Raw genomic sequence first — 252566 nt, forward strand, 5'->3', positions numbered from 1 at the left:
TATTTTTAATTTTATATTATTTATTACTTAATAAATCATAATCAAAAATTAATATTTTTATGCATGTCTTCATTTAAATTTGTATAATTATGTATAATATTTTTAGTTCTTTCTTTCATTCTTTAAATAATATAAAATATTTACATGTAAATAGTTGACAATAAAAATAAAAAATACCAAAATAATACAAATAATAATGATAATTACAAAAATAATAATTTAAATTCTATAGATTTAAAATATAGAACAGCAGACTCTTCACAAAATGTTATTTTCTTTTTTATTTATAAATTTAAAGCAAAATGATTAAATTAATTATTTAGTTTTTAAAAATATTATATGCTATAAAATTTAATTAAATAACAAAAATAAGTATAAAGGATAATTTGAATTGATATACATATAAGCATTAATTAATATATAAAGTTTAATTTTATTTAAATAATTATAAAAATTAATAATAATTAAATGTATAGATGATTAATAAGCAATTAATGTAATAAAATAATAATAATTTTATTAAAAGGTTAAATACAATTGAATTGTTTATTTTAGAGTTTTTTTTTAAGTTTTTCTTTTTAATATTAGTTTATGTTTATTTAAATTGAAATTATTTTTATAAATGTGTTGGTTGATTTTTAATTAAATGATGATTAATAATTTTTATATATATATTTTGTAAACTTTATTTTTTTATTTTGCCATGACTAAGACTAGTTTTTATTTATTTTTTTTTTTAATTTTAAAAGTGTTATTTATCAAAACAAACAGAACTTTTTTTTTAATTTATGTCTTCTAAAGAATTTTATTTTCATTTGCATAAGGAACCTTTTAAAAAATTTATTTTATAAATTAACTAATTTGAGTCAACCTGAGCATACAAAAACATATAAAACTTATACATTTGCTTTTACATAACAAAATTACTTACAAAAACATATGTTTATAAAATTTAAATATTTTTATTTTAGATTGTAAAAACTTTACAAATGTAAAAAATTACAAAAGCAATTATTAAGCTACATATGTATGTAGATATTTTATTTATTTCAATATACACACATACATATTCAAAAAGTCTTTTTATTAAAAAAAATATTTATTATTAACAGCTCACAAAGCTGTAATACTCAGTTTATATTTAGGGTATTCATTTAAACTAGCATTACAATTAGCTTTAACCAATAGTAAGTTTGACTACACTTAATTAATAGTAGATACTAGATGCAGATGTGGTGATGTATTTTTCTTCATATAAATATATGAAACTGTTCAGTTCCCAATATATAGCACAAGTCGTAAATTGTATACTAATTCTTTACAGCTGGTTATATCTGTTGTATAATCATACGATTTACAACTTAAACCATGCATTATGAAATGAACTTAAATCTTTGAAAATGGTTTAAAATTATTTGGATCAAGTAGAAAAACTGTTTGCTTTAAAAGAACCTTAATTGAAGAAATGCAAATATAAAATATATGTTATAGCAGAATTAATTTATTACACAGTTCAACAAAATTTAAAAAAAAGTAGAAACTGAGAGACCAAAGTATACTTTTCTAATCCGTCATATAAATTTCTCCAAATTTTTGAGATAAAGCGTCATAAAGTTTAAAGTTTTGGCCATATATGAAATCTTATAATAGCACGAAGACGCATTTAATTGTTAATTTATATTAAGTCTTCGGAGAGCTCAATCTGTCGCCTATCAAATAATGGTGTAATCCTTGTTTTTTCTTTATTCTTCTTCGATTCTTCTCAGATTGTAGCATATAAGTTTGTAGTATAGTTTGTAGCAAAATAAAGGATAAATGTAAATTTTTAAAGTTTTTTCTTGCTTTAGTGTAAGAAATATAAATATATATAGAAAAAGAAAGAATATATAATTAAAGGTTAAACATCTCTTATATCTTATATATAATCAAAAGATTAGACTTTCGGATGTAAATAAAGATGTCAACGCGCTGTTTTGACGTCTCTAATATGGCCAAAAATGGAACTTTTACAACACGATATCTTGAAAGCTTGATGCGATGGAGAAATTGTAATGCTGAACTAAGCGTATCTGAGTCCTTTCGAAAAGTCTTAGTTTGTGTATTAAACGATTGTTGTTTTAGATTGATATACAAAAGTTTAACAGTGCTTTATCTTGACATCTCAATTAATATATACTGGAGGTAAAAATCAAAAGACGGGATTTGTTTGTACATATGTATGGCGCCTACCAGGCTTAACATGTTTACCGACAGCCAGAAGATAATTATTACAATATCATTTGATAAACTGAAATCTAAAACCGTATTCGATTGCATGAAAGAGGTAAGGATTAAAATATATGGAAACCAAGCCACACCAAAGTAGTCGGTAACGTAAAGGCGAATTTATTACCATAAACGGGAAGGTAGTATTTAACCTGTCGAATGCAAAAGCATTCGATGCAACGAAAGCTGAATTAAAACTATTAGGAAAAGAATCCCATAAGGCATCTTGAAATAATGAAACCTTAGGTAAAACCACAAACATCTTGTGAAGTGATCCTAATGGGAGCAATTGAGCGTGTCACTGGATTAAGGGCTCAGCTATACCAAACTGGACGTGCGAATGCAGACGAACGTAAAGCATATGAAGAGGAAAGTGGGACTTTCTTTGTCATTGTCAAGCACTTCTCGAAGCCTTTTTTTACAACGATATGACCGACACAGGTTTTAAATTGGATAATTAATGAAAAATCAGAGCTAATCAACAAAAATTTAAATCGGAAGACAAAATATTTTAGAGTTATGACCAATAAAATAATAAATATCTTAATAAATACAAAAAAAAGAAAAAAATATGTTGAAAATAAAAAAATAACTGTAGAACAATAAATGCGTGTAATTATATATAGAATAATTAAAATCTGGTAAAAGATCGACTTACAGATATAACATATAAATTACAATTTGATATTAATTTAAATAATCTACACTTCTATAATACAATTGCTCATTATTGTTGTTATTATTATTGTTAAACCATCGTGGTGGTTGATCTTCATCAAAATCGAAATTAATTAAAACTTCTCTTTCAGTTTCGCCAGTCAAAATGTCATTTTTAATTAAATCTTCATAACGATAAGTTTTTTCATTGCAATTTCCTTCCTCCTCTTGTTCAGATTCAGACTGATGAGCCCAAGAGCCATAATCACCAGAGGTATCAATATTGTATTCAACCAAAGAAGTTGCCACAGAATTGCAACTACTAGCACGGGTATCAATGTTACTACTAGCACTACGCTTAAGATGTTCTACTTGATGGACTTTGAAAATGTTTGGTGATTTCGAATACATTGCGGCATGTTTAACTGTTAGTAGATTTTCTGAACTTTGCACTTCTGGTATTTCGAAAATGTTTGCTGATTTAGTAAGCATTTTTACATGTTGAATTTCCGATAAATCTTCTGAACATTGTACATCGTTTAGTTTGAAAATAATGGGTGATTTTGAATACACTTCGGTTTGTTTTACTTTTAATAAATCTTCTGAACTTTCTTCTTCGGGGATTTTAAAGAGATTCTTATTAAATTGCTCCTCTTGGTCGAGAATTTCAAGTTGTTGAGAGTTTAAGGAAAGATCAGCGTCTAAAGAATTTGAAGAACCATAGTCGAATGTTACTAATAAATTGTCACTGCCCGGATCGGAAGAACTCATATAAGAGGCATATGAAGTATAGATGTCAATTTCTTCATCCTCATTATTATCGTCTTCCTCTTCCTCATAGAACTCATTAATGGAGTCTGGTTGTTCGGTCATTTCTTGCATGCGTTCAGCGGCTGTGGTCTCTTCCAATAATTCTCTTTCAAAGTATTGACTTAAAGTTATTTTATTGCTGCTAGTCCTGGCCACCTTAAGCTTGTCATTCTTTGCTTTTGGCGTTGGCATTTTAGTGGTTGGACTTAGAAGAACTTCCTCAAAGTATTGATTAAGGCCCGATTTCATTTCCTTTGCATTAATTGCGCAATTTTTATCATATGAAAAATTCTATTCGTTGCCAGTAATAAGTTTTAAAATTTGTTTGCCGAATTATTATTGAATAGAGAAGGAAGCAAAAAATTACAAAGCAAAATAAAAAGAAAGATAAAAAAGAAATTAATTAATTTATATTGTATTTTGTTCTAAAACGAAAAAAGAAAAAAATATTTAATTACTTTAACTTAAAATTTAAACTAGAAAAAATTAGTTAATTTATATTTACAATAAAATTATTTAAAATCATTATTTAAGGAAATATTTACAAATTATTGATTAATTTATTTGATTAGGGATTAGTGCACATTTTAGAAAAAATATAAGTTTTTTATTATTTAAATAATTTAGTTATTTTTGTTAATAAAATTTATTATTGAAATAAGCAAAGAGGAAAATTTATGTTTTAGCTTTATTTATGAAAGCATTTTTTTAATAAAAAAAATCGGAAATGAAGTCAAATTAAATAGTTTTAAGTCGTATTACATTTCAATGGAAGATTTTTATTGGGAGAATTATTATTTTAATCAATAGCTTTAATAGAAGATATGAAATATAAAGCTCTTCTTTATTGTTTAACAAAGAGGATAATGTTCCTTAATTTTAATGCTTCTTTAGTTTTATTATAATTAAATTAATTTAATTATTTTAATTTTGTCAACAAGATTTTATGATTGAAACTTTTTTGAAAATCTGAATTTTACAAATTTTTTTATTGAAAATTCATATCATTTTTTTTTAATTCTTAAAGCTGATCAGAAAATCAAATAAAAATGTTTAATTTAAAAAAAAGAAAATTCAGAAAGTTAAAAAAATTTTAATTTAAAACACAATTATACTAATTTCAAGTTCGGAGAGAAATTTTCAATTTTAAATTGACTTATTTTCTAGTTTGAAAAGATGTGACAATTCATGTTTAAATTTCTTTAATTCAAAAAGAAAAATAGAAAATTGTTAATATAAGTTTTCAATTTCGAAGAGAAAATTTCAGTTTCAAATAGAAATATTAAACTTCTTATTGAATTTTCAATTTTGTTTATACATTTAAATTTCGTTTAGAAACTTTCAATCTGAAGTTATGAGTTTGATTCAAAAGCACAGATTTCAATTACTATTACTGGAAAAATATGAAAAATAAAATAGTTTTACGAAAATAATTTTATAAATATAAATTTCCCTTTTGAATAGAAATTTAGAATTTATTATAGAAATTTATAATTTCGAATAGAAATTTTTAATTTCGAATAGAAATTTTTAACTTCTAATAAAAATTTTTAATTTCAATTATAAATTTTCAATTTCAAATAAAAATGTTCAATTTCTAATAAAAATGTTTAAACTCAAATAGAAATTTCCATTTTCAATAGAAATTTTTAACTTTGAATAAGAATTTTAAATTTCGTATAGAAAATTTAAATTTCTAAGAAAAAGTCTCAGTTTTGAATAAATATTCCATTTCTAATAAAAATTTTCAATTTCGAGTAAAAATTTCCCATTTAAAATATAACTTTTCAATTCAAAAAAAAATTGTTGATTTCAAACAGAAAATTCAATTTTTAACAAAAAATTTTAATATCTAATAAAACTTTTAAATTTCGAATAGAAATTTTCAATTTTGAACAGAAATTTTTAATAGAAATGTTCAATTTTAAACAAATTTTGAATAAAAAATTGGAATAGTAATTTGCATTTTCGAAATGAATTTTAATTAAAAAAAATAATTTTGAAAAATATCAAAAAACTAATTTTCACGTTGTAAGATCACGATTGTCAGATCTTACAACGTTGGCAGACAAATGTTCAACATTAGTTCACACGAATATTTCATTTGCAAAGTTGTCAAAAAAAACATTTCTGATAATGTTGAATGAGAAAAATTGTAAGTTGACATGGTTGTTAAACATTTGCTGGAAATATTAAGGTTTTTAAAGTAAAACCGAATTACAGTTTTTAGTACAAAATTAAAAGTGTTAACTAACGTTATATCTTAATTTCTGTTAAACTTACCCATAGTACTTAGACTAAACTAAAAAAATGTGTGAGGCGGTAAAAGGAAGTTTTAGAGGGTAAAATTAAAACTTAAACCAAAAAAAATAAATTCAACTAAAACTACGTCAGGATAGTGGAAGAAGTAGAAAGAAATAAATTAAATTAAATGGTGCTTTAAACTAAACTAAATCGTTTATTAAAACTAAATTAAACTAATTTTGGAAAGGAAAAAAATGAAATTTCAAAAGAAAACTTACGGGTTATAAAACGGCCAACGAAAGTCACTTTTATCTCTTTCACTCTCTCACTCCCACTTTTTCTCTTTCTGTTCATTAAGAGTTTCTCATAAAATTGTCTATATTTTATATTATTTGTGTTCGTAAGAAGGGAATTACGTAAGAAAAAACAAAAATACGAAGTAACACGAAGTTCGATATCGTACGTACGAGTAGAAGATGAAGACAATGATGATGATGGCTTTCAACGTTGATGGGTGAAGTTTAAAGGGTTAGATCAGCTCCAATACGTATATGTAGTATTTATAGATTGATTAATTTTATTTTATATAATATAGAGATCCTAAATATACAAACACACATACACATACAAAATAATCATAATCATAGGTCCAAATAATGTAGATCCAAACCAACTCCATTTTATATAGTATATGTACGTTATTTATTAGATATTTTATTATTTTTGTTTGTTTTCTTTTAACTTTTATTTTCGTTTGGGGGGTTATGAGGTTTATCCTTAATCCTTGGGATATTTATATTATAATGATTTTGTTTTTTAATTATATATTACAATATATGTGTTTAATCATTAAACGTTAAATAAAGCCCACAGCCAGTAAAATATATTTTGATATTTTATCATGTTGCACTCTTTCTCTCTCTTTCTTTCATGGTGTTTTAACCCTGTAGTCAGTCACATGCTTTGCTGACTTTATGGTGATTTGATTCATTGCAAGTTGTTTGGGTTCATCTTCCAAAAATATATTCAACTTTAGTGGGATCATTTACAATGCATTTGCAAAATATTTCAATTTTGTGTGAAGAATATTTGTTTGTGTTTTGATTTTTAATTTTACACATCTTTTTTTTGTATTATTTAATTATTAATTAATATTGTTGTAAAACATTCACATGCATTTTTAAGTTTATTTTGCTGTTAAGATTTTTTTGGAAATTCTCTTTAGTTCAAAACATTTTTTATATTTAAATTTTTAACAAAATTTAGAGGGGACACATAACATTGTTAGACATATATGTTTGTTGTGTAGTAGTTGTTGTTGTTTTATTTTTAATATTTGTTGCACAAATTGTTGTGGAGGTTTGAGTTTAATTATATTTTTAAATAGGATTTATTTGTTTTTAATATTTTATTTATTTTGGTGTTCAAGTAGACAGGAAGACGTTTTGGTTTGGTTTTGTTTTTGAGTTATAGACAGAAAATATTGTAAAAAAAGTACAAAAAAAAAAATAAATACAGAAAATTAGATACATTTAAGGTAGATTTTTGATTGTTGCAATTAAATATTAATATTGTAGTACAAACAAACATTTAACATTCAAAATGCGAAAATTAACAAATTACATTAATTTTTTGAGAGGATTTTTATTACAGTTTAGTAACAGCTTTGTGTGTATGTGTGTGATTTTAATATTTTTTTTTTAAATAAACATAAAACATTTAATATGGTTTAGTTGGTGCTAATAAATGATATGTATGAAGTGCTTTTAGTAATATATGACAATGTAAATGATCATAATGTAATTAGTATTATTTTTATTAATTAAATATTACCCAGTTTAATTAAATTTTTTAACATATCTTTAATTAATATTAAACTTTTTACATTAGTTTAGTTCTTTATTATAAACTAAAGTCATGAAATATTAAAATTGAGTCTAATTTAAATTTTAAATGTCTATAGAAACACACATTTTGTTATTGTTCTGAGAGAAAGTTAGAATTAGGGGTTTAGGAGAACTATTCTAAAGAAAATTATTTGATGAGAACACTAGAACGATTTGTCCAAGATCATTAAGTTTTAACTCGACTAACTCCAATTTATATTAATACACTTAGTTATACGAAATTTTCTTAAAAGCATAGAAAAACTTTTCAAAATTTAATAAGTTCCATACTAGTTCTGTATTAGTTTCTACTTTGTTCCAAATTTTCTCAAAAAAAAAAAAAAAACTCATGATACTTTTGATATTCATCCGCATTTATGAAATATAATCGAAACTAGCAGTGAAGTGAATGAACAAATAAAATGTCGACTCTTGAGAGATCTGCGCCTAGAAGTCTAATAATATCCATAATAAGTATCTTGGCAAACATAAAAAGTATTCCTTTCAACATTGACTATTGCATTCCTACACACATTTCTGACAAGATTATAGGATAATAGTCGATTTATGTTATTTAGATAATGAAATGTTTGAAATCTACTGTCATAGATTCAAGTCATCAAGTTCTATATAATTCCTGCTCTAACAAAGCATTGAGTTTCATACAACACAATTTAGACTAGACGGAGATAGACCGATACTTCAGCTATAAACTCGTTGGTGAACTGAAGGAGGTATTATAGATATGAAATAGGAATTTGTACTATAATGAATCTGTATGGTCGCAGTACTTGGAGGTCGCAGAAAACTAGTGTAGTTCTGACACAACTAAGATCGGGATGGAGCAACAAACTTAATGCCTACTATTCACGTACTTTGCCATCCCTATTGAATGTCCTTCATGTGGCCTAGGTCCTCAAGAAAACCACCATATATTTAACTGATTTATGGACGCATCCAGTTGAAGTAGCCCAATTTTTAGACCTGGACATTGATGAAGAACCTCCCAAATAGATTCTTCTATAGTTTTAGTTGTTACAACAACAACAACTCGACATTTATCCGAATGTTGTGGAGCTTATGTTCATACTGTATAATAGATACTCATGCTAGGAGATCGAAAGTTCTATTTAACGAATACCCCAAAGGTGTCATAACTAAGACAAGGAAAATGTTATTGAACATATCCTGCTCTATCAGACTTTAGGACTGAAGCATTGGATTGTCTGACACTAAACGATAAGTGGATCAATTATAATAACATCAACAAGTTAGAGTCGTTCGTGCCTTGTTTGATTCCGTGTGCTAAACATGGACATACAATTGTCCTTTGAGTGGGTGTAGGAAGGAAGAAGTATACACTTTCGTTGAAACAGCGAAACCAGCTCTCATTAGATGGACTTCTTCAATATCTAACCTAGACAGAATCTAGTAGTTCTTGATAAATACATACGATTTTAATGCAACACGATATAACTGTATCTTAAGACAACATCTTTAAAACGTTTAATAAAAATAAGGTTAGTTTTACTTATTAGTAACAATTAAAAATTAAATAATTTTCAAAAGGCTCCAAATATCCTTTTAGTGGCATTCTAAATAAAACCGTTTAAATTTGTTGTTTATATTATTTTTAATTATATATTTTCTTATATATCAGTTAATTATAGCGATAAAAACAGGTAGAACTTATAAACAAAGTGATTTAACATAATATAGTACTTATAAACAAATAAAATAATATTTAATAATAAATTATACACTCATAAAAAACTTATTATTGACTTTTTAAAATTAGTTTTGGTTTTAAAACAATTTAAAGGAAAAAATAAACAAAATTTGAAATAAATTTTATAAAAATACATTATTTAATACAAAGTTATTTAAAAGGAAATTTCAGTTTAAAATTTTAAGAGAAGACTTTTTGTGTAAAAATTAGGGTTTTAATGAAAATATAGACCGATTTTTTAATAAAAACAAGAGTTCTATTGTATTATGCGAATGGCAAGAAAACATTTTTCGAAATTTTATTTTAAAGAATGTTGTTTTGAATTTTGTTTTCGAAAGAAACTTCAACTCCTGTTAAAGGCATATACATATACATATATGTATTTGAATTAAGATTTTAGTCAGTTTAAACATAAACTGTAAATTTCCTTTTTTTATTTATCAGTTATTAAATAATTAACATAATTATTAAAAGATTTAAACCATAATTTTTTATATTATTTTTATATTAGTAGGCAAGTCTTTTTATTTATGTTTTTGTATAGAATTTAGTCACATGTTAATAATTAATAAAGAAAATTTAATGGGGAAAATATAATGAATAATGTGTTGCCATCAATTAATTTAAATACTTTTTTTATTTGTGTTTTATCTTTTAAAACAGACTCCATTCTTTAGATCGAAAAACTTATTCCAAAAGGGCTTCCTTTTAGTACCTCAACAATTTGCATTTTAGATGAATAAAAGTATTCTATTGCGAAAGTTTGAAGAATAAACATTCAATCATTGGCCCAATAGCGAAAATGGTGATTGAGACATTAAATAACAATGAATACTTTGGAAAGATAATATCTGTGACTAATTAAGTCAACATAAGTCATTTTATATAAAGTCTCAGATATTATCAAAACAACTTTAAACAGACAATTACAAATAATTTTTTAATAATAAATATAAAAAAATATCTTAGAAATTTCAATCACTTTCGAATGCCAGAATTGGCCTGAGGATTTTAAATATTATTGTGTATGACATGTGTGTTTAACATTTCAAATCAAATTTAGGTTTCATAATAATTTGATTATATTACATTTATATAATTTATTAATTCACAACATTATTGTTTTAATATTTATGTTGAATTTCATTAAATGAAATTCATAAAAATATATATATTTTTTTAATGGTTTTGTATATTTGAACAATTTTTTTTGTATGTTTATGTTTGATTTATGATTTTTACTATAAAATTATTATTATTAATATGTAATTGTATTGATTTCTGTTGAAAATGGGAAAGATGATAGTTATGTGGGGGGAATCATGAAGAAGATTGGTGACATCTACTCGTTTAATAAAAAATTTAAGTGAATTTTTTTTGACGTATTTATTTGGTCACTTCAGTGTATCTATTCACTAAATTTTTATGGTTATTATGCTCTTCATTTCCATGTTTAAAATTTAAAATAATTGTATTTTCATCGTAACTAGTAACCCAATCATGATTTAAATTTGGGTGAAACCCCTATGAATTTTACAATATCGTGTCATTCGAGGGATGTTGTTCATTTTTTGCAACTTTGAACTACATCTAATCTTATTTTTAGAAACAGTAAAAATCCGATATATGGATGTCAAAAATAAACCACATTCTTATGTAAATTTCATTTAGTTTTCACCAAAGCTTGATGTACTTCAAATATTTGATTTATAATGAATTTTATACACCTCTTTCTTTACTTTTAACTGGTTTTTCATTGGTAAGGAAATATTTGGTTTAGAAAAGCCCAGCAAAAAATAATTGATGCCATACTTTACAAAAGACATCTTTATCACATCTAAAAATGCGATTATATATTTTTCGCTTTTATGAACTAAATATTTCCTTACAAATGATAATCCAGTTAAAAGTGAGGAAAGAGATGTAGAAAAATCACTACAAATAACATATTTCATATATGTTCATCAAACTTTGGTGAAAAACGAATGAAATAAGCATGTCATTGAACGAATTCGGTTTATTTTAGTATTCAAATATCGGATTTTTATTGCATCTATGAATAAGATTAGATGTAGTTCATAGTTGTCAAAAATGAACAACATCCCTCCAATGACACATTAATGTAAAATTCATAGGTTTTTCACCAAAATTGGAAGTACTTCAAGTATGTTATTTATGGTGAAAATTCTACTTCTTTTTCCTCATTTTTTTTGCTGGGAGCGAACAAATATGTAATCGCATTTCAAGATGTGGTTAAGATGTCGTTTGTAAAGTATGACATCATTTTTTTTTGCTCGATATTCAATGGACTGTTCTGCTAACTAGTATATAGTGTAGTCTTTTGATTAGTTGATTCGCTAATCTACAATCATCTATGACATAAAAAAAATTACAATATCGTAAAGAATTAACCATGCTTGATCTAAATTCTAGCTCACCAAATGACTAACCGGAATCGTATTTTTTTTATAGGTCTTTTTCTGAAGAAGCAAATGTACCGAAATAGTTCCACCTTCGATCATATTATGTGACAGTCACGTATGCAGCCCCCATTCTTAATTCGTTATTAAATTAGTTAATTGAAATATATCTATAAATTTTGTTTTGATGATGTTCTCTCTTCAGGAACTAGTTCGAAAAGAACAAAAATCAAGTGATTCTAGAAACGGTTCATATAATGAGTTTCGACTTTATGATGTTTTAACAGAACAAAGCTGATAATTTCAAACAAATGTCTTTGACCTCAACTCCAAATTTTAAAATTTTAGAACAAGTAGAATACTGCGATCTAGAACTAGTTGTAGAACTAATACAATTATTACTGCGAAAATAATTCGGAATTTAATAAAAAAGACAATAGTGTCAGCGAAGCAAACCCCCTATGACTATAAATTAATATTATAAGAAATTTCGTATTGAAATAACAAAACTATTGATATCGGAATAACATTAAAAAGAAGGACAAGGTCTTTGAAAAGTTCATATAAATATAATGCTGAACTCATTGTCGAAAAGTAAGAATTTTGAATTACTATGTGAGGTCGAGAAAATCTCTCGTTTTTGTAAAACTTTAAAAGAAAATTTCATAAATTTTCGAAAATCTAAAATATGTTTATATTAATGTTTGGAAAGCAAATAAAGCGAATGTAATGTGATTTAAAATGCTATATTAATGTTATAATACAAAATCTTTAAACTATAACAACCGAAATTTTAGCAATAATGTCACTTTGGCTGACATATAACCAAAACATACATATGCTTACACTATTTCCTTTAAATTACCAGTTTATTCAACTGTAGCCTACACATGAGCAATAATCTAATTGTTTAAATTGGTTTTAAATAGTAAAATTTGTTTGTACTACTTTAATCAAATTAAATAGTTTCTTGCGATTCAAATGTGTATCTATGGGAATAATACAAGCAATTAAAATTTATATTGTTGTTTAGTTAAAAAAAGAGCACCCTAAACCATAAAAAAATAGATACATGTATATACAATTGTTTTAGAGGCCAAATAAATAAATGAGAAAAATATATATGTAAAAATAAAATACAATGTCACCAACCAACAAATACATACATATGTATAATGTAAATTAATTATACAAAAAGACAAAATGATTAATAACAAACGAACGAAAAAAATAGAAATAAATAAACATGATGGTTTTATGATTGTTTTATACATTTTTTATTATTACTAGGTTTTTTCTCTTTCTTTTTTCAACTTAATATTAAACAAAAAAAGTTTAAAACAAGAACAAAATTAATGAAATGAAAAAGTAATGAACGAAGGCGGAGTAGTAAAGGAAAGGGTATTAGATATTATGTGATAGATAATGAAGAGTAAATAAATGTATAGCAATGGTTTTTGTTTTGTTTTCTAAACTTATTTAGTTAAATAATTTATATTTGTTGTAATAACTATTATTATAATAAACACTATATTAATTTATACATAAAAATTAAAATTAAAAATTATATTTATAAATAAATGTATTTATGTAAATTGTAATAATGACTTTAAATGAGAAGTATGATTACGAGTTTAGAAAGGTTAAATGAGATGAAATGAGCAGGGACTGGAGTTAATGAAAAAACAAAATTTAGAAACAAGTTAATAATTCTCTTTAGTGGTTTTGTTTATTTTTAGTTTTTGATTTGTTTGATTGCTTTGTTGTGTTGATTTTATTAACAAAAAAATATGAAAACTGTAACACTTAATATTTAATTATTATTATTAATAAATAAAAAATACATTTTTTTTCGTAGCCAACATTATAAAGCAGTTAAAATTTGCTGGTTTTATAAAAGAAAAGGCATAAACAATAATCAATATTATTTTAAACCAAAAAAAGAATTTGAAATGTTTGTTTTGTTGTTTTTCAGTTAATTTGTTGTTTTTTTTAATTTAATGATTAAGAATGAGGGCGTTTGATTAATAATTATATTAATAATTCCATAAAGTATTTATGTATGTATATTGTATAATAAGTATGTTTATGTTTATATAGTAAAAATCATATTATGTATATGCAATTATTGTGTTATATTGTATGTATGTACGTATGTATGTATATGTTATAAATGTATGGGTGTTGTAGTAAATGTACGCAACAAATGTACAAATTTAAAAAAATATTTAGGAAAAAAAAACAAACAATAATAGTAAAAAAGGACAAATTACACATGTGGTTAACAAACTACTACAGCAAATGTTGTTGTTGTTTTAATGAGCTTTTAAACAAGAACAAATTATAAAAAGATTAATAATAATAAATATTATTTAAGATTTAATCAGTTTCTGTTTGTTTTGTTTAATGTTTTTTTTTTTTTTTTTGCTTTTTTTAATTAAATGTTGCCTTTTTATAAGTTTTATTTTAGATTTTATTAAGCCAACCCAAAAATGTTGATTTTAAAGTGCGTACCTTGCCACTATCGCTATCACTGGCAGTGCCACCATTGTTAACGCCACCACTGTGCGTCGATGAAGAAGAACTGATCACACCGGCTGCAACACTATTGCCACTCACATTGCTGTTATGTTGACCCTCATAATCCTGGGAAGCCTGTCGAGCCGAGCGAGCCCCCATCACGGAAGCACTGCTGAAACGTCTTGTAGTCTGTGTGTTGCTGTTATTGGAATTTGATTGAACCGCCGAGGAGGCGGTAGCTCTTCGTTGAAATGGCGCTGGATGATTAAAACTACTGGAACTTAATTGTAAATCTTTACGTAATGAAGAGGTAAGTTGAGCTGCTATAGTTGATGTTTTTGGCGTACTACTAATCAAATAACTACCGGCACCATTGCCGCCACCTGGTGTAGTGGCAGTTGTGGGTGATGTGTTCGATTGCACAATTGTCGTGGGTGTATTATCACTAGTATTACTGATGTTGGAATAATTATGCGTCGTATTGTTGTGTTGATGGTGATAAGCACGCGATAAGGAATCCATATGTCTGACTTTTGTTGACAACGACTCACGTTTTGGTTTTGGTAATGGAGAATTTTGTAAAATTCTCGAGGACGGACTATTTAAAGTGTTATTGCTTGTTGTATTGTGGTTGTTGTTGCTGATAGAACCATTTCCACCACCACCGCCAACATATGATTTAGAAGCAGAGCCGTATGATGTTGTTGCCATTGGTATGGATGACGAGGTGGAACTGCGACTGGTATTGGTGCTAAGCGATGATGAATTGTTATCTTTGCGTATACTTTGTGCTGAATCAGCTCTTTTCAAGCTATTCGGTGATTTGGAATATAATAGATTGCCAGTACTTCTACTCAATGGTGAACGACTGGAGGAACCTGAAGAATTTGCCGATGGAGGCGAACGACCTGTTGAGGGTCTACCGGATGGTGGTTTTCCTAAAACAAAATAGAGAAATGGAGAAAAAGTTAAAACTAATAAAGAAACAGGTAAAGCAATATAATTAATATAATTGTATCGTTAATATTTACAAGGACAAATCAAATTAATGTTTAAAAAATTCGAAAAGTTTTTTGAAATGTTTGCTAGATTCTGAAGATATTATTTTATAATTTCGATATACACTAAACTCAAAAATTTACCATAAGGATAAGTTTTTTAAAAACCCTGTTTTTATAGAAGTAATATTTGTTCAAAATGAAACTATCATGGATTCTTATAAATTTACGAAATTAGGTGGCAATATGTAAGATATGAAATGAATTGTCGTTTCAATTCTAGAAACATTAATTTGGTTTGATTTTAAATAGGATACTAAAGCATAAAAACATAAAACTTAAGAATATATCTAAATTACCTGCAAAATATGCCGCCGCTTTACTACCGGGCAATGGTATTTTGCTTGGTTTCGTAGCCGTTACACCACTGAATTTCTTTAAGGCTTGCACCTGATTTCTAATAGCAGCCACCTGTTGTTGCTGCAATTGCTGTTCGAATGGACTAACACCATCGACACTAGTACTCATTATAGCTTGTCTTATATTACGACCATTTTCCAATTTAGTCTGCATTTGGCTGATGGTCATGGTCTCGTGATGTACCACATCATGTTCATGAGCCGATTCTGTACTACTGCTATGATGCTGCATATCATCCATGGGTAAGTGAGTCATAGCCTTCATGCTGGGCGTCGATATTTGCATTGTTATGGGCTGAGGCATTTGGCCATTGTGTGTGGATGCTGATATGGGCGTGGAGGAGCGAATATCACTAGAATCGGTATTTAGGCCACTGCCAACGCCACCACCACCACGTCTGCTTAGCATTAGAGTGGTAGAGGCTGAAGAACGATTGGTTTCGTAGTCATTTTGCGAGTGTAAATAGGAATTGGTGGCAGCACCGCTGCTGGGTGTTATTGAGTGCAGTCTGGACTCTAAAACACGTAGTTGCGCTTTAGTTCCTTCTAATTCTATGTTCTTTTCTTCAAGCTATAAAAAAACAATATCATATATTAATACATAACAACTGTGTTATTCTTTATTAAACCCACCTGAAATCTTAAATCTTCAACATCTTCTTTGGATTTGTCTAAACGTTTGACTAAATGACCCTTTGTTTTTGAAGCTTGGTCAAGTTTTTGCATTAAAACCTGCAAAAGAAATTAAGAAAATTTAAATATAATTTAACATTCCAAAAACATTATCAATTACCTGATTCTTAACAGTTAATGTTAATAAATGTCTTCGCAATTCTATAACACTAGTCTCTAGGAGTATAGCGGCAAAGCGTTTTGAATCTGTTACCCTACACTTGGCATTACGATCTCCTGGCGTACTAACAATGCCATCTAAACGACCCAACTGATCGGGCGAGAATTGCTGTTGTTGAGAATTTCGTTTATTATCACTGCCAATGCTTTGATGGAATGGTATTAAATGATTATGTTGCTGCTGATCCGTGGTCTGCTGTTCCACCACGACAGGTTGGAATGTATTTTGTCTAGATGAGTTTGCACTAACCGTAGATAAAACTGTATTAGCCGAAGAGGAAAGAAATGTACGAGGACTACTGGAAAAATCCGATTGACTGCAAGAGAGAAAGCAAACTTTATAAATATTCCCTGTTAGTTTTATCATTTAAACTAATTACCTGTTGGAATTTTTACTCTGTGTAAGCTGTTGTTGCTGCAACTGTTGCACTCTAGAGTTTAACTCTAATCTTTGTGCCATCGCCAGCTTTAGCTGTTCCTCTAGATCTCGTTTTACATTTATCAACTCTTCAACTTGTTCACTCATTTTGGCTGCTTTTATGCGGCCCGTCAAAGTTTCAGCCTCCATTTCCGCCAATTTATCCAGCAGCCGATCGCGCTCTTTGCGCAGCTGCTGTAAGTCTTCTTTATTCAGGCGTTCAACATGCTCACGGAAGGTTTTTGGTGTTAAAGCTGTATTGGCACTACTGCTGCTGGACTTGGATAGACCGGTGGCACCTTCAGCGGAAGAGGTGGCTACGTCAGGATGATCACGTTCCGCACTCGAACTTGGTTGCAAATGTTGACGCTCATAATTCTGTAAATGTTCAACCTCTTCTCGTAAACGATTTGACTTGCGGTGTATAACATCTAGTAGATTTAATAACTCATCATCGGACTCTGGACAGGATAAACGATTTGATGCAATGGCGCCCTTTGGATATTAAAAGGTTGAAATTAGAATTACTTTAATTTTGTTTTAGAGTTGTTGTGACTTACCGTTAAAGCACCATTTGTTGAAGATGCACTATGACCCTCTTTGGATGAACTAGTTTCCGTGGAGAATCCAGAATCTTGTACTACACTACCATTATTATTTTCACCACCACTTGTGGCTCCGCCACTACCGCTAACAACAGCTCCACCACCACTACTACTCTTTGGCTCTTTTTTGCCGCTATGGGAATTACTGCGACTTCTCGTCAACGAAGACGACGATGTTAATTCTATGGCGGCGGGTTGTTCTTTCTGAGAAATCTTACGTTTAACCCTTATGCCAGGTTCCCATTCGCGACGCGATACCAACGTACCACCACTGGTCAAAGGAATCGTCGATCCACTACTACTCACACTCACCGACGACGATTGACCATTTGTCATAACATTTCCACTGCCAACACCGCCGCCCGTCGAGGAGGAGGTCGACGCTGCCGACGATATGGAAGCCATTTTTTGCTTGAGATCGGGAAATGTTTCTATAACTAAATCACGAAATTCCAACAGTGCCCCAACTTCATGCTGCAACTCCTGCAACGATTTCGTCTGTTCACTGTGTATATTCAAATGTGGATGATTGTGATGGTGACTATTGGACGATGTCGTCGATGTATGATGCAGACCACTGTAATTATTGCTGTACGGCAAATGATGACTTAACAAATGATGATGATTGAGGTTCAGGTGATGATGATGTGGATAGGCCGCTACAACGGCTGAGGATGGTGCTACAGTTACATTGACTGTATTACTAGAAGCCATTAGATGTGGATGATGTGTACCCACACCATGTGTCAGGGGTAAACAATCCATGGCACGCCTTAATAATAGGCCATCACCACTGCTACTAACACTGCTGTTACTTTTGCTGGTCTGTTGTTGAGTTGTCGCACTATTGCTATTACGTCTTATCAGATCATGAGCTTCATTCTGTAATAGAGAAAGAGGGAGAGAAAATTTAATTAGTTGCGAGAACTTATAAATATAAGTTATAAATTTTTGTATTAGATTTCAAACTTCAGTATATAATTGAAAATTAAAGTATTGTTCTAAATTTACCACAAAGGTTTTATTTCATATTTTTTATAAAAAACATATTTTTTATCAAAAACATTACTACTTTTGTTGACATCTGTCAAAGCACCAGCTGTCACTTTTTGTTTGAAATTGTTTGTTGTGATTAGAAACTATAGTTTACCTTAAAATTATTAATATCCTTTATGTTTTCATTTTGATAGTTTAAATTAGAGAGCAAATTATTTAATTTCATACTTTCTTTTTAAAAAATTTAGATTTTTAGTAAAAATGTTGTGCAAAATTATTTCTACAAATAATAATTTAAAAATTCATGATGGTATGGCTCTAACAAAATTCCTTCCTGGAGGCTACTTAATAAGTGTTGCCATAAGTGTTGTTTTATACAAAATTTTAACACAAAGTTGATAAATTAAGTAGTATTAATCAAATTCAATAAATAATTTAATTTGATAGGTATATTTTTATTAAAAATGTATTGACAATTTTACATTTACATTACACAGGGCACTTAGATTTTAACCTCTGTTTTATGCTCTTCCTTCTCTGAATTTCGACTTTATCAAATTTTGTTGTCCTGTATATTAATACTTTTTTGTTTTTGTTTCTTTTAATTTTTTATTTTTTCTAATTGATAAATTAGACAAATTTAGTTTTTGAATTTTGTAACATACTTTTGAAGAGTTGTAATTTTTGGTACTCTGTGAAAATGGTTAACAGATAACAAAAACATTAACTATTATCATTAACGCAATACAATTGAAATTTTTTAGGGTATGAAAAATAGATATGATAAGACAAGTTTGGCAAGATCAAAAATAATAATAATATTCAATGAAAACAATTTTATTTTGCACTCGTACAGTTTGCTCTAACCCCCAAAATGTATAACAGTTTCTTAAAATTATAAAGAGAACGTTTTTTGTTTTTATTTCTAACAACAATTTCAATGTCAACCATTAATTGTGGGTTTTGAGTTTTATTCGCATACTCTAATAACAAAAATTATTATTATTTTTTGTTTAATTTTTTCATTTTATTTTGTGGTTAATGTTTTTATTATTATTAATATGAATTCCATATTTAATTACATGCGAATAAATCAACCAACCAACCGAATTTCCATTGAACTAACGCCAAACTTGTCATTCAACCAAACAAAATTTTAATTAGATGGATGGTTGAGATGATGAAATGTTTTGTAATTTTTTTTATTATTGTTATTTTGACATTTAGTTTTGTTTCTTTTGGTTAATAAGCAGGTCATAAATTAAACATAAAACTGATTTAGCTTTGGTTTGGTTTAGTAACTTGAAATTGAAAATAAAAAACTATTTAATTTAAAGCATAATAATTGTCTCTAGCTGTTAGTTTTAAAAGTTAATAGTGGGAAGTTTTTTTTAAATTTTATCAAAATGAATTTACTTAAATGAAATTGTTATTTATTCTAATTAGACCTCAAATTAATATTAATTACTTTAGTTTTCTCATGACCATCAGACATGTAAAAATTTTGCAGCCCTTAAGGCAGAAAAATGTAGTTAAGTATTAAAGGCGTTAAATACTACTTAAGGTTATTTGATAAATTAAGATATTGTAGCGATTTTTGTTTCTTGGGAATAAATATTTGCAGAGTCGGTAAATCTTACTATGAACTATACTACTATATATTGAAAGGAAAATTCCTCTTGTGTAGTATTTATATTGTTAAAGCTATGGGAAGAAAGTAAAAAAATCTCCATTAAAGTAAACCCTAAACATCATTCTAGGTATTCAGGTGGAGGAAGTCCCAATACCCCTTCATTCATCCTGTATCTTAAACAACTCTTAGCCATACAGTAACTCCTTTGCGTAACATCTGTTGTCTTTTACGACAACAGGACCGAACTTATAATCTATATATATAAAAGAGTAGCGTTACTGACTGACTGATTCATCATCGCACAGCCAAAACGGCTGAGTCTAGAATCATGAAATTTTGACAGTAGATGTGTTTTTGGTTATGTAGATCCACTAAGTAGGGATTTTTGGAAATTTGTACATTTATGGGTAAAAAGGGGAAAAAACGGTTAAAACAGGTTTTCTTAATTATCTTACACAATATTGATGATACAAGAAAAAATTTAAATGCAGCTGTATCTACTCTTAAAATGAGAAGATGGGTGTCAGGCACTTTTTTGAAATTCGTACTTTTAAGGGGTAAAAATGTGTAACAAAGGTGATTTTGGTACCTTTTGTGGCCCTTTATAACTTTTGAAATAACTAACATAATCAAATTTTTATAAATATTTTGGATACATCTCCAAAAATTATGAGACACATGTTTCGTACTTTTTTAAAATTCGGTCCTTTTTGGGTGTAAAAGGGGGAAAACTGTATTTATGGTACTTTTTTTTAGCACATTAAGAAAACTTTTTCTGTTTATTGAATTATTCCTATTAAATTACGGACTAACTCTGTAATATTTATTGTAATAAAATTTTTGCTATTTGACTGGGGAAAAAAGTACCAAAAATGGGAAAAAACTGGAAATTTAATTTTATTCAAACTAATTGAGTCAATTCTTATAAAATATGAAAAAAGTAGTTTATATACTCACATAAAATAAGCTGTTGGTATATTCATTATTTTTATTATCATTATTTTGGGAAACATTGTACTCTTTTTATTAGTACTTTCCACTTAGGTAATATTTATTTCACTTTTGGTACTTTTTCTTCCATCAAATGATACTCTATGTATGTTTTTTAATATGAACTTAAAACACATGATTATTAAACATACACGGTCCCCATTGAATAAGATTCTTTAAGAGACAAATTTTTGTAATTTTTATCTCATAGATTGTACTTTTTTAATTTTCTAAAATATTCAATCTAGGAACTTTAATTTTAACATACATGGTCTTGACTGAATAATATTCTGTAAGTGGGAACCACTTTTCTATTCTTTTCTATTCTTCAAATGGTACCTTTTAGATTCTTTATAATGGTTAACCGGTACACACGGTCGTTATTAAATGAGAATTTTGAGAGATTTTTGTACCTTTACGTTTTTCCGATGTTACTTTTTGGTTTGGTTTTTTGGTACTTTTTCATTCATTAAATAATATTTTTTTGAATTGTATATAATATTGAACACAGAAACATAAATTTTTTTATTAAATGATGATCTATTAGAGGTATTTTATGGTACTTTAGTAAACAAAATTTTTAATGAATTTAATTTAAGTTAGGGTAGCGAAGCACCCAGGGTATGCTAGTGTAATATAAATTTCACCATGTCTTTTAACCAACATTTTCGTTCTACGATTTTGTGCACCCCCAAAGGGACTTCTCCAATAACCGAGACAAGACAAAGCCCAAAACTATTATCTCAGATTGAGATCACAACCATTTACAATTACACAATTATCATTAATTCGACAACAATAACCGACATATTCACAGTATTCCCTTACACCAACTAATTTCTAACACTAAGTCTCACTGTCACTATGATTTGTCTGTTGTCTCGGCAAAAGCACTGAACTTATCTCTAATTATAGACTTTAACGTGTATCAATTAGGGTTAAAACCACAGCTACTAGGTGCTGTCGAAAGGGACCTCTAAAACTCTGTCGGACTAGCGTTTTCTGTCATCATTCATTCAAATTATTGAAAAAAAGCCGGGGATACATTTGATCATTAGCACCAGTTCCTAGTACCGGCAGAATTGAAGTACTGAACATGTGCAAGACACACCTTTCTTAAAAAAACAAAAGTGGAGATTATTACAACTTAACATTTCTTTTAAGCTAATATCGCCTTTTTTAACTCTCTGAGAGTTAAATACTAAATATAAATTATATGACTCGATACTTGTTGTCTTGTCTTAAAAAACATACAATATAATGGATCAAATTATGAACTGTAGGCGTTAAATGTTGACAACGTTTTTTTTTTTTTTCTATAAGATTTTTATTTCTTATTTATAAGAAGCCACCAACTATTAACATTTAAATATTTTTTTGTTAGAGCTGTAATTAAATAGTTATGATATCACATCTTATATTTTATTAAAGACTTTTTAAATGAACAATTAATTTTTTTACCACTCACTGGGTGTGGAGGCAGCTAAGGAAATGGCAAGAATAGAAAAAGAAACAAACCTTATATTGATTGACAGTAATTTATCAGAATTATGAGAGTTGTAATATTGAATAGGAACTAATGAAACATTATTAAGAAATTGAATTGAAAACGTTGTGGATTTTATTAAAAATAATGAAATAGAATTAGTTTTTGCAAGTTTTTATTTAACTTGCTGTGTTAGCTTATTGGAAAGGTTAAAAATAACATAATTTTTAACTAGTTCCTGTATCGGAATAAACAAAAATTGTTAACGATATTGCATTATTTTTGTTATATTGTCAGTAATCGAAAACTTTTCGTTATTTAATTATAAGAGAAACTTTAATTTTATAAAGCTAAAGAATTGTACATTACTTTATAAAGCAAACAATTTTAAACCAAAAATTAGTTACTTTTTATTAGACCAGATGTTTTTCTATTAAAACTTTAACAAATTAGAAAGCTATTTGTATAATAAAACATTTAACAATAAATGATCTTACAATTACTCCAGCTTATTAAAACTTTTTAAAATGAACAATAGAAAGAAATATAATTTTCTTTAAAAGCATTAAAAACCATAAATATTTTATAAAAGACAAATTTGAAAGCATTAAATCAAAAAACAGCACCACCAACAGTGTTTGATTTTTTTTTATCAAACTTTTAAAGCAAAAAAAAAAACACAAAAAGTTCAATCAAGTTCAATAAAATAACACAAAGACAAGCTTTATTCTATAACATATTTTTTAAAACGTCAAAAACCACACGATTCTTATATATACTTCTAAATTGTCAAGATGGCAAAGATGAATTTTATACTTTACAGAAAATTTCCCACAATATTAGAAAGAAAAAAAGTTAAAGAAATAGAAAAACTATTTAAAGCATACAAATTTAAGAAAAAAAACAGAATAAAACTTTTAAATGTCATTCATTTAAACAAAAAATACGAATTGAAGTAATAGAAAAAATAGAAATAAAAATCATTTGTTATCTTAAAATGGAAATAAAACTGCATGTTCGTAATTCTTTTAAGAGAATTTCTTTTTTTTCTTCTTCTTTATTTTCTTATAATAAATTACAAACTGACACGCATTCTATGGTGGAATTGTTTGTTATTTTATCGATCAAACAAACAACAAATTAAAATAAAACCTTTAACACAAACTATAAACAATAAATATTAGAGAGTTTATAAATGTAAAAAATAAACAATTAAATTTTATGGAAATTTCATTTTGTTTATCTACTGTTTTTTTATTAACAAAATAAATTGGAAAATTTCGGAAATTAGTACAAATTATTTATGTGGGAAAGGAATTTTATTAAGTGTAGGTGTATTACGAAGAATTTTAAATAGAGTTTCGTTAAAAAAAAGTAAATGCTTGGAAAGTGTTTGGAAAAATTGAGAATATAAAGAAAACTTAACTACAAAATCTAGTAGCAAAAATCCAAAGAATGCAAATCTGAAAACTATAGCATTCATGATCAGAAAAGTTATAGAAAATTAATTTTATTCAATCACTATCTTTTAATATGATAATACGATCCAGACATAGAAAATTCGAAATATCTTTTAAATAGTTTACTTTTGAATTGTGTATAAACTAGGCCATATATTTGCAAATAAACAAGTCTAGACTAGTCAAAGGACATTCAATAGAATTGTGTATAGATTAGTCAATAGTATGACTGTCAGCATACTAGTTCTTATCTTAGCCAAAACACTAGATAATAGACTAGTCAATAGGCTATTCATTAAACTAATATATATACTAGTTATTACCCTAATACATAGACTAATCATTAAACTAATCTATATACTAGTAATAAGACTGATCAATAGACTACTTAATAGAAATCTTCTTGAATTAGTCATCAGACATAATCTTAGACTAGACAATATACTTTTCATTAGACTAGTTAAAAGACTAGGCAATAAACTAGTAAATATACTAGTCTTTGGACAACAATCTAGTCATTAGAATAGTCAACAGACTAGTCATTAGACTTGTCAGCAGATCATCCATTAGACTTGTGAATAAAGTAGTCATTAGACATATCATTAGATTAGTAGAAAGACTAATCAATAGACTCGATTATAGAATAGTAAATAGACTAGTTCTTATTTGATCAATGGACCAGCCATTTTACTAAATGGCTGACTTCCAAAACATCACTTGTTTTGTTAACGAATTTACAATCAAGTTCTATATTGTACATACTAAAGTGTTGTAACAGTGATTGTGAACAGGTCTTTGCAGCAAGTCTAAAATAATAAAAAATCAAATAATACTTATAAAATTAATAAAACAAAATAAACCAAATTAATTTCTTTGGGTTTTAAATTCCTTTATCTCTTTCTTTCATATTTAAATAAACAGTTTTTAATAAAATTTTAGTTTTTTCTTTTGTTTTGGTAAATAGCTGTCCGTTCGTGATAACTGTGTTAGCACTTTATCGTTTCTTATGCCAAAATCGATCTGTATGCTGAAATAAACAATTGACAACACTAAACTTTCTTACAACAGTCGAAAAACATATGAAAAATTGTCGTAGGAGTTGTATAGATCTTTTGCATTGAAAATACCAACAACATTGTTACTATTGCAGCAGCTGCTGGCATGCTACGCATACAACCCTACAACATTGATTGTGAATTTCATATTGTCACAGAACAAAACATTGACAATGTATTATGTTTCAAAACGTCATCGACGTTAAGAAACGTAGGGAAATGGCAATCAACGCATCAATGTCAAAATTGAAACCTGTTGGAATTACTAAAAACAATACTTTACAAATTCTTCATTTTAGAACAATTGGGATGAACGACGAACTTTCGTCCTCAGATATTAAAAACACTTAAGTATATGAAAATACGTACAATCAGTGCATATGACGAAATTCGTCATACGTAACGAAGTGTGCGATAGGTTTGTTTATATTTCTTACGCAGACGAACGTCGAATTAATTGGGGAAAATTGTTTTAAGACCAATTCCGGTGGCCGAATTTTCTAAATTATGCCGGTTGTGAGTACAGCAATATTATGTTCGAATATTCGAAAATTCGAAGTTGTGTTTGAAAAAAATTTTTATGCTCTAAAAATAATCTCTGGATCATAAAAACTAAAAATAAAATTTTCGAAAATTCCAACTTAAGTTCGAAAAAAATTTAAAGCCATTAAAATCAGTTCTGGTGGCCCGAAATGTCTGAAATTTGGCAGTCTTGAGTACATTTGATGACACTACAATGCTATGTTGGAATATTCAAAATTAAGTTCGAAAATTCGAAGTAATGTTCGAAAAAGATTTGAAGTTGTTAAAATAATCGTAAAATTGGGGATATTCACAAAAATATAATATTATGTAGTTCTTTTCGAGGCCAATTTCTTACATTTTCTAATTTTGAAATAATGTTCGAATAAATTTTAAAGCTGTTAAAATTATCCTAAAATCGTGGAGATTCACAAAAATATAATTTTTGTTCCGTTTTCTTACTTTTTCCAATTTCGAACAAACAATTTTTGAAACGAATTCGCAGTACGAATAATTTCATTGTGTTCAATTCGACAAATTTACGCAACGAATTGTTGTCGACTAGTTCGTCGTGCTATACGAAATTCGTCGTTCGTCCCAATTGTGCGTATACCATAAATAAAGCTTCTTTGCAATGTTTTAAAACTTTACATGTGTTTAAGATTTAAATACTGCAGTGAATTGTTTTTAAGCATTGTAAAAAAACTTGATACAATTTACTAGAGTCAACTTACTTTTTTTAGATCTATAAATTAAACACTATCAAAATATATCTCAATCTATGTAAAATAAAAAGTGTGTTCTTATTAAAAAAATAGAAAAGATCTTGTCAAAATATTTATATCTCAATAATTTCCTAATAAAGTTTTATTTAATATTACTGCTAAAAGTTGTATTATTCTAATGTTTAATATTTGTTAATATAGACCAAGATTATTTCATTTTACTAGATTTTAGACAGCGTTCGTATTTTTACCATTTTTGTCAAACAATTTATTTTGTTTAAACATTTTATTTTAGCCATGAGCCAAAAACAAACAACGACAACGTCACATATTTATAATAAATTTTTATTTTTTTAAATTGTTTACTTCTTTCTATCTGCAAAATGTTTAAGACTTTAAAGTGGGAAGTTTTTTTGAATGTATACGCAATATTTTACACTTAGAAAAAAAGATAAATGAACATTACAAAATTAGTTTAGTTTGTTTATAATCTTGTAGCAGAAAACTGTTAACCAAAGTAGTTACAGGAAATCTAAAGCTAATTAATTAAATATTGGAACTGTTGGATTACTAAAGATTTTCATTAATTAAATACTTTATGACAATTGATGTGTTTAAGCCGGTTTTTTGTGGTTTCTGTGTCACAAAGAAAAGTTGTCATTGAACTATGTTGGAATGCAGGAAAAGCTCAAGTCATAGATTGTTGTAGCAAATACTTATTTATATATGTAGTCGAAAACTGTTAAAACTGTCAAATTTGATTTGCATAAGATATAAATTGAAATGTTAATTAACGCAAATAAAATTAAATTCTGCTAACAAGGTTTTTTGTAAGATTGCAAAGTATAGAATAACTTGAAGAAAAACAAGTAATATTTCTATATTCGGCTGTGCCGAACCTTATATACACTTCACCAAGTATGTTTTTTATTTATTTTGTATCTCTGCACACATGTCACACATAACATACACACAAACAAATATAAACTGTAGCAGAAAGAAATATTAACAATTGTACTGTAATACCACCGTCAAACTGTATTACCATCCTCACACAAATATGAGCTGTATTACCAACATATTACTGCTTTATCTCCTTGTTCTTGTTATAAAAAAATACACAGCTGAATAAAACCAAATACATCTCCATACACACATGTACATCTTTATCCAATTCACAGTGTTGTTGTTGCTTTCATAACAAAGCATGAAAAAAGTGTGGCTTTTTTGATGAAATTTTCAGAGGTTGTCTCGGATTTTTGTTCATATCTCCGTTATTTATAGACCGATTTTGCTGATTTTAAATAGCGATCTTCTCGAAAGCATGTCTAACAGAATTATTGAAGATTCGGATCTCGCCGATATCTGGGGGCCTCTAAAAACGGATTTCAACAGACAGACAGACAGACGGACATTGCTTAATTGTCTCCGCTATCTATAAGGATCCAGAATATATATAGGGTCGGAAATTATGTTATAGAAATTACAAACGGAATGACAAACTTATATAATTACGTTTCTCACGATGGTGAAGGTTATAAAAATAACTCGTTTGAATAGTATGACTTAGAAAAGATAGTTAGGAGCCATTCCTAATCATATTTACATTATTTTCTCAGTGTATTTTTATTACAATTCCTTTCAAAACAAAAGCCTAACACATGTTTATACGTATCGTTTGAACCATTGTACTCAGTTAGTACCAAGTCTTTCCATGTATGTAATTGTCAAATGTTCATATGCTTTTCATCTTCTACACAAAAAAGAACGAATGATAATGTTAAAATTTTAAAAATGCCAAACTAAGATAGACAATTTTGAGGATTTCTTTTCAATTCTTTTTAGTTTCTATATTATAGTTTTTATATGGGCCTTTAGCAGTTTTACAACTTGAATAGTAAATTGTATAATTTTTTTATTGCCATTTCCCACTTATAAAGATATAAAACTTATTGATACACTTTTAGCCCGTAGGGGTGAAGTAAGAAAGGAAATACTATGTATAAAGTTTTTTTTTGCGAATTAGATGTTTAAACAGCTGAAATAAAAGAAATATATATAAACTCAAAATCCAAGTTGTCGCCTACTTAACCTAAAAATATGTATAAAGAAACAAAAATTACTGAGTGGTTTTCATATGCAATATTTTTCTTTTTTTCATTTTTTTGAGTTTTCGTTAATAAGAATATGTTTACATACAAACGATCGATTAAATGATTTATTAAGAGGATAACGTGTATGTAAAGTAAATGACATTAAATAATTGCTATTACTAAAAAGTGTTTTTGTATGTTGCACGCGTCTAAGGCAATAGAATGGGCGACACTGTGAGATCAATGACTTTAACAAAACAAGACAAGCAGATATAGTAAATTGTCATTTGGTTATAATAAGGAAATAATATATGAATGTTCCAATAGATTCTAAAGTTTTGTAATATTTAAAATTGCTTAATCAGTTAAATAGTTGTTAGTTTGGCGTCAAGAAACTTTACTTGTTAAATAGGAGTCGGCGTTACATGAGTTGATGCTATTTTTTTAAGAAAACGTCACGAGGCACCTACTTATATTGCAACTTTGTTATAATAAATGACTAATTGACTAAAATTCTTTTAAAATATAATTTTGAATTATAAAAAATTTAAATAGAAAAAATACACATACACACTTGGTTTCAAGTGGGGAACTCAAAAAAGCTTTAATCGATTTATTTTCAAATTATTGGAAATGTTTTTCAAAAATTTTCTTTAAATGGATAATTTTTGGAAAAAAATTTTTACAATATAAATGTTACTGCAAAATAAGGATTCCGTATCAAAGGGATAACACCTCTTCAAAAACTTACATTAAATCAATTTTTATCAAAAACCCAACAGAAAATTTATAGCTTACTACATTGAAATGCTACCCAAATACATGTTTCTACAAATTCATTCATAAGCATAAGGCCATTCCAATCATTACTAGATCATGATCCTAATTTTAAGCAACAAATTTTGCTTAAAATTCATCTAAACATTGAAAAAATGTTGATCCAAAAAATATTTTTCGATAAATGAAAAATTTTTTGTTGATTAAATTACAGCACACTTGATTTTTTTATATTATAATTTTCTGTTCTCATATACAATGTTAATCACTCGTATATTAAAATGTAATGCCAAAAAAAATTTATTAAAAATTTAAACTTCATATCCAGATTTTATATACAAGTAAATCAAATTATAAGTAACACAAAGTAAAGCACACAACATTGCTTACAATTCCGTGTACTCTAAAAATTTTCTGTGGGGAACTTACATTAAATCGTAAAAAGTTAAAATGATCGAAAAACCATCTTTCTCCACTTCTTAATTAGTAGTGATGATCACTAATGTGTAGGGAAGTACATAAAACGCTCGCTTACAAATCACTACTTAAATAAGTACTTATAAATAAGGAGTTAAATCGTTGTTTTGCTTTAGAAAGAAATAAATTTTGTTTATTTCTCTGTCTAGTCACAGAACTACTGCATAGTTATTTTATTGCGCGCCTAAAAATGGTATTTATATAGAAAAGCTATTTTCTTTCTGAATGTGTAAAAACATGTTACTACTTATGTCATGATTATGATTATATGTTAGTGATTACAAGAGTACTTAAAAGAAATGCAGAAGATAAGTATTAGTCGCTAAAGCTATTTTCTTTCTGTCAGCGCGATTTAATAAAATGTGCTAATAAAACTCAAAATAAAGTAATTACGCATGTGATTATATGTAAGTCATTATAAAAGTACTTGAAAGTAATGCAGACGTTAGTAGTAATCATTAAAGAGTGGTCATGTAAGTTCAATCCATTACCGAGTTTTTGCTGCGACAGACCTACAAAATTTAAGAAACCCTGAAACCAAGTTATTCTTTTCTAAAGAATAAAGCCGCGCTGTATCCGAATGCAATACTAACGGAATAGACATTTAGATTGTATACAACTTTTTATAAATAAAGTCAGAAAAAGCACAATAATTGCGATTTTTCAAACATCAGCGTAGAAAAGTATAATTTTGTCTGTATTACGAAATGTTTCAAAGCTATGTAATAATTGAATATTATACCTCCATGTCTGGCTACTTATTGTGAACGTTTTTGGCCAATTCCATTTGGTGCAGGTTGTTAAAGCTACATATATTTTAGCAACTTAATTAGATATAACACTTTTGGTCCCATCAGATTTATGGAGAGATTCACATACAATCTTTTATGGGGTAAGACATGAAATGTTTGGTTGGTCTAAACGATATTTATTTTCAATGTGAAAGCTGATCAAATGATATTTTGCACGTTGGACGCGATTAAACATATTCACCATAAGCTTTGACGAGATTAAAAAACATCGTCGTGTTTTTTTACAAATTAAAAAATAACCCGTATTTAGTTTAGTTTAAAAGTATTGTATACCAAGGTATACATTCAGTAGGTACCCAAAGGGTCTATTGTGATTCTTTTTAATAAAGAAAAAATAACAAAAATATTAGAGAGATGACAGAAGAATAAGAGAAAAATTGAGAAGATTAAGAATTTCCCCCCAAAAAGGAATACAGAAAGAAATTGTAAATGTCTGTTACCTGAATACCCAAGATATTCACCTGATGATATCTGGTGACACTTTAGCTTTGTAGTCACAATTTTTTTCAATTTTTTATATTTTCTGTCAAGTAGTTTTGCATATTGTGTACTTGCAGACCACTATTCCGCCCAATGTGTACTCTGGTATACCGTTTGGAAGGTTAGAGATCTAAAGATCCTGAACGGGCTGTCCAAAAGATACACATCCAAATAATGAGTATAAATCTTTTGAGAGGTACGTGGAATGGTAGCCGCCCCATTGGGGAAAGAAGACTCTACCATTTTGGCTAGTCTTGCTAATTTTTTACTTTGTTTTAATTATGGCTCTTTGTCACCTATTTCACACATTTAAACCAACATTTCAATAACAAATAACAGTAAATTTTTACAGATACAAATAAAAATATTTAAAAAACGTTTTGACGACAAGTTTTGCATATAAATGTTTTCAACAAAAAATAAATAAATAAATGACAACATTTTTATTTAATTTTTGCGATTTATGTTTAATTAAGGAAACCATACACACAGAAAAAAATCATTGTAAAAACGGCTAAAACAAGGTTGAATCAACATTTTTCAACTATGATTTTGCTTCATATGTGTTTCATGTTAATTCAACATGATTTTATAATAAACAAAAAATAACATTTTTCACTTTAAAACAATTAGAAATCATGTTGAAATAACATTGCTACCAATGTTAAATCAAAGTGGCATCATGTTGAAATAACTGTAGGATTAAATTTAATTTAACATTGTTCAATGTTAAAATAATATGAATTTCACGTTAAATCAACATGATTTTCAGGTTTAATCAACATGATTTTCAGGTTGAATCAACATGATTTTGATGTTAAATCAACATGATTGTCCTGTTAAAATGAAATTGTTTCACATTGTTTTAACATTAATAAATGTAAAAATAACATGAAAACATTTTATTTCAACACTGAATTTCATGTTGAAATAAGATGCAATCATGTTATTTCAACATGAATTTTCATGTTAATTCAAAAGGATTCCAGTACTGAAATAACATGAAAATTATATTGATAATAAAAATAAAATAACATTTCTTAATATTTATTTTTTAAATTTATTTATATAAATAAAAAATTCAGACATACATATAAATAATACATATAATTTTATAAAGTTTAATTAATTACAACAATTTATTTCTTATATAAATTTTACCATTATTAATAGGAAAAAGATGCAAAGGTGGGCTGGTAAATTCATGGAGCTCTTTTAAAAGTATTTCATTTTGTAATTTGCCTACTGCATATGATTGAAAATGTTCATCAAAATAATGTATTTCCACTTCATAACATAGAGCATAAATTTTATTTCATCTTTTGCGAGATAAGAAATTTTGTATAATTTTAGAAATTGTTCGTAAACTGTTACATAACTGTTTTTTTATAAACTCTTCCTAAATAAATAATTTTGTCATAAAATACAACATTATCAAAATGAATTTTTGACTGTGAAAACACATGACTTAATTCTGGAATGGGTTCAATAATATTTAAGGTATTTAATTCAATAGCATCTGGAATTCCATTTCCATAGTCTGTAAGAAATTTTGCAAAATTTAATCCAGCTTTTCTACAAAGTGTTAATGGAATATTTACTCTAGAGTTAATATTATTACAATATCTTTTAGTGTTCTTATGTTTTGCTTCAAACCTTAAGCTCCATAAAAACTTTGGAGGACCACATTTTTTAATTAAAGTTACATAATGAAGTAAAAAGTGTGCTTTAGGTTTAAGTGATCCATAAAGTTCTACAAAAATTTTATTATGTTCGCAGATTAATAATTCAAGCGTATTTAAATCATATTCCGTATATTTATTTTTTAATAGGTAATCCAATATTTTAACAAGAGCAATTAATAACTTCCAATGTGGATTAGTTTTAGGAACTAAGTCACCTATAATAAGAAGTATGAAATCTGTTAATGTCCACAATTCCCGAGCAGTCATTTTTAAATTGAATGTTTGAAGGCCTTTTTGTGCTATGTCCGGACCTATATTTCCTACTTCGTCTTCACCATATGGGAACATTCTTCTGCGACTATTAAATATGTCCAAAGAAAATATCTTAGAGTGGATTAAGGACATTAATGTGTTACAAATGTCATAAATGCACACCCCTTCAAAAAGGTCATGCATAAGGTCTAATGATATATTTTCTGTGACATGAAAGGCCTGAAGTTCATTTAAAATACAATTTTCTCTCACGCCGGTTTCTCTAAAATCGTCGAATGAAAGGTCAACATTATAATTTTCTTGATTTCTTAACGAAATATTAATTTCGAAATTATCTTTTTGCATTTCACAACGCTCACGACGACAAACCTACAAAAATCGTTTTGAATTGAAGGACTTTATAAAACCTAATATGGAATTCAGTCCTAAGTTGTCACCCAGAATCAAACCTACGGTAAAATATATTTTTTCCGTTTTCACTGATGTGATTATTTCGAGTCCTCTTCTTCTAAAGACTTCAACTCTTCTATTAAATAATAAAATACTTTTTCGTTTCCAAATTTTTTTATGTCGCAAGTGTTTATGTACCCTAAGTGGAAAATGAAATCCAGTTTTGATATAACTTGTGGAGGTAAAGTAGGTAAACTGTAATATCCTGCAGAAATTGACTTCGAATGAGAACCTAAAGGATTATTAATTCCAAAGTCATCAAAATATATAAACATAGGAATTATTTTCTTATTTGGAAATTTAGTTATTTGAGCTTTAAAAACATCCCCGTTTACAAAATTAGATATTACGTTTTTTTGAAGCAATTCTTCCATATATTGTAAGGTCATGTCTAAATTCCTGAAATTTCAAAAAGTTTTTTTAATTGAAATTTAAGCGGCATAAAGCAGCAACTGAATGTTTTTGCATCTAAATCGGGATTTCCTTGCCTTATACATTCAGTAATTTGATTAGAAATTGTGCAACTTGTAGGCTCTTCGTAAAGTAGCTTTTCTTTTAACAATTTAAAAAATTTATGCTCTGTAGCAATATCGTCAAACGGATTTTTTAAAAATTCCAGAATATTATTCATATTCGGGCTTAAATTTTGGTTATTGGAATTGGATTCTCGGATGCATTCTTCAATATTTGAAAAAATATTTTCCATTAATTTTTGTACAGTCAATATTACTTTTCTTGGCATCATTGGCTCGGAATGCAAAAATAAAAAAATTAAATGCTTGATTTTTTAAATCAGCAATTTTTGACAATAATTCTGAATCATTTATAAGGTTACAATTTGAAGAAACTTTTTCATTAGCAACAGGCAAATTACTAATATAAGTAGAGCTAGGGTTGTCTGAGGGTTGCGGAATATAATTTTTATTTGAATTGTTAATATGCTTACGATAAATGTGAGCTTTAAATGATTTGAAACATGAAAATTTTTGAGTACAATCATCTTGCTTGCACTGTATTGTACTAGCTGAATTAAAAAAGTGGACAATTTGATAATGTTGTATTAAGTTACTTAAGAGGGATATTTCTTTATTACAAACGAAACAAATCAACATATTGAAATTGATAATTATGTTTTTAAAAAGTTTAACAAGGAGTAAATGGCTGATAATTTGTTATCATTAATAGGTTTAATTTCGTAAAAGTATTCTTGTATAAATAGCCACGGACCTTGGCATCCTTTTGGATATTCTAAAGACAATGTATAAATTATTTTAAAGCAAATATCTAAACTTTTCAAAAAAGAGTCACATTTTAAGAGTGTTTTATCAAAATATACGTAAAATTTTTCAAGATTATAAATACTATGACCTACAACTATTATAAAAGGTTGAATAGTTAAACTTCTGTTATAATATTTCTCTTTTAGTTCTGATATTACCTTTTCATAATCATTTATAGTGGTAAGGTGAACAATAAAACTCTCGTTAGCATCTGGTATAGAAATCTTTTTTGAATTTTTTCCTCGTTTATCCGAAAAACGTGCGTTTGGTAAAATAACTGAATTTAGCAGAATAGTGTGTATGTAATCTAATGAATCTGGAAAAAAGTTGGTAATTAAGAATATGACTTGAAAAATAAGTATATATAATAATTACTTTGTTCAGTAGTATTCTTCGAATTTGTCAGAACTTCCTTAGACCTTTTGTCTTTTATATGTAAATAGTAATAGCTTACAATTTTTTCCAAAAATCCCTTCCATTTACTGAAAAGAAGATGACTCTTATTTGGGTGCATCAGTTCGAAATCGATATTAATCTATATAGAAAATAGAAATGAAAATAATATTTAAATATGAAAATTCAACACAATTTGTTTAAACATACTAGTTCGTTAGACCGAGCGTTAGAATAAAGAGGCCAGTTCTCTAGAAATTCATAATATTGGTAGATAACTTCAACTCTTTTTGCCTTAACAAGAATGTTCGTTGCCATTTATCTTTAACTTCATCCCAATTAGAAAAATCTCTAGAAAGGTAAGCTTTTAAAGCTAGTAAAATTGATTCATCGAGTTCAGAATTAACTGTCAGCGAGTTGGAATTCGAAGCATCTATATTTTCTTTAATTTTAACTGATGAGCGTGCACGCTTTGCCTTTTGATTAACGTATTTATCCCAAAGCTTCCCTCCTGGATTCGCTTTTCTACCTCGTGGAATAAATAGTATTCCTAATAGTTAACAAATCAAAGTTATTTCTGTATTAAATTTGTTTAATTAAAAACTTACTCTTATCTCACTGGGGAAGTTGCTGACAATTTCATCCACTATTATTGGAAAATCTTTCGGTGATAACTTAGCTTCATGATAAAATATGTCTTCCAAAATTATATTAATCAATTCTGCACGAAATGAATCAGTCAAGTTATCGTTTTGTTTATAAAAACTTGTTAAAGATTTCCCCTTAAGACTTTCTTCTAAAATCTGCTTTAGACTCTAAAATTAAATATAAATCACTTATTACTAGCGAACACTATGAAACCAATTCCATACTTTACCTTAGATAGCTTACAACTTCCAACTGATTGAGAATAAGATGATGTTGGTGTTGATGTTGTTCCAATATTAGATTGGTTTTGTAGCCATGAAACTACTTTTTCGGCTATCGCTTCAGACAATGTTTCGTCATCAATTCCGTACTGATTCATTAATAAAAGTATTCATTAATTCTTAACTAAATAGTTGTAATAATGTTTAATACCTCAGTTTTTCTCCAACTAAAAAGTTTTTCTCGGAAACAAGCACGAATACCAATAGGGGGTATGGCTTCCTTTATATCTTCCTTTGATAAATACCTTAAGCTATCAAATGTAATTTGCGCATCTAAATAAATAAATGATACTCACATTAGTCAAATTATCTTAAAAAATTCATTAAATGCAATTACTTACTTGTTAAATAAGGTTTTACTTCAATTAAGTTAAAAGTTTGCAGCAGATCATCTAATTGTGAATTTTCACTAGTATTCTGAACAACTGGAATATTTAATATAATAATTACCATCTTCGTCACTTAAGAAATTCATGTTTTCTTCAATTGATACAATTTCTTCCACAACACTTGACACATGAATATTATTATTCTTAGGCAAAGACATAATTATATTTTTATGTTTAAAAATGTATTTAACTTACTTTTAAAACACGCTTTTATAATAAAACACGCACGATACAAGCTTTACTAATAGATGAATGAAGCATTTTTTATGTTCTAAAATAGCGGTACTTTTTGCAGAATTCAACATGATTTCATTTCATTTCAATTCTTTCTCATGTTATTTCAAAATTTAACGACTTCGTTTCAATCTGATTCCAATTATTGTTTCTATCGTGGTATAATGTTGATTTAACATGATACAATGTTGATTTAACATGAATCAATGTCAATTTAAAATTAACTGATGTCGATTCAACATGATTCAATGTTAATTTAACTTGAAACCATGTTATTTATACTATGTATAGAAACTGTAATTTTTAAATGTTTTTTAACATGAACCAACATTGATTTAACATGAAAACAATGTTGTTTTAACAATGGACTAATGTTGATTTAACATGAAAACATTTTATTCGCAATTCATTAATAATTTTTAGTTTTCACATGTTGTTTCAACATGTTTCGATGTTGATTTTATTGTAAATAAAATGTTAAACTAACATTGGCTCATGTTATTTTAACTATGCACAATGTTGATTTTACGTTAAAAACTTTTGTTTTTACTATGAAAATGAATTTTATAAAATCAACATTTAAAAAGGTTATTTTAACATTAAAAAATGTTAAATCAAATGTGCACAACTTTATTTTAAAACGAATAATGTTGAAATAACTATTTTTAAGATTAAATCAACATCTTTTAATGTTAATTCAAATCGAAACAATGTTGAATATACTTTTTTTTTAAATTTTGTCAAAAATTTACAATGACTCGAAATCAACATTTTTCCATGTTGATTTTACATTGGGTTTTTTTTCTGTGTGTACAATAATGAATTACTAATAAATTATAAATAAGCAATAATTTAATATAAATAAATAAAAAAATGCTTGTAACGAACAAGTATAGGTGATTGTGTATAAGTAAATAATAAGTACATAATGTATTATTTACACAAGTTAAATGCTCTTTTACATTTTACAGACCTCTAAATATAAAAGTAAAATATATTGAATGATAAATGAATGACAAAATTGAATGACTGATAGACTGAGGTATTGTGTGAGACTGACTGACATGACTGCTGACATACTTTTTTTCGATCGCATTTTTTTAGTATTTTATTTCGAATACAAATACGTCTATTGTATTGAAATTAAAAGTGAAATTGTATGTTTAAAATTACGAACAAAATTAAATAAAAATAAATACAATGGATACTTGTAAAAAAAAGAAAAAGAATTTATTAAACAAATTTCTTTGTGTATTAGCAAATGTAGACAGATGGCAAGAAATTGTTGAACAGAAAATGCCACAAAAGAAAAATTTTAAGTTTTAAACTTTCGACTACAGTTTCACAGCTCTACTATATCTAAATCACCCTCAAATAAAATCACCTGTTTCTCAATACCCAATTAAAAAATTAGAGCAATATAACGTGCATGTCATTATAATAATGATAAAATTGATTAGAAATAAAATTTGACACAGTAAAAAGTAAATAAAAACATTTAATGTTTTGACTTCAGTGGGAGTAAGTTTCAATTTGTATTTCAACCTCTTTTTCTACCAGCTTGATTCTTACTCTTTCACTACTATTAACATAACAACACGATTTGTCATTATTTTTTTCTGTTTATTTTTGACGGAAATTGATAATTTTGAGGTTTTTCTTTCAACACACTCAAACATACTACAACTCAACATGTTGATGTTTACCCACGATATTGGCAAGACAATAAATGGATGAATGAATGAATGATGTACAGAGACTAAAATCGTGATTGAATCAAAATAAATGTCTTAAATTATTTTCAAAATAATAAATTTCCTACAAAAATATAAACAATAGTACTAATAATACTTGGTTGTTTCTCTTATGACATGTCTAGTACTTTTTTTGTTACAGTTTGATCGATTTTTTACGTCATTATATAGACAAAAACAAAGAATCGTACATACTGGTAGGTAACAGGCACGTTTTGAGTGTGACACTACAAATAATACTAAATAAATAAATGTAAGTTATCTGTTTCAGGATCCCATATTACACCTTTTAATTATTTAGTTAAATTATATTATTCAAACTTTTAAGGAAAGTTTATAGTATAAACTGTCCTTATCCTGGGTTCAACAACTGTTTCTTTTCGGACAAAATGGACTCTGATAAAAAGTTACGTTAAAAAACAAAACTTTCCAACTGTTAATAGGTCTATAGATGTGGATAAGTTAAAATAAATCCAATAAATCCAAGAATTGTTTCGAAGAGCACCAAAGACTTCCATTAGAAAAGCAGATAGTAAAGCTCAAGATATTATGGACTGATGGCGAGTTAACGTTCAAGAATTTTATAAAAAAACAAGTAAAAAGTCGGTGTGGCCGACGTTACAAATATTAGCACATATACATAATTATAATGGGGAGGGTTCATTGTGTGGCTAATCTTTATAGTTGTGTCAAAAGAAGTCAATCACTCGTGATATTTGGCTCAATAAACAGCACAAGATGCCTTCATATTTCTGGACCAACATGGCATTTTTCCAAAAATAGTAGTACTCAAACAAAAATGATTGTGTGCCAAGTAACACAACTCCACTAGAGTCCGACCGAACTCAAAATTTCGTTCGATATCGAAGCCGAACTTCAGTAAGTTTGAAAGTTCGGTGAACACTAACTTTTTTCTTAAATGAAAAACCCATTTATGATTAAAAAGTAATAAATTTATAACATTTAAAACCAAAATATGAACATCCGGACGAAGAGGGTCTTTAATTAGCAATTGGGTCAATTATCAACTAATTCCGAATTTCAGAGAGTGATAAATTTCTAATAACAAACCATTTTTGTGAAATGCATATGTCTTAATACTTTAATTTTTGGTTTTTAAACGGTTTATTGACAATGATATAATTCTCTGAAGAGCACGCGGAGAAATAACATGGTTATGGTTAAAATTATGATTGTAGTCTAAACATATTATCGTTATTGTAACAATTTTAAAATATCATATTATGATTAAATACCATGAAAATATTTCATCATGATATTTTTGTATTTATCATAATATTGTTATACATGATCATATTAAGATCTAAGGTGAACTCCGAACCCGTACCTGAACGTTCGGTCGGACACTAAACTCCACAAAGCCATCCAGAACTTCGGTCAGTGAAAAGATTTTGACTCTTGTAAAAAAAGAATTAAATAACACTATAAGTGTCAGTAGACCACATCTTAAGCACAAACGCACAAACAACAGTTCTTTACACACATAAGAAATGAAACTAAATGACATATTTAAGTACATATTTGTAAGCGAACATGATACACAGGTATTTAGCTACAAAGACAACGATGTGATTAAATAATGAGTTTAAGCGTCAAGAAATAAGCAACGATACTCCTCAGGGAACATAAAACAGTTCAAAAATGCTCACAGCTGCTATAAAATTTACGATTATGACAACATTAACAACAATTTGTTCCATAAAATGTGAAATTGTTTAAAAACAAACAAATTTTAAACTTTCATAAATTACTTTTATTTTTTTATAAAAAAAAAAAACTTTTTTTTCACTTTATTCGCTTATTTCAATTAAAGTTCTTTAATTTCAAACATGACATGCAATTTTATTTATACTTAAGCTTTAATGCATTTTGCGTATGACGTTTTCTCTTTGTATGTTAAGTCGTAAAAATACTTAAGAAAAACTTTCTCAATTCACTGAATAGAACTTTTAACATTAACTTATGAATTGTTTTCTTTACATAAGAACTTTAAAAAATGTAAAAGGTTTAAAACAAAATCAACAATCCTTGAGAAAAATAACAACAACAATGTTTACACAGGTAGCCAAACACTGTATATAGTGTTTAATTATTCAAGGTGAAAAATGCATGAATAAAATAGGGCAACTAAAATAAGAAACAGATTCTTAAAAGTTTGTAGGAATAACAGAAGATATTAGGGCCTATTTTAGCAAATATCTTTCGAAATTAATTTATGTTAATTTTATGATATCATTACTAAAAACAAATAAATTTTCAAACATATAATAAAGTAATTTATTTACCACCATTTTTGTAGCATTTAATTTTCTCACGAATTGTACAAAGCAACCAACAGCTGTTGAGGTCTTTTTCTGGAATATCTGCCTGTCATCCTCCAAATGCAAACAACCCAAAGTTGAGCAACAAATATTTGTAATAATGAAATGAAATTCATTGCATTAAATGTTTATATATGTTGGCAATACAACGGCAACGCCATCAACGTCAACATTTTATTTTTTTATTTTTTCTTCTTCTTAAATTAACAACAATTAAATAAACTTTAACAATTTTTACAATAAACAAACAAAACCTAACAAAAATTAAAAGACTGCAAAAGTCAGTAGGTAAATTTTCGAGTTTGTTCATAATAAATGGTTTGCGTGTTCCATTATACACCAAAAACTCCAAAAAATAAACAATAATAATAAAAAAATCAACAAAACTTTTAAATTATAATAGTTTTAAAGTTGCAATATGTATACTTTAAAAAGTTGTTATAAATTGTTTTTTTTTTTCTTTCTGTTAGCATTTATTGTTTAAATTTAATGAACCTCAAAAAACAAAGTGAAAAAATAACCAAACGAAATACATAATAAACCAAAATCTTTAACACCATCAAACCAGGAAAAAATCAAACCAATCACCTTGTAAAATAATTTGTTTATATAAAACAAACAAACAACAACAAATGTTATGAAATGTTTATTTAAATAATAAAATGCATTATTTACAAAAATGTTTGTTCACAAATCTGTCTAAATGTTTGTTAAACATGTCTCAAGCATATGTTTAGGCTTTTCATTGATTTTATTGTGTTAAATGACAATTGTACCAGAAGCGGTAGAGATCTGGTAATATTTTACATATTTTTGGTCAAATTAAAACTTATAGTTTACTATAAATGATTTTCGATGATATTCAAAACTCCTGATGTTGGTTTAAAATCTTAAAAAAAAAAATATTTTAACCCATTTTTGACGTTACAGTCACATTAGATCAGATTTTCACATTAGACTGTTTATATTCCGAAATATAATCAAAAGGGAATCGGAAAGTATTTATTACCTCCGGATATAACTAAACATACGACAATTGATTTAAAACTTCTTACGAATTTCGTCTAGAAAACTGAGTTTCTGAACATCCTACGACAGTAATTATAAAACTTTAAAACATTTAATTTTTTATAAAAAACTTTTGAAAATTGTTAATTTTTATAGACAATTTTTTAAAAATTTCTCTTTTTATATAAAAAGTTTCAAAAATACTCTTTAGGAAAGTTTTTAAATTTCCATTTCTATAAGAAATTAACGATTTTATATAAAAAATGTCAAAATCTCATAATTTCAAATCAGAAAATGTTGGAATATTTTTATAAAATATTTAAAAGTCTTTTTCTTTTTATAGAATCTTTTTGTAATTTAAACTTTTTATACACAATTTAAAAATTTCTTAGAAAATTTGTCTTTTTATGGAAAATTTATGAAAATGTTTCAACATTTCACTGTTTATAAAAAATTAAAAAAATTCTTATTTTATAAAAAATTTTTAAAATTCTCTTTTTATTATAGAAAATTTTAAAAACTGTATCTTTTTAGAGATTTTCGAAAAATTCTCTTTTATAGTTAGTTTCAAAATTTACGAAATTTTATTATAAAAAATATATTCAAAAATTTGACATTTTATAGAATATTTTTGAAAATTTTTCTTTCTATAGAATATTTCAGTTATTTTTTTTTTAAATAGAAAATTTCAACCATGTCTTTCTAAAGAAAATTTTGGAAAATTTATCTTTTTTATAGAAAATTTAAAAAAAAAATACTTTTTTTTTATAAAAACTTACAAAAATTTTTTAAAGATTTTTTAATATTATTTGTATACAACATTTTTGAAATCTTTCCATAGAAAATTTTTGAAAAATTTGTTAAATAAAATTTTTTAAAATTCTCTTTGAAGAATTTTTTTTTATTTTTTACAGGAAATTCTTTAAAATTTATTTTATAAAAATCATTTAATAAAATATTTGCGGAAATTAATTTTTTCTTAAAGAAAATCCTAAATGTTCAAAAAATTTTCATTTTGTTATAGAAATTTTCGAACATTTGACTCTTTTCTAGAATACTTTCTAAAATTTCTATTTTCAAAGAAAATTTTTTGTAGAATGTTTCAAAAATATCTCTTTTTGTAAAACATGTTTCTCTTTAAAGAATATTTATTTTTTTTGTAGAAAGTTTAAAAAATTGTTTTTTAATAGAAGATTTTATTATAAACAATTTTTAAAATCGAAAATTCTTAAAATTTGTTTAATAGAATTTTTTTTTTTATAAAAATGTTAAAATCTTTTTTGTAGAAAATATTTATAAAATTATTTTTTTTTTTTTTTTTTGTAGAAAGTTTATAAAATTCTTTTTTTTTTAATAAAAGATTTTATTATAAACAATTTTTAAAAACGAAAATTTAAATTTGTTTAATAGAAATTTATTTTTTTTATAAAAATTTTAAAATATTTTTTTTTTCTTTTGAAAATTTTTATAAAATATTTTTTTTTTAAGTTTTAAAAATTGTTTTTTAATTAAAGATTTTATTATAAACTATTTTTAAAAACGAAAATTTAAAAATTGTTTAATAGAAATTTATTTTTTTTATAAAAATGTTAAAATCTTTTTTGTAGAAAATCTTTATAAAATTATTATTTATTTTTTTCTTTTTTTTTGTAGAAAGTTTATAAATTTGTTTTTTTTTTTTAATAAAAGATTTTATTATAAACAATTTTTAAAAACTAAAATTTAAATTTTGTTTAATAGAAATTAATTTATAAAAATTTTTGAAAAATTTTAAAATCTTTTTTGTAGAAAATTTTTTTACAATTTCTCTTTTTTATAGTAAATTTTCGAGCAAATGACTTTTTTATTAAATATATTTAGAAAACATTTTTTTTAAAGAAAATTTTTTAAATTTTTTTTTTTAATAGAAAGTTTTGAAAATTTATTATTAAAAAAGAATAAATTTCTTTGTATCTTTTTACAAAAAATATTTTAAAAAATGTTTTAAAATAAAGCATAAGAAAAATACAATTATTTTTTAGAGGAAATTGAAAGAAAAGAAATCATTTATACAGAAACTCTTCTCTTTAATATATGTCTCATTATATAAAGTTTAGAAAACTTCCCCTTTTTTCGAAAATCTTTTAAAATATATATAAAAATAAATTTTGCAATTTCTTTAATTTTGCCATAACATCTTTTCTCTTTCCTAAATGGCTAATTATATGGATTGTTTCTTGTACAAACTTTAGCAAAAGTTTCAATTTTTAAAATTTTTCTTTCTAATTTTCTGCAATCATTTAATGATTATTATTTGTTATAAAAACTAAAAGTTCACTTAAATAATTGTGCAATATTATTAAGAAATTTGGTTAAAAATAACACTATGCAACCAACCAATACAGTTGTTAAACATTTTAAGTTTTTATTTGTTAAAGATTAATTACATGAATGTGTCATGGAGTCATGACAAAACAAAAATTACAATAATTAATTTTTAAAGTTAGGAAATTGTTGGATTTTATTACAAAAATGCTTGTACATGTGAAAGTTTATATTAAATAATTTAATTATAAAAATTAAATTAATTATTAAAATGAGAAAAGTGGACATGCCTATATACATATGATCCATTGAATTCTATGAAAGTACACCCACAACTTGATTCTAGAAAAAATTATAACTATCGAAGGCGGAATGATAAATTTACAGTAAAACTAATAAGGACATACTGCATGAGGATGTGTTTTGAATCGTATAAGATTCTTGGAAATGTTTTTAAGTTATCAGTATTGCTCTGCTCTCTAAGAGAAGTCTTTAACCTTAAGGTTCGACTAGAATAATTTTACCTTATTGAATCGCAATATTTACTCGAAAATTCACACATACCTGCAAATAAACAAAAGATAAAAAACCAATTTATTACATAAGAAATTTCAAAATATATTAAAATTAATTATTATCAATTCATAAAAACATCTTATCGATAGATAATTAATATAAATGTTTTCTTTTAAAAATAAATTAAGAAAACAGCAATAAATTAAAATAAATGTTAAATATGTTTAAATAAAAAACCAATACAAATAAATATTAAAAAAATTTGCGTGTCATATGAACATTAAATCAATGATGATGATCATCATAAATATGAATGAATTCATTTGTAACATTTTAAAAGTAGATAAAACAATGAAAAATTATTAAAAAACTATTTAACAAAAATTAAATTTCAAAATACGAAAATTAAAAGAAACTTACAATGGATTTCCATTTAACATCAACACCTTAAAATGAATTATTAATGGATGATGGGTAGGATGGAATGACCACTGAATGGCCATAAAATGTTACTAATTGAAAGAGATGGTAATAAAATTGTTTTAGTTTTTTTTCTGCACACAAACAACGGAAGATATCACAAGTGAAGAAAATGAAAATGAAATTATGACCAGAAGCAACAACAAGTCGGAAAAGTTTTAGTCATTCAAACATTTCTCCTATTCATTCATGCTTAAAAATACACTTGTATGAACAAAAAAAAGTATTTTCGACTTTAACAAGGAGTGCCTTTGTTTTTTTTTTTCTGCAACCATGAAATAATCAGACAAAAACGTAATAGTTTTAATAAAATGTGTAACATTTGACTTGGAGGAATGTTTTCTTCGCTTTTTTTAGTTTTAAATGTCGTGTTGCATAAACCTTGAGGCAAATTATATTTCAACACCTTTATTTTATTTTTTTTTTTTTTTTTTTTTTTGGTACAAAACAAAAGTGGTTGTAATATTTCATTCTTTCTTATCATAGATTATTTAATGAAAATTAAAGCAGTTTAAAGGAAATACGTAATAAGTCCTTGTTAAAACACATTATTATTTTATTTTTGAGCTCAAATACCAGTAATAATAATGGGCATTAGGAAGAGAAATTTTGTTTCTAAAAAAAGAGAAACATACAAACAGAAACCTTTAAATATTGTCAATTTAAATAGATTTTTTTTATAAAATCAATCAGTAATTAAAGAAAAAAATTTCTATAGAAAAGAAATTAAAAATCATTTGAGTACAATTTTTGACAATTTTTTAATTTTCAAATGTATTTTTTTAAATATGTTTTTAATTAACTTATTCGGGAAAAACTTTTGGAACATTTTCTTCTCCTGAACTGAAAGTCTTTTAAAAATACAGAAATTAAAATTTTTTCTAAAAAAATATAAAAGAAAAATACTTCAAAATTTAGTTTAAAAACCACATTTTAGAAAAAATACAAAATTAAACTTTCTAACATTAATCATAAAATGTATTACAAATTTCTAACAAGTTTTTGTTACAAAAAAACAGTGAAAAATTTAAATTATTTGTTTATATCTGTTAAATTTAGCTGCAGCTATTTTTTTGTCCCATAGTGCACAAACATAATTATACATTGCACATTGTTGACATAAACTTATATTTAAATAATATTTTTTTAAAAAATTAAATATGCAAGCGGTCTTTGTCAGTTCCTCTCTTTATCTCAGTCGGTACAAGCGAAAGTTGTATTTTTTTATTTAATTAAATGGCACTTAACAATTAAATTGTATTTTCTTTCTTCAGTTCATTTAAACAAGTGCAAAGTTACAGGCTTTTGTCTGATGCATCAATGTGCAAACTATTATTAGAGCTTAACAGCCATAGAAACTTAAGTCGTATCAAAGTCTTTTTAATGCATGTTATTAAATTATTAAAAAAAAAACAATTTTCTATACAATAAATGTAAAAATAACTTTACATATAATTATGCAAATCATAGATAAGTTTAACAACTGGACAGACAGATTTTAGGCAGTTGTTATGAGACTTTTTTTCTTCATGTCCAGACAAAATTTATTTTTGTTTGCTTAAGTTTATTTCATAAGGCAAAGCTAAATGTTTTGGATGAAACTTTATAATTATAAATAAATAATTGCAATTAAATATTATTTGAACTATCTATTAATATCTTCCATTAATAGTTAATTTACCTAAAAAATTAATTAATGTTTTCAATAGTTAATCACAATTTATTAATCTTAACAACACCTGAGTCCCTCATAAAAATATTTCTTGATATATATTTTTTCACTTATTCACCCATTATGATTTACTCCCAGCTATTGGGAACGGAAAAAGGCAAGGTTAAATTAATATTAATAATTGAATAGACAAAAAATAACTACATAAATCGTGTAAAAACTGTGTCTTTTAAATTAAAATTTATTTAATTAAACAGAGGTGGCAAAAGTAAATGTTTTACAAACTTAATTATTTAAATTAAGAAATTTTGAAAATATTAGCGAATACACCTCTCAAGCTGGATCATTTCCTCATTTTTATATTTTGTTAGAAAAATTTCTCGGTTTGGGGGAAATTTCCTTCCCCCCTCTTGGATCCGCGCATATACTATTTTCATAATGTAATCCAGCTAAAATTTGGTAATGACTTTCACTCAAAACAGAAACTTACATTGAAAAGTAATGAGTAAAAAGCTATAAGAGCCGCTTTTCACTACTTTTTCATTAGCATTTCAAGTTATTATTTAAACAGAGTGATGACATTGGGGACAAGTACTTACGGCGCTAGTACTTACAAATAAGGAGTTTAAAAGTTCTTTTGTATTAAAAACAAACAAAAAAATGCTCTCGCAGAAAACGATGCTTCTAGTTCGTTAGTTCGCTGTCTTGCTCATAACTCTACAGCTTAGTTATTGTGCATCCAATAATGGTTTTCACACAGAAACTCCATTTTTTCTCTGTGTGTACTGTTGCTAACGCGTGATTCAATAAAATGTGCAAATAAGACGGCAAAACTTAAAAGTACCTACGATTCAAATTACATGTAAGTCATTACAAGAGTACTTAAAAGTAAAGCAGTCTGTATGTAGTAAGTAGTAGTGCATTATAAATATAAAATATACCTATTTAGTTCATGATCAGGTCTGTTTCACGCTGTTCAGATTATTTGTCATTATACATATAGATTATACTTTGATCATGGTTAGGGTTCTATAGTTGAAACGAAAAGTCGACTTTTCGACTTTTTTCATTTAGTTAAAAGTCGACTTTTAGACTTTTTGCATTTTATGAAAAGTAGATTTTTCGACTTTTCGACATTTTTTCATTTAATTAAAAGTCGACTTATAGACATTTCGACTATAAGTATTTTATAAATAGTCGACTTTTCAACTTTTTCGACTTTTCGAATTTTTTCGACTTTTCGACTTCTTTCGATTTTTTTCCGACTATTTTTTGACTTTTTTCGAGTTTTTCCGACTATTTTAAAATTTTTGACTTTTTTCCACCTTTTTTAAAATTTTCGACTATTTTTGACTTGTTTCCACAATTTTCGACTTTTTCCGACTTTGTGACTATTTTCGACTTTTTTCCGACTATTTTGTTTACTTTTTTCTGACTATTTTAAAGTTTTTGACTTTTTTCCACTTTTTTAAAATTTACGACTATTTTTGACTTATTTCCACAATTTTCGAGTTTTCGACTTTTTCCGACTTTTCGACTTTTTCCGACTTTTTGACTTTTTTCGGCATATCGACTTTTCGACATTCAGACTTTTCGACTTTTATTAACAAAGTCGACTTTTCGACCTTTTTCACAGACGATAGTCGAGTTATCGACTTTTTTGAAACAAAATAGTCGACTTCGACTTTTTTCGATAAAAAGTCGATTGTTCGATTATTCGAAAGTCGATTTATAGAACCCTAATCACGGTACACCTTTTTATATGGTAATCGTGCGAATGATATAAAATATTTTGGTAGCATACATTTAAAATTCTTACTTTCTGCCCTAGGAAAATGCGATTTAATAAAATTTATTCTTTTTAAATTAAAATTCTAAAGATTTTTTAAAATAAATTTTCTCATCAGCGGGCCTCCCATTGTTTAGCTCATAAAATAGCAGCAGCAAACAACAATTAAAATTTTCTATAATAATGATTTGTTGCATTATTTATTTAGTTTGTTAGTTGTTTAGTATGTGTTTAATATTAAACTAAACAACAACAGCAACAAAAACAAAGAATTAATAAATAGACACCTTTTTTACACAAGTTAACAATAATTACTTGGCACGATTCAATTACATAGAATATTTTCAAGTTAAACATAGACAAATAAACGGATGGACAGACAGTAGAGAATGACGTATAGTTTGTTAAAAAAAAAATTAAATAAAAAATTAAGTCAACAACTTACTATGTGGCATGACAAACCAATAAATTGTTTTTTAAAAAACATTTTCTTATAAATATTTTTTTATTAAAAATAACTTAATCACAGAGTATGAAAACAAGTTTAAAAAATTTATGATTTGGTTGAAGTGGATCTTAAAATGCCATACATTGCATATATAGGGGTAAATGTAATTTATTATTTTAGGTTAAATTTTTAAGTATTTGTGTTTTTTTTTTTTTAATATTAAAACTGTTGATATATATAGCAAATATTTAAGTGAATTTAAAAATCTTAAGCTATGTATACATTGTTGTTTAATGTTACAATGCTGTCAGAAAAATGTTCAGAAAATTTCTATCAATAGTATGAAGTTACAATTTTTGTTTTGAAACGTTGTCAGAAAAAAAAAACATTTCTGACAATGTTGCAAGATAAACATTTTTCTGACAACATTGTAAGATCTAACTGCTTTAGTAAATTGTTTATATTCCAGTTATTTTGTTAGACCAAGAAAACAGAATTTAAAATAAGTTCTTAAACTTATTAGTTTTCAGTTTTTATAAGACTATCAAATATTACTCATACGCACTGTTATAGGTCATGATTTACCAATGAATGTATTACATATTGCTAAAAAAAGACCACCTAAAGTAGGGTATTTAATTAAATATTCAATAAGCACAATAATTATTAAATTACAACAATTAGAAGCAGAAAATAACTTAACACGTCATTTGCTATTTAAAAAACAGACACACACTAACAAATAGCAACAACAACAAAAAACTATTGTATTAAAACAAAAACTGATTATTCCAATGTACATAATATTTTTAATGATTTATAGCTAAAAAGTACAAGATGGGAAAAAAACACACTTTTAAACTTCTAAACCAGCCAATCATTGATTGTTTTTTTTAAGGTTCATTGTCTTTAAACTCACAAGAATAAAGTACAAAATGAGGAGAGAGAAAAAAAATATTAAAAAGTATCTGATTTTAAACAGCAGATAATTTAATATAAACGATTGTTTAAAAAAAAACTAAAGAAAAAATGTATGAAAAAAAAAACATAAAAAACCTTGATGACTAAACGTTAAAACTACAAAATCATTGTAAAAAAAGTTTATTTCTTAATACCGGAGTTTAAAGCTGTTTAAACAGCTGCCAACTCAAATAAAAAAAAGTATGAAGAAATAGGCTGACATGTGTTTAACAAAAAACATACTTTTATTGTTTTAAAACATTTTCCTTTTATAAAGCAAAACTATATAGAGAAATATATAAATGAGTACTAAAAAGGTTTCAGTTTAAACTTTTTGATTCTGCACCAACCAATGTTCTTTGCGAGTCATTGTCGTCTAGTCTTTGGAGCATTTAGTTTTTATGCTTTTCTCTTTGTTTTAATGCATTTATTTTCGTTTCATTCAATCTACTTAATTCTGTGTCACAATATTTATTTATTATTTATTTCTTTTTAGCATTTTTATTTTAAACATTTAATAGGACAATAAAAGTGTTAATTTGAATAAGAGGAATTTCATGTCAAGTGACCCAACTCGATTGTGACGAAATTTGTATAAACGTTAGCACTATTGGATAGTAGGTCAGACACAAATTTGCAGCTCTATCGCTCAAGAACTGTCGGATTTTGAGGAGTCAAAGTTGGACATTTTGGTAATAAAAGGTTTTATTTAAATGAATTTAACTTTTCACCTATTGATCCTAGCAAAAAATATTCAAAGGAGTTCAGAAAGATATTTCTTCATTCTTTCCAATTTTTTTTAATATAATTTTTTTTTTTTTTTTTTCAAAATAGGCCCTTTTTGTTTAAAAGAAAGCTTAAACATCGGAAGACATCGATTTTTAAAGATGGGTTACTTGACACGAAATTCCCCATCAAAATAAAGTCGAAAAAATATTGTCTGATTAGATGCTCATTTGCGTATAGAAACTTTAAACCGTTTTAAGAAGATACAAATAATAAAAATTTTCTAAAAGCCCGACTACTACGTATATTAAAACTTGGATCCACCCTTTTCTTTTTAAGATTGAAAAAATCCAAAATCGAAATTTTATTTTCAGACGAAAGCTTATTCCATAACAAATTCCTCAATTTGGTTCAGTAGTTTTTAGACGTACTTTTTTATGAAACAAAATTTGCCCTTTACAACTATAAAAATATTCAGTACACTAGATGCTGGTGATGCTTTCATTAGTTACATTGTTGCTGTCATTATCAGGCGCCATAGTCGATCACTTCTTAGTATAGAAAATATCTTTTAGCATCTTTTACCAATATTGTCTTTTGTATATCATTCTAGGATTCGTCTGATTCATATTAAGAAGCATCCTATTATGTGTCTATGATCAGAGCAGCGTCGGTGACTCTGTTAACAACCGGAAGCTTTGGATTCTGTAATCGCGACTACTACCGGAAGTACTTAAGGGTAGATTGTCTAAACAAGACGAGGATAATTAAAACTTTTATGTTTGGCAGTTCGTCTTGAAATTTGGGAAGATGGTTATGATCGACATACATATTAGATTATTAGAAAAAAGCATGCATGTACTTGTCGGCTGGCAAGGTACAAATAATAATATGATCTATGACAGCCTCGGATCCAGCTCGAGATTTTATGGGAGAAATTTTGATATCTATTTTACTTATTTTCCTTTTTCCTTATTTATAAATTTTGTATGGTAAATTTTCGGTTTTGTAAGGGGAGGGGAATAATCACCAAAGGGAGAGAATGTAGAGTGACTGGTTCCTTTATTTAGGATAACTCGGAGAACTATCACCAGATAAGTCGAAACATTTTCCACTTCTCTGGGGTTCGTTTGAAATTGAAGCTAAATATACTTAATGAAAAGCTCCTCAGTTTACTATAAGCGATTAAAATTTATATCTTAGGACAATATGTCAAAAAAAAAATTGCAATATTTGGAAGTTGGTCTCAAAAATTCCTTGATATTGAGCTTATAGCGGGGAAAAATTTGTGAATTTCAGACATTTCCTAAAAAGGACATGTTTGGAGACTAGGGTCAAACACGGTCCGATCTATATAAAATATCAAGACTTGTATAAAACTTAGTTGTATTGCTTTTTGTCTAGTCGGACGGACTTCGACTCAGAAAACGATTTTAAGCCGATTTGAGTACTTTTGTTAGTTACAAACATCTTCATGTAAACATCTGATGTATACATTACCCCTAAAATGCTATAGGGTATTAACACGGCTCACTTTATGTCTGGTTTCATTTCAAAATGTTGTCTTTGAACGATTCTCATCATCCATTTCGTTTTTTTTTTTTATTTTTGACTTTTATTGTTTATTTTTAAGATTTAAACTATATTTTTACTTAAATAAATACAATGTTTTAGGTAGTATAAACGACTGTTTAATGTGAGTTTCTTCATGTTTTGTGTCTTTTTTTTTAAATAAAAAGAAGACTATTTTCTGTTTCTTTTTAGGTTAAAACAATAAAGAATCTACATCAACGTCACGAAAATGACTCAGAAAATTAAGAAAGAAAAATTGTCATACAACATTGTAAATAAATAATGTAAGTTAAGTCAACTGCTTTGATTTAATGCAGTTAGTTTGCCATTTTACAAATCATTAGGAAACTTACGGAAAGTGTTGTGATCTATATGCTGCTAGATTTTGTAAATGAAATGTCATTTAATTCAGGGTATTCACAGGTTGGCAAATTTTTTTCTCTAATAAAATTTTTAAAACATTTATTTGTAATTTGATAAAGAATTACAATTAAGGCAATAAAATTAATGAAAAGTTATTATAACAGTTTCACATTTAACGTTATTCAGATTGAACGATTATAATAAACGTTTCCAATTGTTTAAGTTTTTTCGTTAAATATTTATATATTTAGTAGATTTGCATTTTCTCTATTAAGTAGCAATTATTGTCTTAATATAATGCCTATTAACAATATTTGCCACTAAAATGTTTCATAAATTTTAAACAAATAAACTGAAATTGCAAATGCACAAAAACGGCGGCAAAACGTTTCTTTTCCCAAAAAGATATTTAATTTCAATGAAAATCTATAATTACCATACAGCAACCAAATAAATTTATATAAAAAAAACTAAATAGTATAGTTTTATAAATAATTTCTTCCTTTATGCATAAAAAGACTGTTCAAAATGCAATTGCAACAAAACACGCAAATAATTTCTGCTGCAAATGCAAAACTGCCACAAAGTGTATAAAAAAGCAAATGCAACATTAAACTCCCCAACTTTTAATATTAAAAAAATAAGAAATTGAATGCAAAACTCTAAAGAAAACTAACAGGCTTTCTATCCACAACAAATCGATTAAAATCAGTCTAAAACCATGTAAAAGATTCAAATAATTTTACAGACAACAGACCAAAAAAAGAGAAGAAAAAAAAACGGTAAAAACTACACACATAAAAATATTTAAATATTCATATAAAATTAAACATAATTTAACAAAACAAGAAAGTAAAATTATAAAAAAAAAAATACATTACACAGTGCACATGAATACGTGCAAAGTCTGTCTTTGGATCTGCAGTCTTTGATCAGTATCAAACTAAAAAATAAAATGTATATTTTATTTTATTACGACTACAATCTGGCAAAAGATATTGTTTAAAGATCATGGAGCATTTTGCAATTTTATTAAAATTTTAAGAAAAAAAAAAACTCTAAAAAGCAACATTTATGTACCACGCCATTAAACACAATATTTTTAATTTTTTATGTTAAAAAATTTGAAATATTTTTTACAAATTGTTTTACATAAAACAAGATATTATTGCTGTTAATATTTGTTAAACATTTATAATTCAATTCATACATTTGTACAATTTTCGCCATTGATCTTCCATTGATTCCTCCATTATTTGTTTAACAAACAAAAAACGCGTTTTACAAATCAAAAACACATCAATGAGTGTGTGTAATTTTTTTTTCTCAATGGAGGAGGTCAAATCATTGATATATCGATTTGATCATATTAAATTGTTGAGGCATATCAGAGAACAATGACTTCAATGTTAGAGATTGCCTGTCATTTGTTTTGAAATTACATACAATGCAACATTTTGAAATGATTACAAAATAATAACTATTTGACATGATTGATTGTTTGTGGAGAAGTATCATGTATAAGATTACATTAAAATTATAAAAGGAATTTTAGGTCAGCAAGAGGGCTTTTATTATAGTAAAGCTTTCTATTAAATGCTTTTTAAAACTGTTAAACTTATTTCTTTAAGCATTTTTCATTGAAAAACTTTGCATAAACTTATAAGAGTGCAACATAAACTTTAAGAAAAATTTCATTTAATACGAACTTTCTACAGACATATTTTCTTTTACTAAAAATCCTATTTAGCTTAAAAGCTTTTTTCAAGAAAAAATATTTTAATTAAGAAGAACAGCAAGCTTTGGATGTTAAAACTTTTATAAATGTAAAAGCTTTATTTAAAAGGCTTTTGGGAAATCATAATAAAAACTGTTAAAATTCTTTACATAAACTTTTTTAAAAAGAAAAATTGTTATTCGAAAGCTTTACACAAAACAAGAAAAAAGCTTAACGTTAACTTTTCCTTAAAATATTTTTTTTCAAATAAAAAATATTTTTTACAATATGAAAACAAAATTAATTTAAATTTAAGAACTTACAGATAAATGTATGAACTTTTTACTGAAAAAAAAATTATAAAAGTATTTAAAATAGTAAAAAAGCTTTATATAAGCTTTGAGAATAATAATATATTGGTCATGTTTTTTTTTTCTAAAAATCTTAAAAAAATAAAAAAAAATTTAAATAAACTTTAAGGATAAACTTCATCAAAAAATGGTTTTATAATATATTTTTTTTAATTATTTAATATTTTGCAAATAAACAAACTTTTTCAAATAAAAAGCTTTAAACTTAAACATAATAAAAAAAAACTATTTTGGAAATAAATCACAAGCTTTTTAAACATATTTTACATTACATTCATAAATAAACTTAAAAATATTAAAAAAGAAAACTTAGACATATATGAAACTTTTTTTTACTATATCATAAATAAACAGAGCAAAAAATGCTTCGACATAGTTACCACAGCTATACTATGTTGACTGTAAAAATATATTGTTATCAAAAACATATAATTTTTATTTCAATTAGATTTAAAAATTTTTTTGGTTACTCTAACATTTTCATGTTCATGGCAATTATAATTTTGAATATGATTCACTGAATCATTATTTTTCAGCAACTATATAATGATAAAAGTGAAAACATATTATGTTATTTACAACCATTTAAACTTAAAAATCAAATACAAATTCTAAGCCTCGTTACACAGAAAAAATTATCGGTAGTTTATTTTCAATTAACATGTTTTAATTTTCTTTATTTTTTATTTAAACAAATTTTTATTTGTCTTAATTATCTCGTTTTTTGACACTGTTTGAAACTAAAGTGTAAAATTTTGATTAAATTTTTAATTAATTCAATTAATTTTTTAATTGATTGAAAAATTTTTTCTGGCCTTCTTTTCCATTTTAAATTTTTTTAAATATTTTATTTTTAATTTTTGTGCTAGCAATATTTATAATTCTTAAATAGTCCATAAAATTTTAGGCATATAATATTCAAGTTTCTTTACAATTTATGAAACACTTTATATGTTAAATTGTGTCAATAAAGTGATAATTTTTGAAAATGCTGAACGCATTGTTAAAGGTCTAGTATTCCTTTAACATTGTGTGTAATCGATTAATAATTTAATTGTTTGAATCACAATCTTAATTGATTTATAAAAAATTTTCTATCAAACAGTTTAATTTATTTGATTAATAATTTAATAAAAAAATCAATTTTATATTTATTAAATATTTAATTTATACAATTAATGAATTAATCAATTTTAAATCTTGTCTCAATTATTGACATTAATTGTTCTGATTAATCCGTTATTTGGAAAAAAATATATATTTTTACTTTTTTACAAATTTGGTAATTGATATCATCATTTTGGTTATAGGTGCAAAACTTGTTTGATACAATTATTTTGATAATTAAAACTCATTTTCAGTTTTTTCTGTGTAACTCCACCTCCGGTTATCGTTTAACCGAAAGTTATTCTGCCGATTAAAATATTTTTTTTTTTGTATTTTGTATTTAACTTTACGATAAAAAAAAACCAGACATTGGGGTAAGTATATTATCTTTATTTAATTTTAACTGTAACTTTACTGATTCAGTTATTAAAATAAATTTGATTTCGAAACATATTTTCTAGGTAAATTATGATCACATTGGATCATTTTATAGTGTGTAACAATAATTTGATAAATAAAAAAATATTATGATAAAATTTTTAAACTGTATTTAATCATAATAAAGTGTTTTTTTCTCTCTGATTAAAAAAGCTTGCATTCTTTAAAATATCTTAAGACTTTAACTAAAACATCCTTCACAACTTTTAAAAAGAATATATATGTATTCTACGCAAATTTGTTCCCCTTGCTAGTGAAACTGGATAACACCCCTATCGCTAATAGAAATGAAAATTTTGTTCCCTTGAAATTTTCATTTCATTCGAAGAGAAAATTGCTATTGTGAACAATTCATTCACAATAGTTGATTTTGTATGGAACAAAATTCACAACAGGCGAATTTTTTCACGACAAAAAAGTTAGTGAGCAAAAAAAGTGAAAAGAGAACATATTTCGCGTGAAATGATGATTGGCGATAGGACTTAATAATTAAGCTTTAGAAAATAATCTCCACCAAACAAAACAAGCTCAATTCCTTTAATAAAAAGTAGATCCTTTATCCCTCACAAAAATGATACAACTAAAAAGCGTTTCCTATCCCTACCGAACCAGTCACTAATTTTTTCCCTTTAGGATACTTACAAAACAGCCTCGAACATTAAGTATGTGTTTCTTATAGTACAGAGTTTGGGAATAAAAAAAATCAACAAAGACATAAATATTATATTTTTACATTTAAAATTTGATCGGCACCCGTATGGCTACCAACTACAAATTTATTTTCTGCATATACACTTTCCATTAAGACAAAAGTACTTAAACTTTCAACTTTAAATAGTTTATATAACTAAATAACGTCCCTGCTGTCTGGTAAATTTCACTTTTTCTTAAAAAAATTAAACTTTATAACATAAATGCAGACAAAACTGACGATAGAAACTCTTAAAGGTTTTAAGTCAAAAACAAAGAAAAAAAGTATAAAAAAAACTAGTAACATTTAGCTAAAAAGTGAAAAAAACGCACATAAAATTAATTAAAATGTGTCATTTTAACACAATGTCCAGTTTTCAATGAACTTTTGACATCTGTTTTATGTTATGTCTTTTTTAACCGACCGGTTATAATCATAATCGCAGTAATCATTATGAACATTATAATCATAGTTAATATATTTTTTATTTTATTTAGAAAAAAACACCTTTGAGGTTTTTCCTTTTTTTATAACTGCAGCTAATGCAAAACATATTTATATAGAAATTAAAAATTAAATAAAAAGAAAAAGTATTTTAGTTGATTTTGAAAAAAAGCTTGTGTTTCCAAAACAGGGGGCTGTCGCAGTTATTTTGTGTTAATTTGACAAACATTTTGACATTTTAATGTGTTGAAACTATGAAATTTATGTTTCTTTTTTTGTAGTTGTTAATGGTGAACATTTTGTGTTGATTACCAATGTTTTTTTTTTTAATGTTAACGTAACATGATTTATAGATATTTGAATACATTTATTTAATATATTTAAATGTAGTTTTTGTTTTTTATTTGGCTGCCAAATATTATCCATGAAAGTTATGTTTGATCGATAAAATTCAATAGAAAACATTATCTCCTATAAAGAAAAAATGGTAATTGAAAAATATTAAATTTAATATGTTGTTGGTAACGGATGATAGAAATAAAAAAAGATCCAAAAAACCCAATTTTTAATTCTTCAGTAAGCTTTCAGTAAAGTTATTAAAGTTTTAGGCTTTTCTAAAGTTGGAACCTATTTTTTAATAAAGTTTTCAGTAAAGTTATTAAAGTTTAAGAGAAAATGGAAAAAGCTTTTTTAAAGTTAAAAACAATTTTTTTCAGAAAGCTTTTCGTAAAGTTTTTTTAATTTCAAATAAAATTAAAAATATTTCATTAAAAATCTTTAAAACATATCTTTAATAACAAAAACTTTGTTAAAAAAAGTTCGGTTATATTTTACATAAAAGTTTTATTAAAAAAAAACTTTCTGATTAGTATTTCCATTAAAATTATTCAGAAATATTTCATTAGTAAAAGTTTTTTAAAAAATTAATTTAAAAGAAAAACTTCCACTAGTTGTAAACATTTTTTATAAAAAATTATTTAATTAAATTACTTGTGCAGCTTTTTCAAAAATGATTTGGTAAACTTAAAAGTTTATTAAAAACTATAAAAAAAGTACTTTTTATGAACTTTTTTTTATTAAATACTTTTTATTACCATTTTTACAAAGAACTTTTTATGACATTTTTAATAAACAAAATTTTGTAAATTTCTTCACCTAAAAAGCTTTTTAAATCGAAAAATTTTTTGGTAAAAAAGCTTCTTGCGAACTTAAAAAAGAACTTCCAATAAAGCTCTTTTACGTTTAGAAGAACTTTTTTTTAGGAGAACTTTTGATAACAATTTTTTTATACTAAAGCTTTTTATGAATTTTTTAATTTTTTATATGAAATTTTGTTTGTTAAAATTTTTTTTAAACTTTTTACAAAATGTTTTTTTTTACCTTTTAATGTCATCTTTTTCATATACATATGTATATAATTTAATTTAAAAAGAAAGCTTTTTATGAACTTAAAAAAGTGCAATTTTGAAACTTTAACAATATTTTTGTGAATTTTGAAAAAAACCTTATCATGACCTTTTTTATTAATTCTTTCTGTATAAAAATCATTTTATAAACTTTTTCGTAATTAAGCTTTTTATAAATTTTTCATAAAAAGCCTTTTTATTAAAAATACTTTTTGTGGATTTTTTTTTTTTTTAATTTATTTCTATAACTTAGAACTACAATAAAACATATATTTTAAAATTATAAACTTTTTCATAAAAAACTTTTTATGTACTTTTTTAATTAAAAAGCTTTTAGTGAACATTTTTAAAACTTAAAACTAAAATAAAACAAATTATACAAACATTTGCAAGAGCTTTAACAATAAAATAAACCAGAAGTAGATTAGAGATCATAGATTAATAAAATATAAATAAAATAAATTATTCTGAAAAATTCCTTTTAAAGGACTTAAAAGCTTTAAGTAGAGTATTTCCAAGTCGGTTGGTATCCAACAAATTTTTCTTAATATTTTTAGCATAATTTCCATGTTGGTGGCTTGGTGTATAAAAAAAAGCATTTGTAACATTGATTGACACATTTCTTTTTTGTAGCAGTAAAAGTTTAATTTCATTTTCAACTCGTACTATTATTATTGATGTTACAACATTTCAAGCGAAAAACAAATTCATAAAAATTGTTTCTCGTTAACTGGTTTAAACATGCAAATACTTTAAATATCGCAGGCAAAAATCAATATAAATCAATTTCAAAATGATTTACAATATAACATTTGATATATAGATGAAATTTAGAAAGAGAAATTACAAAAATGCAACATAACATTAATTTTAAATATTAATTTATGAAGTTTGTTTTTCTCATTAATTCACTGATTCTTGTGTCAATAATAATTGTCCAAATAACCTTCAATACAAATTAATGTTTAGAAGCATTTGTTTTTCCTGTTTCATTATTATTTAGTATTTTTTTGCTTTTTGTTTTTGCTATTTTTGCCCATTAAATTGTATTATTTTAACTGAAGTGATGGTGTTTTGCTAATTAGCTGTGTGTTTATGTTAGAGTTTGTAAATTATACTTTTAATGTTAAATACTTATTTACGAATTAGTATTACGTATTTTTTTATTCTCCTCATGTTTTTTTGAAAATTAACACGTAAAACAAGCGAATATATGGGGAAAAATTAAAAGCTGAGTCAGTAATGTTTGTCTGCTTAGAATGGTTTTCGCTAAATATTTTTATAACCTTAGCTTTAAATGGTCTAAAGCTTTGATATTTCTAAATGGCCTTAAAGTATACGACGATTCAGTTAGAGTTTCTATGCTTTGAATATTTGTTTTAAGCTTATTGTAGTTTTTTATAAAAAAACAAGTTTAAACAAGCTTTTTATTTAACAAAGATATAATTTTAAAAATGTTAGAAAAAAAACTTTATAAAAACATTTAGCTTTTTAAAAAAGCTTTTTTCTATAAATTCTGATAGAAAATATATTAATTAAAAGTTTATTTCTAATAAAGTTGTTAAATTTGTTTAATAATGTGTTATCAAGCATTCTTCTATAATTAATATAAAATTATACAAAAGCTTTAAATAAACTTATTATATAAAAAAAGCTTCAAATAACTGCTTGAAAAAGTTTTGTTATAAAAATTTTTCTATCTTTATAGACTTTTGTAATAGAAAAGCTTTAAAATGTTTTTTAAACTTTTTAATATAAAAAGCTCTTTTTAACTAACTACCATATGAGTTAGAGTTTTATGCTACCTATATATTTATTTAAAGCTTTAGCCAGTACTTTATAAAACACCAACAAAATTGTAAACAATATTTTTGTTTAACTTCTGAAACTTTTTAAAAATACAATTTTTCTATCAAAAGCTTACAATAATTTATATATAAAAAGCTTTACAAAAACGTTTTGCATTATAAAAAAGCTTTTTTCCTATAATCTTTAATAGAAAATATATTCATTGAAAATTTAAAAAAAAAAGCTTTAACTAAACTCATTATATAAGAAGAGATTTAAGCAAATGGTTAAAATGATAAGATTTGTTTAATTTTTTAAAGCTTTATAGATTTTTCCATAGAAAAGCTTTAAAATGCTTTTTAAAACAAAAAAGCTCTTTTTAAGTAATATATCTGAAAATAACATCAAATTGTATTTGAAAATTAACAAAAAAAAAACAAACACAGATTTTTGCTGGAAACCGATCTATATTTTGTTATTATTGCTATGGAAGCTTCTTTTGCAATCACTTTAAAGTATAATCATTCCAAAGACTTGCAATTTAACATAAATACATTCTCATTTTAAAATAAAACAACAACAACTTAATATAGCTTTACAACATTTCCTTATTTGACAAAAAGACAGCAAAACAAATGTCTGTATTTTGAAAATAAATGTTTAATAAATTGTGTTCAAAACCCTTATTAAAAATTTTACAGACAATATGAAAAAAATATATAAAACAAAAGCAAAAACAACAACAAATTGAATTACAATCATGTTGCCCAATTTGGTTACAACTTGACACACAAAATGAATTTTATGACTTTGTAATTGTATGATTCAATAAACAATTGTAAAAAAAACAACAACTATAAAAGTTTGTAACTGTTCCTCTAACTGACGGTCTGGCAGTTACGCGATGTCTGTTAAAATTTACAATATTTGTATTATTCAATATAGTTCAAAAAGACAAACATGGTAAAATTAAACAATTTATAATGATAATTTATTTTAATTGTTTTAAATATAGAAATATGACCAAAAGTACATGTTATAATTATGTTTTAAAGCAAAAAACAATCCATCAAATTTGACTATCAATAAAGTATTAAATAAAAAAAAAACAATAATTATGTCTAACATGATGATCATGATTAAATTGTCTAATGTCTACTACCATTTATGGCCGGAAATCAATCATAAAGAAATTTTGTAATAAATCAAAAAAAAATAAGAGAAATAAAACTCGTTCACATAAAGTAATTAGAAATGTAATTTACATTAAAAAGTAATATAATTAACAGAAAATTTAATTTGTTATTTATAAAGTTTAATTATATTTAATTATCACTTTGAGGGTCAGTTAAAAGTTAAACTCATACTAACTGTCTAAACTAAATGCAAGCACAGTGGTCAGCCATGGTCATTTAAAAAGCTTTTAACTCTGTAGTGTACTTATGAGTAAAGCAACTAACTGTCAATGTTAAATGCAAATTTTGTTGTTGTTGTTGTTGTTATTATTGTTTTATTTTCTCCTACAATTAATGTCAAGTGTATTTACAACATTTATGTTTATTCAACCGTCCGAACGTTTGTCCGTCTGTCTATGTTATTTTTTACTTGTAGCAAAAAAATTAAAAGCGAAAACTGCCTGAGTTTGTTGAGTTAATTACATCCATCGCTGAAAGAAAAAGTTTTTACATTTTCTAATTAAAAATGTTTTCATTATTTTTATTATATACATATGTATTTTTTCATTTGGGTTTTTTATTTGTATTCTTAAGGGAAAACAAACATCGTAGTGTAATAGACAAAACAACATTAATTATTAACAGTAGCTGGTTTTAATGACAGTGTTTAACTAATTACATGAAACTAGTTAAATAGTTTGCTAAATATAAGTTAAAATAGAAGAAATAAACTGGCATTGAAAATAAGTACAAATTATGTGTCATATGGCCTTTAACAAGTAGATAAGTTTATATGCCCTACACCACTGTAGTGGGCAAGGTATTAGGGGTTTGTAATGATGTTTGTATCGCGTAGAAATATTGCCCCCGACGGTCAATAGCTTAAGAATTGTGCACAATTTCATCATCACATGGAAGAGCTAAAAAGGTTAATTACCCTTAAAATTTCGTAAAAATATTTGATTCTGACGAGAGTTCTCTTTCACGTGTACGGTACGCAGATGTCCCAAGATTTTTTTTTAATTTTTTCGATTTAGAGCGTAGTAAATGGTTATTCCTAAAGAAAAATACGTTATTTTTTAAAAATTTTATGTCACTACAAACAGGACAATATCCTGCGATATCCTTCGAAAATAGTTTTTCATTTTTTAATAAATAATGGTCGATATAGGTACATTAAAATATCAAAAAATACATAAAAATTTCAGCCGGCTTTTACCGTCCGGAATCTATAATGATTTCATCACACAGGTGAACAGCAAGACATGTCAAGATGGTCTTAGAATCTAATAAGAATCTATATATATATATATATATATATATATATATATATATAATATATATATATATATATATATATAATATATATATTATATATATATATATATATATATATAATATATAATATATAATATATATATATATATATATGTATATATATATAATATATATATATATATAATATTATAATATATATATATATATATATATATATATATTATATAATATATATATATATATATATATATATATATATATATATATATATATATATATATTATATATATATATATATATATTATAATATATATATACTTTTCTGGGTCTTAGACCAATATTTCGGTGTGTTACAAACGGAATATACAATATACCCCGATATTTTATAATAGTGGGTATAAAAATATAACCATTTCGATAAACCAAATGCTATGTTATCTCCGATCGATTAAGAAGCCAAATATATATGGGGCAAAGGGTAATGCTGTGTAATTGATGGGAATAAAGAGGTTGCTATCTTTCTATGTTGATGAAATCTGAAATCTGGTCAGAATGTGAATTTTTAACTGATTTGTTTGAAACGAACATTGCCCGAAAAACGTTCAGAGTATGAGAAAAGATATGAACGCTACATGTTGCTAAAGAGTCGATTGGAGTGTTTGCATTCCGCTTATATAACATACCTGGTCCCGTCCGACAAAAACAAACACAAATTTACTATTTTTCATTAAATATTAGGAAGTAGAAGTTAAGCACTTTCTACTAACAACACACAAATTGTTATCACTTAAAACCAGAGAAATCATCAGCACTTCCACAAAAAGTTTATGGCTAAAACCTCACGTACATCAATTTATGTTAATTATTATACTAATTTTAAAAACATTCAAAGTGTCTTTTTAAAATGTAATTTATTTGCAAGTTTTTTTGAAATTAAATCCCTCTTAAAATTTTTCGCAAAAAAAATGAAGAGCAAAAAACTCGATTTACAATGAACCCTTCAAAAGAGCATGCGCGCCTAGCTTCTGCTTTTTGTGAAATCATTAGCAGCAACAATTGTAAGTGCGCGGTAAGAAAAGTGAATAAATGATAAAGATACTTTTGTTTAAATCTTAAATTATGGAGATGGATTTTTTGTTTGTAAAAAAAAATACGAACAAAAAAACATTTAAAAACCCACGTTTGAGTCATCATCACGAGAGTTGACGACGTGTTTTAACTGTAAAAAATGTGAATGTTTTTCTAGTTTTTTTTTTTTATACAAATAAAAACTGATTTATTTAGCTGTTAAGCAGATCTTTTTAATAAATAAATTTTTAAATTTAAATAATTTGCGAAAAAATAAATTTAATTAAAAATAATCAATGTTTGTTATAATCAAACAAGTTTGACAATTATTTGTCGCGAAACAAAAAACAAATAACTAACATTTTACATTTAATTGAATTGTTTATATTTGTTTATGTTTTAAAACTCTATTTGACTTAAAGTGCGTAACCACCACTTCTATTAAATATTCATATTGCAGTCGTCGTTTGTTAAATTTGTTTATTTTGGCCTCAAAACTCTAACCGCCATTTATGGCCCCAACGCCAAAAAGTCAAATGTTTTAATGATAAATTGCCAAATTGCAAAATTTCATATACTTGAAGCCATATAAAGGTTAAAACCAAATTGATGTTTGATTTTTGTTTGTGTGAAAATTAAACAAATTATACACAAACTGTCACACTGTCAAATGGTTATATTTAAATGGTTTTAAATAGAAAAATAATTATTTTAGCATTTTTTTGTAAACTTCAAAATTGCAATATTTTTTTAATGTAGAAAATAAGCATTTCATTTTTTTATTTTTCATTTAAAAGTGCAATTGGAATTTTGTAAAGAATCAACGCCTCAGGGCATAAATTAATTAATGTTGCAGTAAGTACTTCAGCGTACAAACATAAGTCCCAGGTTTTTATTCGTTGTCGGCAACTTTTTATGTGTGTAAAACAAGAATCTTCTTATGTGTAATGACTTATTTAAGTACTTATTTGTAAGCGAGTGTACGAATGTTTTTCTTTTGTGAAAAAACTTAATGATATAACAATCAAAAGGAGCTTATAGAATCGTTTGAAGAAGCGACATTTGCTATAAGTGAAATATGTCGAAGTGTTTTGACGGCCTTATTAGACGACGGTATTTTTCATCCACAGGGTGAGCTTTTTTGGCGACTCTCTTACACGCAAGTTCTTGGTTCGAGACACTGCCCGTCAATGTACAAGTACTCTGTTAACCCTTTCACGCACAAAACTAAACCGCAGGACTTTTTTTGGATTGACTTCACCACACAATTTATTTTGACGTAAATCGATATCGAATATCGCAGGATATTATCCTTTTTCTCATGTAATGATAGCAAATTCTAAAAATTTCTTTGGAAATAACCATTTACTGTAGATGTGAACTTAAATAACGATATAAATAGAGAAAAATTAAAAAATAATCCTGGGACAGCGGTGTCCCATATACGAGAATGATTTAAATACTCAAGCTAAAAAATCTCTTGACAACGTTGCAAAATAAGACAAGTCCAATACATACCTCGACACCGAAAAGTTAATCGCTATCTTAAAGCTAATAGGGGCAACTAACCTCAAACCCTATTGATCATCCAAGGGCCATAGTAAGGATCATTTTCAATTGACAAGACTTATTTCACTAGTCACATGGACCTACTAAGGTAAGTATATTTTACAGGAAACTTCAACACAGTCATCCTATAATTTCACTCCTGCCATCACACTCCAAAAACAACACAGATACAAGTATCCAATTGTATATCGTACACAAAATCATTCTTAATCTTTGCATTATCAGCACAAATCCAACATTTTATTAATCCACTTGGTGTGGAAACTGAAACTTATTCGAGGATTATATTTTACCGTGCATCAATCCTTTTCCCAAGCATCCATTCACTCGAATTAAGGGCTTAACAAACACCTGCAGATAACAAGGACACATGTTTCCTATTATCGAGTGATCTGGCCCCATGTCGAATCAGTTTACAGTCTCGCCAGACTAGAGGTATTGGTAACCAGGATCAAGGTAATATGCCCCCGGGAGGATCATTAATCAAAAATGGATTCTATATAATAACCTGAAGCGGAAGAAATCGTGTGTGAACCAGCTGAATCAAATGATACACGATCATTGACCTTAATATGCGACCAAACAGGAAAGCATAGTTGAGAAGTAGGGTTCTATAGTTAAAACGAAAAGTCAACTTTTCGACATATTGACTTTTTCGACTTTTTATGACTTTTTGATTTTTTTCAGAGACGATAGTTGAGTTATCGACTTTTTTTAACAATATAGTCGACTTCGACTTTCTTCGACAAAAAGTCGATTGTTCGATTATTCGGAAGTCGATTTATAGAACAATATTGAGAAGTTTTCTACACGTGCATTACACACTTAAAATAATCTATGCTTAACTTTACGCAAAACTATTTCGTCTCTACTTTTTTTCGTAAAATTTACAAAAATTTCGTGTATTATACGAAATATTATTAATAATATTTAATATTTTTGTTTCGATACAGAATGCTCTCTCTAGTGTACACTTTCTTTCAGAATAGAACCGAAATTGGTTTGAATTGTAAAGATAAACGATTTTAAGAAATGTGGGAAATAACTTATTATAAACTATATAAATCTACAATAATTTTATATATTTATTTTGCAAAAAAACAGCACAATAAACGGAAATCAATTCATAACAATAAATATTCGTTCGCATTTCTTTGAAGCAGCATTTTTTGGCAAAAAAAAAAAAACTTTAAACTCATGTGTTTCTGTTCCTCTAGCCTCTGGCTATAATTTCAAACCGAAAATTATAATAAATTGAAATCTTCCTACAAGCAAAAATTAATTTTTATAATTTAAGTTGTTAATTTAACATGCTTCTAAACGACGTTTAAGTGAAAGTTTTTTTTTCATTTAGCTTCTTTGCATATTTTGTGCACTCTTTTTATTTTATTTTCTTTTCTGCTTTTTATTTCTTTTGTCGCTTGCCTTCATAATTTTTAGTTGGCGGCGTTGGCGGCTGCTTTTCAAAACTTACTGTGGAAAAAATGTGTTTCAAATTGTATTTAAATATCATTATTTTGGTTAAGTTTCTGTTGGTTGTTTTGCAGTTTTTTTTTTAGTTGAATTGTGGTAAGATGGTTGGTACTATGTACTCATATTCGGTTGCAAACCACAGCTGTGCGATTTGAGACTTTTGAATAAAAAAAGCACTAGCAAAAACCAAAATAACATAATATATATATATATATTACTAGGTTTTCATTGCACTGTAGTACAAAGATAAAACGTTTTGGGGGAAGTATACCTCAAGGAAAAACATGTGTTATTTATATTCACTATCATTTTGAATCTTACACTGAAATTAATCCGTGGTTAAATTCACGAAAAAATTGTACTACTTTCATAATATTTACGAATATTTTGTTTATAACAGGAAATATTATTTGGTAAAACTTTTTTCTAATTTTACAAAAGTATGCAAAAATTTTGTATTATATTTTTTCGTATATATATACATTTAGAGAAAACGTCTTTCATTACAAAATTACAATTGTACGATAATATTTTTTATATTTTACTTTTGAGGATTACGTTTCGTTATCCCAAGAGGCTTTATGGGATTCTCTAACCCATAATTTTATTTCAGCTTTCGTAGCGTTGAATGGTTTTGCGATCGCCAGTTTAACTACCTCTACCTTTCTACCTACGCTACCTTTCCTTTTAAAGCTTACACATTCTACATTTCGTTGCCAACTACTCCCGAGACCTATATAATATATTTTATTAAATATTTTAAAATTAACAAAAAAATTTGTGTAATTTTAAAAATATTTCCTAAAATAAAGGAAAAATTTTAGTAAAATGCATAACATTTTACTAAAATTTTTCGTACAATTTCTTATATGAATGCTATGAAATAATTTTATGCTGCGAAACCAAGAAGTATTTCGTACAACGTATGAAATTTTTCATATATATTAGGTATGAATTATTTTAAGTGTGTGTACAAGTTCTACCAAAGTTTGTTAGCTTTATTACTTAACATCCTACTTACCACCTTTGATTTCTTAAAAAAAAATGAATGCAAAAACGTACCTGCAAGTAAAAAAGAAAATAAATAAAATTATTCAATATGTTCATCTTTGTTTAATAGATTAATTTTTTAAAAGTTAGTACTGCATTTTTCGAAAATGTAGTTTTACTGTTTCACTTAAATTTATTATGAATTCGACATATATTTTTAAACGAAAGTATGATTGGATCATAATACTACCATATACAACAATATTATGATAAAAATTGCAACTGTATTTAATTATATTATGATGTTAGTTCTTTAATTTGAAAGGAAGATGTAAATGCACCTAGGCTTCTGTGGAGATCAAAACATATCGAAGGCCACATCATAATATGATAGTTTAATATAGTTACAATAACCATAATAATAATTAGAACATTAAGTTTTTCGTTCAACAAAAAAATGAACAAATAAATCCAAAATGGACTTCCATAAAAAGGTAGAGTTAGCCATTAAATAGTGCAAGAATAACTTGTACACTGAAAGAAAACCAGGATCAAGGAAAAACAAGTAAGAAAGTATAGTCGGGCGTAGCCGACCATATGATACCCTACACCAGTTATGAATATTAAATGTGATTTATTTTTCATAATAAAGCATTTATCTTCAATATTCCCTTGTTCCGATACATTTAAGCAATTTATGGATGAAAAACTATTTTTTTGAAAGAGGCTTTATATAGGGGCTAGGAGCAAATATTGGTCCGATAAAATTTTGTGAATATATTTATATTTACTTAATATTTTATTGTGCTGAATTTCATCGCGATATTTGTGTTTATAAGCTAATTTAGGACATTTAAGTAAATTTCTGAAGGGGACTTTGTATGCTACGGTCAAATGGGGCCCGATCTTTAAGAAACTTGGCAGGGTCATCAAGACTTCTATAATACTTAGTTGTGCCGTATATTACCGATATATCTGTATTTTTAACATAATTATGAGCTCAGAAGCCCTTTCGGGGGGTTCTGTTCTATGGGGGCTAGGTGAAATAATGGACCGATTTCAATCATTTTCAATAGGCTTCGTCCTTGGGTCAAATAAAACGTGCGTGCCAAATTTCATTCAATTATCTTGAAAATTGCGACCTGAACTTTACGCATGGACAGCCAGATAGACGGACGGACGGAAGGACATAGTATAGTATGTATGTTACAAACATCAGCACAAATCCAATATACTCTCCCCACTAAAGTGGTGTAGGATATAAAGACCTAACAGATATTGATAAGACAAAATAAAATGAACATCTGTTTCGATTAGTATAAAAGAGATTTCCACGATAAAAGCAGCTCGTATTTTTGACATTTTTAGTATTGAACAGTTAAAATTTTATTTAACTTGATACAAAAATCAATTTCTTATCCCTTAAAAAGTTGCAATGTAAGTTTCATCTATGGGTTTCTTTCCCCTACTGGCTTACTTTTCTTCTCAGTTAGAAATAGATAGAAGAAAAACATAACTACCGATAGAGACTATTTGATGTTTTCGACCCTGTGACAAAATATTACATTTACATAATTTTTCACAATTCACACACACACTTACATCAATAAAAATAAATTTTCTTTTTTTGTAACTCTCTCAACCAGGTTACAAAATGATTTTGTTTTTTTTTCTATAATGTTGTCAAGGAAATTACAAACTTATTAAATATTTGTTACGTTTTATTAAAACGTAAAGTAGAAAATATTAAATTAGATAAAAAAAATAAATATTTATAATGCTCATGTATTTAGTTTTCAACATTATAATTTATGCTGCTGCCATCACTAAAATGTTTCAATTTATCAATAAATATTAGCTGCAAAGCAAACAAATAAAACTAAAAATAAGTCTAACTAACAACCTGGAGTTTATGTAATATTTCTTTATTGATAAAATAATACAATCAAAATGTATAAACAACTTATAAAATGTATGAATTTATAATGAAATAAAACATATCATATCATGCATAATTAATATATATTTTAGCAAACTATAACAAAAGCAGTGCCATAAACGAGAAATGTTTCATTCAGGTGTTAGAGCTGGATTAATTAAAATATGAAAAAAAAATCTTAAAAAATATTTAGTGCAAATTTTTATTTAGAAAGTAGCGGCAGAGACCATAATCTTTCTTTTGGTGTGTGTGTTTTTTTTTTTTTTTTGGACTTAATTAATATAATAAATTTCAAGTTTTTATTTATTTCATACTTGTTATATTTTTATTTTAATGTCACAAAGTTTAGTTTTAAACACGATTTTTTCTGTTGTTTTTTAAAGCGGAAGTTTGAAATTATTTTAATATGCAAATGTTAATGGCGATGGTTGTGGTGGTGGTGGTGACTTGCAATTTAAAAATTAATATGGGAGAGTTTAATAAATTAGTGTTAAATTTGAAAATAATTAGAGAAGCAATATTTAATGACATTTTAGAAGGAGGGTGTAAATTACAGTTAATTGCTGGAGATTTTAATCTGATCATTAATTTAAAAGTTTTAACATTGTATGTAAAAGTTTTGGAGGAAATTATTAAAAGCGACACAGACAAATGTTTTTTTTTTATTTAACGGGTGAACTCTCCCGATTTTTTGTTGCCAGATTTCACTGATTTTTTTTACAAATTTTTGGATAAATAATATTTTCCAGTCACCAACACGGTTAAATCCCATAATCATTGATCAGAAACTAAAATACCACATAAGAGACATATCGATGTTGGTCTCTATGTAGAACATCAATAGGATCGAAATGGGATCTTTGTCCCACTATGATACACATATTTTACGCTTTTATAATCTGATATACCACTATATCAGATAACCACTACTGGACATTTCCACGACAATCGGTTCTTCGCACAGGAACGACTTGGAGTTCAACGAACAACGACCAAGAATTGTCAACTCTACCACACCGACTTTACACGTGTAGCTGCTACAACAACAACCTCTACTGTTGCTTTAATGTAAGTAGGTCCTTGAGGGCCAATGCTTTAGAATATAGCTAAACATAGATATGCACGTAAAATGTGATAAGCGTTGCTCTCTCACAGTCAAATGCTTATTGCAAAGCGAAGATATACTTGATACATATGAGCAATTCCATGAAAAGGTAAACCACGACTGAATAAATATAACGCTTATAACTTCTGCATTTTTGAAGATAATTCAACAAAATTTGCACCATAGCACCAAAGACGAATACTATTGAAAATTTTTGAAATCGGTCTATTTTTACACCTCGCCGCCATACAAACGGACCCGAAAATATCACTTTTTAGCTCACAATTCTGTTAATTATAATACTATCCCTTCAAAAATCAGCAGATCTAAAATGTTTATAAGCCTAAACCTTTATGCCGATTTTCATAACGATTGGAGCGATTTAATTTCAGAAAAACACTTAAACGTCGGCAACTCACCGCTAATCACTAGTGTTATGATAAAATTTGGCACAAATAAGTTTTATATGAATTAAAATCACATCCTAGAATTTTATGAGGATCGGTCAATATTTGACCTGGTCGCTATATAACTCCAGTTTTTTTTTTTTATTTTTATCTATAAATTGTTTAAACATGTATATAGGTCGGCCATGTCCAACTGCACTTTCCTCCTCATTTTGATTTGTTGAAATGTGTGAATTCATATATTTCTAACATATATATTTTATAACCTAAAAAAATCAGGTGAAAAATCTGTCACATACGATGAGTCACGTACGATATTTAAAAATGTTCATTATAAAATTATATTAAATATATGCATTTTTTAATTACGCAGATTTTCGTAAATTTTTAGATGTACTTTAAAAACACTTCCACTTTTTGTCACATTGTCAGGATTTTATAAAAAAAATTTTGTGAGCATGAAAATTATAAAGAACTAGGTCCATGAAACTGAATTTCATGACAAAAACTTATATTCAAAAGTACTTATAATTAGCATTTTAACTAATTATGTTAACACTGAGATGACATAAAAGACTTGCTTTCTGATAACTAATTAATAAATGCTTACAAATATGGAGTAAAAAAGTTTTTGAAAGAATTTTAAAAAAAATTAAAGCAAAGTATTTACTTGGGCGAGACGTAGAAGTCATTGAAAAGTAAATGGTTATATAAATCATTACTGGGTTTTGTAAGCTTAAAAGCAAGAGAGGAATAGATCTTACGACACAGCTCTATCTATAGCTAACTGAATAACATACGACAGAACTTTGCCTATATATAAACAGATCACCTGGCAAAATCTTTCATTGTTAAAAATTTTCTTAGCTAATTGAGAATTATATGTTAAAGTTAAGATCAACATGATTACAATTGGCATTCTAATTTATAATAGGCACGATATGTATATATGCATATACATATGTATATATACATATATTTGATTTTATACATATTAATATATTTAGTCTGTATGGAGATTTCAAGACATTTTGGTAATATTAACAACGTAAGTTCTAATAAATATTCATTTTTAACAAATTAGTATACAAAACCAATTAAGAACTAGTAGGACAATATAGTCGGGTATGAACGACCCTACACCATGAGCGTATTTAAAAAAATATTTATTTTTTATATAAAAACTTTTATGTTGAACTTAATTAATTTTAAATTATTTCGGAAATTTATGGATGAAAAACTAATTTTCTTAAAGAAAAATATTCTTTAGGATGAAACAAGGGCTGGTCCTCATTAAATTTTGGGAAAAGGGTATATTTTTATATAACAGTTAGTTATGTGTCAATAAACAAGTTTTTAACCAAACGGATATGTCTTTATCAACTCAGAAAGTGATACTGAGTCGACCACTACACGTTATACGGAGACTATAGGACCAATATTATGTGTGTTACAAACATAACCACAAACGTATAATACCCTCCCTACTATAGTAGTGAAAGGTATAAATATCAAATACAAATATAAAACTTTGTTTCCTTAAACTCAATTCCATTTAAAATGTGCACCCTAGAATAAATAATGATAATACAAAACGATATGTCTATATATGATTATTGTCTATTTAAGTAGATTAAAAAAATGTTTGTTTTCTAAACATAACCATTGAAATTTTATTCAATTGCAAATAAATGAAAAGATCCCAAAGCACACCCTTTAATTACTTTTAATAGTAAATTAAAAATAATAACAACAAAGGAGAAGCATTTTATCAATTCTTTGAATGAATATTCAAATATTTTCGAACAAATACTCTAAGGTGTATGTGAGTAGTGAATATGCATTCATTTAAAGGAATTCGTTTAATAATATTTTGAAAATATTTAACAAAATTTTTTATTCAAGATTTTTTTTTACATTTTTCTGCCTGCAGTTGCATATGTTTTTCATCAGTGAGATAAATGATAAGAATCAATTCCTTTAATTCTCACTAATGATAAATTTCTCACATATGAAACCCTGTAGCGTTCATTGTACTTTTTTAAAAACAAATTTCGTTTTCAAATCAAAATGAAAATTACTAAATAAACAGAGAGAAAGAGAAAAAACACTGAATGAATGAACAAAGATTGATTTATTTAACGGGTGTATACAACCATTTTTTGTATAAAACTTTAACAATTACAAAATTGTGAAAAAAAGTACAACAATAAAACTGCAATACACTGACTGCACAGTGTGTAAATTGAAGTTAATGTTGTGTGTTAAAGTTTAAAGTACTTTTTGTTAAATACAACAAACACATGCAGCAACAATAATAACAAAAACAAAAAGACCGACAATCAATCTCAGTTTCAAAAAATTAAACAAACAACAAAAAAAGACATTTAACATCCGGTATTTTTGAAAATTGACGTTTTAAGCTGGGGCTGGCTGTTGATTTTTTGATTGTCATTGTTTTTTGATTTGGTCAAGTGAATTTTTTTATTTTTTTTATCTTTTCAAAAAGTAATTAAAGGGAAATTTCGACTTAAATACACAATTTTTTTACACTTTTTCATTAACTAAATTGGGCTTAAATATATTTATAAAGTCGTTTTTTAAGGGCTAGTCTCAATGAATTTTACTTCTATTTTGTTTATAATTATATTACTTTTTTTATTATATGTTGATCTTAATCAGTCAGTCCATTGTTTGTGTTCATGTTTTGAATAAGTTGTCGTTTATTTTTCTGTTTATTTTTATAACTATTAAACGGAAATTGCATATTTACTTAAATGCAATTCAAAAAAAAAAAATACTTAAATAAACAAATAATTGAGAGACTGAAAGACTATAGAATTTACTTTATGTATAAATGTTAAAGTGTTAACGAAAAAACAACAACAAAATGCTTGAAACAGCCAAGGTTTTGTAATTAGCACACGAATCTCGAAAAGGTTTCATAAACTTTCCTTCGAAAGGAAATATATATTTTTTAATTTTAAACTTAACATATATACAATAAATATAATTCAATTTAAAAAGCAACAATATTTAGTTACGTTATGTTGTAAAGAGTTCCTACATGAAATTCTTAAAAATACGGCTTCTCGGGACACTCTAATGTACATATCAGAACCGAGAAAAGCATCTAGGCCGTCATCTGTCTCGTTTTGCACTCGTTTTCTCTCCTAATACACGTACATACGATGAATGTCGAAGTGCTTAACGTGAAGATCTGCTGTGTTGGCCTTATTTCACGGTGGTATTTTTCAATAACTGGGTGAACTTTTGTGACGACTCACCACCGCCCCTTGTGTATCTTACAAGCAGGCGGCAATTTACGTATACGGAATTTCCAGTCCAGTATGCCTTCATTAAAATCTTCTAAAGACTCACCCCAGCGCTTTACTGGAACTCTTAGAGTCGGCCAACCACAGGAGCCATAATTAGTGCTTCAGATAACACAGATCTATTGTGATAAGTTGAGCATGTTTTAACACACTCAACCATGAAAGAAAATCGCCGATAAATTAATGACTAAGATATTAACAACTCTTTCAACCTCTTAACAACTCCTCCGCATCTTCAATCGTCACTAAATCTGTTATTTCGACATCTTCTCAGAATCCCTCTCATCCTTTGCATTATCAACTAAAATCCAACATGTATCAATATTTTAACTAATCTCCCTCTTCCCGCGAATTTGGGTTTAAAACACGGCCACTACGTGGATCCCGAAGAAACCTGGCAACGAACAGAACCCATGTCAAATCATTCAAATGAAAGGCCGAGAATACATTTGCACATTATCAGTACTAGTAGTATTGGTAGCACACATTATTAATTTAACATACACAAGTAGAAACGTAGCACAAACTCATTTAAAATTCCTAATTGTTTTTATGAAAAGATTTTGCTAATTTTTTGATCATAGCTGTATGTATATATTTTTTGTATTTTATTTCTCCTATTTTCGCTTTAAATGATACTTAAAGTAAACATATATTATTATTTTTTTATTTATTTTACACTTTTTATTCCCCTCAATTGAGTCAAGTATAACTTTGTTGGAAAAAAAGGAAAAATTTCAGCAAAGTGTAAGAAGGTAAATATGACTGATTATAAATTGATTTTAACACTTTTGTTGAAAGAATGCTACTTGACAGGACTTTTACAAAAAATATACATTTTTAATCCAACGACCACACCTTTTTGACAGCAGTAAATTGACAGTATAACAAGGGAAAGGAAAGTAAGAAATATATACTTTTATAAAATTAGTAAAAGGATTGATTAAATGATAATTTGTATTATACATGAAATTTTCGTAAATGTTACGAAAAAAAGTCGTTACGAAGTTTTTTTCGTAACATTATTCGTTCAGTTGATGTATAAATTCGAATTCGTTACGGAACTAGTTCTGTTTTGAATTTCTTATATTTTTTTAGTTTAATTTTCTTAAATAATATTATTTCCCTTTAAAACGATACGTTTCATAACTCAATGTGATTTTTATAACTTATAATTGCCAAAATCTTATAATTATCAAACATTTATTCGTTATTCAAATTTTAATTAAATTTTCCTGTAATATTATAAAAAATAAACATTTATCTTTCAATTTCCGTTAAAAAAATCTATAGACGAAATCAAGATTTACACCTATTCATATCTTAATTATAGTGTAAAATTTTTATGACAAATAAATCAGGAAATAAACACACTTCTTTTTCTTTTATTTGTATGAATACATATCTACCACAAAATTTATTCTCTTTAAGATTTTGTGGTTTTTATTTAAAATTTCTTAATGTGATGAAGTCTTCAATGTGGCTGAAAGCCGATTTTTTGAATTTTTTATTCAATTGGCATCATGAAATTGAGTCGGTTTCAAGTCATAATATTTGTTGTGCGAGTTGATACAAAAAATTGGTGTGACTGACTGTCAGACTGTTTTTATGTTATTTTTTTATAATAACTTGATTTTAGTCTTATTTTTTTTTGTTTTACTTAACAAAAAAAGTTATTGTTTTCTGTTTGTTAAAAAAAATAAATAAATGAAGTGAAATAAAAAATCAAATTAATTAACACACATTTCGTTTTATATAAGCTGGAATAAATAAAATAAATAATAAGTTCATATGTGTAGATTATTTAAAAATCATGCTGATTCTTACACTCGAAAATTTGTGGGAATAAAAAGTTAAGGAAAATATTGTCCCTGTTTAATATGTAAATAAGTTTCACCGTCCTCACTGCATGCTCTACCCTTTAAAAATAAAATGAAATACTTTTGAAATAATAACATTTATCACCACTTCAAAAGTAGCACTAAATAATTTTTTACCTTCTGTGGAAGTGATGTTTATTTGCTACCAAAGATGCGAATATAAGCCAATTTTCTTTAAAATTTAAGGTATATTTTTTAGTACTGAAATTTTTTGAATTAAACCCATTTTATTTTAGAGTCGATTGATAAATGAGTGTAATTTATTTATTATCGTTAATATTATTTAAGTTAAATTAGTTGTATAATACTGCAATTTTACTTCCTAATAGCTTCCAAAAAAGAACATAAAATTACTTGCCGAGAATGACTTCAGAAGTAGTGACTTTGGAATGAAATAAAAAGAACATCCTTCCTATGTCAAGCCTTTGTTAAAATCATCACTTCTTAAGGTCTGATAGTATGAAAAGATTGCAAGATTAAATTAATTTATTATTATAAATAAAAGTGGGCGGGATGTTAATAATGGGAGTGGAATTTTCTATTAAAATATGTTTTTAAATTAATACCTGGAATAAATCGTGCCCCAAAATTGTACATGAGAAATTTTATTTCTATTTTATTTATATAAAAAGAGAAGAATTGAAATAGTGGGCGTGGCACTGTTTAATTAAAGTGGTGCGCGTAGCACTTCCTAAAAAATATATAAATTTAATTGATTTTTTTTTTCAAATCTGCTACATCTTCAGTAATAGAAACGAAAATGGGCGGAATATATTTTGGGTGTGGCATTTAACTTGAAAACTTACTCTTTATTGTAAAAAGTTATGAGTTATATTAGAATAAAGCCTGCTATCTAACTATGTTTTTCGATTTATTCATTATCATATATACCCAATGTGCTTTGCTAATCTAAAAGCTTAAAGATTTTAACTACAATAGTTTACCACATTAAACAATTCATTACATTTGAGAGATTATTGCAAGTTCGCCAATTTTTCTGAACGTAAATTAAGATTTTTATAATCTACTAATTTCCTAGATAAATGAAGTGCCAAGCCTCATATTAAAAGTTTACCAGTTATTCTCTTAATGTTCACATGAATTTTAAAAGGGTTTTTTCTATATAATTAATATGGAGGCTCCAAGCCCCTCCATATGAAAGTATAATATATAATTATAAAATGTTCAGAATAATATTAAAGTTCTCTGTGTAAAATTTAAACAATCTAATTCTACTTATTTCGCAGTAAACGCATTTAAAATAAATGAATTTTTGTATTAAATTTATTTGGGAGGTACCATGCTCTCTGCTGTCTGTTTGTTTGTGTGTCCACGTAAACCTTGTGCTCACGCTACAGTTCGCAATTTTCAAGATACTCTTTTCTTGGTTCAAGGACGAACGCTATTGAAAATGGTTGAAATCGGTCCATTATTTCGCCTAGCCCCCAAACAACCGTTCGCCCCGAATCGGGCCTTTACATTAAATGTTCAATTATGTCCACAAAATCTGCAAAACTAATAATATGTAAAAATTTTCTACAATACGGTTAAAAACAAATTAAATGCTTTATTTTTTAAGAATTATCCACTTTTTTAACATATTGACCACAATGTCCAACTATACAATCATACTTGTTTTTAAATATATAGATGAAGAGGATTTTCGTTCTGACCTCGTTGGGAGTCATCTAAGTTCAATTGCCTTTTATCTCTGAGTGACTTGGTTTTGGTTTTTAGATTTTTATTGTTGATTTGATCTAATGTTCTGCTTAACTACGATACTTTACTAATATAGTCCTTAATAAGAAATGGTGTTCAATGTAAACAAGAATTTTCATCTTCTTGGTGAAAAAAATCGTATTCATTGGGTTTATATTTAGCCCTCTGGTATTCTTCTTATAGTATTCTTCTAGTGGTTTCGTTAATTTATTATTTCTTCATCTTAAAGAAATATTGGAGAGTTTTGAAAATAAAAAGAGCCTCGATTCTGGATTTTTTTCAAACAACTAATATTTAAATTTCGAGTGTATATTTGCGTGTATGTCACTGGTTTTTTGTTTTTCTTTTCATGATATTTTTCGTTTTCATTACATTAGATATCTATGACTTTACTCCGTGTGTTCACGAGTTCAAACTGAAGTTGGAAATATATATAAAATAATGTAGTTGTACGAATTGTACTATTGTGTTGGAAATTATACATATAATTAAGATTGTGACAAATAAAATATATTTTGGGCACATGATTTTAATTAGAGTAGATTATGGTGTCGGTCTTAGTTTACTTTTCTATTTGTCTACTTTCAGACACCAAAAAAAAAAATACGGGTTTTGTATAAAAACAAACTTTAATAATAAAATGTAACAACTTTAACGAGAAAAAGTAAAAAAAACCTTGAACTTGCAACACACTCGTTAAGTTCTAAAAAAAACGGAAACAATAAAATAAACCCAGTTTTATGTGTAAAACACATGGAACAATTTAAATAATATATAAATATTTGAATTTGTTTTCTATTTATTTTTTTCACCATTCATATGCAAATAATTACAATGGCAAAATAATAAATTTAAAATCGACCTTAACATTACACACACACACACAAACATTGAAAACGTTTTTTTTTTTTATAAAATTTATTATTTATAGAAAAATTATATATATCGTGACAACTTTAAGGTTCTAACATTTTGTATTGTAAACCTTTATTGGTTTTATTTTTAGCTTAAAATTGCTAATAGAATTTTTATTATTTTCCACAATTAGTTGCTCTGTTGCAGTTCAATAAACTGCTAGTTATTTACGATTATCATCATGTTAGTACGTCTATCTATTGGCCATAATTACTGCTGGTTTCTAATGACCATGCAATGCCACCACAACAATGAACATCAAGTATTCCAAACATAATTTATAGATAATTTTCATACATACTTGAGTATTTTATGCGATTGTAAAAAAAAACATATTTATGTAGGTATGATGACTTTGGATATACGGATACTTTTTTTTTGAGTGGAAAAATTTTTATATAGTAATTATAAGGAAGGTTTTGTAGAGAAAAACATATTGTATTAGGGGTAATCAGTTACAGTATATATGACTATAATCGAGGCTATAGATTAGGACAAATTATAGCTTCATGTACAGTCTCTACTATATACTAATCTAAAGTCGTGACTATGATAATGCACAATAGTCGAGAGTAATGGTTCAAATATAGTAGAGACTATGTAGGCAAGACTACATAGATCGAAACAAGAAGTTTTTATATATACACGCTTGGTGCCAAATTGACACCAAAGTTTTTATAATTTTTGAATAACACCCGTTGTCAAAGAATGCATGAATAGTTGTTAAATCAACAACCAAAATATAAAAAATACACGACGTTAAAAAATCAACAATAAGTGACTACACTATGTTTTTTAACAGAACATTGAGTTGTCAAAATGACAACGATGTATTGCCGAAAGCGTAGTCGACATGACAATAATGCGTTGCCAAAATGATAACTGGTCTAAATGTTACCAAACGTATGGTAAGCTCCTTTTTAACAACGGATGGTATCAATTTCGATTATTTGCTATCGGTTTTTCGCTCTGTGTATATATAGAAGAGACTATTAACTATAGTCTAGAAGACTGTCTATAGCCCCGACTATAGACTAAACTATAGTCGATATTGTTGAGAAAATAAACTAAAATATTGTCTAATCTAAAGACGATGAGACAACTGTACTTTATAGTAGAGACTATAGACAATTTGACTTTTTACTATATTATGCTTGGGACTATAAACTAGACTATGGTGGAAAGACCATAGACTATATACAGTAGACTATAATCGGTGCAATAGATTAGATTGTAGTGAGGATTGTCAATAAACTAACCGCAGTGGATACCATAGATTAGATTATAGTCGAGACTATAGACAAAATTATAGTCGGGACTACATATTACACTATAGTTGAAAATTTATATCAGATTCAATTATGGACTATATATTAGATTGTAGTCAAAATAATAGTCTATATTATAGTCGGAACTATTAATTAGACTATAATTGGGCTTTTAGAATAGATTTTAGTCAGGACTATAGACTAGATTACAGTCAACACTTGACACTGGAATTAATTTAAGGTTGTCTATAAACTGACTATAGTGGAAACAATATACAGGATTGCAGTGGAGACTACAGACTAGATTATAGTCAGGACTATAAGCTAGACTATAGTCGGGTTTATGGACTAGATTATAGACTGGTCTATAGACTAGATTATAGTCGGTATTGTAGACTAGATTATAGTCGGACTATAAGTTAAATTTTTAGTTAAAACTAATGTCGGTACCACAGGCTAAATTATAGTCGGAATTATGGACGGAACTACAGACTAAAGTTGGGTATATAGACGAGATTTTAGACAGGGCTAAAGACTAGACAATAATCAAGACTAGACGACAGTAAACTATAATTGGGACTAGACAATAGTGTAAATCTAGTCTATAGTTACGACTTTAGTCGAGACGTTTTGTGATATTGTTTAAATTTTTATTAACTGTGAACTTCCCTAATATCTAATTATTGACAGCAAATGCTTTTTTTGTGTTGTTTTCATATTTCAACACCCATTTACGTGTACAATTAACAAATTCACTCATTGGAAATGCAACGAAAAAAAAAATGATGTGGCAACCACAAATCAATGTTTTGCAAGTTTTTTCGCAAAAAAAAAGTATTTTAATTGGAAAAATATCAATTTGAATTGATTTTTGTGTGTGGTATATATATTTTTTAAAGGAAAACCACATTTAACAGACCCACAAACATTTCCAAGCAATGGGCAGTGACATAAAATTACATTTTCTCGCCTTTTAAAAATGTCATGAAACAATGTATTGGGCAACGCAATGAAGCAAAGGAATTTTTGAAAAAAAAATAGTTTTAAAGATGTGTTTAAGAGTTAAAACTTTGGAACTGAAGAAAGAACACGCTGAACAAAATACATGTATTGTGTAATCTAGGGAGTTAAGTGCTGAAGCAATGTGCACTAAATGTGTCTTCTGTAATGCAAAGAGTAACAGGTTAGAGAGCAAAAGTAAAGCATAACATTTAAATTAGAGAAGAAAATAACATTTGAAAAGAGATTATTGGGATCAGTGTATAACTTCAAATTTATTTTAATAATAACTATAAATATAATTTATAAAAATTGTCATCAAAAAACAATTAACAATTTCCTTTGGACAATAAAAAGTGTTAATAGAAACAAGAATGAATGTATGGTCGGGCATAGCCAAAGTGTTATTAGTGTTTATAGGTGAATTTTGACCTTCAAGTCATTTTCTGAAAGGAGTTTGTGTCAAATGAAGCCCGATTATTACAAAAATATTTAATGTCATAGCTTAATCGAATCAGAAAACGATTCTAAGCCGATTGGTATAGGACGAATATTTTTGTATGTTACAAACATCAGCACAAACCCCATATACCTTCCCCACTAAAGTGGTATAGGGTATAAAAACAAAAGTTCAATGCATTTTGTGGTCTGGACAATAACCACACATATGTAAATGGTGCTTTTTGCACAAACTACGCCATCCAGAGTTAAACACTTAAAAAAAGATTTTGAAAAAATTGGAAAAATTATTTGATTAAATAAAAATTATTGACACATTATAAGCATGGCACACGTAAAAGGCATAAAAATTATAATTTTTCTTTTCTAATATGTTTTGCAAAATAATTAAATCATTTTCAATTGCAGGGTAAATACTATTATGAGTGCGAGTTGTTATAATAATGATAATAAATTTATCGTTTTTCTATTTTTTTTTCTATTTTCATTTTATTTGAAAGTATTTTTTTCTATTTGTTAAATAGAAGAAGTATTGAAAGTATATAGAGAAAAAAGTGTCTGCACGATGAAAACAAAAGGAAAAAGACAAGAAAAATACCCCTTTTGACAGGCCATACAATTGAGATTGACAGACAGAAAGTTTTTTATTTAAGTCGCCAATGACTTGGTGATTGGAAAAAAATTAAAGAAAAGATTTATGTAAGAGTCAGTAGAAAAAAAGTATAAAACACTTAGAAAAAAATTCAATAAAAAATGGGAAATATGAAATGACTTTTTTAGTGTAAAAAATTTTCTATTCTTAAAAATTTATAATATAAAAGTAAAGACAAAAACTTTTTAAAAATTTTTTTGCAACAACGTAAGAAAAATACTCTTATCATCTCAATCAAAATAGAATCTTACAAGACTATTTGATAATTGAAAAACTATTACTGAAATAAAATGTTTTTTTTTCTTTTTGCCACCCAAATCACAAGATCATGCAATGAATATGTTACACTGAAGATCGACCAACAGATAGTCTCACAGATCATAGAGGAACATGAGCTTTTCAAGCTTAATTATATATTATAAAATATACCAAAAAAAAAAAGAAAAATATTACAACCAAAACGAATCAAAACGATATCAAGACATTTAAAACAGCAAAAAAATAAACACTAAAGAAAAAAAGTAAAGGAAAAAGACAAGACATGAAAAGATAAAATCACAATCAACGACCGACCAATCGACCTATGAATGAAAAAATAAACTTTAATGAAATAAAAAATTAAATATGTGATAATAAAAAAAGCACAAACTGAAGTTTTTTTATAACTTTAATTTAGTTTTTTTTATTTATATTTTATAATTAACTCATTTAACACTTTCGCTACACGAGTCAAGCGAACATGAGTAAAGCGAGTGAAATAACAATAAAAGACAAGAAAAAAAGAAATGAAACGTTATAATTTTTTTCTAGTTAATAACAGTGCATAACAAATGTAATGAGACATTGAGGGTCATTTAAAACAAAAATTATACTTTTAAAGGAAATTTGAAAAAAATGAAAATTTTCCGCGACTAGAAAACATTTAACAAAAATATAAATAAAAATAAAACTACATTATATAAAAATAATTTTAACAAAAATATTACTTGTTAAATTTTTGAATATTTCTATACAAAGATAATTTAAAAAAAATAACATTTAAAGAGATTTGTATATTTTTATTATTATTATTTTTTTTATAGATTTTTATAAAAATATTTTTTATTAAAATTAATAATAAAAATTTATTTTCTAAAAAAAAATATATAAAAAAATATAAAATTATTTTATTATTCGAAAAAGGTTGTTTTAAATATTTCTATAATAGACACATTTTTTCAATAATTTTTTGTAAAAATATAAATTCTTAATATTTTTATAAAATTACACATTTTCTAAAATTAAATTAAAATATATTTTTTTTTTTGAAAACTTTTTATAAAAAGAGATCGTTTTTAATTTTTTGTTAATTTATTAAATATTTTCTATAGCAGAGAAAATTTTGATTTTTTTTTAAACAGAATTTATTAAAATTTTCAAAAAAGAAAATTTCAAAAAAAATTTCTATTAAGAAAATTTTTAATTTTGAAAATTTCTATTAAAAATTTTTTTGAAAAAAAAAATACATTTAAAGTGATTTTTTTTAACAAATTGAAAAAAATAGAAATTTTCTAAAAATTTCAAAAAAAAAAATGTTAAAGAATTTTTTGAAAATTTTCTAAAAACAAGTTTATAAAAAGAGAACTTTTTAATGTGACTTTTTTGAAATTTAATGTGACTTTTTTTAAAAAGAATGTATACAAATAGAAAAGAGAAATTTTCAAAAAATTTGTTTGTAATGATAAAATTTCTAAACATTTTATAAAGAATTTTTTGAAAATTTTCAAAAAAAAATTAAAAAAGAGAAATTTTTAAAATTGTCTATTAGTTTATTATTTTTTGTTTAAACGGAATTTTTTATAAAAAATTTTTAATTAATATTGAATTTTTCGAAAATTTTCTATTAGAAAATTATTTTTCAAAAGTTTTATAAAAATAGACAACTTTTCGAAAATTTTCTATAAAAACAATTTTTCTTAAATGAGAATTTTTCGAAAAATTTTTATTCAATAAAAATGTTTTGAAAATTTTCTATTAAAAGAGAATTTTTCAAAAATTTTCTAAAATTTTCAAAAAATTCCTAAAATATTATATAAATATTGAAACGTTTCTAGAATAAGAAATTTTTTCAAAACAGTTAAACTTTCAAAAATTTTGTATAAAAAAATAAATGTTTAAAATTACTTAAATTGTCAATTAAAAGATAGGTTTTCAATAAAGAGACATTTTCTATAAAAAGACAATTTTCGGAAAATTTTCATTTTTTTTAATTCAAGTTTTTATAAAAAGATATATTTTTTATTTACTTTTTTAAGGTTTATAAAAAGAAAACTTTTATAAAAATTCTATAAAAAAATATCCGAAAATTTCTATCAAAAATAAAAAAATAATTTTTCAAAAATATTCTAAAAAAGTAACATTTTTAAAAATTGTATTAAAGAAAAAATAAAAAATAAAAAACAAATTTTAAAAAGCAAAAATAAATATATATTTTTTTTTTTTTGATAATTTTTCTATAAATTTTCAAAATTTCCTAAAAAAACTGTGATTTTTGAATAATTAAAAATTGCCCTGAAAATTAAAAAAAAAAATGTGGAAAATTCTTCACTAAAGATGAAAAAAACTGTGATTTTCGAAAAAAAAAATAATATAAAAAAATTATAGAAAATTCTCCACTAAAGATAATTTAAATTAAAATTTTGAAAATTTAGAGAATTCCCTGAAATAATGTCCTCTCATGAAAACCCTAATCATAAACATAAATGTAATTCAGTTGTTGTAATAATGTAACATAATTTATAAACAAATGTATACTATGTAGTAATCAGTAGCAGCCAAATTACAATTATTTCTTATTTAATATAATTTTTCCATCTTTTTAGTTGTTTTTTTTTTCTCATTAAAAATAATTAATTAAAATGATTTTTCATTTTGCTTTCATTTCATTGTTGTAAACTTTTTTTACAAGTCCTCATAAAAAAATAAATTATTTAAGTAACACCCATATATGTAAAAGTTACACATTCAACAATTTTAAATAAAGTCAAAAATTAAACAATCACGTTTAAAAAGGCTTTAATATGCATGGTTTATAAAAAAAGGCGGTTAGCCAAGTAATGGTCCCTCTAACAATTGACTTTATTTGGCCAAAACTACAGGAAAAGAAAGCATTTTGTTTTGGATTTATTTCTTTTTTTTTCTTTATTACTTGATTAATAGACTTGTTTAGATAAAGTCTGGCAAAATTTTATTTTGTGTTATATTTGCCTATTAACACTTTTATTTAGGGAACTTTATATGGTTTAATGAAAAGTTATTTAACTTAAAGAGAAAATAACTTTTGATTATAAAGCAATTAAATTGTCTGTGTATTGGAAGATTTTTTTGTATTATTTTCTTGTTGAAAATAGATATAGATTAATTGTTATAAAATAAAGATACAAGATACAACTTACAGATTTAATTAACTTTTTTTTAAGAAATTAACTTACTTAATGACAGCTTTAGGAGGGACTTACCTAAAATAGACAAAAAAGATGATAAATTTAAATTAGTAAAATTGTAATAAATTTCTAAAATTTATAAAAATAATGTATAACCGATTTTTTAGTACGGATTGGTTATATAAGGAACTAATAATTTTAGTATGGACTTAGAAAAAATTTATAAATATTTCTCATGCTATATTTTATAAGAGTTTTAACAAAAAATAATTCTATCATTTCTAAATACTTCATTTTCAACAGATCGGTCAAAATGGTCTCCAAGAAAAAAGTCTTGAACGTTGAAAGAAAGCCAGAATCCAGAAGAAAAAAAGGTCAAGGCAAAACAAGACAAACAAAGGCTTCCAGTTGCTCGTAAATTAATATGATTCTTTTGTAATTAGAACCAAAGATACTTCTAGGTTGAAGACCTTAAAATTCCAGATCAATACGGTAAATATCGTAAAAGAAGAAAAAAGTAGCAAAAAATTTATAAAAATGTTTTGTGTGATCGATGATGAAATTTATGTAATGCGGGAACCCAAACTTGTTTAAACTTTGGGTTCTAGATTTATCAAGTATAATACCGGACAAAAAATTACCCAAGATTTTTCTTGTTAAGCGAAAGAAACAAAGGATTTCTTTTCAAAAGCTACTGAAGAATGAATTTTCTCTGTGTTGTGCGGTCCACTGGCCAATCTACCACAAATGGGTGTGTTCTTGAAGAAAGACGTGTGTTACGCAAGAATATACAGATATCGGAAACAAGTTCCCTAATTTCAAAGAAACACATTCCATTGTAGTATCGATAGAACAGTGAAATACACCCCACAATGCGACGGTGCTCCAGTGAATCGATAGAGTTGGATACCCTACTGTCACCGATAAGTACCTTCGCTCTCTCCTGTACGCGGACGAGTAGCTCCAAAATGGACTTCCAAGCTCCGGCCCATACAGAGAGTTGTATTGCATTTTCAGTCGGATATAAGTGGTGTAAATAGTAAGAAGATCAAATGGAGTGAAGTATGTCTTACACCGTTTCAAAAAACCGATATTTAAAATGACATACTTTTTAGACGTACTTATACTCTATATAAAGTGTTGAAATTTTTTATAAAAAATAATACCCTAATGTATAGTACTTGCAAAATATGATTAATGTTAAATGTTTTTTAATTAATTGTTAATTTATTTTATAATAAATAACAAATTATGCAAATTTCAATGAAAAAATATTAAAAAATCATCATTTCATTTTATTTAAATAAATGTAAAAAATATTTTATTACAAAAAGAATTTTTAAAAATTTTACAATAATTTATCATTTTTTTTTAATTTAAGATAAAAAAACTTAAGAAAAAGGTCACGGCTAAAGAAACGCCCAAACAAGACACGTTCCTAACAACAATAACAAATTCTTTTAAAAAAAGTAATATTTCCAAAGAAAAACAAAAGTAAAAGAGAAAAAAAAAACAAAAAAAAATAAATTTTCCCAGAGGGGAGCAGAATTATGGAAAATAATAGTATTTATAAAAATTTTAAAAATGTTGTAAATTTTATAGTACACAAAAAGAAAAACTAGATGACAAACATAAATACACACTATAATAAAAATTAAAAAAAGAAAGAGTTTTGGCAGCAAGCCAAAAGTTATAAAATATTTTATTTGTTTATTTTTTTAAAAAATTATTTAAATTATACTAAAATAAAGATTTATGTTAATTTACATTTTCTTTTTTAGTAAAAAAACACTCCCCATTTTTTTGGAATAACTTTAAGTACTTTTAAAATAGTTTTTTTTTTTAAATCGAACCTCATCAATAGTCAATCAAAATTAACATTTCATGTCTTCAAAAGTTGTTGAAGAGTTTTTATTTTTAATTAAATTTTAAATTTTTATATAGCTTAAGGGCATGAGGTTTTTTGGATTTTTGTTTTTGTTAAATCAAAGATAATTTACGATGATTTTTTTTTTAATAATGATTAACCCATTGTTTGATGTTAACAATTATAAATCTGTTTATTCAGCAATTGTTTAAAAATGCTGAAAAGTAAGTAGTACTCAGTAGTAATCAGATAAACTAATAATCTACGGAATAGACATCAGATATACATGCCGGCTCAAAATGATCTGGGGCGTCGGCTTTTTAAAAAATATAACAGCGGCGGTTAAAATATAGGCTTAACATAACCTGAGAATTTGTCTTTTTTAGAAAATCCGCTATATATGTGTTTGTTATTTAGAAATATATTTTTTGATATATAAGTATCTCTATAAAAGTATTTTCTTAAAAATGTGGCAACTCAGTTCTTAAGTCAGCGGCGTTGCGGCTAAACCAATCGCGGCTGGCAATATGCCCCCTCCGATTTAAGCCAATTTGGATTGCACCTCTGATAGATAGTACTAAATATAAGTATGTCCTTTATTTACAATTGAAATTAGTTACATAGCATAAAAACCAGTTGAAAACGGTTCAAAGTTAATATAAGGCATCGACAACATTTCCCCATCTAACTGTCTTGTTAGCCAATGTCTAACCAGCTCTATTTCCTTCTACGAATTTCTACTTCAACGAAACTAGTATTTCTTCGAAATAGTAAGAAATAATAGCAAGAAGATTCTCAGTAATTGCCGAGTTGTAACTTGTGTCAAATATAGCTACAAAAGCTATCGACGGCTTCAATAACCTGCACCTCTATAACAGACATAATGATGACACAAAGTAATTTATTATATGGTCAATTACAATTATTTGTAATGTGTAATTAAGCAAAAACCAATTGTAATTGCAATTTAAGTTTTTCCAATTACGAATTCTTGAAATTTGAAATTATCCCATAACCATTACTTGTAATTAAAGTTTTGACAATAACAATTACTTGTAATTGAATTGAGCAATTACTTGTAATTAAATTTACCAATTAGAATTACTCTACTATTTTTACTACAATTACAATTAATTTTAATTGGGCAAACTTCTACTACAATTAAAAGTAATTGTAATTGGTAAAGCTTCAATTACAATTACTTCATATTTGATTATAATTGAAAGTGTAATCATTACCCACCAAGTCTGCTTGGTATTTCCAATGTTTATCTTCAGATCAACATTAGCAGCATTTTCAAAACTATGACCAAAAAACGCTGAGCTCTAGCGAATGCAATTATCAATTTAGTGTTTGTAAATAAACCAACCTGTAGACACTTTTTAGTGTCTGATTCTTTCAAGTTCAAAAAAATCATATATAACTTTTTAACATCTGATTCAATCTTTAATTATATAATTTACCGTTTTTATCTGAGCTATTTCTGCACATAAAAAAAAGATCATTAATCTCATATTCATTTTGTAAAATGACCCTTTACACCACTAACGGGTTAATTTGCTCAATTTAAAGGTAACCAAAGTTCAAGTACTTATATAGTAAGCAGCATACAATACTCAGAATTAAAACTGAAAAACACAAAACGAATCTTTAACTTCTTAATTTAAAATAGAATAAGAAAAAAACCTTGAAATTAAGTATTACTGATTTCAAATTACATTCAAAGCTAAAACAGAAATAAAAACCCCATAATACTTCTGTTTCTTAGCTGGAGAAGACAAACTTATAACAACGATGAAAAAAACCAAGGAAAAAGAAATAGTACGACTAAATAATTCCCAGAATTTTTAAATGGATCTTTAAAAACTCCAAAGCGAAAAAAAGAAGCTACAGCGCAAAAAAAAACAAGAAATCATTGCTGGTATTATAAAATTAACATTTTCATCTGGCACCGACAGAAAGACCATAATTTAATGAAATTATTTATTTTAGCTGGCAAGATAAACCCACAAAAAGACATCTACATCTTGCTAAAATTTAAGCTTATAATCATACTTTAATTAAGCTACAATAAACGTTTTTTTTTTTTCTCTCAGTTTCAAACATAAATCTAAAAGTCAGGCTTATTAACTGAGCTTTGAAAAAAAAAAAACAGCCAAAAAATTGTGTTAACAAAATTTTAGCAAAAAAATTAAAAAAAAAAAAAAAACAACCAAAATTTAATTATAAATGAAGTCATGAACCTTGAACAAAAACAAAAATTATTTATAATTATTTGAACAAAAGCAAACAAATATATATGTTTTAATAAAAGTTTAAAGAAATAAAAAATATTAATTTGTCATGGAAAATTATAATGTTTTTTGTGAACAAAAATAAATTAATAGAAAATTAACTTAGTCATTATTGAAAATAAATGTAATTTAAATCTTAATTATTAGAAAGACCACACGTGATGTCTCTTTATTCTAAGCATGTTTTGTTGGTAACATCAACTAATCAATGTAAACGTTTCTTCCCTCAAACGAATTATTCATAAGTGGAATGAATTGTGTAATAATGACAGTTTTTTACAAACTATTTTTATTCAAAACTTTGATAGAGAGGAAAAGGTGTCTATGGACATTATGACACACTAAATTGAGTCATAATGTATTCGAAATTCCTCAGAGTTTGAAACCCCTATGCCCCTTGTGCTAATAGACATGGATTAGGTGATACATTTTTATGAGGACTAGGTCAAACAATCGAGGCAGTTAAACGCAACTAAACTATGGAGATACTTCCGTAAGACCTCATGGAATATTGAAACGGTGGGGCAGAATCATAAATATCCTATGGGGTGACTCTTATGAGAGCAAAACGAGAAATTTCCTTAAAATGATACACATTATTACGGGCACATCTATACAAAATTAGACGCGCGGATTCAGACGAGGACAGCTAAACTCTGTAGCACTTTCATTGTCACTGTCAGACATTCGTCGAAATTAGATTGAAATATTTTGGACGTGATGTTATTCCGGAAATAATATTCCTTACTAAAGGTTTACATGGGCGGAATCAATCGAAGATTTACGAGTGTAACCTGTTGAGATTTTTTCTGCAGTTTAATTAAAAGGTTTACATGGGCGGTAAGATGGACAGATATAAAAAAAGTAGGAAAGTATAGTCGGGCATGGCCGACCATATGATACCCTACACCATGAGTATATTTTTACAATTTTTACTTTTATAAAATTTTTATTTTTTGTAAAGAAACTGTTGAATATTACCATAATTCCAAAATATTTAAGCCATTTATTGATAAAAAACTAAAATTTCTAAATGAGGCTTTATATAGGTCAAATATGGGCCGATCCTCGGTAAATTTGGGAAAAGGATATATTTCTAAATAACAGTTATTTTTGTTGAGTTTCATTGCGATACAAATGGTTACAAGTCAATTTTAGACGTTTAAGTCATTTTTTGAAGGGGGGTTTGTATGGGGGCTAGGGTCAAATATAGGCCGATCCTTACGAAAATCTGCAGTATCATTTATACTTATATAAAACTTATTTGTGCCAATTTTTAGAGAGATAGCAGAATATTTGACGTAATTATAGCATAAAAAGTTCAAATCGGGAGGTACGGTTGTATGGGTGCTAGGTGAAATAATGGACCGATTTCAACCATTTTCAATAGGCTTCGTCCTTGTGCCAAAAAACATGCTTGGTCCAAATTTCATCAAATTATCTTGAAAATTGCGGCCTGTACCTTGCGCACAAGGTTTACATGGACAGCCAGCCAGCCAGCCGGACAGACGGACGGACGGATGGACATGTCTTAATCGACTCAAAAAATGATTCTGAATCGATCGGTATACTTTAAGGTGGGTATTGGACCAACATTTTTGTATGTTACAAACATCAGCACAAACGTATAATACCCTCCCCACTATAGTGGTGTAGGGTATAATGAGAATAAACGGATTTAAGATAGGCGTGGCATTACTATTCGTAACCGTTACAAATATTTATGGAGAGTGAGGCTGCATTCTACACGCAGAGAAAAATTATAGTTTGACATGGTTACTATAACTAAACTATGATCATTGTAACAATATATTGTTATCAAAAATATATTATTGTTATTCTAATTCTATTTGAACAATATTGTTGTAACTGTAATCATTTTCATGGCAATTATTAATTTTAGTATGATTCACTGTTATCAAAAATATATTATTGGTATTTTAATTCTATTTGAACAATATTGTTGTAACTGTAATCATTTTCATGGCAATTATTAATTTTAGTATGATTCACTGAAAAATAATTATTTTCTCAATAACTAAATATTGGTAACGATGAAAACATATTATGGTACTAACAACAATTTAAACTTACTAATAACCATTATATGTTATTTTGCTATATGTTATATAACCATTGTATGTTATGTTGTTATAAATAATCATTATATGCTATGTTGTGTTATGTTATGTTAAATTTGTAAATTAATTTTTTAATCAATATCAGTAATCAAAATAAATTTGATTTCGATTATTGACATTTTGATCACATTATATCATAATATATTTATGTAAAACAAACAATATTATGGTAACATTTTAACTATATTTAATCATAATATGATATTTAAAAATTGTTAAAATAACCATAATATATTTAGACTACAATCATAATTTTAACCGTAAAATGTTGCTCTTAGGACATGGTTTTCTCTGCATGTAGAGACGTAGGTTATAAAAACCAATCTTGTTACAATAAAAACTGAGAAACTTGGTAGACGAATGTGTTGAGTAGTTTTTCGAGCACTTTAATACTAGTAAATATTTAACTCAACATTCATGTTGGGCACCCCAAAGTTAAAACAATTAAAATTATTATATGTTATAAATATAAACATAAATCTAACAATAATTAGAAATATTATTAATAATATTTATTAGTTTTTCTTATGTTTAAACAAAAGCGTTAATGAAGCGAGAATTATAAGTAAAATTAAAAAAATAAACAACAAACACTATTAGTTAAATTTAGCAAAAAAATAAAAACAATGTCAAGTTTACGAGAAACTAAACAAAAAAATTACCGAATAACAAATTTAAGGTATTAATCAAAACAACTTGTAGCAAGATTTTAAACAAATATTTTGTAAATTGTTAAATAATGTTTTGTATGTTTTTTTTAAGTGGCTAATTTTTGGCACAAAAGAAAAACTAAAAAAAAATAAATTAAATCAACATGAAACTACTAAACATAAACTCTTTGTATTCGATTAAATCATAAATATTTTTAAAACATTTAGATGACGCCAAAATTATAAATAAACAAATAATCAAAAAAATGATTGGGGTAACACAAGTGTTTTTAACTGTTAGGGGACTACTATAGTTTTTTTTATTTTTATATTCGAAAAAACGTTTTTGAGATTTATAGTTTAAGTAATATTTATTGAAAATTATTTATAAAAAAAAAACGTTTCATAAATATAAGTTTACTGACAGGAGGTATAAATTAACTCCTTTAGACATGCTCCTCTCTGACCAATGTTTGTTCAACAATGTTCGAAATGCTATAGACTAACATCCAACGCGAGACACATTTACTTTCAACGTGCTCGTCATTGGTAGATTTTGATACCTAGAAATAAGGACGTGGAGTTCTTTTTTCTTCTAGGGAGACTTTAATTCTTTTTAATTCAGATGATGAGACTTTCTATGATATCCTAACCTATGCTATTACCTTCCGTACCACATTTTCCTGTACTATTAGCTTGTTTCTGCAAATATTTCAGAACCTTTACGAACATGAACTCTCCTATTAATCAATCTGCTAAAGCGTCAGAATTAAAAAATCATTTACACATATATAACAAGTATAGTCGGGCGGACTCCTGTATACGAATAAAATGTGATTTAGTTTTCATAATAAAGCATTTAAGTTGAATTGTATCTTGCTCAGATATACTAAAGCCATTACTGTGGATATTTAAGTAAAATTTTGATGGGGCCTTTTTAGAATGGCTAGGGTCAAATGAGGCCCTATAATTAGAAAGTTTATCAGGTTCATCAAGACTAGTATAAAACTTGGTTTTGCAGCTTTTTGACGAGATACGAATATATTAAACATAATTATGAACATAAAAGCCCTATTTGGCGGGTTCAGTTCTATGGGGCCTAGGTGAAATAATGGACCGACGTTAAAAATTTTCAATGCGCTTCGTCTACAGTACCATAAAAGATCATGTGCAAAATTTCATTGAATTATCTTCAAAATTGCGACCAGTAGTTTGATTACAATGTTTACAAGCCCTATTCGGGGGTACAGTTTTATGGGGGCTAGGTTAAATAATGTCCCGATCTTAACCATTTTCAATTTTGTCCCTGGGACAATAGAAGATCATATAACAAATTTCATTCAATTATCTTCAAAATTGCGGACTGTAGTTTGATTACGGACGGACAGACGGACTGACATTGCTAAATCGACTCAGAAAATTATTCTAAGCCGATTGCTATACTTTAAAGTGGGTATAGGACTCAGAAAATTATTCTAAGCCGATTGCTATACTTTAAAGTGGGTATAGGGCCAATATTAATGTGCGTTACAAACATCATTTATTTGAAGTTTATAGACTTCAACACGGGCAAACTTGGCATAGTGGGCGTGGCACTTCCCATATACAGAAAATATTGAATAAGTATTTCTGAAAGAATACTCAAATTTTGAAAGATCCACTTTGACATATATGTGAACATTAGTGTAATAAATTTGGCGGAGTAGCAATAGGGAACGTGACGCCACCATGTGAATTAAGTACAACAATTTGTATATCTCAGAAATTGTTAGAGCTGGAATTCCTAAATTTTGCAACAACAACTTTGATATATGTGTGAACTGTTGTTTAAGTAGCATTAGTATCAATATGAACAATTGGTTTAAGGGTAAGTCGACTTGAAATAGTAGGCGTGGCTCCTCCCATATAAAAAAAACACAAATTTTACATGGGAATACGATTTTTAGTGTAGCGAAGCACACTGGGTAGCCAAGTAAAATATAATTAAAAACTTAATAATAATTTAATAACAAAACTGACAAAATAATTACACAAACGCTCATTTATCTAAAATAAGTATGAATGTATGTATTTCAATTGTTTGAATTGTTTCAAATGTTTCAATTAAATAATAAATAAACTTGTAAAATCATGATGAATATTTTTTAATTAATGAGTTTTTTTTATATATAAAACTCTGCAGTTTATTGACCATTTGCTTCTTTAAAACCGAACAATAAACTCAAAATTATTAGATAAACAAATTTTAAATATTTTGTCCAAATCAAAATTCAAGCTATACTATCTTGAATTATGAATTGAAGTTGAGTTGAAGATGAGATAATAATTTAAAAAAATTGCATGTTTTATTAGAGATTGAGGAAATTTAATTTTAATGATTTGAAATATTGAATTAAACGCTTAAACACGCGCTACAATGTCAAACATTCAAGATTGAAATGACAGAATGACAGCAAAATATTAAATATCACTGTAAATACAATTTTCAAAAAGGTTATGACAATTACTGCACAATATGTGGCCTAAATACAGATAATTTTACACCACCATTTAATATTGATCGCTTTTGTTTCCTGTCACTAACACAGTAAAGAAAATGTCAATGACTGAATTTGTATTTTTTAGAGTACATTTGACAGGTATGGTGTCATTAAACTGCTGCCAATAACCTTAGTAATCAAAACGAGTAAAATACAAAACAGAAATATTGTTTAGAAATAAAAATGAAATTACCAACATAAAGCGAAAGGAAAGAAAAACACCTGTAATTATCAGGATTGTTGTGAATATTAAATATATACATCGACCAGCTAAGGCTAACATAGCAGGACAATGAACTTTCTAATATTGGAAAATTCCTTTCAAAATAAAAATCTTATTTCTAAAAAAAACAAAATTCTAATATAAAATAAAAATCATGTTAAATAAATAGAAAACAATGTTAATATATTTTTTTAATTATACCCTACACAACTAAAGTGGGGTGGATATTATACGTTTGTGCTTGGTCCTACACCCACCTTAAGATATACCAATCGGCTCAGATTTTGCTATATTCGTCCATCCGCCGCTGTGTCCATACAAACCTTAAGCGCTCGCTACAGTTCGCAATTTGAAATACAATTTGTTGAATTTTGGTTCATACGCTTCTTAAATTAGTCCATTATTTCGACATGGCCTCATACAACCTTACCCCACGAATTTCCTTTTTAAGCTCATAATTTAATTTGTAGTATCTGATTATCGACGAAACTTATTTCAACTCAAGTCTAAATAATACTGCTAGTTTTCGTCGACACTTATAATGTCTCAAAAATTGCATATTTTTCAAACTTCGAGTAACGTTAAGCAAATCCCAAGTATGATAAAAATCTGATTCAGCGGGACTTAGTCCTTTAGAAAAGTATACATTAGTCTCTGCGTTAAAATTTTGTCGCCCTGTGTGATTAATGATATAAATCATTATTTCTGTCTTACAAACCCTTACAAGCCATTAAGATCGGAAAGCTTTAGAAATTTGATTTATATACCTCTTGGATAAAGAACCCATATTCTCAGAGTAAAATCTAACGTCGATTTTGAAACATTGTAATAGTTCTAAACTTGAAGGAAAAAAGAACATCTTTGCAACAAATCACTTTATATTTCAGAACCCTGATAAGACTCAAAGCCGTGATATACGGTTGTCAGATCTTACACCGTTGTCAGTAAAATGTTCAGAAAATTTCTAACAATCCACTGAACTTACAATTTTCCATTTGCAACGTTGTCAGAAAAAACATTATTGACATTGGAAGACAAAATTTGTAAGTGTACACTGCTATTCAACATTTTCTGCACATTTTACTGCCAACATTGTAAGATCTATCAACCGTGTATACATAGCATCAGTATTTGTAAACGGACTCAAATTTGACTTAAGAATAAATCTTTTCACTGACAAATGAAGTTGAATAAATAACGTGTCAATTAGTACGATCCAATTAGGCTCGTAAAGATCGGTCCTAATATGACCCAAATAAAGTCCCCTCTCTTTTTATATTTGTAAGTATAGGTCCATATTTACCCTTGCCCCCATATTAGCCCTCTGTTAAAAAAATCTGTTTTTCAATAAATTGTTAATATATACATATTCACTGGTGTAGAGTAGCATCATATGATCGACCATGTCCGACAATACATTCTTACTTGTTTTATTTTATTATTTTTTTTTTTTTTTTCGTAAAAGGGGTGGTTGGAGGGGAAGTAATAAAATAATATCTGACAAATAAACAATATTTTTTTAACAGTAGCCAGCCGGTCAACTTGTATATGTTAGAGGTTTGTAATGATGTCGTAGCGAGTATGTTAAACCATTATCAGTCAGTGGTTGAACCACCTAAAAACCCACTAAACCATACGATTTTTTTTTTTAATACCAGTTCATGTTATTTTTTCCCAGCAAGTGAAACACTTGTCGTTTGTTGGGTGTTGTCATGGAAAAATAAAATAAAAAAAGTTTAAAAAAAACCTCCACCAACCATTAAATTAAACTCATACCAAATTAAAATTTTCCTCTATCTATAGATATGTAAGTACATATGTATGTATATACCATATAGTTGGTCTCATTTAATGACATGTTTGCTGTTTGTCCATCTGGCTTGGCTGTTTTTCCCGCTTTGAGCCATTTAATGACCGTCCAACAAATATTGGCTAGCTCGTTGTCTTGTCTGTCCGTCTATTTACAGTTTGTTTGTTTATTTATATTTGGTTTTTATTATCGATCTGTTAACATATTTTTTTTTTTCAAACGACTTTTTTTCAGTTCGTCCTCATTTACGCCTGAGCTTTGCGTTCGATTTAAGTTTAATTTACTTGACTATTATTTACTTAGAAAATTGCAGAAAAAAAAACAAGTTGGCAGGCAGTCAGTGCAAAATGAATGAAAGTGTTACAAACTGTGGTTTACAACGAATTGTGTTTAAAGCTATGCATATGTGGCATAGAAATGCGTAAGAAAATTTTGCTAATTTCAGCAATTATTTCTTTATAAACTTTTTTTCTACTTCGTAATCCATACACAAAAGTTATGAGAATAAAAAATGTCTTTACTTAATATTCTAATTTAATTTAATATTCTAATTTTAAAAGAACAATTTCTACATTAATAAGGTTTAGAATAATTTTAATTCAATAAATTAAACATTTTAAAAGATTAAAGAAAGAAAAATTAATATTTTTAATAATTAAATGACATTAATTGCAGTTTAAAAATGATAAAATTATTAATTGAATAAATTTTAATTAAATAAATTTATTCCTAAAAGTCACTCATTTATTTCTTATATATAAATATGTCAAATGTTATATGTATTCTTTTTGTCAAAGAATGATGTAACCCTAGTCCATAAGTTCAATGGTTTGTAACTTAAATAAACACACACACACATATGCAGGTACAACTTCACTAATTTTGAAAAAGTGGAATCTATTTAATGCAGATTATAGTGAAACCATTGATCGAATTCCCTTACATTGAAAAACCTTTGTTCAAATTTGGTCCAAACACATTTGGAACATTGATTGGAAAATTTTATGAAATTAAAATACGGTGGCGATCTAATGACACACTCATTTAAAATTTGAAAAAGTCGAAACCCTGAGAACTATTTAGACGTTTGTAAAAAATTAAGCAGAATCCGAATCTGATCTCAGAGTGTTTCCATCACATCTGCTACTTAGGTTATCGTGTTCTGAAATGTAGGAAAACGCCATTTTTAGACCTTTTTGAGACGTTATTACAAAGTCAAGACATACAACTTCATTTGTAAAAGGTTGTATGATAGGTGAAAGTCGATTCTGTTAGCTTTAAAACTTATGTCAGATGTTAGGACAGAATGGACTTTCATATGATGTACATCAATTTATGATTAAAATTATCTTCTAAGTGTTAAATTGCATTTTTTTTCAAATTTCTAATGTTAGATACGGATTCAGCGGGACTCAGTCCTTTAGAAAAGTATAAATCATCATTTCTGTTTTACAAACCCTTGCAAGCCATTCAGTTCGGAAAGCTTTTGAAAATTGATTCATATACTTCTTGGATAAAGAACCCATATTCTCGGAGTAAAATCTAACGCCGATTTTGAAATATTGTAATAATTCTAAACTTGAAGAACGAAATATCTACAGAGCCAAAGGAATGCATCTTTGAAATAACAGACTTAACGTAGTCTAAGTCCTATGAAAGTTTTCCTTTCCTTTAGTTAAGTTCACATATACAACTCACGCTATTATCAAGGGATAATAGCTTTCGGGACTTACTTTTTTAAAAATGTTTTAAATCACTGACACAAATTTGACCCAAGAATTACCTTTACCACGGACAAGTGAAGTTGAATAAATTAAACTAGTACGATCCAAGTAGACTCGTTCTTATAAAACTCAAGATTCTATTCGGTCCTAAATATCACCTTTATATGGCCCATGTTCCTTCGATACTATCTTCAGGATTTTACCATTTCGAGAGTGTTATAAAGAGCATTGAGATGAGGGGCGCAGCACAATTTGAATTATTATCCATCGCTCCCACTAACTAGAAATCTGAACACTCAACGGACAGAAGTATCTAGAATAAGCAAAAAATAAACATCTAAAGAAGCGAAAAAAAGTAGAATTTACTCCATTTAAGTACTGAAAAAGACCTAAAGAAGTAATGATTTAACACTGGTTTTTCATAGGGAGGGGTGTTCTTTTCATTTGATTCCAAATTCACTACATCTGAAGTCATTCTCAGGAAGTAATTTTTATGTTCTTTTTTTGGAAGTTATTAGAAAGTGAAATTGTTGTATTATAGAATAAAACTAATTTGACTTAAAGAATATTAACATAAATAAATAAATTACACGCATTTATCAATCAACTCCAAAATAAAATGGGTTTAATTAAAAAAAATAAGTACAAAAAATATACTTTTAATTTTAAATAAAATTAGATTCTTTTCGCTTCTTTGGAAGCAAATAAACATCACTTTTACAGAAGGTAAACAAATTCACTTAGTGCTACTTTTAAATCGTGTTATTTTGGAAGTACTTCGTTTTATTTTTGCTTTGTAATTATTGTTTTACATAGAAAAAAATCCAAATTTAAAGAAGTTTTTACTCGCCCGAACAATAGCTGTGTATTTACAAATTAAACTAATTCCTTGAAACCATGTTTGTGACTTTACCCTTCCCTAGTGATAACCACCAACCAACACAAATGAAATTTAAACAGTAATTTTTGCCATTAAAAAAGCATCGATTCAACTTTTCTCATTAAATAAATACGGCAACGATTAAAAATGCTAGAGAAAAACAACAAAAAACAAAACAACTGAAACCACATTGAAGTTGTAAATGTATATTAGAGACATGATGTTATAGATATAGAGAAGTTAGATATTTGGCCTGTTTCCAAAACACAAAAAACAAGTGTGTGTTTCACAATTATATTTGGTGTTAAATGACAGAGATACAGAGATACAACTATGACGAGTCTTTATAAATTTAAATTTATGTACATAAGAGTACTTTTTTTCGAAGAGAAATGAGATTGGGACTTTGCTATACTGGCCCCTACAGCGTGTGCCTTGTTTGTTTAGGCCAGATATTTGTTTCCTATAGATATGATATAGAAAATAAAACTGAAATATAAATTAAAGAAATAAGCAGTAAAAGGAATTATTAATTTATGTTAAATGAAAATAATTTCCTTCCTGTCATTAGTCGCCACCAACCATAGTGTTATGGATAATTTCCAATATCAGTATTTATTGCAAACATGCCATTTATAAATAACGACAAAAAACGCCTACAATGTTTTTTTATTTATTTATTTTTTGCTGGTCGATGAGATTAAGTTTTTTTCGTTTAGTTTTTTTTTTTGCAATTTGATATGGAACATGTTTGCTCGTTTGTTTTTTTCTTTGTTGAGTCTGTCTATTGATCCGTGTATTTTGCAAAATAATTACATAAAATTATCTGTTTAAACCAAACAGAGGGAGCAACTCAGAGGAGTTGATTATTCTTTTAAGCTTCTTTAAAAATGCAATTAAAATTGCAAAAAAACAATTAAGTAAGACTAATTTGTTAATTAGAATTTAGTTAATAAATTAGTTGGATTTTGGTATTAGCTAATAATCACTTTAGTTAAGTTTTTAAGTCTTAGCTACTACTCAATAGGCCTGTGAGTCCTGAGGTATAGGACACCAAATATTCCTTTTCTGATGTGTATTTACCCAGCAGTTCGACGGGACAGTCCCGAACTGATCATTTAACCTACCACTTGTGGTTTGCCCTAGCCACCTGACTACCCAGGTGACCAACCATTTTAACATGGGCTTGTCCTACGAGGAACTCAATCTTCAATCTACACCCGACAAAGAGAAAGTAAAGAGACGATTGCCTCCGCTCTCGCTTACTAAAGTGGCGACTGTCTTCATTCTCGTTTACAAAGAGTTTATTTTTGACGAAAGACCAAAAACATACGAATTGGAGTCAGCCAGGTGGTAAGATATTAATGGAAATAAGATTTAAAAATTTCAAGTGTCTACTCTCTAGAATACTATGGGGCAATAATGTGACGATTGACCCGAAAGATATAAAATTGAGTCAACCAGATGGTGGCATATTAGTACTAAAGTAATAATTATTTCTCCAAAAGATGGGTAAAATAACTACTTTCGGAAATACAACAAAAAAAACTACTTTTAAGAGTAATCTCTATGTTACTTGAGGACAGTAAAGAGACGACTGTCTCCGCTTACAAAGAGGACACTAAAGTGACGACTGTCTTCATTCTCGATTACAAAGGGTACATTCGTGACGAATGACCCAAAACATACGAATTACGATCATCCAGGTGGTTAACTATTAGTTGAAAATTCTGTATTTTTCGTATGCATTGTAAATTTGGCTATAATGTTTTAAATTCCAAAATCAAGTACGAATTTAATTTTAATCAATAACATAATTTCTTTTTAACGAAAATTTAAAAAATTCCAAAAACACATTTTAATAAAATTAAAGAAATGCAAAATAAAGATATAATACATGCGGATGCGGTTTTATTAGAAAAAAATAACTAAATATTTCCACTTTTCTTTTATCATTAGTTGACATGAGCATCAACGAAAAAAAAAAGACACAAAAAATAAAACTTTTTACAAAATCATGATTCCAACTTGTAATGAGGTGATAACTTTAATGAGGCTAAACAGATGAAAACCTCATCCGCTATTTCCCAGCTAAATTTATTTATAATTTTTCTCTAGAACTTAAAACAAAAATAGAATAGAAATAATTATTTTACAACGAACTTGTATGATAATGATGTTTCAAATAAAATGAGAAAGAGGAAAACAAGAAGGAAATAGAAATGGGAACTATTTTTAAATAGAATATAAAATAAATTTAATTTTGTTGAAAAGAGTTGCTGCTGTCCAGAAAAGAAGGAATGACAAGGGACGTGGTATTTATTGATCCTCAATAAAAATCATTTTATCAGTACTTGAGTCATGATGAAGTGAAGCCATAAAGTGAAAACCATTCTGGTCAGTTAAAGTTTAATGAAACATTTATATATAACGTAAGTTAATTGAAATTTTATCTTACCAGATACTTTCGAACAGTGATCTCACAATCAACAAAATCTAGAGCATCACTTGATAAAGACGTATTTACTGGAGCTCTAGTAAACATGTCATTATAATTTTCGAACCATTCGCGATCGAACAGTTCACGATCTTTATCATTTTTCGCTTCAACATCAGTACTGCAACTATTTTTTCTGGCTGGCAAAAGGTAGCATGACGAAAGGCAATTTGATCAGCCTTATTACAATGTAAGAGATCCATAATTAAATGCTTTCCAATGATAAACTCTACATCATAGAGATAGAAGGCAACTCGGGATTAATATCAAAGTGCTTGACGTGAACACCTGCCGTTTACGGAATTTCTAGTCCAGCATACGTGCACTTTGCTCAAGTAATTGAACTATCTAGTCTCTGATCATTGCTGCCCCGTTGACTTACTTCGTTTACAACCATGCATCGGCATCGCCATGGGAGTCGCCCCTAGAGACGAAACCGGAAGACCGAAGTACGAATCCATCAAATAGGCCCAATACTTTGTTCTTATTGACAGAAAACACACTGTGATAAATCTGATATGAACAGAGTTTTCTCCGCACATACCTGAACAAGGAAGGAACATTCAATTATGATACATGATACTTTTTATCCATCATTCTAAAGATTAATTCATCCTGTATCATATACATTTAACACCAACTCATTTCCAACGCCTAGTTCTACAGTCATTCCACAAATCGGCCATAGGCAGCAGCACCGAACTTATATAAATTTACCAAAATATAGACTTCAGCATGCATTATCCTTTTAACCAGCGAGTTTGGATTTAAACCACACCCACATCGTGGAATCCGAAGGAAGCTCAACCAACTGACCAGCCACAGGCGCGGATCCACAGGGGGTTAAAAAAGGGAGATGTCAGTGCAGATATTATACCCTTCAAGAACACTGATTAGAAAAACGTCCAGGAAACAAAAGCTATCCTTACAACTGAGAGCATATTTTTAAGAAATAAAAGGGATACTTTAGCAATTCTGCAACTCTTTCTCAAATTATATAGATCCGAAAATGTGTTATTAAATTGGCCAATATTATTTGCTGTTATTTGTTGATTTTGTTGTTTTAACAGTAAATTGTAAATTATAGGTATAAATTACCAACACATGTTGCTAAAGAAAAAAAAGATACAGGAGTATAAACCTAAATCTTCTCCCCACAACATCCACTACTCAAACTTATGTTACCCAAAAGATCTCTTACGTTCTGTTCATTTTTCTATTCATCACAGTTGCAAGTTGATGGCAACATTATACAGCCTGTAGACAGGCGACCTAAATTTTCATCTACAGCAACAGCAGCAGCAACAAACTAAATGAAGCAAACGCAACCAACAACAAATTCATGAGAAAAAAACTTTAATTTGAAATTAAAAACAAACAAAAAATTAACACACCAAACTTTAATAGCTAAAATTCATGAAATAATCAACAACAACAGATGAGCTAAAATATTCATACTATTGCTGGCAACAAACATTTTTTTTGTACACTTCTTGCTGTTTTGTGGTGTGACATAAACCGCAAAACCGAAATTTGTTGAAAAACAACAAAACAAAAATTCTAGAAGATAAAACTGAAAATTAAGACTTTTTTATGCATCAGGTGCAGCAGAAGGCAAGAAGCATCTGCTTTAGAAAAACCAAAAAAGAATCTCCACATGAAATTAAAGTTGCTTTCTTGTTTGCTTACACACAGCAGTAGCTGGCTTGTAGCAGCATCATCATCAGTATCATCAACAACAACCTGTCGCCATTTAAGTCAGCCAGCAGTTGTTAAGCCAAGGTCATTTAATCAACTGAAAATGTATACGGGTGTCTTCTTCTACGATTACAAAGTTGTTGTATCCAATGTTTTTGTTGTTTGTTTGCATTTTTGTTTAAGCATCGAACCAACCACATTTTGACAAATCGCAACAACATACGATAGTCAGACTCATCAACAACATCATGATTAGCATCATGTTGATCGTAATGATGCTGAGACAAACCCTGATAAATTATTTATCGTTTTATGTTCTATAGAGTCTTGTCAGTACAAAACAAGTTTATGGTCATATTTCTTTTTAAAAAATTCAAAACAAAGAAAAACCAATACAAGAGGTTTTGTTGTCTCCAAGTATAATCTTTAAAGCGGGCGGTTTTGAATAAATTAGATATCCTGCATTATTTACGCTTGCATACATTTGTGTGAGTGACTTTAAAAGTTTTTGCCAATCAAAAACGATTACTTGAGTGGTAAAGATCGGCGACTTTAACCAACATTTTCTATTTATAAATCCAAGAAAGATACTTTCCTGAATATTGTCATACGACTTTGATAACTTTTACTTAATGTTTTTTTTTTGCGAATTCATTAGGAAACAAATGACTTTTTGAAATCGACCATTATTTTTGAGTTTTCAGATAACATTATCCATTTTATAAATTTTAGAGATCTAATTTTAGAAGTTTCTAATAAACAATCATATTTCTCATAACTCTGTCGTCAGATTGGACCATAAAAGCGAGAATGTGAGAATGTGAAGAACTCGCTCATCGAAATAGTTTGATAAATGACTGGTTTGAGTCGAAATTTTTCACAAAATAAATGAAATATTAAATTGTGATAATGAATGAGATAAGGAAATACACAGAGGGAAAAGGACCTTTTAAAATTATACACGCTTGGTACCAAATTGACACCACATTTTTATAATTTTCAATAACATCCGTTGTCAATATATGTACATATAGTTGTCATATCAACAACAAAAATATAAAAAATACACAACGTTATCAAAGTATAAAAAATAATGTGTTATTAAAAAGACAACGCTTTGTTGTCAAACAGAACACGGCGTTGTTGAAATGTCAACGATGCATGAAATATGAAGCGTAAACGAAATGATAACAATTCGTATTTCCAATGACAACAATACTTTGTTAAAATAACAACGACGCGTTGTCAAAATTACAGCGTTGGTTTTTAAAAATGACAGCAAACATTCCCTTACCAAGATTTTGCGATCTATGGCTGGTGAATTAGTTAAAAAGGAAGATATAATTGACTTTAAATTGTCTTTATTCTTACATCAAAATAATATTGTTGTATATATGGATGACATGATTTTTTCCTCATTTTATTCACTTTTATGAAATTACAAAATTAAAAAAGAAATCAATTTTCACCATTAACTTTAACACTTAATTACTTACAAACCACAAAGCGTGCTTTATAAATCGTCCAAACCGGTCCTTGTACTTAACATGCTGTTAACACTTTTAATATGTCGTCTTTAAAAACGTCATCTCATCAAACTTCGCACTTAACAAAAAAAAAAAGAAGTTATTAATGCTTGCATTTTTTGGGGGGGAATTTAAAATTAGCTATGGCTTTGTTTCAATCTCATAACAAACTACTTAACATCAGATATCAGATTTCAATTGTTAACAGAATACAGCAAAAATCATAAATCTTTTGTTACCCTACTCAACGTATCACTCTTTTTAAAATGAATATGCGTAAATAATTTGCACAACAACTTCAACATATGCATGTTTTTTTTCTCTTTTCAAACTTTGTTACTTGGATTTATACCCAGCAAAAACTAGGTAATGACTTTCAGTTGTAATTACTTAACATAATCTGTAATGACTACTTTATATCGCAGAAGCAGTCTTATAAACTCTTACTAATAATGTATTATATAATTCATCAGTTCTCTTGGAAGCTTTATACGTTCTATGCGATTTACAACGACTACTTTTTCTAATTACTTGTAAGAGTTTATGGTAAGTTCTTGCCTCTAATGTTAAAATAGTGAAAAGCTGTAAGTAAATAATAGTTTTCTAACTCCTTACATGCTAAGAAAAGTTTTTGCTGGGTATGTCTCAAAAGAAATCGTAAGTGAAACTTTTCATTATTCATTATTTTCAGTTTTATTTTTGCAATTTTCAAAGAAGAATCTCGTTGTTTGTCGTCTTCTTTAGCAGAAAAACTGCAAATAAAAAAGAGATACCTGATTGCAATTGTCTTAAGGCTGAATTATGTATGAAACATGCAAACATTTGATTGACAGACAGAGTTAACTTTTAAGTCTGACTATATGTCTGTCAGTCGGTCCGACGTAACAGTCTATTGGTACGAGATAAGAAGTAGTAGTAGTTGCTATTTGATTGTTTGGTTGGTTGGTTCATTCGTTCGATTGCCTTGGGGTTAATTGACGTTAAAGGATAATAAGTCAGACGTGATGCAAATGAAAATTCAAATTATGTAATTTAATGTTAATTAAATGATATAATAGTTTAAGGCTATTGGGAAGAAATTGTATAATTAAACGTATTTGAGCAAAAGAATCCATTAAAAAAGTAAATTTATTGGATCGACTTCCCTATAACTTCTTTGGAAGTTATTATTCCCTGAAATATCTTACTTTATGGGAACAGTATTATTAAATTGATTTCTCTTTAATTTTACATCAAAAAAATCTATTGCAACTAACAACTTACCACAAATTTAAATACACATTAAGACAAAAATTCCCAAACTCTTACCTAAAATAAAAAAGAAAAAAAAAAATTAATTAATTAATATTTAATGTTTTCACAAAAGTAAAAATAAAAATAAAAAAACTTAAATCAAAATAAATACACTTTTTTTGGTTTAAACAACTTGTCAACCAGCATCAAATTTTGTGACAATCACAAAAATAAAACAAAATATTTGAAATAAGTATTAAGATACAAATCTCTAATATAGCTACAAAATATAAAGGTGAGGTATATCAAGATATATTTAACAATAATCCATCTAACCAATCATTCATTCAATCATTCAACCATCCAACCATGTAGTATATCCCCAAACATCATTCCAACAACCTGCTGTTAAATAGTATCTCAAACGAATGTTTAATGACAAAAAAAATATTTGTTTGTTTTTCATATATAAATTAAATAAATAGAAACCTTTTTTGTTCATTTATAGAGATAGAAATTAATGTAATATTTTTTAAGCAAAACTAACAACAACAGCAAAAATAAACATTTAACAAGATGTGGCAAAGTTGTCATAAAAGATACGTCAACTAAGTGGCAATGAGACGCCAATCACACACATTCATTCACTCACATAAAATTTATACAAATCTTCAAGGTAGCAAGAGATATTGTGTAAATACCACTAAGAGAGAAAGATATAGACTGACAATCAGTCATTTAAATAAGAAAATTATTTTTTTTAACAATTTTCACACAAATGAGGAGTGACTGACTAAGTGTCCAAAAGTAAGAGCGGGAGCTTTTGGGGAGACAGTAAATATTAGCAGATTTGACAAGATGTTTAAATAGTCAACGACAGCGAAATTTTTCAATGACATAACACAATTAATTTTTTAAATCGGTTTCTGTCTTTGTTTTTGAAATTTGTCCAGACTGAAATTTCTATATTAAAGTGAAATCTCTCAGCAGGGGATCAACCAAAAATGTCAAATTTCTATAAACAGATGTCAAGTTCCAACTCGATCGTTGATCGACAGCAAACTTAAACTGAAAATACGGAAGGAGTTAAAACACTCAGAAAACTTGAAAATTTTTCTTTAATTGATACATAATTTTGATCAAAAATATTTTGTCAATACTAAATTAATCGAAAATGATCAGTTAATATAATAGATCATGCAATTTCTATTTACAGCAAATTGTTAATAATTTTTTTATTAATAGAAAATAGATCACAAAGTTTTTGCAAATAAAAAATTTGGCGCATATGTATATACTGTTAGTAAATGAATGACGAAGTGCTTTACGTAAGACCTGACGTGTTGTTCTATCTCACGGTGGTAATTTTTCAACCACTGGGTGAGTAAAAAGTAAACAACTCACCACTGCCCCCTTATGTATCTTACACGCAGGTTGCAATTTTTGTACATGGTCCATGTACAAGCACTTTGCTTCCGAGATGTAAAACATCACTTCCGTTTACAACCACGCAGATAGGATGGCCTCTGTTGATTTGGCAACAGTACCTAGAGACGTAAGCGGTAGACCGAAGTACGAATCCATCAAATAAGCCGAAACTTTGTTCTTACTCACAGGAACACACTGTGGTAATTCTGATATGAACAGAGTATACTCTGAACATATCTGGACAACGAAGGAAACTTCAATGGTATCATTTGTCTGATGATCCCTTTTCATAAGAGAAAAACATACGACACATTCATTATAGGTAGACTGGTGGGGTGAGACTAGCCGTACCCCACATTCATCTCACACCATATACAATTAATACCAACTGATTACCAACGCTTAGTCCCAGTTACTCCTCTGTGGGGTATCTGTTGTTTCGGCAACAGCACCGAACTTATCCCAAAATATTGACATTACCTTTCATCAGTTAAAAGAAAGTCATTACTTGATTACTTCAAAGTAATGCAGACTGTAAGTAGAAGTCATTGAAAAGTAATAACCACTTACTACAACTAATTATCGAGCTTTTGCTGTGTACTTTTCTTTGTACAGAATATTTTAACGATTTCAGGTGGATTTACAAAAAGCAAAAATATCTATTGATTATGTTCATTATCAAAAGATTTTACTGTATTAACAAATTATAGCAATAAGTGACTACATAAGTCATAATTAAAAGAAAAGCACTACAACAACAAATAACGAATGGAAAAAATGATAAATGTATGATTTATTGTTTTTATAAGAAAAAGGTGGGCATTTGGCCAAAATCTATAGAAAAAAAAACAAAAAATTAAAAAAAAGGAAAAAACTTAACAAGCACCAACAACAAATATTTAAATTTTAGACATTAGAGACTTTGGCTATAATGTTGCATGATAACATGTGGTGGTGACATTATGTACAAAACAAACCGACAAACATATAGAAATATTGTTTTTTTTGTATTTTTGAACATTACGTTATACTGACAAAAGTCGTGTGTGTATACATGTTACAACACCAACAACAATTGTTGACAATTTTAAATTCTTTTTTTTTTCATAGTTTTGTTAATTTTATTTTTTACGCACAAATGCCAAAAAGTGTTAAAAATGTCAGCTTGTAGTTGTAGTAGTACATGGTTAAACAATGGGGCAAATGAAAAAAAAAAAAAAAAACGTATAAAATTCCTAAGGGGGGAACCACACATTATACATTGTATTATAAATAACGGCAAACAGCAGCAGCAGTTACAACTACATCCAACAGAAATTTATAGGAATGCAAAAATAATGGAAGGGGCAGTGGAGGGAGAAATGTTGACAAAAACATTTTAAACTCACACAAACAGGTGGAATTACATACTCAAAAGTTATTTTCTGTTGCCTTCAATGTTTAATCAAACGTGGTTAGATTGATAATTAGTTAGAAATAGTAATAATAATAATAATAATGATTCATTAATCGGGTATTTAAATATCCTTGAAATGATTTATTATGCAAATATTTTCAAAATGTCTGATACATTAACACGATCCAACAAAAAATGAGAAAAATTTAAAACTTAGATATTCTCATTTAATGACTTGTGCTACGCTGGGACCGAATCTAACCCCGAAATTTACCATTACATCGATATATCTTAACATAGACATTGTGGAAAATTCGCCGAGAGGGATTCCTCAGTACAGCGATACGAAAGTGAAGATATTAAAATTTGTTAAATCATTAGATTAAGTCTTTAAGATGTAAGTATTCGTCAATTGTTTTAAAAAAGGGACCCTATTCAGCTATAAATATGTTTAAATCGGAGAATTATATGTTCCACTTCGAGAAACATCCAATAACTTTTGTAAATACTTGGTTAACATTTCGAAACTTTTATCTTTCGAATCTAAATACAGAGTTTCCGAAATCGGCTTTTTTACTAACTTAACACTAACACCACGTTACTAGACAAATCTGCAACCACAAAATCCCCACATACATAACACTACTACTTACTACTGAGGGAGAAAGTCGGAAGCATATGTTATGATGCGGCACGAAAATCGAAATAAAGAAGTAGCAGCAGAAACAAAAAAAGAAACAGCAAAATGTTAAATCAAAACCAAAAAATGTAAGCAACAAGCAAAAAAATCAAAACAGAAATCAAAATGAGAAAAAAACAAAAAAACATGTGGATTAATTTTTTCCCCTTTTCAAAAGAAGATGAAACAAAAAAAGTGGCAAAAAACATCAGCAAAGTTTTTCGACTGTTGCCATCAACATTGCAGACAACGAACGATTATACGGTTTAATGTTGCAAACAGCTACAAACAACAACGAACAAAAGCAACAACTTAAGTAACAAAAAATCTATAAATATCCTCCAAAAATTTAACATCAATTCAAAAAAAAATTTTGTTTGAAATTTAAATCTTGGTTTTAATATCCATTTTTTGTTTTTTTTTTAATTCGGCTTAAAAAAAGAGATGTTTATTTTTATATTAAATATATTTTTAACTACCTCTTGTTGTTTTTTGGGATTTTTATATTGTATATATTTTGTACTTTTGCGTAATCTACCGCTATTTTGTATTTAAATTTTTTTATTTTAGATTTTTAAAATGTTTTTGTTTGTTTCTCAGTTAATTTACACTTAAAACCGTTGTAATTTAACATAATAGTTTTTAATTTTGTTTTGAAATATTTAAATAGTTAACTTTTAAGAGTTTTTAGTAGGGTGAATTATGAATGCCTATTATTGCCAAACTATAATAAATTCAAAATTAAAACTAATTATCAAATTTGTTTCGGGAAATTAAACATTAATTTTGTTTTAAATATATTCCGTCTTTGCTTAGGATGTAATTCAAATACAGTCCATAGACCAGGTCAAAGAACTAGAGACCATGGATCAATCCATAGACCAGACCATAGATCAGATCATAGACAAGACCATAGACCAGACCATAGACCAGACCATAGACCAGACCATAGACCAGACCATAGACCAGACCATAGACCAGACCATAGACCAGACCATAGACCAGACCATAGACCAGACCATAGACCAGACCCTACATAACACATACTAAATTATAGATCGAACCATAGCAAACATCATAGACCTGATAATAGGCCAAAACTTAGGAAAGATCATGGGCCAAATAATAAACAAGATCGCAGACAAAACCGGTTCACAAGAAAGATCATAGAAAAGAGTAAGGATCATCACGGTCTATCAATAAAAAATTTGATACATTAAAATTTTTCTTATTAAGATAAAATTTATTAATTATTTTGAAAACAGCCCAGCAAAAATAAAACGAAGTACTTCCAGAAGAATAACATTTATCACCACTTCAAAAGTAGCACAAAGTGGATTTTTTACCTTTTATAGAATTAATGTTTATTGACGTCCAAAATGTTTTTTTTTTTTTTAAATATATATTTTTTTTTAACTGAAAACTTTTGAATTAAACAAATTTTGTTTTGGAGTTAATTGATAAATGCGTGTAATTTATTTATTTATGTTAATATTATTTGAGTCAAATTAGTTGTATTCTATAAAACTGCAATTTCACTTCCTAATAACTTCCAAAAAAAGAACATAATAATGACACTCTGAGACTGACTTCAGATGCAGTGAATTTGGAATCAAATAAAAAGGACATTACTCCTATGACAAGACTGTGTAAAAATCATAACTTCTTCAGGCCTTATTCAGTACTTACATGGAGTAAATTCTACTTCTTTTTCGCTTCTTTGGAAGTTCTTCTTTTGCTGGCAGATTTCATTCACTTTTATTAAATAAATAGTTGTACATGCGTGTTTTCAGAAAAACAAAACTACAAAACTTAATTTCCTGGTTCTTTACTGATTGTAGATCTAGTTTATATAATATAAAATCCATTCTATTTTCTAAAGAACAACTAACAGATATCAAATCAATAGTTTAATTTCTAAAGCTAATATAAAAAACAAAATCTGTGATTATTTAAATTTTTTCTTTCCTATTACTATATCAACTACTTAACTGGCATTGTATTTTAACAATTTAGTCGTTAAATGACCTTAAATAGACATTTGGATTATTTAATCAAACTAATAATAAAAGACAAAGGAATAACAAAAAATAAAGAGACAAAAAGACCATTCAATTGCAAAAAAAAAAATATAATAAAAACGGAAATAACAATGGTTAACAAAATAAAATGGTCAATAATTTCTGATTTGAATTAATAAAAAAATTAAAAATATAAATTAGCAGACAAAAACTTTTTTCTAATTAATTATAACTATTATTAATAAAGATTACTAAATATAAAGGATTAATAGAGTAATTTCTTAATTTCTCTAAGTGTGGATCCATTGACAGGCCACAAACAATAGCAAAACAATTTTAGCTTAAATCAGTTCAACGAATAAATAGTTGGCAACTAAATATGAATACAACCCCACTTTTAGCAACTATTGGAAGAAATAAAAAAATGTTACAATAATAACTGGCCAAACAATGAATATTTCATCATAAAATTAAAACAAAACCAAAAAAAATTATTGCATCTATGAATTTAAAATTTTCAACCGAAACAAACAATATATTGGTTCAATTTGACTGAAACTACACTGCGAAAAAAATTTATAAAGAAGTGTTAAAACATAATCATTTATTACACAAAAAATCTCAAATATTTGTTAAGATTGTAAAACAAAAAAACTAACAACCAGAACTTAGACCAAACCATAGACCTGAACATAGAGCATACCATATACCAGACCATGGAGTAGAACATATACTAGACCCTAGATCAGACCATAGACCAAACCATAGACAATACTATTGACGGACTATAGACCAGATCATAGACCAGACCATAGACCAGACCATAGACCAGACCATAGACCAGACCATAGACCAGACTATAGACCAGACCATAGACCAGACCATAGAACAGACCATAGACCAGACCATAGACCAGACCATAGACCAGACCATAGACCAGACCATAGACCAGACCATAGACCAGACCATAGACCAGACCATAGACCAGACCATAGACCAGACCATAGACCAGACCATAGACCAGACCATAGACCAGACCATAGACAAGACTATAGACCAGATCATAGTCCAAACCATAGATCAGATCATAGACCAGACCATAGACCAGATTATAGACCAGACAATAGAGCAGATCAGACAACATTGTCTAGACCATATATTAGACCATAGACTAGACAATAAACTAGACCATATACCACACCATAGTCCAGACCATATACTAGAACGTAGACCAGACGATAGACCTGAACATGAACCATAACATAGACTAGATCATGGACCAAAACATAGACCAGATCACATACAATAAACATACCTTAAATTATCAAACTAAATTATAAAACAGATAAGTTTTAACACTAGACTATAAACCAGACCATAGACTCAAAAATATGCCGGATTATAATCAGACCATAACAAAACTTTAACAATGATTTGTTAACATAAAAATTTTCTAAGTGTATTCAAGATTTGGTTACGCTCTTTACAAATTTATATTTCTATGACTAACTACTAGCCACTGAGTAACTAACGGTTTAACAAAATATAGTAATAATAATAATAATTGTACAAAAAACTATCGACCATGTGCTTTTGTTATATTTTCAAAAAAAAAAAAACAACTTAAACTAATAATAACAATAATGAAAATAATAAAAATTATTTTAAACACAACTAACGGGAGGGAAGTATACACTTTAAAAATAGTGCAATAATAAAAGTAATAAAATTTAATAAACTGGTTAACTTTTTCAATTAAAAGCTAATTTTTATTTAATGATCGTTAGAAAAAAATTGCCTAATAGTCAATATATTAACAATTCCTATTTATTTAAAGTTACCACTTGTTGCAGCTAAACAAGAACTAACACTTCTCTCTCTCTAAACAGAATCCCAAGTACCTCTTGAGGTAAACATTCCTTCCGCCTCAAAGGCTTTTAAACTCTAACAAAACCGCATAAAATATTAAAAACGAAAAAAAACTAACGGCAAATCTGACTAAAAGTTTTGATTTTATTTTTGGTTGGATGCTTTGTAAAAGAAGCAAGACCAAAAAAAAATGGAAAAAAATAAATAATCCAAAATAAAAATATCAGCTTCAAACAGAGAAAAAAAGACATGCATGCCAGTGCATAATGTTAAGCAATTATTGGCGCATGCCTTACAACAATAGCAACAACGAATTGTTGTAACAACTATGGAACAAAAAGACAAGTAGTAAAATGATTTTTCAAAATGTTTTATTTTATATATTTTTTTCAAACGTTTTTTTCTATTTCCTTTGACTAAATATAAATGAAATGAATAAGCGAATGAACATTCGAACTGCAACGATTTTAAAGCAAACATTTATTTCATGCCACAAAATTATGACGATTTTTTTATTTTATAACAAATTTAATGTATTTGTTATAAAAGGTTACCAACCAGACCAATTGTTATAAATATTTGTTAAGTTTTTTTGTTTTTTGTGCTGTTGTTTTCTATTATATTTTGTCTAGATTTATTGTGGCGAAAAATGAACAATCTTATGCATTGAATAATGAATTGTAATGGTTACAACTACCTATTTATAAAAGCTAAAATTACATCAGCGTCTTAAAGGATCTAAGACAAATTAAATAAAACAATTATTGTTAAAAAATATTGTGTAGACAATTAAGTTTAGAGTTCCTAGAGGAAATTGTAAGAAAATAAATTAACAAGGAAACCATGCAAATATTCCCCTGTTTTAGCTATAATTGACAAATCTTCTAGTGTTTTCGTTCTTATGAACATGGATCCTAGATTTGATAACAGATCGATACATCTATAATTTACTCATGAATTCCTGATCGTATAGGTGGAACAGTATTGGAGCTGTAATCGAACACGTCTTATCCTTTTTGTAAGATCTATTCAAATAAAAAGATTTAAGTTGTCCTATTATGGTAACAAGATCGGAAAAAATCTCCGCTTAAATCTTGTATTTCAAAAAAATGTATATCTGGTCATAGAATAGTCTTGAGGAGGACCCTTTTTGTCTTAATGCTTTTGATTCTAAATAATCCTTATCAGCCATGATTAACAAATCAAATTGTGTTTTCGTTCTTATGAACGTGGATCCCAGATTTGATAACAGATCGGTACGTTCATCATTTTCTTATTAATTCCTGATCGTACAGATGAGACTATGATGAAACTATGGTCTAAGATATTTATAATTTTTTCAAGATCAATCCAAAGAGGGGAAGGCTTGAGAGGAGGACCTGATTTTAGCACCTATCCCATGGAGAACTTTTTCAACCGCAGTGTAACCTAAAGGCAGCGATATTACAATAACACCTAGGTGACAAACACATCTATTCTTAGTTCTATACATCTCTGTAAAATAATTTTGTATTTTTATCAATTGATTTTGTCACCCATCGAAAGATCATATTTGATGATACGAACAGAAGAATATAATAGAATATCGGAGAGAATAATTCAAACATTATACCTAGAAAAATCGAGCAGTGAACATAATTAGATCATGACCTACTGATATATTTTTGAATGAATTTATGAAGTCCATATTTTTGAATGAATTTATAAGTCAAAGATCTGCTACAAGAGCTTTGATCGAGGTCTCATGCTTTTACAATAAAAGTTTTAAAAAATGATTGACAAATTGAAATACGTTGATCTTGTTGCAGAATTCTGAAACCAATCACACTTTTATATCAAACTGTTCCGGTCATTAGTTTTTACTTCATAGAATTCCAAAGTATTAGAATAAGTTTGAATATCAACATAAAAAGTCAACGTGGTCTATCAAAAAGATGTTCTTAAATCAAACTGTTAAGATCGATTCTGATTTTAACTATAATAGAAGAACATTATTCAGAATTCTTAAAGGGTCTCTTTCTCTATGTATTTGTCCATAAAATTCCAAAGTTTTCAACAGTCGCAAGCTTAAAAGATCAACTTGAACATAGTGTAATTCCGATTAAAAAATAATGTGAGTGTTAGACAATACAGAACATTTTCTATGCCACTGCCCCGCTTTCGTCGATTTTAGGAAGGAAATGTTAAATCCACACACAATCGTAGACAAAAGCTGTCTGTCTGATGAACATCCGGCAAGGATTAATAACTTCATCTGCAAGACCAAAATGCTGAAATAATTTAGTCCTCTTCAATAAGGGCAATTGGTAGAGTGTTAATATCATAGTAACACAACGGGACCTATCTGGACCCAAGTGAGCTTTGCCTCGGGCGGCTGCCAAATTAACCTAAACTCGGATTAATGTAGTTTTTATATGCAAATGAGTTTCAGCTTAATGATCTGATTACAAAAATAGATTCTTTTGAGAAATAATTGTTAGATATATTACTCGACGTTATTCAGTTTACCCAAAGAGAACCTTGAGGAAAAAATCTTCCTCATGAAAAACATATGTATAAGATACACTTCACTTCTTCTATAACTTTAAGAAATAGCTGTAATCACTCTATTAAACACATTCAGATGTTTGTTACAATCATATGTACAATTCCATTTGATCGATGGGCTTTCAAATTATCTTTCTTAACTACATTAAATTATCTTCACTTTACCGAATGCCATAACTGTAAACTACATTATTAAATCATAAATAAGTACCACTCAATCCACTGTACGTACTTTAAACAATTGCGGCTAATCTTTTATAACTCAAAAAAATTTAAGTTTTTATTACTTTTTTTTTCCTTCCTCCCATCATCATAATTCAACGTTTTGGTGTTTTCACATAATTGAGCAGTTACCGATGTAAACGGTGCTGGTGCTGCGGTATATGATGTTGTAATTATCTTCTCTTAAAAACACGTTTAAACATTACGGAATCTATTACCAAAAATAACAACAACTACAGAAAAAAAATCATACAACAAATAAATTACCCCAAAACTCAAAGTTTGTAAAGAAAAAAAAAACAAATCGAAAAAAATTACAGAGAGAAAAACTATGAAGTATTTGGCCGTGAGCAAAAAAGACAAAATTGTCGTAACATTTTTTTTCTTTTTTTTTTGAGAAAGTGTTACCTTTATATAGATTTAATGGCCATGTTTAAGCAAATTATTTACAGTTTTTAAATATTTCTGTTAGAGGGTGGTCAGTGGCAATTGGCGACCAGTAAAAAAAAAAAAAAAAAACAAAAAAATCTGTTAAAATATTTTAATTGGTTGCTTGTAACATGTTTTTTTTTTGCAGTTAAAATATTTTTGACAAAATTTCATGATTAATTTTATTCGGAAAAGTGAAATTTCAGTTTTGTTTGATAAAGAAAGTTTTAATGGTTTTTCTATAGCGTTAAAAACTAACGATTATTTAATGACATTTGAAATTAAATTTGACATGGATATATTTCATAATATTTAAAGATCTAATTATAATTAAAGTTTAGCTTCTATGGAGAGCTCGCGGTTTAGCGATAATAAACGGAATGATTTGGCCCATTTGAATAGTATTTTTATTCCTTTGGTTCCAGGAAGCTGTTACATGGTACCCATTCGTCCATACAAGTGCCGAAGAAACTTTATGCAATTTCTATCAAAATCCAAAAAACCAAGGTCATTTTGGTAAAAACCAGCACAAATGCACTTTAGATATTACATTCAGCACCTGCTTAGCAAAAACTTTTATTATCAAAATGCTAAATTTTAGTTACACAATAGCATTTAAAGTAATTATATTAGCACAATAATGTCATTAGAGGCAAGTACTTACAACAAACACATGCAAGTAATTAGAAAAAATGGTCTGCTACCAAATTGATTCCAAAGCGTACGACAACATATTGTCGAAATCTAAATTGACAACGTTGAGTTGTCAACATTACATAGTGGTGTCGTACGCATGTATATACTTTGACAACGGATGTTATTGAAAAAATATATGTATATACTTTCTTTTTTCAATAACATCCGTTGTCAAAGTGTATACATACGTACGACAACACTATGTAATGTTGACAACGCAACGTTGTCAAATTAGATTTCCTCGCCCCAATTCAAATGGCATTTTAATTGGGGCGAGGACTGAGAATACATTTCAGTTTATTATCAATGGTTCAACATAAAGTCCTTGGATATTTCTCGTAATTTAAGATAACTTAAACTTTTTTATGCCGAAGCATGGTTTTAAGCTGTCAAATTAAGTCATAAAAATATACATAAGAGAGCTTTAATTTAACCTCCGCAGTTCATTTAGAAAATACTTCTACCGCATTTCCCCTATTAATATTTTCTATATTTCTATCATTTACTGGTAGAACAGTAAACATTAATTTACATCATTTAATTAAAATTGTAAATTAAGTATGACCCCCTTTTTTTAATTCTTCAATTATTTTCATCATTTAACTTTTTTTAACCAGAATCACCAAAAGAATTGCAAAAAAAAACTCACACATACTCTTTATGCGACAGTAATTTATAACATTTTTAAACACACATTTATATTCACATAAATGTGTTGCACTCACTAATTTATGCGTTTACACTTGCATAAATAAATTGAACTTAAGAACATACTAAATACATAAAAACAATCAACAAGCTATGGAAACTATGAAAATTTTATGATACTTAGAGGTAGAGTGAGAGCAAAAGCGGAAGATAAATGTGTAAAAAAGAACTCAAGGAAAAACATATGGTAAATATAGGTGTGTAGGTCGTTCAGTTAAACTAAAGTTCTTTTTTTCCATAACATTTTTTTGTTGCTGTTGTTTGTTATACTTTATAGTTCACCAAGATAAATATGAGGCACTTCAGACATGAAAACATAAAAAATTCATTTAGTTTTTCTTACTTTTCATTCTTCCTTTAAGGCATAAATGTGCAACACTTTTTAATACTTATGTAGATTGATATGTAATTGCATACATACACTTAGAGAAATTTTATGAAATTAAAAATTGCAAGTAAAAGATTCTGGAATTCTTGCTTTTTTTATTAATGTTGCGGTGTTTAATTGAAAATAATCTACAGAGTTGCTATTCAACACCGAAGCTTTCGATGCGGTGTGTTCTGCTTCTTCAGAATTGGTAGATGCTTTGCAAAACTGTCTTTTGTCGGGTAATGTTCATTTAATATATTCGTTAGTAGTATCGAACAAATCGCGGAGCAATATAGTTCTCACTTAATATTTTAAACAGTTCCGTCTTCTACCTCTAAGGATTTAGCATTAAGAAACTCGAAAACTTAAAAAGCTTTCTTATAATTTCAATCGTAATAGCAACGATTAAAAGCCAGACTTGAAACTTTAAGAATCGGGTGTTCAGGAATTTCAGGATTGAAACTAGATCTAGAAGTCTGAATGTTCCTTTTAGCATATCATTCAACTGTCTTAGGCAATCTACTAAAGAAAAAAACTTCGAAAAAAGCGAAAAAGAAGTAGAATTTACTCCATGGAAGTACTTAAAAAGACCCCAAGAAGTGATGATTTTAACACATGTTTTTATTTGATTCCAAATTCACTACATCTGAAGTCATTCTCAGGAAGTAATTTTTTGTCCTTTCTTGAAGTTATTAAAAGGTGAAATTGTAATATTATAGAATACAACTTATTTGACTTAAGTAATATTTACATAAATAAATAAATAAATAAATAAATAAATAAATAAATAAATAAATTACACATAATGAAATGGTTTTCATTAAACAAATTTGAGTACAAAAAAATAAACCTTCTTTGGAAGTCAATAAACAATACTTCCACAGAATATAACACTTAAAGTTTATATTAAAGTGGTGATACATGTTATTATTTATAAGTACTTAGTTTTATATTTGGGTAGTAACAAAATCTGTCACAGGCTGAGACTTGTGGTGATCTGAAGAACTTTAATTCATAACTTATTGTTGAATCGTATACTTGTGACAAAATCGTTAATAGGACATTATACCTGAATACCAAACCACGATTTTTGACAAAGTGCTAAAACAACTTTAAAGGATGTACCGATAAACCGTTACACAAGAACACAAGTTTCAACATCCTTTACACAAGCAGTGTATTTTTTTATAAAATATTTCAACAATTTGTCGCTCGGGTTTTGGTTCTAAGTTAATTACCGAAATGCGATATGGAACGTTCTGAACTTTTCATGATTTAAAAGCAATATAAGCTTTACATCTGCTTAGAAAAGAATTAGAACATATAACTTTATCAGCTGTTTTTAATGGAAGACTTTAGAATTTATAGAATTACGAGTATTTCGGACCAAGTATAAGATTTACGTAAGGTTTTTTGACTCCGTCCTTATTTTAATCTGATTATTCATATTATTCTTTAAACAGTTCCCTTAATAATTCCCTTTCTCTCAGTGTATTTTGCAAAACAATTGTCGAGTGGGAAAAAAGCCATGAAAAAAATCAAAACATATGTATATAAATCATTAAAATGGATTAAGGTTTAACATTTTTGTTTTGTTTCTGTTACTTTTATAATACCGTAAAGGTTTCCATCTAGTCAAATACTTATGTAAGTATGCAAAGAGAAAAAACATTTATGTGTATGTTTGTCTGTCCGTCCGTCTATATGTTTGCGATATCGAACCAACAACTTAACTTAAATGTCTATCTTTCTTAACCCTCTACCTTGTATGCTTAGATATTTATAAGAGTTAAAATAATGTAGGTTCTTCCCGTTGGCAATTTTCTTAATTCCCTCCATTTAAAGACAAAACCTCTATTATTATTACTATTTATTTATTTCTATGCCAGCCTGGTTGCTTGGTTGCTTGCCTGTAAACCAAACAGACATTGAGCTGAAGAGTATTATAAAAAATGGCATCAGCTAAAACAATGTATTCCACAATAGACTTGTATGTACTTAAAGTTTATACCATCTTCTTTTTTCTTTCATTATCTATTACATTTAATAGTTTGTTTGTTTTCATTCCTATAGTTTTATCTGCCCTAATATCGATTGTGTCTTGTTTGTACTCTAATCCCAACTTAAAAGTTTTCTTCTCTTGCTTTTTATACTCATTTCACATTTTCTATTTTTGAACTTTTTTCCATATTTCTTAGTTTGTTTTACACTAAATGACTGTAGATGCGTAAATATATAATTGACGTCTATTGAAATAGTCACATTTGGTAAAAGTAAGCTTTTTTTACACACATACATACGTACGAGTTAATGTGGACTTAAAGCTACAGTAGCTACGAAATTTAATGGTTTTACTAATAAGAGAAGTAATCCTCAGGAGAATATAGTGAACAAAAAATATAATAATAGTAGGTTTTTATTTAACTGTGTATTATAAAATGGCCATGACAACAACGGTCTTAATATGACAATGAAATATATAATTAAAAATAAATCCAATATTGCACTTACAACATTTTGAAAGTTAATTTTAATTCATAAATTTAAAATGAATTAACTAAAGCATACAAATAATGACAATCGAAATTATATTAAGATCTGAAATGTTAAAAAATGTCCTAAAAGTTACATTAAGCCGACTTCGAAAACGTCAATTGCTTTCTCGATGAACAAAGTATACGCCGCAGAACAATGTATTGGATGCGCAGCGAAATAGCAACTTTACATGTTTTAAGAATAAAATACTACTCAGGCATTTCCACACTAAATCGGAAGAATTTAAAACTACACAGCTGTTCTATAAAGAGTTGTTGCGCTCGAAAAACACAACCGTTATTGAATCATTCGTACCAATGTACTCTCTGTTAAAGGACTTTAGTGTCCCACTGTAAAACATTGGTTCCTTTCGACCAGCTTTATGCTGTCTCTTTATAATCTATATAAAACATTATGAAAGCTGTTTTGTCCAGGTTTTCGGGTCTCTCATGCGGGTAAGATTTAACTTTGTGAAGATAATGATAAAATTTCGTTATCCATACTTACTGATAGCTGCAGGTTTCACAACATCACGGAGACGATAAAGAGTAACTGTAACACTTTACTGGATGAGCTGAGATCTCACCACTGCCCTTTTTGTATATTACACGTCGATGGCAATTTTGCACATGATTCTGCCGGTCTATAAACAAAACAAGTATTTGAGTTATCTCATTGTTAATTGATTCCTATTTACTTATCTTCCAAAATGCAAAAATATCACTTCCGTTCACAAGTGACGGCCTCTGTTGAGTCGGCAAAAGCAAACAAGACGTATCCATCACAAAGCCAAAGACTTTGTTCTGTTGTTCTTTTTTCACAGAAAACACACATAGTGGTAAATCTGGTATTATCAGATTAAACCTTTAATCCAGCATACTTCATTACATATACATATAAAGAACAACATCTAGCTTATACGGATGGGTAAGTTCCGTATATCCCTACACATATACTGTATCATATACATACATTTAATACGAACTGAAACAAAAGAAAGTCCGAAACTCTGCCCTGCGGGATACCAGTTCTTCATTGATCCAGATTATGTGGTTCTCTGGTTCGACCCTATGTCAAATCATTTCATGAAAAGGCCAAGGATACCAATATGAACTTTCAGGGTTACATGCCCTCAGGGCGATCTTAGCCAACCACAATAGAGATCCCAAACATTCTAAGATATCCCAAATATTCCTTGCAATGTAGCTGAAAGTTTTGAAGTGAAACCAAAGCGTCGATATAACTCCATCTTCAGATACTCTATCACATATACAAACATGAATCTCTTTCATTCCTCGTATTCAATAAGTTATAAATGATCCGATAGTGGGAAGATAAGACCTGCCTTACACTTTCGGTCAATCAGATCCTAGTCGAACGCAAAGTATGATGTGATTTCTTCGTTCTTAACCTATAGAATACCTTTAAAATCGCGGTTTATCAATAGTCTCACTAGACAACTTCCCTCTTTAATAAAAATCCATTACTTTTTGCTTGTTTTTGTCATGTTACTACAGACCTTTGTTGGCAACTGCAGCAGCTGAATTTGATCACACACAACTTTAGTAAAACGAATATGTTTAAATATTCTGATGTAATTAAAAAAACCGTTTTAGCGGCAGCATTAAACAAATAATGTTTAGATTTTTTTCTTTGTTTTATTTTTCAATTTTTAATTGAGGTTATGATTATGATGAGTTTTTGTTTTTTCATTATATTTTTATTTTATTCATGTTTTATGATGCGTTTTCTCACACATAAACGCTGTTGTTGCTTCTGCTGCTGCCTCATGCTCGATACACAATTCGGTGAAAGTCTTAGCAATGTGTTTAGTATTTCTTTCTTTTTATATGATTTTTTTTAAGAATTCTGTCGCTTTTATATATATAAGATTTTTTTTATATTTTTTCCAAAGAAATGAAAGAATTACTCGTATAAACAAAAATAAGCCAAGAAATAAAATGTTATAAATTCAGGTAAAATAAATAATAAAAAATATAGACAAACATTGGCCGCATTAAGCAAACGCTGAACGCTTTAATCGTGTCAGTCAGTCCAGCTTATGTTATTAGAGTGTGTGAATGTGTGTGTATGCTTTTTGGCCAATTTGTTATTGATGTTGTTGTCTTTAATCGTTTACAAATATGTGGCGAATTAATCAATAATATTTTTGTGAAATTTTTTAACACCACAACTAAACAACACTAAATAAAGCAATATATCGTTATGTCATTTGTGTGACGTTTTTAAAATGAAACTTCATATGATCTAATATGGTGTTTATTTTTAATTATATTTAATCGGTTTTTAAATCTAACACCCTCAAAATTGTTGCAACCAAAAGAAAAGATGTGAAATTAACTGTAATTTATTTTTGTTTAAATATAATTTAAAATAATTGACTTTAATTTTAGTTTAATTTAAGTTTATTTATTTCTGTCTGTTTGTCTTTCAAAATAAATAAGTTGTCTAATTATTTCTGTATTAACTTTAATGAGCCAACATCGTCTTTAACCACCTTCGGGTTTTTTTTTGCTTTTCGTGTCTTGTTTTTATTATTGCATGACCTCATTTTTTTAATGGTTCTAAATTTGATTCTTTGTTTTATTTTGTCCATTTTTTTCCTATACTTTTTTTGCAAAAGTGTTTGTCTTCACAGAAGTTTTTAACGGTTTTGCTACCTAAGATTAGCTACTGGTTTAACTTAAAATTATGCTAAATTGGTTACACTGTTAAAAATCGAAGATGTACGCTAAGTTTATTCGAAATAATTCTATTAATCATTATTGTTAATTGCAAAAGTAGTAGAATACATATATATTTAAAATTTTCTTAAAATAAAGAACTTTATTCTTTTAAACTTTTTAAACTTAGTTGTTTAGCATCATTTAATATAATCCCAGCATAAACTTGGTAATAGCTTGTATGTACTTACATAATCACTTACTTTTCAATGATTACTACTAACATTCTGCATTACTATTAAGTACTCATATAATGACTTACATATAATGACATAACTAAGGTCTTTTTTGAAATTTGCAACTGTTTTTCACACAGAGAGAAAGAAAAAAGTATTTCTGTGAAATACAGTATTAAATAGTTCTGTTCTGAGTAAGGCAGCGAACTAAAGAGCAAGAATTTCAGGTTCTTATTCTGTGTGAGCATTTTTTAAACCATTATTTGTAAGTACTTATATAAGTAGTTATTTGTAACCACTATAGTGGTGTAGGGAATAACAAGTAATAGACAAACGAGTCAAGGTCTGAGCCATTAATAGGAGGATTTAAAACTTGAAAGAAAACTTAGATCGGATCGGCGCTATAAAAGGGTCTAGCAAATATTGTTAAGTCAAAAAGAAGTTGAGAAGGTCTGAGATGAACTCGGTAAAGAACTCAGAAGCAAAACAAATTAAGGTGAACTTAAAAAATGCATTTTCTCTGTAATTAATGATAAAACGTATATATTGGGTGGCATTTCAAAAATTTCGGGTCACGGGTTTTATGCAGCTAATGTTCAAGTAGAATAACGGTTAAAAAAACAACAATATTAAAATTGCTGTTCCCTTCGAATTTTCATTCCCCTCGAAATGAAAATTGCTTTCGTAAACTTGCTATTAACAATTCATTCACAATAGTTGATTTTATATGCAACAGTTGTTCATTGTTTACAAAATGCTGTAAGAAAATTTCACAACGTCAAAAAAGTTAATGAACGAAAAAAGTGAAAAGTGAAACAAATTTCATGACTTGCCACAGAAGATGTTTCTTTTGTAATAGTGGGAATATAATATATTACGAAGACGCTACTAAAAGGGAGTTTACATATTTTAAACATCACATGTGGCCTTTATATTTTTTGACCAATGGGAATCATTTGATCGATTTCAGCAGAGATTACGTTTTTTCCAACAAATATAGAGTATCAGCTTTTTTGGCTTGGGTGTCAATTGGTCCATTGCCAGACTGATCTCATACGTATTGGGTTATCGTAATGCTTCTCTTGATTTCAATTCGTATGGTACCCATAACATTTACAAAATGAATTGTCGTAAGTCTTATTAGAACGATCTGTCATGTGGTATATGATTCCCTCCAGAGACTCTGGTCTCGTAATTGTATTAAATGTACAAATTAATAAAATTGACAGATTCTTTTTTTTTTTCTAGTCCAAACATTTAATTGACTACAATAATACTTTCTAATTTTGAATTAAATAAATTCGTAAAGAATTGATCTCAATGCATACGTATCCGGTTTAAAAAACAATTCTTTTGTTTAGCAATATTTTTTATTTAACAAAAAATTTATTATAATTTTAAGCATAATATTCCTTATCCGTAAACGTATCCTATACACAGCGCACCACTTACCACATTGTTAACAATTCACAGTAAAAGACTTCAAAAAATATTTAAAATGCAGAAACATACCTGAAAATAAAACGAAAAATATATTAAAATATTTAGCATTGATTTAATGGATTAGTTTATTAGGGATATTCAAAATATGATTTTTTCAGCAAAAGTTCATTTGACCCTACCTAGTTGTGTAAGAAGAAATAACATTGACTTTTAAGGCAATAGAATTACAATAAATTTAATGACTTATATGAAGTTCATCTTCTAAACTGACTGTCGTGCGAGGGTTAATCACAGTAGGAGTGTTTTCATAAATTGCTAAAACAAATATAATAGAATCGTTAATAAAATACCATCTCTATTAAAACAACACACACACAATTGTAAAATATATCAAACATGTTAGCAAATCATCAAAATTACTTTAATTTTAATGTATTTTTTTAACAAAACAATAATTAGATTTTTTATATAAAAATTATTTGGGGTTTTTTGCTCAGTTCAAATAAGACACGTAGTCGCAAGTAGTTAGATTTCTAAATAAAAATTAAAAAATTATTTTGTCTTATTCCAAAATTTGTTTTTAATTTCACAATTAAGTTTAAATTTTTTACGTTTTGGCAAATGATTAGAATACACAATAAAATGGAATAAGCTCGAATTTAAACGCACTAACAAAATTTGATTTAACGATAAAAACGTAGCAATCAACTAAATTAAGTGAAATACTTTGATGGATTAGTCGTTGTTAAGTATATATATTGCAATATTTAGGAAAGCAGTGATGGAAAAGAATTTAAACATTTTATGAAAAAATTTAAAATTGTTGGGTAAATTCATTTTGTAAAGTGCTATTCCCAAGATATTAATTTTATTAATGTTACATTGTTTCTACTGCTATCCAGCAAACAATTTTATTGTCAAATATCTTAAAAGCCGACTACGAACCTAATGCACCTAAAAAAGAGAACTGATAAAATAAATAGTATTATTGAAATTACTTCAGATCTAGTTCAAAGAGTGAAAATATGCCAGTTAACTGATAACGGCTGTAGAAACTGTTACTAAAATGATTGAAAATCTAGTATTATAAAAGTTATTATAGAACTAGTTCCGAGAGTAAAAAGATGTCACTCAATTAATAAGGGCTTATAGAAGCTGTTACATAGATGCTTCTCGAAACCAGTTGCAAGTGCAATAGTACAGAGATTGCTAATATGTAATTAATTGAACAAGTTTTTTTTAATATTAGAACTAATGAAACATTGTAAATTATTATGGATATAATTCGAATACTGACAACATGTCATTGATTTAATAAAAGGTGAGAGAACATAAAAAATATTGTAATAACATTACAATATTTTAATAATTTTCAACTGATATTATTCTTTGCTAGCTCTGCCTTTTTCTGCTATTAATATAAACTTTTATACATTTTTAATATTTTATTCAAGTTTATTTTGTGTTAATTATTTCTTCATTCTTTTTGCACAAAAACTACTCAAAACAAAGCATTTAAAAGTTTTGCAAATATTTCTGCTCACCGCAAATACTTTGTCTTTTAAAAGCTTTAGTTGTGTTTTTTGTTTGTTTCTATTTTCAATACAAAGTCTGAAAACATTTTTGAATAATAATTATTTATGTTCTTAAATTGGTTTCTTTGTTTTGCAAATAATTTGTTAATTAATAGCAAAATGGTTAAAAATATTTCAAACAATTAAAATATGTTGTACAATAATGGAAATTATTTTCATTTTAAATAAATAAGATAATTTTAATATTTAAAATATATACTAAAGCGCTGATTTACCTTGTTAAATGTTTTCAAATAAACATTTTACGACTTCCGAATCAAACAAAAAATATCATTTTTAAACCTCAGAAACTGATTAATTGAAGAATCAATTCGAATACTTTGTTTTGAAATGAGCGATTATTCTGCATAGATCAAAACAAATAGTAGTTGGACGAGAAAAATTCTGGACTATAAAGTGGATAAGGCAAAATTTCCCAATCACTTCTATCTAAATAGTTTTAATCAGTTATTACAGGCAAAACTAAAACAAAAAAAAAAGAATTGAATCTGTACTCAAATCAAGCCGGAACGGTATCAAAAGTACTTTAAGTACGGATTTGTTTAAATCAAGAACAAAATACTTGATTCAAGTACGATACGCATTCTTTTTAAGAATTTTCAAATTTGATGCAGATATAAAATTGATTTACAAAAGTAAAATATTGAATTGATCCCAAAATAAAATTTATTAAAATATGTAAAGGATTGAACTGAACCAAAAATGAACTTGATTTGAGCTCGTACTTGATTTTAGAAGTCAGAAGATTTTAGCAAAAAAATATATTACTAATATATGTATAGTATTACCATTATTTCTAGAAATGTAAAAATTTATATTTACTGCCTTATTCATAACAATTTATCAAAGGTTTATTTAACAAATTTTATATGAAAAATTATCTTATAAACCTGTGATAAATTGTTATGAACAAGACCCCTAAACTATAAAAATTCAGACAAGTTTTAACCATTAGAAAAATTAAAAAATAAAGCATAAACGATTTTATTAAACAAGTCTTTGTCGCAAAACGTTTGACGTTGTCAAAGCACTTTATATTTTATATAAAAATGTTTTATATATAATTAAATAATAAAAATATTTTATTATAAACAAGTTTTTTTAATAGTTTCTACATATAAAAACATTAAAAATTCTTTTAATTAATAGACATTTTTTTACATAAAATATCAAATTGGTCTAAAAATTCAATATTTTCAAACTTTAAAACAAATTTCCTTAGTCATAATTTGAAAATTAATAATTATAAGCAGCATTAATAGTAAATGTTTCTTAGAGTTATTAATTACATCATATTAAATAGTTTATTGCTATTCACAAATTTTTGTTAAAAATTTTTGATAAATAATGTTCATATGTAATGCAAGTGCATAATTACATTTTCAGTTTCAATACATCATTACATTATGTACACTGAAAGATAATCTATACCTAATATATACGAAAAAATGTGATAGATTGTACGAATGCTTCGTAATTTCACACCACGAAATTATTTCATAATATATACGAAACTGTACGAAATATTTTAAAATATAAGAAAATTTCGTCTTAGGCACGAAATTTTCGTAAATCTAACAAAAATAAATAGTAAAGAAAACATTTTTTACGTTAGGTTTCTTTCAGTGTAGTATATATTGTGGTGGTAATTTTTAATATGTAGTTATTTAGTTGCAGATATTTAATTTTTCCTTCTTTCAATATAATTTCAACATTGTTGCTTAATTTGCTTTTCTATGATTTTTTCTAATATTTCTTTTTTTATTTTTTGCTTCTGTGGGTTGATTTGTGTTTGTTATTATTTCGTTTAATAACCTAGAAATAATTTGTTCAGCTTGGTTACAAGTCTATTGGTTAGAAAATAATAACAACAACAAAACTAACTAATGATCCATTTGAAATTTGTACAAAAAAAAAATAAAAAAATGTATTAAAAATTGCATGTTTTAAAACACTTTGCTAAAAAAACACAACATTTTTTTTGGTAAAATTGCCTGCAGTCGTAAAGTTTGAGTTTTAAAGTGAAAAAATAAATTATGCTGATTGCAAAAGTATCCATCATTGAAATAGAGATGTGTGTTTTAAATAAAATGGCAAACAAAGGCCAAAATCAATGAACTAAATAAACAAATAAAAAACTTAAAATTAGAATTAGAAGAATGTTGTTGTGTATTCCATGTATTCCATCGGTTTTAACTTATAGGTGTAAGCTGTGGGGTTCAAAAGTTAAGATTTTGATACGGAAGCCGTAGATCTGCCAGACCAACCAAAAAGTTTGAATATCAATACAATAACTTCATGAACCTATCAAGAGCTTGCAAGATCATGAGCAAAGTTCTAAACGTTTTGAAATAGTGGGACATATTTATACAGCTTTTTAAAGATATACCATGCAAATCTTTAAAAAACTCTGCACGTCTGAAATGCGGCTTGAACGGTAAACACGAGTCCATCAAATAAGCCGAGGACTTATTTTTACTGACAGAGAACAGACTGTGACAAATCTGGTATGAATTACTTCTCAACCTAGCAGTCATCTTCCACACTCATTGGGAAAAGCAATCGACACACTCATTCTAGTTATACAGATGGATGAAGTCCGCATACCGCTACCCCCATCCCGTATCATATTAATTTGATACTAAGGTTTAGTTCGACTGTCAATGCTTTGTGGGACATCTATTACCTTGGAAACAGCACCGAACTAATCCCAAATTATAGTTCTTTAACTGATATTCTCTTCCAGCGAAAATAATGTTAGTTAAAGGACTGATCTACAGTAAAGTCCATAATTCGTGATTAGTTCGGAGCTGTTGCCAAGATAACAGATACCCATAGATGAATGACAGTGGAACTACTCCCCGAAGAAACCTCTCCAATAACCGGACAAGATTAAGTCGAAACTCTGACCTGTGGTACGATATTATATAGATTGTTTTGAAATGTATTAGAAGTCAGGGCAACAAGCAGAATCGAATGTAATGCTTTGGTACCAATAGAGTTCTATCGTTTAGGAGCTGCCGAAATCTGGTCAGACCTTCAAGGAAAACTTATACCGAAAGCAAATGACGCACAGAATATAAGGCAAGGTATAAGTCTATACAATAAAAGTTCTGGATGAGAGGTTTGCAACAACCGCCTTATAATTTTGACCTTACCCCGTTTGTCTCCTACTATATGTTTCGATCACGATGCAGGAATACGCTTCACGTAAGAACAAATTGTCCGAAACTGTCATGATTAATTTTTGTCCTAAAGTGATTATAATTTTTGGACGCGTTTCTAATATTAGTTCCAGGCAAAAACCAATTCTAAGTTATTGCCTAAGATTTATTAAACAAATTGTCTATTAAATTTAAAACTGATTTAAAGAATATATAGCTTTGGGTAGCATAGGCTAAGTTCCATAAGTCTATTACAAACTTCCTAAAGTCATGAAAGACCATTATTTTAATTCTGTAATCTCTAAATATGGCAAATCATTTTAGCCTCATTTTTGTACACAAACCAGTTATTATGCACCCTTTTAAAACTACACACAGGTTCATAGTTCATCAAAAACTAATAACTCACGCAGACGATTTACACCATTCATTTCTTTTAATAAAACCTGCATTTGAATAAAATTAAACAACTAATGCTAACAAATTAAAACTTCAGCTGGCAATTTAAAGTCTTTTGCAGTGTTTTTAATTATAAATTTGTTTTAATTTTTTTTCGTTTTTCACTCCAAAAAAAAACCCAAACAATTAAAGGCATAATTAAAAGTTTATTTTTTGTTAATTTCAGTTGTGTTCAAAATTTAGGTTAAATTATTTAAAAAAAAGTGTTAACGTAATTATGTAATTTTAAATAATAACTATTTTTTTTTTTCATTTTATTATTATTATAAATTTAAAGCTTATTTATAGACGTATAATGAATGTAGGTTATATATATTCAATGGTTGATTGCACAAAACGGAAGTCTGAATATATGAACTAAAACATAACAAAAATCATAGTAATTTAAACAAAACGAAAAAAAAATTGAAAAAAACATTAAAACCATAAAAACTAATCATAACTACTAATACTGCACATAAAACCGAAAAAAAACTATTTTATTAAAAAGAAACGTAAAATTATAAAATAACGCAAAATTTAACCACATTTTGTTCGAATATTTAAGGAAATATTTAGTTAATATCTGTCTAAAATTACATTCTATTTAAGCCTTTTTTTCATAACTACATTGCAAGTGTTTTATATATAAAACCGCAAATTATGTTCAGAAGCATGATATAAAATGTTTATAAATTTTTAATAAATCAAGAACTTATTGAAAAAAATTAAAAAAAAAGATATCGTTATGATACCAGGCAGACTTAAAACAAAACATTTCTTCTTGAAGTTCTAAATAAAAATACTACAACAATATAATTTACTTTGTTGTCTAAATTTATTATCTAAATTTTTAAATTACAAAAAAAAACGAAAAAAAGAAATTTAATATTATTTCAAAAAGAAAAATTGCCTTAAATCCATCATAAATAACAAAAGAACTACAAAAAACAACAACAGCAATTTAAAGCAAAATTTAACAAACACTTATTGTTATTTATTCTATCACTTACAAAAACAAAACAACAAAATTATTACTAAAACACGTGCATCATATAAATCACAACAAAAGAATTATAAATAAAAATAAATAGAATAAAATATATATTTTTTCTTTTTGTTAAGACCATAAAGATGTAACAAGAAAAAAAAGAAGAGAAAGGAAAACCTATAAAAACAACAACAACACAATCATACGCACCAATGTACTCAAACATTTGCTCACCTTTGGAATGAATGCATTTTTATTCAAAATAAAACACACAAACGAATACAATCTCCTCGTATAAACACACCTATGGACAAGGAAATGAATAGTAAAACAAATAAAAAAATGTCAGCTAAAGAGACAAAATAAACACTTACAGACACCGACACACTCGTGCCAACAAATAAAGAAGAAGACATAAATTTCATAAGAATGCAGAAGAATGACTTTTAAAGGTCAAAATTAATAAGTCAAAGTATGCAGGAAAGGAAAAAAACGTATAAAAATAATAACAACAACAAAGACAAAGTTAGAATAATATCAACAAGAATACAATAATAAAAACAAAGTGTTTTTTTGTCACACTTTTGGCGTACTTTTTTGACTGGATTAAGAGGCGGAATCAATTTATTTATAATAGTTTATGAATTTTTAATATTTAAATGCAAATTTGAAAAACTTAAAGATAATCGATGCTTTAGGCAACAATCACCATTAATGTTTGTATTCTAGAAGTGTTTGTCAACATCAGCTGATCGTTAAAAGATCATTAGGTATGTCACCGATTCTGTACAGAGTCTGTAACGAACACATAAAAATTTTTAGATACATAAGTAGTAACCTACAATATTCTATCTATTTCCATCTCTACTGCTCCAAAAAATCTTCCAGCTACAAAGAGTGTTATTACAATTCCGGGTAGAGAGGACCTACCAGTACATCTAGTCTGCCGGGACTATAAACCGGTAATGATAAAATGTGTTGCCGAGCTTTCATTAGACTTCTTTAACATAAGGTCGAAACACAGAACCATATAATTTGGTACCACGAGAGCTGGTAGCCCACAGGAAAATCCCGGGAAAAAGAGGTGGTCTAGTCTGTCGTAACTATAAACTTGTGATGATCAAATGTAGCCTCCGCCTTTTCTTGGAATTCTTTAACGTGGCATCAAACCAGAGAGCCACATTATTTGTTACCACGGCAACCGGTAGCCCACAGGGTAAAGTTTCGGACTTTATATTTCTCCTGTTTTCGAAGTGTTCAATTTCGGACTTTATCTTTCTCCGGTTATCGGGGCCCACAGAGTGGCTGGTTTAAACCCAAATTTGCGGAAAAAATGTTGGTTAAAAACTTTTGCCCGGTAAAGTCTATTATTCTGGATAAGTTTAACGCTGTTGGCAAGACAAAAGATATCCGACCAACCTCGTTGTCGTCGTACTAAGCGTTGGAAACAAGTTAGTGTGAAGTACAAATGGTACGTGAGGGAACTACACACACATTTTTCTCAATGTGTGTGTAGCATAATTACCCAGCAAAAACTGGGTAATGGCTTTCCATTGTAATTACTTACCTAACAACATACCTTTCATTGTCTACTAGTTATCGCCTAGATTACATAGAAGTAGTCTAATAACGTCTTACTAATAATGTATTATATAAATACTTTCGAATTCATTAGTCATCTTGCCAGCAAAGATATAGAAGCTGTATACGTTTTTTCGTGCGATTTACAATGACGACTTTTCCTAATTACTTGTAATCGTTTGTGGTAAGTACTTGACTCCAATGACATCACCATGTTAAAATAATGACTAAAAATGCTATTGTGTATGTAAATTTTTTCATTTTTACATGATACATGGTAACGAAAGTTTTTACTGGGTAGAAATGTGATGGAATGAATGGTGATGAAAGTAAGATACTTTCTCTACAAGAGAAACCATTACATAATAAGTCCTCGGCTTATTTTATGCATTCGTGTTTCGGTCTTTCGAATACGTATCTAGATGATGTTGCCGAAACAACACAGGTCGTCGCATCTACGTGGTTGTAGACGGAAGTGATGTTTTACATTTCGGAAGAGAGAAAAAGGGGAGGCAATGGTCAGAGATTAGATAGCTTGAGTTCATGAGCAAAATGCTTGTTATAACGCAAAGATTCAAAAAGGATCGGTGGAGAGTCATCGAAAAAGCTCCGTGGAATTAAGCCTTCAAGGCAGGTGTTCACATAAACCATTTCGATATCTTGCTCCAACAACGGAGTTACAGTTCGCTGCGTAAATATTCTACAAGTTCTTATGTCTATTGAGAGAATCTCTTACGTCCACTAAAAATAATGAAACACATGTATCATAGAATGAACGAGACAAGATGAGTAGTCCTAGGTTAGTATAGTATACTTATTCTTAGATATATGGATATACACGCATTGCAATTATACAAATTTGGACCAACGGATTTATAAAATGTAAATAGATCATGCGAAGAGGACAGTAATGCTCTAAAACACTACCTCAAGATTTCGCTAAAATTAGGTCCAAATATTGAAACAAAAGGGTTTCCAAGGTAATTTGTTCATGAAAAAGAGAGCACAACAGATCCAATGATGTAGTAACATGCATCCTTCATTCAACCAAACCTAAAAGTAGCGGTAGTTTCTTAAGGGGACTACAGGAATCAGATATTAGGAAGGTATCGCAGGAGAACAAAAGCGAATCATATAACCTTAAATAAATCTATTCATATGATTTACAATATGCAATCAAATCTTTTCTCTCAATTTGGACTTTAAACTAATGCTCCTCACTTCTAATGGGTAGAAGATTACCACGCAAAGATGTAAAACTGTTTCTAGGAATAATACAATTTCAAATTTAACAACGCTGATGACTTAGTTGGCGAACGTGATATCGAAAATAATCAAGTTTATTGCTACTAATTCATGATTAAGAACACATTGTCTCTTAAAACGATTTAACTCAAAATTGTTTTTGCATTATTTTCAAACGCAAAAAAAAATTTTCTAAAATATACCAATGATTCAACTTAAAGATAACCGCTTTTAGACTCTATAAAATATACTTAATCCAAACACTTTATTTTTGCGATAAATATTTGCAAAATTCGTTTCTCTGTTTTTTTTTTATTTCCAGAATAATAAACAATAACAAAAACTCATTTTATATAATCATTTTGACGTATACGTGTCACGATAACAGAAATTCAAATCTAAAATGCAAAAAAAAAAAATAAAATGAAATATTTGCAGAAAAGTTTCTTTCTTGCTTCTTATCTGAGAATATAAATAAGATGAAAAATAAAATAGACTGAAATTCAACTGAAATGTTATTGACACAGTTACACTCTTAATAGAAGCTAACAAGTTTAAATTGACGCAAATTTTACAATATTTTATTTTTGTTATTTTTTCTTCAATTGCGAAATTCAAATGAATAATATATTGGATAGAAAAATCGATTGTTTTAAAGGCGCTAATTTGTTTAAGGTAGGTAGATAGTGTGTAAATTTTTATTGTTCTTAAAAATAGGATTAATGTTTTGCCATGTGAAATAAAAATGGTTTTATGGATGATCTAGTTTATACAGAATGTAATTTACAATAATTATCATGAAAATATAATCCGAAAAGGAATTGCTGGAATGTTGGTAAATTTATGAAAATTGGTTGAAGTGAATAACCAAAAAGTAGAATAAACAGAAATAAAGTTCTGTTGACATTAAACATTTTTTAAGGACTTTTAACGATTGTCATTGACCATTATCTACTACTTCAGTTAGTAAGCGATAGATCGATACCATTTACGTAAATAAACAAATTCCATCACCAAGATACTACTTGTTGCACTAGTTTTTATTATTTCCCCTAGGGAACTTACAAATTCACTCTCGTAAAAAAACTATGTTTTTTTTTAAATTACATGACACTTTGACAGTTTGACAAATAACGAGGGCAGTCATAATAACAACTGCAGTAAATAAGACAAACATACTTTAAGTCGGTTCTTATTTTAAGAATTCAAAAAGATATAATAATTCTACTAAAGAAAATTCATAAAAACAAAAGCTATAATATCAACAACAATGGCGGCAACAAGAGTATTAAGTACACTGTAAATGAAAGAGTTGAGTGAGTTTGTACCCTACAGTGCTAAAGCATATATATTAAACTTGTTCGTGTTATTTGCAAAGCAAAAAAAAATATTTACTGATTACTCAAGACGCTACCGGTAAACTCGCGTTGAACCAATTATCACTTAACTATACCTAAGTAATTAAAAATGTAAACAATTTAGAATAATTTCTGCATAAAAGTCACCTAAAACTACTGGTTATAGTTGCAATTTAAAGAAATAAACCCAACATAATGAATTCAATTGAAAATTGATCAAACGGATTAAAAAAAATATATAAAAGAAAACTTGCACCGACACCAACAACCACAACAACTAATTGTAAATATGTATACAAAAACTACGACTACACTTGAATAAATTGAATCAAACTTTGAATATATATATTTCATTTTACTCACAAATGTTTGCACAATAACATAAAAGTTCTTTATTTAAAAACGTAATTATTGTTGTATTTTAATTACGAAAAAAAAAATACTTTATATGTACTAAATGCAATTGTTGTTGGTGTTGTGGTATTTATATTGTAATTGTATCCGTTACTTCAGTTCATTATTACATGTCTAGTTGAAAGCACAACTGGGTTAGTTACTCATCGCCATCATCGTTATCATCGTCTAATTTATTTTATGTACATACTTTTTTATTTGCTTAAGATTTTTTTTATTTTAGAATAAATACAATAATAGTTTTTTTGCGTTACGTTTATTGGTCTTTAAAATCAATTAAGAGGTGTTGTAAAACTGTATATTTAAAGTTGGGCTATGAAGTGGTAGTAATGGGCAATAAATCACTATTATGTGTATGTAGGATATCTGGATATCAAATCATTATAAACTCAAGTTTTTTTAATTGCCATATTACCTACCGTATACATAGCCACAACGGATACCTTAATTACTTTGCAAGGTATTCCATGTAAATATTAAAAATATGAGCGTCCATAGGTCGTGGGTTCAATAACAACTTTATGTTCTAAGAGTTAATTTTGGTATTCCTTGACAAACATATCTATAATGTAGACTTTTGCTTGAGAAAGAGAAAATGTATCGAGCAAAATATTGAACACAACTGGTTAAAAACGTAAATTTTTTACCACCATTTTGAAGGGTAGATCTTCACTTCAGTTATATTCAGTTCTGGATTAGTTCTAGTTGATAACAGTTCAGTTCTAGTTCTAGTTTTGTTCTAGTTCTGTTCTAGTTCTGTTCTAGTTCTGTTCTAGTTCTGTTCTAGTTCTGTTCTAGTTCTGTTCTAGTTCTGTTCTAGTTCTGTTCTAGTTCTGTTCTAGTTCTGTTCTAGTTCTGTTCTAGTTCTGTTCTAGTTCTGTTCTAGTTCTGTTCTAGTTCTGTTCTAGTTCTGTTCTAGTTCTGTTCTAGTTCTGTTCTAGTTTTGTTCTAGTTCTGGTGCTGTTCTAGTTCTGGTGCTGTTCTAGTTCTGGTGCTGTTCTAGTTCTGTCGTAGTTCTGTTCTAGTTTTTTTAGAATGGGTTCTATGATAGCTGTCAACATAGTTTCACACCGTAAAGTTAAGTAAATTTAAATTATCATGGTCAGTTAAAAAAAGTTTTTACTTACATACGTTTAAATCGATATTAGATTATTTTTAATTGAAACATACCTAAAAAGAAAAAAAATAATAACAAAAATGAATAAAATTATTTGAAGTTCACAGAAAGAAGTTTTGGCATAAATACTATGAAAAAAATATTTAAGAATAAGTTCCTTATTTGTATGATTTTTTTTTAATTTTTATTTTTTATTACTATATACTAAATATGGAAACAGTTTAAAAGATAATAAACTTTGTTGGCAATTTTTTCATGAATACAAAAAAAGTAAAAATTCAAAAAAAAATCCATCATGTACAAGTTAATACATTCTATGAAATTTTAATATTTTGAATAAAAATGGTTTGGGAAAAAAAGTCATGTTCGATTCATACAATTAATTACAAAATTCATTCCAGTTATGTATTATTTTTTTCTGTGTTATTCAAGATAGGCAGATTATATGAAGTCTTGTGAAAATTTTAAATTAAAAAGAAATACAGTAATTGGGTAAAATAAAGAAAAATATTATGACTTACTAGAATTATTAAAAAACATAACCTTTAAAAAATGACGTTAGTTAAAAAATTAGACGATTTTTTATGAGAAAAAAGAACACACTGCAAAACTATTAAAAGATTTTATTTCATTAAGGAAATCTTGAAAGTGTCATGATGAAATTCCAAGAATAAAACACATGATCGCGATGAGGATGACATTGATGGGTGGCCATAGTTGGTAAAAGTGTAACAATTCCAATATTTTGAACAAAAAGGAAACTCATCATAAAAAAAATAATAAATCAAGTTGGTGGTTGTGAGTTAATAATGTAGTAACAACTACTTAACAACCATAAATGGAAAATATAGAACAACAACAACTAATACAAACATAGTACCTAAACTCGAGTATGCAACAATATAATGAAGTAAATTTACTATACCAGCAAACATTTACAAAAGGGGGAGCAGAGTAATTTTTTATATGTATGCAGTCTACATAAGTATTCTTTCTAGAGGATTTTTTTTCTGTTTAATAATATTATATGTATTATCACACATCGTCTATCTTTAGCACATTTGATGCATCGTTGAATACCATTTATTTATTTAATTGTTAGAAAACCGATGCCGGGTGTTGGCGTTGCTGGTCATGGTGGTGTGGTGGCAGTTTTAGTATTTCTTTTCCATTTCTTTTAAGTGCAATACAGTGCTTATGAATTTAATAAAAATAAAAAGTCTAAAAGCTTTAACAGCAGTAATATTCACAAAGAACTAATAAAGATAAATACATTAAGTGACACTGAGTGCTTAGAAAAGAATGCTTTGACAAAAAGTTGTTGATGAAAATGTAAAATATGTAGAAAAATTATGTATGGTGATGTAGCCCCCAGATACCCAGATACAATAGACAATTTAAAAGATCATTGACTAAATTAAATGAAAGAACCACTAAACGAACCATCAGCATTTTAAATTGTCATCATTGGTATACAGAATGAAAAACTCCTAGTGTATTTGTATTAAAAATATTGATGTGATCATACTCCACTTCACTAATGCACTGTGGGGCACGATCACTTTTTAATGAAAATGTATATTACACTGAAAAGGTTTAATTGAAAATATTCTGTAAAAAATAAGAGAAAAATTATTTTGAAATACTTTTTTTAATAGTTTCTGGGATCGTTAAGTAAGTCGATGAAGAACATGGACGTTATATATAATTAAAAATTACATTTTCAACATAACATTGACCTGTAAAATCCAGCACACTTCTCAAGACAAAGTTCAAAACAAATGTGCACCTCCAAAGCTAGAAGAGCTTCTTCTAGCTTTGGAGGTGCCTGATATTTTTATCGCCTGTATTGCGATAAAAATATGATATCAATATTGGCTTTTCTGTAAAATTTCTATAAATGAAAGAAAACAACCTAGTTCAGTTTTAGATCAGTTCTAGTTCACATTCTGCACGAATATATTAAGACTTTTTAATAATTTTTGTGAAGTCGTTGTCAATATCCGAAATCGATCGAGGAAACTGAGCAATAAAAAAAGTCATACATTATCTACTTATCTACTTTTATTTATACAACACGATTTAAAAATTAAATTTTATTCGAATTTTTAATAATTATAGGCCATAGTGCAAATTTAGTGAAAATAAAACCACTAGAACAAACAAGATGATTATAGCGATATATAGAAATAATGAAAGAAGTTACAACAACGACCTACCGAAACAAAAACAGGCAGACAGACACGACATACGCGGCATTTTCTCGAGCATAAGAAAATACAAATAAATTTTGAGAAAAAGAGAGACCGTAAGAAAGAGGGAGGTAAGGAAATCCAAACAAAAACAGCACAACAATTTCCAACAACTTTAGCGAAACAACAACAACAATTAAAACACCAAATAAAAACAATAATAAACACGAGCGCGAAACAGCGTATCATGTACACGAATGCAGCAGCGGCAAAAACAACAACAACTACAAGTCATTTTCTACTTTAATGAAACAAAAAAAGAAAACTACACACACTTAAAATTTCCGCATTCCATGGATGCATAAACCCAACCAACTCAAAACTCACTATATTCCGAAATGCAAAGAAACTAAAAAATACCTTAAAGAAAGAACTAAAATTAAACTTCTAAAATAAAAGAAAAAGCAAAGATTCAACCATCATGATGATTTTTAATTTTTATGATTATTTTTCTTAATCAAATGATTATTACAGAGAAGTCTTTTAATTAAAAATTTTAATGCAACATGTTGTTGCAACATAAATGTTGCCAAACATGGCCATACACATGTTATTTATAGAACAACAAGTAAGCAGTTAGTAAGTACATTTAGCTCAAATAAATTAAGACTATTTCAAATAAATATAGTCTTCTTGTTCTAGACATTCTTATATGAATATTTAACCCAAATTCATTTAAGGAGTGAGATCGAAAAATTCTTAACACACGTTTTTCATTACATTTCTCAACCAAAGTATTATTTGATTTTTTTTTTGATCAAGTTACCTTTGAAAAACATGTCAGTTATTATGTGTAATGCCAATTATATTAATTTTTTTGTTTATCTGATTAAAATGAGTGACCAGAAAAAAGTGCGTACTGAAATTATTAAATATTTTCAACTAAACCCAACTTGGTCTTACAAAAAGTTGGCCAAGCATACAAAGGTCTGCCGTCAAACTGTTTCCAATGTTATTAAACAGTACCGGGAGAACTTGTCAGTTGATGGAAAACCTGGTTCAGGTAGAAGGAATGGTCCACATGATGTTTCTAAAGCCAAAAAAATAGAACGCATTTTCAAAAGAGCTCCCAACACATCCGGTAGGAAAGCAGCTTGGTTAGCTCAGTGCTCGGACTATTTGGTACGAAAAGTTAAAGCTAATGCAGGTTTAAAAACATACAAGGCTCAAAAAGTTCCTGACAGGAACGCTGCTAAAAATTTAGAGGCCAAAAACAGAGCACGGAAATTGAAGTCAAGTTTTATAAAAAAATATTCTTGCTGCATAATGGATGACGAAACGTATGTTCTGGCAGATTTTTCCAGGTCAAAAGTTTTATGTTGCTGATGCTCGAGGGAATGTTGAAGAAAAGTTTAGGACCCAAAAGCAGACAAAATTTCCCAGAAAGTTCTTGGTATGGCAAGCAATATGCAGTTGCGGCAAAAGAAGCCAATCATTTGTTACAACGGGCTCCATAAATACCGAAATTTACATCAAGGAATGTTTACAAAAAAAGCTGCTTCCATTCATAAGACTTCATAATGTGTCCACTTATTTTTGGCCTGACTTGGCATCCTGTCACTATGGTAAACAAGCCCTTAAGTGGTACAAGAACAATAATGTGGTATTTGTACCAAGAGAGGCAAATCCTCCAAACTGCCCGGAGCTAAGGCCAGTGGAGAGATATTGGGCTCTTGTTAAAAGAGAATTGAAGAGTACAAAAAAGGTGTCCAAAAGTGTGGTAGATTTTAAACGGAGATGGACTACATGTTCGAGCAAAGTGACAGAAAGCACTATAAAAACGTTAATGGAAGGGTTTCCGAAAAGGGTTCAAAATTTCATCACTAGTGATTAAAACTATAAAAATATTTTTTTTTTGTAAATTGTAATAATAATTTGAATCAAATAAAAAAATAAAGCCGTAAGTTTAGTGGTTTCTTTTTTATAAACATATATGTATGTTAAGAATTTTTCGATCTCACTCCTTACCACTTAGACAAACGCCTCTATGTGTTTGTTCCATTTCCCTCTCATGACTGCTGCTGCTGACAATAATATTGCCATTTTTGTTGTTGGCAAAATTCTATTAATGTTGCATACATGACGTACAAGTGTTGCCTACAAGCATTCAAATTGAACGAACAAACGTGCGTGAGTACATGCGTCAGTTTATCTCAATATAAGGATGATGATCGCATCATCATCCTCAACATCGCCTTTAACATGATCACTGTTTGCTGCCACTAAACAGCCTACAACAAAAACTAACATACTTTATACATATTACCATATAAATGTATTTATTTATTTATTTATTTTATGTACAATATACATACAAATAAAAATAAAACTCCACCGATATACGAGATCATTGTATATATTCGTATTGATTGTTGTAAACATGTTTCTACTTGTTTAATAACAAGTTTCAGATTCGTTTTATTTTTTGTATCTATTTTTTTTTTCTGCTGCCTCATGAAATATAACACCAAAATATAGTTCAACTACATATTTGTTATCGATATACTGTATTTAAAAGCTAAAACAACAACGTCAATTAAATATCTATACATATTGCACAGTGGGTGCTAACAATGTAATTATACATATTTTATTGAAAAAAAAATTATCATGATTAATAACAGAACCACCATTTAATGATAATTACCAGAGTTTAACTTACAAGTAAGTAAATTATAAAACTATTGATCATCTGCAAGGAGATGAAAGCATAATTAGAACTTCACATGAAAGTCTTAAACAAAACATCGTAAGTGATGGGAAGGAATCGAATTTATTAGTCAATTAAGGAAGGTTAGTTGTAACAGTAATTTGAAAAAGTTATCCATAATCAAGATAATTGTTGAAAAACGAAATCAAACCAGATTGTAAGAAACTGCTTAAATATCAGTCTTGGGGTAAGTAATTCATTACAAAGTCAATTTCTTTTAATGTGTATTTGGACAATTACTTGTAATTGAAGTTTCTCAAATTTTAATGTCCTGTAATGTGTACTTGACCAATAACCAATTGCATTAACTCGTAATTGTATAGAAGTTTACCAATTACAATAACTTGTAATTATTGCAAAAACTTTAATTACAACTTACAAAAATTGTAATTGGCAAAACTATAGCTTGTAATTATAATTGTTACATCAAAACTCATGTCGACATGAAATATGGATGTTCAATAATCAATGATGCACAGATGTTGGAATAGTATGTCAACAGCCTTAATTAACAACAATCATTGGTCTATAATATTAACGGGAAGATAAATATGATCATCTAAGCGCTCACAATTTCCAGATTGATCAATTTTTCTAACGCCATTTGCAACAAAGAGCTGTAGACATTTACTTAATTAAAACAAGTCCAGGACTACAAAGTAAACGTTCACCAACATTCGTAGTTTTTTTTTGTGGAGAATTCTGAAGATAAAAGTCAAAGTATGCGAAAAATCGGTACATGTTAACTTGATGATCTTCCCCCATTATGATGTTATTGCAATAAAGGGTATAAATTGCTACCAATACCTTTTGTCTGCTGAACCAGAAAACCACCTAATCTTATACTACGGAGTCGTTAGCTTATAGTGCAGATTTTCGGACTTTGCCTTATGGAGGTTATTGGAAAGATGCCTTCGGGGTACGACGAGAAAATGTGAAAAATGTAAAATCTACGACTAGGGATAAGTTCAGTGCTGTTGCCGAGAGAATAATGACTGTGAGACTTAGCGTTGGTGTCAAGTGTATGTATGGGCCTTATATACAGTAAGAACAAGTTCTAAACAGGGGGAGAAGTACCGAAATTGTGTGAGCTTACACCGTTTAACATTTTCGCAACGGATGTATATACATTTTAAATAACACCCAGTTATCATTTTGACAACCACCACAACGCATCGTTGTCATGGCAATTTTAATTTGATAACCTCGTATATATTTTATATTTTAGTTGTTGATTTCGCAACTATCCGTACATATTTTAGCAAAAGATGTTATTGAAAAATTATAATCACTCTGGTGTCAATTTGATACCGAGCGTGTATAATTTAAAATGTTCTTTTTCCCTCTGTATAGGCTCATTTAATGGATTCGTATTTCGGTATACCGATTACGTCTCTAGGTATTGTTGCAGACTCAACTGAGGACATGATTTCTGAGTGGTTGCAAACGAAAGGTATGTTATTGCATCTCCGAAGTTAAGCAATGGTTAGATATAACATAGCTCGAGAATTTGTATCAGCATGTAAGAAAATTAATTGAATTAAGAAAATCTATTTTTGTAAAAGCTATTGTCATATATCTTTACTTCTCTTTAAAACATAAAAAGATAAACCTTGAAATGTGCAATTATATTTAATAAAAAGTTATTAAATTTCATTTATGACATTGGACTAACAGCATGTTTCAAATACTTTCAAAACAATTACTTGTTTTAAAATATTTGGCAATAAAAGTTTTAAACTTAAATTTAACACAAAAAAAAAACATTAAAATAAACTTGTAATATTTAATAAAAAAAAAACAAAACTAGTTTTAATATAAAAAAAGAAAAAGTGTGGCAAATTTTAAACATAAATGTTAAAAAAAAAAACAAAGAAAATTTTTATTTTTAAAATTTATTTAAAAAAAGACAGTTTCCCCTATATAGTAAAAGTATTTAAAAATTATAAATAACTTGATACAAAAACATTTTCCAACAAATGAAATGATAAGAAATTTTCTTAATGCTATAGAAAAACAAAAGGGCAACATGATTGAAACAACCTAAATTCATTTCATATTAAGCCCCCAATAAATAACAATTTAAATTTAATTGTATTTTATTTATACTTGTACTAATTTATGGGTGGATGATTGAGTTAAAAACATTTTAAATGTAATATTTATTTTGTAGTAAAATATAATTAAAAATAATACACTTACAACATACTATACTATAGACACATTTAAGTGACTGACGGATTCCCTTATAATTTATAACAATTTTAATATGAAACAGAAACAAAAAAAAGCACTATTTGAAATGAAAATTAACCCTGACATAATAATTGAGACTGCAGCCAACAACAACAAAAACAACAAAACCAAAAACAAATTAAAATTTTAAACTAAAAATGGAAAAAACAACCGACATGTTTTAAAAATAAAATCTCAACAAAAAACAAACGAAATCAAATAAAATGTTGCCAGCAACAAGTATTTATCAATATAACAGTCAAATAGATAAATTTTATTCAAATAATAATTGCATGTTTTGTTCGATTGTTGAAACAATTTTAGATAACGTTTGTTTAATAAAAAGAAAATACAAGCAGTTGTTATAACAACAATAACAAAAAACTAATTATTGATAACAAATTGATTTCAATGATAATTCAAATTTATTTCAGCAAATATTTATTGTTATGTTAAATATTTGGGTTAATTTTTTTATGTGTGCAAATATATAAATTTTGATTTATTTAAATGTTGCTAAACATTTTTGCTTATGAAATGTTGCGAAAAAAAAACTAAAAATAAAAAATATTTGTTTTTAGGATAAAAAAGTTTTAAATTGTATAAAAATAATAAAAGTCTTCTTAAGCTTTTTCTTATAAACATTATAAACAACATGTTGCGAAATACAACGAATACATAATATATTGTGTTTATAAATACTTAAATTTTAATCATGACATTGACTCTAGGCCTCTTATCTTTTATACTAAACATTTAAATGCATTGTAAATATATTTAAATATATTATATTTATATCTTATCTAGAAAATGTTTATAAATAACCAATAGCTTTTTTAACAAAATAAATGAATGTATTAAAACTACAAAATTAACTTAAATTTATAATTTGTTTTATACAACAACTGGATGAGCTTCTGTAACGACTCACCACCACAAATTGTACTTAACTTCCGATATGCAAAAACGCAGGTGGGATGAATGCTAGTCCGAAGTACGAATCCATTAATTTATTCTTACTCACAGAGAATACAGAACAGAAGAGATTTTTCTCTGAACATAAATAGACTAGAAGGGAAAATTCAATGGTATCACTGAATTCATCCTGAATTATATAAAATTTAACACCAATTAGTCCCTAAGTATCAATAGTCAGTAGGGTATCAGTTGTCATTGTCAAAAGCACCAAACTTATCCGAAATTAATCTTTCCCACATCAGTCTTTTAATCATAACTTAATTTTTTAGAAATTTGGGTTAAAACCACTTCCATTTCCTGTACCAGATTATGTAATTCCCAGATTCGACCCCATGTCAAATCATTCCAAAAAATATCCGAGTTTATAGTCCCAGCAGACTAGAGGTGCTGGTAGCACCTCTTTCATCAAGGTAACATGCCCCCGGGGGTTGGGTATGTAAAAGTATATAAAGTATTATAAAATATTTATATTTAATGAAAATTGATGTTGTTTAGCGTTCACTTTTATGCTATTTCAAATTTAACTTATGGATTCCATGCCAGTAGCACCATGGTTATCTATTCTTGGACAAGCATGGGATTACATGCGTACACCAAAAACTTAAAAAGAGGCGAAAAAGTCCTAGTGTTTCAACCTATTTGTGTACTCGAGTCATTGGTGATTCAGTCAATCAGCGAAAATGCTTAACTGGACGTAGATAAGTGGAAGCTCTATTACAGTAAAGAGGTATTTGTAATGTGTAATTAAAGTTTTGCCAATTACAACTACTTGTAGTTGAAAAATATAAAATTATTTATAATTACTAAATTAAAATTACAAGTATTTGTAATTGGTAATATTCTAGATACAATTACAAGTCAATTACACGTTACAAGTTATTTTAATTGATAAACTTCAATTACAATTACAAGTAATTGGAATAGGTTATTATCCAATTACATATTACAATATTTGTAATTGAATTTTCCTCGCTTTGATGCGTGACTAAAATAATTTTTAAACTGAACACATTACAATAAACCAAAATATATTTGAATTACGTGGGTTCACCCTGTTTTAAACGATTATAAATTTTTAAATTTTTTTTCGATTCGGAAGTTACAGAAGATAGGCACTGGTATTAAGTCTCTCGACAATAATCGGCAAAGCCGAGTTACGAATGCTAAAATGGAACAATAAGGATTACCATTGAAAACCAATTGATTGAGAAGGCATCAGATGACTCCTCAAAGGGAATATGTCCGTTGTAAGTATGATGGCGTAAACGCACATGTTTCTGACACAACTGTATAAAATGAATCCAACGGATTCAGACGGAAGCAGAGAATGCAAAGAGAATCCATATAATTTACCAATTTAGCCGTTACTGTCAAGAGTCTTAAGATCAAAAATATATATGTCACTAAGTGGAGACACCAATTAAAACTCCAGCAATAAGCAATAAATTTTGAAAATGTTCTTTTATTAAATTTAAACTGACAACACCTTAAATAGCACATAATTTAAAATTCAAAATTAATTTAAATTAAAACGAACAAACAAACAAAAAACTCATAAAAATAAATAAATAAAATGATAGAATTTCATTGAAGATGACACGACTTTTTCCTTTTCTTTTTTTATAAAGAATAGAACACAATAAAATGGTATAGAAGAAAATTTAAAATGATATCGAGTGTATTTTTTTCGTAGAATTCAGCTGTTTGTTTAGTTTCATTTTTTTGCATTATTTATAAAAAAGAACAATATGTATAGAATATATAGTATTGAAAAAAAGATAGAATGAATGAAAAAAAGAGATAACACATAGACGTTATAATAGACAACTAAATACGAAATAAATGAAATATTGAAATTTGAATCGATTTTAAGTTATACTTATATGTAAACATGAATGAGGATATAATAATACGAAAAAAATAATGAAAAAGAAAGTGGCACAAAAACTTAAGCAATAATAGTTTATAATTAAAAATTTACAACAATTTTTTTTCTAAAAGTTACTATTAAAAACATAAATCGTTTATTAGTATTGCTGCACCATGTTAAGGTTTAGATTCAATTTTAAGCTAGAAAACTCAATTTTTGTTTAAGTATATATTTGATTTTTATTATCTTCTGCAATTTTACATTAAAATATTCTTTTTTTCTACTTGTTGCCAAAGAAATTTAAATCTTATTGTATAAATCAGAAAAATATGTTGCTAGCAACATGTTTATGTCATATCAACCTTAAAAGAAAAATAAAACCATTGATTTTATTTAAAAATTCTTAACAGTTTTAGTTTCAACAGTTTCAGTTTTAGACATTTTGACAGAATCTAAAAAATCATGAAAATTCAAAATATTTCATCAGCAACATGTTGCTAATAGAGCCTATCGAGGGACTATATTCAATAGTCTCTGCCATATCATAAAAATAAGATTTTGATGGCAAAACATTCGTCAATCTTTTCCGCATCAGTGATATAAATTTCAAAGAAAAAATACAATTTTTTTTTGGCAATTTATAGCAAGTTTTAAATTTCTCTATCCTAAAAAAAGAAAAATTCTAAATAAAAAACTCTCTATCGTATCAAAAATTTGCTTCAAACTCTATTATTTTGGATAATTTTCTGTTGCAATACAAGTGTTCTTACTAATTTGGACATGCTGAATACAAATCCGCATTTAAAATCGGTTCAATTTAATTAATTTTATTGCCGTGTTTAACAATATAACATTGATTTTGGACCTAAACCTTATAATATGTTGCTTTTCCAACAATTTGGTTTCTATTATTTCATTAAATTTCATAAAAATATAATATTTATCGATATTAAATCAAATAAAACATTTATATTTGTATAAAACTTTCTATATTAAGGTTGTAAAAAATGTTCGTAGAATAAAGCCCTATCTGATATAAGTTTATGTATTATTTTGCAAATGCATAATCTTAAATTCTTTTATATAAGGATTTAGATCATGGTCTCCTGAAAAGTTGTATTATTTTAAATAAAGACTATTCAATATAGTCCCTGAACGTTAAATTTATTTCAAAAATGTTTAATTTCATGGTTTCAAATTGGTTATAAAATGTATTTAATTTCTCTAAGTTTTAACCTTTATTATATAATTGAAATATTATTTGTTTCAGCAACATGTTGCAGAACATATTTAGCCATAGACCTATTATAATAACTTGTTTTTTATTTTATAAATTTAAATTCCATCATTTAGAATATATATTTTTAAATTTAGGCAGAATTTATCTAAATTTTAAACCTTTTTCCAAATATTATTTGTTTCAGCAACATGTTGCAGATCAAATTTAACCATAAACCCATATTTTTATTTTCAAATTTTAAATTCTATCACTTTGATATTTTATTAAAAATTTAGACATAATTTATCTATAACTTAAGTAATCAGCAAATGTTGCTAACATGTTGTTAAATATAAATTAAAAACTTTAAATGGTTTAATATCGATTAATCATTATTGGTTAATATATGTCACCAATTTTAGAACGTTTTTCATATACTGTTTCAGCAACATGTTGCAGAGCATATTAACCCACAAACCCATTATATTATACATCTTTTTTTTCAAATTTCAAGCACTTTAAATAATAATTTCTTTACTTAAAATATATTTTTTAGGTTTATACATAATTTATCTACAATTGAAATTATGACAGCCAACAACAATAAGACTAAGTTCTCATGAGTACAAACAAAAATCATAAATGTCTATAGAATTTGTTGAAAAGTGAGTAGAGTTTTTTTTCGTTATTACTGTTGATTTAGTTTATTCAATGCATTATTTATAAAATATATATTCATTCATTTAAATCGAAAAAAGCAAAAAAAAAAAAAAACATAGCTGGCATGATGGATGATTTTATATGAGAAATTTCTCAAGTACAGACGGACAGACTAACATATTCAATTAGCTTTTGTCTACAAGTTGTTTTTTTCAGATTTTTCTTTACATTTCAAAGGTGTGAATTTGTTAAGATTTTAATAAACAATTGTTAAATAAAAAAAAATAAAAATTAAAAAAATGTCTATGTTTCTTATATTAATGTTTTTTTCTTTAGTTCAAGTAATATTTACGAAATATTTTAGCATACTTTTTTTAAACAAGGTTAAATTTAATGATTTTTTTGTGTTACATTTACAAGAAAAAATAAACTTTAAATTTAAAACAAGAAAATATATATAAATTAAAGTTTTAAATTTCAAACAATAAAAATTAACAAAATTTTCTATTGGATTATATTGCATTTAATAAGAAATTTGTTGTTATCAATTTTGTTTATTTTTATATAAAATATTTGCTCGCAATAAAATGATTCATTTAGATAATGGGGTTTTTTCTCTTTACGGAATTATAAATTTTTTTAAATTGTTTTCTTTTTTATATTTAACCTTCAGTTAAGTTAATAATTTAAATCCTGCATAGCTTGTTTATTTCACACATTCTAATTTTTATAAAATTGCTAAAGTGTTTGTTTATTGTTTAGCAACATTTTAAAAACACTATTATGTTTAATTTGTTAAAATACAAATTTGTAGAATTTTTTTTCCGTTAAAAACAAGATTTATCTGGGAATCTACTAAGAAAACGTTTCAGCTTATTTATATTTTGGATTTAAAAAAAAACAAAAGGAATTGAAGCATGTTGCCCAGCAACATGTTGCTAACTAAAAAGACAAACTCTAAAATTGTCTAAATATGTTTATATAGGACGATTTTAATTGGAATTGATACATGTTGCCCAGCCACATGTTGATAGCTATAAAGACAAACTTAAAAATTGTCTAAATATGTTGCATATGTAATAGTATACTATTTACAATAAATGTAAGTAAACTATGTAAATATATTTACACAAAATTTTATCAGTTTCAACACGTAATCGTTTTTATTTAACGCCAGAGGAAAAGGTGTGAATTATTCAAAAAATAGTCTGTTAAAAATGCTTTAGATTTCAAAGAAAAAAATATATATCTCTTACTGATTGTTATTCAATCAATAAAATTGTTTTTTAATATAAAACAAAAAAAAAACAGAAACATTAAAAAACAAATTGATTTTTTATACATATTATATTTTGTTTTGTTTGTTGTTTTCTTCTATTCAAGGTTGAATTTTTTTAAGTTTTTGGTTTTGTTGTTTTTTTTAATATTTTATTTGAATTTGAAATTAAAATGTAAATGTCAAAAAGTGTAGCAAAATTTGTATAGAATTAAACTGTCTTATTACGAATCTGTATTTTACTTTTTCAGGGGCTTAGAATAAAAGCCGAATGATTTAGAAGAGTATTAAAACAAATTTCTTGAAAATAATATTTTTGTTATAAAAATTATATATAATTTTTCTTTTCATTTTATAAATGCTGTCAGAACTCATTAACATGGTGGAGGCATTGGAGTACTAAGACGCTTTCAAATAAAGACTTAAAGAAGTACTTACAATTTCTCTTACAAAGAAGTTGTTGAGTAAGTTGTTTTGTCTTTTAAATGTCAAAAGAGCCAGTGAGAATAAGAACCAGGGACTTCGGTTTGTTAGTCAAATGTTTTACTCACTACACTGTGGTTCCAAATCAAAATCTATGTGGATAAAATCAAAGATACGTATCTCCTGAATTTGAAGAAATGTAGTTTTAGCGGTAGCTTACAATTAAAAGAAACGTATAACCAAAGTTCTTCTAAGCAATGCAATCGGTAAGTTGTAGTCATTGAAAAGTAAGTGTTTATGTAAACACAAACCATTACCGAGTTTTTGCTTAGCCTAAATAATTGTAATCTACCTTGCTTTTCTTAAAAAGCAAAAAAAAATCCATATCTCCTGAATTTGAAGAAACGTAGTTTTACCGATAGCTTACAATTAAAAGAACTAGGGTTCTACTAAGTAATGCACACGGTAAGTTGTAGTCATTAAGAAGTAAGAGGTTATGTAAGCACAAACCAGTACCCAGCTTTTGCTTGGTCTAAAGAATCGTGATTTACCTTGCTTTTCTTAACATTTATCTCTCACTAGTATTTCCAATAGCAACTTTCAATAGAATAATATCCAAATTCTTGGACGAGTAGTGGTTCATGCACCCCTAGAAGAGTGTAGCAACATTTAAGAGTGTCAGCAAAAAGGTTTGTATGTTCAATGAGAAAATAACGGGACATTAGCACTTGATAGTAGACTATACCCAAACAATACTTGCGCAGATTTATCTTTTCAATAAATCTAGCTTTATATAGCAAAATACCATTGGAACCACTGATCTATTGTGTATTGTTGGTAACTGAGAACATAATGTACCTTACGTTTCTCAAGGCATTGTTATATCCTCCTAACATAAAGTTTCGATGATAAATATTAAGCTCTTTCGAGAGTTTTCAGCCTACAGCTGATCAATCACATCATATTTATGTCGAGGTAACGTTGAAATGAGCTTTTGTCGTTACATTACGTTCAAAGTAATACACTTAAGCTACGTTCACACCTATCAAATGTTTGACGAAAATGACGTGACCTTTAAAAAATCATCCTTTTAAATTTCTTCAAAATTTTTGGAATCTGGTAATGGAGTTTTAATGCCTTCTCCACATGCTTCTAATTTGTTTATCATACAAATAATTCATTCTGCATAGGACACCTTAACGTCCTCGTCTCGTTAAGGTGATACTATAGGATCTTTGAGATTCTACCGTATGGTTTTCTCTCGCGCATTCCGCAAATGTTGCGTCAAACGATTTTGCTTGCATTATCATTACTTCCTCGCTCTTTTATTAATCAGATCTTCCCGAGTGTGAATAGCACGCTAATATCGTTTCAAACGACAATTATCAACTATTCACCTGATATACTTAGAACATGTTATGTCGTGTTATGTCTAGTCTGTGTTCAGTTTAAAAAAAAATACCATGGACTAAAAATAAAGTTATATAAACTAGTTTATAGACTAACTTACAGACTAGTCAATCGACTAATATATGTAATGGATAAGTAGCCATTAGACTATTAATTAATCATTGGACTAATAGAGACTCTAAAGTGCCTTATGGACCAAAAAAATATTAAAAAAGTCGAAACCTTGAGACCAAGTTTAACGTTTCTAAAGAATTGAGCAGCGCTGAATTCGAATCTGCCCTAAGATTTTCTTCAACACATCTGAATTTAAGATATTGTGTCCCGAAATTTGATTGGTCTGTGGGTCAAAAATTTGTCGGCCTGCGTTATTTATAAATTAGAAAAAGTATTTAAAATTTTCTGTTCTGATGCAAAAAATGTTATCTAGTTATTTTTTAGATGTGAGTTTATGGACGTGTAAATGCCACTGAGCCCACGTAAGTTATCTTTACTAATGTCTGATCTAAGATTATAGGTTTCTACACGGGTATTTTATATATTGGTACAAAAAAAAGGAAAAAATTCTTGGAATCATGATTTTTTTTTGTATAGATAGATCTGTTGTTTATGCATATTGAACCAATGTGATCAAATAAAAAGATCTAAAATGGTAGTATCCAATAAATCATCCATAAAATTAATTATTAACTTAGTACTAATAATATTTAAAATTAGGTACTGGCATCACTTCTAAATAGACCAATGATAACCAAAGAGCTCTTTAATAACTTTTCTCTTTGTTTGTGTTTCAATTTCGATTACGATACTAATTTTATGACAAATAATTTAATCTTAATTATCCTAATTGCTTTCTAAAAAAGGATGAAAAACAACTTTAATGGAATCAAAAAAAAACCCAAATACAGTAAAAGTATAAAACTCAATTAAATTTTAAAATATAATAGATTAATAGATAAAATATAATAAAACCTTTAATAAACTACCCACCATTTATATAAATTTATAAAAGCGATTTTTAATCCAGGAAATAAATTAGCAACTCATAATTATGACAACAGTTATAATCCACACACAAAAAAGGGGTTGCGTTGCGTTTGATGAAGGCACAAATATTAATCCTTTTGCAGAAGATTATTTTTTAATTTCTTTTTTGTTTTTGCAGTTGTTTTCAGCAAATTTGCCAACAAGTAGTATTTTTTTATATTATAAAAAATTTCTTTTAATTTCACTTTAATATTTCTTTTTAATTATTTGTAAAATTTCACTTTTTGTATGTATAAAAAATAAATATTATAGAGCTTAAGCTTTATTTACTTAAAAATATTTTTTTAATTGCTCCCAAAAAAGGGGTGAAAGACACACACACACACAATTTGTTTGCTGGGTACTAATAAAACAAAAACACTTGGTAAAATGACAATTGATTAAACAATTTTTTGTTTTCTTTTTTCAAGGCACCATATTTTGTAAAAATTATTTATTTGATTCTTTTTTTATATTTCTGTATTTTATAAACACATTTTAGAAATTATTCTGTTAAGTATTATCATCACTTTTGAAATCATTCACAATAGTAAATTTGTATTTTTTCAAAAAAAATTATATTTCTTCGCTTTTAGTCGGTATTTTTTTACATTGAAGGGGAGGATGTGACGTCAAAAATCTGGTTAAACGAGTTGTTATTATTGTTGTTGCTGTTTTGGTTAAAAAAAACTTCTTTGTATGAGTATTTTATAGCTTTTTCAAGATTCTACCGAATTTGCAACAAAAACAAAAGCCGGAATAATTCACAAGATTTATGTTTGAAAATTTCTTTTTTTAATATCTTTTCAATTTAAGGCAAATAGTTGGAAGAGAATCTTTATTTATTTAATCACTTTTATTTCTGTATTTAATATATTTATTTTCTCCAATTAGATATTGTTGTAGTTGTTACATTAAATGTGAAATTTAAAACCGCACAACAACTACAATAATAAAAATTACACAAACAAAAACACTCACAGCAACAGAAAGGCTTATTTAAAACAAAAATACCGATAAAGTTAAATTATAAAGAAAGAAACCAAAAAACGTATGTTTGTTTGTTGCAGCAGAAGAAACCAAAAATTCCAACTTTTATTATTTCTTCTTTTATTTATTTTTTATTTAATATATATTTTTTATATCTAGACGGCAAAAGATTTGCGTGGTTAGGTTGTATACGTTTTGACAATTGTTTGACAACTAAGTGTTCGAATAATATCTGTCTAGTAAACAGAAATAATAAAGAGAATCATACATTTATTATTTTGACTCTCTGTTATGGTAAAATTAATCACAAATTCTCTCGTTCTCTGTTAACCCAAACTACTCACGACATCAAATGTTGTGAGAGCAAAGATAGAAATAGGGAGAGCAATATATTTGTGCTAGAACTAACTTTACTAGTCTGCTAGCCAACCAACCAGTCAGCCCTACATGGCGTATACTAGCGGCTAATTGTACCACAATTATTTGTTTAAATAAGAGACAGACAGCAGAAACTCAGATAGTGAGAGTCAGCTAAAATCGTGAGTCATACATGACTGCATTCATTCAACTGCCTTAAACATAAATAAAAAAAACTATAAAACCAAATTTCAATGAGAGTGTGGAGCAGAAAAGATACATTTTCTTATGGCTGAATTGTAATGCTCACTTTCTAATTTTAATATAAATAAACCCTATTTAACACCAATTTTATCCACGATTAAAAATATAAATAAATCGCAATTTTATAGGAAAATTCCTAAATTTTCATTAGTATTAAGGTGAAAAATTGTTAAAAAATAAAAAAATAAAGATAAATTTTTTGCTGCAAACTGCCAGTCTTTTTTTTATACTGCCTTGCAATTCAGCTAACTTTACGCTCTATTATTTAGCTTTTGTTTAGTCTCTTCATACTCATTGCTAGTAAGCTCTCATTTTTCAGTGAGTGAACTTAATCAATTAGATTTAGGTACAGAGTTGGAAATTTGCAAACTTTAATAACTTTAAAAATAACAGCAAATACGAAAAGTTTGCCAAAGTATTGGCCCAATTACGGAAATTTCTGTGATTTCTATAAATTGGCTCAGAAATCGACTAAAAATATAAGAAACTAAATTCCGATAAGATTTCTCTCAGAGCTCTCAAATCGAATATTAGAAGGTCCCAATACATGAGGACATTTGAGGGAAAGAAGCAGTTATACCAAAAGATGATCGAGCAGGATCAAAAATCGAAACTTAGATGAATCACAATATCAAAAATCGTTAGTTTGGTCTACTACCCACGTAACAGTTACATCAAATGTTATTTGCAAGACAAGAACTAGGCACGATACACCTTATCTCAGCATGGCTCTTCAAGAGCCGATGAATTCTTTATAATTCGCAAGAACAAATGATTTTTATGCCAAAGACTGTCCCAAGGGTGTTTCACCAACGATTACAATTACATTTTTTGTATCTATCAAGTTCCAATAGCAACTACGTATAAAGAGTGTAAAACGATCATACATTTTGCATAACTTTGAAAATTACATTCAATAACACCAATTATGTCCATACTAATGTTGGATGAAAGATTCCTGAGGTCCAGAAACACAATTTCCTGGCAATGTTTATCCGGAATTATATCACTCCCAACATATTAAGATCTTATTTTCGGAAAAGCCCCACCATGACAAAAAAAAGAACTCAATAGTTTCCTTGTCCTTACAGGCACTACATTTTTCCAAATCCCCACATTCAATTGAATATAGCTGTACCCGTAACCCTGTGTGCTCTCTCTGCTCTCAATAGATTCACCCCATAGGATCTTTAGGGTTCTATGTACCATTTCATTATTTCTAGAGACCTAATGTGATTCTTCCACCCATATTTTTAATTATGACCTCGTTGCGTCATCATTTTAATGCTACAATATTCTCTCTTTCACTGTTGACTTCTCCCGAACGGCCTGAACGGTACCCATATGATGAAAACCTTACTTCTGGAAGAGTATTCTGTTAGAGCTTTCTTACAATCCAATACGATCTTATTTAACTTTATCACCTTATATCGCTCTAATTGACTTCTGCTTGTCGGTAAATATGTTTAGCCACTAGGGCCATATATTTATTCTAAAGCGTATGTTGATCAATTTATTCAGGTATGAAGACGTTGTAAATTTTTGTTACAGATGTCGTAACCTCTTTGTTATTGCGTACAATTACATTAGATCAGCAATGAAATTTAGTAACATTGAACCTAAGCCTATCTCGAGAAGTCTAATTCCTCAATAGTTTTTAAATTTTCTCTGCCTTCGTAAATAGACATAATTTTTGCATTATTGTTTGAAACGTTGTTAATGATTTCAAGTCCTATCTCACGAATATCTCGGATGATATTAGTCTGAATCGCATTAGTATTTAACGACAGACCACAAGTCAAATCGGAGATTCATAAGCAATGAACTTAGCGAGCAATCTATGTGACTAGTCGCGTTATCTTTTGTATGCGACGTAAATCAACAAGGAGCAATCCACACTAAAAAACATTTTCTACAAACTTACGTTGAGTTAAAATGTTTCCCAAATTCCAAGCGAATCATTTTAGTCCGCGAATTTATAAAATATATTTAACTGATTGTAAAAAGATAGGGAAATTTTCCCACATTCTTCTCTTTAGGTAAGAACATTTCCGCAGTCTACTGAATATACCGGATAGAACTGCAACATGTTGAGACCAATATTTTACAATACATGAAATACATAAATGAAATTGGAAGTATTTACCTTAAAAATACTTACATGGAGGAATATTAAGATGCAGTTATTCTACAAATGTTACATACCTGAAATGAAACATAAAAGAATATTTTAACAAATAAATCATTTGAAATAATTGAATGTAATGTCGATATAATTCTTATTTATAAAAATGTAAAACCCTTATACAAACAATTATTATTACTTAAAATCTCTTCAACTTAATTGCGTTTTTAAAATTAATAACTATAAACTTCCAACCCTGATTTAACAAACCACAACAGATGTTGGCAACCCGCATGAAAAATACAAAGAAAAGAACATACAAATCAACAACAAAACAACAACAACATCATCAGCAATCATTAACACTTTCATAACAAAGTATGGCTGCACTTCCAAATTCATTTCACAAATACAAAAATTTTAAACTAAAAGCAACAACAAAAAAAAAAACAACTAGGAAAAAGGAATGAACTTTTTAAAACGAAATAGAAAATAAAAACAAAAACAATATGTATTTCAAAGATCTACAAAATAAACAAACGAGCGAAATGAAATACATAAAGATTAATATTTTTCTTCAATATCTTAACTTAACAATTGTTAAGTAAACAAATTTAAAAAAAAAATTGATTAGATTGTCTGTCTAATTTAATATCGAGTGCATTGCTCTTTCTCTCCGTTCGATTTTAATTGTATTAGAAACAATAAAATAAACAGAATGAAAACAAAAACAATTGTAAACGTCATATAAGTTGTCATTCTTGTGGTTGCTATTCTCATACACACACACTTCACTATCTCTTGCTAAATGGAAAAGGTGATTGTATATTAAGGGTAACAAATTATCATCTACTTGATGATGATAAGGTCAAAGGGTGGTTGTCGTTTTATATGTCTGTCTGTCTCGAGGGATATGTATTGCAAGGACGTTTTGTTTGTATATTCTCTTAGTGCTGTAGTGGCGTTTGTAGAGGATTACAAATGTAAACAGAACATGGTTGGATAAAATGCGTGTAAAGATCAAAGAAATGTGCATTTGTTTGTATAAAAACTTATGAGATAAAGACTATTGTTTGTTATTATTAGCACTCAAATTAATTAAATGGAACTGTTGCAATTTCTAGAAAATATAACATTCTCTTTGTCAAAAAAATGATTTAATTGGGGAACACAATTTTATGATTTATAAACGCTTTTCAGTGTTAATCCAAATGGGATAGAATAAATCTTTCATGATGGATCGTATACAATTTACACTGAAAGCTTAGATATTTAAATATATACCGATAACCCAGTCACCATAAGATTTATAAATGAAGTTTATACAACATCAAACTTGAATGACGAAAATCCCATAACGAGATGGCGAAACATTACACAATAGAACTGTACTTGATTCCTTTATTCAGCAATAATAATCAATAATAATATTGCGAAAAGTGGTACTATAATAGCAAAATATTTTTTTCGGTATACCACTATCTACACTGAAAAAATCCATGCCTAATATTACGAAAAATGTCGTACATTGTACGAATTGTTCGTTGTTCCGCACCACGAAATTCTTTCGTAATATATACGAAATTGTACGAAATATTTTAGTATAATGCAAAATATTCTTGAAAAAATTAATTTACATAAATTGAAAAAAGGGAATTTTGAATAAATATGGTAAAATTTACGAAAAATTAATTTATTCAAATATTTTTGTTTATTTTAAAATAAATTTTCTAATTTTAGTTCAAAATTATTCTCCAAACGAATTTTAAATTTTTTATGAAAATAATTCGAGAATAATATTATACTTTTTCTTAAATTTTATAAAAATGTTGTAGTTTTATTTAATCATAATATAATTAATATCATTATGTTTAATTTCGCTAAAATTTAAGAAAAATATTACGAAGGTTTGCGTACTTTCGTAAAAATAGAAAAGGGTTTTATTAAATAATATTTCGTATTATACACGAAATTTTTGTAAATATTACGAAAATAGAAGTTACGAAATTTTTTTCGTAAAGTTGAGCATGGATTATTTTCAGTGTAGCTGCAAATTCTTGATAGACTCTACCTCGAGCTTGTACAATATTCAAATATTCAAATCATTGAGATGCAACTACAAGGCGTTCCAGGATATTTCAGCGCTATCTCAGAAAGAAACCTCGCCTTTATGATCATACGTCATTTACCAGCATGGAAGCGTATTGCAACCTCAACTTGGCCGACATCGACAGAACTAAGTAGAATTTAGATTTAATGAAGTGATATGTTGAATGTTAATGTCATAATCATGGTTGGTTCCAGAATCACATGAATGCCATGTTGTATGGCTGAATTAATGATTGAGATTTTAAGACCAAGATCACATACATCTAGCCGCTAATATTTTGTAATTCTTCAAATATTCCAACACATAATTGGAAAGAGATTATCGAAGTAGAGCCTGGAGAATCTACAGGAATCCCAATTTACGATTAGATTAGGTTAAACATTGTATATTCAAAGGGATCTTCACGTCCTAAATAAAAACTACTCCTACGTAATTCCTAAAAATTTTCCATTCAATGTTAGTGAGAAATGTTATTTCCGGAATAACATCACTTCCAAGTTACTTGGATTTAATGTCGATGAATGCCTGATCATTGACAAATAAATTGCCCCGGAGTTTTACAGTCCTCTCCACATAATCTACATTCATCTAAATCCGCACATCCAATTTTGTATATATGTGCTCCCTATCTGTGTTTTCACTCAGAATACGCACCAGACTTTCTCATTTTGAGGAGATTTCTCGTTTTGCTTTCATCGCTTTGTGATTCTGCCCACCGTATCATAATTCTAAGGCCTTATGGGATTTTCTTATCCATAGTTTTAATTCAGTTGTGCTTTCTTCCCTTTGAAGCAATTACAGTCGCCCTTTCGTTGCGGCCTCCTACTACCGAGTGGCCTGATATAAAACTTGCCTCTGGGAAAATATTCAGTTAAATTTTTTTACAATCCAATATGACCTTAGATTTAGTTCACCTGATTCCATATTTATTCTAATCAAATTTACACATTGCTCGTGCTTCTGTCTGGAAGCCTGTGTTATGATTAGGTCTTTATTATAGAACCCCAGGCCCACTATGTTTCTCAACTTGGAGCTATCTATATAGCCATAGATTCCTGCTTGTATTTGCTCTAATGTTCCGCTTGATCAAGACATTCTATCTGAGATCAGCTTTTAAAGTTTGCGACACATTCTGTGTCTGGTATGCGATCAGATCGATTATTGTGTAACATGTCGTAACTGAGAGGATTTTTATTGAGTGCTATTAAAGACTGCAGCTGTTAAAGTTGAAAAACATATGTAAAATGGAACCAAAAACAAAAACTGAATGGCATAATCCGAATTTTGTTCTTTGCTGACAAAAAAAAAATTAAATGCTTTTTATAAAATAAGTAAAATACTCTTATTTCAAATGGATTTAACAATCATTAGTAATATTTTGCATTTATTTTTTAAACTAAAAACTCTTTTTCCCACCTTAAAGCTTATAATGTTTTCCCATAAAAACAACATTGAAATACTTTGTTTTGAAAAGAAAGTGATTTTTTCACTTTTGACCCTCTAGGAGTTTTAACTAAAACTTACAAACATACAACATATGTAATTTTTCATAAGTTTAATTTATAATTAATGATTAAATTCATACGCAAACAAGTAACAAAAAATTAATTAACATGATTTTAACATTATGACCTGTATTAATAAAATATGCATGTAAAACCGGAGTAGTAGAGGAAAGGCACTAATCTAAAACCAAATCCAAATGATATTCTAATTTTCACTTTTGCTCTATACAACTATTTCAAAATCATAAAACAAAAACTGAAAAAAACTACACAAAACAAAAATTAAACTAGACCAAATGTTGGCTGACCTGACTGAACTTTTTTTTATTTATTTCTGCAGACGAGTATGAACAAATATAAAAAAATAAAACTTATACTTGAAGTTGGTTAGTTGGTTTCAGAGCAAAATACGCTTAAACGAAATGCGATTAGAGTTTGTTATTTTTACAGCAAAAAAATATAGATTACGTTTATTACTTTTTATTTCTATTGCAATGTTATTTTTAAACTTAGAACATACTATCATGAGTACAATTAAATTCTATAGAAGAAAAGTAGAAAACAAAAATGAAATCATAATTTTCTAACAATTTTTTATTTATTTTAAATTATTGGAAATTTAAGTAGACCACATGCTATACAAAAGTGGGTTGATTTTATGTGAAAAAGTTTGGTAAACTAGAAAAATATCTAAAATGTATTACATTTCTTAATAATATATGATTTGCATTTTATGGGAATTATTTAAAATTGCAAAGAAAATCTAAAATAATTTCTAATCTGTGTAACCAAAGAACTTTAAATTCTCTGTTTAAATTCATTTTTCCACAATTGCACAAAAACTAACCTCCCATTAAGAAATTGTGTAGTACAATCATATGAGAAAATAGCTGCATCTTATCTTAATAGATAACCTTGACTTACAAACGCAATTCAAATGGTGATTGTGGTACTTAATAATAAAGATAAGTAAAATATTTAAATGAACAAGGTTGAAATGGTTTTAGAAGATTGAGCCAGAAAACAAACAAGAAACAAAAAAAAAACAAATAAAAATAAGAAGATAAAATTTCAAAATATTTGAAAAATGTTAAAAATAAACAAAGTAATAAAGGGCCAATACACAACACTAGCATGCTTTTATGCTCAAACCATATATGACACCAGTAAATTTGTACATACAATTTTTTCTCTTATTTTACTACCGATGATTCTGCCCCATCCCCTTGGCGCATTTACCCCATGGACGGGGTGGTATTGCCGTTTTTGATCAGTGCGAAAAAGTTAAAAAAAATATGTACATGAGGATGACTTAAGAAAGATTGAAAGGAATAAAACTAAAGCCAACATATCTAAGTATCCGAACCAAGAAAAAAATTAAGAATATGTATTGTGGTTTTAATTTGAGGCCGCATCAAAAAAAGTGGTGTATGGTCCCCCTTCTACCCTACAAGCATGCTGCCATAATCACAAAAATATCAAATTAATTTTGATATCACATAATCACAATCGCACCATAACTTGATTGTGCAAGCATGCTGGTGTTGTTTATGGGGACTTAACAAACAAACATTTAAAATATGTATTTGTCAAAATTATATGAATACCCAGCAAAAAATAATTAATTTTTCGATTTTATAAACCAAGTATTTCCTTAAAATTCATAGGTTTTTCACCAAAATTGGAAGTACTTCAAGTATGTTATTTGTGGTGAAAATTCTACTTCTTTTTCCTCACTTTTTTGCTAGGAGTATATTAAATACATTTGACATTTGGATCTTATTTGTCAATTCATTAAAAAATGTATGACAAAAACAAAAATTGTACTAATCATGTACATTGACAAAATTTTCTTAATGTTTTTGATTTTAAGTATTATTTTTAATCTTTGTTTTTCTTTCTTAGAAAATAAATTTAAAAACATTTTCTGAATATTAATGAAATCTTTCAAACCTTCTCCTAAATTGATTTATATTTGCGCCAAGAAACGACTTTCAATTCTTTATTCTTGACAAATTTTCTAAAAAAGCAATAAATTTTATTAATTTAAATTTTATGAAATTAAAATTATGTAAACAATTTAGATACATGAGAACGAACAGAAAATGATGAACAATTTGAATCATATACAACAAAATCTAGAGCGCTTGGGGTTTTCTGTTGTGCTTTGTTTTATTGTGGTTAAATCAGATCGCAGATCTTTAAATACATAAACATACACTCACTATGTAAACAATATGTTGTACAAATATATAAAATTATACATACACTGGAAAAAAATAATTTATATTATAGTTATTTTTAATGGAAATTAATTTTATGATTTATCTGTGACATATTAAATATATCTATGCTAATCTTAGGCTACATAAAATCCGAAGAAATACGCCTAGGCTACTATCACGTCTGTTGTATGTTTCTTTTCATGAATAAGAGAATTTTTCAATCAGTGCAAGTGTGGAATGTTATATCCGGAATAACATCACTTTTAAGACACTTGGATCTAATTTCGCCGAAAGCCTGACAGTGACAAAGAAAATGTCCTAGAATTTCACCGTCCACTCCGCACTATTTTGTCCACTTAGAACACGTGCTATCATACTAACCTTAATTCTGCCCACCATTTCATGATATCAAGAGGCCTTATGGGATTTTCTCTACCATAGTTTTATTCAGCTTTGCGTCAAATGGTTTGCGTCATCAGGTTAACTACCTCGAGCTTCATTAACCAAACAAAACAATAATTACATCGATTAGTCAAAAAGGAATCATGGACTAGAGATTCGACTTACCGATAAGTTCTAATAAGATGAAAATACTTCTCAGAATGTACGATCACAACTTTTTTCGACGAACGTTCTAGCCGAGTGTATAGCATGCGAAAAAGGCGGTGGGCAGGTTTGGCCATAATAAAGTCCAAATATTTAGAAAAATATGAGGAAAAATTCTCAGATCGCTATATATGTATTGTTCCATTAAAGAGAAAATACTACTCAGAATGTACGATCACAACTTTTTTTCGACGAACGATCTAGTCGAGTGTATAGCATGGGAAAAGGTCAGTAAAACGCTGAACACTTTCTTAGGGTTTGGCCATAATAAAGTCCAAACATTTTAACAAATGTGTGGAAGAATCTAAAAAACTACTTTTAGGAAAACGATTTTGTGTACTTGAACGAAAATTCTTCGATCGCTATATAATTATGTATTGTTTCAGATCTGATGGTATAAACAGCCCCTCTTTAGAATGCATACAACAATGGAAATTTAAACTCTAATAGGTGTTAGCGCCCTATTATAGTAGCAGTGCCATATTGACGCCAAGTAATATTTTGCCTTTATCCGTTTTGCACACATATCACCCTTAATTTCTTTCAGTGTAAGAAAGAGTTTTTATTGAAAATAATATCTATGTAGTCTACAGCATCATCGCCAGGGAAACCGAAAACATGCTCTAAAAAAAGTGTTTTAAGCGCTTTAAATATGCCGTAAAAAACTCAAAATATGCTCTTAAAATTAAAAATATATGCTCCAAAATAAAATTTTTTATTATTTTTAACATTGAAAAGCTCAAAAAGACTGAAATTGTAATAAAATAATAAATGTTTAATGTCATATTACATATCCTACAACATTTTTTTTATAAATGTTTCATCTCATAGTTTGAAGAACTAGTATAATAAAATTCCGTTTTACGTTCAGATAACCAATAAAAAACATGAAACCATTTGGTCCCCAAAAAACATATTTCAAACGACAAAGTTTGACACATTTCTTCCAATTGTATTCATAGCTTTTAAACTCACATTTTAATCGGTGTTGTCATAAATTCCAATAATTAGTTTTTTAAACTATAAAAATGGATTGGTCTCATGTAATCAAAAGTAATCGGTTTTATGTCCGATTTAAAATATAATGCTTTATTGAATAAAAAACTATAACATAACGATTTTTTTCAAAATTGAAAAATAGGCTAAAAAATCTGAAAAAATAAAAAAATAGAATTTTATTTTTTTTAAATAAAGTTTTGAAAATAAAATTAAAAATGTATAAAAACGAAAAAAGCGAAAACATCAAAATATGCACTAAAACAGTAAAATATGCTCTAAAAACTCGAAAATATGCTTTAAATATGCTAAAAAGTCAAATCATGCAAAATTATGCTCTTATGGGTAAAATATGCAAAAATATGCTCTAACAAATCGATGCCAAAATTCTCAAATTGGTCTGAAACGTGTAAATATCTTATCCATGAGTCCATTCGATGCACCACAAAAAACATGCATTTGCATATTTTGGTTTCCCTGATCATCACAATGTTTGTATGAGTAACAAAAGTCGATCAACAGAAACAATCAAAAACAACAAACTATTAAGTTTTCTGTAATTGTTATTGTTTTGGATGACAACGAATGACTGGTACCTCTAAAATCAGTAAACGTACCACCATATGTGAGGTCTTAATGTGCTAAAAAATAGTATGCTTTTAGAAAAAAAAAAGAGCTATGATTCTTATGCAATGTATACACGGTTGTTAGATCGTACAACGTTGGCAGAAAAATGTACAGAATATGTCTAATAACAGTGTCAACTTACAAATTTTGTCATGCAATATTGTCAATAATGCTTATTCTAACAACGTTGCAAAAAAAATTAAGTTCGGACAATTATTAAAGCCCTGATACACGGTTGTCAGATCTTACAACGTTGTCAGTAAAATGTTCAGAAAATGTCTAACAATCGTCTGAACTTACAATTTTTCGCTTAAAACGTTACTGACAATATTGGTAGAAAAAATTTGTATGTTTACACTGTTTTTAGACATTTTCAGCACATTTTACTGCCAACGTTGTAAGATCTATCAACCGTCTATACATAACATTAGGCATTTACTGAACATTTTACTGACAACGTTGTAAGACCTGACAACCGTGTATCTTGGCTTTTGGGAACTATAATGTTCATTTTCAATTTGTATTATTTAAACTAAACGTTACCCAACTAACATCTTTTAGAAACGTATAAGTGAAATATTAATCGTTGTAAACTTTCGTATCAAATACAAAGTAAGAAGATAACAAAATGACAAATAAAATAATAACAATTACAACAAAAACAACAATAATAAGAAAACAAAATCAAAGTACATCACATCGAATCAGGTCTACAGTACGCGGTTTCATTTTCATAAAAGTAACAAAACGAGTAGTAGTATTAAGTACTCGCATACACGAATATATGGACCTATAGCCAACAACAAACAACGATGACAATACTAGTGACAGCAATAATAAAACGACCTTAAATGTACATATAATGTCAAATGTTTACAATGTCAATAATACTCAGTCGTAAACAGAAACAAAGTAAAGACAAAAAAAGATAGATGTTGTTACAACAATAAAAAACGCAATTCACTTAAATTCTCATAGATATTTGTAACTATTACACACAATACCAATGAGAGCGAGACCAAACTAAAAACCAACAGCATCTTGTACAAATGAAACCAATGATGATGATCTGTAACAAACGATTTTTATCGAAATAATAAAAAAATAACTAGAAAACTGAAAAACTGATGTAAAGAAGGTTAAGTTCAAATGGATGAAAGATGAAATCAGGGCAATTATTAGATTTCATAGGTATATACATGTAAGTAGTTTATACATTTATGTATGTAAGTAGTTTTGTGAATGGATGTCGCTTAAAGGTGGTACATGTTTAATGCTGGAGAGTAAGAAAATTTATTTACAAGAATTGATTAATCTTTATGTTCTTGTAACAATAAAAAAATAAACCCAATTAATTCGACTTTGACATTTTTGTACTCCAAAAATGTCCATGTTATAGAAAAAGTAGAACTTTCTCATTTGCTGGTTTTAAACTCCTATTCTATTTTCCTTATATCCAAAAAATTGCGAAAGTAGTAGGAATTTTTACTGAAAAAGTTTTACGGTTATAGAATCAACTTTTCCAAGACTTCTGTAAAATCTTCATCAAATTTCAAAACGTCGTAACGGTTCTCGTGAAAGACAATCTAAAGCAACGATCATTAATTGGGGAAAACTGTTTTAAGACCAATTCTGAAATTTGGCGGTTGTGAATACAGCTAATGACAATACAATATTATATTCGAATATTCGAAAATTCGAAGTTATGTTCGAAAATTTTTTTTATGGCCTTAAAACCCGTTCTGGTGTCTGAAATTTGGCAGTTTGGAGTACACTTGATGACACTACAATGCTATGTTGGAATATTTAAAATTAAGTTCGAAAATTCGAAGTAATGTTCACAAAAATATAATTTTAGTTCTATTCGAGGTCAATTTCTTACATTTTCTAATTTCGTAATAATGTTCGAATAAATTTTAAAGCTGTTAAAATTTTCTCAAAATCGTGGAGATTCACAAAAATATAGAAATAATCTCTGCGTCATAAAAACTAAAATAAAATTTTCGAAAACTCGAACTTAAGTTCCAAAAAATTTTAAAGCCATTAAAACCAGTTCTGGTATCTGAAATTTGGCAGTTTGGAGTACACTTGATGACACTACAATGCTATGTTGGAATATTTAAAATTAAGTTCGAAAATTCGAAGTAATGTTCACAAAAATGTAAGAAATTGACCTCGAATTCTATTTTCGTAATAATGTTCGAATAAATTTTTATGCTGTTAAAATTTTCTCAAAATCGTTTAGATTCACAAAAATATAATTTTTGTTTCTTTTGCTTACTTTTTCCAATATCGAACAAACAAATTTTGAAACGAATTCGCAATTCGAATAATTTGATTGTGTTCCATGCGACGAATTTACGCAACAAATTTTTTCCACTAGTTCGTCGTGCTTTACGAAATTCGTCGTTCGTCCCAATTGTGCGTATACCATAATGCCTACGTTCGGACAAATTTTTGTCAACTCATTAAGATTTGGCAATTCTGTAGTTTACAAAGAAATATCTGTCGAAGATTATGATTCGCACTACAAGACCTATGTTTTGATACTTCCGAACATACTTAGATTAATCTCTTTATCTATTTCATAACATGAATATCCTCCGTTAGACTGGTGGTTAGTATTTCATTCCCACCAAAGACACTGATTAAGGAGGCACAACTTATTGTATATACATTAAGGTTATAACCGAAATTAGGCCCTAACATAGCCTGATAGCCAGAAGTGTTCTAATAACGAAAACCAGTTTCTTCAATCATTTTGGTGCAAAAACCTATCGCAGCAAATTGATTTTCTAAAACCATTTACAATCAAATTTAAATGAAATTTGAACAGAATATTCTACAAGTTTGGGTATATAAAGGATTAAACGCAGCCCCTGTAATTGCTTTTTTTAAAGTAAATAGAGTGATTATTGAAAACTTTATAGCATTTTTTTAACGTTTTCAAACTTTTTCTGATTTGAAATTTTTAAAAATTGTATAAAACTAACTAAATATTCGCTTCAATACTTACTCACATACAAAGTTAATAGTTTTTTAATCTCAATCTAAAAAGTTTTCTTAATAAACATTCTCTTTTGTAATAATTGCTTAACCATTTTTGAGTTTCAAACTTAATAAAAGCTTAATGAAAGTTAAGGACTTAAACTGTCAGTAATTTAATCCAAATCTTTAAAAATAATTTATAAAAAAATATCGAAATTCTTACAAGTGTAAAATAATCTTTTATAAGGTTTATCATGCATTTATCGGTGTTTCGTTTTTCTTAAAATTTGGAATCATTTTTACCTTCAGAGGTGTGGTAAAGCCATTTCATTATAGACGCATTATAAAAACCTAATGAATATTGAAAACAAAAATAATAATAAGCTTTTGTTATTAGTATTTTTTTTTTTTTTTTTTTTTGAGAAACAAAAGCAGCTGCTGTTTACACTAACAAAGTATTTAAAAACATGTGTGTGAAGGAGGGTTGTGTTTTTTTGTTTGTTTGTTTATTTTTCAAGATATTTAAAAATACTCTGTATGGATATGTATTTTATTTGCACACACGCACAATACTTTGCATTTTACCTTCCTTTGACTAAATATTGATTACAAATACATAAACAAACTGCAAACTGTTGATTATGTATTTTTGATTGTTTATTGTCCATTTTTTCAGACATAAACACTAGATCGATGATCAGCAATAAAGAAAAACAAGTATGAATGTATAGTCGGGCGTAGCCGACTATATGATACCCTACACCTGTCAGTATGTATGTTAAAAATGGGGATTATTTAAAAAATAAAGCATTTGGTTTGTTGTTTTTTTAACTATAAAAATATAATTTTTTTACAAGAGGGCTCAAAGGGGAGTAGGGCTAAATATGGCCCTATCCTTAAACATGTTGGTAGGGGAGTTAAGTCTTCTTCAATAATATTTATGTAGAATTTAAAAGTGTTATTAGTGTTTGTAAGTGAATTTTGACCTTTAAGTCATTTTCTAAAAGGGGGGTTTGTATGGGGGATAGAATCAAATGAAGCCCGAACATTACAAAAATAGGTAGTGTCATTTAAAGTTCTATAAAACTAAGTTTTGTCGACTTTTGTTAACATAATAAATCATTTAAATTAATTATAAGCCAAAAGGCCCTATTTGGGGGGTACGGTTGTATGGGAGCTAGTCGAAATAAGCTTCGTCCTTGGGCCAAAAGAAGCCTGTGTGCCAAATTTCATCTAATTATCTTCAAAATTGCGGCCTGTACCTTGCACACAAGGTTTACATGGACAGCCAGCCAGACGGACGGTCGGACATAGCTTAATCGACTCAGAAAATGACTCGACTAAGCCGATTGGTATACTTTAAGGTGGGTATTGGACGAATATTTTTCCATGTTACAAACATCAGCACAAACCCAATATACCCTCCCCACTAAAGTGGTGTAGGGTATAAAAATTTAAAAATTTATTTAAAAGATCTGATTTGATACATAACATGTAAATAACACGGTCCCTCTTGGCTTAAGATGCCGATTAATGTTCTTTTAAATTTGTTTGGACAATGATGTTGAAAGATACGGGCCGTGAAAATTCACAAATAGTATTTATGCTTCCCAAATGCCGACATATTTATTCATGTTTTTAACATTGTTGTTATAGTAATAAGTCCCTGTTATAAAGGTGTCTTTGCTCATGTATATGTGGGTGAAATTTTTTTAGTCCGTCTACAGTTTGTTCAATAGTGTTATTGTATATCTCTACTGCAATTTGAATGCATCTGGTTGCAAAAAAGAAATGCACAATGCGCAACATATTTCTCTTCCTACAATGTTGTTATGAATTGGTCCGTCTGTTAGTTTATCGTGTTGTTGTTAAACATTGTAGTTAAATTTTGATGTAAAATGACATGTTGACGGACAGCTTATTGCCAAAACGAAAAAGAGACTATACTAAAATTCAATTAAACAAATGTCGTAAATTGAGATGTCGTGAGTTAAGAAAATAGCAAAATGCTGCAGTATGTTGTTGTAGTCGTCGTCACACGTAACGATAACATGACCTAAATATAGGGCTGGCTGACTTTTGGGTTTCTAGAGTAAGTTTAATGAATAATGCTTTCTTTTGAAGTTAAATAAATTGAAATTGAAGTTTTTTGAAATTTGTAAATCATTGCAGAAATGCTGAAAGATGTTAGTTTAGTTGTAATATAAAGACCTTGTTAGTTTTCTATATAACAAAAATAATAACTTGCAGACTTGCTTGGACTGCGAAAGAAAAGATGGCTCAGTCGGAAGATGTCTAAGATTAGTTTAATGGCATGTATCCTGACTGTATCCTGAAAAATAGAAAAAGCGAAAAGTGACGAATGTCAAGACTTTCTCGAAATTGGATACAGAGCGGATTTGGTGGGGGATATTTTTGTAATTTTTTATGCCTTTTATTCTAATTATTAGAACAATTTTTACTTCACGTGGGAAGCGTAAAAACATCTGTTCACATTTTAATACCATACTTAGAATTCTAAATTATTAGAATATTATTTAACAAAGATAATTTGTCAATATGTCACCTTTAGACACAAAGAATAATATTTATTTAATTACATTTTAAACCAAAAGTTGGAGAAATTCATTAAATGTCTTCCGGTGTTTATAATAATCAAAATTCATTATAAAATTTTTAATGAAAATTAAAGCAATTAACTAATACTAACACTAAATCTCAACTGCAAATAGCACCAACACCACACAATCATCATCGCCATAAACATTCTGGTCTATTCCAACACACAACATCCGCATAGAATTAAAAGAATGAAGAACGAAATTAAAAAACACGATACATATTAACCAAAAAAGTAAAAAAATATATATATAAAAACAAAAACTGAAAATAAACTCTGATTAAAATTAAGTACTGGAGAGAAGGAATTAAGTCTGTAAAAAAGTGTTGCGAAGCGATAGTTAAAGCATGCAACCTTATTAAATTTGGAAACCAACAAAATTCAAACTAAAACACACAAAGTTATGATGCTTCTGTCGTCGTTGTGGTTCCATGTACATATGCATGTATGTCTGAATATCTCTTTGTATTAACTCCCCTAGATCAAAAACCAAATGTCTCTTTATACACTCTACTAACTTTAAAGTTTGATGGTAGTATTAATGGTAATGATTATGATAGCAATGATGATGATGATGATGATGATGCTTATGTTGAAAATGAAGATGAGTATGGTAACAATTATTCGCTTAACAATACGAGTACTTCGTTGGCACTTGTTTTCTCAAACTTATTTTCAAAATAAAAGAAAAAACACAAAATGGAAAAACATTAGAAAAAAATCAGTTATAAACAATAATGCAATCGAGACATGACTAGAGGGATATTGTACACACATGGTTTACGTGGTTATATTGATCAGTATTATAGAAGTAAATGAAAAATGCAGCTACTGCGAAATTTTCTTAAGTTTAACGACATGAAATGATCTACAGTTTTCATTAAAAAAATCACCCACAAACAATCTAAAATATTGAACCAAATCCTGTTTCGAAAACGATCACTTTCAAATTAATGTGTGTTTGTACGTTTGTTTTTTTTTTTTTTTTGACTTTATAGACAGCACAGTGTCTTCTGTATATCAGGAAGGAACTATAGACTACTTTTTACTTAAAAATTGCAAGTAGGCGACCTGCCACGCCCACATTCAATATAAGTCGCATATCTCAGAAGAAAGAAGAGTTGGAGTCCTTAAATTTTGTATGGACAACTTAAACATCCATAAAAATATTTTTGGATAAAATGGGCGAAATGGCTATAGAAAAAAATAGCTATAGAAAAATCTGAAATCAGTATATCTGAGAAAATATAACAGATAGAGTCCTCAAATTTTGTCGAAACTACTTTATACAAAAAATCGTTTACCTGGGAAACTAATAGATTTAGCTTTCTAAAATTTTGCACGAAGAACTTTAACATCGATCTGAATAATTTGGGGGAAAAGGGCGGACTTTTATCAGGGGACTTGGAACACCATATGAATTAATTAGAAAAAGAAATTTAACGCTTATTTGCAATTAGAGCAATATTAGAAATATTAGAGCAAAAATCCCTCAACATCAATGTGAAAATTTTAAATTGGCGGAATAGCAAAATTTATTCATCTGAGAAACTATTAAAGCTAGAAAATTTAAAATAAAAAACTTGATATTTATTTGAACATTTGGAGAAAAATGGGCGGAGTTTTAATGAACATTTCCCATATGAATTAAACACAAAATTTCGTACATCTGGGAAACTATTATATTATTCAAATTTTTCATCTAAATTAACGGAAAAATTGGCGAACTTGCAATAATTTGCGTAACATCCCTACAATGTAAAAAATGTATATCTTAAAAATTACATTATAGTTATAGTTAGAACCTTCAAAAGAGCTTTCAAAATAAAATATAAATACAATTTATGTGTGGTCTCGCCGCGAATACCACCCTTTCTCATTTCTTAAATTCGATCAGAATTTAGAAAATTTTTTATATTTGGCAGGATGTCGTTAATAAATTTGCAGTTTATAGAACCAATATTTCAGTTTCATTTTCAATCTCACTAAGTAGCTAGACATATGAAGGAATGAGTAAATTCAAAAAACATATGATTATTGCTATTCGTTTATTCGCTGTTAGTTACGACTAGTCTAAATTGATGACTGACTAACAAACTATTTATGTATGTATTTATTTATCCGTCTGTTATCTAGCTAAAGCTAGATAGATTGCAACTAATACTACTCATCATCTTCATTATGATCATTATAACATTAGTTGTTCTCGAAAATATTGCTCATGTATTGTGTTCGTTTATATTGCAATAAATGGCGGTAATGGTGGTGCAATGAATGAGTAGTAAGTTTTAAGAGTCACTTTGTAATGCAATCATTGTAATAATTATGACGATAATGATGATTACGTTTATAAATTATTGGCGTAATAATGATGTTTTAGTTTGTCTATGATGTAGGAAATCTGAGTATGTATGTATGATAATGAAAGACTATGAGCACGAGTTGTTTATACTCGACATATAGACGTCGTCATTATTCATGTTTATACCACTGCCACTACTACTATGTACCACCAACACCGCCGGCATATGTAGCAACAGCTCTCTACTGGTAACTCGTAGTGCAACATAAACGTATATTTGCTGTCGTTATCGTTCAGTGAGTGTTGCGGTAAAAATACATGAATGATGTATTTTTATTTATTTTCAAATACATTTATTTTTGTTTCTCTGTTAATTTTTTTTAATATAGGAAAAGAATACAATGCACTTGGAGAAATGATAGTTTGGTGATGCATCTACTTAGTTATTTCTGTTGCATTAACAAATACATATATTACAATATTTGGTAAAAGGGGGAAGTAATTGCTAATGCTGGTGTAAACTATTACAGTATTTAGTCCGCTGCTTTAAACATGTAACTGTATATTTTAAAGAATTTACATCAAGCCAATTGAAAACACTTTTTCCAAAGTGATTTAGTTTTTTTATGTTAATGAAAGTCATCTTAATCATTTTAATAATTTCAAAATTCTGATAAAGTTAAAATAGAATCTGATATGGTATGATATAAAATTTTCTCATATATATGGCAATTGAGTGTATATTCTTTTATCTCCGTCCCAACTAGAAGAAATCCTATATTTACATAATATATTTGCCATCTTAAATTCACTGTGTCGACTACAGAAGAAACAATAACCGATGTCATTCGTTCCCACGACATTTGAATTTTCGCTCCGGAACGACCCGAGTCATACTCGGTCAAAGATTGTCAACCCAGCGACAGCTGTATCAACCGAAAGTTTTTCCCCAGGAAAGAACTATCGGCCATAGTTGAGCTGTTACAACAACAACCGATGTCATTGAAGTCAAGATCCATAGACCTCTAAACAGACACACAACCGAAAGCACTTATATGACTTCAGCTCAATTAAGAACAAACACAGACTTTTAAAAACCGTACTTATAAATTGTGCCGTAAATTCTATTAAGACAGATACATTTATCGATCAAAGACGATAACAACTGAAGAGTAGAAGTCAATAAAGTCCTTACTAGTCATACGTCTATATATCGTAACTATCTTAATACGCCAACTGCACCAAAATTACCCTTGGCTAATGGAGAAGAACAATTCACGTAAATAGTTGATATTCGTTCTGAAAGTAATAGAACCTCTTGTTTCGGCAACAGCGACTTAAGATATATTTGGTAGATCTCCTTATAATCCTCACCTTTATCTAGAAAAGAACACGGTTTTGCGAGATTAGCACTTTACAAGATAGGAGCTCTGATTAGGCGTGAGTTGAAAACTTCTCTAGATTTAGGTCCCGTGAAATATGCCATAAATGGTAAAGTCTCACTACCCGGGTTCAAAATATGTAATATCAAAATACATGAAGTCCATCAAGATAACATGAATCAGTGTGACTTAATAGAAGGTTAAGTTGGTAGAATCAGATATATTAAAATAAATACATCAAAGACATTACGATATCTATAGAATTAAGGGGTGTTTTAAATAAACGTCTTTATGATAATACCTCTCGAAAGGTTGTGCGAATTAAGAATGTTCCATTCATCTTTGAATAAGTGTGATTATTCAAAGATGAATGGAACATTGGAAAATGTAAATTACTTGTCTAACAGTGAAATGAGGAGAAAGAAGTGACAGTGGCAAATAATCTGATAATGGCTGACATTTGACTGGGATTTTATTATAATGAGCAGCTTTTGAGGATGTGTGTACTATTTAAAAAGTCTTTCTTTTATTCGTTTTTTAAAATAGTTAAGACCTTAAGTAAAACAATCTCTATCATAAGGAGTGAGATCGAAAAATTTTTAACACACGTTTTTCATTACATTTTTCAACCAAAGTATTATTTGATTTTTTTTTTGATCAAGTTACCTTTGAAAAACATGTCAGTTATTATGTGTAATGTAAATTATATTAATTTTTTTGTTAATCTGATTAAAATGAGTGACCAGAAAAAAGTGCGTACTGAAATTATTAAATATTTTCAACTAAACCCAACTTGGTCTTACAAAAAGTTGGCCAAGCATACAAAGGTCTGCCGTCAAACTGTTTCCAATGTTATTAAACAGTACCGGGAGAACTTGTCAGTTGATAGAAAACCTGGTTCAGGTAGAAGGAATGGTCCACATGATGTTTCTAAAGCCAAAAAAATAGAACGCATTTTCAAAAGAGCTCCCAACACATCCGGTAGGAAAGCAGCTCGGTTAGCTCAGTGCTCGGACTATTTGGTACGAAAAGTTAAAGCTAATGCAGGTTTAAAAACATACAAGGCTCAAAAAGTTCCTGACAGGAACGCTGCTAAAAATTTAGAGGCCAAAAACAGAGCACGGAAATTGAAGTCAAGTTTTATAAAAAAATATTCTTGCTGCATAATGGATGACGAAACGTATGTTCTGGCAGATTTTTCGCAACTTCCAGGTCAAAAGTTTTATGTTGCTGATGCTCGAGGGAATGTTGAAGAAAAGTTTAGGACCCAAAAGCAGACAAAATTTCCCTGAAAGTTCTTGGTATGGCAAGCAATATGCAGTTGCGACAAAAGAAGCCAATCATTTGTTACAACGGGCTCTATAAATACCGAAATTTACATCAAGGAATGTTTACAAAAAAGGCTGCTTCCATTCATAAGACTTCATAATGTGTCCACTTATTTTTGGCCTGACTTGGCATCCTGTCACTATGGTAAACAAGCTCTTGAGTGGTACAAGAACAATAATGTGGTATTTGTACCAAGAGAGGCAAATCCTCCAAACTGCCCGGAGCTAAGGCCAGTGGAGAGATATTGGGCTCTTGTTAAAAGAGAATTGAAGAGTACAAAAAAGGTGTCCAAAAGTGTGGTAGATTTTAAACGGAGATGGACTACATGTTCGAGCAAAGTGACAGAAAGCACTATAAAAACGTTAATGGAAGGGTTTCCGAAAAGGGTTCAAAATTTCATCACTAGTGATTAAAACTATAAAAATATTTTTTTTTTTTGTAAATTGTAATAATAATTTGAATCAAATAAAAAAAAAATAAAGCTGTAAGTTTAGTGGTTTCTTTTTTATAAACATATATGTATGTTAAGAATTTTTCGATCTCACTCCTTATCACCGACATATGCTACAAAATTCATTCCAGATATGACAGTCTATGGTTTAGGTCATATTTTTCGAGCAAATAATACTCAATGAAACATGTTTTATTTCATTTATATTAAAACACCCCTTTATCGCTTTTAATTTAAAAAAAAACGATCGAAAAATGCACAAAACCATGACAATTTTCTTTGTAAGGCACAGGTGTTTATTTTCATTACAAAATATGTTTTTTTTATAAATTAGTTCGTTTTTGGTTGTTGAACAAAGGGATTATTATTATGTTTAGGATTATTTTAAAGTGACATTTCTTAAATAAACAAATTAAAACATATTTCATGTAGAAATAAGCGATTTTGTGTTTAAATATCATAACTATTTATATTTTCATTTTATAATTTTTAAGCTTAGATCAAAATCAATATTGTTTTAATTACTAACTACCCACTATATTCAATTGTGTGTCACTCGTTGAAATATTCTCCACCTACCACTGCACCACCATTTAATTGCGTTATGCTTTTATTCTATACAGTCGTATTATGTTTTGTAATCATACAATTTTTAACTCCTTTCGAAAAAAAGTTCTCTTTCATTAATGTTTAATAATGTATATTCATAGATTCTAACCGAAACATTCAGCAACATCGATAACAACAGCACAGCAACATTTTCAGCTTCGTTGCTCACCTGTCTCGTCACCGTTGTTGGTTGCACTTTAATTTTTATTCAAAACACAAATATATAAGTTTATTTGTGTTTTTTCTTTTTGTATTATTAACCATTCCTCTCAATTGTTTTTTTTTTATTTATTTCGAATAAAAAATATTTTTTTAGACTGACTATATCAAATAATAAATAGATGAGTGAGTGAGTGCATATTAATATTTTTTCTATAAAATGTGACCGATTAGTTTCTGTAGACGGTATTGTCACAAACAATTTTTTAACAAAATTAGATGTAATCACAGTTGAATTACACTTTTTTAAGTACAGCCAACGCTTTGACACAGGCAGACAAAATGTTAAAAAAGTTAATTTACCGAGAATAAATATATTTATTTTCAGATTTTCTCCTTTATAGAGATATCGTGTCCTAAAGTTAAAACATCCTAAATTCTGAATTTGAATTCCTTACATTCTATTAAATCCTTTAGAAAATTATACTTTGATCTCTGGGTTAAAATTTTGCTGACCTGCATTATTTACTATAACTGAGATTATGGGTGGATCCAACTGGGTGGATCCAAACTGTATTTAAGTGCTATAGTTAGTAGGGAGCAACAGGCTTAACGCCTATTTGTCCTTAATATATGCCCAGTATTTTGTCAGAGTCTCCATGATATCCACTACATATTGAACGTTTCAGCACACTCTTCTTCAATTAGCATTATGGACTTATTCAGTAGTAAATATACCTATTTATTTACTTGTGGGTTAAAATTGTATAAGGCAACTGAGAGTCTTATCTTACGGAAGAATAATCAATGTCATTTGTATGTCAGAATAGCTTGATAAAAGTCTCTCATCTTGATAATAAACAGTTAATGATCGGCCTTTCTTTAGAATGATTTAACATGGGGTTGAACCACAATGGGAACTGGTAACCCATAGGGCAGATTTCTGCCTTAGGTTTGTCCCTGTTATTAAAGAGGTCCCCTGGGGGTGAACGTGGAGGACGTGGTTTAAACCTTAATTATTGGGAACAAAATGTTGGTTAATGTTTTTACTCGGCATAAAGTTTATGGTGATGTCGAGACCACAGAGGAGTGACTGTTGCGTTGGAAATGAGTTGAGTCAAGTGTCAAGATATATAATACAAGTGATGCCCTTGAATATTCCTCAATTGGCCAGGTATGTTCAGGGATTACGCTGTTCATAACAGATTTATTACAGTGTGCTCGCTCAATGATAGATTTGTAATTTTAAGTAACCCACATAATCTAATATAATACCCTCATTAGGAATTAGTTGGTCATATTATTCAAAGCACATACACCCAAAACAAGAATAAGCATTCAGTGTAATAAATACAATTTAGCAGTTAATGCAACTGTTTGTTTAAATTGTTTTATTATTTTATTTAGACAAAACAAAAAACGGCATGAAACATAGTAGAATCAAGTCGACTATAGAGTATAATTTAGTTTAGTATAGTGAATTATTTTAATAATAAAAGGAATCGTATGGAATGGTTAATAAATGTGAGCAGAAATACTCAAGTACTCAACAAACAGTACACTATATGAGATACTTACTACTCTTATTATTGTTCTGGTTGGTTGATTGCGTTTGGTGGTAACAAAAGTGCGATCACCCGATGTCGTTTTTTATTTTATATATAATTTTTATTTATTTATTTGTTATTACTTTTTGTACAAGTGAAATAAATTTACAGGGTTGTATTTGTTTATATGTAATAATAGCAAGAAAAGTGTAATGTTTTTGTTTACATTTAAAAATGTAAATGTATAAGTAATGTTTTTTATTATAAGCATCTATTAATATTCTGAACATTTATTCCAAAGGAATGAAATTTAAACGTATAAATAAATAATCCATGACGTAAAGGAGTATGTGTAAATGAGAAAATATTTACAATTCTTATTAAACAAACACATATATACACTAAATGCCGCATTTAGTGTTATTGATATCTGTTATAATAATTATAAAAATAAATAAATATATTTAATATCCGTATGTGATGATGATTTGTTACAAATATGACCACAAAAACAGCACACAATGAAAGTATCATTTATTTTTAATATTTTCTTAATAAGTGAATAAATTGAATCTATATGTGTTTATTTCTGGTATTTCTGATTACCAATAAGAAAATATTGATAGAGCCAGTATAACATTCTAATAATCCGTAGGATTGGATCACCTTTACTTATATCGTACAGTACTCTGTTCGTTTCAAGATACACAGATACTCAAATGCCAGTTGAAGATATTCTATGGATTCATGTTTTTATCAAAAATGAGTAAATGTCGCATCGATTAATAAAGCTTTGAACTTGAAATTTTATCTTGGGTAGATATTTTGGAGGATTTAACACAGAGATAAAGTTGTCGAAATTACAGAAAAAATGGTTTTGGTTTTTTCTATTTCAATACTAAGTTCAAATATGTTCGCAATCATTTTAAATAACTTTTAGTTATTAAATAGACCTTTATGTTTAATAAAAATTTATTATTAATATATTAAACTTTTTTCCAGTTTACTCATCGATCAGCAAAAATTCATGTTATAATCATACTTTCTTTAGCTGGAAGCAGTATTTTGATCAATTAAAAAACCACAAATACAAAAACAAATGATGCATATCCCAGCTATCAGATAATCTTCTATAACTACAACAGTTATCATATATTATTGTGTATTATCGCTATAACTAAACTAACTATTTACATACCTTTTTCATATTGGCAACAGCTTCTTCAGCTGCTTTCACGGCCACTTGTGCAACACCCACACCATCGGCCGAAGTGGCATGTGTTGATGGCGATGTGGCATAAATGAACAAGGGCAAAGAGGTAAAGTTGCGCAATGAATCGCCAGAGTCCTTAAAACGGCGACATAATAATAAATTCTTTGCTTGCGTTTCCGGTTGCTGTTGAGTTTGAGTATGTTGGCTATAGTTTTGTAAAGCCAAACCTGAGTTAGCGGCACATATTGTTGTGTTGTTGTCTATATTGTTGTGATCTTTAATAATGCCACACCCAAGAGGCTGCTCCTCAGCGTCTATCGCATCATTGACGTCGCCACTAACACCTTCAATATCATCTTTTGTAGTTTTGTAATCCATAAATTGAGTGTTGGTTGTAGAACCGTTAGTGTTACTTGCAGACGTTGTTGTTGTAGTATTACTGTTGTTGTTAAATTGTTCGTGTGGGGAAGTCGAGGCTAAAATTGTTGGCGATGGTGTGTGATGCGTGTTAAAACAATGACTATTGATGGTACTGCTGCTGCTGCCACATATAGTAACGCTGGAGGTGTCATCACCACCATCTCCACCACCACCCCCGCCCTCATCTTCATAATGTATCAATGTTGCCATAGATTTATAGCAACAAATTATTAATAATCGTTTTTTTAAGCAATTTTTATAAAAATGTCAATTATCCACAAAAATTAAAAAACAAATAAACTTTTGTGTAAGAATGAAAGGATTCACTATAAATTTAATATATTTGTAACAAAGACAGCAATAATTGGTCTTTGTTCTGACTTAAACAAATTCCTACTGCTTTTGTTTAAATGGACGGTTGGTAATTGTTCTGATTGTTGTTGTCTTTTTACAAGCATGTTGTTACAACAAACATGCGTCATAAAATCTTAAACATTTGTTTTATTTTATGCACTTTTTATACACGATTGATTTATAATAATTTTATAGATATACCTATTTGGACTCTTTATTGTCTGATTACAAAATTCACCAATTCACTCTTTTCACTAATATTTATTGTTATTATTTTCGATTTATCCTTTAAAACGTTAATGTTATTTTATCATGTATTCTTTTTATGCTGATAATTCTTGTCCAGACAGGGAGTAACCCACAAAAGTAACTTTGCTGTGCGTCTAAAAGAAAAGCCCGAAAGTGAAGAAGGAGTAGGAGGAGACACACCAAAACTTACAAATTTAAAATTGCAAAAGATGGAAAAGAAGCAAACAGAAGCAAACAGAAGAGACAAGCAACCACCACACAAAAAAAGAATGTCACGATAGCAAAAATTGCACTTTTTGCAGTATTAACCAATATTCTGTAATCATTTAATATATTTTTCTAATAGTTTTTATATTTTAGCTTCTTTTGTTTAAGTTTTTCCTATATTTTTTGGAAAATTTTATGTGTTTACCGATTTTTTTTCTTGACTTTATACACGACCTTAGAGGAGACACTTTCTTTTTTTACTTTAGACTTCGTTAATTACGTATATTCTGATGTTTTTTTTTTTAGATTTTTTACTGGTAAATTAATTTTATTTAATATTATTTAAGTGCTAATAAAATTAACGATTTATTTTGTTGATTTTTAATAAATTTTCTTATTTTTTGCCACCGCAACGGTGTTGTTGTTTTTTGCTTCGTGCGACGGGTGCGATTCAGAGATCAGCGCCGACAATTATAAACGGCGTAATGTATTAAAAATTTCGACGGCGGCTTAAAATAAATTTCTAATCCGTCGAAGTAGCTGTGCATGAGAAATACAAATTTGGAAAATTATATTTATTCATTAAAATAAAATTTATAAAAAAATTTAGATTTCATTGTAAAATGTCATTTAATTGTAAAAGGTTTATAGAATTTTGTTTTTGTGCAATTCAAATTGGGGCTTTAAAAAAGTTTTAGTAAAATTTCAATTAACATATATATCAGTAAAATATTATAGATATACATAAATATATTTCTAATGTAGACACCGGTTAAAAGCGAAGTGATATAAAATTTTGATTTCATGTTGAAGAACTTTGAGGGACTAATTCCTGGTTCACACTAGGAAACTTTTTTGGAAAACTTTTGATTTTTGTTCGTGAGAGAAAGAAATATCAACCATCTCTTTCTCTCACACACAAAATCAAAAGTTTCTCAACAAAAGTTTCCCAGTGTGAACTAGGTCTAAGTAAATTTTGCGTCAAGGTAAGGATGATTAGTTAGTTAGTATAATAATTAATTTATTTATTTATTCATTCATTCATTCATTATCACAATACAAGCCTATAAGGCAAAAATATAAACATGTATTAATTAAAATAGTTATTATAAAATCTTTTGTACAGTGTATAAACAACAAATAATAAATATGAATTCAAGTACTCGATAATAATAAAAAAATATCGATAACTAAGAGCCGATAAATATTTTTGACATTTACTTTGTGGTGTAAATAAATAAATATTTGTTCTTTATAATTTGTCCGTCATAAAAGCAATAATAATGTCTTTGGTAGCTTATGATGCTAGCAGTGATGAGGAATCAGATTATGAAGATGAAGCCCCCAAAGCTATTGTTATAGAAAAACCTACAAAAGCTCCAGTAGTGCCACAACAACCAGAAAAGTTAGCTGCTAGCAATGGTCACATAAGTGACGATGAAGATGATTTTCTTCCCACTCCAGTGGAAAATGAAAAGGATTTTGTTAATAATCTATCAACACTCCTCCCCAAACCTAAAAATAATGCCAATCTGGCAGATATTTTGGAAAGTTTTGCCAAACCTACATTCAATGCGTTGCCCACACCAAAAGCAATTACCACACAAACGGATATTGAAGAAGAGGACGATGAATTTCTGCATAAAAAACCAAATGAGGAAATTATTGAAAAACCCAACAAAAATAATGACGTCAAAAAATTGCCTGTAAAAATAACTATACCATCTTTGAAAAATTTCAAAGATGTGGAAAAGGAAATGGCAGATAAGGCTAAAAACAAAAGTTCTATAAATCCCACAAGAACTTCTAGCACATCAGGTCTTCTAAGTATACTGCCAAAGGCAAAGTCAGAGCAAAATTTCGCCAAATGTACCAACAGTTCAGGGGCTGATAACATAAATCAAAATACTACTAAATGCGAAAAGCCTATCATGCCTGCTTTTGTACCTGATACTGTGAAACACAGGCGACCTGCTACAAATACAGAAGATGTTGACAGACTCAAGTCTACGAAAAAGAAACATCATCCTAATCAAGCAAAACAAATTTCTGCTCCAAGTCACAAAACTGCTGAAAGCGATGAGAGTGGTGATGAAGATAACAACACTGACGCCGCCACTGGTGACTTTTTCTCCTTTAACACTGATCAAAGCCTACCGGAAGTATCAGTCAATGAAATTAATGCCCTTGTAGCCAAGAAAGCAGCAAAGATTGTAGAAACTACGGCCAACTATCTAAAATCAACTAACAATCAAAATGCAAATGGAGTGGAGGAAATGCAAATTGATGAACAAGAACTGGCTGCTTCAAGAAAACGTTATCACCAAGATCAGCAATTACATCCAGAAGCTTTACAGGCGCTGGCTGGTAGCAGCACAAAGAGAAGGCGCCAACAACAGTCTGACATACAAGTCATCGATATAAATAGTTCACAAGTATTGCCCAATAAAGACGAATGGATGCGCACTGCTTTGGCTTCATCAACAACATACCAACCTACTGGTGTTTTAGTTGACGAGGAGCCTGCTACGGGTACTAGACGTAAACATCAAATTACATATTTGGCTCATAAGGCCAAAGCGAATGAAGCCGAATTGCAGGCGATGTGGTCTGCGAATCGTCAAAATAGAAGAGCAACTCAGAGCAAATATGGATTTTAAACTATTTTTTAAACTTAAGTACATATTTTTTTTAATAAAATAAGATTTTTCTGCAAGTATATTTTAAAAACTTACTACCGTTCTGCTGGATTTATTGGTAGTTTAATAAGAAACAGATTAACGTGTGAAATACATCATTCGATTCAATAAAATGGATAAAATCCTACACTGTTACATTCAGGTTTTATTATTTGACTAGCTTTACCCAATGTGCTTTGCTAACCTAAAACAGTATAAATAAAAACCCACTTAACGTTTTTGAAGATTCTAACTACAATAGTTTTCCAGAATTACAATATGTTACATATTAGAGATGCCAAGCAAATTACTGCAAGTTCGCCAGTTTATATCTATATATTAACGAAATTTATTTAATTCATGTGTTTGTTTCAAGCTTCGCAGATGTAAGTCCGAACTTTTTCCTCTAAAATATTTAGATGAATATTGAAGTAATTTTTGTAAAATTTGAAGAATCTAGTTCTATTAGTTTCATAAACGAAATTTTATTTTTAAATCATATGGTAGGTGCAAGTGCCCATCAAAAGTCCGCCCGTTATACTTTGTATGTTCAGATGAATGTCAAAGCTGTTCTAGTAAATTTTGAAGATTCTTACTAACTTCTAACTTCCTCTAAAATAAATATTAGATGAATATTAAAGTAATTTATGCAAAATTTTAATAATCTCCATTTCGATTACATTTACGCACTAAATGTAACAAACAAAAAACTAAATCGAAAGAAATAGAGGAAGCAATTCCAACTTGTTTCAACGCTTTACGATTGTGTGTATTTTGTATTCAATCGTAATTGCGTTTTTGTAAGTTGTATGTGGCGGAGAGTCGAATCGAAATGAAGAATACCAAAGTTGCCAAACGGAGAAAATTTTGATTCAAATTGAAATGCAGAATAGGAGCCAATATAGTTCTATTTGTTTTCCAGATAAATTAATATGGGAAATGACAAGTCCTCCATTGAAAGTCCGCCCAAGACATTCTAAATGTTTAGAGAAGTGTCAAAGTTCTTCAAGTAAAATTTTAAGATTTTAGCTTTAGTAGTTTTTCATATATACGAATTTTTTCTATATGGGTAACAACAATAATATTTTCTAAAGACTTGTGAATTAAAGTGTATATTTAAATTAATTTAACAAGTAGGAAAGTATAGTCGGGCATGGCCGACCGTATAATACACTACACCATGAGTATATTTTTAAAATTTTTACTTTTTATAAAGAAACTTTTATATTGAATATTATTCCAAAGTATTTAAGCAATTTATTGATAAAAAAAAAAACTAAAATTTCTAAATGAGGCTTTATATAAGTCAAATTGGGTCGATCCTCGGTAAGTTTGGGAAAAGGAAATATTTTTAAATAACAGTTAGTTTTGTTCAGTTTCATTGCGATACAAATAGTTCCAAGTCAATTTTAGACGTTTAAGACATTTTTTGAAGGGGGGTTTGTATGGGGGCTAGGGTCAAAAAAGGGCCGATCCTTACGAAAATCTGAAGTGTCATTTATACTTATGTAAAACATATTTTTGCCAATTTTTAGAGAGATAATAAAATATTTGACGTAATTATGGCATAAAAAGTTCAAATCGGGAGGTACGGTTGTATGGGGGCTAGGTGAAATAATGGACCGATTTCAACCATTTTCAATACGCTTCGTGCCTGTGCCAAAAAACATGCTTGGTCCAAATTTCATCAAATTATCTTGAAAATTGCGGCCTGTACCTTGCGCACAAGATTTACATGGACAGCCAGCCAGACAGACAGACTGACGGACATGTCTTAATCGACTCAAAAAATGATTCTGAATCCATCTGTATACTTTAAGGTGGGTATTGAGCCAATATTTTTGTATGTTACCCTCCCCAATATAGTGGTGTAGGGTATAACAAGACTTAACAAGATCTTTCTACTAATACATATTTATAATACTTTAATATGAGAAGCTTTATTCTACTTTAAAACTTGGTATTATCCTTATAAATTTATCATATTTATTTATATGAGGAAAAAATACTTGCACCGTCTAAAACTTCATTTGTATTTGAACTAAGGCAAGTTCAATGTTTAACCAAATCTTTATCCTTAAACACGGCCATCATTATGAGATGTTTATTCATTTTATTTGTAATTATTTATCAATAAATTACAAAACTAATAATGAAATTAAAACTTAATACATGAATATATAAGAATGGAATTACTTTAAAAGTTTAAAAATAATTTATATTTAATTGATGGACTTAATCTAATAATTACATTTATCTGCTTTGCAATGATGTATGATTAAAGACCCCTTTACATTTACACTATTAATTTCTCTGTGCTAGAAACTAAACAGTCTTTCCGTACATTCGTCGTTGTTCTTATTTTTGGATTTCTCCTGACGTCACCACGATTCAATGTTATTCAGACGACCAAAAACGTAAACAATTGAGGCCGACAATAGAATCCAAATGGGAATCATTGTTACAAATATCGATATTTCGAGTTCAGGATACTCCAGCGTCAGACATATCATTAGCTGGGATGCAATTTTAAGTAAAACACCACCAATGTACCACTGGTAATAGATGAGTAGTTCCTTAAGACGCTTGAGATTTCGCCACTTGCGTATAATTTTTATAATGACGTAGATAATGAGAATGCCATCGAATACCCATAGGGGTATAAATACCAGAAACCAATTCCAATGAGTACGTGGATCGAGACGTAAACAGAGTAATATTAAAAACACCAAAACAATGAACCAGGTAAACAGTGCTCGATGAGCTAAAGTCATTTCGTAGTCCAACGAATTCTTGCAATAAATTTCTTTTTGGTTTTGTTTAAAAAATAAACAACAACAGTAACTTAAAATAATGATTTTTTATATCAATGGGAGTATTTGTAATTTAAGGTATTGTTATAAAATACCGAAAATATTAACAGGTCATTTGCTTTTGTTTAGCTTCACATTAAACTTTTATTTGCAGAACTCATAATATTTTTTATAATTCGCTTTTTTCCACTATTTATGTATTACTTGCTGGCATTTGGCTAGTAACATTGTAGTTATGTTTGCATTATCTCAGTTCTCTGATCTAAACACAGCTGTTTTGTAGAAGCAAATTATCGATAAACGATAAATTTACACGTTAAGAATTTTTTACATTTTCTACAAAAAGTAATAATTTTATCTAAGCTAAAGAGAAAAAGTGTAAAAACGGTGCAAAAACACTTCGTAATATACGTCGCCATTGCCATATAAATTGTCTGGCAATTTGTAACCCAGTGTCTGTATTAGACAAATATTTATTATACTAAACGTCAAATTGTTATGATAAAAAATTAGCAGTTACAGACATCATTTATTAGCGTTATAGCGTCGTTATGACAACTGTTTAAGTAATGTTGTCTTGATAACAAACGTCATTGTTTTTTAATATGTATAGAATTTTGTTTTTGTGCATTTAAAATAGATTTTTAACATAATTATTAGTCAAATTTGTGTTTATTACCAAAATTTGCATTAAATTTGAATTGTTTTTATAAAATATAGCATTATTTCTGTGAGTTGTCGTGATAAAATCAGTATTTTGTTACCCCTACGCAATAACATAAACAAAAAAAACTGACAATTTTTCTACCCACGTTTTGTCAAGTGCCCTGATAAATATTTGTCTAGTACAGACATGGGGATACGCAATTTATATTATATCTGGCAAATTTTGCCATACAACAATCTGACAACAGTTTGAACTGGCAATTTTTTGTTGGCAGATAAATTTATTGTCTGATCATTGTCTGGCAATAAAATTTCTTACAACCTTCTGACCTCACAACATTTGAAGTAGGGTTCTAAAAATCGACTTTCGAATAATCGAACAATCGACTTTTTGTCGAAAAAAGTCTAAAAGTCAAAGTCGACTTTGTAAATAAAAGTCGGAAAGTCGAAAAAAGTCGAGAAGTCGAAAAATCGAGAATTTCTTTAGTAGTTTAAGTTTCAGCGTCAATTTCTGATTCGGTTGTTGAAGTAGCTATTATTTTGTCTTTGACTCGACTAAGCTATTGCTCTTCCAGCATATTTAATAACTACTCCTGATGTAGATCTTCCAATTTTTGAACATCCGCCAAAATCTTCATCACTGCAGAATTCTAGTTTACATTTCTCACTTTTCTTGTATACTATACCAAAACCATTAGATCCTGCAATGTATTTAAATACTCTTTTTACACGAGTGATGTCTTCAGATGTTGGATTTTCTAATGTTCTTGAAAAATATCCAACAGAGTATGCCAGGTCTGGTCGTGAACCAAGCATAAGATACATTAAGGCTCCAACAGCTTGTCGATAAGGACATGAAATTTCTTTACTTTCTTGACAAATTTCGTTCTTTTCCTGATCGTTTGATTTTAGCATTAGTGTATTTACCTTTTTGCAACTGCTATAGTTAAATCTCTTTAAAACCTTTTTTTAATAAGCTTCTTCAATTTGGATTCAAAGAAAGTAGTCAGCCTCAGTATATACAATTTTAAATTCACTTCTAAGTTCATCAAGGAATTCTTCGAGTTCTTTGACGTCAGTTGATGCTATTAAACCATTATTCACATAAAGTACTAGGAGTATTTTTTGGCATTTCTTTTCCTGATATAAAAACATGGATCTGCTTCGCTTACTTAATACAAGAATCTCCTATTCGAACATCTTGGCGCTTTCTTTAGACAATAAAGAATATTAATTTTATCTATGAATCCATCTGGATTAGTTGTAACCTTAAATACCCACTAACATGTTAAGGACGTTTTGCCTTCTCCCAAGTTTTTGACGATTTACTGGTTCTATTTAAAATATAAATAGGATATGTAATATGAAAAGTATATTGATAACAATTTTGAATGAGTAAAAATGACTTCAAAGTTTTAAACCAATAAAATTCATTCAGTTATTGCGCAAATTTTTGATTTTGTCATCTTCCAAGAATTCCTCCATTCCGCATTATGTTAGGAATATTATATATTTGATCATTGTAACTCGTACATTTTAAAACAATATGAAAAATAATCTCTTTTTCTTGAATGTTTCACATAGAAAATCTTTCAATAACTAAACGCTTAGGGCGGGTTTCTTACTCCTCAGTTAAACTAGGCTTAACTTGCTGTTTAATTAAACTTCGAACAAATTTAGGCGGACTTTAACCGATGATTGTGTTTTTCAGTTTTAGATTTAAGCTCAGTTAACTTTGTTAGTATTGCCAACTTTTCACTCAAAAACATAAACAATGAACAGCTGTTTTTTGCAAACAATACTTTTGTAAAATGGAAAATTTTGGAAAAATGTTAAATAAATATTTAAAAAAATAATAAATAAAACAAAATAAATCAAAAATTGCAATTTACTTAAAATATTAAGTTTTTGTTCTTCCGAAATCATTGTTTTGTTGCTTTTGTTAATTTTGTTTTCTCATATATAACTTGAGTTTAATTGGCCAATTACACTAAGATAATAAGTAACTTTAATTATAACTGAAAAACACAAAACATATATTAAACCAGGTTTAACCAAAGAATAAAGATTATCTTTATCAGAAAAACTCGCCCTAAGTCAAACGTAATCTGTCATAGTCGTTTTGCCAGCCTACCTTTACAATTGACTTAATTGTTCTAATGCAAGCCACTTCAATACATATCATTGCCTCTCTGACCTTCTGAACCACTAATTAAAATAAAGTTCAACAATTGAGTCATTCGAATTGTGCATTTCTTCTCTGATTTTGGATGAATCATTATACTCAGTATAAATAAAAGTCAGAATTGAATCTGTTGATTGTAAATGCCATGATCAATAGCAAAATCAATAGCCTATTCAGAAGAGTAGTTCATCCTTGCTTGCATCCGATTTAAAAAATTTCTTATTGAAATACACAAGTCAGATATTTTGTCCGCTCTTCTATCTATACTTTGGTGTTCCACGGTTTTTACCTTAACCAGCATCAGGCATATAGGTTTGTGGTTTTCTTTCAACAAATAAAAATAAATTGTTTATTTGAATAAAATACCGCCTTCAAGAATTATTCTTCTGAAGGTTCTGTAGAAATGTCAAAAATGGGTAAACATTTTTAACGATAAACCAAGCTCTGCTAATCTCTTACCCTCAGCTAAATTTTTGCCACTTCCAGAACATCTCTTGTAATTGATTCAATAGAATTTTGTACCATTTTCTCATTCCAGAATTCTCAAAAGTACATTCAGAAAAAACTTTCTGAATGTTTTTTTCGTTCCCACACACACTACACAAACATTATATGAACAATGTTTCACCGATTTTTTCACGTTTTTGTGGACTTGCAAAGATACAGATATAAATTTCCCTTTCCCTGTAAATTTTGTAAAATTTTTTTTATTAATGGATATAAACAATACAATCGGATTAACAAAAATTTAATTGATTTTTGATTAAACAAACCGCAAGCGACAAAATTATCTAAACTATTGTCTTAAAAACTTTGTCACAACGATAATAACGCCGTCTGTAACTGCTAATTTTTATCAGGATATCAATATGTAGACAGGGGCTATAACATCGTTATTAGGGTTCTATAGTTGAAACGAAATGTCGACTTTTCGACTATTTGCATTTTACAAAAAGTCGACTTTTCGACTTTCGAATTTTTGCATTTAGTTAAAATATAGTCGACTTTTCGACTTTTCGACTTTTTCTGACTTTTCGACTTTTTCCGACTTTTTCCGATTTTTTCGACTTCTTTCGACTTTTTTCGACTTTATCCGACTTTTCGACTTTATTCGACTTTATTCGACTTTTTCCGACTTTTCGACTTTTTTCGACATTTTTCGAGTCTTTCCGACTTTTTTCGAATTTTATTTACAAAGTCGACTTTTTTCATAGACTATAGTCGAGTTATCGACTTTTTTGGAACAAAATAGTCGACTTCGACTTTCTTCGACAAAAATTCGAAAGTCGATTTATAGAACCCTAACCGTTATACCCTGCTAAAAGATGGCAGTTGGTAGATTTTTATCATGATAATAAATAGGAGTTTAGAGTGGCAAAAAATGTATCAAACATAGTCAAGGGGTGACAATTATTTCCAATAGATTTTTAGTTTGAGATTTAACATTGTTTAATAAGAAATTATTCTAATTAGAATTACCATGAATGAGATTTTGCAAAATGCTATTTAATTAAAGATGTTTCTTCGATAACTTTTAAAATATGTAATTCGTTTATAAATACGATTATTCAGATTTAATTAACATATATTTTTTAGTTTTTCAAAGAAATAAAACGAAGGTATTTTTCATAAAACAAAAAAAAAAATTGTCAACATTGCAAAGTTATTTGTAAGAAACCATTTCAAAACAACGTGTAAAAAGGAGATAGCTATATTTTATAAACCATAAGCATTGTTGCATTTTGTGGTTGTTGCATGACGTTACAAAATTAATCATGAATACATAAATTTAAACAGCTTTCAGAATAATTAAATTAAATCAAATACATAATATAGCAATTCCATGCACAAATTATTTATAAACAAATATTTATTAAAAAATAAGTAAGGTAAAAATAACGGTTTTTCAATATGAATTAAACTTCAAAGATGTGTTAAAAAAACTTGTCAAATATTCTGCGGCGAAGTGGAATGAAGAAAATGTCATGGCGAATTATGTATAAAAACAACAAAAAAGTATATAGGTATTTTTTTATATTGATAGTAGTCTTCTTTATGTAATATTACAAAATTAATTGCAACTTTTTTCAGTGTACTGTGGGGAATTTTAAAAAGAAATAGCTATTTTGCAAATGTATAGCAAAATACATTCATTCACATTGCGGCGATAAATTCAAAAAGTCAAAAAGAAGGAGCAAAAACCAATTGTCATTTTCATTTTGTGTGAATGATTTTTTGCGAAACGCGCGCAACAGCCTTATACAAGCGTCTCTTTCTTATTTGGTAAAGGTAAAAGAAAACGGAAGAAGTGCTAGAACTGTGGTGTATACCGTCCAACTAGTAGCTTTTATACGGCTGACGATATTTTTATATTTATCCAGTCTATTCGTTCTAGAGTGGCGTGGATATAGTGTGATTTCATTATTTGCAAATTCGTGAAAAAGGTCCAAGTGGTCGTTGTCGTCGTCTTTTTGCCGACCGAATCTTTTTGTACGTTCGTTGTGGAAACACGGCAGTCGTCAAAATCAAGTGCGATTTGTGGTGCAAAGAATTGTGAATTCGTCGTAATTACAACGAATTCATTTTGCCAAATCTATATAATTTAGTTCAAGAAAAAAAGAAATTTCAATTTCTTCAGTTTTAATTTTTTATTTTTCCTACAATTAATTGAAGTTGAATTGATTAAAATAAAATTAGAGTTTTTTTCATTTTTTTGATTCTTCGTCTACACACACGATTACTATTGTTTGGTTGGTGAGCTCTTTGTGCTAACACACACTGAAAAAAGTTTTTTTAGTGAGGAGCGGCGGCTGGCTTCACACATACAGATCCCATCAGTTGAATTAAAAAAGAAAAAAATTGAACAAAAAGTTTAAAAAAATAAATATTAAACACACATCAAACAACATTGAATTTGTAAATCAAATTTTAACTATAAAATGGCGTTAAAAAGAATTAATAAGGTATAGTATTTGCAAAAATAAAATCGAATGAAAAAAAAACTGAAAAGACACCAAGGGAAAGCCCTTGAAAATGCGAGATATTGATAAAATGCAAAAATTAAAAAAAAAGAAATAAAAAGTTCAAGAGAAAAGTGTTAATTTGAAAAGTTTTCTTTTGTTTAATCAAAAAATAAAAAAAAAAATACCAAAAATTTATGCAAGAAATGTGAAACGTCGTCTCGGAAAGTGAAAAAGATGAAACGAATAAAAAATGACGGGGAAAAATTGATCGAATAAAAAAAGATGGGCGACCAACGAAGAGAACCCAACCGATGAGACACCAGCCACACACACAAACACACGGCATACGAAGTTTATTTTTTCTTTTTCCTCTGAAAGTTTTTTCTATTTTTGCTTCAAATTTTTGTGAAATAAAAAAAGAATTAATGGAATTTCAAAAGATTTCAATGCGTGATGGCTAAATACCCACCACAAAAGACGGACAGACAGACAGGCACACCAAGAGTATAGACACATCATAATGATGATCAGACTAAAGGTTTTTGCAGTTCAAATGAATATTAAATAAGAATCTGCTTAACATTAATTAAAAAATTTCTTAAAGTGGGGCTTCAAGACATAGAAATGTATATCATTCCCGGTATTTGTTCTTGTTGTTTCATAAATGACATGTGGATGCAATTTTAAACTAAACATTGTTTTCGTTTTTTTTTAATAATTTGCCATATCTAAACGCTACATATAAGGAAATTTCTTAAAAAACTGCTTTAGCCGGTTTAGTTTTTTGTATGATTAATAAAAAATTCCTTAATAAAAAATATCAAGAAGAATTCCATCGAGGTGTTACCCAATGGTTTCATGGTATACACAGCAATTATACATATCATAGGTTTTTTTGTAATTGCTTTTCTATCCCTCCTCTGTCTGTCCAAGCATTTTTCTTTCCTTAATTTTCACCATAAAATAAAAGAAACAATCAAGTGCTGTTGCTATCAAAAAGCACAAAAACAACAAAACCAAAAATATAAAAATACTCCAGCAGTAAATGAGGAAAAACGAAACAAAAACATTGCCGTAGAAAGCAACCTAACCTTAAAATTATTACATATGTATGTACATAAAATTGAAGAATTTAAATAATTATTATTTAATTTATAAGTGGGGGACATTACAATTAAATTTAACATAAAAAATTATCAAATAATCCCTGAATTTTCCCTTAAAAAAAACTTTGTTTTCTCCCCCCAAAGAAATAACAACAATAAAACCTTCTAGAATAAAGTGTTGCTGGTGTTGTCAACTTGTCGCTTGTTTTTAGTGATAAAAATCGTCCATAATATATATACAGTTATTTTCTAATATGTCATTTATCTATTCAATTGGTTTGCTTATTAAATCAAGTATCTACTTATGTATTTGTTTACATTTTTTTTTATTAAAACATGAAAGTGGTTATCAATGTTTATTAAATAATGGTTATTTATTTGTAAACCTCAAAAGTTTAATAGTTATTATACATACATAGTACGTGTCGAAGTTAAAAGAATACAATATAGATCATGGCATAATAAAGTAAGGTAACTGCAATAAAACAGCTGATTATGTTTTATTCTTGTTTAAAGTATCTATAACATCAAAAGTTATTGTTAACATGTTAGAGGTCGGTATGTCAAAAAAAAAACATAAATATTTCAGACATGGGGCTGTATTCATTAACTTTAATCAAAAGTTTATAAATCAAATTTTCACTCGAAATTTATTCTTTAATAAATGTTTATGAACAAATTCAAGTTTTTCTCAAATTTTTTAATATTGAACGGTATCGTTACATTAGGAGATAACGGCACTTTTATTAAAAAACTATAGAAAATGTTTGTGGTATTGGTTCTCAATGGGTTAATAGATGAGCTCATTTTAAGTTATGCGTATTATATGGATCGGTTCACGAATAAGAATTATATTGACATTTATCATAAATCATGGGATAAAATTATAAGTTGAAAATTGTTTATAAAACTGAAAGCTTGGTAATTCTTGTAGTTTTAGCCTAGTTCTAGATCCATTCTGTTGCTCTTTGTTTCAAGTAAAAAATACTTTTAAAGGTTTTACAAGAATAAAAAATAAAAATAGATGGTTTAGTAAAACTACTCAAGAACTAGTTCCTAGTCTTGGCCTTAACGACAATTAATAATGAAAATATGTAGAAAGTTAACTAAAATGCTATGAAATAACAATAATTACCGATAATTTTTGAAAAATTAAAAAAAAAAACACTTGAAAAAATCTTGTTTACAATATGGTGATTTAAATTTTATATTTAGTTGACATGACTAATTAATAACTATAAGTTGTATGGTGCTCTAAGTAGTAGTAAAGAGTAATAGTAATAGCAAATGGCATAAAAGCAAAGCAACAGAAAGAAAAAAATGTTACTAAAAACAGCGACGTCAACGTTTTCTTTATTATTCTTTGCAACTTTTTTCCTCTTTGATTTCTTTTTTATCACTTAACAATACCAACTTTCCATTTCTTTTCATCAAATGCTTTTAAAGCTCTCGTCTATAGAAATGCCGTTATATTGTTGTCTCATTCTTCAACACACATCTGCACACACAAACACGTATGCGAAAGCACAAAAGCGTCAGACGATAATAAACATAATACATTCTGTTCTTCTGCTGCAGATTTTTACGCCCTTGTTTATTTTAGTAAAGCCGGCTTAAATCCGTAATAAAAAGAAATGTTTTAATTTTGATTTAATTCATTGATAAATAATAACATTAAGATAAATTCATTTAAAAATTCCAATTTCAATTCCATTATACAATTAATTTCAAATTATGCATATTTTTATTTATAGTCATCCTTTTCTTTCGTAATTATTTATTGACGTTGTCGTCGCCGTCGTAATGTTGTTTTTTTTATTATTTTGTATACGTAGACGTTACGTCGTTACTTTTCTGCATTCTGTTGTTTTTGTATATTTTAAACAGGGCTGTATTTTGAACAATGCAAAAACACAACAATTGTAAATTGATTTTTCTTTCTTTTTCACGGTTCTTATTTTTTATTGTTTTTCCAAACTTGCTTCAAGTATTAAAATAATATTAAAAACAAAAGAACTCATGAATGTGAGTAATAACATGGATGATTTTAATATCTTACTGGTTAATTATTGCGATAAAAATATTAGCTGATTAAGTTTTTTTTGTATTAAATTATTAAATTTTAATTTGTTTATTAAGATTTATTGGGATTATAGATTTGTTTGCTTATTTTATATTTACAGGAAATGCATTTTTCATATCCGGAAGTTTGAATGATTAATAATTGCTCTTGAACACATTTCATCTCATGATCGTTAGGATTTTCTAAATTGAATCAATTTGTTTAAAAGTTTCAAAAAATTTACACATTATGTGATCTAGGTATATAGGGTATAAACCAATCTTACGGTCAAAGCTTGACTCGTAAGTGTTTCTTGAATGGTAATAATGTAATTGGACAGGACAAGTTTCAGAATATATCTGGTGGACAGTATTCGTTTAGAGCTCTGACCAGCGAATGAAATAGTAATGGTTTATCAGCTTATTTTAGATTTAAGGGACTATTATCTGCCCTTAGAATTAAACTACAGAGTCCAGATTTTTCGACAAGGAAATAGATAAACCACAGGGTGAAGCTAACTATGACCTTGAGGTATACATACTTACTCACATACATATCTATGTTCTGTTTATTCAAGGGAATCTATAACTTATGCAGCTAACCGGCAGTACAATATGACCAAGGCATTCTAATCTCTTTTGTAATTTGATATTTAAATCTTAAATGTTTTCTCTCTGCTATATAAAAATTGCAAAATTTTGTTTTTTTGAAATAAAATCACAATGTATTCATAAGTCCATGTCGTAGGGTAAATGCACCTAAAGTCGGCATCACCCAGTAGTCGGCATCTTTTGCATAAAAATGTAAATAAATAAGAAAAGCTGTACAAATTTATTAAGGTTTGATCTATATTTCATAGAAAATATGGTCTTTTTGCTTTATGAAATGAGTAAATTTAAGTAGGATTACTAATTTCCTCTATATTTGACGTTATTTAGTGACAGCTTTGCAGCATTTGTAGTACTGTCAGTTTTCTTAAAAAAAATTTAGTTTTGGTGCCACCTTAAACAAGTGAATATTTATATGAAATTAAATGATTTATTTGACAAAAATTGATTTAAATGAAAGAAAACAGTTGAAATATTCAATTTAAAGTGAAAAAGTTAGTTAAAAATATATTTTTTTGTAATTTTAATCGCTGCCGCCATTAGGAACACAATTTTTTATGAATTCTTATTGTCGGCATAGGGGTGCCGACTACTGGGTATTAAGTTCGATCATACGTATTCTATAGTCGGCACTCTAATATTTATTATTTCTCTATAGAAAATTGGGTATATTACTATGAAAAAATTTCTATATAACAATTTTCTCTTCAAAAATTATATGTATAACAGTTATTTTTGTAAAAAAATTTATGTATAACACTTCTCTATAAAAATTTATGTATATTACAATTTCCTCTATAGAAAATTGATTGTACAACATTTGTTTCTATTTGTTTCTATAGAGAATTATGTGTATACAATTTTTTTCTATAGAAAATTTTATGTATAACAATTTTTGATACAAAAAATTATGTGTATATCAGTTTTCTCTATGAAAAATTGTGTGTATACCCTTTTTTTCTATAGAAAATTACTTCTATAATAGCTTTTTCTACAGAAGATTACAATTTTTTACTACAGAATATAATTTTCTATACAAAAAATTTGTGTATAACAGTTTTTTCTATTAAAAATTTTGCATATTGAATTTTTTTCTAACAAAATTGCTTCTTAACTGTGCTTTTACAAAAAAAATATGAGTATAACATTTTTTTTTTATAGAAAATTCCCAGTATGACAATTTTTCTATAGAAAAGTGTTCTTATTATAATATCCTCTACGAAACTTATGTTAAATTTTTTCCTATATTTTTATAAAAGATTTTCTTTAAAAAACAGTACATATAACACTTTTCCCTATAAAAATTACTTTTTTCTCTAACAAAAAATATAATATTGTACAGAAAATTGCATGTATAACTCTTTTTCTATAGAAAAAAATGTTATTATGTATACTTATTACAATTATAATTATGTTTATAACATATTTTTCTACAGAAAAAACGATATTATTAAAATTATTTCTATAGAAAAAATTTAATTAAATATTTTCTTTGGAAAATTGTGTATATATCACTTTTTTCTATAAATAAATATGCTTTTTTTAAACAACAAATCTACTGCCGACTATAGGGACATTTTTTGTCGAACTTAGGAACACTGGTGCCGACTATTGGAAAATGTGGAGTTTTTAACAAAATTTACAAATTACTAAAAACTAGTTATTTGTTTTTCAAAAAAGTTAAATAGATCTAAAACTTAACTAAACACATAATTGAAATAACTAAAAATCATCGTAATAACAATTACCGACTCTTTAGGGGGATAGTTTGAAAAAGAGAAAAAAGTTAAACTGCCGACTATTGGTACATTTACCCTATATTTTGCACAAACAACCAATAAGTCTTGCAGTTTTTAGGGAACTCATTTTCATATATTTTCTTATTTATGTTCAGAAAATATCTAACAATCGCCTGAACTTATATTTTTTGTTTTGCAACGTTGTTAGAAAAATCATTACTGACAATATTGGAAAACGAAATTTGTAAGTTGGCAGTGTTATTAGACATTTTCTGCACATTTTATTGCCAACGTTGTAAGATCTAACAACCGTGTATACATAGCATAACTCCTAAACTGTTTAAAAGTTTTAACCTTCTTTTTTACACTGTTATTAACCTGAAATTTGGAAATTGTTAAAAAAACAAATAATCGTTTAACGGTTTCTTTTGTTAGAGACCTAAAACTAAATTTCATCATAAGTAGACAGACAGACAGACAGACAGACAGACAGACAGACACCCGAAACAATTTAAACTTCTCGTTCATTCTTTAATTTTTTTCTACTTAATGATCACTTTATACATTTGCTGAAAAGTCAAGTTATAATATTTGTTATTTCGAAAATACAAACGAAACAAAAACCAAATAATAATTTTAACCACGATTTTCTTTGCATATTAAATCGGTTTATATTTAAAATTTAAACATAAAATGGCTCAAATAACATAAATTAATAAAATGCTGAGTAACAAACAAAAACAAGTAGAAATATTAAGGGATTGACGAAAAGGTAGGAGAGTAGGGGAGTTGTAACAAAAGTAAATAGATATTGTTTTTATTAGTTACTTGTAGAGGTAATTATTTATGTTATTGTTTTCTTTTTTTATTCAATGACTCATAGTTTTTTTTTCCTTCATCTCATTTGGATTTAGTTTTTTATACTTGGTGTCTGTTTTTATTTAAACAAAAATATTTATAACAGCTTTGAGTGTTTTTCTTTTATTAATTTTTATTATTAATAAGCACATTGTGTTTATGTTTTCATTCATATTTTGTAATTTTGTTTTAACTTTTTTCAAGTTTTTAGAGTGAATGTTCTTTATTGATTTTAGTTCATTTCAGTTTTCAATTCTGTGCAGTTGGTGACTTAAATATCAGCAATGACCTTTTGGGAAATAAATGACAGTAATATTTAGATTTTTTTTTTTAAATTTTGTTTAACAATATTTAGTCTTTTTTGTTAAATTTATTAAACGTGTCTTTGTTTAAAATATTAGTGTATCAATGTAAATGTTTTATAATATTTTTAATTGCAATATGAAACCTTTGTAGAGAGTAAAGGCATGACTCAGTTTTACAAGGTTGTTGCAGATATCCTTGCTGCTTTTATTGTCTCTATACGTTGATGACCAGAACAGAGAAAATTTTAAAGTTTTACAAACATTTATATGCAGTCTCAAAAACTATGTTAACGTATTAGTTCCGTATTCCGTATTTTACACATCGAAAGAACTTTGGTTTAGACGCCATTGCTTGTATTATAGTTTATTTGATTTAAGTCTCTTTTACTGGAAAACTGTGTTGTAGGTGTTATAGCGAAGTCTGAAGTCGCAATTCTAAGATCGGATCAAGCGAATCTACTTCGTGATTATATTACTGATCATTACCCAGTTGCTACTATCTCTGGGTACATATATAGTTCTCATGTCCGTCCGACTATCTTACCGACTACCTAATACTTTCTATTGTGGTTTTTCTAATATTTTTCAATTTCGAATTTAAAAATCATAACTTTCTAAGATTTTAAAAACTGTATTTATAAATATAAATTTCTCAAATATGTTGTTTTAAAAAATTTATATAACAATTTAATATTTTTAAATTTTGTTTTTTAATTTTAATTAATTCTCAGTGAAGAGGGTTAACGAACCCCTTTTTACCATTTTTTTTCTTGAAATTAACGAATCGGTGTCATAAACGTGTTCATATTTATTAAATAAATTATTCTTTTTCCTGATTTTTTGTCTCTGGTAAATTCTATAATTTAATTATTTTTTTTTCTTACTTTTTCAAAATATATTATACACACACACTCCTCAATCATTTGCGATATATTTTGCTTGTTGGTGGCTTTTAAAGAAAATTTATTTTTAAAATTTGTCGTATTTTGTGTTGTTTTTGTATTTTTAAAATTATACATACATAGGTATGTACACATGTATGTATGTACAAATGAATAACAACATTATGTTACGTTTTTTTTTCTTCTGATTTTCTCTGACGTTTTGTCAACGTAGGCCGTTTGTTGTTCTTGATCATTTCGATGGACGAATTAAGAAATATGATTGTGAGAGTTGAGTGAGTGGTGCCTGCTAATGTCTGTCGTTTCGTTTATTTTTGCTTCTTCCTGATATTACTTTTATACAAACATTCTTTTACGTTCCCCATAAACTTTTCTATTTATTTTAGATTTTTTCTTATTTTTTTTATAAAAAAAAATTGTGTATTTTTAACAAAAAAATCATGAAAAACACTGCAATATTCAGACAACATTACGTTTGAAAATGTCGTCATAGTTTAAAACGTTAAATGCATAAAAACTAAATGTAAAATTTCAACTACAAAATTAGAAAAAAAATTAACATTTAAAATTGTTTTAATTTAAGTTAAAAAAATTAGAATTTTAACTAAAATATTTAAAAGTTCTATAGTTTAGAGTTTTATTATTACTGTTATCTACTTTGTTTAAGTTTTCACAATATTAATTTCGTCTCTTTGCCAAAAATTAAAAAATGCCAAAGAAGCAAACAAATATTTCCATTACAGGGCCAATGAACTTTTATTTTATATACACAACATAAAAAATTATATATTTTACATGTTTATTGTATTAAATTTTTTGCATAAAGTAAAACACAATGTGTTTCAATGAAGTGTGTATTTTGCGTGTGTTTAGTTTTATTTTCTTGCTTTTTGGACGTTTTTCTTATTTTGTACACTATGCTTGAATTCCTAAAATTTTAACTGAGAGTTTTACAATGTAAAAAATAAATAAATATTTATTAAAATGTATATAAAATTTAAAGAGAATTAAATTGAATTTGCCTTTAAAATAACCGAAAAGAAATTGTAAATAACATATTTTCGTAAAATTTTATATAATTGAAATAATAATTTAAAAATTGTATTTTAAACACAAAGTTCAAATAGCAAACGACTTCCATTAAATTTTTACTAAACTTGGGAAAACTTTGTAAAGAAAAACATTAAACAAATATAGCATTTCTAGGATTATTTGTTTATCCGATCCTTTTTTTATTCTATGCATTAGTATGTATATGGATTGTTCTATAGATTAAACAATACGCTAATCTAGCCTAATCTATAGACTAGTCTAGTTGATAGAGAAACTATAGACTGTCTATTGACTAAGGAGTGAGATCGAAAAATTCTTAACATACATATATGTTTATAAAAAAGAAACCACTAAACTTACAGCTTTATTTTTTTTTTTATTTGATTCAAATTATTATTACAATTTACAAAAAAAAATATTTTTATAGTTTTAATCACTAGTGATGAAATTTTGAACCCTTTTCGGAAACCCTTCCATTAACGTTTTTATAGTGCTTTCTGTCACTTTGCTCGAACATGTAGTCCATCTCCGTTTAAAATCTACCACACTTTGGGACACCTTTTTTGTACTCTTCAATTCTCTTTTAACAAGAGCCCAATATCTCTCCACTGTCCTTAGCTCCGGGCAGTTTGGAGGATTTGCCTCTCTTGGTACAAATACCACATTATTGTTCTTGTACCACTCAAGGGCTTGTTTACCATAGTGACAGTATGCCAAGTCAGGCTAAAAATAAGTGGACACATTATGAAGTCTTATGAATGGAAGCAGCCTCTTTTGTAAACATTCCTTGATGTAAATTTCGGTATTTATAGAGCCCGATGTAACAAATGATTGGCTTCTTTTGCCGCAACTGCATATTGCTTGCCATACCAAGAACTTTCTGGGAAATTTTGTCTGCTTTTGGGTCCTAAACTTTTCTTCAACATTCCCTCGAGCATCAGCAACATAAAACTTTTGACCTGGAAGTTGCGAAAAATCTGCCAGAACATACGTTTCGTCATCCATTATGCAGCAAGAATATTTTTTTATAAAACTTGACTTCAATTTCCGTGCTCTGTTTTTGGCCTCTAAATTTTTAGCAGCGTTCCTGTCAGGAACTTTTTGAGCCTTGTATGTTTTTAAACCTGCATTAGCTTTAACTTTTCGTACCAAATAGTCCGAGCACTGAGCAGCGTTCCTGTCAGGAACTTTTTGAGCCTTGTATGTTTTTAAACCTGCATTAGCTTTAACTTTTCGTACCAAATAGTCCGAGCACTGAGCTTTCCTACCGGATGTGTTGGGAGCTCTTTTGAAAATGCGTTCTATTTTTTTGGCTTTAGAAACATCCTTCTACCTGAACCAGGTTTTCTATCAACTGACAAGTTCTCCCGGTACTGTTTAATAACATTGGAAACAGTTTGACGGCAGACCTTTGTATGCTTGGCCAACTTTTTGTAAGACCGAGTTGGGTTTAGTTGAAAATATTTAATAATTTCAGTACGCACTTTTTTCTGGTCACTCATTTTAATCAGATTAACAAAAAAATTAATATAATTGACATGTTTTTCAAAGGTAACTTGATCAAAAAAAAAAAATCAAATAATATAATGTCATGAAAAACGTGTGTTAAGTATTTTTCGATCTCACTCCTTAGTCTAAGAACAAGTATATTGAACAAAATGATCAAATTTTATGACTAATCTATTCTATAGAACAGCCTATTGCCTAGTCAATAAAAAAATACATTAACTAATGAATTTGCTTATTGAGGGCGAGTTTTACTGATCGAGATAATCTTCATTCTTTGCTTAAACCTGGTTTAATATATGTTTCGTGTTTTTCAGTTATCAGTAAAGTTACTTATTATCTTAGTTTAACTGAGTGTAATTGTCCAATTAAACTCATGTTATAAGTGAGAAAACACAATTAACAAAAACAATAAAACAACGATTTCGGAAGAACAAAAACTTAATATTTTAAGTTAATTGCAATTTTATGATTTGTTTTGTTTTATTAATTATTGTTTTAAATGTTTTAACATTTTTTCCAAAATTTTACATTTTACAAAAGTATTGTTTGCAAAAAACAGCTGTTCATTGTTTATGTTTTGAGTGAAAAGTTGGCAATACTACAAAGTTAACTGAGATTAAATCTAAAACTGAAAAACACAATCATCGGTTAAAGTCCGTCTAAATTTGTTCGAGTTTATTCTAACAGCAAGTTAAGCCTAGTTTAACTGAGGAGTTTAATTGGCCAATTACACTCAGTTAAACTAAGATAATATGTAACTTTACTGATAACTGAAAAACATGAAACATATATTAAACCAGGTTTAAGCAAAGAATGGAGATTATCTTTTTCAGAAAAACTCGTCCTAAATCTATTATATTTCAGCTTAATTTCTATATTGAAATGTATTTTCGATATGAATGTTTATTCTATCAATTATACTGAAATTCCTGGTCTTATACAGAAACATTGTCTTGTTATTAGTTTAAAATATGGAATAATGAAAATAATAGAATTTTAAATAAAAAGAAATTAATTTGTTTAATTAGTTTAATATTATTTGATTTTTTTATCTTTTGACATTGTTTGTTTTGATTGTTTTTTTCATTGTGAACATAAACTTATGACTTGCTGCAAAGATCTGTTCACAATCACTGTTACTAAACTTTAGTAGGTACAATATACAACTTGATTGTGAATTGAACAAATATCTCGCTTTCTTCTCTTTTTTTGAACTAAATATGTGTTAAAAATCTTTTACTGATGTTTTTGTTTATTTTGTTTTTTTTAGGAATTACAAGATTTGGGCAGAGATCCACCTGCACAATGTTCAGCTGGTCCAGTTGGCGATGATTGTAAGTATTTTTTTTTTTAAATGAAATAATCAACTAAATTATAAATTAAAATATAATAAAAACCTGTGAGTTAAATAGATGAAGTTGAAGTTCTACAAACAGCTTTTGTTCTTAATTTTGTATTTGAAACATTACAATTCAAACAATAGTCTATTCTATATTCCAGTTTATAGTCTTAATCTATAGTCTATGCAATATCCTTGATTTTATTCTATGATCCAGTCTGTAGCTTTTTCTTAGGTTTAGTTTATATTATTTTCTATAGTCCAGATTATAGTATATTCTTATTTACAGAATTGAGTCTATTCTGTAGTCCAGACTATAATATATTCTAGGGTTCAGATTATAAAGTATTCTATAGTCCAGGTTGTACACTTTTCAAAAGTCCAAACTATATAGTTTTGTTTAATTTAAAATATAGTATAAAATAAGAGTTTGGTAATATTATCTGTTCAATGACCAAATATTTTAAGATGACAAATGTGGATCATTTACATGAGGAGATTAGGTTGATAAGACAATATGGCACATTATCAGCTCAGTCACGTCAAACATTAGATTTTGATTATGTCTGGATGTACACAACGAGATAGACTTTCGATGCTTTCATAACAACTGTGTATGCTCAGAAAATGAATTGTTCCTACGTGTTAAAATCATATAAAGAAATGGTCATTGTCGAACTGTTGCAACAAATCTTGCAGATTTGATCAAAAATAAAAAAATTCTCGTCCGTTAGATCTTGCATTTATTCTAAACGCTTTAAAAATTTTATTTAGAATTGCAATTCAGATCACTTGGACTTGAAATAATTGTTTTTACATTTTGAGTTCCACTTTTATTTTATTATCGCCATGACAAAGGTCTTTTCAAATAACACAAACAAAAATGATTTAACAATAATTACAAGCTTGTCACAATCATAGAATGGTTTTAAATCCCAAAAAAAAAAAAAAATGATAAGAAGAAAGGTACTTTAATGCAAAAATTATGCTACGCACTTTTTCTTTTGAAAAAATTGAAATATTAAATAACAGATTATTTTTAATATGCAAAACTTTGAGGGGATTTTTCCTATAATTAATAATTTAGCTTTATTTAAATTATCTGCTGTTTAGGAAAACAAAACGAATAAATGAAAAATAAAACAAAAAATGAAAATGATAAGATTTGATAAAAAACCTTATCTTTTAGCAAAATTAGCAAATTTGTGTGACAATTGCAAACTGTATATAAAGCTGTTTAAAGAATAAAATTTTAAAAATTTCAAGAAAATGCAAGAAGAGAGTCAATGTTAAAAATTATGCGACAAAGTAAAAAAAATGTGAATTTTAAATTTACAATATATTCGTGTACAAGAAAATAATATGACTTCAATTGCAAATACTCAGTTTGAAAATTACACCAACTAACAAAAAATAATAATAATTGTTACTATGTGTAAAATGCTAAACAGAAGCTAACAAAAATGTGTAGGTATTTTAGGTGGAGTAGTAATAATAATGACTGTGTGTTTGTTTTCCATATTACAAACTTATTGTTATATGAATAAATAACTGAAATTCAAGGTTTTTTTGTTTAATTCATAGAAACTCCAATATTATTGAAATTTTTTTTAGCAAAACAAAGGTCAATAGTGTAAATAGCCTGGCTATTGTTTTTTCTAAAGAACTTTCAGAAAGAGAAGTTAAGTTCTTCACGCTATTATAAAATTTTCCTAAAATGTAATTATGTACATAGTAAAAAGTTTACTAATTAAATTTATAACAAATAAATTTTATTGATTTTTTAATAGAGTTTTCATTTGTAAATGTTATTGTATATACAAGTAATTAGATATTTCAGCAAATGTATTATATCTCTTTTGTCCATAGACGCTTTGAACCAGTCTTTTGACTAGTCTATTAACTAGTCTTTGGACTGCTATAGCCAATAAGCTAGTCAATATAGCTTTTTGGATTTCTATTTTTTTATCCACGGATCCCAATTAAATGAAAGACATGGTTGTTATAACAGTTCGACTGTGGTCGATAGTTCTTTATTAGAGAAATCATTTGGTTCGCACTGATGTGGAGGAGTTGATGGGTCTAGTTATTGGAAAACACTATTGTTCAAGTCACAATCGGTGTTGTGCGGTTGTATCGTAGTATGTCGTAATTTTTTTTTATTATCGGTTTGTTTTTGTTTCAAAAAAAATTATTTGAAAATTGTTTATGACTTACAACGCTACAATGATACGACGTCGATTGTGAATTAAACATATAATTTCGAAGTAGTAGACTAAGGGCGGGTTTCTTACTACTCAGTTAAACTAGGCTTAACTTGCTGTTAGATTAAACTCGGAACAAATTTAGGCGTACTTTAACCGATGATTGTGTTTTTCAGTCATGGATTTAAGTTCAGTTAACTTTGTTAGTATTGCCAACTTTTCACTCAAAAACATAAACAATGAACAGCTGTTTTTGGCAAATAACACTTTTGTAAAATGTAAAATTTTGGAAAAATGTTAAATAAACATTTAAAACAATAATAAATAAAACGAAACAAATCAGAAAATTGCAGTTTATTTAAAATATTTAGTTTTTGTTCTTCCGAAATCATTGTTTTATTGTTTTTGTTAATTGTGTTTTCTCACTTATAACTTGAGTTTAATTGGCCAATTACCTTCAGTTAAACTAAGATAATAAGTAACTTTACTGATAAATGGAAAACACGAAACCTATATTAAACCCGGTTTAACTAAAGAATGAAGATTATCTCGATCAGTAAAACTCGCCCTAAGTTAAACTAAGATAATAAGTAACGTTACTGATTACTGAAAAAAACATATTAAACTAGGTTTAAACAAAGATATCCTAAAAAGAGGATATCTATATTAAAGTCTTAAATATAAAACAACGTTTTATTCAACCGATAAAACGCTACATATTACTTAGGTTGCTCTTAGTTATACAACCTATATCGTCGTGGAACCTATATCATGCCTAATAAGTTCCTGACACTGTGTTCTACTTAGGACAATAGCAAATTATTTGTTTTTTCTGAATGAAATATCACTTTCAAAATTTGTATGAAAGCGTCTCAAAATATCTTTTAAGTGTTTTTTTATATAAAATTTTCTGGCCGATATTAGATTTAGTCGTCTCTAGTTCCTTAATGTCCTTTGCATAACCTGCAAACTTAAAATCCTTATCATTGTTGTCTTTATTCTCTGTTTAATTAATTTCTTTTAATTAAATAAACTTTCAACTTAGCATAATGTTTAAATTTGTAATGAAAGTGTGTTTGCCATTCTTAAGTTCAATATTAAAAAATTATTTAGTCTTCAGAAAGAAATTAGCAAACATATAAAAAAACCCATAGATAAGAATATAAATGTATTCGTTATCGCGTTTTAAACTGTTGTATTTTTTGCAGTTTCAACAGATTATAAATAATATAAAGAAATGATGCGTTTCCAAAGACATTTTGAAATTAATAAAAATTATTTAATTGTTTTCTATAATTATAATGCGAAAAATAATGCATTTTTTGTAATCGACAATTTCAAGAAATACTACAACTAATGGCACAGCAGTTTCAATATACAATTATTCAAATGGAAAATCTGTTGTCTCACATTTTCAGATTTTAATGTTGGAACCGAACAAATCAATATTACATTTTTCTAAAATCAAATAGAATTTGAATATTCTTTTATTTTTCAATTTTTAATTGCATTTGCTTTTAATTAAAATATTAATTTTCTATAATTTTTTTTTTCATTTCAGTATTTCACTGGCAAGCAACAATAATGGGACCGGTAAGAATATAAACATAAATATTTGCAAATAAAATTCATTTGATATGAATAAAAATGAATTTATTAAAACAAAAACGAATTCGGCATGCTTCCAATTCGATTTATGAAGAAGTGACGACTTAAACTTTGTTTCAAAGTCATTCTTGCTGTATTATTTAAACAACATTTCATAATATTTTTTTATATATTTATTTTTATTTATATATTTATATTTTCTCTCCAACTTACAGCCTGACAGCCCGTACCAAGGTGGTGTATTCTTCTTAACAATTCACTTTCCAACAGATTATCCATTCAAACCACCTAAAGTGGCTTTTACAACGCGCATATACCATCCAAATATAAACAGCAATGGATCGATTTGTCTCGATATATTAAGATCTCAATGGTCGCCAGCACTTACTATATCAAAAGGTAAATTTATATTTTCTCTTGCAACGATTAACACAATTATATTCTAATTATTTTCATTTTATAACTATTTTACAGTTTTATTATCAATTTGCTCTCTACTCTGTGATCCAAATCCAGATGATCCACTTGTACCAGAGATTGCAAGAATATATAAAACTGATCGGGAAAAATATAATGAATTGGCACGAGAATGGACTAGGAAGTATGCTATGTGATGCGTTCCAGTTTGTATAATTGATTCGTCGTCGTCGTCGATGTCGTCGTTGTTGTTGTTGTTGTCGTCATCTTCATCATCATCGTCATCATCACCAACATCTTCATTAATGTCGTCGTCGTCATTTATATCGCCGTTGTCGTCGCCATTCAAGTTGTCAACAGCAGCAACACTATTGTTGTACATTTTATTGTTGTTATTATCTTATATAATAATGACAAACGAATGCTACAACATCAATAACAACATGAAGATAATTATGATGATGTCATCGTCATGCTTGTTCTTTATGTTGTTGTTGGTATCGTTGTTGTTTGTGTCGTCAAAAAATAGTTACAACATCGACAACTATTTTCTAAACGACAACAACACCGAAAATATCAACAACTGCAACCACAACGGCGACAAGATCAAATACTGCAACATCAACAACAGCAGCCGCAGCATCAACAACCGTAGCAGCAGCAGCAGCAGCAGCAAAAACAACAACAGCAACAACTACAACAACAATATCATCCATAACTAAACAAAATGATGTGTATTGAATGATTTAAAACAAAAAAGATTAATAATAATTATAATAATAATAATGATATTTGATTAAATTGATGATTGAATGATGAACTACAACCAATTGTTTTGTAAAGAATGAAAAAATAAGAAATATACAAATAATAATTATAATGATAAACAAAAAGGAATGAGAAAGAAAAGTATAGGATGAGATGAGAATGATGATGGTATGAAGATAAATAATAAAAATTAATAAAAAAATACATACAAATTTAAACAAAAACTAAAAAAATAAAAAGGATTTTGCTACTACTACAACAACAACTTAAATTAGCAACAAACATTTGAAAAAAAAAACAAAAAATTACAGATTGTAACGCTCTTTAAATAAAATAAAAAAAAAACAAAAATTAAAAAAATATATATAAATACAAATACCTACACACACAACACACACTCATACACGAAAAAAAAGAAACAAAAATAAGAAAGCATGATGATGTGAAAGAAAAAAAAAATGAAAAATTTAATATTTAATAATAATAATAAATATAAAATCCATTTATTCAGTTTAATTTACAACAAAACAACAAACAAAAATAAAAAACGCAGTAAAAACAGAAACTTAAATATTCAATTATTGCCCGACCACCACCACCACTACCCAACTAACTCCTCCAACAAATAAATTTCACAAAATCCTTAAAACCAAACTGAGAAGAAGAACCTGCTAATATTTGTTCGTTATGCTCTCGCTCCTCTTCCTTTTCTTTGTTAAATGACAACAAAATATCTATTTTTCTTACTTTTAGCTACAGCAAGAGAACTTAGTAGAAGGACTAATAATACCAACTACAACAAATCAACTTCATTTTAAACAATAGATCAATCAACAATCTTTGTATTATCAGGGAAAAAAGAAATTATTATTATTATTATTACTCTTTTTAAAACTCGGCTTATTGTGTGTAACACAAAAGCTTTTTATATTCTAATAAAAGAATATAAATTTCAGGAAATTTTCTTTTTTTAACATTTTTAACAATAATTAAAACTACTCTGCCAGCCCGCTCCAACCCTTAAAAACGTCGTCGTATTTATATATTTACACAGAACTGCATTATACATTTTTTTTTAGTAATTTTCTCCTTGATAAAATGAAACTTTATATTTTGTTCGTTAACGTAGTTCTTCATCTCTGTATATTTATGATGTTCACTTGTTTTAGGTGTAATCTAAATAAGAAAAATATATTTTAATTTTAAATAATTTTCAAACAAATAAACGTATAAAATAAAAGTAGTGAATATCTCTCCCTTTATTTTTAATCTGCTTACTTTCTTTAGAAAATATAATTATTCACCCCTATTCTGCATTTCGATTACATTTACGCAAAGATCGAAAAAAGTGATTCCAACAAAAAACTGAATCGGAAGAAAAAGAAGAAGCATTTCCATTTCGTTTCAATGCTTTACGATTGTGTGTATTCTGCATTTCGATCGTAGTTACGTTTTTGTAAGTTGTTGTTTATGTGGTGGAGAGTCGAATCGAAATGCAGGATACCAAAGTTGACAAACGGAGAAATTTTCCGAAATGCAGAATACGGGCTATTGTTTGATATTGTGTCTGTTCGTAAACAAAAATCTATACAATTCGTCATTAAGATATCGCTTTATAGATGTCGGTCAGAATTCGTTACGAAATCTGATGTAAATTCCTAGGGATATTCTGAAGGAATTTTTGACAGATCTGATTAAAGTCGGACAAATGTCTGATAGCATACCGAAAGTCTAATCAAATATATTAATTAATTAAATTCCCTTTTAAAGTAGTCGAAAATTATTCCCGATTATTCTGTAAAATGTCTGAAGGAAATTTATATTATTCGTTAAAAATTGTGATAAAGTATAAGAATAATTTCAGAAGAAAATTTGACATAAGAAATGTCAGAAAAACTTGTTTACTGGGTAATTGGTATAAAAGCAAACGGAGTACGAAAAAATATGTTATAAATCGATAAGGGGACATTTGGGTGTTTATAAATACAGTGTAACAGTTCAAGTATATTTAATTTTTATCTCATTTTTTAGTTGCAATATTTTGCTTTTCGTTGCTTTGTTCATCACTGTTGCAACTGCATTTACGAATTCATCCTTTATTAATTTGTTTCTAATTTGGATTATTTATTTTAAATTTTACTGTTTAAGCCTAAAAATATGCTTTATTTTTGAAAAATAAACTGGATATTATTATTGTGGTAGAAACTATTGATAAGTTGCGAGTTTTGTATTTATGATCCTGATAGTATAGGTATATACTGAAAAAGAGATTGTCATTATAGAAATCCAATATAACTGATTTTGATTTGTTTGTAAATTATTGAATTTGATGTAAATATGGAAAAGCGAAAACAAAAACAATCGGAGTAAACACCAATATTCTGCCTTTACACTTCTGCAGTAAAGCAACGAACGAAACAAGACAATTTGGCAAAAAAGGAAATCGAATGGAGCATCAATGATATTAAAAAATACTTAAAAACGGTTGTGTGCTCGATTTTATAGATAATGTTAATGCAAAAACTAATCTAATTTCTAGAAAAGCGTGGTAGTGACATTCACCCCTATTCTGCATTTCGATTACGTTTAAGCATTCAGTTACGCAACGATCGAAAAAAGGTATTCCAACAAAAAACTGAATCGTAAGAAAAAGAAGAATCAATTCCATTTCGTTTCAATGCTTTACGAACGTGTGTATTCTGCGTTACGAACGTACCTACGTTTTTGTATGTTGTTGTTTATGTTGCGGAGAGTCGAATCGAAATGCAGAATAGAGACCATTATCATCTTCGTAACATTATAGCAACCTTGGAATTTTATACATTCTGAGGAATCTTCTCGTCCTGCGTTGGGTTTAGTGGTCCCACCTATGATTGCACTATTACAAGTGTTTTTTATTTTGATTTCTCGATTACACAGAGGAAAAGAAAAATATAGACGCCTGGTTCCAAATCGACACCAAATTTTTAATAACATCCGTTGTCAATTATATACATACATTGCAACAATTCGTTGTCGCAATCTAAATTTTAAACACATCCGTTGTCTAAAAGTTAAGAAACATGGTAGGTTCACAATCGATTGTCAATAGTGAGCTTACCACGTTTGATAACTTTTAGACAATGGATGTGTATAAAATTTAGATTTCGACAACGAATTATTACAATGTTGACAACGTTGCGCTGTCAATTTGTATATTGATTCTTTGCACTGGACTAACTTAGAGTTCAACAAAAAAAGGAATAAGAATTGTAAACCTAGCCACACCGACTTTACACGTGTCGTTTCTACAATAACAAAAACCATTTTTCTCTACCGAAATCGTGAAGTATGAAAAAATGGATAAAAAATCTTTAAACAAAAAAAGTTTCGGTTGGAATATCAGCACCATTTTGATCTCATTTCAAACGGATTCATTACAATGTATTAAAACTTTCCAAGAATAAGTTCCGAGTGTGAAATTTCAAACAAAACTCACATTATTGAGAAATATGCTAAATATGTGATCATCACTGTATGAAAAAATCGTAAGTATCGTAAGTACCATCTTACCACTAAAAATATTTAAATGAAATGAAATATTAGGGAACTGAAGAAAATTCGAACAAATATTTATATACCATACATCACTATAGTCGGAAGGTTATTTTGATATTTTGCATTTGTGCTGATGTTTGTAACACCGACCTAATAGTATACTAATGGGCTCAGAATCATTTTCTGAGTCGATTTAGCTTGTCCGTCTGTCTGTCTATGTGACCATGTAAAGCTTGTGCGCACGCTACAGGTCGCAGTTTTCAAGATAATTTGGTGAAATTTTGCACATACTCCTATTAAAAATGGTTGAAATCGGTCCGTTATTTCGCCTAGTCCCCATACAACCATACCCCCCGAATAGGGCTTTTGGTCTCATAATTATGTTAAATGATTAACAAAAATCGGCCAAACTTAGTTTTATAAAAGTTTTAATGACACCGCCAATTTTTGTAATGATTGAGCCTCGACCCTAGCCCCAATACAAATTCCCCTTCAGAAAATGGTCAAAATTTTTTTATAAACACTAATAACACGGTTTAATTGTACTTTGAAGTAGACGTAAATGTTTCTACCAAAATTTATAAGGATATTAACCCTTACCCCTATATGAGCCTCCGTATAATTATTTTTGTCAAAAACATGTAAAAATAATCCGGAATTAAGATAAAAAACAAATTAAATGCTTTATTATTTAAAAAATAATAAACATTTTGAATAATCTCACTGGTTTAGGATATCATATGATCGGCCATGTCTGACTATACATTTAACTTGTTTATTTTTCTGATGTTCAGAACTTTGATACGCATCGATTAAAAGGTATTCATACATGAAATTCTTAAAAAGGCCGTTTCCCGGGACACTAATGTACATACATATGTATCTTTTGTTATGAGCTCTAATGACGCATTCATGCTTTTGAAGAGTTTCTGACATTTGTATTTCTTTCACACAACAATGTACATAGATTCTTAATAAAAGAATCGTAAGAACATACATCCATGTGAATGTTTATAAATAATTTTAGAAATTACGAAACATTTTTCTATTAAAATTATAATTAACATTAAAAGTTTTATTTCAGGTAAGGAAGTGGGCGGACTAATATGTGTGTTTCAATTATCTTTAACATGATTTTTAATTTTTGTTTAAACAAATGACTTATTGGCTAAACTTTTAGATGTATATAAAAGCCGTGATACACGATTGTTTGATCTTACAACGTTGTCAGTAAAATGTAAAGAAAATGTCTAACAATCGCATGAACTTACATTTTTTCTTTTGGAACGTTGTCAGAAAAGGCATTACTGGCAATATTGAAAGACAAAATTCGTAAGTTTAAACTGTTATTAGAAATTTTTTACACATTTTACTGCCAACGTTGTAAGATCTAACAATCGTGTATACATAGCATAAGTTAGTTTGAAAGTGGGACCGTTTAAAGGCGGGTTTTTCAGATGAAGATAATCTATATTCTTTGTTTAAACCTAGTTTGACATATGTTTTGTGTTTTTTACTTATTACTTATTTTCTTAGTTTAAATGAGTGTTATTTGCCAATTAAGGGGGTTTTTTTAGATAAAGATAATTTACATTCTTTGTTTAAACCCAGTTTAATATATATTACGTGTTTTTCAGTAAACAGTAACGTTACTTATTATCTTAGTTTAACTGAGTGTTATTGGCCAATTAAACTCTAGTTATAAATGAGAAAACACAATTAACAAAAACAATAAAACAATGCTTTCGGAAGAACAAAAACTTTATATTTTAAGTAAATCGCAATTTTCTGATTTGTTTTGTTTTATTTATTATTGTTTTAAATGTTTATTAAACATTTTTCCAAAATTTTTCATTTTACAAAAGTATTATTTGCAAAAAACAGCTGTTCATTGTTTATGCTTTTGAGTAAAAAATTGGCAATACTAACAAAGTTAACTGAACTTAAATCCAAAACTGAAAAACACAATCATCGGTTAAAGTCCGCCTAAATTTGTTTTCAGTTTAATCTAACAGCAAGGTAAGCATAGTTTATGTATGTACTTATAAAACTTTCAGAACCAATGAAAGTGGTGCGCGCTGCATCTTAACTGACTAGTTATCGTGAAAATTTGTCTTGGAATTAGTCCACTTCAGATAGAAATATTGTGTGCAAATACATAAAATTTGGATTCAATGGAAAATCGAATGTGCACAGTAGGCTAATAACTGGGGAAACCATTTCTGTATATTTTTAAAAACATACATACATGCATGTTTAAAGTGTGAAGTGAAATATGTATTTTTGAACTAGCACAAACATTGAAGATATGGCCTTTTATACACAGAGGGAATAAGTGAATAAGCCACGATTTGACCTCGATAGTTAAACACAAAGGTTTATTTCAGAAAAATACTTTAAAGTCCTTAACTTAATTAAACATAAACACTTGTAATTTATGAGGATCGTCTTATTTGAAAAACAAGGTTCCGATATTTTTCAAATACATATTCCTAGTTTTACAAAACGTCACATATAATCGTACATAACTGTTCATAAGATTCCTTAGCGTAAAAAATGTTAAAAATGGAAAAACATATACAAAAAATGTTATGATAGGTCCGTTTGCGTTTTATGTGGCGATATGTACATATGTACCTGAATAGGAATATGGAAACACTTAAAGCCGAAACATTGATGCATTCACAATATGCAATTTTCAACTCAAATAGTTTTAGTTGGAAATTGTAGCAGTTGTTCTTGGCTAATAACAGAACAAGCAGAGATAAATTAATAATAATTTAATTTTAAAAGAAAGCTTTCACGAAGAAAAAGCTTTCATATTTTTTCTCAACTGTTAAATTAACATTATCACTGTGTGTGCTTTGATTGTTAAGAAAACAAAAACAACTTTGCAATAAACATTTTTTATTCAATTGGGTACTAATTGTTTGTTGTTCTTGTTATATTTTCGTTAATTTATTATATTTTTGTTGTTGTTGTTTATTACTATAATATTTTTTTTTATACAGCTTTCTTTCATTATTGTATGTACAAATACGAATGTAGATACATATGTACATATGTACATATATTTGTATGAACGAATGAATATTTCGCAAGTTTATGTTGCCATCTGAGAATCGAATTGAAAATGCAGAAAGCAGCAACAGTAGCAGCGAAAGGCAGAAAAAAACAAAAAAATGAGGAGGAAGAGAATACAACCAAACAACAATTTTGATCCCAATTGTAAAAGTTTCAGTTAGTTTCGATCGTTTCAACGGTTCAGTGATACAGAACGTAAACGTGAGCGATTGAAAAATTTTCTTTTTTTTTGGTTTTTGAAAAAAGTTAAATTTAGAGAGAAATAAAAACAAATTTGCAATATTATCGGTTAAAAATAAATTTGAAAAAAAAAAATTATCTACACAGCGGTTAAAGTTTATTTTAAAAACCAAAAATTAAACTTTAGTCAAATAATATCTATAAAATAATCTTTAAAAAAAAATTGCAAATCAGATCTTTTAAATATGTGAGTTAAAACAAAATAATTGAACAATAGTTTTTCATAAAATTTTTCCATTTTCCTTAGAAAATTAATCATATATTCATATTAGTTTATTATGCAAACAAATAGTTTTATTTTTCATTTGTGGTTTATTTAATAATTATTTGTTCTTGTTGTAGTTGTTGTTATTTTTCATTTCCACAACATTTCGCTCACGTGTGTGCATCATTGTTCCCATCTTCTTCTTCTTCATCATCACTTTTTTTTACAGTGATTTTAATCATGTTTCTTTATTTTCATCTCATCTATTGATCTCATTTGTTATCATCTCTTTTAACTTGTTCTCCTAATTTTTGTTGCTAATTGTTGACCACACTCAACTTTTTATTCTTGCTTTAATTTATCGTTCATTATTCCTTTTCATCTTTATTCGTTAACGAATAGTTTATCCGATTCGTTTTCAATCGTTTGAGTTTTTACTAGTTACTTGTGGTACTAGTTGTTGTAAACTTGGTCCATTATTGTAATTATGTATTACAATTTGGCTATTATTCAAAATGGTATTTGTTCGGGTACTTTATTTTTAAAGTGATGGATGTGTTTCAACTGTTTTATCATGTACCTAGTATGGTGAAAGGTTGATTCCCTTTCATCTTTTGTGGCGAAACTTACATATTTTTGCTCTTGCTTTGTGTATGAATATATTTTACTTGATTGTGACAATTATTTTTTTATTTTTTATTTGCATTAATTAAATAAATTTTGCCTTCTCGGTGTTTAACTGTAGGTTGGTTGGGAAAAAAGTGTTTCAATATAAAAATTCGACTAAAATAGTCTCTTCTTTTGAATATATACAGTATTTACAGTATTTATTAAGTGTACTCAAAGTTCGCAAGCATCTGTTTTTACTCCAATTCTTTTTAATATCCTTGAAAGTTTTTTTAAGGATTTCTTAAAGCTAAATTCAATTGAAAGATATAAGAATTTCAAGTCTGAATATTGCAAAATCATTTAAATAAAATATACTTTATCAGTAATAGTTGTTAAGACTGTATTGACAGTATTAAAGAACTACCCAGCAGTTCGACAAAGAGTCAATGCATACGAAAAAGACAGTAATTTCCACTAATAGTTAACCACCTGGATGATCGTAATTCGTATGTTTTGGGTCATTCGTCACGAATGTACCCTTTGTAATCGAGAATGAAGACAGTCGTCACTTTAGTGTCCCCTTTGTAAGCGGGAGCGGAGACAGTCGACTCTTTACTGTCCTCAAGTAACCTAGAGATTATACTCTTAAAAGTTGTTTTTTTTGTACGAAAGTAGTTATTTTACCCATCTTTTGGAGAAATGATTATTACTTTCTACTAATATGTCACCATCTGGTTGACTCAAATTTATAACTTTTGGATCAATCGTCACATTATTGTCCCATAGTATTCTGGAGAGTAGACACTTGAAATTTTTAAATTTAGTTCCATTAATATCTTACCACCTGGTTGACTCCAATTCGTATATCTTTGGTCTTTAGTCACAAATAAACTCTTTGTAATCGAGAATGAAGGCAGTCGTCACTTTAGTGTCCCCTTTGTACGCGAGAGCAGAGGCAATCGTCTCTTTACTGTCTCTTTGTAGGGTGTGGAGTGACGGTTGACTTCCTCGTAGGACAAGCCCATGTTAAAATGTTGGTCACCTGGGTTAAAATGATTGGTCCTACATTTAGGGACTCAATTTTAAAGATATATAATTTGGTCAACATTGCACATGCTTCTCTCTTAATTTAAGGACAAAACCTATTGATCGCCCAATAGTCCTTCGAAGCTCATAATTATGTTAAAAGTTTTAATATCTCTTCAAAAATTATCACAAGTTCGTTTTAAATGTACATTAATTATATGATTTTGCGGTTTTCAAAATGATCGGCCATCATCTGACACTAGCCCCTATACGATATATATCGATATCGATTATTTAAAACTTTGTTACTGCCAAAGGTTGTCAACATCGACCGAATAGAGTCGGTCCTCAATTTATTATTAGAAGAAATTATAATTGATTTTTATTTGAAACTTTTGGTTGGCCACGTGTCGGATATCATTGTTTGTATAAGATTCATTAAATCTATTAGTATTGAGTTGTGAATTTTATAAACCTTTTAGTTTTATATAAACTAAAGGCACATAGATCAAATATTTCATATAAAATATGTGACTAATATTTTTAGAAAATCATACATTACTTTTGTAAAGGAAAATAAAAAAATAATGTTTTCAAAAAAAAAAAATCGAGCAAAAATCATTTTTTTAAATTGTTTTGAGGATATGCTACAAAATACTTTAAGTCCTACAATTCCTTGACATTAACTTTTATATGTATATGTATTTAACAAATCAAAATATTTTCCAAGTTTTTACACAAATTCTATAGATCAAATTTATCTAGTTTCAAACAAACAATTATTTTGCATTTATAAACAAACATAGAATTTTCTATTAATTAATAATGTAAATATTTTGAGTAATTTAATGCGTTTCATTGTGTCAAGTTCAATTATATACAAATGACAAGTGAATTTCTTTTTGCAAACAATAGGTTTATTTAAATTGGCCTTGTAGACAAGAATACTAAATGCAAACATAATATTCGATATACGTAATGTTACGTAGCCATAGCTTTACTAATAATATGAGAGAACAAATATATATTTACTTCCTTTTACCCTATATAATATGGACGTTATTTTTATATGGAATTCTTTTACCAGCCATTTCTTAAGCAGATGTTATATTCGAATATTCCAATTTTTATATACTAAGGATCAATTATGGACCGAGCTCTTCAGTTTTGGAGAATTTCTCTTGATTTTTAAACGATAATTGACGATATCTGTAAGATTGAAATAGTGTTAATTGAAGTTTTAAATTTTATTTTATTTTGTTTTATACTTTAAGGGCCAAAATCTCAAACTCCGGATATCGTTTAACCGGTAGATATACTGCCGGTTAAATTAAACTTTGTATGAAAATAATACGACCGAGAAAATGAGTGTAATAATAAGGAACTAGAATATATATGTTTATTCTGGTTCCTACTTTTGTAGACCTTCGACCAGTATTTAGATATGCATATACGGAATAACTAAACTAAACCAAACATGTAGTTTGACTCGATTAAACAATTGTTATAAATACATCTAACATTCAAGAGATCCAATTATCAGGAAAAATCTATTAATTAAATACATATATATGTTAGTTTGAAAGGAAGATGTAAAAAACACCTGATCCGAAAAGATACACCCAGTCCGCTATAGGCTTTGTTTTGCGCTCCTTCTTCATGGAAAATCCTTATAAAGCATTATATAAAACCCCAGTTTCCTGGATGTCGTTCCTTAGAATTTTTCAATCAGTGTTCCTGAAATAACATCTAAAATGTCAGAGTTTCTGAAATAACATCAGTTCTAAAATAGTTCTAGTTGTGGTCGCCCTATAAGATTTTGCTGATCCTGCTCACCTTTCCGCATGTTTTTGATATTCGGATTTCGACGCATTAAACGATTTTGCGTAAGTCATTTTAACTTCGTCAAGTTCCCGATTCGATCTTTCATAGTGTGGTATCACCGAGTGGCCGTGTAAAGTTTACCATTAAAAGTGTTTTCGATCTTTTTAAGTTCAACGGCTTTAGATTTAACCTTATCACATGTTATCAAAATCTCTTGGTGTTATAATCAATCCATTACATTGATCGGTACATTTTGTATGTTTGTATAACTATGCAATATGTCTACTATTCATTGTTGATGTGTACTAGACTCCTTCTACCCTCTATGTAATATTTTCCTTTTGACGGTATTTTCCTATAGACGTAAGATCCTATAGGATCTTCATTGTGTCGGTCACTGATATCGATCCATCAAAGAAACTGGTTTTTGTACATACATGCAGGAATTCTTGAATTTCTTGTAATAAGACTGAATTGCGTTTTAGTTGGGTTGACATCCAGTACATTTTTTTTAGTTTAACTGATATCAGATAAAATATGGAACAGCATCCTGATAAGCTTTTATGGATAATTCGGAAAGTCTAGATTTCGAAGATTCTGTTTTAGTTAAAAATTTTAAAGTTCAACGTAAAAACGTATAAATTCTCCGAACTGCTCGCCTAAAAACCACCCTACTGTAGAAACTCTATATAAATATGTAAATTATAAAATTTCACACTAAAATGTAAATTCAATTGTGGTAAAAGTTTTGCTTTATTCTTTAATATTCCCCCCATCTAAAATTTTTGTAATTTTTTTGTTGTTGCTAATTGTTATTTTCTGTTGTATTTTAATGAAGTCTAATATTACACAATTTCTTTATATGAAACCTTTAATTAATTAAAAAAAAGGTATTTATTTATATTTTTTTGTTCATTTATTTTACAGTGTTGATCGATATACGGTTTGATTTGTGTTATCGTGTTTAAATTAAAATGAATCAATATGACATGACAAGTTCTCAATTTTTAGCTGATTGTGGTCAGACAATAACAACTACAACAACATGTTATAAACGTAATAATAACAATTTATATAATAACAATAATGATAAAACTCATGATGATGGTGATCAAAAGGTAAGTTAGTAAATGTGATTTATATTAAAGTTAAGTTTAATTTTAAAGTTATCGTTGTGATTTTAAGTAATTTAAAATTCCAATAAATATTTTAAATTGATTCACAGTTTACACTATCATTAAACTAAATTATAAAACATTTTTGGTTACAATATCACTTAAATATGAAATCTATATGCAAGATCCGGCTAGACATAATCCATTTACTCAAAAGTTTAATTTCTAATGTCTAGTTAATTTTAGTGTACATTTAATATTAATTAGCACATTTCTATTATGATTACAATTAATTTAGTATTAACAACTACAAATGCAAACAAATTATTTAAAGTGCTTATCAGAAAACAACTACACGCATTATAAAATAAACGTGTAAATATGCTAAACTTATTTTTTTATTTTTAATAAATTGATAAGCGTACTAGGCATTAATAATAACAAAAATTTCAAGCAAATAAACATTTTAACCTGTACATTAATTTTGATTCTAATATATATACATATGTATGTTTGTTTGTTTGTTTGAGCAAATTTAATGCGGCAATTGTATATTTTATTAGGCATATTGTTTGATTTTTATCAGATTTTAACAACATTTTTTTTTTAATTTTTGTTTAATCGGTAGTGTTATTATTAAGGGTGCGTTCAGTTTATTAAACTTTTTTGGTCGGAGGTTGTGTGGGCGTTATTACGTTGTCATATGACTGAATCCTACCAAACCTATTCGTTATGACGCGATATATAAAATAAATCGTGAATATGGAAAAAAATATTTGCAATACTTATCACATTTTGCAAAATATTAATACGCTACAGTAGATAATCTGAGAAATTATAATATGATCCAGTACGTTACATTTAGATTTTGTCAGTTTGATTAATGTTTACAATATCCGTTATTAGCATTGTCAAAAACTAATTCATTGTTTTAAAGAAATTTTCATATGAAACCTATGACATACGGATATAGCTCAAATATTTCGGTCTAGTTTGTGAAACCTTTTCTCTTTTATCTATAAAAGATCACTGTATAAGAGATTCGATGAAGAAGTAGCTTTAATATATTCGGAATAAACGTATAAGCAATGTACATATGAACCTTTAATAGGTTTATATGTACATTGTAAATATGTAACTAAAAGTTCCGTATATATAAAGCCCTTTTCACACGAGCATGTCGTATGGCTCTCTTTATTTTTTTAAATTATTAAAAAACAAGCAAGTCGCATTAGATCAGGCTTTCGATTTTATGTAATCACATACAAAAGAACTGAAGCAGCTGTTTCCATCTTACTTTGCAAAAAATATAAATCATACGACTTTTTTTGTCGCATCAGGATTAGGGTTCTTTAAGTCGACTTTCGAATAATTGAACAATCGACTTTTTGTCGACAAAAGTCGAAGTCGACTATTTTGTTCCAAAAAAGTCCATATCTCGACTATAGTCTGTGAAAAAAGTCGAAAAGTCGACTTTGTTTATAAAAGTCGAAAAAAGTCGATTAGTCGAAAAAGGTCGATAAGTCGAAAAGTCGAAAACTCGAAAATTGTAGAAACAAGTCAAAAATAGTCGAAAATTTTAAAAAGGTGGGAAAAAAGTGAAAAACCCAAAAATAGTCAAAAAATCTCGAAAAAAGTCAAAAATAGTAAAAAAAGACGAAAAATGTCGAAAAAGTCAAAAAGTCGATAAGTCGACTATTTATAAAATACTTATAGTCGAAAAGTCGACTTTTAATTAAATGAAAAAAGTCAAAAAATCGGAAACTCTAACCTTACAAAGAAGGTAACAGGTTGTTTTTAGTCTGGTGCGATGGTAATTCAGGATAGTTCGTCTGCAAACTGGGCGCAGAGAACTACACGCAGAGAAAAAATATAATATAATCTAAAAGCAACATATTATGGTTAGAATTATGGTTACAGTTAAAATATATTATGATCATAATATATATACTAATAATGACAGAAATGTCATATTATGATCATTATTATTAATCTCGGCGTAAAAAGTAATTTTTTGTTAATTTTCTTTTAAACAAACTCTATTTATGTACCCTATTTTATGTATTTTATATTTCTATTAAAAATTTATATTGTTTCCTATTATATTTTTAGATATTATTTATTTTTCATAATTAATTTAACAAAGCGTTTGTTTAACACTTTATTTAATCCGATCTAGTACGGATTAACCATACAACTATAGTTGTAATAGTAAACGTATTTTACTTTTATCAAAAACATTATATGGATAAACTTGTAAAATCCTACCATGTTAATGGTTATTTAATAGTTTAAATGGTTCTAAATAATATAATATGTTTACATAATTATCATTATTTATTTGTTGTAAAAATAATTATTTTTCAGTAACTAAAATATTGATGAAATTCTGTAAAAATAACAATTGTTTGGTTATGACAACAAAATATTGTTACAAACAACATAGAATTGTTGTCCTAACCATATCGAACCATGTTTTTTCTCTGCGTGTAATGTCAAAGTTATTAACAAAAGCAGGATCTAACAGTCGCAATCAAAATCATCTGGCTCCCAAACATCTAAACTTTCTATGTCAAAATCATCCGGCATTTAGCTGTTAACCTCGTTCACTAAAGGTATTAAGTCCTTTTTAGGCTAACCCCTTCCTAAATGGCAAAGATTTAAGAAGTTAACAGACCGCAACTTCTGATCAATGAAAGCAGGATTTAACAGTCGCAATCAAAAATCAACATATAGCTCCAAAACAGCTAAATTATCTAAGTCAAAAACATCCGTCATTAAAGAGATTAAGTCCTATTTGAGCTAAGACCTTCCTAAATGGCAAAGATCTTAGAAGTAAGCTGTCCATAACGAATATCGTCCCGCATATAATACATACATATGTAAAACACACAAGTTTCAAATAGTGCGGTCCATTCTTATTTGAAAAACAAAGTACATAGTTTCATTCTGAAAAAAATATCGGTTTTTATTTCGATCGGAATAAAATTTTTGGATATACATAAATTGTGAATTTCGTGTCAAGTGACTGAACTTTAAAAATCGATGTCTGCCGATTTGGATGAAATTTGCACCAAGGATAGTACATACTATGGGATTGTAGGCCAGACACAAATTTTTAGCTCTATCGGTCAAGAACTGTCGGAGTCAGTTATTTTGGAAAGAATGGAGAAATAGGAATCTAAACTCCTTTGGAACCAACTATGACCCCGTCTAAGTCCGGCAGTTCTTGACCTATATAGCTGGAAATTTCGTCAAAATTTATTTTTTGAGTTGGGTCACTTGTCAAAGATATCTAAGGGATTTATATTTTAATACCTGTATAACATTCTTTATTTCTATAGTAATAATGTAGTATTAATATCAAATCGTTTATGACGACTATAATTAGCTTTGGAAAAATTTAAGCGCCACAGTTTTTTTACTTATCGATAATAGGTTTATGTGTCACAATAAACTAATCATATGTAGATCGCTTGTTTTATTATTTGTTATTTTCATTTTATCATTTTATAAAATAATGATAATAATTTTAATGACAAAAATCTTTAGAGCTGTGATTTTGAAATTTGTTAAAAAATACTCAGACATTGAGGCATACAGACAGATAAGCAACACTATCAAAATAATTTTTGTTTGTAATTTTTTGTCTTTTCATATTTTTTTGTTAAAGTTTATCAATTATTTAACAATTGAGGGTCATTGAATTATGTTTATGTGAAATTCCATTAAAAATAATATAAAAGAATTAAACAAAAATCAAAGTTTCAATTGCTTCTCTTGTTAAAAGTTCAATTACATAATATGTATACAATTATATACAAACATACATATGTATGTACTCTACATATTTTACACATGATCATTTTACCCATGAGTAGAGCGAAAAACTACTAACAACTACAGAAATGTGTTAATTTTTTTGTTGTTTTTGTTAAAATTTTGGTTACCGGCGTATAAATATTTAAAACCAGTTTCTATGGGATTTTAACTTAATAGTTTTGTGTTTGTTATTGTTTTACACAACACGAGTTTCACCTAAATTTTATTTAAGAAGCATCCAACTAATTTACACTATTTCCAGTTGATTGGAAATGATTGAAATATTTTAAATATATGGATTCTTCTAGTAATCAAAATAAATAAGGGCGAGTTTTTCTGATAAATATAATCTTTATTCTTTGGTTAAACCTGGTTTAATATATGTTTCGTGTTTTTCAGTTATCAGTAAAGTTACTTATTATCTTAGTTTAACTGAGCGTAATTGGCAAATTAAACTCAAGTTATAAGTGAGAAAACACAATTAACAAAAACAATAAAAAATTCGGAAGAACAAAAAGTTAATATTTTAAGTAAATTGCAATTTTCTGATATGTTTTGTTTCATTTATTATTGTTTTAAGTGTTTATTTAACATTTTTCCAAAAATTTCAATTTTACAAAAGTATTGTTTGCAAAAAACAGCTGTTCGTTGTTTATGTTTTTGAGTGAAAAGTTGGCAATACTAAAAAAGTTAACTGCGCTTAAATCTAAAATTGAAAAACACAAACATCGGTTAATTCTAATCATGATTTATTAACTTAGTTTAAAAGAAAGATTCCGAAGAAATACACGAAAGCCTCCATAGTGCCTAACCACTGCCTCAGGTGGGAATCGAACCCATCACCTCCGGTCTATCAGACTAGAACACTAACCTACCGGTGGCCACCATATGATTTTTGATGAGTGTTACTTATTATCATTTGTATATCTATAGTAATATGAACATTATTGTGATTTTCGGAACTTATGGTTTAATTGAGTCTTGAGGTTATAACAAACCGAGCTATACCTGCAAAATTTAATATAAATATTTCCGAAATTTTCTAACGATTTTTTGGTTTTTATTGGAATATAAAAAGTAAAAACCCAGAGACTAATTTTTACTTCTATGAACGTCTGAACTACACTACAAATCTAACAGAGCCTGTTCATATATTGAACACCTTGGTCTGCTGAATCATATATCAGGTGGTAGACATAAAATGTACCTCGTTTTAAATGACTGAATGTCCAATAAAAATTGGATCCTATGTATCCGATAGGGGGACTTATAAAATTCGAGCACATAACTCTAAAAATACTAAAACTACTAATATCCAGATAAGTTCCGTGTATTCCATTGGAGTCTTCAAAGTTCTTAAGACTCAATGGAGTGTTAAGAGGCCAGATTTCTTACATCCTTCCAAGTTCTAACCCTAGAACAAAGCTAACAGAGCTATAATGCTTCTATCCACATTAATTCGGTGATTATCATTCTAGTCAGAACGTCTTAGAATCTTTAACTGGTGAAGACCATAATATATTTAAATTGTGTAAGCGATTTGAACAATATTTTGACAAAAACAAACAATATATGACAAAATGAATAAATTGCTGATCAGAACCAATATTTTATTAAACATTTAGAAACAGTGTAATTCCACAAAAACACTCTGCAAAGTTCATTGAATATTGGATGCTGACTATCTCGTCTTCTGGACAAAGTGTCACAATTTTATGTGTCTGAACTTCTTCAACTCATGGAATTCAACACAAACAATTGCCATTGATAAAAAACTCAAAATATTTATGTGCGTAAAAAATAATTCATAAGAAATACAAATGAACTAAAAATACCAAAAAAAAAAAAATATTTTCGTTTTAACCAATTTACAATGCATTTTAAATACGTTTAACCCTGGCTTTGTAAATAAATCGTTACGTTTTATTTGACCTTCAAATTGACTATGAATTTGTGTATATGAAAAATGTGTATGTGTGACTGTAGTTCAGTTTTCCCTTTTTTGTATTTTGATTTATATTTTATTAATAAACTATATTTTTTTTTGCCAAAATTTGTTTGTGCATGATTTTTGTACATATTTCTTTTTGAATAAGTACTGAAGCAAAAAGAATAGTTAAGAGACATTATGTGTCAAGTGCATATGTACTTGACTGACTGATTATACTTTTATTTCGGGTGTTCAGAGTTGATAGTTTTTTATATTATTATTAATAACTTCAATGCGTTTCTTTTATTATGCTAAAAATCGGACCATATTTGGAAGGTAATTTTCCAAAGGGAACCTTATACCTCGAGCATAAAGATAGATGTGAGGAAATGACAATCAATAATTATTTGCATTCAACATTACGATTTATTGTATTGTTGTGATTGTAATTGATTTTTTCCAATTACAATTACCGGCAATATGTAATTGACTAATAACCAATTACAATTACATATAACTTCAATTACAATTATTTGTAATTGTAATTGAAGTTTACCAATTAAAATTACATGTAATTGTAATTTAGGTATCACAAATTACAAATTACATGTAATTATAAGGAACAAAATTCACAGTAATTGTAATTGATAAATCTCCAATTACAAATAAATGTAATTGGCAAAACTTCAATTACTATTAAAAGTAATTGTGATGGGAGAGGATTCAACAACAATTACTTTAAATGTAATTCTAATTGAAAATGCAAGCATTACCTCTAATGCCCTAATTCATAAAGAAGAAGAACAGAAAACTATTTTTAAAATTTTGTATAAAAAGTACTCAGTTTTTGTTAGTGTTTTTCATATAAAATTTTAAATATTGTTTTACATTCTTCTTTCTGAATACGGGCCTTAGGTTCAATAATTTTACCTCAGGTCACTGCAATTTTGGAAACCATATAAGTTGAACCATTGAACCCGTAATTGTGACTCAGGGAACCAGTTCAAGCGTTTGGGGGCGGGGTTGATTTTTATAGTTTTACTTAATTTTTAAACCTTTTCCTCAATTTTTATATTTTGTACGAAAAATTTAGATCCAATCCTGTGTCACTAATCTCATAATGTATTATTTACAAGGAGAACTTCTGGACTCAATCGAAGTTGTAGGGTAGAAGGGGGATCATAGCCATTGGGGCACATCTGCCAATAGCGAATAACATGAAAACTGAGTAATCGATTTTATCGCTTATCAAATTTTGTTTTCGATAATCGATTATCTATCATCCCTGAAAATTTTGAAACATTAACTTTCCATATGATGGGAGGCAGACATGATTAATTGTTTTTCATAGGGTTGTGAAATTTTTGTGCTAACTTTTTTAGTTTTTGTGATAGAAAAAATATATTGGTCAGTATTAGAACGTCAGTAATAGTGAACAATAAGACATAATAACATTTTCGATAATATAATTCGAAGCCGGAAAAAATTGAAACTAAACCCCAGAACTGCCCGTGGGGCACTTGCGCCAAATATATGTAATGCTTGTGATGTAGAACGAAATTTGGTTAAAATATAGAAAAAATTAGTAATAATTCGTTTAAATTTTTTGTTTAGTTTTGAGAAATAAAAAATAAATATCTGGTTTATTATACTTTGTTTAATGAATTAAAGTATAAAAAAGCGAAATAAGTTTTTATTTTTGTAATTTTTTCTTTTATTTTACTAATGACAAATCCGCCCCATCCCCTTGGCGCATAACGTCAACATATCTAAGTATCCGAACCAAGAAAAAAATTAAGAATATGTATTGTGGTTTTAATTTGAAGCCTCCTCAAAGAAGTGCATAGCCACTTCTACCCAACTTCTGTACTATTTAATCTAACCTGCTGATCATTATTCAAAAATTTAACAGCTAAAGATCTCCAAAACATATAAGACATGCTAAGACCCAATTGTTCCATTGCTATCGAATTAATTCTAGACATCTAAAGGTTTAGTTATTAATTAAGCTGATATCTAGAACAAATTAGGTTAAATTTAGGAAGGGCCATACAAGTTGCGAGAGTTTAAAAGACCAACTTGGGGATCTGTAATAAGTTCTCGTTGTTACATAGCCTCGAATGTCGTTCCTTCCTATCTACATAGTTTTGTAAGTTTATTATATTCATTAGATCAATAGCCATCAAGACTATGAAAGAAGTATAACTAAATGCATTTAAATGGATAATGTTTATGTTTATTAATAATTTTTATCTTATAGTGTGAATAGCCCTAATAATATGTGGCAATAAATCTGCAATTATTTCCTTAAATCTTTTACAATATATTTAGACTTATATTTTGTTTAAAACATTTCCAAATTATTATAAAACTCTTATCTCGTGGCCTCATCCATTCATGACTTGGGAGGGCACTGAAGCAGTTTATCAACCAATTTTGTATAGAAAATAATTTATGTAAAAATAGATTTAATTTATCTTTTAAAGATTTTTCACCTGTAAACAAAATGTTGTTTACTTCATCACTAAAATGTTAACAAAAAATAATAATAATAAAAGTTTTTAGCCAAAAACTTGATGACGTTGCGACAGTGCATAAATAAATGCTTTGCAAACAATGTACGAATACAAGTAGTTCTGCGTTTGAGAATTGGTATCTGTGAGATACTTGTTGCTCTTTGTTTATAGGCAGGTACGTACGTACTTCGACATACATAAGTAGGTATTATTGACAAGTTGTTTTGGCAGCGTAATTTAGCTGCTGATCTTTTTCGATCGCTAAATTAATTTTTTTTGTGTTTGTTAATTTAGTTTCAGTTAAGTTTTGCGTGCAATCGGTTTATCGTGCGGAATTCAATATTTAAATATATTACACAAATAAATACTCAACTATAAAACAACGTGTTCGTTGCTATAAACAATAACGGATTATTATAATTTAAACATTTTCTAATTGTAAACTGATCGATAAATAATTAGAGATTTTTAACACAAATATTTGCGTGACTTTGAAATAAACTTCCCTTTTACAAGCAACAACTCTTGTTATTTTGATTTTTTTTTGCAAAGTGCACAAAATTAACTGTTAATTATTTTTTTATAATTAGTTAAATAAACAAGATTTTTTGAAATAAACTAAATGTGTTTTTAAATTGTGATTTAAAAAAAGTTTTATTTAGTTTATTGCTAAAATAAAAATCAAACATTTTTAAATAAAATGGAAACCGAAACTACAACTATTACAGCTCAGGAGTTGACAAAGAAGGTCGATAAATTGAAGAAATCGAAAAAGAAATTAATGGTAAAGGTTTTTTTAAATAAACATATTAAAATTTACAAATAGGACGACTCATACCTTTGAAATTTAATAAAAATTTTATGGGAAAGTGGAACTGAATTGAAATATTTAACATAACTTTAATACTGAGATCTTTTAAACTCTTTTCCTTAGCAGACTTTTAATGGGACAAGGATTTAATATAAATCATTATTATACAATTCTTTATTTGTAAGCATATGCGTCCTTTACTATTTTTAAAACTATTTTATAATAAAAAAATATTTTTAGCAATTGTTTCACGCTATTAGCAGTATCGAAGGTTTTCTTTGCATTGAAATAAATATTATTTATTATTTGCACTTTTATTTTAAAATACATTTATTTAATTTATAATAATGTTTAGTTAACAATTATGAAATTTCTCTTACTGTTGCTAATGCATTCTGAAGTGTGAACTTTGAATTTGAAATTTAAAAATTACAATTGACACGGTTTCTAAATACATATTTAAAGTAAATGTTTACGCAAATCTATTAATAAATATTTACAAAATTAATTACTAATATTTCTAAAGTATACATAATTATTGAATAAATTTATGAAGTTTAACTTAGGGCAATTTTAAACGTTTAATATCAAATAAAAGTGCACAAACTATTCAATTTGTTTTATAAACCTTTCATAAAATTAAAATTTGCTTATGCATATGATGCCGTATTCATAACATGTTATTGAAGGATTATATAAACAAATTTGATGAAATGAATGAAAATTTGTCTAATAAACCTTTAATAAATTGTCATGAATAAGGCCTAAAGTCTTTAATTTTTTTTTTTTTTTTTTTTTTTAACAAAAATGGATTTTTTTTTGAAATGAAGTTAATTTATTGTTAAAAATAATGAATTATTTTTATTACATGCGTATACATTTTATTTGAAAACAAATGCAATAATATATATTTTATTTTAATATTTTATTGACGTAATATACATATATTTACTTATAATTTAAGGTCGATGTTGTTTACAATTTTATAAATACAAAACAATATTTAAATATTTTTTTTGATAATTCTCACTTTTCCAAGTTTTTACTCAATGTTGTCAACAAATTCTTTATACTATGTTTAAGAAATTGTCAACTGTTCTCATGAAAAAGCAATAGGAGACTTTGCAACTTCTCTATGTCAAACTGCCAAGTCTGAACAACTTTTATTTAGAACAAGTAAGAAGTTAGAGTCGGGCGAGGTCGACAATATAGTACCCTAAACCTGTATACGAATAAAATGTAATTTAGTTTTCATAATAAAACATATATGTTGAATTGTACCTTGGCTCAGCTGAACCCGCCCCATATGGCGGGTTCAGTTGTATGGAGGCTAGGTGAAATAATGGTCCGATGTTAACCATTTTCAAAAGGCTTCGTCTACGGTACCATAAACGGTCATGTGCCAAATTGGAATATCTCCAAAATTGCCACCTGTAGTTTGATTACAAGGTTTACATTACGAACAGACAGACGAACGGATATAGCTAAAAACTCAGAAAATTATAGGTATATTATATGCAGGGCCAATATTATTGTGCGTTGCAAACATCAGCACAAACACAAAACAACCCCCCTTAAAGTGGGGCAACTTTAGTACAGAAAAAAAGTTGCAGTCTGAGCAACCTTTCTATAAAAAGAGTTGTCTGTACCTGTGCAACTTTCAGATTCTGAGCACCATTTCTATAGAAAAAATGTGCAGAACCTTAGCAGAGCCAGTTGCTCTGAGTCTGAGCAGATTTACTGTAGAAAAAGATGTCAATGTTTGGGGAACTTTTGACATTTAAATTACAAGTCGTCAGGGTCTAAGCAACTTTTATATGCGAAAAGCACTAAAAGTCTGAGACAAAAGTTGTCAAATCTAAGAAATTTTTCTAAAAAAAAAATTCTAAAGAAAAAAAATTTTTTCTAAAGAAAAAGTTGACAGTGATCTCTGATGAACTTTTGACACTTTAATTACAAGTTGTCAGAGTCTGATAAAAAGTGGACAAACTCATATAAACATATAAAAAAATTGTCAGTGTTCTCTAGTGAACTTTTGACACTTAATAGTATGAGCAATTTTTTTTTTATAAAAAATAGTCAAAGTCTGAAAATTTTTCTATAGAAAATGTTGTCGGTGTTTGACAACTTTTCGCCAGAAAAAATGGTCAGTTTAAAAATAAATTTCAGGATTTTTATTATTTTCTCAAATAAGTTTCAACCCCAATTTTTAAATAAATTTACTGTAATGTATTGATGGTGGGGAAGCTAGTTCCTATGTGAGCTGGCTTAAGCAACCGGCGAAATGCGCATAGGAACTAGCTGATATCAGATTACACTGCGTCTGATCATTAAAATCCATTAAGCGGCGATACATTTGTTATACAAATAATAAGCATTTACATATGTCTTAGAATTGGGAGGGAGAAATTGAATGTACTATTCTAGATTATGGTATTTGTAAATTAACACCATTGCATTGCTGTATTGATTTTCTAATATTTATAAGGCTTATCGTATCATATCTTACAACGTTGGGAGTAAAATGATCAGAAAATAGTGTGAACTCAAAATTTTTGCTTTGAAACATTATTAGAAAAAGCATTTCCGACAATGCTGCAATACAAAACTTGTATGTTGACTTGGTTGTTAGGCATTAGCTGAACATATTTCTGCCAATATTGTAAGATCAGTTGACAATTCTCGCGTCATCGTTTTTATCTCTTAAGGACGGTCAGGATTTAGCTTGTTGTCTGACTTTCGACAGATTTACTACTGACCCTCGTTTGATATGAAAATATATATCATAATTACAACTTAAAACTTTTTTAAATATTTTTTTTTCATAAAATTAAATGTTTTTTTTAAGACACAACACTTTTTTATGTCCAGCACTACACAACTGATAAGATATTAAATTTTATTAATGACACTTAAATTACAATTAATTTTCTAGAGATAACAATGCAAATTGATATTGTCACTACATTTTAAGTGCAATTTAGTTATTTTTTATTTACTTTTAATCGTCTAGAATATCCGGTTAAAAACATAAATTTCAATATTTCTGTACACAATTAAACACAATCTTGTTTTTCTCTAAGTGTAAACAACAACAAATGATTTCGTAAATAATTTTAGTATGAATGACGAGGAAACACACCCACTTTTAGCTTTTTTTTGCAAAATATTAATGATTTATATGTTGTTGTTGCTGTTCTCATATGTATATGAAAAACATAAGTGTTGTAATTGAAAAACATTAGAAAAGACTGCGACGTCATAAAATACTAGTTTTGTATTAAATAAATGAGTTTTGTAACAATTAATTATTTATGCATGTATTTGTGTATGTATGATATTTTGCATTTTATAAGTATTGTAGTTTTTAGAGACAAATAAAACTTGTTTACTATTTGCCTTTAAAAATGTATATTTGTAATTTTATTCTTTAAAAAAATGTAAACAATAACAAATAATGTCAACAACAACAGCAGCATCAATAACAACATAATAACAGAAAAACAACATTTTAAAAATCATTGCGAACAGATGCAAGTGTTGACCCAACGAAGGTGATTTCTAAAGACGGAAATTATTTTTCAAATTTAAAAAAATATGTGTGAATTTTCACAAAAAAAAAACTTTTACAAGAAAAGTTGACATCATTATTGAATAAAAGTTCATATTGCAATTCCTTCATTACCTCATATCTGTTACTTTGTGGTTTTTATACCCTACACCACTTTTGTTGGGAGGGAATATTGGGTTTGTGCTGATGTTTATAATGCACAAAAATTGGTCCTATATCCACCTTTAAGTACACCAATCGACTTAGAGTCATTTTCTGAAAAAAACTACAGGTGGTTTTACTTGCAGGAACGAAGCCTATTGAAAATGGTAAACATCGGTCTATTATTTTACCTAGATCCCATACACCTCAACCCCCGAATAGGTCTTATAAAGCTTGTAATCAAACCACAGGTCGCAATTTTGAAGATAATTTAATGAAATTTGTCACATAATCTTCCATTGTACCCAGACGAAATCTTTAGAAAATGGTTAACATCGGTAAATTATTTCATCAAGCCCCCATACAACTGAACCCGCCGAATAGGGATATTAAGTTCATAATTATGCTTAATATATGCTTAATATACTTTCATAATTATGCTTAATATACTTTCCAACCTTGATAACCCTCATGAATTTTATAAATAAAGGGCATACAAAGCCCTCTCCAAAATGACTTAAATGCCCATAATTTTATTCAACAATAAATAGCTTAAGTATATCTGAGGCGAGGCACAATTTCACTTTATTATTAAAACTAAATCAGATTTTATTTTATAACTGGTGTAGGATATTATATGGTCGGCCTCGCCCACCTATAATTTCTTACTTATTATATTTAGTTTGACAATTCCATTTTCTTAATAAATCAGACCAATATATTTTTAACTCACAGATCAAAGTATACATTTAGAAAGGATTTAGCTGCACTGAATTCAAATCTGATCTGTCTTAGCAAAGGTTTTAGAGATTTTACCATAAATGAATTCGTATTATCTGATAAATTATGTGATTACATCTTCTTAGTAAGCTTAAAGTAAAAATTTATTTTAATATTTTGATTTTGTAATAGTTTACGTCTGATTATTTGGGTCAAAGAGTTGGCTTTTGAGTTGGCAATCAAATGTCAATTAACAATCAAATTAGTTTATCTAAAAATAAATTGATTCTGATGTGAATCACCTTTGATGTTTCTGAGTATAAGATTAAACTTCGCAGTGTTGCCATACAAAACAAGAGAAAAAGTCACAATTTGTTATCAAAACAATGCATGTTTTATAAAAAAGAAGAAGACAATTGTAAATATAGTATGAGAATTAATAAAAACTTAAATTTAAAACAAAAAATATATTGTGAAATAACCATAATTTATACTAATCGATAAATTAAACATTTTGGGCCTTATGCAAAAACGATTATTAAAGTTAACAATGGTTTACTGTACACTTTTTCCATATAAAAACAGGTTTTAACAACCATTGTTAAGTTAATAATCGTTTTTGTATAAGGCGGTTTAATGTTTATTTTAATAAAAATTGTATTAATTTTTCTGGCATCAGCTGTTTACACTTTTGCCTTTTTTGCCTTTTAACCACCACCATTGGACGATAAAACTAGCAAACAAAATTAGCACATTTTTTATTCAATAACAAGTTTCGAAGATTAATTTTAAATTAATCCCTAATCCTTCAAATAAAAATTGGCCCTAAGTTCCATATTTTTAAGTTTGCATAGTTTTATCTCAGAAATACAATAGTATTTACAATAAAAAAATACAAAACCGAATAAAGAAAAAAATCGGCTGATCTTAACATTCAACATAAATGGCTAACTTAATTATAATATGGCTAGATTAGACATTGTAGTTGTTGCAATTGTTTTTGTATTTGACAATAAACTGGTTTTTATTGATTGTTTATTACAACACCCAACGATATTATGGGTCAATATTAAAATATAGACAAATAAACAGAAGCATATTTCAATGATTTCTATGAATATTTAACGTAAAAGTAGAATTTAATTAATTTGTTTTCATAATTAATAACAAAAGAACCTAACAACAGCAGCAATAATAAAAATGTGATAATTCACAGAAGTTGCATTAAGTACACATTCAGTCCATTGAGAAAAAAAAGGTATTGAATGCGGAAATTTTGAATTTTTAAAATGCGTTCTGAATAGATGAGATGTGAATTAACCTTCAACAATGTTAATTATGTCTCAGTGTATTTTGAGTATAATGATCACTTGTATGCTATTTTATAGTTATTCTTTTTTTAATTTTTTGTTCTGTTTTAAATTGAAATTCTTTGCTTTTTTATATTTTATATTTATAAAATTAATATGTTCTTTATTTCTTTTATTGAATTTTTCTAGAATGAAGGTCCCCGTCATGTTTCAGCCTTAGATTCTCATCAGTTTCCGGATAATGAAGAGCCAAATATATTGGGACATGGTTCACCAGCTGCTGATTTGTTAACACAAAATAATAACTGTTGTTCCAAAGCTAATGACTGTGATGATGCTGACAAATATAATAAATATAAATTGTTGCTTAATTTTGAAGATGTAAGTAAATGATAATGGAAAGAAATAGTCTAGTTTAAAGATTAAACTAGACTAAAGGACTGAATTTCGCTGAATCCAGCCTTAGAAATTCTCAGTCACAGCTGGGATGTAAGATATCATGTCTTGAAGTTTAAACAAACGCCATTTTTGGGACGTTACAACTGCTCGAAGAAAACTTTATTTATAAAATTTTAGAACACGATATCTAAAATCCTAGATCTGATTCATATTCCTTTTAAAACTTCTATCTCGGTCTCAGGGTTTCGACTTTCTTTCGATTTCCTTTTTAAGAATTTTAAGAAATTGAAGATCGGTACCTATTTGAATCATGTGGGGTAAGGTGATCAAGTAAAATTGATTATAATATTTTTGGGATGATGGCATTCGATTTCGAAAATGAAATGTTTGTTTTTGTAACAGTTTGACTATGGTCGATTATATGGTTGTAGGTGAGTTTTTTGAGTTTTTATTATATTTCGTGAAGATCATTTAAGACTTTATTTAAGACTTATATAAGACTTTCATATTCAATTATGATTTATAACAAATTTTTCAAAACATTCATTCCTTTTATTTCAAATTAAAATCATTATACTTTTCTTATAGTTAAGATCATTAAGACAATTGATTTTATTGCAAAATTTTATTCATTTGACATTTGTTTGACACTTAGCCCAAAAAAAACTGCACACATTTAAACTCATAGACCATGTGCTGTGCGTTCAATATTTTCAATTAAATATTTTGATTTTTTCAAAATTTTTAACATAAATCAAATGAATACGCAGTACTATTCAGTATGTGATCTTCACCCAAATTTAAATAAGTAACGAACCAAAAATAATTTAAATGTCAATTTTAGCAAGTTCATGCCAAATTTTAGTAAATAAATAAAATTCATTAACATTATATTTGATTTTTTGTGCAAATAACTAATTGTGAACTTCTTCTTCCCAGCGTATTGTAATTTTAATAAAATATACAAAAAATCAAAATAAATATTTTTTTAAACTACATATTAATTTCTAACTAAGTTTATATTCATGTAAAAAAATGCCCGCCAAAAGAAACGTGAAATAATTTATAAATTGATTTTGTATTTTTGTGTCTTTTGCACATTTTAACTAAATCAAGGTTAAAATTATTAACAACAAACCAGACAGACAGACATACATACAGCCAACAGAGTAAAAAGAGATCTTTTTGGTTGCTGTCCAAATGTAATATTTGCTTTTTCAAACGAATAAAAGCTTGTGAAATTAACAAATAAAAAACAATTTTTATTTAATTAATTAATTATTTTTCTATTGTTGTTGAGTGTTTTTTTGTTTGAATTTCTTTGCAAACGTAGCAGCCTATTTGTTTATACCTATTTGATCAATGGACTTTTCGTGTGAAATGTGGTTTTTTTAACAATTTTTTATTTGTTTATTTTGTATTTAGTAATTTGTTATTGTTTCATTATATATTTTTCTTCAGACTAGCTTACAAAATATTTATTAGTTAGTCTATTATTTTTTTTAAAAGAGCATTAATTATTTATTAACACAATTAAACAAATGAATTTTAAAATGATTTCCCGTATTAAATTTTCATGGAATGGTATTTATATCCTACCCCAGCTAGTATTTTTTGAACATTTTTGATTACATTCGAGTTATGTATGACTCTTTTGCACGATTAAAATGATCACATATCTCAATATCTGATCTTAAATGATACATTTAACGTGGGAAAATAGTTCCCTACCCGCTCGCTACTCTTCTAAAAGAGTCGTTTTTGAGACATACTCTCATCAGTTCCGATTCACTTTTGTACATAATTTTTAAGGAAACGTATTTAAATCCTATCCCAGCTAGCATTTTTGGAAATATTTGATCACATTCGAACTATTAACGACTCTTCACGATTAAAATTATCACAAATGACCTCATTTCGTCATGAGAAAATGGTACCATACTAAACCCACACTCATCAGTTCCAACACACTTTTGTATGTATTTTGAGTCGAAATACTGGTAAAGAAGAGCCATCTTCTTTAAGCCATTTTTAAGTGTAATTGTTAATGTTCCGTTACAAATAAAAATAATTACACCTTTCAAACTATTTTAGATCTTCAAACTGCACAAAATAATTTTAAAAACTATCATATTTCAAACATCAGGATGATGAATTTATGATTGATATACCTTTTGTTATATCAGGATTATTTTCGAATAATTTTTTAACGCAAAACTTACTGATCACTTTTATGTCATCAAAAGAAGTCAAAAAAGACTCAGTTTACTGACAAATCATCCATCTTCCAAATGCTAGCTGGGATGTCACTATGATGGGAAGGACACTGTTTTCTACTTCCAATTTAAAGTATATAGATTGACTCGGAATCACTGAGTCGATCAGGCCATGTTTTTGCGTTTTTCTATCCTTTCGACTGGCAGCCCAAGGTACATGATGTAATTTTGAAGATATATCAATGGAGTTTTGATTATGATTAAAATCGGTCCATAATTTCACTTAGCCCCCTCTAAAACCGGTATCCCATAATACGGAGCTGATAAATAGTTAAATATATTTGTATCTCTAAAAACAATCGGTACAACTAAGTTTTATGCAAACTTGAATGATTCTGTAGATTTTCGTAATGAGCAAGCAGTCCTTATTTTATTCTAGTCCCAATAGAAAGTACACCTTGATTACATAAAGGCAGATAATAAGCAATAGTATCGTTAAAAATTAGCCGCCAAATGTTGAAAGCATAAACAATTATTTGTTGTGTCAAACGATTTTGCAATCGTTAAGTAATCTTTTATTAAAATAAATTATAAATTTATTATATATTTATTTAGACAGTTATGGACCGAAGCCTACAGAACGTAAAAAAGTCATTAATTTAAGCAAAATATATAGAGTCGAAGAAGAAACTCCGTTTTGATAAATTCTTAATGTGGCGAAATCGGGAACATTTGGACCCGCTATTATCAAAAAACTAAAGTAAGGACGGTAAAAAATTTAAAAGTTTAATTTTCAAATGCGAATATCTCCTAAACTATAAGAGATAATATACTGCTACATATATAGTGCTCGATGAGGAGATTCTATATACGATTTTTTTTAAATCGGAACTCAAATGAAGAAATAGGATTGTTTTAAAAATAAACTCGACAACACCTCCTCTTTGTGCATACCAAATTTTATTAAAATCGGTGGAACATTTCATTCTCATTTTATATTGGAAGCAATAACAATTTTTCAAATTTATTTGTTGTTTTCAATATAAAACTGGAAAATACTTTTTCGTTCGCATTTAGTGGAACAGGCCCTTAAATTTACCCTGTAACCGTAAGACACCAAATAATTCACAAATCTTGGCCGGGAATGTGCAAGCCGACTTGATATGCCAATTCATTAATTTGTAGAAAATACGAAGAAGAAACTCCGTTTTGATAAATTCACCCTATTCGTCAGATGCTTTGTAATGTATATTAATGTTGTTTTAGATCCAGCCTGTAACCCTGATATGTAAATAATTCATAGAGTTTACACCCAAATAATTCAAAAATTTTAGCACTCTTGATAGACGGGAATACTCAAGCCGACTGGCATGTCAACCTTGTTGCCATCAATTTCGAAAAATTTCGACTATTGTGGGTGATAAGTTGTCTAGACAGATCTGATCAGAATCATACTTGCATTGTCTGTGGTTTACGAAAAATTATGGACTTAGGGCGGGTTACTGATAGAGATAATCTTCATTCTTTGGTTAAACCGGGTTTAATTTATGTTTCGTGTTTTTCAGTTATCAGTAAAGTTACTTATTATCTTAGTTTAACTGAGCGTAATTGATCAATTAAACTCAAGTTATAAGAGAGAAAACATAATTAACAAAAAGAATAAAACAATGATTTCGGAAGAACAAAAATTTAATATTTTAAGTAAATTGCAATTTTCTGATTTGTTTTGTTTTATTTATTATTGTTTTAAAACAATAAATGTTTAATTCACATTTTTCCAAAATTTTCCATTTTACAAAAGTATTGCTTGTAAAAAACAGCTGTTCATTGTTTATGTTTTTGAGTGAAAAGTTGGCAATGCTGACAAAGTTAACTAAACTTAAATCTAAAACTAAAAAAACACAAACATCGGTTAAAGTCCGCCTAAATTTGTTTCGAGTTTAATCTAACAGCAAGTTAAGCCTAGTTTAACTGAGTAGTAAGAAATCCGCCCTTAGCTGTTTGAAATTTGGTAGAGAAGCTTAGGTTCTTATAAAACTTATTCATGTAGTAATGTGAAGCGATCTTAAATCAGAGCTTGTTTCAAAATTGTATTCCATGGGTTCTAACGAAATCATAAAGTAATATTTAAAACTAAAAAAATCTTACGAATTTAAAATTTCAGACCTACAGCTATTTTCACTTAAACTACATCTTCTCTAAGGAAGTTTATCTAATAAGTTGATAGATTTCTTAAATTCCTCTTAAATTCTGCAACATAGAAACTCTATTATGCACTTGCTAAATGAACTTAAATCTATTTTTATTTAAACATTTAATTGATATAAACTGATTGATTAATCACAATATATTTGGCTGCCAAATTATTTTGTTTTTTTTTTTATAAAGAGTTCAATAATCTTGGCCCCTGGTTACACATAGGTTAGACCTGAAAACATTAAATAAAAAAATAAATAATTACGATTATATAAATAAAAACAAATAAAAAACAAATTCTATTTACATATTCCCAAATATTTTTTGATTAAATTGTTTACGTATGTTGAACAGCCCAACAACAATTAATTTTAAACAATTAAAATTTATAAACAAAAAAATGCTATTATTTGATTTGGCGGAAAATTTTTAAACTCAAGTTTTAAAAACATTTTCCATTGTTTAAAAAAATAATGTTTTTTAACTGATTAATTAAACAAAAACATTTAATTTAAATCAAATTGTTTTAATTTATTTATAGGCACCGGATCATTTAAAATTTAATCCCTATATTAGAGGTGGTTATAGAACATTCCTGTCCACAAAATTGTGTCTACAGAGTGTATTTTGGTGGACCAATGAAACTGTGAGTAAAATATTACTTTCCATCTTAAAGATTAAAGAAAATAATTTTGAATGTTTTATAATTACAGATCAATATTTGGACTCACTTGTGCGGCTGTCTTATGTTTATCGGTTTGACTATATTTGATTTTCAATTTTTAAAAGTTCATGCCGAATTAGAAGATCAGATACTGGTGGTGTGTCTGTTGATTTGTTTCTGCTTGTGTATGCTTTTATCATCGATTTATCATATATTCTCTTGTAAATCAGAGGAACATTATGAGTTATTCTTATCGGTGGACTATTTGGGTATATCCTTGTCTTTGGTGGCCATTTACATTAGCAGCATGTATTACGCCTTTTGGTGTTTTAATGTAAGTTCTTTAGAGAATTAATAAAATTATAGTTTGAAAATGTTAACGTTTATCATTCATTATCCTTTATAGAATCTTAGAATAATTTACTCTGTGATCGCCTTAGGCATGTTTGGTTTAGCCATGACTGTACAAATTCCAAAACTAAATGTTTCTCTTAATGGTAAAATAGCTGTGCTATTGGCCTGGGCAGCATATGGTGTGATACCCTTGGGACATTGGACTGTGAAAATGGGTGGCTTAGAAAATGAATTAGTTAGAGTAAGTTGGAATTACATTTTTGACATTCAATGTTTAATATTTTTATTTATAATTGCAGTTAATGGTACCCCGTGTTATAACCATGTATGGCTTGTGCGCCATTGCCTTTGTGATATATGCAGCCAAGATTCCAGAACGTTGGTTGACCGGCAAAGTTGATTACTTTGGACATTCACACAACTGGTGGCATCTATTCATTTTGGCTGCCTTCTATCATTGGCACAATACCGGCATGGTCTATGCTGAATATCGTTTAAATAATGGCTGCAATGGACCCTTATTGACGTAAACCCTCCCATACTTCATTACCCAGCACCGCAAACACACATCGGACAAATTGTTCATTTATCAATCATGTCATTTCCATCATTAATTTAGAATATACCAAAATCTTCTTAATATTATTATAATAATTATTAAATATTATTTGTTAAATCAAGTGTATAATTATTTTTTCAAGAAGTATAGATAAAATATTTGTTAATACAAAAAGTCCATTATTAATTATAGATTAAAACAAATCTCTTCCTTTTCTAGATTTTTAAATAAGTTTAATTAATTGAGTTAATAGAATCCAAACAATTTCTATCACTGCTGTTGTAATAATCAGAGAGGATGGTTCTATAGAATATAATTTAATTTTTTCTTAATTGTAGTTTAAAAAAACCTGAATATAGAATTACGATTTATTTCAATGTTATTAAATTTATAAGTAAAAGATTATAACGATTTTGTTGATATTTTATTTTTTTATTATTGAAAAATGCTTTATTATTGAATAGAATATGAGTTTAAATAAATAATCGAGACTTTTTGAAACAGAATTACGTAAATAAATATGCTTTAATTGGAATTTTTGTCGGTAATTCTGAATTTTCTAATCAGTGTTCCTTTTGGATGTAATATCCCCAAGATATTTGGATCAAATTTCGTCGAAACCCTCACAATAATAAAAAAATTTACCATCGTTTTACTGTCTTCTCCGTATGCTTTATATTCGTTTGGATTCGTTCTTGCAATTTTATATTATACTAACATCAGATTTATTCTGAGAAGACTTCTCGTCTTTATCTCGTGGGGGTGTCTTAATAGGATTTCATTAATATTTCCAATTAACGTTGTCCATGTTTCCTTTGTTACGTTGAATAGTTTTATATGCGTCAGGTAGACTTCCCCAACTCCCTTACCTATATAAAGTATTCAGTTATGGCTCTCTTATAGTCAACAATTTTAAAATTATATGTATATTGATTTTGTCATTCCGTTTGTAAAACATCGAAATATTGGCGATAGACTGACGAATGTCCTTTTTAAATTCTAAGGGCCAGTCTTTAGGTTAATGATTAGGGATTAAATAAAAATTAAATCTCAAAAATTGTTTTTGAATACTCAATCAGATCAGATATTGCCCATTTTCAACACCAGTTAATTTTGTTTGCTAGTTTAAGCGCCCAATGGAGGTGGTTTAAACTAGAGCAAGAAATGCAAAAGTGTAAACAGCTGATGACAAAAAAATTAATAACATTTTTAATGAAAATAAACTTTAAAATGTTTAATTTATCGATTAGTATAAATTATGAGGTCATTACAATATATTTTTTTATTTGAAATACAATTTCTTTCAATACAATTTTTAAATACAATTTTCAATAAAACATCCATTGTTTTGATAACAAACAGTAAGTAACCTTTTCTGCTGTTTTGTATGGCAACACTGCAAAGTTTAATCTTGTACTCAAAAACATCAAAGGGGATTATCATCCCCTCAATCAATTTATTTTTATATTAACTAATTCGATTATTAATTGGCATTAGATTGTCAACTCAAAAACTCGCTTGTCTAGACGACATATCTAGCTTCTTTGTTTGTTGATAGGGTCCGAACGGAAATAGGTAGAGTTGAAATTTTACAAACATAGTCTGTATAGGTTTGTTTGGTATTGAAAATGAGCAATATCGGTCCACATTTTCGTATAGCGCCTATACAAGTGGACTTTGAAAAATAGTTTTTACAGTCATAAATGCTTTAAAAGTTTAAGTATAACGACAAATTTCGACATAAATTTGTCGTTATTGTTCCTACATAAAATAATACTCTAACTCTAAATACTGACATAAAAATAATTGTATAGTGATAAAATTCGATACACAAAAGTTTAATACGAGCTAAAATCAGTCTACCGAATTCTGTGAGAAACGCTTAGTAATAGGTATAACGCCCATTGCTGGATAAAAAGTACGATCACAGCTATAAAACACAACTTTAATATAAGCCAAAATCTGTCTATCAAATTTTGTGAGAATCTGCTTATCGATGAAATTCGTCATAAAAAAATTTTGTACAATTAAAAATCCCTCTACCAAATATTATAAAGTTCGGTTCATAATTGACGTCTCCTTAAAAAAATGCTGCATAGAAAAGTTCTGTGTGACGCATAATCGCTCTATAAAATTCTACGAGAATCGGTTCATAAATGAGATGAGCATTCCTTTTACGGTATATGGTTTAAGATGGTTATAAAAGACTCAGCAATGTAGAATTAAGCACTCTTGTTAAATTTTTTTATCTGACCATAGATTAGACATGAGGGTAGTTATTTAATAAGTTCATTTAATCCATAGTTTGGACCATAGACTATACAACACAGTATATTGCTTCCGTATGAACCAAACTAATAACTAGAAAATATATTACTCTATAAAAAAGACAAAGACTAGTTTATAGAGTAATCATTAAATAATAAGATTATATATAGATTAGACAATAATCTACTCTAAAAATTAAATAATGAACTAGTACATAGTCTTATTAATAGACAAGTTCATAGAAAAATCAATAAATTAGACTATAAACCAGAAAATAAACTACTCTATAAAATAGACTAGTCAGTAGAATAGACAAAGACTAATTCATAAAGTAGTCTTCCACTAGGTCTAGTCTGTAGACTAGTCAATATACTACTTTAAACACTTAACAATAGACCAGTGCCTAGTCATTTTAATAGACTAGTCCATATAATACATATTCTAATAGTCCAGTTATATGCGTTAAAGTAATTTTCTAAAGGGAATTTTATATACTGGGGTAGGGTCAATTATGGGTCGATCCTCTATATTCGTATTTTTAAACAAGTTATGACTGTTAAAGCTGCCTTTCGAGGGCCACTTGTATGGGGGCTACCCGAAAACGTGTACTGATATTGCCCATTTTCAATACCAAACAAACCTTACCTATAAGAAATATTTATGTGAAATTTCATGAATCTAGCCCTTTTCATTCGGACACTATCGTACTTTTAACAGACCGACAGACGGACAGACATGGCTAGATCGTCTTAAAATTTAATGAGGACCAAGAATATATATACTTTTGTGGGTCTTTGACAAATATTTCGACGTGTTACAAACGTAATGACAAAATCAATGTACCCCCCATCTTTTTTGATGGTGGGTATAAAAATTTAAATAATAAGAACAAACCTATATAATGTATGAGAGGTTTAAAAAAATCGTGTGTGAAACTTTTTTAGTTTGTTTCTAAAAGTAGATATTTGTTCTAAAATTCTATTGTAAGTTTATCCAAAATTGCAAAAAAGTGCCATCTAGTGTAGAAAATATTAAGTAAAGACTAAAACCTAGCTATATGGATAATAATATTTACAGGGTAGTTCGTGTGTGTGCATTATGTTGCTGTATTTGCCGGATATAACATTTCATTAAGTTGTTTTCAAAATATAAATATTACTAATAAGGTTTGTGTCTTTACTATAAATGAATTCACCAATTTATTTTTAACGGATAAGTAGGTTTTGTTTTTTAATTATCCAATTAAGTCGAAGATTTATAATTTTATTTATATCAAAATAGCATGAAACGAGGGAAAGTTTTTGAGTAAAAACAGAATTAACAAATTTTTAAAATTGCAATTTAAGGCATAACAATAATTATAAAAATGTCGCTGCTATGCGTTGAAATCAAACTACAAGAAATAATTAAATAAAATTGTGTATGTGATGTTATGTTGTCTAAAAGCTTGTTAAAATCAATTATTCCACTCTTTGATCAACATCAAATATACTTACACACACACCTTTAACATTTGTACAGAAATCGTATTATATATTTTTGTAACAATAAGAGTACACAATAGGTCATCTGGCCCGCTTACGAAAACTTTTTAAACTGTGACAGATCTGTTAAAAAATTTACAGAGATCGTATATCCCCTTCAAGTATAGCACATTCTAGTGAAAGGGTTTTGCATCGATTGAAACAAATAGTAGTAGGACGTGGTAAAGTTTGAACTATAAGGAAGGTGAGGCATTGTTTGGACCAGATAACCATGTAGCGAATCAATATTCGCTACATGGTATTCGATTTCAACACCTTGTTGATACAAAAATTAATGATTGTCTTTGATTCGGCCTATTGGCCGGGATTCATATTTGATCTTTTTCCTTATTTTAATGGAATTAATTGTTATCATTGCAGAACTGGCTTCTTTTCAAGACCTTCAAGCCCTTTAACTTTATCAGAGTGGAGTGAGAGTGCTATATTCGGCATTGCCGAATTTTAAATATCCTCCACCAGCAAGCTTATTTCTATTAAAACCCATTTAACTATCTAAATTTTTAGATAACTCGATAAAAATTTTGTTAAAATCAATTATTCCACTCTTTGATCAACATCAAATATACTTACACACACACCTTTAACATTTGTACAGAAATCGTATTATATATTTTTGTAACAATAAGAGTACACAATAGGTCATCTGGCCCGCTTACGAAAACTTTTTAAACTGTGACAGATCTGTTAAAAAATTTACAGAGATCGTATATCCCCTTCAAGTATAGCACATTCTAGTGAAAGGGTTTTGCATCGATTGAAACAAATAGTAGTAGGACGTGGTAAAGTTTGAACTATAAGGAAGGTGAGGCATTGTTTGGACCAGATAACCATGTAGCGAATCAATATTCGCTACATGGTATTCGATTTCAACACCTTGTTGATACAAAAATTAATGATTGTCTTTGATTCGGCCTATTGGCCGGGATTCATATTTGATCTTTTTCCTTATTTTAATGGAATTAATTGTTATCATTGCAGAACTGGCTTCTTTTCAAGACCTTCAAGCCCTTTAACTTTATCAGAGTGGAGTGAGAGTGCTATATTCGGCATTGCCGAATTTTAAATATCCTCCACCAGCAAGCTTATTTCTATTAAAACCCATTTAACTATCTAAATTTTTAGATAACTCGATAAAAATTTTGTCTCCGTAATGAGGGTACTAACATTTTTGTATGTGTGGAATTAATTTTGTTTCGAAAAATGTATATTGATCTCCGCGTGTGAACGTCATGACTTATTATGGAAAGATCATGTAGATGCAAAAAAAATGGACAATGATTTGTGTACATATTTATAAACATATTCATGTTGAGCATTTTTCCGACATCAATATTTATAAAGAGAGATTTCTTTAACGATGTTGATGAATGTAAATCAGAAATATGATCAATATTTTAGCAGAATGATCTATACGCAGAACATACTCATGTCGATTTTTATCGAAACATGATCATTTAATAGTGAATTATGTGGTATTCATATAATTCATTATATAAAATTTTATACCGAAAACTTTGATTGTGAAATAGACCTTATATAGCAGTTGCAACCAATTATAAACAGAATGAGAAAAAAATTAATGAAGTATGAGTGTTTAAGTGTTTTTCAGAAGTGGACCTTATATTGCAACTATGACTAATAATGAACCGATCCGAAAAAATTCGGTAGAATAATTTAATTGTACACAAAACATATGCAAGTCGAGTTTTATCCTGATAACTTTATAATTCAATGAAATATATGCATTTAATTGACTTTCACAATTGGACCTTATATAGGAGCTATGACTAATAATGGACCTATACGGAAAAAATTTGGTAGCATAGTTTTCATATACACGAAATATATTTGTGTTGAATTTTATCTCGATAACTTAATAATTCAATGAAATATGTGCGTTTAAGTGATTTTTGGAAGTGACCTTATATGGAAGCTATGACTAATAATGGACCGATCCGGGAAAAACTTAATAGAATAATTGATGTGTACACAAAACATATTCAAGTCGAATTTTTTTTAGCGATACATTTATAATTTAATGAAATATGTGCGTTTAAGTAATTTTTGGAAGTGGACCTTATATGGGAGCTATGACCAATTGTGGGTCGATACAAATCTACTTCGGTTATGATATGATCAAAACAAAGGTCGAAAACAATATATCAATACTAAGAAGTAAGTACTTACATAATATAGTAGACAGTGATTTCGACTAAAGTCTAACTATCTAGTTGACTCTATTCGACTTTCGTCACGGTTTTACTCTTTGTAAACAAAATAGCTAGTCATATGAACCGTCACTGAGTAAGGGTAACCCTATGTTTTAGGCTAAATAAGTAGGTTGTTCGGGACAGTACGATTGATGGGTGGTCATTGAAATGTAAGTTGTTGAATAAGTAGAATTCCTATATACTTACATGTATAACATTTTAAAGATCACTATGTGGATTTGGTCTATCATTTTGAAGTCAATGTTAGATTATACAATAAATCAATTTATTTCAACATCTGTACGATTGCTTACATTTTCCGTAAAAAAACTATTTACAAATAAACGTGACATTAGAAATCGAATGTAAATTTTAAACTTTGTTCATAATCGTCATATATGTATTTGGAAAAAATTTTATTCATTATAAATATGCATATATAAAAATAAAAATAATTTTCTTGTTTGTATTTAAAATACAAGTAAATATGGTTCCTTAATATTAATCCCAATTTAATCCCTGTCAGGTTGTTGCTTCTTCTCCCCAATTGAACTGAATTGATGTGTGTGAGTGGCTGAATGTCTGCTGTTAAAGTCTCTCCACTCCATGTGATACCGAGTTTTTATTTGTATGAAATTCGCTCCAGTAAAAAATAAAAAATACCGAAGCACGTTTCCCTATTTATTTTCCAAGATGAATTGAAATACATTCGTAAGTAAGACAACAAAAACAAAATGTAAAATGAAATGACAAAATATAAAGAGGAGGAAGAAGAAATATTATTTGAAATAAATACAAACAATTTGTACATATTAATGCAGGCAGCAGCCAGAGCAGCGACAGCATTATCCATCCATCCAGCAGCCAAAAAGAAGTATCATCCAACAAACAACGCCAACACAAAATCCAACACCAAACATTATACAGATCAAATGCAGCATGTAGAAGGTACACTTGAAAAAATATATATGTAATTATTTAAAATTGCCTTTGGAAAACTAATATATACCACAAATGATTCAAAGATATAAACATTTAACAAAATTTTCAAAATCTTTTACATCATACCATCTCAATTTCCTTACGTGTATCCAATAGTTTCAAAACTAAAATATTTGTGAGTAAGAGTGACTAAGTGTGTTGTGCAAGTGACTGACTGTCGTTGAGATTGTCCAAACATGTGTGTATACGAGTGTATTGTTTAGTGTCTTGCTGCTCCTATGTTATTGTTGTTGTTATTGCGAGGGATGCCACCGATGGATGTATATGGTTGGATAATACCACTTAATCCACCTCTAAAAAAAACTCACACACATACGTGTATTTACAAACATAGAGTGATTCCTAATAAAGAACAGAAGAAAATCAGAGACCGAAGTAAAATGTATGAATATGTAAGAATCATAGAATCTAAAATAAGAACGAAATGCAAGGCACATCTTACACATGTACGATTTAATACCATCTTTGACTTATGGGTTCATTGCATTAATTTTAACATCAACGTTACAGAAAAAACAACAAATTATGATGAAAAAAAAATATGTAAAGAAAATTAATCAAAAATATGTAGACGAAAAACTTTTTTATGAAAACAATTTTTTTTGAAAACAATTTCTCAGATATCGAAATGCATATTGAATTATAAGAGAACATTAACCGAATGCCTTACCAGAGATAAGCTTTATATCATATGTGAAGTACAGTAAATATATGAAATGTTACCGTTAAAATTGGATTCAAATATTTTGGGAGCGATATTATTCCAGTTATGAAATCCTTCACTAATACGGATTGAAAGAAACAACGAAGTCAAGTGAAATAAGGTGACATTTATCTATCGTCGAGACTACATGAAATCAAAATGAATTTGGGATCTACTGATCTCAAATCAGAGTACGCATATAAATAACTAAACCCTAGAGAGTCAAGATGAATTCAGTTGTCATCGATCTTGATTTATAACTTAAACTTTATAGGTAATCGCTATATTTGTATTTTTAAGCAGATGATGAATATAATCTATTTTTTTTAAGCTACTTTATATAGAAGCTATACAGCTAAACCTTTACTTACGCTTTAAGCAACCTCCACCAGGGGTCATGTTACCTTGGTTTTATTGCAATATCTCAGGGAATAGAGGTATTACCACTACCTCTAGTCTGCCGGGGCTATAAACTGATGATGTCAAATGTATCCTTTAAATGTTTTGACATGAGGTCGTACCAGAGTACAATATAATCTGGCGTTATTAGTCAGTTGGTTGAGGTTGCATTGAGATCCACGTAGTGGCTGTGGTTTAAACCCCAAAATAGCGGAAAGGGAATGATGATTTAAGGACTGTGCTGTTGCTGACTCAACAGATTCACTAGGCGATGTGGCAAACCTGATTCATGAACACTTTGAGTATTTTTTATTCTTCGCGTAGTAAAGGTTGGTAAATCTTAAGGGTGACACTTGGTAGTTGTCTGTCATTCCGTAGATAGTTTTTTTATGGCCTGAGAAAGGAACTGATCTAAGTTGGTGAACGATCGGATTTATTGGCGGGGTATTTCGCAGTATCAAATACGTCTCTAGGTGAGTTGCCGAAACAGCAGGGCCAAGTAGTGCGGTTGCGCGGGCTTTCAGAGGTTTAAGCATGCACTGGAATGATGTATATTGCATCATATATACCTTCTGGTATATACGGAAGATTGATTTTACCTGATGTTAGGGTTGATTAGCCTTCTGTTGACTTTAGACCAGTGATTGCTTTTCCCTTGTAGTGGTATGCATTGGCATTGATCACATGATGCATGTAATTCTGTAACGGGGCTACTATAGCAACGGATAAGATATTATATTTCTTTAAAAAACATCTAATATCGACTAGGGTTAGACTCATGAGCAGTCATTACCAAGTTATGTATGAATTAACTACATTACCTACAATACTCATTTTTGCCACATAAAACTAAGAAAATTTTATAAATTTTATTCTATTTTATAAAATTGGTAGGAACAACTATTATACAAAAAAATTATAATATATACATATGCACGTATGTATGTGTTATGTTTGAAATGCACGCATTTAAGGATTGATTGAGACTGACTTTATTTATAAAAGAATAGATAAACTAAACTTCAATGACATAGTTGTATTAAAAGGGTTTAACAACATAGTTGCAATATTAATTAATAAAGTACATTTTAAATAAATCAATAATATATAACAATACTCCTCCTTAAGAAAATTTAAATCTATGAAAGAAATAATAATTAAAATAATAGGTACTTATTTAATTTTTTCATTAAAAAAAAATTATTAATATCAACGAAATCTCTCAGGCGAATAACGACATACTCCCTTCCTCATCCTGGCACTTCGACGAAGTTCCTGTTGAGGTGTGTTCACTGTTCTATCTACGGGAGTTCTAACCTCCGGCTCTTGGCTTACTGCTGCCGGTTCACTAGGCTCT

At 28.0% G+C, this 252566-nt stretch overlaps 7 protein-coding genes and 1 long non-coding RNA gene across 16 annotated transcripts; 4 read left to right on the forward strand and 4 right to left on the reverse strand.

Annotated features, from left to right (window-relative positions):
- Positions 1-1759: 1759 nt before the first annotated feature.
- LOC111679322 (putative uncharacterized protein DDB_G0277255) lies at positions 1760-182900 on the reverse strand. 6 transcript variants are annotated; one of them, XM_046948490.1, is made up of 9 exons: positions 182657-182900; positions 181207-182249; positions 17779-18705; positions 17181-17713; positions 16742-17117; positions 16582-16680; positions 15889-16519; positions 14526-15469; positions 1760-4023 (listed from the first exon to the last, which is right to left on the reverse strand). In XM_046948490.1, the coding sequence occupies exons 2-9, from the start codon at positions 181849-181851 to the stop codon at positions 2953-2955; spliced, it is 5226 nt and encodes a 1741-aa protein (XP_046804446.1). In that variant the 5' UTR covers positions 181852-182249; positions 182657-182900; the 3' UTR covers positions 1760-2952. The 6 variants fall into 6 exon arrangements, with proteins under 6 accessions (XP_046804446.1, XP_046804444.1, XP_046804443.1 ...); XM_046948488.1 differs by having other exon boundaries at positions 181207-182281; XM_046948487.1 differs by having other exon boundaries at positions 181207-182378.
- On the reverse strand, positions 34540-35658 carry LOC124419370. Its single transcript, XM_046948493.1, has 2 exons — positions 35393-35658; positions 34540-35333 (listed from the first exon to the last, which is right to left on the reverse strand). Exons 1-2 carry the CDS (start codon positions 35529-35531, stop codon positions 34864-34866), a joined length of 609 nt encoding a protein of 202 aa, XP_046804449.1. The 5' UTR covers positions 35532-35658; the 3' UTR covers positions 34540-34863.
- On the reverse strand, positions 36007-37097 carry LOC124419371. Its single transcript, XM_046948494.1, has 3 exons — positions 36924-37097; positions 36288-36764; positions 36007-36225 (listed from the first exon to the last, which is right to left on the reverse strand). The coding sequence occupies exons 2-3, from the start codon at positions 36435-36437 to the stop codon at positions 36007-36009; spliced, it is 369 nt and encodes a 122-aa protein (XP_046804450.1). The 5' UTR covers positions 36438-36764; positions 36924-37097.
- LOC124419372 lies at positions 139504-148543 on the forward strand. Its single transcript, XR_006940521.1, has 3 exons — positions 139504-141083; positions 143491-143909; positions 148035-148543. It is a non-coding gene; the product is annotated as an uncharacterized LOC124419372 (long non-coding RNA).
- A 765-nt stretch (positions 182901-183665) lies between the features above and the next one.
- LOC111678589 (transcriptional regulator ATRX homolog) lies at positions 183666-185185 on the forward strand. The gene has a single exon (XM_023439981.2). It carries the CDS (start codon positions 183735-183737, stop codon positions 185109-185111), a length of 1377 nt encoding a protein of 458 aa, XP_023295749.2. The 5' UTR covers positions 183666-183734; the 3' UTR covers positions 185112-185185.
- Positions 185186-187222: 2037 nt separating this feature from the next.
- On the reverse strand, positions 187223-188104 carry LOC111678591 (transmembrane protein 60). The gene has a single exon (XM_023439990.2). The coding sequence runs from the start codon at positions 187901-187903 to the stop codon at positions 187511-187513; it is 393 nt and encodes a 130-aa protein (XP_023295758.1). The 5' UTR covers positions 187904-188104; the 3' UTR covers positions 187223-187510.
- A 5129-nt stretch (positions 188105-193233) lies between these two features.
- Positions 193234-210132, forward strand: LOC111687512 (ubiquitin-conjugating enzyme E2-17 kDa). The gene is made up of 5 exons (XM_023449949.2): positions 193234-193756; positions 205169-205232; positions 209003-209034; positions 209265-209448; positions 209524-210132. Exons 1-5 carry the CDS (start codon positions 193733-193735, stop codon positions 209661-209663), a joined length of 444 nt encoding a protein of 147 aa, XP_023305717.1. The 5' UTR covers positions 193234-193732; the 3' UTR covers positions 209664-210132.
- Positions 210133-210746: 614 nt separating this feature from the next.
- On the forward strand, positions 210747-243589 carry LOC111687511 (progestin and adipoQ receptor family member 3). 4 transcript variants are annotated; one of them, XM_046950692.1, is made up of 8 exons: positions 210747-213299; positions 213378-213761; positions 221687-221877; positions 236885-237076; positions 242048-242152; positions 242220-242504; positions 242577-242765; positions 242824-243589. In XM_046950692.1, exons 3-8 carry the CDS (start codon positions 221734-221736, stop codon positions 243052-243054), a joined length of 1146 nt encoding a protein of 381 aa, XP_046806648.1. In that variant the 5' UTR covers positions 210747-213299; positions 213378-213761; positions 221687-221733; the 3' UTR covers positions 243055-243589. The 4 variants fall into 4 exon arrangements, with proteins under 4 accessions (XP_046806648.1, XP_046806647.1, XP_046806649.1 ...); XM_046950691.1 differs by having other exon boundaries at positions 210747-213761; XM_046950693.1 differs by lacking the exons at positions 210747-213299; positions 213378-213761 and adding an exon at positions 217225-217282.
- The last annotated feature ends 8977 nt before the right edge of the window (positions 243590-252566 follow it).

Source organism: Lucilia cuprina, chromosome 4 (assembly GCF_022045245.1).
Source record: "Lucilia cuprina isolate Lc7/37 chromosome 4, ASM2204524v1, whole genome shotgun sequence".
Lineage (NCBI taxonomy): Eukaryota > Metazoa > Arthropoda > Insecta > Diptera > Calliphoridae > Lucilia > Lucilia cuprina.

Coding starts and splice junctions, on each gene's coding strand:
- LOC111687512 (XM_023449949.2), top strand. CDS start 193,733: ATGGCGTTAAAAAGAATTAATAAG. Junction 205,233..209,002: donor TGGTCCAGTTGGCGATGATT/GTAAGTATTTTT, acceptor TTTTCATTTCAG/TATTTCACTGGCAAGCAACA. Junction 209,449..209,523: donor AGCACTTACTATATCAAAAG/GTAAATTTATAT, acceptor ACTATTTTACAG/TTTTATTATCAATTTGCTCT.
- LOC111687511 (XM_046950691.1), top strand. CDS start 221,734: ATGAATCAATATGACATGACAAGTTCTCAATTTTTAGCTGATTGTGGT. Junction 237,077..242,047: donor TGTTGCTTAATTTTGAAGAT/GTAAGTAAATGA, acceptor ATTTATTTATAG/GCACCGGATCATTTAAAATT. Junction 242,505..242,576: donor ACGCCTTTTGGTGTTTTAAT/GTAAGTTCTTTA, acceptor TATCCTTTATAG/AATCTTAGAATAATTTACTC.
- LOC111678591 (XM_023439990.2), bottom strand. CDS start 187,903: ATGACTTTAGCTCATCGAGCACTGTTTACCTGGTTCATTGTTTTGGTG.
- LOC124419371 (XM_046948494.1), bottom strand. CDS start 36,437: ATGAATCAGTACGGAATTGATGACGAAACATTGTCTGAAGCGATAGCC. Junction 36,226..36,287: donor GAAGTTGTAAGCTATCTAAG/GTAAAGTATGGA, acceptor ATTTAATTTTAG/AGTCTAAAGCAGATTTTAGA.
- LOC111679322 (XM_046948490.1), bottom strand. CDS start 181,851: ATGGCAACATTGATACATTATGAAGATGAGGGCGGGGGTGGTGGTGGA. Junction 18,706..181,206: donor CTGTTGCCAATATGAAAAAG/GTATGTAAATAG, acceptor TCTCTATTACAG/AATGAAGCTCATGATCTGAT. Junction 4,024..14,525: donor GTGATAGCGATAGTGGCAAG/GTACGCACTTTA, acceptor GGCAACGAATAG/AATTTTTCATATGATAAAAA.
- LOC124419370 (XM_046948493.1), bottom strand. CDS start 35,531: ATGCACCCAAATAAGAGTCATCTTCTTTTCAGTAAATGGAAGGGATTT. Junction 35,334..35,392: donor GAAGAATACTACTGAACAAA/GTAATTATTATA, acceptor ACTTTTTTCCAG/ATTCATTAGATTACATACAC.
- LOC111678589 (XM_023439981.2), top strand. CDS start 183,735: ATGTCTTTGGTAGCTTATGATGCTAGCAGTGATGAGGAATCAGATTAT.